At 41.3% G+C, this 265,540-nt stretch overlaps 6 protein-coding genes across 9 annotated transcripts; 2 read left to right on the forward strand and 4 right to left on the reverse strand.

Annotated features, from left to right (window-relative positions):
* Positions 1 to 316: 316 nt before the first annotated feature.
* igsf5a (immunoglobulin superfamily, member 5a) lies at positions 317 to 14,349 on the forward strand. The gene is made up of 9 exons (XM_085288199.1): positions 317 to 376; positions 2,725 to 2,815; positions 4,651 to 4,959; positions 7,158 to 7,442; positions 10,162 to 10,281; positions 10,421 to 10,445; positions 10,552 to 10,646; positions 10,878 to 10,918; positions 13,947 to 14,349. The coding sequence occupies exons 2-9, from the start codon at positions 2,758 to 2,760 to the stop codon at positions 14,040 to 14,042; spliced, it is 1,029 nt and encodes a 342-aa protein (XP_085144325.1). The 5' UTR covers positions 317 to 376; positions 2,725 to 2,757; the 3' UTR covers positions 14,043 to 14,349.
* A 10,366-nt stretch (positions 14,350 to 24,715) lies between these two features.
* Positions 24,716 to 50,300, forward strand: pcp4a (Purkinje cell protein 4a). Of its 2 annotated transcripts, XM_085288200.1 has the most exons (4): positions 24,716 to 24,842; positions 43,431 to 43,479; positions 47,602 to 47,634; positions 49,427 to 50,300. In XM_085288200.1, the coding sequence occupies exons 1-4, from the start codon at positions 24,747 to 24,749 to the stop codon at positions 49,555 to 49,557; spliced, it is 309 nt and encodes a 102-aa protein (XP_085144326.1). In that variant the 5' UTR covers positions 24,716 to 24,746; the 3' UTR covers positions 49,558 to 50,300. The 2 variants fall into 2 exon arrangements, with proteins under 2 accessions (XP_085144326.1, XP_085144327.1); XM_085288201.1 differs by lacking the exon at positions 47,602 to 47,634.
* Positions 50,301 to 55,117: 4,817 nt separating this feature from the next.
* On the reverse strand, positions 55,118 to 167,965 carry dscama (Down syndrome cell adhesion molecule a). Of its 2 annotated transcripts, none has more exons than XM_085288203.1 (33): positions 167,025 to 167,965; positions 142,565 to 142,882; positions 141,101 to 141,250; positions 95,777 to 95,923; positions 93,455 to 93,733; positions 93,014 to 93,289; positions 92,266 to 92,562; positions 90,727 to 91,002; positions 89,319 to 89,597; positions 85,963 to 86,082; positions 84,233 to 84,412; positions 71,922 to 72,118; positions 71,354 to 71,450; positions 71,121 to 71,249; positions 70,760 to 70,927; positions 70,153 to 70,223; positions 68,693 to 68,936; positions 68,264 to 68,410; positions 65,150 to 65,305; positions 64,621 to 64,754; positions 63,769 to 63,922; positions 63,120 to 63,237; positions 62,815 to 62,978; positions 62,619 to 62,717; positions 62,344 to 62,532; positions 61,110 to 61,400; positions 60,094 to 60,270; positions 59,973 to 60,003; positions 59,753 to 59,868; positions 59,519 to 59,668; positions 58,305 to 58,502; positions 57,873 to 58,175; positions 55,118 to 57,327 (listed from the first exon to the last, which is right to left on the reverse strand). In XM_085288203.1, the coding sequence occupies exons 1-33, from the start codon at positions 167,065 to 167,067 to the stop codon at positions 56,948 to 56,950; spliced, it is 6,078 nt and encodes a 2,025-aa protein (XP_085144329.1). In that variant the 5' UTR covers positions 167,068 to 167,965; the 3' UTR covers positions 55,118 to 56,947. The 2 variants fall into 2 exon arrangements, with proteins under 2 accessions (XP_085144329.1, XP_085144328.1); XM_085288202.1 differs by having other exon boundaries at positions 59,510 to 59,668.
* A 57,499-nt stretch (positions 167,966 to 225,464) lies between these two features.
* On the reverse strand, positions 225,465 to 234,756 carry tmprss2 (transmembrane serine protease 2). 2 transcript variants are annotated; one of them, XM_085288208.1, is made up of 15 exons: positions 234,686 to 234,756; positions 233,896 to 234,061; positions 233,526 to 233,585; positions 233,195 to 233,345; positions 231,580 to 231,672; positions 231,335 to 231,451; positions 231,120 to 231,249; positions 230,468 to 230,584; positions 230,337 to 230,377; positions 229,893 to 230,061; positions 229,076 to 229,239; positions 228,880 to 228,975; positions 227,077 to 227,219; positions 226,839 to 226,991; positions 225,465 to 226,504 (listed from the first exon to the last, which is right to left on the reverse strand). In XM_085288208.1, the coding sequence occupies exons 2-15, from the start codon at positions 233,962 to 233,964 to the stop codon at positions 226,496 to 226,498; spliced, it is 1,512 nt and encodes a 503-aa protein (XP_085144334.1). In that variant the 5' UTR covers positions 233,965 to 234,061; positions 234,686 to 234,756; the 3' UTR covers positions 225,465 to 226,495. The 2 variants fall into 2 exon arrangements, with proteins under 2 accessions (XP_085144334.1, XP_085144335.1); XM_085288209.1 differs by lacking the exon at positions 234,686 to 234,756 and having other exon boundaries at positions 233,830 to 234,051.
* Positions 234,757 to 240,302: 5,546 nt separating this feature from the next.
* On the reverse strand, positions 240,303 to 249,236 carry acat1 (acetyl-CoA acetyltransferase 1). The gene is made up of 12 exons (XM_085288212.1): positions 249,104 to 249,236; positions 245,685 to 245,732; positions 245,481 to 245,598; positions 245,205 to 245,300; positions 244,865 to 244,965; positions 244,497 to 244,640; positions 244,262 to 244,412; positions 244,079 to 244,174; positions 243,654 to 243,767; positions 242,879 to 242,943; positions 241,740 to 241,897; positions 240,303 to 240,697 (listed from the first exon to the last, which is right to left on the reverse strand). The coding sequence occupies exons 1-12, from the start codon at positions 249,152 to 249,154 to the stop codon at positions 240,577 to 240,579; spliced, it is 1,263 nt and encodes a 420-aa protein (XP_085144338.1). The 5' UTR covers positions 249,155 to 249,236; the 3' UTR covers positions 240,303 to 240,576.
* A 1,722-nt stretch (positions 249,237 to 250,958) lies between these two features.
* Positions 250,959 to 254,572, reverse strand: LOC146565224 (collagenase 3-like). The gene is made up of 10 exons (XM_085288213.1): positions 254,453 to 254,572; positions 254,113 to 254,354; positions 253,876 to 254,024; positions 253,446 to 253,574; positions 253,160 to 253,321; positions 252,928 to 253,057; positions 252,697 to 252,830; positions 252,455 to 252,614; positions 252,258 to 252,361; positions 250,959 to 251,797 (listed from the first exon to the last, which is right to left on the reverse strand). Exons 1-10 carry the CDS (start codon positions 254,549 to 254,551, stop codon positions 251,688 to 251,690), a joined length of 1,419 nt encoding a protein of 472 aa, XP_085144339.1. The 5' UTR covers positions 254,552 to 254,572; the 3' UTR covers positions 250,959 to 251,687.
* Between the last annotated feature and the right edge of the window lie 10,968 nt (positions 254,573 to 265,540).

Raw genomic sequence — 265,540 nt, forward strand, 5'->3', positions numbered from 1 at the left:
ATACTGTTGTTTGTTTGTTTGTTTGTTTGTTAATTAGTTAGTTAGTTTATTTGCTTGTTTTACTCAATTTTAAATCATGCTTTTTATTTGTTCTTGTTTCTAATGTCTCTGTAAAGCACTTTGAATCACCTTGTTGTTGAATTGTGCTATACAAATAAACTTGCCTTACTTCACATCCACCCCGAGTGGATGTTTGGGACATTATTACTCACTGACAGGTAAGCTGATAAGGGCATGTTTCAGTGACCAGGTTTGAACTTTGCTCCCTGTGAGAGTCGCAGGTGGAGTCAGCCACAGCGCTGCTCACCTGCCGTTTCAGGAAATGAAGCGTTGATCCACGGCACCCGCCACGACCCACGACTGGAAGTATCACACAGTAAGTTGATCTAATTGAAGATGTTTCTATTTCTGGGGATTTTTTTTTTAAATATTAATGAAAAGATTCAAAACTGAGATGATTTTTACATTTATATATCAAAACAGCAAAGAGTGGAAAACTTCACAGCAAGTGTAAAACGTATTACAGAACAGCCTGGCTCTGCCGTGAGCAAATAAGTGATAATTAGTAATAATAATTAGCGATATAGCGCTAATAGAACTATTATATTATATTATATTATATTATATTATATTATATTATATTATATTATATTATATTCAGTGTTGGGAACTAACGGAATGCATGAAACCCAAACAAAACACGCAATAAGAGGCTCTAATATAAGCGCTTGATGTTGGCGACCCGAAGCCAGCGCAACGCAGCCAGCAGCGCACGGGCAGGAATCCATTTCTTACTTGGAAATTCCGTCACCACTTCACATACAAAAAAGAAAGGGATGGGCGAAATCTGACCGTGCAATGCAAATTCAGTTTGCATTGCAAGCTGCTCTCAGCATCGAAGGACTCCACCAGGTTTTAGTTGTGGTTGCTGCCTGGGTCATGTTGAAAGCAGACAGAAAGAAAACACAATACTGATACAGAAATTGTTTTCTATACGAGATCTCTGCAAAACCTACAGCCTTACCTAATGTCCACCCTACTGTTGCTCATTTATATTAAGATTTAAACATCTAGTTGGTACTGCTTTCAGAGGAGCACATGATTGTTTGCAGCTAGCAGGTTGTTAATGTTATCCATCAAGTCTAACAGCACCTCAGCTAACACCAGCTAACAATGTTAGCTTGGTAATATTAATAAATCACACAGTAATAGTACATTACATAGTTGTAAAAATCATGACAATATATCAAGTAATCCAACGTATTCAGAATACGTTACTCACACTGAGTAACTTAACGGAATATGTTACAAACTACATTTAGTGCCATTCTGTATACTGTAATCTGTAGTGGAATACATTTTAAACGTAACCTTCCCCACTCTGATATTATATTATATTATATTATATTATATTATATTATATTAGAACTATTTAGTCTGACTGCTTTGCTTTTTAAAAATATTTTGTTGAGAATAAAGAGTTACAAAACTTCAATGGATCAACAAACGTTTAAATCAACTAAATGTTTCAAATTTCAGTTTTCTACTTTTCATTGCTTTAAAATTTTCTGTTTCAGATAGTTTTTTGTGTCAGTTTACTTATGTTTTAACAAGATTTAAGTTCTTTTGCTCATTATATCATGGGACTATTTTTAGGATCACAAGTTTCTAATTACAAATTGTGTGGATTGGGAATTGTTGAATGTTGTCAGTTTGTATGCCCCACAGGTCAGATTGAATTGTCAGTTAGAGAGAGAGGAATTGTACAATAAGCTGGATGAAGTGATAAAAACAAAAAATCTTTTGTCTATTGAAGTTTGATTTAAGCAAACCTTAATAGACATGTAGTGGAGGGGAACAGAGGTGTTAGGTAGGTACTGTGTTAAGGAGATAAATGCAGATGGACAGATGGTGGATTTTGGAAAAAGAATGGAAATGACTGTGGGGAACACTTTGAGAAGAGGGATGGGTGATGTATGAGAGGGAAACAAGGTGTACACAGGACGACTACATCACATGCAGTGAGTGCAAACTTAAAGAGATAGGAGGAGGCGAGGTGTGGTGGCAGGCCAGAATGTAGCTGGGCAATATCACATGGTGTTCTACATCTATGATACGTTTGGACATCAAGACAAAGAAGCAAGTGAAGGCAGTATTAAAGGATCTATTAAAGGGTGGAAGTTAAGAAGAGAAGACTGTTGCTCAGAGTTCAGGGAGGAGTTGAGACAAGCAGTGAAGGGTTACAGGGAAATTAAAGCTTTACTGCTGAGGGAAACTAGCAAGAAGGCATTCAGTGTTTCCTCTGGATAGAGGAAAGCGAACAAAGATAGAGGTGGAAATGTACTAATAGGTCAAAGAATTGTGCTGGAACTGAGCTAATGAATGATAAAATGAAAGAGAGAGGAGGCTGGATGAAGGACAGTTAGTGAATGAGGAAGCAGAGTAAGGAGGAAGTGAGGCCAGCTGTGAAGGGGATGAAGAGTGTGAAAGCACCTGTGGAGGTATGTCCAGGAGAGAGGGCAGTGGACCTTATAACAAGACTGTTTAACATAATCCCAGACAGTGACGACGATGCCTGAGTGCTGTCCTTTGTTATATTTGTAGTTTTGAGTTATTTACTTGAAGTTTAACTTTGTGCTTAAGCATGTCCAACAGTCATTTTAGAAACATTCAGGAACATTTTTCATTTTTGAGTTGCTGAGTTCTTGTTGCTGCTCATTACAGCCGCCTGTCCCCATCTTTGAGATAAGCACTACCATGACTGTCTCCTGGGCCTCTCTCTTCTTCATGTGTTTATTACCCTGCACGATGGGAGGTGAGTATTCATTTCATTTTGTCAATGACTTCCAAGTTTTATTTTTGTTGCATGTCAGTAGCAGACCTGCCCAATAACAACAAGAGGGGGAAACCTCAAAATATGGAGCAGCTTTCTTTGATGTGAAGAACAAAATAATTACGGACAGTGTAATCTCAAGAGAAAATACACAGGAGAACAACATGATCAGAGCTTCCACCTCAGATATCACAGTTAGAGCTGATAGATTTTGAGGCATGTCCACATTTCTCATATAGAAACCGCACCAGGCACATGGTTTCACTCCACACACTGAGAAAGACACTGAACGCTGCGCTGAATTAGGAACTTTGGTTAAAAGCACACTGTAGAGAGAATAAACCTCATATAATTTTATATCCTTTTACATGCTAAGCTCATAGTGGACCTCAGAGCCACAAATTGTTAGACTCACATTGCGGTTTCAGGATTCTTTTCCAAGACAGCCAATAAATGAACAATAACAATCAGCTTTATTGATCAGTGTAGTCATAAGATCATGGAGTCAGTCTGGGGCTGTGAGATCTGCAGGGAAATACGTGATCCAGCTTTGCCGCTCTTCACAAGAATGAATCGAGTGACCTGACAAGTACAAACATATCCCTGGATGTGCTTTATTTGTTGTCAGATAAAACAAACCTCTGATGTCTGATTCCAGCTTGTGGTACTGTGTAACTATGGTGACTATGTAGCAAATGTTTCTGAAACTTATATTTCCACAGCATGTTTGAACCTCTCGCTATTACAAAGGATCAGTCTTTACCTATGATGCAGTCTTGGGGGAAAAACTGATCAAATCTATAATTTCAGTAACATGTCAACAGCCGTGCTCAGACATTTGTTTAACAATGTGACTAACAAGGAAAATCTTCCTTCTAGGTTTGAACAACAGCGAGAAAATATTTTACAATGTCAGCTTTGATGCTTATCAATTGAAGGATCAGTCCTGTTTTGTGCTGTGTTTAACTTTCAGCCTTGTCAAAAGCCAACACAACAAAACCAATGGCCTTTGTGATATTTACTTACCTTGAGCAAACAGCTCTCAAGCACCATATTGAAAAAAAAGCAGTATGTACCTGTATAGCCTGCAGCATGCATTGCCATTGTCCTGTGACAAGGAAAAGTTCTTCACTGATTGATGTCACTTCCATATTTCACTTGTATTTTTTTAGCATTTGTGTTTAAAATGTTGTGATTTGCCAACACCACACCTTTATACACCTTTCATAATAGTCTACTGTAGTTAAAACGTCAGTTAATACCAGAGTTACTTTGTATACTTATGCATATTTATGCATTTATCCAAACAGCTATTATGTGCCAGCGTAGAGTTTAAAACCCTGCATATGCAGGAGCTTCAGGCAGTTTCACATCAAACGTTAGAATAAGTTAGAACATTTTTAGGATTTGATATGATTGGAGATATAACTGGTTGCAATCTTTGGAGATGTTGTAATGCAATCATGTCAACACACAGCAGAATCTCAAAAGAATATCTCCAATATTTTATTATTATATTACATGAAGAAGAATGTGTATTTAAAGCAAATTCAAACCTTACCTAAGAATGAATGTGGCCCTTTTAAGTAAATGTTACATACACTTTGAGATCATGATATTAAATAAAATTTTTTCATATAGTAAGGCCAAAAGTATTTTCTAAATCACAGAATTAAGGTATTATCACAGTAAAGAAATATGTTTTATATGATCATCAGTGACAGGAGCTCATTTAGTCAAACAAAATGTGCAGAAACACCTCTATGTTCCACACAAGGTTGCAAATCCTCACATCTATTCTCTTTTAAACCTACCAGTGTCAGACCAGTTTCAGCTGGAGCCGATGACTGCAGCAGTGTTTAAAGGCTCCGATGCCCAGTTCATCGCCAGAGTGACCGGATCGTGGGAATTCATGACCTGGACAGTTGGACAGTTTCTGGTCCTCACGGTCCGTAGAAACACTACAATACTCCAAGTAGAGCAGTATTCAGCTAGATTCTGCTCCAGTGATAACAGCAGTTGTGTGGAGTTTACCATCCATAATGTCAGCCGCTCACTGATCGGGCCCGTCACCTGTGCGGTTCAAGGGTCATATGGAGAAAAAACAGCACAGCTTTCTGTACAAGGTGGGTTCGTAAACATGTATCAGACGTTTTGAAATCTAAAAGCCTAATTCATGTATCGGTTGACCTCTAACCTCAATGTGCAGTCAGTCAAACCTAGAGGAGGATGTTACCTTCAAGGTCTTTACCTTCTTTTCCTTGTATTTTCGCACCATTGTTGTAATGACTGGAGTGTACTCTGGAGGACAGCAGTGAGCACTGATTTTCAGGCTTCTCAACGGCCTCTGGCAGCAGCGTCTAACCATAAAGTAGATCTGATGAGAAAGAGAAACAAAAAGCTTTAAAGCTAAAATGAAAGTTGAAATGACCATTTCTGTGACGCTGACAGAATGTTAGATGGTAACAGGCCAGCCTGTTTTATTTTATTTTAATTTGATAAATCTAGTTGGATAAAATTAGCATCACGCATGCACAGAGTTGCAGTGATCTCATAAATGAACCAGTTAAACAGTTTATTTAGACCCTGGCTGACAATTATGAATAAATTATCTGGGTTATTGTTGTGGAACTTCAGGATTTATAAAAAACGAGCGAGTCTTTTATATTTTCCAGTTTAACAAAGTGTAAACCTAATGAAACCGTGGCAACAGTGACTGAAATAATTCCTTAGGTGTTCCCCCAAAACAAAAAACAAAACCCTGTACAATAAATTTGTTGCAGGCTTAGAAAGATTTAGAAAGGTTGTAAAAGTGTCAGCAGTTCAGTTGTATGTGAGCTCAGCCCTGACATGTGTTCAGCTCAGATGTTGAATCTAGCAGTTTTCCAGATAATCAGCCTGAAGCCAAGCTTTTACACAGACAGCAGTACGGAGTAAAATATGTTGTTAATCTGAGTCCTGGTCTGCCTATTAATGGACATTGATTGTGAAGCACTGATGGAGAGCTGTCTCGTGAAGTTGATTAGAATCTTATTGCTTTTCTGCAAGGGGACATTAACGAGGGACACTCGCAGTGAACATTCTGGTTAAAGAGAGTTTCACAGTGAAACAATACAAGTTCCTGAATGGGAGCACCCCTGTAATGATCGAGCCCTTGTCAAAGACGTGCTGATCTTTACACCTGCCTATTTCTCCCACGTGGTGATCTGGCCATGTGTTACCTGGTAATTTCCAGTGTCCATATTAAAAAGAGTCCCTGGAAATTTTGTTCTGCCCAACTTTGCATTGGTAGTTTAACTCTGGGGATAAAATCAGTGCATAACCTTATGCTGAAGAAAACAATGACCGTACCCCCGGTCGTGCTTCTGAGCTGATTCTAAAAACTATTACTTGGGGTGTAGTCAAAGACTGTAGATGAGAGCTGGGTCACTTTGACACAGAAGCTAATATTTCAGGTTTCGTGGTAAAATTGTAAAAGTGCAAATGGTCCGAACACGTTTTACAGGGAGCAAAGGCTCATTTAGGGGAGAACTAGAGTAGTGCATGGATCGACTACTGCTGATCGCTAACATTGCAACAGTTTCCTCCACCCAGTCCCTTTATGTAACATATTTAAAAAATAAAGAAGTCAACAGGCAAATACTGCATTTCAGCATTTAATAAAGCACACAGAGAATCAAAGCCCCGACATAACACAAAGGAGTGCCAGGAGAGGGTCTTTTATGAGATAGCGACCAGACATCTGGTTAAATGAAGCCTGCTGTTAGAAAACAATAATTTCTTATTAAGATATAAGAAGTTATTATAAAATATTATCCACACATGCGTACAAGGTGTATTTGTCAGCAGTTGTTTATAGCCACAGGTTTGTTTCTGTGGTGTATATTTATTAGAGCAGGATGAAGTATTTATTTCACTCAGCTTAATGATAATTTGAGGAAATAACATAGCTCACTCTCAGAGATATAGTGAGTGAAAATTTAATTAAGCTCGATCAACATTTGGCAGTGGTTTATTGGTTGTTTGACTAATTTACTACATTGGCTTCTATACTAAACATGAATCTCTAAATCTCAGCTGGAGGAAGTTATGAGGAAGTCGATCTCTGCTTACATGACTTTACTGCAGATTTTTGGTCTTTTCGTGTTTTTTAAGGGCAATGTTAAATATAGGGAACAACTTTCATCTATATTTTTCAGTTTATTCTTCAGGTCCAATCATGAAGCTAAGAATTTATTGTGGACAGCACATTGTCGCCACTCTTTGATTATAAGGTCAGAAATGGGTTTTCTTCTGGACCTAAACTCTCCTCTGTCTTTCTCAGAGAACGGTACGATCAGCATCGCAGGACCGAGCATGAAGGTGATGTATGACCAGCAGGTAACGTTCCAGTGTGTAGCAGCTGGTTGGTACCCCAAACCTACAGTCACATGGACTCTAAATGGTAACGCTATGAACAGCACCCTGGACAACTTCACAGATAATGGGGATTTCTTTAACTCCACCAGTGTACTAACCTTCCAGGCAGTCAGAGACACGACAGTCAAATGTTTGGTGAGCATCCCAGCACTGACATCTCCGCAATCAACGTCTCTCTTCTTAGTAGTTGGTAAGAAACTCTTACTTACTTTTTGTGTATAAAGTTGAAAATGTTTAACAAAGAAGTTACAAGCCGTGACTTCTGCTACCTTCAGAAACAAGAGGATCTGTTTTTGAGTCATTTCCTCTATTTGTGTTACTGCCACTACTTTACACTTTAATTCCAACTACCTTTGCAATGCTGCCAGTCTGACCCCAGAGTGCAGACAAGCAGAAAACTGTCATTTTATGTGCAAAGCGATCCCTGTGTAAAACAAAGATGTTAGTATTTTTCATTAAACCTTTGGTATGCTGCACTATTTTTTGCTAAACCTAAAACAAAATGTTGCCCTTTTTAAATCTAAAAGCTGTTTTAAATCACACTTTTAGAAAAGAGTTAGATGTACGTGCCCTCGTGGTGAACTTCAGACGATTTTGGTTCAGGAGATTAAAAGCAAGAGAGCAATAAACTGTCACCTTCCAAAACACACTGTACAACATACTTGCATGACTGAAACTTTTCTAATTAAAACCAAATGTAAAATAAAGGTCTAACCAGGTAATGTAAATATGATGTAATAGAATTTTATCATAGGTCAAGTCTGGACAGTCATGGACCCAATGTGAGGCAGTGGTGTAGCTGGAAACTGTCCATGTATTAGGGTACTCACAAAAAGTAATGTATTACATTACTTACTGTTTTCTTCAAAAGTAATGCAGTATGTTACTTTATTACTCGCTGGAGAAAGTAATTTGTTACACTACTTGTTACATTACTTTGTCATTACTTAATAAAATTACTTGAATTATACTGTCTTGTTGTCTGCACACCAATACACATGTGTAACCTAATGAAAACAATCTTTCTTTCAGTTCTTACGTATGAACACAAAACAATAAAACAAAGATGAAAACCAGCCTAAGAGACTTCAAAGTGATCGCCACAGTCATCCTGCTTTAGAAATACGAACAGGCAGCTAGCTTAGTGTTAGCGAGCTTTATGTGCAGATGAGACAAAAGTTCAAAGCGCCAAAGTTCTGTTAGCAGGATAATACATGTGTTTCTCTCCCGGATGCAGTTTGGTTTACCACGATGCTCGTGTCCTGTTAAGCAAGCAAAAAGCTTGCGTCAAAGCTCTAACCATTTTCCTTCTCCTGAAATCCACTGACTGCTGCAAGAGTGCGCAGGAAGAAAAATGTTATTGTTGGATTCTTTTTCCTTTCTATCCACCCGGCATGCAGATAACTAATGAATGTTAGTAACATGTCACATTACTATGTTACTGAAAAATATAAAGTGATTACAGGCATGTATTACTTTGTAACATATTACACCCTACACCGATATATTATAATCATATAAGGAGATAATTATATTTTCACGTTTTTTTCCGTGTGAAGGCAAATCTCACATGGGATTATAAGACATATACTCTCTCCAATTAATGCGAGAGATTTTTTTTCCACTTTGCTTATTTATGCCTGATAGATTCTCTAAAAGTGCATAAACTTCTTCGGACATGAAGGTCCTAACAATGATTTCAGTGTTAGAAGTAATCGGCAGGGTCTTCCTTTAATGAATGACCCTGACAAAGCACGACAGCATGAATGATGATATATTACTGTTTGCCTTAGCCAGTATAACAGAATCCTTCTACTGTATGCTCAGATCTTATGAATAAGTGAAAATCCACAGATAGACATAAATATATAATTTATCAGATCTGATAAAAAATAAAATAAAATAAATAGACAAAAACCAAATAAAAGAAATATTCAACTTATAACGTAGAGTAATTACCCTAACACCAATAGCCCTGAATGTTTGGAGCCAGCCAAGAGGACACAGATATCACATGGATTCTATGCTGTAATATGCAAAGAGGGAGAAGTGACATTTCTACCAGGAAGTAAAGCGTCCTGCTTCAAATAAATAGAGTAGAATAACAGCTACGGACTGTTCTGAATGCCCAATCTTAGGTTTTTTGAATCTTGTCTCTGTATGATGTCAGTAAGAAGAGATATACCTAATATGGTCGTGTCCACTGTCATTATGCAGTGCCACAGGACTAATTCTTGAGTTGGTATTATACTCATCTAGTTCCCACACCTTTTAGGTTTTTTGTTAGATGCCTCAGAAAAAGTATCCAGTTAACGCAAGCTTTAGACATTCACATTCTGTTCTGCAGAATTAAATATGTAATTTAACACGCCACGCTTTTGCCTCTCCCAGAGAAGAGGAAAAGACCACAAAGGTTGTCATCAGTTCTCATTTGTCAAGAGAACCACAGTCGTGCTGTGGCCAGGATGTCAGTCTCTGTTCAAATATTTTTGTTTTGTGAGCGATAACCAATCAGATGAAGCAGTTTAATGTGTAAAGCATAAAAGAAGTGTGTGTGTATGTGTGTGTGTGTGTGTCTGTGTATAGGTGTGTGCTTGCTCATGGGGGGTCATATGATTGTTGGGGTTTTCTCTGTATGTGTTATTGTAGGGTCTACCTTACATACAAAGCACCTTGAGGCGACTGTTGTTGTGATTTGGTGCTGTATAAATACAACTGAATTGAATTGAATTGAACCTAGGCACAGTATGAGATACATAGGGATTAGTTTGGACACTGAGTTTTAAATAAGCAGAAATGTATTCCTTTCCCTCCGTTTTAGGTGCTTTTATTGAACAGTTTAGTGTGATAACAACAGCTTTAAATCTTTGAATCACTTTCTCTTACTTCTGATCTTTCTTCTGCAAAAGCTCCCAAGCCGCCTAATTGGACTGTGTTGATAGCTGTGGTTGTGTCCTTTGGAAGTCTTGCTCTGCTGGTTTTGCTCATCATTGGAATTTGGTTCTGCTACAAACGCAGGAAAGAAAAACGTAAGGGTCTCATTATGTCATTAACTACGTAGATTCTGTGTCCCCACAATCACAAATGTTATACTAACAGATGATGAGCACAAATACAGAAGTCACTGTTTCATTTGTTAACTACAAGTATTTGTGAATCTGTTTTTAGAAACAAACTATCAGGATGAAATGAGGTAAAAGCCGATTTTAAATTATTCTGCCATTTAATTTATTTATTAGCTAATAAACCTTTTTCAGCATACAGTAAAACTGACTGATGTTCATATTTGTGTGCTGTAGGAGAGTGAGGACACAGAGCCAGTTAAGTGGTGTGCATGGACCCAGAAACAAAGAGGGACAAGTGAACACAGCATATGTGCCGGAGGGTCAGACAAGTAAGACTGAACACAAACACACAAGCCTTTAAGAAGTTACTTGTGTACTGTACCAGTATCTAACAGATAAAAGGGTACTTGTTCTTGTACTTTGCTCTTTGGTGGAAATCTCTGAACAATCTTAGAGGTAATCCAATTATCCAAAACCATCTGATACACTTTGAATCTTTACATTTTTTTGCATAGTTGCTGATCCATCCTTCTTTTCCTGTTTTGCTTCTCTCTTCGCAGGTGTTCCTACCAGTGAAATCACTGACAATGGCTTATTCCAGGTAAATAGCTCCAGTAATTTAGATCCTGGTCTGGGTTTTATGCAGCAGTAAACATGCTAGCATATCAACCTGTCCAAGCTGACATTGGGATGGGTTAATAGGCCGTCAGGCAGACAGCTCACCAATCAATCACAGGACTGTTATTGGACAATAGAAAGCAGTTTTGTTGGGTTTGTGACTTTCTTACAACTCCTTTTCTTACAGCTGCACTGTACTGGTGACTTTGGTGGAAGCGAAGAGCAAAGATGTGTTACAGTTCTCGTCTATGTCTTCCGTGCTAGCAGCCCAGTAAAGCTGTAGCATATTAGCAAACTACTATTTGGCTACGTTCACACTGCAGGTCTTGATGCTCAATTCCGATTTTTTGATCAAATCTGATTTTTTTGTCTGCTCGTTCACACTACAAATAAAATGCGACAGCAAACGCGCTCTAGTGTGAACGCTCAAAGCGGCCCGCATGCGCAAAAGAAGACGTCACACACGACACGCTCTGTTTAGACCCAGAGCAAACAGTATTGTTTGACCGATGGCCCTTAATATAAAGACTTCGAACTTTACGTTTCCCGATTTTTGCTTTAAGTTATTTTGTTATTTACATAATAATGTAAATAACCTAATAATGATCCTTATTGCTGTTTTAGAGGAGCTGTGCTTCAAAGGATAGCTGCAGATTTCTGTCAGAATCTGCAGATTATACAGTACAAAGAAAATGTTCACGTTTCTCCAACGTTGTCTTCCCAACAGTTTCACTGACATCTACACTGGATGGCCAGGAAGAGCTCGTTCGCGATGTCTTCTCGGGCGCTTCCCCGGAGCTGATAATTGGCGTCTGTCGTGTCAGTGACGTAAAAGACGGATTTAATGCGACCTGACCGTTCAAACAGCAGTCGCTTTCTAAAACATCGGATATGTATCGGATTCAGTACCACATATGAAAGTGACCCAGATCGGATTTGAAAATATCGGATTTGTGCCGTTCACACTGTCACACCATGATCGGATATGGGTCGCATATGTCACGGCTGGCGGAGGGAGCCGTGTGGTGTGGAGGAAAAGGAGGACCCAAGATGCAGCAAACTGATGATACGAGTGATGTTTTATTTACAAAGGTGGCGGTGACAAAAACAGGCAACGAGGTATGAGTACTTTACAAACGGAAACCTAAACTGGGAGAAACTAAATAGCAAACCTGAGACCGTACAAAGGGGGTGCGGGGCAGAGGGACGCAGAGACAGGACACCATGGAACGCAGATGAATGCAGAGATACGCAGAAATACACGGATGAGTGCAGACGAGCCGACGAGGAGCACAGGCAGACACCAACTATAAATACACACACCAGGTAATGAGGAAATGGCACACAGGAGGGGACACAGCTGGAACTTAATGGGCATAACGAGACACAGACCTACAAAGTAAAACAGGAAATCTAGAACCCGAACCGGACACAAGGGGGGAGGACACAGAATAACTAGAACAGAGGGAAATAGTCACAAAACACAAAACGCTGGGTCAACGACCCAGGACCATGACAGCATAGGGTCAAAAAAATCGGATTTGATGCGCTTTCGCCTGCAGTGTGAACATAGCCTTTGTTTAAGGGTAAATATAAAGTAGGACACGGGCTAATTTGCAGGTTTTTTTGTGGGGGAAAAATACTTGAATTACCTTGAAAATGTTCATTTTGATCACATGATGACTCAAGGTCATGTGTCACTGCTATGCTAATCCATTCAGTAGATGTTGAGATATTTCACTGATATTATAGAGAACAGCAGTTTATCTGTAAATGCTTCAGGACATTTTAATGAGAAACAAAAAATGTTGATCTCTTTGTTAACTGACTCAGAGTTACTGCAGTTACCTTTGGTAGAGCCACAATACTAGCTAAACAGCAATCATTGCTTCACAGTTCACTGTCAGCACCACATAGTGAAGTCTATTTTCTGTCTGGATCTTCAGCCTAAAATATGAACTCTCATCACGTCATGATTTTAGATGCTTGTTTGAATAAACCTGATTGCCTTTTAAGTTTGTCATCGTGAATTCTCGAGTTATGGTTGTGCTTCGACCGAACCGTTTTATCCTTGAGTCCAACTAAATATTTGACCTACTTTTTTAGATGTTCCCTCTGGACTTTCAAAAGATATCATGCGATAAAATGTATAATGCCTCCCTTAAATAGAGCTTTTCCAGTCAAGCAGCAGCAGTTTGTATGCTTAAGTGGTTCAAGTCTGTCTTCATAATGTCATCATACTCCAGTGAACGCTTGGGGTTCAGTGTCTTGCTCGAGGATACTTTGACATTTTGCTATTCAGACTGAAGCAGCCAGGAATCAAACCATCAGCTGACCTGCTCTACTTCCTGTGGCAAAGCCAACCTGTAGAGAAGCATCGTTTTTTTCACAGTTCAATCTTTGTTTCATGCTGTAATGTCATCTCATGGATCACACAATAGAACACCAGTTTTTCTAGTATTGAATCCATCTGATCTTTGGAACCATATTCTTTACATAAACCACAGTGAGTAACACTGGGCAGAACACTTGACACAGGTGGCGTACATTACAGTCCAAATTTTGCTTAGTCATGCTGTGTGCCTTTGGAAATGCTGAGACAGTTTTGATTAATTCAGATCATTTTGCTCTGGTAAATGAGCAAACATGATAATGTATTCATGTGGCTTCACTTCTGCATTCAACCACGTGAAAATATATTCTCCATAATTATGAACATGTTAATTTTTCCATGTACTTTAGCAGGCAGGGCACAAATGGATGAGTCACTGTTTTACCATGAAACTAATTTAAGTTTTGAATGACGCACCCAATAAACAAAGATGTTATTCAAGACCACAGTTACATTGCAGTATTTCCAAGCTGATTACGTGTTCAGAGGAGGAATATGATTAATGTGTTGTATAGATTTTAAAGTAACACACAGGAATATAGGTTGATGAAAATGTTGAAAGAAAATTTTGGATTTATTATTATTTATAATGTTAAATTTTGCTGTTTTTGATTTTTAGGTATCTACTGTGGCAAACAGTGCACAAGCAGGTGGTGCCTTCTACAATTTTGAGGATCCAGGCTTCATAAAACACAGACACGCCACGATTGTGTGAGGACAAACAGAGGACACGTCTCTGAATGTCTTGCGAGCCTGGGAACAAACCTGCACAGCATCTAAACGGTGCTCGGCTTTGTCTGGATAAAAGGTGATGTGAATGACTGGATCTGCTCAAACCAAAGACTGATGTAGTGTGAAGGCTGTAGCCTCAGGTGGCCATGCAGATTTTAAATCCTCCATAATTTATTGTAGAGAAGAAATCATATAACCCTGCGATATATATACGAATTGTGTACATTTTTATTGTAACATTATGTGAATTTAAATATTCAAAAGTGATGAAAGTGATTAAACTTCTAAATCCCCTAATTTGCATCTCCTTACTTGTAAAGCAATTGTTCTCTGAAGAGTTGTCTATTTTAAAAAACATTATTAAAACCTGTTTTAAATGGTTACTTTGAGAATGACATGGCAGTTTCACATGTATAAGTTATTAGCCAGCTGCTGTGCACGGGCAGTTTGCGGTGGTTGTAGCTCATGAGGTGGAGCAAGTCATCTACTAACTGGAGGTTTGGCAGTTCAATTCCTTGTTGTTCCAGTCTCCATACCAAAGTATCCTTTGCTCAGATATTGCATGAGTACACGATTTCTTTGAGTTATAGCAATTTTATTTGTCATGGTGCAAAATAGAAATTCGTCATTTTGCCAGGGTCACACCCTCTGACAAAAACTCAGTTTTCAATGTAGCCCAAGACCAACTTCTTAAGGCTTTTCCTGGACAAATTTAGTTAAGGTTGCTCGGGTCACCCACCTCTACTCTGTATCCCAAAGTGTTAAACATGACATTTCCTGTTTCCACTAGGTGGCGCTGTCACCAATGTCAAATATGGCAGTTGAAATGTTTTCAGGGGCGGAGCCTTATCACATATGGGAAGTTTGGGCCAGATTGGACCATGTTTGAATGAGAGCAAATACAAATTTATTTATTTATTTATTTATTTATTTATTTATTTCTGCCTGTCCCGTTTGGCTCTTTTGCCATCAGAATTGTTGTCTAAAGGCAAAGAAAGATGCCCAACGGATTTACTTTACCAAACTGACCATCCCAGCCTTGCCGTAATGGTCCATTTGATTCACCTTTTATTGTTTATTTTATTTTCACTTACTGAATACGGGACAGACTTGACTGGGGGAAAGAAGGGGAGAAAGAAAGAGGGAAAGAGAAACAGCTGAGAAGAGGGACGGGGGAGAAGGGCAAAAGACAAAAACCAACAGAATGAGCAGAAAAAGAAAAAAAAAAAGAAATAAAAAACGCATATATCAATCACCTGGATCACCTGCTGAGAAAGAAAAAAGAAAACAAGCAGAAGAGAAGAAGAGTAATAGAATAAACAACGTCACAATGATATATGGGAATATGACAGTAAATACTAAATATTAAACATTATTGTGCAGCACATAAGATCAACAGAACACAGTGTGCTTTGAGGTAGGAGCCAAAAAGGGTGTAGTTTGTGGGTGTGATCACCCGTGTGTACACCTGTGAGCAAGGACGCGCTTGTTTTTTTAAAAGGTTCCTTCATGTAATGATCTGCTTGAGGGTGTGGGGAGGGGGGTGTGGGGGGGGGGGGGCCACAGCCCCATCCTCCAGGGCATGAAGCAGGTATGGAGGAGATCAAAACTCCAGACATCCAGAGGCCCCCAGAACACAAGAGACCAAGGAAGACCAACAGAGGGGCAGCTGCGCCACTGTCCCAGAAAGAGCTGAGGAGAGTCCCAGATGAGGGCTCACTCAGCAGCCGCGGAGCAGAAGCCAGGGGGAGTTGCAGTGACGCGCCCGTGAGCTCCGCCGGCAGCCAGCCGTGCCTGAGTGACCGAGCCCCAGGCCGAGAGGCCGGGGGCACCCCACCTCCGAAGTGGCCCGAGCGAGCCCCAGGCTCCAGGCCCCGATAAGCGGCCGCCAAGGAGTGAGCCGGTGTGTACCTGGACGCCCATCCCCGGACACAAAGAACCACCAACGCACCGATGTCTGAGGGAGTCCGCCACTGGCAGGGGAAGTGGTGGTAGGTGGAGATAGGCCTCCAAACCTTGGAGGGCCTGAGATGTCCCCAGAGAGGTGGTGCCTGACACCCAACCTGACATATAGACACAGACATACAGGCACACACAGACACAAACATCCATTCCCACCCTCATGCTCTCATATGCACTTACTCCACACTCAACCAACGTGGAGACAGACATAAAGAGATGCTGTACACACGATCACACTCCCCAAGCGTACTCTAAGCCCCGGGTCTAGGTACCCTTGCCCCTGGAGGGGGGAACTGCACCCAGACCCAGGTGGTGTTACCCTTTTCCCTGCGGTGGGGAGAGGCAGACCGCCCCGACTCCGCAGCAGCAGGGAGGCCCCACACTCCAGACCGCAGTCGGACGGCCAACTCCTCCTCCTAGCCCTCCAGCAGGTCGCAGAGAATGGGGGTGAGAGAAGACTCCAAACCTCCCTCCACCCGCTCATTGTAGTGTTGATGCATGTGTGTTCTAAGGTGCATTTAAAACCCAGGAGGGCATGGAGCTACCTGCCAGAGACCATGCGCTTACCTGCGTAAGCGCATGGTCCCTCCTGCTAGCCCTCAATGTCTACGTGTATTTAAAATTGAGAGGTGGGCAACGACGCCAGGGGTGAGGTGTACACCCTGATGGTAATTTGGACTCCGTGTATCGTGCCCACCCCCAAGATCCTATATGTATGTGTAATGAGAGTGTGAGTAATGTGAATGTCTAAGTTGTGGGATAAAATTGAGGCAGAGGCAGCCAGAAGGGGACGGGGGACGGGGAGCCTCCTCTGCACCCTGGTGACATACCCCCACTCCAAGGCCCTGCATGTGTGGGTGGTTGTGGTGGAGCGGGAAGAGGGAGGCAGCTGGAGATGGGGAGGGAAGGAAGGGAGGGGCAAGTGACCCCTACTGGGGCCAGCTCCCCCGCTGACCCCTTAATTTAAAATGATCGCCGTGGCGCCACAGACTCACCCTATGACAAAAACTCAAAAGCTCCACAATTTAATGTGGCCCAAGTCTGTAGTTGAGACTGACCAAATATGATGTTGATTTGTCCCTATGAGGAGTTCGCAAAAGTACAACACCTGGAAATCAGCTGGAAAATATCACCTTCAATTGAACAACGGAAGCTAAATGTCCCTCCATCCATTCCCTTCCACTTATCCTTGTTAGGGTCACAGGGGGGCTGGAGACTATACACCCTGGACAGGTCGCCAGTCTGCCGCAGGGCTAACACACAGAGACAGACAACCATTCACACCTATGGGCAATTTGAAAGAGGTACCATAGGATGTTCATTGCCTGTTCATTAAACAAACCAAATGAGGGGTCCAATCATTGTAGTTTCATTCATAGTAGTTTCATTGGTTTCAATCATTGTAGAAACCAAACTGCCTGGCGACGGTATGATGTGTACGGCTGCATTTTTCCAGCAAGGCACCCAGGCTCTAAGTGGTGTCCAGATTGGAGCTTTGTATACTGGAGTGTGGGGCCACATGGGTATACCTACAAAAAAGTGCCTCACACTTATATCTAGACTCTAATTTTTGAGATTTATATTTCCATAGCCAAGTGAAACCCTACTGAGCCACAACAAAACTTTTAAATTAAATAATAAATATTTCAAATATTTTGGACCATTTAAACCATTAAAATCAGATTTAAATGAGCAGATTTCAATTACAAGTTCAGACATTTTTGCTGTTTAAGCGGTCAAAAGCCAAAACGAACCGTAATTCCTGCTATGGCACAGAAATGCTGTTCTCACACTTTAATGTACGCCAGTAATTCCAGATTCAGCACGTTTTTATCGACTGCTGGATCAGCTGGACTCAGATGACCTTTACTTGGCCAAGAAACAATTTTTGGAATTTGTTGGTGAAACCGACCAGAATGCAGCAAACTCGTCCAGCTGAGCTTTACGATCAAATACAAGCCACTGATTGGCAACGCTCCCCACTGGATCAATTAGGTGATAACGTGACATCGCTCTCATTATCACTCCTATGTAATTAGAGATTAAACTTAATTTGTGAGTAGATTTAATGCGATCTTCATTCAAATAGCCACTGAAGGTTCTGAGATGAACTTTGGGACTACTTAGTGAGAAAGTTTGACTTTGTGTTTTTATGAGACAAAGTGGAGTTAGCTGAGACATCACAGCTAAATGTTTCATCTGATCTGCTTAAACCAGCAGTAACTGATTTTAGAGATAAAGGCTGAAAACACCATATCAGCTGAGAGACAACAGCTGAATCATTTCTACAGTCACAGAGAAGCAGTTTAGCCTCTGTGTAGCCTGAGAGGAATAACCAGCAGCTTTATGGCTCTGCATCTCTGTGTGTGGACAACTGATGGGAGTGACTCACATTAGACAGCCGATGTGCTGAGGAGGCTTGTCAGAGTGTCTTGATGAAGAGTGAGGTTCCACAGCGCTGCTGTAAGAGCCCTTCAAGTCTGAGAAAACTGACACTAAATCCGATTACCTGCACTGTTTACGTCTCCATATTTGAAATCACATTAGTGTCTGTAATGTTCTCTTCCATTTAGTGTCTTTGAAATTGCGATTAATGGCTTAAATATGAAAGAAGATCCTCTTCATACTCCTTGATTTTACTCTTGTTAGTTGTTCACATTTTCTGTGAGTAGAAGACTAGTAGCTTATTTCAGCCTTCATATATGATTATTACGATTTACAGCATTGTAATTGGATGTGAAGAGCAGAAACAGTGGCTTCTTGGTTCCTCCTAAAAATAGATAATTACTTAAACAGCAGGCTGGCAGTGGATGTAAGTGGTAATGAACAGAACCAATAAAATTAATGAATAAAGCTATGGTAATGACTATTGATAAGCCATATATAGTGCTGCTTGTTGAGTCATCCTGGCTTTCAGGGCACTTCTGGGCAGTTTCACGCTTGCATTAGGAATGTCCAACAAATTAATCTCACAAAGCAGACTTCAATCATCAAATTTCCTGTGCAGAGTTGGAAGCGCACACATGCATCCTGCTTGCAAAAACCACTGGCTGGCAGAACATGTCGATAGTGTCATAGTGTCGATTAAACTATGGAATATTTGGATCCTACTAATCATTTTCTACTAGGAAAAGCAGCAATCAAAAAATTACCTGGCCCGATGAGTAACCCCTTTATTTCTCCTTTTGTTTATATTTTAACAAAGTCCAAGAAAATGCCCTTCGCATTACAGGCATACTGTACAGTACACAAATGTTGGAGGACTAGACCTTTTCTTTGTCGTTATTCATGAAAGTGTTGGGACAGTGATTCAGAGAACTGTGTAAGTCAGTCAGTTTGTATTATTGCTGCTACAACCATCCATGTTGCTAACGGCTGTTTTTGTAATAACACTGTTGAACTATTGTTCCTTTAAAGGTCCATCCTTCCTCTGCCGCTTATCCTTTTCAGGGTCGTGGGGGGCTGGAGCCTATCCCAGGTCACCAGTCTGTCACAGGTCTAACACATAGACACAGACAACAATTCACTTCTATGGGCAATTTAGAGTTTCCAGTTAACCTATCCTCACTAACTGCATGTCTTTGGACTGTGGGAAGAAGTCTGAGTACCCAGAGACGACCTACGCCAGGGGTGGGCAACTCCAGGCCTCAAGGGCCGGTGTCCTGCAGGTTTTAGATGTATGCTTGATCCAACACATCTGATTTAAATGGCTAAATGACCTCCTCAACATGTCTTGAAGTTCTCCAGAGGCCTGGTGATGAACTAATCATTTGATTCAGGTGTGTTGACACGGGATGAGATCTAAAACCTGCAGGACAGCGGCCCTCGAGGCCTGGAGTTACCCACCCCTGACCTACACAAACACGGGGAGAACATGCAAACTCCACACAGAAAGACCCCGGCCTGATAGTGGAATTGAGCTCAGGATGTTCTTGCTGTGAGGCAACAGTGCTAACTATCATGCCACAATAATTCCACAAACTAAGAAATGTAAAAAAGTAAGAATGACAGATGAATAAAGTGAAGTCTTTAGTTTATTAAATGCTTTGTTCTGTCCAGAATAACCAAACTTTAATGTGTTGTTTCTCTTAATTTACAGCCCCAATTAAAAAAAAAAGCTGTTTAAAATTTGAATAAGATTTTCAAATCCCATGTTTTGTTCCCAGTAAAACAAAAAACATATGACATGTTCGATATGAGACCTTTTACTATTTCATGAAAAAATAAAAGCTTGATGGCAGCAAAACATCTCAAAAATGTAGGAAGGCAACGAAGGAAAAATAAATGGTACTAAAAACAAACAGCTGGAGGAACATTTTGCAACTAATAGTAACATAACTGGGTTTGAAAAGAACATCTAAGAGAGGGAGAACTTCTCACAGGTAAAGAAGGACAGATGTTGAGTAATCTGCAGCAAACTACTTCTTCAAACTGTGGAAAAACTAAAATTGTGAAGACTTTGAATATTTCATCGTCTGATTGTCTGCATACTATCATTAAAACATTCTGAAATCTCATTTTCATTGCATGGGGTCAGAAACGCTTACAGAAACCACTGTCTGTGCGTTTACCTCCTAATATCACCGCATAGTGTATTCAGCTGCTGTATGACTGAAAACAACTATCTGATTTAGTGATGGGATTTATTGCCTTAAGCTGTAAGGGAGGCAAGGAATTTTCCTCACACAGTATGATGGAGCGATCAAAAACAACACAAAGTTCCAGTTTTTTGAAAGCTCTTTCTTCAGAAGACCAGTCTTAAAAATAGCTGATCTCGAGGTAGCAGCTTCTTTGCTAAAAATGCCTCAGCAGCATTACAAGAGCCAGAATGAAGCTGGTGACTGTCAGACTGGGGGAGAGGGCTTACTTGTGCTGCATCTGGTAATAGATAACCCTGCAACTTAGCGTGCAAAGGGAGAATGCGTGAGTGCCCACTTTGTCAGATTGTCAATATGTCTTCAGGATACGGAGACAGAGTGGGTCTAGAGTTCAGAAAGAGTTTGCTGACGCGATCAGCAAGCCAATATGTTCACCACATTCTAGAAACACATCCATATACTGTAAATGCTGATGTATTTAAGGATGTAACTAATAATATCATTTGTGACATTTTTTATTCAGAGATTTCATTTATTGTAGGATCTACCTAACAACATAAAGCGCCTTGAGTCGACTATTGTTGTAATTTGGTCCTGTATAAATAAAATTTAATTGAATTTCCAGAGCAGGGATCTAAAGACAGTAAGAGACTTGAAAGCTGTGGGGCTGCAGGTCCTTTATAACACACTGCTTCTTTTATAGCATCTTTCTACTCATTTGAACACTTTCTCCCACAAGTCTCACTCTTCCAATCACACACTGCACAGGGGGAAGCTTGGGGAGTAACATTTTACACAAGGATACTCTGGCATGTAGACTGGAGAAGTCAGGGATTGATGCACCAGCCTGATGATTGGTAGATGACTAAATCTACCACCTGAGCTGCAGACAAACCTAAAACTGCTTTTCAAAACAAAATGAGAAATAACAAAAAGACAAAAAACAACAGAACAAAGAAAAACTAATTACTGGAAATCACATGGAACTTACTTGTTTATCCATCTAACACAAAAGACTAATTCAGACTCTTATTATTGGATTTAAAATAATATTGGGTTTGCTTGTTGGCACAAAATTGCATGTCAACATATCCCAAGCTGCGTTATTTGGAGCTCTGCTTCAGGTCATGTGGAAATCTAAATCTGAAGCTAATTTATTTATTTGTCGCCATTATAGTGGTGATGGTCAATTTTAAACACTTTACATATGTTTTATTTTCAAATGTGTTGACAACTGACAGATAGATAAAGAAATAAACAAACAGTCTTGCATATATTCTGTAACTTTTGGGTAACCTGGTAAAGGCCACTGAAGCTTTCCAAAGTGAGCCTTTGTTACTTGTAAAGCAGGGGTCTCCAGGCCTCGAGGGCCACTGCCTGCAGGTTTTAGATCTCACCCTGGGCCAACACACCTGAATCAAATGATTAGTTCATTAGCAGGCCTCTGGAGAACTGCAAGACATGTTGAGGAGGCAATTTAGCCATTTAAATCAGATGTGTTGGATCAAGCACACATCTAAAACCTGCAGGACACCGGCCCTCGAGCCCTGGAGTTGGGGACCCCTGATGTAAAGTATTACTCAAAAAGATCCTGAGCAGCTTAAAACAGAATAATGCAAAAGACGTTTCATTAGCACTGAGTTCAAATGCATTAAAAAACCCACCAGATGTATTTTGTTTATTTATCCATTCTTTTCTTTTTTCTTTTATCAACGATAGCTGCAGAGATGCTTTGAATGTATTTCTTGTTTTTCTGCCATGCTGCAGCCACACAGTCTCCACATGTTCAGCATGCTCCTGATAAATAGGACTGGGACCGATTAAGAAAACAAGCTGAGGATCCTTCTTTAACATCTCTGTGAAAAGAGAGAAATGAAACAACACCATGAAAATCTTTAAAAATAAGCTCTGCACACTGGTGAAGACTTTATTTCAAGGAGTCGATGAGATTTGACGTGTGTGGGCAGTCCCAGTGAATCAGGGCTTTGAGTGACTGATGATCAGTTATTACCTCAGGTGGATCCTGAGGGACACTGAGTGTGGTGGATCTGTGAGCAGCTTGAGGCTCTGATTAAAACATGACTGATTTGCGGTTTACTCAAACTCTGCCTGATTCACGAGTGTGCAGACACACACATGCATGCACATGAAAAGTTATGAAAAAGGTTTTCTGAAAACTGTAAGAACAGGCAAAAATAAATCTGAAAAAGAAAAAAACCCTGCAAAAATGTAAGTTCATAATTTATTCCAGTGCTCTTCTCTGTTGCACAGCAACAGTTTGGTAGTTTGTGAATACAAATGACTAAATCATATATTTCTCCTCAATTAACAGTTTCAGCCATAAAATCAACACGAGTATGTTAAAAATCTTTGTGGTATTTTTTCACACTCAATAACTTTGTTTTATTGGTATGTGAGTGTTTAATGGGAGCAATTATTAGTTTCCCTGATGTAGTCAAAACCAGTAATAATAACATAGTTTGGCCTGATATTACTGATTCTTTCCACACAGATTTTTTTGTCCTCTAAAGGCAGCAGGACTGATTCACACACACGGGGTAACACATTCATTCAGTCTGATAAATATGGCCATGGTGTGCTACGGTGGCTACAATGTTCCCCCTTTCAACTGGATTTGCTGATAATAATTAATTATATAATACGAGTAATAATAAAACCTATTAAAACATATCCCAGCTATCAGTCAGTGTGTTATATATTGAATCAGGCACACATTCATAATGTGAAAACACTCTATGCATTATTGTAAAATCAGTAGTCACTGACATAAATGAGACATCTTATAAAGTGATCTATAGCAACATTGCACATCAGTTTGCCTGCTACATTTTACAGCGGTAAGTGTGCCTGAACTCTTTCACTGAAGTATTTAACCGGGATAAAATGTTACTTTCAGGTCTTCAAGATAAAATAGGAAATAAATAATGTCCAACTTTGCAGTTTTCTGCAGCAGGGTTCCTCTTTTATATGTACTATTAATATTCCCTCTACCCCAATACGCCTTCAGGCACCTGCTGCTGCAAAGGAGCCCCACAGCATCAGTGCTCTGCCAACCAGACTTCACCATCATCGTGAGAAATACTGCTGGGAAGTACAAAAGTGCAAATTTGATCTCCGCTTACTAACAGTGCTACTTATTAATACTACATATCTGCCCACTCTATTTGTAGTTAAAGGCTCTGCAAACCCACGCAGCTATGAGTAAAAACACCTGTGTGGGTGGATAAAAAAAAATACATTCTGGATAATACATTTTTATTGATCAAAATGCCAAACAATACTCCAAATGTGCTCTGTCTCAAGCAGCAGCAGGAGCCACCATGAAAAAGTATCATTTTTTTCATGAATCCTTACTTTTATTGTTTGAAAATGTGGGAAAAATAATATTGGAGACATCTTTGTATTATCTTTATTTTATGAGGGGTGCGCCCGCCTCGCCCCCCGGTTGGTGGCATCTCTGCCCAACACATCTTAAAAATGCTACAAGTACAACATAAAACAAACAAAAATCCACAGCATAACACAGTGGTTTAAAAAACATTACAAAAGTGGCTTTTTTCAAAAGAAATATCCACAAGTCTCCTTCACTGCATTTCTCATGGTGTTTTTTAGATTCACCAATAGTCAGAGGCGTGGTTAAATTCCAATTCCCTGCTTAATTTTCAACCATTGCTTTGTCCTCATGATGCAGAGTCACTACAATTGATATAAACTAATCAACTAAAATTGATATACATTTATAGACTGGAGATTAATACTAAAATTCTAATTGTTGAAATAGTTGAAAAGTTTAATCTTTTAGGTTTTAACAATTAATCAACATTAGCCAGAAAACATCGGAAATGTAAGACCACAGCGACTGGAACATGCAGTACTGGTTCGGGATTAACAGGAGCTTCACATCAAACTATCCAGTTTAGTAAACATATAATACATGAAAAAAAATGTGTTTGATGGCTTATTTTATTTTCAGCGGACCCGCAGAATCAGCAGATGGTGGAAGACGTGAAGGCTGCTCCTTAGTGTTGAGCTACAGACGAGGAGCCCATTGGCTTCATGGAAATGTGGTGAGGGGGGAGCGGGGCTTCCTGCGCTATAAAAGCGGAATGTGCGCGCGTGGAGAGGACGGTACCTTCAGTCAGTCGACCGGTGAGCATCACAGAAATCCACACGCAGACACGCACAGCGAAGCCATGAGTGAGGTAGGTTCTTCTTAGTAAATCGCTTTTTCCGCTTTGTGTTTGTACTTTGGCGTCAGAGACAACTGATATTCCGGACTTGGTATAAAGTTATAAGAGCAGAGCTGCAGATTCAAATAATAATAACATTTAACCCTCGCTTTGTCCAACACTCTTGCTGCTGAGATAATCGATATTCAACTTTGGTGTAGAGCCATAAAAATAACATGCACACATGTTTAACATGAAGAATGAGCTCAGTGTGCGCTTTTCTCGATTTTTCCACACATTCCTACATTTTACGCAAAAAAGCGATAAGCGATAGTGTTACAGTGAGTCACAGCCTAGATGAATATTGCTTCTGTTGTCATGACTGGAACTGATGTGCAGCTACCAGGCAGACTCTCAGCATACGTGATGGGATTTTTGCAGCTCTGATGATCTTAATCACTTCACAAACTTAAAATGACAGCCAGCACAGTCAGGTTGTTTGAGCCACTCCTCAAACCGCTGAACTCGTGTGTGTGTGTGTGTGTGTGTGTGTGTGTGTGTGTGTGTGTGTGTGTGTGTGTGTGTTGAAGTTTTACTGGTGAATATGGCTACCAGTGACATTTCAGGCAGCATTGACCTACACAGTTAGTCTAATCACACAACTATTCAGATGTGATAGAAGAAGCCAGTCTGATAATGTCAGAGTGGATTAGAAGTAAGAGTGTTCACTGGCAGGGTAAGTCCTGTTGTTTCTGAATTATTCAAGGATAGCTGGGAACCCAGGGAAATAAAACATTCCTTGAGCATTCACAAGGAGCCAAGGCTCCAACAAGACCCAAGAACCTGGACTGACTAAAACCATATAATACAAGGCTACTTTTAACCTGTCTCTAGCTCTGAGTCCACTGTTGGGCTTTATTATGCAGTAATTTTGTCACTCGATTAGTGCTTCCAGTGTATGTAAATTGTGATGAACACCAGCTGTCTCTACCTTATGAATCTTTTATTGGAGACTTGTTATGTCTTTTTGTTCACTCACATACACACATACACAAACTCACTGACTTCTCTCTTCCCCTCCTGTGTGCTGCTTACAGAGTGAAGTTAAAGTCCAATAAATAAGTTATTATTACACAAAGGAAAAGTCATGAAATAAAATTGCATAGCGCATGTCTGTGATGGATTCTTGTGTCTTTAAAAACAGCAAGACCAGGGCAGGAATCTGTTGCTCTGAATGAATAATTAAATGCAAATCAGTGGTGGGCTCCATTTACCTTTAAACACTGCTCTTCTAGCTCTTTTTTATTGCGCTCAGAATCCCACACAGTTTTAATGCTCGTCAAGATAACCGGCATTCCCACCAGAAGCAGAGAAGACTCACATCACTATAGAATCATTAACAACAACAACAAACTTTATTTATATAGCACTTTAAAAAACAGTGGTATGCCAAAGTTAACATACAAGAGGGTCAGATATAAGTAATAGAGACAGATGAAGGCCATGGCAAGTACCATGTATGCTCGCAGGTTGATGGCATTAAAAACACAGAAACAAAAGAAATACAAATAAAAGCATAATAGAACAATATGTGCAAAGGATAAAAGAGTCAAGAAAAATTTAAAAATAATTTAAAGTTAAGAATAGAACTAAAGTAGCAGCAAGCATTAACTGGTAGAAAAGGCTAAGTTAAATAAACAGGTTTTAACCGCGATTTGAAGGATTGAATGGAATCGGACTCACGGATAGTAATGGGGAGGTTATTTCACAAATTGGGTGCAGCCAAGGCAAATGCGCGGTCACCTGTAGTCTTCAGCCGGGATCTCAGCTGTACTAAAAGTGACTGGGAAGATGATCTGAGTACCCCAGCACGGGTGTATGATCTAAGTAGTTCAATTAAGTTGTCTAGACAATGGGGGAGACCTTTATCAAAAACACGGAGACTTATTTCTCTAGTGACACTTGATCTTACCACCTAAAGCAAGTACAGGCAGTGCATATAAGCAATAAATATGCCTATAAACACTGTGTAACTGCATTACAGCAATCTACCGAGGCTAAATCCTGTTTCAAAGCCAGACAGCACTCTACACCAGCCAACCTACTGCCTGGATTGGTAGTGTTTTAAAAATCAATGCATGTATCACTGTCGTATTAAGCCTTACACTGTGCTATGATTCATGAAAAAAAAAGGCCATAAGTGATCCCCTGCTGTATTGTTCAGGCTCGGACTGATTCATCTTTGGCAGTGTCCACAAACATCAGGCAGTCTGAGGCTCCTGTCGAGAAAGTGGCTTAAATGTGCTGCCTGTCACCATAGTGATGAACAATTCTGCATTTCCAGCCAGTAAGAGGCTTTGAAATTACATTAGCAGCATTTTAGGCTGGTGAGGACTGCATTGCTGATGTTTATGTTGCATATTATCCATAAATCTCTCAACATTTTGTTTCTCAAACTCAACCAATGTGTCTGAACTCGGCATCATCTTCTTATTTAAAGCTACATAAAATAGAAACTTTCATTTAGTTGCTAGTTGCTGTGTACGTGTCTAATGGGAATTTTCCAGTGTAAGTAACCTAGTGTCGCTTGTAGTTGCTGTTGTGCTGTTTCGAGTTTTAGTCCTTTTTTTGTTTGCTTAAGCCTCCGGTTGTTGAACAAAAATTTAATTAGATGGCTCTCAGTGGAGAGGTTTCAGCCAGCTGTTTGTGGTTGCCAAGATATGTCCGTTCCACTTTTCAGATTTCCAGCTAAAGATAATGACTCCTTGTGTAGCCCAGTTTCTCACCTGGAGATTTGCCTACAATACCCAGCCCCGTGGTGGTTCAGGGGGAAAAGTGCCAGCCATGCAAAAGTGACTGCTGTTGGTCATGTTACATCTCCTCCCTTTTGTGGGATTAGTAGAAGTACATTGAAAGTACAGTGTGTACAGTAGGCTGCTGCACAGGGCAGATCCATGTAAGAGAGAGAAAAACACATCTGGATTGGTCACATAGCTACTGGATAACTGTAAAAAAAAATCTCCTCTAACAACAATTTGTGATTTCTGTATTCACTTGGTTACATCTTTAATGATTTTTCCTGTTTCAGTCACTGAGGGCAGTGAGGATGCCGCTGCCCGGTGCTTCTTTGGTTACATGCAGACTGTAGCGGCTTTACACCTGGGTCATGTTTTCATTTATAAAGGTATACGACCTCTATTTTGGTGACATACTGCCAGTGACCCCTTCTCAAGAAGCAAGTGAGCAGTCAGATGGTGTATATACAGTTTAACCAGATAAACCACTGTTGAGGTAAAACTCAAATTTACCATGAAAATCCTAAGTTCTTTATTATTATAGTAAATATCAATTTTCTTTTACTTTTCCGAGGATCTGTTGTGAGCTGAGTGGCGGCCTAGAGCTCTTCCATCTTCCCATCACTCTATCTCTAACTCCAGACACCTTTTGAAGGAAACTCATTTCCACCACATGTATCCCCAAGCTCATTCTTTAAGTTACTGCCCACAATACGTAGTAATGTAGATCAATGAGTAAATTGCTTCACCTTCAAGCTTAGCTCTCTATTTATGGCAACAGACTGGTACTATCTGTTACTGTACTCCAGATCTCTCCCTCTACTTTGCTCTCTTCCTACTCATGAACTCCTCCCTAAACGTGAGCAGGTAAGCCATTGTTTTATGGCTGAGAGGCATGGCCATTGGACTTAATGGTGCTAATTCTCCCAGCCACTTAGCACTGGGCCACAGATGTAGCCTTAGTCTATGTCCAAACTTGGTATATCCGCAGTTATTGAGTAGTTGTCCTGTTATTAATGCTTGTAGAACAATAAAACTGTAGTGAAATTGTTTAATATCAGAAAAAATAAAGGAATATGATGATTTCATATGTGTTGTTCTCTTATCTGGAACATAACCTGCTGTGGAGCAGGTTTCCAGCTACCATGGCAACATATTCTAGTAAGAAGTGAACCACCTTTGTTGTACAGAAAACCCAGAGTTTACCCTGAAGATTTCTGGATAAGATGAAATACTGCTTTGTAGTACAGGCCTCTGATGGCAAGGTCCAACACCCACCAGGAACATGTCTCTTTTTGCAACATGAGCTAAGTTATCACTGTGATAGTACAACTACTGAATGGATTGCATTAAATTATCCATCCATTTTCTGCTGCTTATCTAATTCAGGGTCACGGGGGAGTTGGAGCCTGTCTCAGCTGACATAGACCATGGACAGATCGCTGTGGCTAACACAGAAGGACAGACAAGCATTCAAACTCACACCGATGGCCAAGTTAGAATCACCGATTAACCAACCCTTATGGTGGTACCCAGAGAGCCCCCACAAAAAGAACATGCAAACTGCACACAGAAAGGCCCCGGCCAGATGATCAGTTCAAACCCAGGACCCAGTGCTAATCACACCCCTAACCGGTGGCCTGCACTGAGTTAATCTGGAATAAATAATGCCATTTGCAATTGAGTGTTCAGACTTTGTTGTGGTAAATAAAGTAACTTTTAGGACAGTGATGTGGTCTTCCTCACCCTGGCGCTAACTACAGAGACTGACGTTACTGCATTCAGGCAGTAGTCTCAGACGTTCACTTTTATCACCTTTTTGACTTCTCGGTGCACAGTGTTGGTAGCACAATGGTGAAGTCATTAGCAAAGTTGTCACACAGAATGGAGATGCAGGGGAATTTTTTATTAATCCTTTATTTATCCAGGTAAAAAAATCTCATTGAGATTAAAAATCTCATTTCCAAGAGAGACCTGGCAACAGGAATAAAGTTTTCCTCTCCAGGGACTCCAGTTTCCTCTGGAATTACACTTTTTTCTGGAAAACAGACAGGTGGTGATTTCATATGTGTTGATCTCTTATCTGGAATATGTTAGGTTCTGGTGAGAGAGACTGAGTGGCTGTCTGTCTGTGATGGACTGGTGACAGCTGTGACTGTGAATCGGACATGAACAGATAGATTTTTTTTAAATTATTGGTGGACAATGTCATGATGCACTGCACAATAATAACCACGAGGAAGATGGACAAAGCCACACAACTGAGACTCACAATGCAATAAAACAGATTCAGCCCTGGTGTCAAATTGTGCAGCAGCTTTTAATGGACACCTCCACCTGCTAAAAGCTAGTGTCAACAAGACTGTACTCAGATGTGGAAATCTGATTTTCTTGTAATGTCTCTGTGATTCTGCTGCAGGTTAATCGAGCTGTGCTTAAGTGCTGCTTGACATTACAGTTTTTTTAGGATTTGACTATCCTTTTAAATCAAAGTCATTTTCATTGTGATGATTCACTTTAAGCATGTTGTTGCATGTGGGCTGTGGCGTGTACAGTGTGTGGATGATTAAATGGCAATTTCTTAGTCATCTGTTAAAAATCTGCTTGAAAATGTAATTATTGAAAGATGGCCACAAGGCCATATTAATGGGGATATCCTGTTTTGTCCTTCAATCAGTGCATCGACATTTAAGTGGTCTCCTGTTGTGTTCACCTACCTCATACTTTAATTATATTGAGAGTGGTGGCTATCATGGCTGCTTGGCAAAGCATTTAGTTTCATCATCCAAAGTGGACTAGAGCCTTTTTTATTAAATTAATGAGATAAGAGTGTTAGAAGTTGCTGATCAGTGTAAAAAGGACAGCAAGCTGAGTGGGGGAAAGCGTTCAGGGATAGATTTTCCTTAAAATTCCTTTTTGCTGACTGAAGATGAGGTGATAGAGATGTGGACTAAAGTGATGATTAGAGGAAAAAATCTCTGCAACTGGGAGAAAATGTTCAAATAAATTTTGACTGAAATATTGTTGATTCCATGTGATGTTTTTTTCTTGCTCATTGACCATAAATGTCAATTTCTGGTCATTTCAATCTCCAATTCTCTAAATGAGATGCACACACTAACCCTAATCCTGCTTTAAACAGTGAACAGAGATTACACTAAAGTAATTTGGTGGCATTCCTGGTTTCTGCACATGGAAAATGACAAACAGCAGCGGGGGAAGAGTGGGATGAGTAAGGCCAACGTGGGAAAAAATAAAACTGACTGCGGTTAAATGACCAAGATGGGATTTGTAGGGAACCTTGCAGATGTACAGGTTTACTCCAAGGTTCCCAAAATGCCATTCATCACTTCTCTGGGGAACTACAAATAATCTTTTATAGGAAGAACTCATACTGTGCTATAATTCGCTTGTGGCCATTGCCTGACATAAAATGCAAAGCCACCCTGAATTGAAAGCGAAATCCTAATTTATTTATCAAGTTATAAAACCATCACATCAACCACATTATGCCCCTTGGAGATTCTTGACTTTCCAGTCTCCAGTAGTGGTATTACCTTTCCCTGAATGAGAACAGTAAACGACTCTCTTAACCTTTATGTGTAAATCAGAATCAGCAAATGACCTTTAACTGTTAAACCGATATGAGCTTCATTCATCTGTTTGTTAGTTTGTTTATTTTTTACTAAAATGGTTTGCCACACCACTTAGCAGTTCATATCATAACAGCATCATCCATTTGGGAGAAAGTACCGACAGAAGCGGAGTGTTTTTAAATTCCACTGGGATATTTCTGGCATACAGGATGGAAGAACGTGAGCTGGCTCTAATCTCTGTAGGTTTCTGGAGATACATTATAGTCATTCTGTGCAACAGTGCAGCACATTGTTGCTTATTATTGTTTTAAATTATGTATTCAGTGTTTACAACTGCTTTTTTTTAAGACTATGAGTATAGTTTTTAATGCACACTCTGCCTAATGCATACTAATGCTCTTTGGGAAAACCATGCTGATCTTTTATTACTTTTACTTGAATGACTCCGGCTGGAAAATACTGCACACTGCTCCTTCCATATATTGAAAATATGCTGTTTTAGATGTTTATGTGAGATAGACACTTTCAGTTGAGTTTGAGGGGTTTAATGAATCAGTACTTTTCAGTGCAGAGAGGTCTATTAACACATAGTGAGTGAAAGTAAAGTGACTGAAGAAGACATGAAATGCATCATGGGAATCCCCCGGCAGCCTACACCCATTGCAGCATAACTAAAGGAGGATTCAGGGTCACCTGCTCCAGCCATAACTATATGCTTTAGCAAAAAGGAAAGTTTGAAGCCTAATCTTGAAAGTAGAGATAGTGTCTGTCTCCTGAATCCAAATTGGAAGATGGTTCCACAGAAGAGGGGCCTGAAAACTTACAGATTATCATGCTACAGAAACAGAAACAGAGGGAGGCTGACAAATGGCAGTGAGGATGATGGGTGGCATATTTATTTATCTACAGAAGAATTAAAGTGAATGAAAAATGTAGCTGATATATTAGCAAAACAACTGGTTAAACTTTGTTTATTTGGTCAACCGAGTGATTCAGATGTTAATCTGAAAGTGCTGCTGAAGTTTGCATTCAGTTCAGTTCAATTCAATCCAATTCAATAAATCACAACAACAGTTGCCTCAAGTTGTGAGGTATTACTGTAAGATAATACCTTACAAGCCTCCAGTCCAGGCCTGATTTTTTTAAACCTTGTTTGTATGTGAGGAGAATGATTTTAAATTCAATTCTGGGTTTAACAGGAAGCCAATAAAAAGAAGCCAGTATAAGAGAAATATGCTCTCTCTTTCTGGTCCCTGACAGGACTGTTGCTGAAGCATTTCAGATCAAATGAAAGCTTTACAGGGAGTTTTTAGGAAAACCTGGTAATAATCACTTACAATAGTCCAACCTAAAAGAGAAAAATGTATGCTCCATCCATCCATCCATTTCCACTTACCAAATTCAGGGTTACTTGAATTCAGTTACTACAGGGGTAGAGGCAGAGTACACCCTAGATAGCCTGTTGCAGGTGTCCCAAGGGAAGCGTGAATAATGTAGATAGAACTGGTCTCAGCACAGAACCCTGTGGAACACAAATTAATTCGTCTTTTCAACTTGACTGTTTTACTAAATCGAACATGGCAAGAGTTCCCCTATTTATCATTAAAGCTTTCACTACTAATGTGCACAGTCTATATTAAAAGTTACTTACATCACACATGGTGACCAAGCTTGTTTACAAGAGAAGCTAATCTGCTATGATGAAAGTGCTCGTTTATCTGCTAATGCTAGCTCGTTCCCCACAATTTGTGCAGCTGTTAACTGATCTCACAGCAGTGAAAGCACAGTCAGTGGCTTGTCTACAAAGCTAATCTCCCATCAGTCTCAGCTTGACAAGCTCCATGCACTCTTTATGGGACACAGGCAAGTCCATGAGAATGCCTGTCAGATAGCTACAGTCAAGTCAAAGATGTTGTGGAGTAGAAACATGAAAAGAAAAGTGCAAATACCTCTACTTGAATAAAATTACGTTCCAGCCCTGCACTACTATGCTCAAAATAGTAAACATGGTAACAAGGCCAAAAACCTGGTTTGTTGTTTGCTGATGTGTAACCTTTTTATTGTGCTTATATAAGCTCGTGGTACAGCCTCAGAGCTACAAGCATGGCTTTAGCCTCATTCACTGGTGTTTTACTGCCGCGAGTGCTGATGTTTTACATAACCCACAGACAGTTGTACCTAAGCTGTAGTTCTCAGTGTCACATCCTGTACAGTAAAAAGAAAAGAAAATAATAAGCTATTTTTATATCGTTTTTTTCTTTTTTTGTAAATCTGGGATGAATGTGTAAAAAAAAAAAAAGCCTAGTCCATCAAATGTGTCATCACACTGCTCAGGTAGTCAGTCATCGCTCAGCAGTGTCACTCTTCCATGCTGTCATCTCTGCTTCCAGTCTGGTGGTGGGGAAGCTGCTACACAGTTGTAATGGTGCTGGGATGAGCTGTCTGTGACCTAGTTTTGCTGTCTTCTTGTTAAATTGTTAATAGATCCTGAGTGCAGCATGGAGTCTCTCTAGGGAGCTGCAAAAAGAACCAAAAATAGCCCCCCACACACTACCGAGGTAATTTATTTATTTTACCAATTGCCAGGTCTTATGAAATCAGTCACTGAGAGAAAACATACATGAGCATCACATGAGGAAGGAGTGACGGAAACAACAAATCTTTAGAAGCTGCAGAAAAACATGTAAGTTTCTGCTGACACTGAAACCAACCCGCTAAAGAGCAAATTCTGGATAGACTCCATCTGAATTCTTGCAATGTGGACCGAACAAACAAAGAGAACTTGATGATAAAAGAGTTTTATTAAACTTAATTCACTTCATTATTTTTAGACAAATAATGTTTTAGGTCGTTAGCCACAAACACACAAAACAAAATAAGGAAAACAAACAAACAAAAACAAGAATTGTATGACCATTGAAAGGCTTTGATCATTTAAAAACTGCCAAACTTTTTAATAAAACTTGTCACTTTAAGTTCACGTGTTTCCTTGCACTCCATGTAGGATGACATGTGGGTCATTTCTCACATATTTCCTGCTCGGCCATCTCGAATTTGCATGAAAATTTTATGGTCCCAAGTTTTAACACATGCAGTGAGTGCTCTGAAATTTTAGCTTCATATATCAAATACTTTGAAAGATACTGAAAGTGGTCAAAGTTTCCTTGTGGTGCTCTTATTATAACTCAGAGCAGAAAATATTCTAAAAATCTGATGATGGTGCGACCCGGGTTTTAAAATGGAAGAAGCACATATTTAACAAAATGATTTTCTGAATTATAATTAGAGTACCATCTGGTTTTATTTGGACAATCTAAAGATATTTTTGTTTTTGTGATACAACTTGTTATATTTGCTCCGTCCAGCATGACAGCTGATAATGGCATTTTCTTCAAATATGTGATTAATTATGTCACATCAAAAATAGTCTACATACTTTATTTTATAGTATTCTCTAATTCAACTATGTATATTCAGAAATGGTCAGTAATTTTTTTTTTTTGCAATTTGGAGGGGTGCTGGATTTTATTAATTTTATTTGAACTAGTCAATATTTTGACATGTTTTGATGTATCTGTCCCAGATCACATCATGATTGTGATTAATTCTGATGGTAAGAAAGACCAGTGATACAGGAGCACAAAGGACGAGAAAACTAATAATTTCTGGTGTTTATCGAGCTCTGTTTGTTGCCAGTCAACCATGATAGGCATAGTGGCACACACTGTACAGGAGGAGATCATCATTAGCAATATAATTATCATCACTGCAATCCATTTGTCAAGCTCCCTCTGTTTCTGGCATATGGGACTGGAAGCCTGCAACAGTCGTGGATCCTCCTCTGAGACAATGCAAGCTAAAAAAGAAATATACAGAAGCTGCATATAATCTGCTCAAACACCAACCAGTAACACAAACTTAGGTTCAGTTTAGCTATTGGCACCAGAACGTGTACGAGACTCGTGGTCTGCTCTCATCCAGCTTCCTGCCCTGACTCCCCAGATTTGTCTTTATGTTTGTGCTGCAGGGCCAAGACTTCAGAGTAAATCCAGATAACAAAGTGCAGAATCGATCAGTTCAATTATGTTTTAACAGCTAATGCTACTGATTGACCTGGTAGTTCAGCTTTCCATACTACATTGTGCCAAAACTTTAAACTAGCAAAAATCTCTTTGCTCAGTGTCCACAAGTTTGGGTCAGTACTCTTACCAAGATAGTTCCAAAGGCCAGATCTGAATGAGGGTGGGGGAGGTTCAATTTGCCATGTTGCAAGGAGAGCTTAACTTCTGTCTCGCTAGCTTGCCCTGCGCTCAGTGGATCTGCGCTCGACAGTGCAGCCTAGGCAGAGTAGTTGAACACAGATCCACCGAGCTCTCAACACAGACAGCATCGTCAGAAGAAAAGTTGTTAAAATAAATTAAAAATGTTGTATTGTTCGATACATATGCGTACCGAACCGAAAGCACTGTATCGAACGGTTCAATATCGATACGAGTATCGTTGCACCCCTAATATATGTATATATATATTTGTGTGTGTGTGTGCATATCAAATAATCTTCTTTAAAGTACATTGCAAAGTGTTTCCTATTGTAGAATATAAATTGCTAAGAAGTTTTCTTTTCTTTTTCTAATTATATACAACAAACATGTCTGTGGTACCTGCTCCTTTGGCAGTTTTAATAATCATGATAGCAGGCATCTCAGCTTGGTGTCACATCTGTTCCTTAGAATGTCAAGGTCACAGCTGTCAAGTGTGAACATTAATGGAAAGTGGACAGCTACAGGAGGTTAGATGTGCTTTAATGATAAAAAATATGCGAGGAGGGATATTTGATCATGTCTTGTAGAGCTAATCACAAAATATGGAAATACTACAGAGGTAGAATGCAGTAAAAACAGTAGAAGTGCTGTGTAGAATAACAACAGAACTTAAGATCAAGCTAGTCTTTCTTTCTGTTTGGCTTCAAAGGAGCCTGAAGTTTTTAATCGGTCTTGAGCAATACTTCTCCAGGCTTTATGAATGTTTGTTAATTATGAATTAATTATGAATTATGAATGTTCAAGCTTTTTCTTTGGAAATTGGCTGCTTGTATGCCAGAGGCGGAGCCAGGCATTTGAAACACCCAGGGCTTAGCCATAAAGGGTAGTATGCATTGGCGGCGGGGGGGTTTGCGGGGGGGGGGGGGGGGGGGGTAGAAATGAATGAAAAAGATTAATAGGCTCTGTTTTGAGTTTTGTTCAAAAAAGAATGACTTCATATAGGAAAAAAATATATCACATGTGCAGGACACCTTAAACTAGTTTTTTAATTAAGCAGCAAGGCAGAGCAAAATCAGGGCTGTATCAAGACACCGGGACTGAACCCCAATTCAACCAGACCCAGAACTGATCCGGAATTAAAACAGGACTACAACAGTAACCAAGACAGAACCAGAATCAGAACTAGATGATAGCAGCACTAAAAATCATCATAGCCCTGCACTACACTTATTTTTTAATTCTACCAAAGTCCACTATTTAGATTGAGAAAAGTTTATATAATTATTTAGCCTTGTTGTGCAAACAAGCCTGCAAAACTTAATAAATATAGAATTTGAAAAATAACAAACCTAAAAAGAAACACTAGGTACGAGATACATGAGTCCCTATGATACGGTGATACTTTTGGTAAACGACCATTTGACTAACATGTGTGTCTCACCTGCTCTTGTTCCACCTCTGTTCTGTCCTCATTCTCCATCTAAATCTCTGTTCCTCTCTCTCCCTCTCTGTTCCTCTCTCTCCCTCTCTGCTCCTCTCTCTCCCTCTTTGTGCTGACAATCATCAAATATACAGTTGAAACCAGATATTTACACACTCTTCAGACAAAAACACTTTTTTAATTGTAACATCAAATCAGACTAAATGTTTATTTTTTTAGATTGATAAATATAAAAACATATTTGTTAACTTTCAGAGTAAAGAGAGAAACTATCTGTATTTCTTAATTGCAAATGGCACCAAATTGTATTCATAATTGAGCCACACTTATGGAGCTCCACAATTCTTTTCTTGGTGTTTTGGTTGACATCTCTGGATTTTCCCATGTTAAAGAAACAGGCTCTGTGTTTTGCCTTATATGCATCCACAGCTGTGCCACCAATTTACTCACATGGACTCTACTAACCTATCAGAAGAGTCTTCAGCTCGCCTGGCTACGTTTCTCTAACAGCGCACTCGCAGGCAGCAGCTGCCCCGCTTAGTGTCTGAGCTTGGATCATACCAATATTAGGGGGGATTTACGCACAGTTGTAAATTCCCGAAGTACGGAGCCCCGCAGGGGACATGGGAGAAAAAAAAATTAAGATGGACTTTTGCGAGATCTCGCAAAACTATCTCGGGATCTCGCAAAAGTTTTGCGAGATCTCGCAAAACAAACTCGGGATCTCGCAAAACTTTTAGCCACATTCTTCGGATGCCGGCTCGAAGCCGACCGGGAGGTCGAGGCATCGTGCCTCGACCTCCCGGTCAACTTTACTGTGGGATCATCTTGTCAGGGAACCAAAGGTGAACATGCAAGCAGTGGAGATAGCAAAAGTAGATGCATTTAAATACCTGGGTATGGACTAGGGCTGGGCCATATCATACCTTTCACAGTGTAATGTTGGGCAACGATAAGAAAATGAAATATGGCGATAGAATATGGGTAAAACGCGCATGCGCAGTGCCTTTGTTTTCATACACACATGGCGGCGATGCAGAATAAGAAGAGCGAAAGCGGATCGTTGAATGAAACTGATGAACCAGAACTGGTTTGTAAAAATGCTGCAGCTTCACTGGTGGAACTGGTTTAGCTTTCGTCCATCAGATACACAACAAAGCACTATTTTTTGGTAGCGCATGCTAGCGGGCCGTCGTTATTACCGTGTTTTTTGGAAAATACGGCGCACTTAAAATCAATCCTTTGATTTTTCTGAAAAATCGACAGAGCCCCTTATAATCCCGTGTGCCTTATGTATGAACTCTGGTTGTGTTTACTGACCTCGAAACGATTTTATGTGCACGGCGCTCGAAAATCTGTCAAATGTTTCAGTACGACTTTGCTAAGATACGAAGCCGCACCGCTCGATGGATTGTCGGAGCATTACGGCTATCGTTGGCAGGAGCCTCGCGGAGTGATATGTACTGCGCTTCAACATAATATTACCGTATTGTGTGTGTATAACCTCTTTTTAAGTTGTGTGGATATTCTACATGGTTATGCTGAGGATATGTCGGCCAGTTTCCACTGGAAATGCCTTTTGGTTAAACTGTCAGTGAGGAGTTTGCATTTGCATTTGCAAATTTTTTATATAACTTTAATGCACATAAAAAAGCTGCTTGTGTAAGTGAAAATACATTGATGTCAGTCTTGGCATACAGTTTGATCTCATCTATGTAGAGTAGATAGCTGATGGTTACTCCACTCCTGAATCTATATTCTGTGGTGTAAATAAGGCACAGTGGGACCACAGATCATCACTTAGAGCCATTTCATTGAAATCACATCACACCACAACCCCTGAGTCCCCGTGTTTTTAACTGAGCGGCCGTGATTAAGGATGCCGTGCAGGTGCGTCCACCCTCCCTGCACGGCACCGCAGACCGCGCCCCACCACATACCTCCATCACCCGATTGAGGCCGGGGAGCCATCTGGCTGAACCTACTCCCCCGCCGCGAGTGGGAGAGGGAATCAGCCTGGACCGTCGGCACCCAACAGGGAGGTGCAAGTTCAGGTGGCCGCCCGCGAATCCAGTGGCGCCGGCGATGCTGGTTTGGAGGTCGGCCGCGTGGCAGATGGACACGGCACGGCTGGAACAGTCGTGAGCCCCAGCTCACAGGCGGCCAGCCGCCTGGACATGCAACACAAACACATTTCTGCACAGTGACAATGCTGCTTCCTCAACTGAACTAAGGGCACAAGTGATGAGAGTCAAACCTGAGTAGGGATGGGTATCGAAAGCCGGTTCTTGTTGAGAACCGGTTCCCACTGTTTCAATTCCTTGGAATTGTTTGCCCTTTTTGCAAACGATTCTCTTATCGATTCCAGTCGCCCCGAATGATGTCAACACATTGCGGAGCGTCATTTACCTGGCAGGAAACATGGCACCTAAGCGGCTCAAACGCTCAAAAATTTGGTTATACTTTACGAGAACTGATGACAACAGGACAACTTGCAATACTTGAAAAGTAGATATTTCATTTAAGGCAGGAAACACTACGAATATGCAAAAGCATTTGCTCACAAAACACGCGATGACCTTAAATGAATGTCGTGTTTTTAATTCCGCTCCGGACTCGTGAATCTCAACCAGCAGCAGCGGTAACGTTTGCACGTCCTCTCCCATTAATGCGGCAGGTAAACAATCAACTAACAGTGCATATTATGTTAGCGCGATCTGCCTTATTACAAAACCTGCCATTACTGTGCATTTAGTGACCATGATGAGAGAGACAGAGCCTGGCTCAGATGCTGGCAGTTCTCACTGCAGTCTACTGGTAGCGTCTCCTTTCAGGCCAGGATAGACGAATGTCACCGAGCAGTGACTCAGTTTGTGGTCAAAGGCTTGCACCCGTTTGCCACAGCAGATGATTTTCAGTAAGTGAATGTGTTTAATTGTAGGCAGGGACATTACTGGATATTCTTGTGTAATTGCTACAGAATAATTTATGTTAAACTTTGTTATTGCTACAGAAGAATATTTATTTTATTATTTTACATTTACAATTTTTTTTCCCGGGGACCCTGTGACACCCGATTGAAGAGCCGTAGGCTGGATCTCTTAAGATCTCACTGTTGGGTTTGTAAGGCCATGTTACTCCTAAATTTCTATCTTGTTCAAAGAGAAGATATAAAACAAAGTTCTAAGCTAATCGACCTTAGTGTTCTCCTTTTTTATAAAGAATCGAATCGTTAAACAGAATCGAAAATGGAATCGGAATCATGGAAATCTTATCAATACCCATCCCTAAACCTAAGTAAAAACTGGGATGGGCCGTGACAAACAACTCATATGAAAGTCACTCGTTGCTCCCTAAAGTCATCTTATGATATAGACTGCAGGCGCGCTCTTGTTCTGAAATTGAAGAGATGAAACCTCTGCTGAAGAAGTGAAATGGAACAGAGAATCAAATAGTGCAGAAAAAATGTGCTAATGTGTAAAGAGTGTGCACATTAGAAGTTCAGCCGTCATGTAAGCTGTGAAAAATGGAAGACTGTTAAGGGAAGAATGGAGTGGGCATGTTGGAGAAAAGAACGCTGTCCTCCAGACTTTAAAGGAAAACATTTTATTTATATTTCATGAACCAATAAGGCTAAACATACTTTGTTGCCATAGCTTGCAGCTAAAATACACCTGGTGATGATGCAGGAGTTGCTATGATAATGATATATACAGCTCTTGTTCAGTCTCCGTCTTTAAACTCAAAATGAGTTTTTGAGACAAAGACAAAAATAATCTCACTCAAAGTAACCACACACACACACACACACACACACACACACACACACACACACACACACACACACACACACGTGTGTGCATCCAGTTCTGACCTGCCGTTTTTTACTGTTCATCAATATTGTGCTCCATCTTCACATTGTACTGAAACAATTGCTCAACTCTTATTGTCATTCTCCTCCTGGATCTCAGCTCTGGCTGAATGCTCGCTTGTGGTGGGTGGAGGTGTGATGTATGGCACCATCACTTCATGGCACTGCCTCCTGCCCTCTTGAATAACAGACCACAATCAACCAACTGACAGTAAGCACGATGCCAGGAATCCCAGGAGATTTCTGCATGTAAACAGAAAAACAGATGGCCAAGTTGCCAAACAAGTTTTTCTTCTACTTGCTCTCCTGATGGCATAAGGGGACTCTGGGGGGAGATATTTGGCTTTATCTAGGCGTCCAGGCAGCAGAGCTATATAAACCCTCTATACACATTGAATATTCTATTATATTCTCATAAAAGTGTTCTATTAGGTTGAAGTCAGGACTCTGTGCAGGCCAGTCAAGTTCTTCCACACCAACCTCTTCATCCATGTCTTTATGGACCTGGCTTTGTGCACTGGTGTGCAGTCATGTTGGAACGGGGAGGGGCCATCTCCAAACTGTTCCCCCAAAGCTGGGAGCATGGAATTGTCCAAAATGTCTTGTTTTCTTGAAGCATTAACAGTTCCTTTCATTCGAACTAAGGGGATGAACCTAGCTCCTGAAAAACAACCCCACACCACAATCACCCCTACACCAAACTTTACATTTAGTACAAAGCATCAGACAAGTACCGTTCTCCTGGCAACCACCAAAACCAGACTTGGTAATCTGAGTGACAGAAGGAGAAGCATGATTTGTTACTTCATGGACTATAGAGCTAGAGAGAACACGTCTCTACTCCTCAGTGGCGGTGTGGTTTGCACCACTGCATCTGATGCTTTGCATTGCTCTGGGTGATGTAAGGCTTGGATGCAGCTGCTTGACCATGGAAACCAATTCCATGAAGCTCTCTACACACTGTTGTTGAGCTAATCTGAAGGCCACATGAAATTTGGAGGTTTGTAGCGATTGACTCTGCGGAAACTTGGCGACCTTTGTGCGTCTCAGCGTTTTCTGAGCCCGATCTGTGATTTTGCATGGCTGTGGCTGAATTGCTGTCATTCCCAGTTACTTTCACTTTGCTATAATAACACTAACAGCTGACTGTGGAATATTTAGTAGTGAAGACATTTCACGACTGGACAAGTAACATCCTATCACTGTCACGGTTGACACTGGCCAACCGTGGGGATGTGAGGAAGGCGTGGAGCTCTGAATGCAAACAGTGCATTTATTTACAGTGAAAATGGAAAATAACAATAAATCCTCAGTGCGCTCCCGACTCCCGTGACGTCCTCTTCCCAGTGTCAGTGTTCCTTGTCCCCGCTCCTCAGTGTCTGAGCACCCCATGCTCGCTGAGCTCTCGTTTCCACACTTCTCCTGGGGAGATAACAAACAGGCAGCTGTAAGACACACACAATGCGGCAGACTAACCGTACTGACCGGACGAGAGACTAACGTGAAGTCACGCAATGATCCAGCGTCGGAGAGAGCTCCACCACAATCTTAAGTAGCTCCTCCTACGGGGCTTCGTCAGCTGTGTGATGGTTTTCAGGTGTGGCCAACCACCTGGCAGGGCCACACCTACCAGGCCTGAAGGCGCCTGTAAACAGGTGCTCCCAGACACACCCAGACTCACACACATACCTGCAAGCAGGGAGAACGAGGGACAGCAACACCAAAAATACATATAATGTAATACAAGTCCATAACTGCTCAGGGACCCCAGGTCGCTCAGATCCAGGTCCCTGACAATCACGGTACCAGGCTGCAATTCACTGAGCTCCTGAATTCAGTGATTTACATGGGTGGGTGAATACTTTTGGCCATATTGTGTGTTTATCAAGAATGAGGAACACTGATGGCACAGATGCCAAACTAAAATGATACTTAATACTTTATATAATTATACTCTACACAGTCGCAGTCCGTGCATGTCAATATCAAGCATAAAAAATAAGACGTGCCTTTTTTGTAGCATTAAGTATTGGCATGATTAGCAGTAAACTGCATGTTGCAGTACTTTTTATACTTTGTAATAAATATTTATTAACAATCCAACCACTTTTTGTATGCACATCAGCTCAGAACCCAGTATATGTTGGTATGCAGCCAATGATTGACCCGCTAACCTTTGACCTGTTCTAGTGCTTGAGCCACAGCCACCCCAAATAAACGGCACGAAACCAAAGGTCCATGTGAAGGAAACTCTTAGAAAAGCAGAAGTTGTGAATGAAGCGAGCCTCGGCTCACACTGTAAGCCTGGATGCAGTCTTACTGCAGGCGAACGGCATCATCCCATCAGAGAACTCTCAGGAGCTGCAGGAGCAGGTAGAGCAAACTTGTCTCTGCTGCAGAAACATGGATTATAGATCAGCTTATCACATCCTGGCTCGCCTCACAAAGAACCACACCTCTCCTTTCAATTGTCTTATGTGTTGCTCACATCTGTGTGACTATAGCAGATGCTTGTTTTGGTCCAGGAAACGATCAGATTGGTACTTGGGGGAATGAACAACATATTTTGGGTTGAAGGCAGGTTTACATGTAGCGTCTCAGGCTGATGTTAATTGTAACTTTTAATTGCTCATTGTTTCTCTTCTCATTTTTGCAGAGACAAGCATCTGGCCCAATGACCGGAAACAGCAAAGCATCTGTCCAAGGTATTTTTAAACCGAATTTAAATAATGTGAAGTTTTCACCAAAGATTAGATTGTTTAAAAGACAATCGTGCATAAATCTTTACACACTAAAGTGACTTCAACACCACAATAACACGCTAAATTTCTCATATATTCTCTACTTCTGAGTGGTTTAATTTAAAGCACTGCATAAGTGTTTTTAAAGCACATTATAGGTTTTATATTATCCACAGCTGTGAACATGGTGGAAAAGATTTACAGTAAAATAAGCGTATTTTTTGCATTTAGTAAGCACAGTTCTTGAGTAAATGTACCCACACTAGAGTTCAAGTGTTTGGGCATTTTTGCATATTTAATTTTAAGATATATTCTGCTTTAAACCATCAAGTTAAAACAACAAACTGAGAGACAAAAACAAACAAACAAACACAACCTCGTAAATCCACCAAGACAGTTTTTCACACCAGCTTGTGCACATGTTAGTGTCACAATCTGGCTGAAGCAGACTGTATGGAGTGAGGAGGAGGACCCAAGTCCTGACATTCGAAAGAACAAAACTTGAGCTTGACAAAAAACGAGCCATTTATTCAAGGCCGGTGGAACAATACAAAACAGAAGGGCAAGTGTGAAACTAAACTATAACCTAAACTGGGTGATCCAACGATAACACAAAAAAACTGGAACATGAACGTGGAAACCCGGCATGAAAAACCTGGAACGTGAAGACTTGACATAAATACACGAAATCCCTGGAAACATGGATGTAGTAACAAGCACACATAGCAGGAAAGCAGACAACCGGACAAGGAATGAGTGAAAACTCGGAGACTAAATACACACAGGAGGTGATCAGGGGAAGTGAAACTAAATACACTGAACATAGAACGCCAGACCTCTTCAAAATAAAACAGGAAACATAACAGGACGCAGACATGACACACGGACTGTTGAGGGACACGCACATTATGAATACAGAGGGGGAAAGGGGACTGGGGATGAGACACGGACATAACTAAGCACAAACAGAACATGATGGCTGGGGGGAAACACGTGACAGAAGGAATGCATCACAAGTGGAAAACATGTAAACAAGAGGAGCAGATGGGAGAGAAAGGCATCAATGAACCACATGAAGGGCGACTTAAACACAAGGGGTGAAGACATAAGGGGAATCTAATAAAAAATGAACTATAACTGGGCAACGTAGGGGCATAAGGTAACTAAATTGTCATGCGCCGCGGCGCGCGTGCACAAAAGGATCCAAACGCAGACTCAAGCGCTAGCAGAAAAGGACACTTTATTATAATAACAAAAGGCGAAAACCAAAGGAGCAAAACGAGGAACTACAAAACCCGGGAAACAATGATGCGAGGAAGCCGGAATCGGGACCGTGGGAGGCTGCAACAGAAAGGGGAGAAGATTACTAGGGAGCCGGGAAGCGGAGGAAACACATCAAAACTGAGTTAGACCAGTTGGCTTACGATTAGAGCGGGACCGTGGGAGCTGAGGAGGGAAGTCCGTGGAGGTAGTGGATGGGCCAGATGATGCACCGGGTGATCCAATTGAGCAGGAGGACAGGCAGGTGGCAGACGCTGAACGCCGGATCGAAACCTAGACACAAGTAGGCAGATTTAACGCAGCTCCAACAAGATAGTAATGCAACGCTTTCGCGGGAGTCTAGTTACCACAGAGAGGTGATTAACGGACTGGCGTGGAGCATCCGTCAGCGCCGGGTTATTAAGTAGCTCTTCAGGTAATCACCCCGATGGAGAGCAGGTGTGCCGGTGATGGCCCAGCCTGGGGGTGTGGCTACCCGCACATCACACACAGGACCACGGACAATGACATAAATGAACTTAAACATAGACCATCAAAATAAAACTCAAAGCACTGGGTCAAACGACCCAGGACCGTTACAGTTAGTTACAGAGCTGAAGCTGGGCATTTTAATATGGGAGCGTATCAGGACCCATGGCCTCTAAACCAGCCTCAAAACAGTCGTTTTTGGCAATGCTGCTATGGCTTCATTTTTCATCCTCAGAGGTTTTCACTTGGTAATGATACAACTTGGCAAAAACATAAATTTTTATATCTGACATCTTTAAACAATAAGAAAGTGTTACAACCAGTTTTCTTAAAATAAATAAATGAATAAATACAAGTATATATTTTTTAAATCCTCATATTTGAATGTTTTCTCTGCAATTAAGGATTATTATTGTGAAATTTCATGCTGATAAAATGAAATCTAACATTGTGCTCCAGTATACCTGTCGTGCTTTTCTTATTTAATTTGAATAGTTAATTTCAGTTTGTTTCTTCACTGTTTATCTGAAACAACACACCAGTTCTTTCTAGCATGGCAGTGACTTACTTTGTAAACTGGGCCATGGTATTGTTGGCACGATGAAGTAATTCTAATCCCTTGAGTTATAAACAGCAAAATTGGACTGTGAATACTTGGCAGAATCCTTTGAAATTCATAAATGGTGCTAAGTGCAGAACTATCATCCTGGCAAAATGATAGTGTGGAAGAACAAAAGACTGCTTCTAATGAACCTCACACCAGTGAATGGCATTTTTCAAGACCTGAGCTCAGGTGAGAAAATCAGCCTGGCTTGCAGGATTATCAGTCGCTAACTAAGCTTAAAATATATATATCCTGTCAGGAATATGCATTCAGCAGCTGTTCGACCATGGAGAAGGTGTCATAAATCTTGTAAGTAAATCTAAGTAAGTCATTGTAGTCTGCACATTTTCTGAATTCAATTTCACGGCACTCACTGAATGTAATCTCCTCCACTGCTCGAAGGTAACATTCTTCTCACACAATCAGTGTAGCAGGTTAATAGCAGCCCATTCACTGCCAAACAGTTCCATAGTTCATTCAGCACAGAAGGACCGGATGTTATTTCGCCTCCGTCTCTGGGGCTGCTGATAACCCTGTAAAGACCCCGTGTTGAAATGGATTTTTGTCTCAACCTTTGGGATGATGAAGTGTGTTGCAGCTCTGGCTCGGTCCGAAGGGGGACATGACAGCAGTGATCAGGAGGAATTTGAGGACACTAAATTGAATTTGACACGTGTGAATTGCATTCTTGTGACATTTGTCCGTTTTGGTCTTTCCTTTTAAGAAGAGGTGGTAAGCTGTGTGCCCTTGAATTCTATGCAGGAAAGAAAAGGCACTCACAAAATGAATAATGCTCAACACATGACAATATCAGGAATCACAAATCCAAAGATGACATGTGTTGCATAGATTGTATAGAAACCTCCTTCACATAGATGGAGCCATACAACTGCTGTCATTTGCCTGTTTGCTTTGGCATAGCCACTCCAATGTCTCTATTCTCACCTCTAACATTTTTTTAATCCATTCATATAAATTACATGCCATGTTCCAGCTTCAGAAAAAGGGAAATCTCAAAAAGCAATTTCTCACTGTAGCAGTTTATATTTGTCAGCAAGACCTTCCTGCTCTTCCATGTGCGTATGCGGACAGTGGCGTGAAAGAGGCCCAGAGAACAGCAGCAAAACCTGAAGTCAAACATGGCGGCCCATTGTGTGGGGCTTGTGGGACGAAGCTATATCTCTTAAAAATACAGAACATAATAACTAATTTACTTTACAACATTCATGGACTGTACCATTTAATATACTCAGAATTCTAAGCAACACTTAAACATATGGGAATTGTTATCTTTTATTTCTTAATTTAAACTTTTTTTTCTTTTCTGACTCCAGCAGATAAAGATAGAAACAAAGTTACTGCCAAAGTCCACAGTGCCTTGCAGTCTGGGATAATTTACATTTCCCTGTTTCAAGATTATAGATGTTTCCAATGTTTGTTTGCCTAGGCCTTCACTAATCATTGTCCATATACTCTAAGGTTGCTGTAATATATATGTAAATGATCTGCAGCAATGATTTACAGATGGGATTCATTCATTGGTTCAGCAGTATGACATACATATGACCTAAAGCCTGATGTGCTTTTAAAAGTTTCTTTGTGGTGTAAAGGGCATGAGCCATGTGGAGCAGGTGTGACTATAAAGAGTGATGGTGTGTGTGTGTAATAGAGAGAGATGTGTGTGTGGCTTCTGCAGTTATGAAATATAAAGTTGTTTTTCACTGTCATCCAAGGGCTTCAAGGTCAACAAAAGGTACCATCTAAGCGTAAGTAGGCCATTTGGAAAAAAATCACCTTTCATGCAAGAGTGCACAACCACGCACGGAGCACTGTACTGCATGAAAACTGTAATGCTCAAATAAACAACTGACCTTTTAAAAAAGCGAATGAATGAGCATGATGTTTTCTGGTGGGTTTTTTTTATTGCCGTGAGAACTGAAGAGATATCCTGTAAAACTTTTCACATGTTCATGTTCTGTGATCAAGCAGCCAGATGCACTTCTGTCTTCTCTGTTTATCCCTGTTTGGGCACTTCATCTTTGTTGCTTTGAATCTATTAATCAGAAGCTTGTTTCTTAATTAAGTACAGTGCATCTCATTCCCTTCACACACAGCACCCGGAGGCTTGAAGGAGTTTTGGGTTCTGGCTTAAAGAACTAGAATCTTCTCTGCTGCGCTGTGAAGAGCACGTTCCCCGTTTGCTTCTTTTGTCAGTTTGGGAGCTTCTGCTCTGTCCTTTTACTGAATGTCAGCCATCTGTAATGACATTTACATCTAACAAGAAAGAGGTCACTTCTGCAGCACTGCAACAGAGCAGTAAACTGCAAAATCTTTACTAAATGTTTTCTTTCTATGTTTATAAACCGCCGTTTATACTGTTGTGTTCGTGTCCAATAATGGCTCGTTTAATGGCTTCCCCATGCCCAGAGTTTACCGGTCTCTTTGAATCTGTAAAACATTAGGCTTCCCTCAGCTGTCGAGGATCTTCCAGCCTGACGAGGATAAAAGTTAGGCTCATGAAGCTGGCGGATCAGTGTAAAATAATGGTTTGAAATTAAATACAAAGAGAAAATATAACGTAAGTAGAAGCGGCTTTACCTTGCTCTCTGTGTCAGGAGTAGAGGTTAGCCAAGTTTGTCAAACTAACCAGCTAGTCTTCATCTCAAAAAACTTTTATGCAAATTTACATATTTTTGTAAAACCAAAAGTTTACAATACCTGTAATAACTAGGAATAAAAAAACAGCCCTGGTTGCTGAATGTTCTCTTTCACAGGATAAAACAGAAACTTAGCGTTTTGGACACCAAGGGTAAGAAATATTGAGACTCCCAGTTCATGACATGTGGACACTTGTAAAGGTTTTCTTTGCCAAAACACATAAAAAGTCATTTGGCATCAAATATTTTTTCAGCGCACAGGTTTACCAGGTAATTTTGAAGCTTGAATCCATCCTGTGAAAGTGAGACAAATTAGTGAGTGAAAACAAAGCCCCAAACTTCCTTAACTTGGATGAGTTTACATCCTAATTATTGACAGGAATTACAAACTTGCAGCTTACAGAACAACAGTATTTGACCCTCTGGGATGAAGTGTGTTGGTGATTATATGTTACAAGCCTCAGGGGGGCAGTAGTGAGTCCTTTATCATTTGATGCACTGTATTCAGATGACGTCACATTACTAGAGGTTCATTTTGCTCAGAAGATAGAACAGGTCATCCATCAGTTGGAAAGTTGGTGGTTCAGTTCTTGGTTGTGGCCTGTTGAGGAAAAGCTGGATCGTCAGACACCAGCTTGTCGGTCTGGTGACTCAAACAAGCTCTCCTCCGCATAAATCACTTCGCCAACCCCAATGTTACGGTTAACAGGTGGATTTTCCTATTTGAGTGCAGCTAGCCGAACAGCGAACACCCACTTATTGCTAAAGAGACAGAGAGTGAAAGTGGACAGCATAGATTGTGCCTTGAGAGAAATCTTTCAGGAACTTTTGATATGTTTATGAACTCCCCTCTTGAAAGTCCTGCTGTCCTCTCACATTTCCACGTCTCCTCTCTCCCCAGAAGAAAAGAAGAACAACCTCCCCCCGGATTTCGACATCGACATGGACGCCCCGGAGACGGCGAAGGCTGCTGTGACCATCCAGTCACAGTTCAGGAAATTCCAGAAAAAGAAGCAGGATGTGAAGTCGTAGAGTGGCATCTCTTAGCCTCGTCTTCAGCTGACGTGGGCCCGGTCATGCATGTCAATTAAACTGCATCATTATGAACTGGAAAGGGAGGGTGAGGGCGAGATTCCTGAAGGTGGAGGTAGAAGGGTGCGGTTAAATTGTACCTTTGTGAAAGTCTGTGCATAATGAATAACTTTACTATATACAAAATGTTGCATTATTACTTTCTTGGTGTATGTATTTAGATAATAATATAATTTTGCTATTTCTTTTTTACTTCAGTGACACTTTACAGTGTGGTTTCACACTCACTGCACACCCACATAAACAGGAAGCTGGCAGGTCTTCTCATGTAATGTTAAACAGCGATCTTTGATTGATGCTATAATCTGGGTCACAGTACCAGCAGAAGAGTTGGGCTCCACTGGAGGCCTGTTACTGGCTTCTTCCTGTGGCTGAGCAGAATGATTCCATACTGTTACCAGTGTCTTTAAAATCCAATCAGTTTAGTGTCTCTAAATGTGTTCACATGTCAGAGATCTCCTCTCCAACACACTTTTCCCCCGATGACTCTCTCAGTTGTATCTTTGTTGAGACTGCAGATGTTGTGATTGTGGTTCTTTGTTGTGGTTCCAGTGTGATTGTTCATTTTTAGATTGGCTCACGTGTATTGTACAAGCACACACATGCATGCATGAAAGCTCACACATACATGCACACATGCATACCCACTTCTACAGAGAAATAAATAAAGACAACGGAAAGGAGTGATTTTTTTTTTTTTGAGTATTTCTTTCCTTGCTACAGAATTCGTGCACCGCATGCAGCAGGTCACATGCTTCAACATCTGTGATTTAAGAAGAAAGTTGAAAAAGCTGACAGTGAAGCATTCATGTGCAAAGCTGCAAGATTATACGAAAACTTTAGTGACGATTGTGAAAGTGGTTAAATGCACACACAATGTACTTTGTGTGCTGCAGTTAAAAGTCTATTTTCATTGATCACAGTGCTATACAAATATTGCACTAGTTAATTTTTTTTGCTAGTATATACAAGCTGGGATCAAAAGGTTCTAATGATTGACCTTGAAAAGAGGTTTTAAGTGATTCATGAACGTCGTTGATTTCTCATTCAACATCCTTTTGTCCTTATGGACCTGTGCCCTTAACTTGATTTACATTTTTGGTAATGTGGACAAAAGAGTTGCACTAACCAAACTGTTGAATATTTTGAATTTAAATATTTTTTAAAGCAGCTTAAAAGTACAACTTTCTCAAACACAGATTTCTCCATCATTCTAGTAGCAGATGTTTGGCTTCTAGAAAACAAAATCATGAATTAATTAAAACTGGAAAAACAAAACAGGAGATCCAATTAAATTTTTATTTTCGATTGTCACAAACAGTGTCCAGGAGCATAAAATCTAAGCAATGTAGAAATGAGCTACATTCTACGCATCAGAAATGAGCTCCTGGGGCTTGTTGACATGACAGGATTCAGTATGTGACTGGACTGTCTCCACTTGGCTCTAAAAACACCTTCGCAGCATGGCAGACCACAAATGCTGAGCCACGTGTTCCTATTTTTGCCCTGCAGTGCTACTCATTACTAATTTGTTACCATGGAAACACTGAGTTATAATGCAGGCAGACTTTTTAAGTGTAAGTTACGTGGGGTTTTTGTGTCGTTTCAGAGCAACAATATCATACGGCGTTAAACACAGTGCTGCAGGTGAATCTCTGCTCTTCTGCCATCTCATCAAAAAGCACAGCTGCTGACCACAGTGTTCAGTAACAGAACCTCAGTGGAGTGGAAGACGTGAAATTCTAATTTAAACCTGTTTCCTAGTAGATATATTGGGTATTATTTCACATTAAAATCATTCGTAATGGAAGCTGAGAATATTAAACCAACGATTTTATCAGGAAGTAATGACATGTTTGTTATGCTGTGTATTATGTTCTTTTCAGAAACTGTCCAGGCATCCTACTGCACTGTATGATCTGTAAAATTCATTTGAAACATTTGCCATATTCCCACAAGTAAACTCAAGCTATAATGACAAACTAAAGTGAAGTTTTTTGTGTCTTTATGATTTGCAAACCTGGATGTGGGCAGATTATCCCTTTCTTCTTAGCATATTGTGTAAAGTAACTTCAGACTGGAAGGGAAGCATCTATGATGACGTGTCTTCTCTGTGCGGGTTTGTGCCTTTGGCCCTGGGTTTTTCATCACCTCCCTGATCGATAACCTGGCAGCCGGCTTCAGAAAGAGTCCTGATAGTTCCAAACTTCTTCTATTTTACATTTCTTGAGTGCTCATAGCAGCCCTTGCACAAATTAAGGTTTAAGTTTCAGCAAAGTTTTATTATGTAGGCATTTTTCCCAACATGCTGTGTTTAAATTGGGATTTTATATACATGTATGAATGTGTGTCCCAGCTAAGTACGAGTTGGGCACACTCACATTCTTGAATACATCTGTAAGGAACAATTTCAATTTAGATTTTCAGTGAAATCTGTAGAAATTTCTGATTAGTTGATCTGATCTGATCTCTTCGCTTTTTCATTTGGATATATCGATGTTGATTTTGCCAGCTGAGTGCGAACAGATCACACTGTAAGGATTTCTCTGTGATCATCACATAAACTCCTTTGCTGTAACTCACTAAATGAGTTTGTGAGGAGTAAAAATATCTGGAATCCAATAAATGACAACATAAACAATGCCAGCTGCCTGAGCCATGCTCAGAGCTCATTGCTTCAGGTCTGCACTGGGACATGCATCCGTGCTTATTACTTTACGTTTTCAGAACCACTTCCTCAGCTCTGCAAACGATGGATTCATATTTCTCAGGCTGATCAGAGGCAAAGAATTCAGTGCAGCCTGAACCTTATTTATGACAGCTGTTATTAACCACTGAGTGTGGTGGTGAGTAAATCTCTGTCACCGTGCTTAATTTGTTGTGGACTTTGGAGGTGGATGGCAGATACAGTTGTCATGCTGAGTAATACACCTTCCTGCTAATCTGTGTCTTGTGATATAAGACCATGGAAGCAATTTAGCAGGCAGGACGTGTGAGGCTCAGGTGGACTCTTCAGGATGGCAGGCTGGTGAGTTCAGAATCAATAAACCAGTTTAGGAAGATTCTTCATAATTCTGTCACTACTGTTCACACTTATCCTCTGCAGCAACACCAGACGGAGTCTTGACAGGCTGAAATTTAACAACACTTTAAATTGACACTGACTTCATTAGAGCAGAAAATTAAACTGATATATTTCACTCCAGTCTTTTCAGCGCATTTCGTCCCTTGCGTGATATTTAACTTCAGCCTACATGTCCCACAGTGCCTTCTGCCTGTTAAGTGGCACTTTATTGCTTGGCAGTTCTCTTTATCCTTTCTTAATAATACCACAGAAATGTGTGAAATGATCTGAAAACCTCAATGAACATGTCTGTTATGGTGAAGAAGCTGTTATCGGTCCAACTGCATTTCTGCTCCGGCCAAATGTCACCCTCACAAGCTCTAGAAGTGCTTTGATTTTCAAATGACAATAATTATACTAAACTTTATCGATTAATGCCAAAAAAAGCTTAAAATGAAGTTAGTACCTTTTATTAAAATGTGTTCTGGAGCAGTGAACCTGATGCCTCCAAATACCGTGGACAGTCATGTGGTACAGAGGGGCACTGGTAGTGAAAGAACTGGTCCCACTCCCCAATTTCAGATGAATGATCTGAATTACACTTGTAGTCTTTAGAAATGAAGTTTCATGTTTCAGGCAATCAGAGCTAAATCCATCCTAGAGTTTCTCAGTGTACGGCACCACAGCAGTTAGTCACGACCAACTGTGGCTGCAACATAATCATCTGGCACTAAGTTAGAAAAACGAAAAATGTTTCTATAGAATTTCTATTTAAAATTAAGTTCAAAACTGAAGAAATACATCAGTTTTAAGATTGTGGGAATAATTTTAGAGCCACAACTGAATTTGATAAGTATGTTTGGAAGATTTCAGATATGTTTAAGGTCAACCTGAACTGTTTTAAGTAAATTTGACTCCACCCGCTCCGGCAGCACAGTCATTTGGGCATTCATTCATATTCTATGGCAATATGGCATCAAGCACCACCATCTATAATTAAATATCTGACATGTTTATATAATTAAACTCTGACAACATTGGATAAAAAGTCTGTTCTGGGGCATCGCTGTCACATTTAAAAGAAATATAACTGATTTAGTTTTGAGTGTTTCATTCATTTGGTTTTCTTAAATGAGTTTTGTATAAACAGTCCTGCCCTGTTTATACAAATGCGTCTTTCTAGATAAACCCAAAGACGAGACAGTAGCAGAGTTACCTGGAGCACGGTTAGTTGCTTTAACCTGTCACATCACTGATCTAAATTTGGATAATCAGCGTTGATGTTCCACGTCATCGATGGACGACACAACTGAAATCAAACTGATCACAGATTTTCAATCTTTCACAGTAAAGGTCAAAGGCTGCTTTCAAAATAAATCTGAACTGCTTTTATTTTAAATGAATTATATAATTGTATATAATTTACAGTGTAATTTCTCAGTTATTGCAGTCAACAGCTGCAAAGCCTCATGGAGAGAGTGGAGCCACTGACATTAGGAGTCTGCAAACCACTGGATGTCATGGCGTTTAAAAGTGAGGCTGCTGGTGTGTTAGGCATTCTTAAAATAATGTTTTGTGCTTTCAGTCAGCTTCGATTTATACAGTCATCCCTGAGCACAGACGTGGGATTCATTCTGAAGCTACGGAAACTTTTGAAATTTTGCTTAAAACACATCTGAGCTGAGGATGAAAAATTATAATAGCTTATCATGAACAGTTCAGACGTCTGACTCTCTCTCAAAACTGGGAACCCTAAAGAGTAAGTCAATAGATGTCAGTGGGAATAACATGACACCGGAGAAAATGACTCAACTGTACTGCCTGTTTTCTTTTCCTTTAGGGCAGGAGTGTCAAACATAACGCCCGGGGTTGAGAATCAGCTTTGGAAAGGTGAAGAAGGACCCTGGAATTTCAACTGTATTTTCAGAAGTTTCCTAGTGTTTCCTACTGATAGCTTTTCCTATTCATACTAAAGTAATTGAATTCCAGATTTCTGTATTTTACACATTTAAGATTCATGCTCACAGATTTCTTTCATTTACGACAGCAGCATGTAGAAAAAACAAGACAGTGTTGAAATTGCGCTTGTTTTTCTTATATCTCACTGTTTACACTGACAGAAAGGGGACTTTCACTACATACGATCAAAGGGAATAAAATGGCTTGGACACCCCTGCTTTAAGGAAAAGAAACATTTACACTGTTGCTGTGCATTCTGGGATTTTGAGGCTTTGTTGGTGTTTTCGTCATTTGTCTTCTGACAAAATCTCTCCATGCTGCACATTTGCTGCTGAATATCTCTGGAAAACATCCCGTCCACGATTCAGGGCAGACTCAGCTGCTCATCTTAGTTTAAAGCAGGTTTGATAGAGAGGGTCTCAGCACACTGCAGGCTCATTGTGTTGACCAGACTGTACTGAGCAGCACATCACTGCCACCTGCAGGTAGGGAGTACAACGCTCAACATTAGGAAACTCATGTTTCATTGCTGTCACAGTGACAAAAACGAGGTGAAGACCGGGCATCTCTCTCGCCGAAATTCACGGCCCAAGCAGGCAGGGAGCGCGGCCTCCACCCGCTCTGGGCCCGTCTGCTCCGTCACCTCCGCCCCACCATCAAAGCTGCGAGGGACACTTTGGGGAACAGCCATTTTATTAATCAAATTTGAACCTTTGTGTTAGTTTCTCTTTATTCCAGTGCCACCATGGTGAACACTCATGTTAAAAATAAAAAGTGACATTTTTTTTGTTAAAATGTATAATCATAATGAAGACAGTTAATCATAGAAACTAATCATAGAAACTGACATTATGACCTCACAGCATTTTGGATCCCTCAGGCTAACTGAAAGAAAGAGAACAGAAACGGGCCAGGGCAGACAGGAACAGAAAAACAGTTTCTTACGTATATATCCACATGAACTTTTTTTTTCAGATACTTCCCATAGACATTATAGGTTTGGTTCGAAGGGGGGAATTCTGCTGGATTGTCTCACGTTTTTTTTTCCCTGTAGAGGAGCATTGCTGCAATGCAGCAACAGTAAATCTACTGAGGACAGTGAGAGCCCTGAAGACTCTACCTAGTGCACTGAGAGAAGGGATCTGGACACACTTGAGTCGGGCTGTTGTGAAGTGCAAACCATCAGTACTCAAAAACCTCCCTGTTCTAGCTAACATCATTTACCAACCTGGCAGACAAGCAGTGGTAAACTACACCTGAATACAAAAGCTGGAGTGTGTCCGGCCCTGTAAGTATACTCACAACATAGTTATTTATCATCATTACAGTACAGTATAGAGCAATAGTTTCCATAGACTTTTCATATCTTTTTTCATATTGCACCATCAGAGAATGGGACACAGAGAAAGATCAACAGAGACTCCATTTCCTAATTAAAATGAGATATGTGCAAACATGACTAAGGACTTTATTAACCAAATCAATTCTTCCCTGTAATATCCACAAATAAAAGTGATTTCTCTTTTTATATATATATTTATAGTAATAAGAATAATAAATCTTCACATTGGATCATTTCATAGTGTGACAAAATGCTCGACTGGGCTGCCCACCCAGCCGCGATCATAATCCTCATTGTCTTTTAATTGGTCAGTCCCCATGCATCCATAGGAAATAGATTTTTTTTTCTTCAAAAAAAGTAACAATTTGAGAGCAGCTGAAAAGTTTGGACTCTAGTTTCAATTGCTTTTGTTCCGAGATTTCTCCGAGTTTCACTGAATGCTTCAGAAGAAAATTCCATAGGAAAAAACATGACTCCAAATCGTCATCTTCCAGAAACCAGGAAAAGAAACCAAAGAGGAAGAAAAAAAGATGTCCAGGTTCTTATGAAAACACTGGAGAAGTGATGGTGATAATAGATCACTTGGTAATCAGTAATTAATGATCAATAATAGCTGACAACTAACAATTAATAATCACCAATTTCTTATAAAGAATGAACAAGAATAAATAAATGCTCCCTCATTACTCAATTAGTTTGGCAAAGCTCCGACTGGACTCCTCTCCAAATGAGTGAAATTTTTTTTTCTCAAGTGATACAAACAAATAAACAAAACAAAACAAAAAATACAAACAAGAGGTGAAAGAAAAGTCTAAAATAAATAAAAGGACATTAGTAAAAGTGACCCCGTCCTCGGAGGGAGGGGACATATATACAGAACTGTGTGGTGAAAGTCAGTTTACTGCACTTGAGTGTTAAGTCCAGTGTTAGAGTGAGTTCTAGTCCCGCCCCAGGTGCCCCTGCTGTTATACTAGCGTATAAGACTTTGCGTAGGGGTTGCTGCTCTGTTTCAGATGTCCTCTGGAGTCCAGCAGGGACTCCTGGGAGGTGCTGAGCTTGGCTGCCTGGGCCAGCTCTGAGCCCTCTCTGTGGGGGAGTGTGGCCGCTGATCCGGGTTGCCACTGGGCCACTGGGTCCCTGCTGGCCTGAGGGGCCTCTGTAGGTGTCGGGGGCGCCATCCGAGAGGGCCGCTTCAGCGAGCGGCTCTTCTGGGGCTCAAGGCAGGCTTGACCCATGGCCGCTCTCTCCCCACTAGCTGTCCCCCTAGATGACCCCGAGCAAGACATGCCACGGTTTAACAGGAAGTCCATGCGCAGATAGGGAGGAAGGTGAACCAGCTCGCCCCCTGAGGGACAACAAACACAGAGCAGGGTCAGTAAGACGACAGACACTCCTGAACAACCTCACCCTGTTCTTATCAGGCTAAAATAATCCTGCTTATTCTTTTCAGCCAAATTACTCTTCCACTCCTGTGACATTGAAGGCGTGTGGAATAACTGGGCACTCTTATTTTGAAATGCACAAAACACCAAATCAGCAGTAATGCACTAATGCATGCGCTAATCAGGTAATGGACAGTTTCATTCATGTGGATTTACATTATAATGGCTGGGATTTGCTCACACTATCAAAACGTTCCTGTGCCTTTTAAAGCAGATATCGCTGCCTTTCTTTTTTGCCACATTTATAATGAATTTTTAGACAATGCTTCTGCATCTGTGTCCAAGTTGTTTTCATTCAGATTCGACTTGTGGTTTCACTTTAAATAAGACGACTATCAGCTTGAATGAATTCACTGCTGGTGTTAATATTAGGGGTAAACATTAGAGATGTTGAGCAGTTATAGTTTCAGGCAGGCTGACGTGTGGCCTCTGGACAGCTTGGCCTCACCCGGTCTGTGAGCCTTGGGCACGGCCATGTTCATAACCCGACTGACGTCCTGAGGCTTGGGTGGGGAAGCGGTGAAGCGGCAGATGCCTGATTCGGATGGTGTGCTGGAGGTCAGGCTGTCGGTGTAGTCGTTGGTGCCTGCCGTCATCTGCTCTGACGAAGTGTCAGAAATGAAGCATTCGGTGATGGTGAATTTGGCGTGTCGCAGCTGCTCCTCCATCTTGGCGTGCTCGTAGGCTCTGGCGAGCTCCTCGTAAGTGGAGGAGGCGCTCTCTGTTGACACCATGCTGCTCCGTGCACGGTCTGGATCAGGCCCAGAGTTAGTGGAGTGGATCATTGTTAGAATTAGTGCAATGGCATTTTGTGAAGGTTAATACAGGTGCTATGCTGTTAGACACGTAGGGTCACACAGAGCAGCTCTGTGTCATTTACCTGTGTCCTGAGATGGGCTGACGCTGTAGCTGTCACTCTCCTTGTCAACAGAGCCTGCCACTCTGGGTGTGGGCAGCCTCCAATCAGTGCTCAGAGTGTGAGAGGAGACTGGCGGGTGGGGGCGGTTTAGGGTCCACTGGCTGGCGTACCTGTTGCGAGCAGCTGGGCCAGCTTTGGCTGTGCGGCGGGCTGTTGGGTCTGAGAGCGAGGCAGAGAAACGCAAGGTATTTAAACAGGTCGAGCAACAACTTGGCTCAATGAAATGGTCATGATTACAACAGAAAAGAGTGGCAACAGTATATAGTCTCTGGGATTACAGTGGATTTTCTTCTGCGTCACTATGCAGACTTTGATTACTAAAGTAATAAAAACTAACGGTGAGCTCACTGCATGAGAGCTATTGAGCCAAATTTATTAACATGTTGCACGAGTGTAAAAAAAGTGTTGTCAGTATTTATAAAGAGAGCACAGTGAGAAGATTGCATGTAAGAGGCGGGAGGAATTTTAAAATCAAGAACTTTATCTGATTCACTAATGTTGGCGGTGCACAATTTACCACTAACTGTGCCGATATCACAGCAGCTACTGCTGCACTGAGACGGCATCGCAGAGATTTAAGAGTGTGTGGATTACCAAGATTACCAAGTCACCCAGTTCTAAATGTGACCCGGAGCCTCGAACCTGAAGGAGGTCATCCAATGGCAACAAAACTTCGTCCAACTTTTCGTGCTTGTGGCATTGAGTTCAACATACTGTGGCTTCTGTGGCAGTAATTCCACAGTGGGGTTCAAATACAAAGGCTAAAGAACAACCGAGGGATGATGGCGCTGACTTTAAAAGCTGTCCTGCAAATAATAGTTTGTGCAGCCATCCTGCAGCTATTTATACCTGATAATAAACCAGCTGAAGTCTATTTGTGGAGTGGATTTCATGTAAATATAGAATCTGTAGTGAAACCGCTCCACAAGGAAACACCTTATTGACTCCAGAACAGCAGGCATGGCAACAGCACTGTAACTATGAAGCAGCATAATGTGGCGTATGAGTGTGGCAGCAGTCTGCTGAGCTTTTCAATGAATCCTCATAACTTCCAAAACAAAAGGCAAAGTGACAGAGGGAAGGTTCATGAAAGGAGAGAGTTCTGGGAAAATAAAAGGACACATAAACATTTTAATGTATTATGAAGTTAAAAAAAGAGTCCGTACTGGACTTACTAGTTCCTGGTCTGGCATCAGACACGTCTACCAGTGGACCAGTGGCCTGGGAGATTGATTGGTAGTGGACAGTGTGGGTGACTGTGGACGACTTCTGCTTCTGTGTCTCCCCGAAGTCGTTGTCGGTCAGTAGCACAGTGGACCTGTCATCTTTGAGACAGCAGCAGAAACAAACTTAGCCTGCGCGCCATCGTACATTATGTCCTGTGTCACCAGTGCTCGCTGCGTGCTTACCAACAGTCTCCATGGTGTCTCTCTCCTCGATGAGAAGCTGGGCTCTGGGGATATCGATGTGCATGCGGAGCGTCTGCTGCTGTTTGTTAATTGGCTCTGCTGGACGCGTGTTTTTACTGAGAAGCACAGAGCAGATGAAAAATGAGTGGAAGTAAAAAGATCTGTAATTGCGTCTGTGTGCATGCTGAGGTAAATGATGACGGCTTAATGAAGATGTTACCTCATGAGCATCTCAGCCAAGCTTTTTGCATCTAGGAAACATAAAGAGAAAATGTTAGAGGCAAGCACGTAGCAGATTTGGGAAACCCGCCCATCACGTGCGGGGACCCCCATCATCTCACCTCTGAGCCTCTTGAGCCTCTGCTCCCTCCTCCTCCTCCTCAGCACCAGAAGGCCGATGAAGATCACGACGATACCCACCAACACGCAGGAAATGGTTACCATCATCTTCAAACCCTCACCGCTCCCAGAGTTATCCTCGCTCACATTGGGCGCCTTCACTAAAGGTGCGATGGTACCTGTGCAGAGGTCATGTGACAGTGTCAGGAGACACAACCTGCATGACAACCCCCTGATCTGTCTCTTTAAATGAAAGCTACTGAATGAATCCTAATGAGTAAAAAAAAGTCAAGAGCATTACAAATTTTGTGTTTCACCATAAGCTGCTGCCCTTTCCTAATCGTTGTGCTTGACCTTTGTCAAATTGACACTAATGCTTTGTTCTCATTTCGCCCAACTGTACCTCAGTACCAATGAACTCATCCTTCACAGCTTAATGCTCACCCCCACCCTCTCTTCAGCAGTCGCAGAATGTGAGTGAGGGAGGAAATGAAGTATTTGTTCCTCAGAAGTGATTGTGGTAGAATACTGCTGAGCCCCTGGTGTGCAATATGAGCTGGTAATGCTGGTATCCTTTATCTCAAAGGAGATCAGGAGATTATTTGATTCTTGTGTTAGAATTCAGAGGGCTTGTGAAGGCGGCGTCATCATGAAAGCCAAGCTGCAGCCACTAGATTTGGTATGAAATGTGCTTTTTATTGCCCGATTTGTCAAAGGCGGCTCAGTCTCCTTGAGCCTGGAGCTCTGCCATTAACAGAAAAGGTAATTTATTCCTCTTTGCCTCAAACTCTCACACTTAGTCAGACTCTTAATGCTATAGTTACTGAGAACTTATGGCTTTTATCACCAATTCCCTCCTAAAGTGTGAGTGTTCACATGATACTACCTCTGGAGCAGCCAGTGAATCACACAGCTACAGTACCCTGCTGGTTTCAGTAGCCCACGACAGACAATCACTCTGCTCCCTGTGAAGAAAAGAGTGGGAAACAGATGGTCTCCTGCCACCATGTGAACTCACTGCCATCATAGCTGAGTGTTCCAAACTTGACTCTCTTCTCGGCATAGCCGGCGCTGTTGTAGACTTTCATCTGCAGCTCGTACCAGGTGGCCTCCTGCAGGTCGTAGAGGACGTAGCTCTTGGTGAGGGAGGTGCGCTGTGCCGTGGTCCAAGTGGGCGAGTCTACCGGCCGATACTCCAGGGTGAACGAGGTGATCGGGCATCCGCCGTTATTCCAGCCGTTCAGGTTGAGCTTGACTCGAGTGGCATTGATGCTAGTGAAGAGCTCCTGTTCTTTAGAGTACTGAGGTTCTGTGGGAAGAAGGAAAAATAATCAGCATTCAGACACAAAATTAAGAGCTTAAGACGAAGTACACCTTGATTAGACCTGCTTTTGCATTCACACAGTCTTTATTCTTTGTTGCATACGTTCAACAAAGTGCTGGAAACAGGAAACCTCAGAGATTTGGACCCATGCTGGCATTGGCAGCTATCGTGATAAGGAAGCCATTTGAGTAAACTCACTGTCAAGTTCATGAACTTTGTGACAGAGTGCATTATTTGCAGGAAGGATTTACCAGTGACTGTGTGTACACTTAATCAGATGCAACACATTCTGTGCTATCACTTTATTTTCTAAATCAGGATGTTTTCAGAAACTGAAACCAAATTCAAATTTGGTGGATCTGTCGAGCGCGCTCTGAGATTTCACCAGGGATCTGAAACCTGCACAGGCGGCGGTCTGAAACCTGAGCGGGTGGTAGGATCTGGGTGTCCTGGTAAGAAAGTCTACAGCTGAGGAGTCCACAATGAGAATTTATTCTCCAGGGTGAGACTGTCAGCTCAAGCCCCGATGAGGGAGTGCAACCTCCTGAATTGCCACTGAGCCATTGTGTGTTTGCACAAAGTACACTAAAAAGTTGTTTCCATTGCTCCAAAAAATGAAAATTAAGTTAACACACCGGAGAAGATCCAGGATAATTAAAAGGCAATGATCTAAAAATAACTGCAGTCTGCTCATGCATGATCGGTCTGGTTTAAATCCAATAAGGTTTTGGCTCTTCACAGGTTTGATCACACCGTATATATTATTATTTCTCAGGGAAAAAAGTTAAAACCTCTTTGACCTTTTAAAACGTGTTTATCACTCCAATCATTTGCTGTATTGTTAAGTATTTTAAGTTTACTTTTAAATAAGTGGAGGCTGCACAACGACTAACCTGTAACATGCCCCTTAAAGAAGAACAGTTCATACCTTTCCCATGGGTCTTTGCTTCAATGATCTCACTGATGCGTCCGGGGCCCACGGCATTCTGGGCGGTTAGGGTGAACTTGTACCAGGTGCCGCATTTGAGATTCTCTAGCCTGTAAGAGCGCTCACTTGGACTGATGGCAAAATTACCCCACTGTTCACTGTTATCCTCTGAGTACTGCAAGATGTAGCCTGAAGGTGGCACAGATGGAGACATGAATGTAAATCAAATGGTAAAAAAAGCAGTGACAGAGAAGGACAGGCAGAATCTCTCTGACCTCTAATGGAGCTGCCACCGTTATCTCCTGGGATCCAGGAGAGGGTGATGGAGGTGGTGGTTGTCTTGGTCACTGTGAGGCGAGGCTGGTCAGGAGGAACTGAAGGAAACAGCAGGATTTAAAGAAAGAAATCTAGCACTGAAAAAGATGATAACGTGTCATTCTTTTGTCTTTCTGCCCATGTTGTAATTCTCACCTTGAACCTGGAGGTTTAGGACAATCTTGTCCAGCCCAAAGCTGTTACTGGCCACACATGTGTAGTTCCCAGAATCCTCTGCTTTCACTGTGCGGATAACGAGGCTGCCGTTCGTATGGACGCTGCGCCGGCTGTCAATCACAACGGGTGCTGGGGTCCCGTTGCTGAGGCAGAGATGCATTTACGATTAACTTTCAGCTTCTAGTGTGCCACACAGACACTGGATATTTTAAGGAGACAATATCCACAAATATTCAGCTGTGAAAAGATCCTCAGTGATCCTCAGTGATTAGTATTTTACTCACATCTCCTTCAGCCACTTGATGGTTGGTGAAGGATCGCCAACTGCCTTACAAGGCAGCAAGATGTCCCTCATCCAGGGGGTCGTTACGGTCCTGTTGAAGGTCAGGATCCGAGCCGGAGCTGCAAAAACACACAACTGATCAGCCTGCAGTGAAATTCAAAGACATGTGTTCCTGTTTAAATATTTCAGATGGAGAATTTAACTTAAGGTGTGCTCACACATGTCTAACCTGACAGACTTCTTAAAGAAACTAGTGAAGAATACATTTCTGTGACAATTATTGCAACTTTCTACAGGGGAGCAATAGAAAGAATCGTAACTGCAAAGATCACAAACTGGTATTAGATATGCACAGTGCAAGACCAGAAAGCTCTGCAGCGGGCGCTTAATATAGGAGCTGACTCCAGACAATAAAGACCTGTTGGTATATGCATCAGCTTATCTGCGTTTACAGAACATGCAACATGTTCCCAGGGCCAAATGCAGCATTATTCCCATTTAGTAATGCTCCTTGTCTTAAGAGTCATTTTTACCCAAACTGCACATTTTACGCATCCACTTTGCACTTCGAGCTCACAAACGTGATACCAGGCAACAGAGAGCTGTTCAGCATTGAAAAGCACATTTTATAAGAGAGTAGCTCCACCGACCCTCAGCCATGGGTTTGACAGTGATGATCTCGCTGGCATTTCCACGGCCCGCAGCAGTCACTGCAACAACCCAGACGCTGTACTGACGGTTTTTGCTCAGGTTGGGGATGCGGTAGAAGAATACATCTGGGGCCGCCTCAAACTCACTGCTCACCTGGAGGAGGGAGGACGTTCATAAATGACTCCAGTGCATAAAAAAACACTCAGGGGTAAAACTACACATGCTGATGTTTTCTATTGAGCCCAAACCAGTAATGAACAAATATCGTGTTTGCACCCAGCTGGACTGATGCTGTCCACGACCAGTTCTCAAACAGCTCAAACTATACTGGCCAGAGTTCACATTTATTCACTATCTGTGATTTTTTTGTACACCTCTGCAAATGTTATAGTTGTTTAGGTGCTACAAATATTTGTGTTTCACATGTTCGTGCCTTGTGTGTACACACATCTTTAGGACACATCACATATTTACAGTTTCTTGTGTGATAAATGCTTCAAATAGTAATAAATAAATGGTTCTAAATGTCCTGATATGCAGGGCTATGAAAACTTAGGGTGCTGTAGCATTATGCTGAGCAGGTGTAAAGCTCTTTAAAGCTAAAGAAACCCACACAATTACTAATTATTTCTGTTTTTTGTAAACTTTTGTTTTTACTTTACTTTTACTGTAATTATTAAACAAACATAAGTCATCTTTGCTTCAAGCCGAAGCTCCAGGTTCCTGGTTATCTTCCTGGTTAGCTAGCTCTAAAACCGGAACTTGAATTAAAAAACGAACAAACAATGTTGCAACAATGTGTAACAGTGTAACATTGTCTTTTTGAATGATACTTTGTTGATGTGCTTTACCGTGGGGTGTGGGTTGGAGCAGAAAACGGTGTATTTCCTGATGATGCCGTTCACTTTGAGAGGAGGAAGCCAGGACACGAACACCATTGAGTTGGATGCAGCTGCTGCCTTTACCCCCGCCGGAGGACCGGGAACTGAAAGCATGAGATAATTTAGTTGATATACTCCGTACATTAAGCTAATATTAATACTTGAAAGATTTTTATGGCTCTTTTTACACTGATTATACAGCTAGATAACAGATGGCCACATAACATATTCTCTCTGCTGCATGCGAGACTTACTGCTCTCTACTTAATAAGTATATTTAGGATCCTGCCTCATTTTTATCCCAGTAAAATACTGTTGGTCTAGAAAAACTGACATTTAGTGTAAAGGGGGGAGATATTGTAATTCCTTGAGGCAGTGAGTCAAATTCACTTTAGCACAGATCTTAGCATAACCTGACCATGAAACAACCTCTATGACAGAAGCTCGCTACAACCTGACAGCTGCCTTTTTATTTGGAGAGGTGACTTAATCGGCCTACCGTCCTCCTTGGTGCGGGTGTAAATCTGTTCACTGCGGACACCATCACCAGCTCTGGTGAAGGCCAGCACCTGGATGCTGTAGTTGGTATATTTCTCCAATCCATCCAGCTCCAGTGAGGGCTTAGAGGTTGTCACGTTCCTGATCTCTCCGAGCTCTGGCCAACAGAAAACAGAAGAAGATGAGTTTGGAGAATAGTGAATAAATCAGCGTGGTGTCTACACATCTCTGTTCACTTCTGACATGTTAAACTGTTTATGTTTGACTGGATCAACTGGAAAAAATGAGACTGAGAATACGGTAACTGCACATATAATGTCTGTGTAGGCTCTCACTCATCCAGGTCATGGTAATCTAAGGACCTTGGAGACATCTTCAGGAAACTTAAAAGTCTTTCTTTGTTAACCTAAACAGTTATATGTTTAGGTTCTGAACTTGTTTAAATTCAGATTTATCCTCTAAACACACTGACAGCAGTATTAAATCGGGCTTCAGTATATGTAAGAATATTCTGGTTCCTGAATAATTTTTGTGGAAAACAAAAATCCCCATAATGTCTCCTGTTGTAAATAATCCCGTTATGTGACAGGTTGCCACTGGTCCAAACATGTGACTACTAAAATATAGAGGCTCAAATACATAAAAGTAATATCAGGCCTAAGCGAGCACAGCCTGAGATGATTTCATATTCAGTCACAAAATTTAAACAAGTCTGGATCCAAGCGTACATGGTTCCCTCAGCTCTTAACTTCTGGATTATCAACACCTCAATGTGTCTGTATTCCTTCACCACAATGTGTTCTCGTCCACAGTTCTAGTTTTTCATTTCACTCCAGAGATCTATAACGGACCCCCAGCTACTGCTCTTCTCCTCATTAAGGAGGAGAGCGTTTAAAACACTTGAAAAACACAATAGGATGTACAGGTTAACCAAGACTGTGGTTGTCTGTGTCTGGCCCACAGTCTTCATATCCAGGAACAAAAATTTAAAAAAAAAAATTTAAAATCAAAAATTATGTTTGCATCAAACTGGAACCACATCCTGATAAAGAAAAGTGACAATAATCAGAGGCCCGTATTTTTCTGGTGCCTGCAACTGCGAGATAACTGCAGCTCTCCCGTGACTTTAATTGATTCGAACGGTGGATTAATTGTTTTTCCGAGCCAAAAGGATATTTGCAGATGGTGTGATGACTTGCTGCTGTTCATTGTTTGACATAATTGCTGAAGATAATAGTTTTTGGCTGTTTAGGCTGCTGGTCAGACAAAAGAAGCAATTTGAATATGTTACATTCTAATTTTTTAACTGTTTTGCTGACATTATGGAGAAAAAATAGACTGAATAAGCAGGAAAATCACTGGCAGAGTATTCAAAAATTCAGTTCTGTTGTCTTTTAGAGTTTAGATACTTTGATTTCTCTTACTCAACAGAAGTATTTACAAAAAAACAAAAACAAAAACAAATGAACAAAGTCATAACATCCAGTTTGTTCTTGTCCTACAAACTGCAACACCGGCACAGCCTGCACCGCTGCAGGTTCTATAACTCCCTCTGCTGGTCAATGAGATTATTCCATCATCCTGATGTACTACACTTGTCTGGCACTGAGTGCAATAAACAGCTCAATATATTAATTGTTAGGCTGCAGTATATATAAAAAATTAAAAACACAAATATTTACAAATAATAGCATTTTAATGTAGCTTTGAGAATACATTCACTGTTACCATGCAAACTAGCCATGGCTGTCAAGTCTTGAGCGTTCATGTTCTGTAGGCAGGCCAATGTGATGTGACAGTGCAAGGGGCAAAGGTAATCATGCTGTCACAAGCAATCTGGCTGACACTGCCATGCTATGCTGTCCGCCTTCCATCAGCATACAGCCTGTTGGCCAGCAGTGAAGGTTATGCCATGCCTTAAAAATCCACCTGAGTATCTACACTAAAAGCTACTTGTTTCTAATGACCAAGAAAAAGTCACACGCAGTAACGCTTTGAGCCGGCATGTCAGGATGCTAACTTAGAGCACTGCTTAACCTTAGCAATTCTATAAATCTTTTTACACGTGCACATATTTACAGTAATAGCCTCAGAAGTGATGGCCTGCCATTGGCATCAACAATATCTTGCCCAAGGACATCTCAGAATACTAGGACCACTAAGTCTGCTGTAATTGGGCAACACGCTCCAAAACCACAGTGAAGCTGTCAGAGTGTCCTTGGATGTGGACTGGTCAAGTAAAACTATTTGGTCTAGGCTCAGTGTGGGGATCTAAATGTAAGAAAACAGCGGGCCTCATTCACCGACACAAACAAATCAAATGTTTTATGCACAAATCTTAGCTTCATCCCTATTTTTTTTATCTGTTTGTAGCTACTAACAAATTAGAACATCAGTCCACAAGAATGCAGGAATTACAGCAGATGGTTGTCCTTCCTGCTAAGAGGGAGTTTTTCCTTCCCCACTACTACCGAGTGCTTGCTCATAGAGGTTGTTAGAGGTGCTTAGAGGTGACTGAACAAAGCTGAATTGAATTGAAATAAACAATAAAGACCGTGGTTGGATAAAATAATAGAAATACAAATCTTTAGCATATTAAAATGTTAAATGGAAACATATTAAATGAACAGATGTATTAAATAATTATAAAACGGATGCCCCTTCATCCTTGTTGGATGTTATGACTTTGACCTACATTTCTTGACATTTCTTTATCCACTGACTGCACTTGTGCTAACAGATCAGGTGATCCTTGTCCAGGGAACGCAGCTCTCTCTGACTTGTGGCTTGATCTGGCTCTTAGCTCACACACTGATCCTTCAGACATGCTAGCAGGCTAGGTGTGCCCCCTGCACAGGTGCATCGGACAGGGTTATCCACCTCTGCTCTGATTGGAAGCAGACTCATAGTAGTGCAGATCACACCAACCTGTGTGTGTATATGTTTTCATGAAAGAAATGCTATCAGGAATAGTTTATAATTATACTCTATTTGAGGAGGAAGTGCAGATTTCTGGAGACTGAGATGCATTTTTGTAAAATGCATGTTAATCTAAACTCAGGTTTGCATGCTCTCGTGTGTGTGTGTGTGTGTGTGTGTGTGTGCGCGCGTGTACCTCCATCAGGCAGGTTGGCCCAGTAGATAACCCTGAATCCCAGCAAGTTGCCATTCAGAGCTTCTTTAGGAGGCGTCAGCCAGGATAGTGAAATGACCTCTGGGGAAGTCGCAACGGCCTGGACGTTCTCTGGGGGACGACTGGGCACTGAGTAGAAAAAACCCAGAGTATAAAAACAAACACTGACAACACACGTAATACCCAGTGATCTCCACTAGGTTGTGTTACATCCTCACAAATAGCTGCAACATTAAACCACGCTACCTGGCTCCTTCACAGCTGTGTTTGTAATGCGATACTCCAAATGTATTCGTGCTGTATTTAGATCAAGGGTTTTGTCTCATTTTCTGCGTACAACATTTCTCATTCATTAAAATGTTGATGTGAAACTGCAAATAATAAGAATAGTTTTATTTCCTCCCCTCTTACCGTCCTCCAGTGTGGTAGCAGCCACCTCGGTGGAAGACGGCCCTGTCCCAGCGCTGTTACTGGCTTGCACCACGACTCCATACTGGGTGAACTTCTTCAGATTATCCAACACCAGGCTTTCTGCATTGTCCCCTGTGGTCTCCACGCTGATCACACTGAACTGGTAGTTTCCTCCTGAGCTGTACTCCCTGTAGCCTACCTGGTAGCCTTTGATGGCCCCATTTTGGAGGTGCTTTTTGGGCGGCTGGCAGAAAAATGACAACACTCATTAGAGATTTTCTGGCTGAATTAAATATACACTGTGCTAACGAGGGAGTGCTAGCACACACACAGATAATTTGTCAGTTAATCAGATTTTTTCCACTCATGCTCCTATCATGTGTTGTTCACATCTGTTAATGAAATCCATCTTGTTTGTAACACCCAACCTACAAAAACACAATCAAAAATGCATTAAGGGCGTATTTAGGTCTGAATGGTCAGTACGGGCAGGAAACAAGAAGGTGTAACGATACATGACACCAAGTAGGTGATGCATCCAAATGCATTCCTCATTCTGCTGAAGGAAAAGAAAATGTTGTAATGCTGCAAATGATTTATATTCAAATCATTCTGTTTGTCTTTCTTAATCATTTACTGGGAGAACTGAAGCACCAGCACAAACCTTTTCTTTTTGCTGGTTGAGAGAAAATGTGCACTTTTTTACCATTTAAATCAGCGGTCTCCAACCATTTTTGCGCCACGGACCGGTTTATGCCCGACAATATTTTCACGGACCGGCCTTTAAGGTGTCGCGGATAAATACAACAAAATAAAACTAGTACCGGTACCGAAAAAAAGAAGATTTATTCATAACACACGTGAAAAGACCCAGGAAAACCGAGTTAACGATAAAAACGATGACAAAATAACGCTGAAAACCGATAAAAACCCTGAAAACTATACATTTCACACCTGAGCCTCAACTCTCGCGGCCCGGTACCAAACGACTCACGCACCGGTACCGGTCCGAGGCCCGGGGGTTGGGGACCGCTGATTTAAAGCGTAGCAGTGTGCCATTTGTGAAAGCATGACGTGGATGCATGAATTGAATTGCTTTGAAATACAACAATGCAAGCTTTAAACAAGACCACATGTTATTGCACATTGCAAATTAATGGATTCTCCGACTTTCAACTAAGCAGATGAGAGATGCAAATATTGTAACTTCTTCTGAAAAAGCAGAGTAATAAAATATCCTACAGCAAACTGGTTCAAATCCTCAAAGTAAAATAAAGAAACACCTGAGCTGAGCTACTCTGCTCGCTGCTGAGCTAATCCACAGGAGCAGCAGGTTAAATGCTTATGGACACAGTGGAGAGAACAGCACTGGATTTGGAGATAAATCTGTATCTATATGTATACAGCTAAAGACTGCACACATTCAGTCTATGGTAACACACAGGATCAGCTGAACTCACCCTCCATGTGACTCGGATGCTCTGGGAGGAGAGGGCTTCCAGCTGCACATCCTGAGGTGGACCATCAGGAGCTGAGATCATGTCAACGACATAAACGTCTGATTAAAGTGTGCACATCGAACCAACTGAATGAGTGAGGCTGTGGATAAATATATGGAGCTTGTATATGTAGGTGGCTGCTGAGGGTGAGGGGAGGCTGCCAGAGTGGGGAGCACTGGGGGGGGGGGGTAATTTCCCTCCTGCTTTTCTCTATTGACCAGAGTGTGACATTTACTACCGAGGCTGCTAATTGAAAAGTTTTGCTTTTAGTGCAGGGTCAGCGTGTGTTCAATAATGCATCAGAGCCGATGGGCTGATGTCACCGGGCTGTTAATGAAGTGACACAGTTGGCTCTTCACCTCCTTTTGCCTCCTGTCTCTAATTCGTTGGTCACACTCTGATTGTTGTCTTTCATCGTGCGTTTTTGCTACACCGAGTTTTGTCTTACTGTACATTATTCACAGTCCTGAAAATCAGATAATTGCGTGCTTGCATTATTTAGTTCTGCAGAGAAAAACAGCACAGAATGCATTTGGCTTTGTGAGGGATTCAATCTCTTAATTCTCACCTGCTTCATCAGTGGTGATGGTGAGCTCATTGCTGGCCTCACTCTTCCCAATCAGGTTCTTGGCAAACATGCGGATGTTGTAGGTGGACGAAGGATGAAGGTCGATGATGGTGGCCTGGTTGAGCTGAGGGGAGACGTCTTTGGTCTTCTGTGCAGTATCCCAGGAGGCTGAGGGGGAAAGGCCAAGTTTTATTGGTGGGCCTGAACTCAAGAGGTCAAATCAGGCTAAGTGCATTAAATTATAGCTTTGAGATTAAATGAATGCACTAATAATTCACGTCTCTCTACTGGCTTAGCTGTTTTCCAGATTGGTATTACACCAGTATGTTGTAATTATGGACTCAAATGAGCTTCACTGTACCTGATTTATTCTTGCTCTCAATATCAAAGCCTGTTATTGGACTGTTGCCATCGAACCCCATCGTCCAACGCAGTGCGATGGTTCTGTCTTTCACTTCTCTGATCTCCACTTCTGGGGGGTCCGGGGGCTCTACAAGGCCCAAAGTTAACTCAGTGTTACTGGAGGATGCATTATTGTGAGGCTTAAAAGGATCTATGGCTTTATTTGAGCATTTCAGTCTGGTGAAGTTATACCTTGTACCGTGAGCTGTATGATTCCTCTGTCTTCACCAAAAGAGTTAATGGCATGGCAGGAGAAGAAGCCGGAATCCTCCCTCACTGTGGGCATGATCTAGTGGATGCAGAGGAACGACAGGACGTGAATAATGAATGGGTGTAGAATAATACATCTAATGGATGCCTTTTGGTCCATTAGTATTGCCGAAGCAACAAAGTGAGAATAATTGTTGTATCTTTTTATTTTGGGATGTTGCCTCAGCGTAAGGATCTTGGCAGGATGTGAAACATCATTTAGAAAATTGTTTCCCATCGTTTTTGGCTTTTGAATGTTTGTGGCCTTGAATGTAAATGTAAAAATACAATATTCCCTTTGTTCTTATGTCTGTAATGATGTGACGATGCTACAGATTCATCCCAGCACATCCCCATAGATGGCAAACATACAGTATCCATCTTTAAATACAGTCTAACAATTAGATTAGGTTTAAATCTAATTTAACTCACATGGAAACTGCGCCAAATATTAAACCATCATCATACACCAACAAAATATAATCTAAGACTGACCACTTCAGCCTCCTACCTGCAGGGTGGAGATGACTTCATCGCCCACCTCCTTGACAGAAACCACGTAACGGCTGGTCTCAGGGTTGATGATGCGTTCCTCCTTTTCCCAGCGCACCATGATGGGTTTCTCACCGTGGGCCGTGCAGCTCATCTTCTTTTCTTCGCCCTGCGTGGCCAATGTGGTGTTGGGGTAGGACGTGATCATAGCGGGGACTGGTGTGAAGACAAAGTGGAGAGAAAAAGATTTTGTTCGTTTCATTTCACAGGTGACATCGGTACTCTGTAAACACCAGCTGTTGTTCAAAGGAACAACAACTTTTAATTAAGATATTGATATTTTGTATTGACAAGATATTGTTGTGGTATCAGTATTGATATAAATATGTAGGCATATAAGATCTACTGATGCCCGTCTGTTGTATCAATTTTCGAATAAATGTTCAAATGTAGTGTGAGAAAGAGCTTTAAACCAGTATGTGCTTATATATATATATATATATATATATATATATATATATATATATAAAACACCCAGCACGCCCCTGCGGGCGGTTTATCCTTCAAGCTCGGGTCCTCTACCAGAGGCCTGGGAGCTTGAGGGATATATATATATATATATATATATATATGCAGTTTAAAAAATGATCAGACCACATGCCATAAAAAACAAGAAAAAAATAAAGGAAATAACTGTATTTTTGCATGTTTATAAAGAAAAAATAACAATGTGCTTTAGTAGTTCTTTACATTTTTTATATTTGAGTATTTCAATATTCCATATTTCAGTTGAAGACCTTGGGCATTCTAGTGGAAACATAAATCATAAAAAAACTGTGTTGGTAATTACAATTTATACAACAATAATGATAAAAAGGTTTCAAAATCTGGACTTAAATTCCACTGTGATGCGTCGGCGTGACCTTAAACAGGCTGTTCATGCTTGAAAGCTCAAGAGAAGAGAAAGAACGCAAGAAGAGTGAAACATGTATTTAGTAACAGTGTTTCCTGAAAACCCTCTCCTGTCTGATCATTTCCTGATAACATTTACTTTTACAATAATTGATTACACAGCGGTGAAGAGTAGACTTTATCAAAGTAGATGTCTTTCTGAAAGCACTGTAACTAAGTTTAAGAATATAATCCACCCACTGTTATCATCTTCAATGCCCTGTACCAACACAGAGCAGAGCAGCTATCTGAACGCTACCCCAACAGAGGTCGATTTTCTTGTTAATAATTTCACCTCCTCACTACGTACGACTCTGGATACTGTAGCTCCTGTGAAAACTAAGGCCTCAAATCAGAAGTACCTGACTCCGTGGTATAATTCTGAAACACGTACCCTAAAGCAGATGACTCGTAATCTGGAGAGGAAATGGCGTGTCACAAATCTAGAGGATCATCATTTAGCCTGGAGAAATAGTTTGCTGCTTTATAAGAAAGCCCTCCGCAAAGCCAGAACATCTTACTATTCATCACTGATTGAAGAAAATAAGAACAACCCTAGGTTTCTCTTCAGCACTGTAGCCAGGCTGACAAAAAGTCAGAGCTCTTTTGAGCCAACCATCCCTTTAACGTTAACTAGTAATGACTTCATGAACTTCTTCACAAATAAAATTTTTATCATTAGAGAAAAAATTACCAATAATCATCCCACAGATGTAATATTATCTACAGCTACTCTTAGTACCATTGATATTAAGTTAGACTCTTTTTCTCCAATTGATCTTTCTGAGTTAACTTCAATAATTACTTCCTCCAAACCATCAACGTGTCTTTTAGACCCCATTCCTACAAAACTGCTCAAAGAAGTCCTGCCATTAATTAATTCTTCGATCTTAAATATGATCAACCTATCTCTAATAATCGGCTATGTACCACAGGCCTTCAAGCTGGCTGTAGTTAAACCTTTACTCAAAAAGCCATCTCTAGACCCAGCAGTCTTAGCTAATTATAGGCCAATCTCCAACCTTCCTTTCATATCAAAAATCCTTGAAAGAGTAGTTGTCAAACAGCTAACAGATCATCTGCAGAGGAATGGTTTATTTGAAGAGTTTCAGTCAGGTTTCAGAGCTCAGCACAGCACAGAAACAGCTTTAGTGAAGGTTACAAATGATCTTCTTATGGCCTCTGACAGTGGACTCATCTCTGTGCTTGTCCTGCTAGACCTCAGTGCAGCGTTCGATACTGTTGATCATAATATCCTATTAGAGCGATTAGAACATGCTGTAGGTATTACAAGTACTGCGCTGCAGTGGTTTGTATCATATCTATCTAATAGACTCCAATTCGTGCATGTAAATGGAGAGTCCTCTTCACACACTGAGGTTAATTATGGAGTTCCACAGGGTTCAGTGCTAGGACCAATTCTGTTTACATTATACATGCTTCCCTTAGGCAGTATCATTAGAAGACATAGCATACATTTTCACTGCTATGCAGATGACACCCAGCTCTATCTGTCCATGAAGCCAGATAACACACACCAATTAGTTAAACTGCAGGAATGTCTTAAAGACATAAAGACCTGGATGGCCGCTAACTTTCTGCTTCTTAATTCAGATAAAACTGAGGTTATTGTACTCGGCCCTGAAAATCTTAGAAATATGATATCTAATCAGATTCTTACTCTGGATGGCATTACCTTGGCCTCCAGTAACGCGGTGAGGAACCTTGGAGTCATTTTTGACCAGGACATGTCCTTCAACGCACATATTAAACAAATATGTAAGACTGCTTTCTTCCATTTGCGCAACATCTCTAAAATTAGAAATATCCTGTCTCAGAGTGACGCTGAAAAACTAGTTCATGCATTTATTACTTCCAGGCTGGACTACTGTAATTCATTATTATCAGGATGTCCAAAAAACTCACTGAAAAGCCTTCAGCTAATCCAAAATGCTGCAGCAAGAGTCCTGACAGGGACTAGAAAGAGAGAGCATATTTCTCCTGTTTTGGCTTCCCTTCATTGGCTTCCTGTTAAATCCAGAATTGAATTCAAAATCCTGCTCCTCACATACAAGGTCTTAAATAATCAGGCCCCATCTTATCTTAATGACCTTGTAGTACCATATCACCCTATTAGAGCGCTCCGCTCTCGCTCTGCAGGCCTACTTGTTGTTCCTAGAGTATTTAAAAGTAGAATGGGAGGGAGAGCCTTCAGTTTTCAGGCCCCTCTTCTGTGGAACCAGCTTCCAGTTTGGATTCGGGAGACAGACACTATCTCTACTTTTAAGATTAGGCTTAAAACTTTCCTTTTTTCTAAAGCATATAGTTAGGGCTGGACCAGGTGACCCTGAATCCTCCCTTTGTTATGCTGCAATAGATGTAGGCTGCCGGGGGATTCCCATGATGCATTGAGTTTTTCCTTTCCAGTCACCTTTCTCACTCACTATGTATTAATAGACCTCTCTGCATTGAATCATATCTGTTATTAACCTCTGTCTCTCTTCCACAGCATGTCTTTATCCTGTCTTCCTTCTCTCACCCCAACCGGTCGCAGCAGATGGCCGCCCCTCCCTGAGCCTGGTTCTGCCGGAGGTTTCTTCCTGTTAAAAGGGAGTTTTTCCTTCCCACTGTCGCCAAAGTGCTTGCTCATAGGGGGTCATATGATTGTTGGGTTTTTCTCTGTATCTATGAAGCGCCTTGAGGCGACTTTTGTTGTGATTTGGCGCTATATAAATAAAATTGAATTGAATTGAATTGAATAGTATGTTCAATAGTGTCACGTGTCTGCAGGCTGCATGTTTTCTTAGGTAAGTATGTTGGTGCCACCCATGTCATTTTTGAGCTTGTTTTGAGTTGTGGACTTTTTTCCTTCCTTGTTTTTCTGGGGTAAGAGCTCAGCTACGTTTTGGTTTTGTCTTTTTGTGGGGTTTTTTTTGGCACAACCTAACTGTCCCTTTCTCCCCAACATTTGTTTTATGAATTTGGGTCATTGCTTTTGTGAGAAAGCTGCCATTAAACTTGTCTCAGCGTATAACACTTGTACTGGGTTTCTGGAGTTGTTGTGTTGTTGTTACGCCCTCGAGGAGGCGCAACAATAGTGATATCTGTACTTTCTGCTAGTCCTCATCCCTTCACCTCTGCCTCTTTAAGCAAGCGATTACTTGGGAACTAATTGCTCTTATAGCTCCTTTTAACACTGTAAGCCTAAAATACCTAAAACCCATTCAGAGTAAACTGACACTATGATTTCATTATATTCAATGTAATATTATATCTATCAGAAAGATGTTCCTCAGTTAAAGATGCACTATGTAGTAAAAAAAGCATAAACAATCAAATAACACAGTTAACAGGCAGGCCTATGATTGGCTGGAAGGTGAGGAGCAGCTGATGACTCTGCTGTCCTAAACATAAACATCATGAAATAAAAATGAACGAATTCCTTTTCTGGAACTTCTTACAGAGCAAACGTTGTTTTTTTAGTTTTGCAAAAATGTTTAGTATTCATTTTGTAAATTTTATATTAAAATACGATAAAAGCTGAAAGCAAAAATAAATAAATAGAAAAAAACACGAAGCTTCACGTGTGTTTTGTTGAAACAGCAGATATAAAACCTGTAATGTTGTGTTGATGGCAGCGCACAGCTCTGGCGTGCATCGTAGGGTACTAAGTGGTACAGTTATGCTCTAACAACACTGAAGACACCACACTAAATGTACACTAATGACGTACTGTACATGGCTCATTACACCCACAGCAGAGTGTATAACAACCTTCCACTCCCAGATGCTCTCACACATAAACACACCTCTGCCTGCGCATGCACGCCAACACGTGTGCTCGCTCTCATTTTGCGTCCCCCCCCCCCACATACACACACACAAAGCGTTACTCTGCTGATCTGATGGGACGTGTCAGGCAAGAGGTTGCGAACATTTAAGCCTCATCTCTTATTCACTCTGCCGCCATTTGAGGCTCGGCTCTGGAAAAGAACGCTGATTTATTTTGCATGACAAGTATGAATTTTTTGTGAGACACATTTGGAAAAGTGAGGGGAAATAAATAACCGCTCCGGCTTTATGTAAACGTTATCGTTTGAGAGCAAAGCTACTTTCATTTCGCCATGTAAGTGGCTCCGAGGTGGCACGGGGCCGTGTTGTTGACACTCCTGGCACAGTGGGATACTACGCTAGGTGACAAAAAGGAAGGGCAACGAAGAGACTGAGAAGGCTCGGCTCATCAGGTGTGGAGAATACCTGTGTACTGTAAACTTTAAGATATTTTAGTATCTGGCATTTTGTAAAGAAACATTGAAACTACGCTCATCACAAGAGCATCATTATACAGTTGTGTAGACGTTTACGTTCACTCATCATGGGCAGGACTGTAACAGTAATTTGGGGCTTTTAACAATGTCTTCTGGGTGCTCAACTTTAAAATTTTTTGGGATTTCCACTAATCAAAAATGAGACATTCAGGCTCAAATATATACATACACCACTAATATATGATTAAGTGTCCCTTAGCAAGTTCGACCAGATGGTTTTGGTAGCCATCAACGAGCCGCTGGTATGATTCTGGTCGTATATTTGACCGGCAGCAGAATTGGTAGAGTTTACTTATAATGTTTTCCTGACATGGATCCAGCTTTTAAACACTAGAAAGTTCACTACAGAAGGCTGCATTCTGTTCCATTAACTGTCAAGACTATGTACTTCAATAATGTTGCGGTTCAAGCTCTGGGGGGCCAATCCATGACTATCAGTCTTTCATCGTGTGATGTTCTATCCAGGTTTGCTTTTATTGCATTGACAGTGTGTTTGGATCCATGCTGAAAAATGAAATTGTTACTTCCCAGATCGTATTGCATGGTGGATAAAAATCTGATGGTACTTTTCTGCATTTATAATTTCATCAGTTTTGATAAGATCTCCAACATGAATCGAAAGACCTTCAGTCAGAAAGCCGGGGGAACTATCACTCGAGAGCACTTTACAAAAATGCCAAAAAGTTTTGGATCATTGGAAGCAAGGTAAAAAAAAACAAAAACACGAGAAGCAGCTCAGGTTTTTGTACACAAACTATCGCTGTGCCCTTTACAGGTTTTTTTTCTTTTGTAGTTCCAATTTACAAATGTTTCCTAAATGCCTCAGTAGCAGTTCCTGTTTTCCAAGCAACAACAGTAACTGATGTGACAGGAAACCAATGAGGAAAAAATTAATGAATGTATATGTAAACTAGTCTTTGTAGAAGCTAAACCTAAAGTTTTTTGATCGAACAAAAAATAATCAGAGCAGCTGCTCCACCTCGGAGAGGCTCACCAGTAGAAACCAGTGCTTTAGTTGGGTACAGCAGACAAAGAAAATTTACATTTATTTGCTGTTTGAAATGCACAGAAAACATTGGATGAAATTTTTGGCAGCCTTTTCAAATTTTAAAATACTGTGGAACAACCCCCCCAAAGGTTCCATTTTTGGGATAATATATTTTTTTATTATTTTTTCCCACATTAATGAAATAGGAAATCCTGATTTGAGATTAAAGACAAAAGCAAACATTTCTTTAAAAGCAGGAGTGCCTCTGCACCATGAAGAGGCCTCTGAGATGAGGCGTATGCAGCTTGTGTCTATGTAAATGTATGTGTGTACAACCCTGTGTGTGAGCAGCCCAGCTGCGCCAGCCCCGAGGCTCATTTTATGGCCTCGTAATTGTTGTGTTGATATATTTCTTTAATATCCAGCAGAATTATGGAAACAGAACCAGGGGAAGGAGTGTGGACAGAGGGAGGAAAGAAAAAGAGAATGAGAGGACAGATGGTGGGAAAAGGGTATCTCCTTGTGTCAGAAAGCACCGGCTCCCCGATGCCTAATTCAGCTCTAAACATAACTGGAGGTGTGCGTGCAGATGTCTGGAAAAGACGGATTGTACATATCATTAAACAAAAACAAACACACAATGACATGATGAACTCAAGCACACATAAAGAGCTTAGAGTCATGCACAAACACACACACACACACAGGAAAACCGCTTACATACTGGTCTCCAGTAGGAACCAGTAAGATGTGACATGTTGCCAAGGAAGGCTGAAGGAAGGCATGAGCATTCGAGAGAGGAAACAGTGGACTGCGTTGTGTATGTTTACTGCACTGCACATTGTGTCTTTTATGGAGGTGAGGAGAGCCCTGTTCCTCCACAGCAACCCAGAGGGCAGTGATGATACGCTTAAGCCTGCAGGGGATTGTGGGGGATAGGCTGGCTGCTGATAGGCTACTCCCCTGAGACAAAAGCACCCCACCCCCTCCCTCTCCCCCTTCTCCCAGGCTCCCTTTCACCTGGCCAGGTTACCATGCCAACCAGCATCGGACAGTCTCTCCTCTCCTCTCCTTGCCTGCCTCCTCTCTCTCTCGCGCTCTCTCCTTCGTCTGTACTCTTAGAAATAGGGCCATTTGTAGTAGCCAGGAATAGAACGCAGACCTGCCATTGATTTCCACGGGAGCATGATGATGATTACACAATCACACCCCGAATGTCGCAATGCAGAAATAAAAGACAACACAAAAAAAGAAAATGTTTCTAATGCCTGTAACTGCTGGTGTTAGCGATGTGGAAAACAGAATTAGCCAAATGGTGGAGTCAGGAGAATAATACTAACATATAATTATGGGTGAATGGCTACGTCGGCGTGGGGCTATTCATATGAGATCAAAGAAAGAAAGCAGTCACACCGTCTCAGAGGATCAATGAGATGTGAGAGGTGGTGAAGCAGGATTACTTTTATTTATTTATTTGTTAATAACAATAAAATGGACACGGACACCAAGCTTCACTTTGTACATCCTGCAAAAAGAAAACTATGCCATCGTTAATGGCTTTTAAGAAAAGTTTGACTGCTGTGTTGGCGCTGCACTTATCAGGGATCACCTCTCATTCACACCGTAATAATTAAAGTGGCACCTCTCCTGTATGGATCCTGGTGTGAATTTCTCTTGGGAGGGTACTGTTTACATCAGTCGTGGTGACGATCCGTTTTTTCCTTGGTATACAGCATCTCTTGTGTGATTGATGTAATAGCTGCTTTTAAAAAGTGAAACCTTTGAATTAACAAGAAGACTTACGGTGAGCCGGCTTCTCCACAAATACAAGCTGTGGATCCCTCCGTGGTGTGAACACTGGGATGCTAGTCTACATTCTACACAGGCAGCCTGGCCAATGTGAGCCAAAGGGCACCCCGGCTCAATGGGGCCACAAGGGCTGACAAGAAAAGACAAGCTGAGATGCATCTAGCTTTATGCCTTGAGGGCACACTGTAAGTGGGCGCTGGGGAAGAGGCAGCCTTGACGTGGGGTATTGTGCTGCGGTGATGACTGGTTCACTGGCTGCCTGCAATGTACTGAAATAATTCCTTTAGCTGCACAATTGGCTTGGACGTGAAGCATGATAGCAAATATAGGCCTGCACACTGGAACAGTGGCTTAGTGCAAGTAGGCTCAATAAACACAATGAGAGTCAAGGGAACTTCTTTGTTTCACAGTCACACTTTTAACTGGTCCAAGGGTTAAACTGGGCTTAATATTTCTCTAAAATTCATTTAGAAAAAAAAAGTGCTGACTACTTTAAATCCAGCAAAGTAGACAACTTACCAGCACTGACTAGTGGAGTGTGCAAAACAAGGCTCATACTTTCTTATACACTGAAAATATACTGCAGTTCTTGCAGTCGACCACTTCTGTTTACCCAGTGAATCCAGCCTGAACCTCCAAGGTCTGTTACAGGTTTGCACTGTGTTGAGAGTAAAAGCAACAGGAAGTGATGCGGTGAGTCCCAAAAGGTATCAAGAGAACTTTCAGAATTACTTGCAGACTTTTTATCCTGTACAAAGCTTCTTTTTTTAAAAAGAAGAATTTATTTCTTCACTGAAAAACAAGTCTTTGTTTAAGATTCATTTGCTGATCAAAGACAGCAGAAAACTAAACTGTTTTGGATTTAGATGAAAGTCTCTTTAAAACCCGGCCCCAAGAGGATTCTGTGCTTGAGACTGCTCCGCGACCATAAGACCATTTCGCACTGCACTCGAGTGACGCTTCATCACTGCGTCTGCAGGCATTATGATGTCTAACAGGCTTGATTGGTTTTAATTGGCCCTGATAAACACTGAGTGGCTGTTGACCGCCTCTGATAGCATCTGTTGTGGATTGGTAATGAATTGACTGAATAGCATCTGTTTTGTAGGTAGAGATGCTTGACTGTAAATGACATAAAAATCATTCATTCAAGCCGCCATCTGCAACCAGTTTTCACACAGGACAAAAAGTGATTACTACTCAAATAAGGAAGCCTATGAGAGAAAAACAAACAGAGTGCATGTGCACACACTTGCTCTCCCCCGGCAGAGAGCGCGAGCAGTTTCTGCTGGCTGTTAGTGTAGTGTTGGTGCTCATCCTGCATGATGCATGGTGTATTATGACGAGACATGAGCCTATGCACAGACACTCATAACAATGAAAGTGCCAAGCAAAGACATCACAATAGATGCAATTCATTTCCCAGGCAGTCCACTACAATAGCCTGGTGGAGTGGGATCTATCCCAAGCACTGCATTAGCTGCCTGGCCCATTATTCTTTAGTAATGGCTGCACTGCTCTGCACTGTATCAGTGCCTTTACAGTAAAGTGTGCACACCTTTGTGTGAAATCTCTGTCTTTGTGTGGGCTTATGAGCTTGTTTGCTCACCTGTGTCCCACACGCACACAAAACTGACAGCATCTTCACCATAAATATTTCTATGCTTACATATGTTAAAGCTTCTCATTCAATCTATTGTTTGCCAATGCATCAAGCCACATGTGGACGGCCAATAATAGTGAGTGAAGATCAAGCCGTCTGTCCATCACGTGACTGGTCCAGCATGCGTCAGATTGTGTGCCTCTCAAATTGGCTCCTAAGCCTCTTAAGTGCTTGCCACTGTTCAATTAGTGTAGGCTGGTCTGAATAAACAACATAAAGGCAGCACACGGTGTACAGGACATCACAGATTCAGGCATTACTGTGGTGCACCGTCTCTGTCAAGCACAGAGAGAAACTGTACGGGTTAATGAGCTCATTGTCCACACACAGACACACACGGGATAGAGGATGAGGTGTGGCTCCCTTGGCACGCGGGGAGATTTGGGTTACTGCACAGAAGAGGCACAAATCAGGACAACTACCACAACAACGGGCAGATGCTTCAGGAGCACAGCATGCACCTGAGGGGCTGCAAACATAAAGAAGACAAAGACAAATAATCTGTTAAATAAAAATCCAAATCTTGCAGTGTGTTTGACACGTGTTATAAATAATGTGGTTTATATAAAGAGTTCAAACCAGTGAGATTAGGTTGTGTACTGTGTTAGAAACTCAAAGTTGTAATCCAAATGCAGAGACTAACTAAACGTTTGTTAGTTTCTAACATGTATACCATCTAATCCAACATCCAACGGTTTTTCCATAAAGGTTTTGCCTTTTCACACAGTTTGACAACCTGGAGATATTGGGTTTACGATGCTACAAACCGGTTAGGCTTAGCTTGACAAAGCTTAAGTGAAGTGTAAGCGTAAATGAGAAAGCTACAGTCAACAAATGATTTTTTCTCCTTGTACTTCTCTGGTGTTTCTGGTGGTTATCAATGTCAAATCCACAATATACTAATCATAATGATAATCAGTCTGTAATATTGCTTATACAACTCGATGCTCTTGTAAGATACACACTGGACTAGAGCACGCACTTTGCAAATGATGATCTTATGACGTCCCGAGCTTCGAGAGTTTCAGAAAACCTAAAGGGGAAAGATTATTTAGAAAGTAGCTTGTCAGCTGATGATTTAAGGACATTTGAGAGATAAAGTAAATGGACTGGTTCTTATATAGCGCTTTTCTACTCATCTGAGTACTCAAAGCACTTTACACAACTTGTGCATTCATCCATTCGCACAAGCACATCTTTCTAAGTGCTTCATAGCTAACATTCACACACATTCATACTCCGATGGATGCATCGGAGAGCAATTTGGGGTTAGTATCTTGCCCAAGGATATTTGGCATGTAGACTAGGGGAAGCCAGGAATCAAACCACCAACCTTCTGATCAGTGGATGACCTGCTCTACCGCCTGAGCTACAGCCACCCAATAAAGGAGTTGTGTTCCAGTTAAAGGTTCAGATTTTTACCAAGTTCAAGAACTCTGAGGTCTGAGGAACGTGTGTTAAAAAATAAATTAAAGACACAACACTTCACCGAGGTGTGAGGATTCAAGTATCAATAAGAAAATTCAACCGTGACTCACACTCAAATGGCCTAAGACACCAAACCGCAGCTACACTGAGAGCTGGTGCTTCTGAGCACACTTGTCTATGAGGTGACATGGTGGGCCTCAATCAGACAGAGGGGGTCATAAAGGAGTTGGAGCCTATTTGGCTGTGGCTGGCAGACAGTTAGACACTCAGCAGGGAATACCCTGCTCGGGCTTGATAAGAGCCGTGGTGGCAAAAGCTTTATCTAACAGCAACCAATCAAAATGAGCGCCGAGCCGCAGTAAAGCAGTTGGAGCTCACACATCCACGGACACATCCACAATCACCAGCTAAAGTTAAGTAACTGTACTTTTTGGTAAAACTCACATATACATTATTTCTGAGGTTGTTGTTTTCACCTTGAAGGAAGCTCTTAAAACCATTCCTACCATTTCTGCAGGCTGCTTTCAACATCTCTCTTTCTGAGAAGATGCGCTGGAATAATTTATGCGCTCTCATGGTTTATTAAACAGACTTTCAACCTCAAGAGGGCAGCATTCCTATTAAAAAGTGTATTATCTATACAAGAACACAAACAACTCAGCAAATAGTTAACATTTTCTTCTACTTACTAAACTAAAGACAAGATAGAAGACATATAGGACACAGAGATGAGGAGAAAAGACGTGGATAACCTATTCCTTCTTCCAAACTCCCTTGCTGTATTCCACAGCCCTCTTTTCCACATGGCAGCTCTTGCTCGCATGCAGAATTCAGGGATTAATGGAGGGGAGCTAAATCCTTGGCCACACAGCAGATAAATGCTGTACTTTCTCCAAGAGATGTGGTGTAGAGGCTGTGTGCGTTGCTTTCGTGGGATTCGTTCAGGCAGAAAGCACAGCGCAAGCAACCGTGGTGACATCTTTCTGGTGGCCTGACTGACTGTCGAAGTTCAGCTCACTTAACCTTTGTGCTTTAGCTTTAACTTTTTGTTTTAATGCACCAGCAGCTGGTGCATGAAAGAGGAGAGTCAACAGGACAAAAACCAAACATGCCAAATTTACATTCTTTGGCTCTAATAGGTGCTGTCGTCCTGTCAGACTTACTTTTGACGTTGAGGTACATCGACTTGCTCACGTCGGCCCCGACGTCATTGCTGACTCTACACAGGTAGAAACCACTGTCTTCTTCCAGCACGTGCTTGATGAGCAGAGAGCCGTTGACCAACACTTCAATCCGAAAGCCTGAGTTGAGGGGGATGGGTTTAAACTGTGGGACTCCAGCGCCTGTCAGAGAAAATACACGGTTTGTCAATAGTAAACTGCATGAGGCAGTCCAGTTTGCTGTTCGATGCTCCTGCTAAAGTCTCAATGAAAACCTTTACAGATAAAAACATTACATTTTGTGCATTTTATTTATACTACAGAAATAGTAAGGCTTTGTTTTATGGGTTCAAATGAGCTAGTGGTAGTCTAGTACGGTTTGAGTACCACATATCCCACAATTCCTTTTTATAATTAAGCCTATACTGTAAATCTGAAGTTTTCAAAAGAGAAATGGTGGTAAGGGACAATAGTAATGCATTTGTTACACAGTAAAACTGACATTAAAAGAGTCTTACAAATACTGAGATTGTGCAAACTCAGAATTTTTCATTTATACGTAAGTCCACTAACCCCCACTAGTGGGGTTAATTGGTGAATCTAAATTGCTTGTAGCTGTGAATTTGAGAGACCCATCAAGGGTGTCCCCCTGCCTTCACCCATAGCAGCTGGAACAGCCTCCAGCGCCCCCCAAACGATGGACGGAAAATTAAGCTGGCCATACACTGTGCGATATTTGGAGACGATTTTTCAGTCGTGCGACAGTTTTAGGGATCGGCCCGAGTTTCCAACTTGGACCAACGATGTGGCCTCACAACATTATCACAACCACAACAGCCGTGGAAAGAGTTGGATGGACATTGCTGCTCAATCACAGCTGCCTGGTCAGCGTTTCTTCATTAGCAATTTAGCAAAGTTGACGGTGTGTGTGTGTGTGTGTGTGTGTGTCTGAGTGAGTGAAAGACAGAGAGCGAGAGCGAGAGACAGATTTTGTGTTATAAGCTTCATGTTATGGATGCACAGTGTGAGCACTCAGGTCGCATCAGAGCATCGGGCCGTATCGTGTGAGAGCCTGCATCGTGACCTATGAACTTCTAACCTCTGCGATTCAATTGTACTGTTTGAGCAGGAGCTGAAAAACGCGACTGAAAAAGTCGCACAGTGTTTGCCCAGCTTTAGTCCAATGGAAGAGGAATAAAAAACAAATCATTGTTATTTTATGTGTTTATGTTATGAAAACCTTCAGAGATCTCAAACCATTAAACACACGTCTTCTTGCTCTGCAGCTGCCAGTTTAACTGAAAGAATTAAAAACTCTAATTATGCATTTTTTTTATCTTATATCTCATATCTCAAACTTTGCTGTTGTGTCCAGCTGGGCTGAGAAATGTTACACGTGAAGTACCACAGTTACATAATTTCACACCCACTTCCTCGTTACAGAGAAACAGAAAACTATTCCTTGAAACGCAGGTTTGACTTGAGGGTTTTTATGCATTCATCCTCATGGCTGTGGACATCGTATTAGGTGTGCTGGCAACAGAGGATAAGCTTGCTGTAGGTAAAATAAATAAATAATGAATAAATAACAGTATTTTTCAATGCAGCAACTCTTCTCAACTCAAGAGAATGATTTTAAAAGTGTTTGAAAACATGTAAAACATCCAACACTTGCAACAAACCTCAGGGAGACGGCTGTGTAATCAACGTGTGTGTAAACTGTGCAGGTTTACCTTTAGAGTATTCCCACTGGATCGTAGGAACAGGATAGCCTTCAGCTGAGCAGTTTAGTATCACTGCTTTCCCGTAGATGCCATCCTGGTCTTTAGGTTGCACCACAAATTTGGGAGGAACTGCAAGTGAAGAAACCTTACTGTGAGATCTTTACATCTAAAAAGTCACAGGAACATTTCAGTTCAGAATGGGGAAAAAGACCAAGTGAAAGTACAGTGTGGTCCGCAAACATCCGCTTCCTTAAACTCCTGAGAAGTGCAGCCACCCCTCATTTCTTTACATTTTCCAGGAAAATGGGAAATAGGAACAGTGATTTATTGAAACGTGTAAACATACATAAATGCAAAAAAGTTTATACAATTCTCACAAGGTTTAGAATTACTAAAGGGCTAAAGCAGGAATGTCAAACTCATTTTATATTGTGGGCCACATACAGCCACACAAACCTGCCCAGAGGGCCACTTCTGGCTGAAGACATTCTGAACTCTTGTGGGTTTCTTTAAGCAGTCTTCTGGGAAAGTTCTCCCGGCTTCTTGAAGGACATTCATCGATTGTCTTTGGATGCTGGCTGCTGTTTGTTCAATTCTCTATCAGGATGATCCCACAATGTGCACCGTTTGAGATCATTGATGCAGTTAGGTCCATATATATTTGGACAGAGACAAGTTTTTCCTGATTTTTCCAAGTTTTTTACCACAACAAATTTGAATAATAATAATAATAATAATAATGGATTGGATTTATATAGCGCTTTTCAAGGCACCCAAAGCGCTTTACAATGCCACTATTCATTCACTCTCACATTCACACACTGGTGGAGGCAGCTACAGTTGTAGCCACAGCTGCCCTGGGACAGACTGACAGAAGCGAGGCTGCCATATCGCACCATCGGCCCCTCTGGCCATCACCAGTAGGCAGTAGGGTAAAGTGTCTTGCCCAAGGACACAACAACCAGGACAGAGAGCCCGGGGACCGAACCCGCGACCTTCCGGTTACAGATACGCTTCCCAACCCCCTGAGCCATGGTCGCCCATTGAAATGAAGTAACTCCGATGCGATTGAACTGCAGAAGGTTGAACAAAAAGACTGCATAAAAATGTGAGGAACTAAAGCATTTTAACACAGTCCCTTCATTTAAGGGGTTCAGTTCTAATACTCAAAGTCTTGAACTCATGGACATCACCAGATGCCGGGCTTCCTACTTTTTAATGTTCTGCCAGGCCTTTACTGCAGTTGCTGTTTATTTGTGGCCCTTTCTGTCTGAAGTTTAGTCTTTACCAGCTGAAATCTTGTTAAAGAGTAAACTTGGCTTTTTCCACAGCGTTGGTGATTCCACCTCTGGGCGGAGTCACCGCTTCATCACTGACAGGCTGCACCTGGAAGTAATTTGGCTGCCAGCGCTCACAATCCCTCTTCGGCAGATTGTCTGATAACCTCAGTTAGTGAAGGCTGTCACAGCTCATGTTTGATACTCATAGTGTTGCTCATACTTACCTGTGCTTCTCTTTCACTCGCAGTAATCCTCTGGGATGTCATTACCTAACCTGCCATAAACTAACCTCTTCTCAGTCGCTGGCCTGCCCGGCTGCCTCACCGCTTCACTGCTGCCTGCCTACATGCCAAACTCACTGGAACATCTCGGACCCTCTCTGGACTCTCTCTCGGCTCACCCAGACCATTTACCCCTTCGCACTTTGCGCCCGCCTGCAGAAAGTAAGACTGCACGCAATCTATTGTGTCTAGAACTCCCTTTGACGTCTGCTTCCTTCAGTTACAGTGACTCCGAACTCCCCGGCTCCGTGACCCCAGTCTAGCCTCTTCCTTACCTCCACGCCACAGGGTTCCTGTGCGGGCAGTTACCCCGTATCGGGTTTGCTGGCCCTTGAACACGTCAGCTCTTGGGCAACACTCATGGACTCTTTTCATAGCTTGGAATTTTTACTGTTTTGTGATTTTCATGTGTTGTTGTTTAGTATCTATCATAGCCATGCTCTCGTTAATCCTAGTGTTGTTATAGTTCATGGTAATCAGTTTATCACTGTGAAACTCAAGTGCTTAGTTCACAGTGATCTTTATTGTTGTTAAGTTCCTTCGGTTGAATCTCCAAGGACCTCGTGTGTAGGTTTAGTTACACTGTTGCTTCCTTCACTCTCTGTAAAGAAAGTGTTGCCTTCACTCTTTCTCCGTGCTTCCGTGTGCTGTCTACACTCGAGTCCATACTTCTGGTGGCCACTGGGCCGCGACAGCAAGATCAGGTGACTGACTGGTCCATTCAAGTATATTTGCCTTCTTTGCTTCAATAAACCCCTGGGTTGCTTTAGCTGTATGTTTTGGGTAATTGTCCAACTTTATTAAGAAACGCCACCCAAGAACTTTGACTGCATTTAGCTGGATGTGAGCAGAGAGTATGTCTCCGAACACCTCAAAATTCATTCAGCTGCTTACTGTATCACATCGTCAATAAACAGTGTCCCACTGTCGCTGGCAGCAGTGCACACCGAGGCTAACACACTGCCTCCGCCCTGTTTTACCAATGATGTGGTATGCTTTGGATCATGAGGTGTTTCACACCTTCTCCGTATTTTTCTCTAGCCATCATTCTGGTAGAGGTTGATCTTGGTTTCATCTGTCCAAAGAAGGTTTTTCCAGAACTGTGCTGCCTTTTTTAGATGTCCAACCCAGCCTTTCTATTGTTGAGGTCTTGTACCTTGCAGTGAACCGTCTGTATTTACTTTCACGCACTGTTCTCTTTATGGTAGACACGGATATCGATACACCTTCCTCCTGGAGAGTGTTGTTCACTTTGTTGGCTGTTGTGGACGGGTTTCTCTTCACCATGGAAATGATTCTGCGATCTTGCGGAGTTCACCAGTGCTTTCTTTCTTTCAGGATGTGCCAAACTAGATTTTGCCGCTCCTAATATTGTAGCAGTATCTCAGATGGGGTTTTTGTTGTGTTTGCAGCTTAAGGATGGCTTATTTCACCAGCATGGAGAGCTCTTTTGACTGCATGTTGTCTGTTCACAGCAAAATCTTCCAAATAAAAGCACCACACCTCAAATCAGGCCTCTATGCTGTACATAACTTTTTATATAGCTGTCTGTCACTTCTTGTTTTGTCCACCACTTGAAAAAGTACCCAAACTGTTTAATCTTTGGCAGTTTTCATTGATTAAACTTTCAGAAAGCCTGGAGAATTACTGCTCAAAGCCAGTTAAAAAATCTTTTTACAAGAAAGTCTGGCTGCTTGCACGTGAAACATAAAGAAATGAGGGGTGGATCCAAACTTTTCCACAGCACTGAACTTCTGTAAATCACATCCAGATTGACTCTCTTACCCATCTCTCCCCTCCTCACCTCGGACAATGAGCTCACTCCGGTGTTCCACAGCAGCAGCCTGATTCCGTGCGATGCAGGTGTAGTTGCCGTTATGCATCAGTGTGAGGTTAGAGATACGCAAGGAGCTGGTGAAGTCTATGTTGTCTATGGTAACGCCCAGGCTGGCCGGGATTGGCCGACCATCCTTCTGCCAGGTGATGAAGACGGGCTGGTCACCAGACATAACCACACAGGGGACGAAGACTCGCTGGCCGATGGAAAACCGGGGAAACTCAAATGGTTGGATGGTGGGCGGGACTGTAACAGAGACGGGAATATTGCTTCAGGCCTGCGGGTTACAGGTTGTTTAATTTCAGCCAGAGCTACTCAAAATCACTAACCACTCATGCACATTAATAATCAACACATTAACATACTATACACCGCGGCTGAGCTACTTTACAAAACACTCGCATAGCAACTCATTAGGCCCAGTTCTCTCTTTATCACCTTATTTTCCACATTAAGCTGTGATTTTTCAGGAAAGCAAGAAATATTTTATTAGCTCGCCTCATGTGGAGCAGCTGAAGCCTCTCAAAACATAAGCATATAGCATTCACTCTCACTCGGCTCTCTGGGGACACTGTAGCCATCGTGAGAACCAGATGCTTTGAAAAATTAATGATTTAAAATAACATTGGAATAAGCAGCACTTCAGCGCTTATTTAATTCACAACAAAATAAGCATAATAGGTTCCTGGGGATTCCCTCTCGGCAGCGGTGGAATGCTAAGCAGCTGAGAGGCAAATTAGCCAAGGTGGAATAGAAGTGTCGCTTTGTCTATGCTGTGTGATTTCCCCCTCAAACGCTCGTTAGCACGTCAAGACCAGTGAGAGTGGGTGGTGTGGGGGGGTGGGGATCGGCCCATAGGACAGTTGAAATTATGCTGCGTCACTGAAGAAAGAGAGCCATCGGAGGTTATCATCATCTGGCTCTTCTCAGTCCTGCTGCATATTCAGATGAGCTCCAGATAAGCTGGCTGGGATGATGGAGATGGTGCCTTGCTATCAGTGATGTGAGTGCTTTTTTCATAGGTAGTGATATACAAATATCACTCTGCATATCTGTGTTTTCTGCAACGAGGAAAGGGGGCATACACCTCCGATGGAAAGGCACTACGGGGTCAGTGTGTACACCGATAAAGCCGTTCCCTTTGAATTGCAAAGAGATTAATGACAGCGTAACCACAAATGTATTCTGCAAACACAGAGTACAATACAGTACCGTACAAATGCGAACGTACATCTGAAACAGCTGCTTATTGGCCTCGCAGATGGGTAAACGTAATGATGTCGCACAGCTAAATGAACTAAATCTTGTTTTATTGGACCAAATATAGAACGAGTCCCGTGCTGTCTGTCTGAAAATCAATTAGACTGTTTCATACCTTTCACTGTAACGTAAACGCTCTGGTGTGTGGACAGCTGTGGCTGCACCAGCACATTACACGTGTATTCTCCTTCATCCACCTCCTTCTGCACGTCAAACAGTTTCAGGGTGCCGTTGTTCTCGAAGGCCCGCTGTCGGTGGTTGTACGGCAGCAAATTGGAGTCCTTGTACCATTTGATGGAGTAGTAGGGGTAGCCAATGACACGGCAGTGGATGTACATGTCCCGCCCAGCGATGGCAGTGAGGTTTTTCATTGGTCTGATGCTGGCAGGCCCTTGAAGGACACATTGGAGAGACAACTCTCTTAAAATGATTTTGAGGTGGTTTGTGGTGTGAAAGTTAGCTTTTCTGTGTTTTGTGTGTTTTTAAGACACCACAAAGTTGTACATGCCTCGATTCACTCTGATACTGTGACATAAAAAATGACCCAGATGTGCGTAGGGGTTACAGACTGCTCGATTAAGCGAGAAGGACCGTAAAACACAAATGAGACTACGAATCATCACAGGGTGGACCGTTCTGCTGTTCTGTTCGCGTCACATCCTGCTTTGCCAGATTCAGGGATTGGTGCATCTTTCTGTTTGAGACTGTAGTGAATATTACCTTTTGCTCCCACCTCTTTGGTGCAGGCTGTGATTGCTTCTGACAAGCATTAGAGTCGAATGTTCGCTTTCTCCACTCATGAAGCTATTATCAAAGCCATTACTCACGTTGCCGCCTTTTGTGCACACTTGTGAAAAACCAACAGAATAACCAATAGGCTTCCATAGCTCAGTGTCTATCAGGGAAATGGACTATTAGGTGTCTCTTTAAAGCACTGGAGAAGACAGTTTAACTAGGCTCTGCAGTGTACTTGGAATACAAGCGTATCCTGGGTTGCTACTCTCTTTAGCACGATTAAGGAGCCAATGACGTGAGAAGCAGTCATTACACGTTCTCCGCGTTGGCACCTGTGGAGATTTATCTTCATTGCTTGGCTGCATTTGGCATCCATGAACCCTCGCTTAAGGGCTGGAGGATCGCCCTATTTAGCCCCACAACATGCAAGACTGAGCAGCAATCAAATCCGACCAATCTGTACAAAGAAAGCAACATTCCCTCTCTGCAATAGAGAAATAATAATGTTCTGGAAAGCACGGCAAGCTTGAGCGCCCCAGTGTCACTACATGACAGCAGCAATTCAGCAAGCCATGTCCCTGTAGAATGCATATAGCAGTACAGTCAACAGTAATAACTGTCCTGATATAGAGATGGTGAAATCCAAACGCAAAAATACCCCCAAAAAACTGGAAAAGTGGAAAGATAACAGGAAAAGCATCTTCTGGGCGTCTTGCTATATTCTGAGGAGAAACAGAGCCAAGCTACGCTATCAGATTTAAAAGTATGTGAAAAGCTAGAAACACGACAGCATAATAAAACCTCTTTCATCACGTGCACTTTTAAAGTAGCCAATCAGAAATGCGTCAAAACAGAGTGACTCAAGGCATGTCGATGTGTATATGTGATGGTGTGTTGGAAGAGTTGATCTGACAAGCACCTCTTACGTTTATTCGCGCCTGGTAGGAAACGGTCCCAGCTGAGTTGTTGCAGATGCAGCGGTACACTCCTCCATCGGGGACTTGAGTCTGGCTGATGTTCAGATGACTCACCACGTGGCCCTCGGCATTGGTGTAGTAGGAGATGCGATGGCGGCTGTCCCGTACCACGGGCTCATCGTCCAGAGTCCACGTTACCCGCGGCTCTGGCGTGCCCTTCACTGTGCACGACAATGACACAAACTCGTTGACGTTGTAGACCTTCTCGCTGAACGAAGCCAGAATTTTGGGGGTGCCATCTGCACAGAGGGAGAAAATTCACACGGTGATGTATATTTTGTTGTTCCCCTCATAAGGGATGCATGTCAATTCATATCTGATGCTTTTGAATGAGAATCTTGTCCAAATCTGCACTTTTAGTGGAAAACATGCACATCTCCAGTATAAAAAGCAGTGTCAGAATGAGGAGCAGATTAATCCAGCTCCTCTCTGGCTCCACAGCATTATTGATTATCAATATTCCCCTTATAGTACCCTGGTTATGGGAGACACTGCAGCAGCAACCAGCTCATGTACAGCTCAAGGCTTTTCAGAAAATCTTATAAAAAAGGGCTGGGCCCTGCAGGATTGAGCTTCACACAGCACAGTCTGGACTTGCATATGCATAGATACACACAATTGCTGTGCACACAAAACCAAAATGGTGCACACGCACTGCTCCCACCCACACGTCTCACTGTGAATTCTGACCTTCCAGTATGACTTGAACAAAGTCCTGGGCAGACATCTTGCCATGTCTGGCAAAGCACTGATAGGCTCCTCCGTCACTCTTGGCCATGCCAGCCATGACCAGGTTCTCTCTGTTTTGGCCTGTCATGCGGACACTGTTACTGGGGTAGATGAGTTCTCCGTTGCGATACCAGGACAGCTGATACTCCTCGGAGCCCGTTACACCGCAGGACAGTGAAACCTGGCTTCCCACGCTGCCTTTCACCTTCCGCGGACTCACCATGACCTTGAGGGGCTCTGTAGTTTAGTGGAGGTACCAAGTTACCATCATTAGATAGATGATAAAATGTAAACAAAAGTGCTTCACACTTAAAAAGCAAAAGAATCTGCCTCTTTTGATTCGTTGCTCCATAATAAAAAAAACTCCACAGCCTTACTTAGCACCATCACAAGGACACTGACCTTTTACCTGCAGCCTGCCAACCACCTCGGCATTGCCATAGCCATTCCACACCTCACACACATACGTCCCTGTGTCACTGGGCTGGGTTCTCTCTATGAGCAGGCCTGTCACACTCTGTTTGAAGCGCGAGTCTGTCTCCAGCGGGCGGTTGTCCTTCAGCCAGCGGTATTTGGGTACAGGGTGACCAGAGGCCTTGCAAGGGAGCTCCACTCGATGAGATGCCATCACCTCACGGCGCTCAAAGCTATCCAGGATGTGGGGTGCAGAATTGGTCGGATCTGCGTGGGTTCAAAAAGGGTTAAATGCAGCACAAGGAGTTAAAAGTGGAAAAGTGTTTAATCGTGAACTCATGAGTAGCCAAAGGAAGAGAATGGGATTTTTTAAATTTTAGTGTAATGGCTCTAGTCCCCCCCCCCCATCAGTAAACATGGTACAACCCTGCCTATCTTGTGAATGAATGTCTTACAAACTAAAAATACTGCATCAATACTCTGAAATCTGCAGAGTGACTCTTTAAATGGTTTTGGAAAGGAGGGTATTTTTCTATCCTGAAGTCCTCCCCCAAACTGGAGAGTTCTCATGGCCTTTACTGCCTGTCACCCACTCTTTAGTTCAAGGGTTTTTATCCTGTCGCCCTCCGTTTAATTCAACTGACCAACATGTTTTTTTTTACAAGCTCACATTTATTTCCATATGGTCCTCTCACATGCAGTCAGTGTTTCTGAAGGCACACTAAATCAACAGCAAACCCTATCTGACTGTGTCATGGTGCTTCCTGTCCTTGTGTCTGATTACTTGTCTTGTGTCATTTTATCCAACAGTGTGTGGTATCACCAGCTGGTATTTGCAACACATTAACCATATTATTCTAAACTGAAATCAAGGCAACAGACTGGGACATTTTTAGAGGGTTTACCTGCTGTTACTGACATATGCTGGGGCCGATGTGAATGCCATTATGAAACTTTTATCAGATCAAACACACCGCAGTATTGAAACTCACACACTGATTACCTTAAGCTTTAAATATGAAACTTGGAAAAAAAATCCCATCGCATATCAGCTGTTGGTTGTTGTTATGCAAACAGCTGTGTAGTGTAAATTTGATTCTTTGGCCATCTGTTTAACGCAGAAAAACACACTGTTGGTTGTTTTGGCATGATTTCAATTAGCCTGTGCCGGGTAAAGGGCTTAAACCTGCATTCTTTCTTTCTAACGGTCTGACAGATACCATCAACAGTATAAGCTGTCATTGGTATCTTGGTATCTCCCATCACTGTAACAGTAAAAACAGTGAAATCAGCAAAAACTTCATATTACCCACAGTTTGTTATGAATCGTCTTCAAACTTCACAACAATATACTAGGCCTTAGGGGACATGATTACCCGGGTTGGCTAAGCATTTGACTTTGACCTTCAGAGTCAAAGTTAACTTTGAAAAAAAAAACCCCCAAAACAATCATATGAAAGGGAGAGAAAGCTGTTAAACCCCATTTTTATTTCTTCAGTACGATGCTTTACGTCTCAAGTTTTTACAGCTTAAATAAGCCAAAGATTTCAGCCGCTTCTGCTCCAGTCATATGGGTAAAGATAATAAAATACACTATTTTAGTATGTAGTGCTTCAAGGTCATAGGTAGGCCATGAAAATCTTCAAACATTAAAGCAATATATTAGACCTTGGGGGACATTAGCACTTTCTTTGTTTGACCTCTCTAAAACATTATTTTTTCCAATACAACCTTATATGACACAATGATACAGAAAGATGAATATACTACACAAGATGCCCATATTAACAATGCTGACATCGGTATAAAACACTGCAGGAAGTTGTGCTTTCCGAGTGTTCGTTTTATAAAAATACATTTGGTTGTATCAAATCCAGGAAAACTTTCATGACCTATGACCTCAGTAAACATGCTGGTGAAGAGTTTAATTTTGCGGTTGCTAGTACTGAGTCACTACTTTCAAGCCTTATTGAAAACATACTGATGTTCATTTTGTATATTACAGGTAGAGTCAAAAAACAACGAGCAACCTAGTCACTGGACAGAGAGCGTGCAGTATCGTTTCGTGTCTCAGTGCGATTACTCCAAATCAATCTGATCTACAAACACAAAGATGGAGATGGTAAAAACGCTCATCTTAACGTTTCACAATGAAACCAACCAATATATATGCACATAATACAACTCTGTAGTTTTTTGCACCGTGAAACAAGTGACCATTCAACCCAGAAGTGCAGCTTAATATACAAGCTAATATATATCAAGCTGCAGAACTTCCTATTCATTCTAATTGTGGTATCCCCCTCTCACCTGACACAATGAGGCGGGCACTATTGCTCTGTCGGGTTTCTCCGGTGTACTGATGCCGTGTCATACACCTGTAGTTGTACAGCCCGTCTTCCATTTGCACATCCAGAATATACAGGGCTCCCGTGGATGTGATGAGAAACCGTTGCACTGGAAATGAAAAGATAAATAAAACATATTAGGTGACGTTACCTACATATAAAGAAAGCAAAGCAACATCTTCAGTGAACACCAGTAAACTACATGTGGGCCAGTTGGTACCAAACACGTCACTTTCATGTGACCTGTGAGTATAGCCTGTGGTCAGTCCGCGTGATGTTAAACATTCTGGAAAATCTATCTGTGGTTTGCTTGTTCACTAGACGGCAGAGTGCAGACTCTCCTCAGAACGCATTATCTCAACTGAGCTTCACTGTTTGCAGCAACAAGACTTTAATCAAAATACTTATCAAGAAAAATCACTAGATAGAATTAAACCACAGTTTTTTTTATGTTTAGTCAATAAGTTTTTTTAACTGTCTCAAAAACTGTTCATGAAAGTACAGGATCAGTTGCCTCGGGGTTTTCATCACAAGCGACGGTTAACATTTTGTACCAAACACAGCGCAGCAGTAATAGGTGTCAGTAGAGAAAGCATGCTGCGTGTATTCATTTTTATGCGCTGGAATAACCACCTTACACATTCAAAAAGAATGAAATAAAGAAAAGCCAATATTGAAGTCTCTAAGCAAATATTTGCAAGTCAAGTGAGGAACGCAGCTCTGTGTGATTGTAGTCACCAAACATCTGCTGCAGCCCATTTAGCTCAGCTAAATCAGCTCTGAGGCGCAGTGACAAGGCTGTGTGTTGTATAGCGGTGTAACACAGCTCGTTATCATGTAGCTCATCGCTCTCTTCCCTCTCTCTCGGGGGAAACGCTCTGTCTTTCTCTCTTTCTCACTCAGGTTTTCGCTCTTTTTTTCTGATCCAGACTAAAGCACGGGGAGCCGGGGATCACAGAGTGCTTTGATAAGGCATGGATGTGCAGGTCGGATGTGCTAATATCATGCTAATGTAATGCTAATTTGTGTGAACACATGGAAGTAGAGAGAGGTAGTCAGTGTTTCTGAGGAGCGATGTGTTCTGTAGCCGGTGGCTATCGGGGTATTTCATGTCACAGATGATGGAAGAGCCTATCTGGTTTGGGCATCAAATAGGGCCGCTGTACGGTGGGGGATTCTGGCAGTATTGCTAGAGATATAATAATGCATGCTTTATGGGATGTTGAATCTTCTCATTTAGTCTTGTCATGACACATTAAGACAGGTTTATCCTGCTGGCAGAGGCCTTTGCATTGAGCGTGCCTAAAATGATGGAAAAAGGTGTGAAGGTCTTAAGACAATCTCTGAAACGGCTCAGAAATAAAAATAAAAAAACCCTCAAATTATGGCAAATATTAGGAAAATGACACATTGTCCCTACTACTGCCTACATTTATGTAGAAGCAAAAAACACCCAAAACATTTATCATAATTTAGAAATAAATGATTGGTACCAAAGACAGAGGTGTTGCAATAAGAAAGGTGTGAATGTGAGTACAGAGGGGAGAAAACAGAGAAAGAAAATGGGGAATACACAGGGGAGGGTGGCCAAGATGCTATTGTGAGCAAATGTTGACCTAGATAGAAAAAAGAGACCAGGGCATCGATATCCTGAAGAAGTTTTTGCCTTGCTTGTGGTTGAGCTACTCAACCAGTGATACAACTGAGAGACACTGGATCCATGTGTGTGTGTGCATGTGTAGTCCTTAGTTACTTAAGCATGGAAACAAGCCACGACACATCATCAAATTAAAACTGCAATGCAGTTGCTTTTTAGGAATGAAATCATTCAGAGAAAGCAAAGGAAAAATTAGGTGTAGGCTAAGTCTTCTGCAGTCCCTCTCTCCTGCTTTCCTTCTTTCCCGCTGCAACTTTTCTGGCATCAAAAGCTGACAGCCTTATGAATGAGAGGAGCTTTCATTAGAACAGACTGCCTGTCACTATGACAAAAGGCTAGGAAAGGGGAGCACATGCTTTAAATGCACGTGGAAAGAGACACATACACACATGTACGTGGGTTTGTGTGAGCATTTATGGTCTTTAAACTATCTTTGGGTTATTTGTGAATTTCTCAGAATACAATCTGTCTTATTTAACAGATCACATACCTCTATACTGTGTGTGCCTCATATTGGAAACACTGCAAATGTCACTATTACAGTGAAGGAATATAAATTAAAGATCAGTTAAGATGAGAGGATACACGCATCTGTCTGCTACCCAGACATTATCATTGGACTTGTGAAACCTTATAGTATGTCACAGTATTCAATTAGAAATACAATACATGTATTATTCTGACAGATAGCTACTGCAGTGCCAACCAGCCCTGTCTTAAATATTTGGAGTCAGTTTCTCCTGCACACCACTCCCTAGGTGCTGTCTTCAGTACATCTGCAAAATTATCTTGCAGCCTGATACATCTCCAGGACTCTCCTGCAGATATATCCCTGATATCCAGCATCACCCAGGCGAGGCATCGGGTCATACAGCTCACAGTTCTATAAGGGAAATTATTCCTCTGTAGGACAGATGAATAAAGATGGATGAGGAAAACAGATAATAGTACTAAGTTAATGTGGCATTTTCATTTTTAATGGGCAACATCAGCCCTGTTGTGTTTTCAGCTTCTCATCTGAGAATTGAGTTTGACACCTAATTCTGACTGAATGCACTAATTAGTCAAACATAAACCACACAGCTTTCACTTCACTGTACATCATTATCAAGCTTTTGAACATAAATCTTTTTACACTGCTACATTTGAAACTTAAACTCTTTCTATCTTTTAGAAACAGAGGTAGAGCATTCATGCACATCATGAAGTCCTGTGCAGCTGATCTCAGTGCTGGCCCACATCAGCCGATTGTTCAGCTGATATCCAAATGTCCAACAGGGGCCACTATTTAAGTTGCTCTAGCTTGCCCAACGTTGCTGCAAATCTGGAACTCACCTCCAACAATATCTAACTTAATCTTAACTTGATCTATCTCGTATTTGTTCTCAGTAACACCTGTTCTGCTTTGTACTCTGATCCTGTTGCTCTCGTCAACTCTGGCTTTCTATTCATCCACACGGAGGAACAGGAAGGGGTGCTTTCCTCACCTTATGTTTTCAACATTTGGGACTCAGTATGGAAACTGGAGAGAAAACTTTTGTTATTAAGCTTTACATGCTCATCTCCATTTTGGAGGAAACAGAGGTGGCAGTCTGCTCTGTCCCTGTAACATCTGTCCACATCAAAGATGTCAAATGACACAGCAGCTGATGGATCAGACCAGGATGTTCAATGCAGCTTCTCTCTGTCTGTCCTGAAACATCATTTCTCTCTGGCTGACTCTGACTCAACAGCCTGTACACTCAAGAGGCTGATAACTGTTCTACAAGGAAAGTCCTTCGTTTATGACATTCAAACACCGAAACAGGATGCCTGTTTTAGCCTGTTGTACAGTCATCACACAACCTCACAAACGTCACAAGATATGTCTCCGATTAAATCACAGGGCAGCAGTCCTGCACTGTGGAGCAAGCACAGAGTTAGAAACACCAGGTGATGTTTCTCTCTGAAGTGGCCATAAAAAACACACTTTACAGCTGTTTGTATGGAAGAGGTGTGCTGCATATAAAGTATTGCAGATGGAAACTATCTGACTGTAGAATTTCTGTATTCTGAATCTTCCAACACTTCTTAGTATTTTTTCAGCAGTAGGTAAATTAATGCGTATTAGGTATATATTTAGACTACTGGAAAGAAACAGAAGGTGGTGGCGGCTGGATTTTATTTAAATTACAAGAACTCTTCAGAGTCAGTGCGATAACTGATAGTGCTCTCGATTCTTTGTTAGCTCGTTCTCACTCTCAACAACAGAATATAGTGCTCAACACAGAGCTGGAGGCCTCTATTAGCATATGTGCATGTCCTTATAACCTGAGACCATTTCAGTGTTCGCTTATACTGCAGTTATCTCATATCCCACTGGCTTGTGCATATATTAAACTCTTTATGAGCATGTGCTTGTGAGTATACATGTTTCTATGCATGTGTACATGCAAGGGAGTCCTAATGTGTTTAAGCTGTGTACAGCTGCAAAGAGGAATGGTCAATAATAATGATCGGAGGTGCACCGCTATTCCTTTCTCCTCTGAGTTCAGTCTAATGCATACTAACACCATCTAGCAGACAGCCTTTCCTGTTCTGTCCACATCTGCGTTTATTAGTTTATATTCCAAAACTATGGCTTCACTTCACCCCAGGTGGCTTCCACAAATATCAGCCATTTCCTCTTCCCTTCGTCACCCCGTTCAGCTGCTTTGGCATCATCAGTGGCACAAACACAAGCCCTTTTCTGTGGCTGCAGACTCATTAGCTTCAATCAATCCTCTTATAAGCCACAGTGAGCCTGTAAGGAGACTATTTGTTCACTCAGACTGGTAGCTTTTGCAGTATCAATGAAACTTAAATTGCTTGTGGGACATAAAAACAGAAACAGCCAGAATTATATTCCTATTACAATGCAAGTGTCACACTTTTCACCAAGGAGAGTTTGCCCTGGGCCAGAGATGTCACCGCTGAACACAGGTTAGTGTGTGCCAGGGACTAAGAATAAAGGATTTGTGATGAGGTGGAATACAATGACACATGGTGACATAGCTAAGCATTCACATCTACTGAGTGACATACCCCAAAACATACACTTAAAACTGTGAGTTGGCCTGGCTCTTTCAGTCATTTCCTCCATCCGTCCATCAGTTTTCTGCCACTGATCTGCAGTCACGACGCAGTGGTAGTCTAAGCAGAGAAGCCCAGACCTCCCTATCCCCAGTCAGCTCCTCCAGCTCATCCGAGAAACACTGAGGAGTTCACAGGGCAGCTGGGAGATGCAATTTCTCCAGCATGCCATGCTTTCCACTAGAACATGCCTCGCTCTCACCCAGGAAGCGCCCTTGTCCGATTTGCCTCAGCTGACTTGTTTTGAAGGAATAGCAACTGAACTCCTCACCTTATCACTAAGGCATATCCATATTTCATTTCTGCTGCTCACATGGGTAGTCTCATTCTTTCACCACAACCCAGAACTCATGACCATGATGGGAATTCTTTGCAGCTAATAATCATGGCTTCAAACTTTTAGTACTAATTCTAATTCCTGCTGGTTCACAGTCAGCTGCACACTGCTCAAGTGTGAGCTCAAGGTCACCACCTGAGTAAGGCAATAGAGCCACATCATCTGCAAAGAGCAGAGATGAGATTCTTACAGCACTGAGCTACACCTGAAATTCTGTGCATACAATTCTAAACACATTTGGTGACAAAGGGAGCCTTGGTGTAGTCCAACACCAACCCGGAACAAGCCCTACTTATTGCTCTGTATAACGCCAGCTCTCACTGGACTTGATTAGCTATCACTGGGAATGTACAAGGACCGAATGGCCCATAGCAAAGGAGCAGATACCCCATGCTCTGCTCCCAAAGCACTTCTTGCAGGATCTCCTGAGCAACATGGTTAAATGCCTTCTAAAAGTCCATAAAGCAAAAATAGACTGGTTGAGTAAATTCCCATGTATTCCACGACCAGGATGAAAACAGCATCGTTCCTTCAGAATCCAAGGTTCGGCTAATGGACAGACTCTCCTGAGTAGTATGACTCCCCTATAATTAGAGCACACCCTCTGGTTCGCCTCCTTAAAGATGGGAATCACAACCACAGTCTGCCAATCCAGAGGCACCTTCCATGGTCTCCATACGACGTTGCAGAAGTGTGCCACCAAAGACAGGAACTAAGAGTGCATCCCATCCACCAAGGAGCTGCTCAGTGACCTTAATGATAGTAATGACTGAGTTACCCATCCTTCACAGACTCTGCTTTGCCTACACAAGGCCTATCAGTGGGATTAAGGAGACCTTCAAACTATTCCTTCAACCACCTGATTATCCAACTAAAGTTTTGTTACACGGCCTTATCAAAATGCCAGTTTCTGCTTCAGCTCCTGCCAGACCTGCACTCTGCTCTGTGACTGCACCTGTTAGCCACCTAGCTGCCTCCAGTTCAATATTATATAATTAAGACATGACTGGGGAAAATTAGAGAGAGAGAGAGAGAGAGACAAAATAAAAGATCAAGGGGGAAAGCGCACCTCTGGGATACAACCACTCCCTGTCATCTAAAATGTCTTACAAATTAGCTTACAGCTATGTGCTTCCAGTGAAGAAGAAAACTTTCATATGCTAATTCAGATCATGGTTAGGCAGAGCAATTATCAAAAAAGTGGCAGCGTTGTCTGTCTGACAGATCTCCGCAGGAACCCCGGCCTCTTTTCTCTGTTTCTTACCGAGCCTTTCTCTGATCAAATATACTGCTCTAAAAACAGGTAGTGGGATAGTAATGTGAAGCTACTGTGACACTAAAAATGAGTGCAAATATAAAGCTAGCAGGGACTTTATGACATCTGTTTATATAGTTGTAGACCAGATTTTTGCAAATCTGTAAAAATAAATGGAATAAAAAGATATTAAATGAAGCTGCACTACAACTTTTTTTAACAGAAAAATATAGGTTCATTTTCTTTCTCCATGACCTTGAAAATCTCAACCTGTGCTCCTTTGACTCCTCTGAAGAACTCTGAGTCATCTGTCCTGATCAACACCCACAGCCTGAACACCACTGATGGGAAAGCAACCAAGTCAGCTAAACAATGCAGATAAAAATTGCTTCCTCATCACTCTGCTGGCAGTGTCCCCAGTGGGCAACTGTCTTGGAGTGTATTAGTGAGTGGAATGTGGTCTCCGGAGACAGCTGAGCCCTACAGTGTCACCGTAACCTTGGCCACTCAAAGTCACACAGCCTGATTTAAAATAAATAAATAAAAAGATAAGCCAGGCTTGTTACACAGCCGAAGACTAACCCAGGGTGAACAAACTCTTCCAGTTAGGATGCAACATTTGGAAGTGTGGAGGACTGAAATGAAACAAAAGCAGACACAAGACTGACTCTGCGTTTGAGAGAATATCACCTCTGCAATGGTGACTGCAGATTTGCATTTTCCATAGAAAAACTATGGCGTGGCGTGCATGCACCCTCTGTTTAACAAAACTACAATTTTCACAAAAACAATGTTGTGTTGATGTATGTGAATGTACAGGAATCATCACAAAGGCCCCTTTAAACTATAATTACTTTTAAATAAAAAACACTTGTCTTTTAATAACATGTAACTGTGGTGATAATCCCACCATATGTTGTGCCTTATTGTTTCCCACCATGAGAATGTCACACAGTGACTGCTGCCAGGACTGCCAGTGTAGTCTGTAATAATGAGTGTATGATGAGCCCAGGAGGGCCTGTGTTGTAATTAGGCCTGGTCACTGTTATTGGCAGAATGACTCCAAAATGATCAGGCTGGGATGTGCATCTCTATGGAGTGGGGGGACCCCACCAATTTACAGCCCCTCTAATAAAAGTCATCTGTCATTCTTGCAGGAGGCACACACTGACAGCTGCTGTGGTTACCATGGCAACATGCTGACCACCATTCGCTTAGCAAGCACTATTCCCAATACTGTAAATGGTGGAGATGTACAATCATGCACATATACTGTCCCGACCAATCTTTCAGTACTGGATCAAAATGCATACACAGTTCTTCTGTTTACTAATACTACCTCCCTCTTTTGAAGGTCTGGCTGTCCTGTGTACTCTTTTCTCTGATATCTTCTTTTTATTTCTTTATTTTTCTGAACATGGAGCTGGGATTTGTGATTTCAGGCTAGATAAATAAGACAGACTTGTGTCTTCCTACTTGTGTCAGTGCATGCAGTGATAAATAACATAACTTGGTTCAGATCCTGAATATTTTTAGCTTTTCTCTGAGGAAATACTGTACACTTAGAAGTACCACCTCTAACACTGACTTGGCCTTGCATCAACAGCAAAAAATGCATGTAGAACATTGTAACATTGTAACATTTAGAACACTAGTAGCTAGTATTTTGACTTCATAGCTGCACACACAGGCTTTAACAATTCTTAAATAATTTAAAGTCGCTATTTAATTAAGATAAATAGAAAATCATTATTAGGAAGGAAGGTTTCTCAGGTCAACATCTTTCTGTAGTTACAGTTTATTAAATTTGAGAAATGTATATTTTTCTTTGTGTTATTGGGCAACTGAAAAATTTAAGACATCTATATGTATATGTATATATATATGTGTATATATATATATATATATATATATATATATATATATAACTTCAGTACTGAGAATGACTTTTTAGACTAACAGTTCGAGTAAATGCAACCACTCTGTATTTCGGTACACCGTGTATCTAAAAATGACATGCTCACAAAACATGCTACAGACTGCGCTTTCTTAGACTTGTATAACTGTAGCTGTATAACTTTGAGAAAGCAGATGGATTCTTTGGCCTTGGCTAAATACACGTGTATAAAAATGAAGATCAGCAGTCTTCACTCGGAAAATTCAACCTGAAAATTTAAATTAGAAATACGTATGTTTTCATTTTCTGGAGTAGCTGCTTTAACCTACACACACATATAAAAGGGAAAAAAATGTTTTTTCTTCTTCTTTTCTTGCTAGTATAAGAAATAAATCTATAATTACATATATATAATTACAATTTGGGCGTTGTAATTATATATACACAAAATAAACACATTTTCTCATTTCTCATCCCACCTTGATCAAAAACTTAAAGCAGCCTATCCTGTTCTAGGCCAGATCTTCCCACTACAAAGTAGAGTCAGAGTGGGGGGCTGAGCTTATTTATTGCCGGTCCTAATCATCAGCAGGATCCCTCTGCTCATTAACTAGACACACAGTAGCCTCAGGCTAACAGCCTCATATGTCAGCCAAAGAAAAAGATGTCATCTTCTGCTTGACTGAATAAACTGCTATTAAAACTGGATGCAAATAGGCACTGAACGACACTCAGATCAGGAGGTAGCAGGCGAGCTTAAACCCTGAGGTGCTCAGCCTCATTGTTGCCCCACATTTCTCAGTTAAAATGCAGAGATTCTGGATGCTGTCTGTCTCCAGACTTACAAGGCATCCAAACTCCCTGCGGAACAAAATGCCACAAAAGTGTTTGTTCACTTGTATGACAGTAAGTAGTTTACACTACTGACTGTTTGCTGGGAAACTATTTCACATCTAAGTTAAGGTGAATATATTAAATGTTTCTGAAATATAACACAGCAGACGCACGTGGGAAACCATCATGTCAACCTAATACGAGAGCAACAGTGGAAGCTATTGTGTTGCCCATTATGCTCCACTGTGCCTATATTCGGCTCAACTGGCTGTACGGTTGTATAGACAGTCCAATGAAACTCTATCTCCCCAGATCTAAACAGAACCAAACAAAGCGCAGTGGAAGAATGGAGTGTGTTTGTACAGGACTTATTTGGCAGACACTGACGTACTATGACTGGATGTCTCTTTTCTCCATCAGACTGTTTTGAGGCAGCTGCGTGAGTATGTTTTTTTTCTTCTTTTTTTTTCTCCCCATCAAACAAATGTTTGTCTGTTGAATCAAAACTGAAGAGGGAAATCTCATCACAATAGCTTTCAAATCTGTGCCTGCCTCTGTGTGTGTGGCTGTGTGTGCAGTGCAATTAGCCAGTACTGGAGTTGAGCTATTAAACCTCTGATGGTTGTGTGTTTACAATGCTATCATTGGCCTCTCTCTGGCCAGCGCTAAATGAGCCAGTGTTGAGCCTCAGCTGTATAATCATGAATATTCATCTGTGTGTGTGTGTGTGTGTGTGTGTGTGTGTGTGTGTGTGTGTGTGTGTGTGTGGCACTGGCAGGCATTAAAGAAGCTATTACTATCTACTCATCACAATCCGTCACTTTGTCTGGATAATAAGTCAAGCTGACAACAATTCTACTTAGCGCCAAACACCACCAAGACAGGCTTTGTTCTGAGAGCAAAGTTAAAAAAAGAAGGGTTTTCTTGGTGGGTCCCACACAATGTCATGCCTTTATTTTTCTTTTACTCATGTTTGATGAAAGCCTTGGATAAAAGGGGGGAAAGAGGAAGAGCTTGAAATATCTTTGCAACACCTGGGGAACAGAAATGTTCTCTCCCACTCACACACGCTTATTTGTTTACAGCATGACGTAAATAATGTGGTTTCCATGCAAATGTGCATTCTTAGCGTGGTTATTAATTACATTTCCTAAGTGTGAACAAGACAATCCTTGAAGCCCTTGCTAAACTGTGATAACCTCAGTTGCTAAAAGAGTTACTCCCACGGTGCCATTCCCCTGAGACCATGTGGCACAATATTCCCGTTCATGGAAAAAGAACTTAAATACAGCCCGGCGTGGTGTTTCATGGTAATTTGCGGTGGCAAGTGGAGCAGGCGATGCTGCTCTGTGAGTAAAGCAGAAGGGGCAAGAGGAGGATTAGATAATCAAACAGTGTGCCACTTTAAATAATCTCTGGATCCTCTGGGGGAGGTGAGATTTAAAGCCGGTGCCCTTCTGCTTTAATTGTCTGATTTTCCCGTCATTACAGTTGAGAGCCTCAGTAATTCAGGCTTATTAAATATTCAGGAACCACACCGAGGAGGAGGGAAGAGCGAGTGATGGGACAGAGATAAAGGTGGAAGAGAGGAGTGGGAGAGTGCGAGGATGTTATGGCAAGACAAAATGTATGGTTTGGGAGAAACACAGATGTTTCCCTTCTTTTCCAACTCTGAAGGAGAAAAGCACTTTTGGAATGATCAAAGTATGTGCAGGAAAAAAACGTCTTGATGCATTCTCAAAGTAAATCTCCAATAAGTTGATTCTGTTCATCACTTGGATGAGTGACGAAACGTTCCTCCCACAAAACACACACAATACGTCCACATGAACAGAATCAACTTTTTGGAGATGCAGGAAAAAAAGTTTTAGCAGTTTACCCTTTGTCCAGTTCACTGTAAAAAATACTCACCAGTATCAAACAGTAGTAACGTAACTTAATAAAAGATAAATTCAATGGAGGAAATAATGATAAAACAAATCCTTCAGGCTACAAAATTGAATTTGGGAAAAAAATATGTCTATATCTATATCTATATATATATATATATATCTATATATATATATATATATATATAGATAGATATATATATATATATATATATATATCTCTTAGGGGTGCAACGATATTCGTATCGATATTGAACCATTCGATACAGTGCTTTCGGTTCGGTACGCATATGTATCGAACAATACAAAATTTGTAATTTATTTTATCAACTTTCCTTCTGACGATGCTGTCTGTGTTGAGCGCTCAGTGAATCTGCGTTCGACTACTCCGCCTAGGCTGCACTGTCGAGCGCAGATCCACTGAGCGCTCAACACAGACAGCATCGTCAGAAGGAAGAGCGCAGGGCAAGCTAGCGAGACAGAAGTTAAGCTCTCCTTGCAACATGGACCTCCCCCACCCTCATTCAGATCTGGCGTTTGGAATTATTTTGGTTTTCATGTGACGTATGACCCTGAAGGTAAGCGCGTCATGGACTAAAGTAAAACAGTATGTTGGATGTGCCACGCAATGCTTAATTACATGGGTGGGAACTAGTGTGTTAGCGCAGTTAGCTCGTTAACGTGTTGGCCGTCTAGCCCCATGCACGGGGCGATCGGCGGTAGCTCGTTAATGGAGATTTGCCGTGTTGTGGCGTTAACGTCATTTCAACGAGATTAACCTGAAAGCACTAGTGGGAACACAACGAATATGACTGCACATTTACGCCGACATCATCCTAGTGCAAAGACAAGTGGAAGCAGAAAAAAAACAAGCAAGCATGCTACTAACTTTAGCCGAGTCATTTAGACAGCTGTTAGCACATGATTCTCCTTATATGTTTAATATGCTGCTGAGAATATAGCCCAGAAGAAGCGGATAGTATAGCTTTTATTTTGGAAAGAGACATTTCTCTGTAATAAACTCTCTTTTCCAAAGATGAGTGATTCCTCAATCAGATACAGGGCTTGCGATATCGCTAGCCCGACGTCCCGGGGCTAGCGATTTTTTTCAGTCAGGCTAACAAAATCTATCTCTTCCCTGCCCGTCGGGCTATTGTAGGAAGCAAAAATATATGTCAATGCTTTTGCATTCTTTCAGAAATGTAGCTGGGTAATTATGTCATTGGCATCGGTGAGCCACTGTCAATATGTGACATATTGAAATCGCGTTTGAATTTGCGCTTGTTTTTTTGCTTTCACTTTGCAATCGTGCGAACTGTGTATAGAAAAGCGACAGCACTGATCTGTGAGTGATGATAATTTGTGCACCAATTCCTCTGACATCGTCTTATTAATCGTTAGCTTACTATGCAAACATGACAAGTGAAATCTCCCGCAGCAAGCTTAAACATGTGAGAGGTTGATCGCGCAGAGAATCGCTGAGCTTATGTGAGTGAGTGTGTAAAAGCATTTCAGTTCTGCTGAGCCAAATAAGACAGGTCAGGGTGAAGAAGTGACAGCCAAAGAAAAGCTTACCACAAAACGGAGAAGTTATGACAAATCAGACTATAAGGCAAAAAGAAAGTGCAGCTTTATGGTTTCATGGACAAAAGAATTTCTGTGGCTGCAATATGATGAGCTAAATAACCAGGGCTGCACATAAGTGGTCCGCAGGTGCGCATTCGGTGTCAAAATAAAAAACACGCACAAGGGTTAGGGTTAAATTAAAAAACTGTACTTTTGAGTTAAAATATATATTTATAATCTTAATAAATGACAAATTAAAAAGGCATGAACATTTATTTTGTATCGAAAAAATATCGAACCGTGACACCAAAGTATCGAACCGAACCGTGAATTTTGTGTATCGTTGCACCCCTAATATATATATATATATATATATATATATATATAAATAAATAAATAAAAAAACACCCAGCACGCCCCTGCGGGCGGTTTATCCTTCAAGCTCGGGTCCTCTACCAGAGGCCTGGGAGCTTGAGGGTCCTGCGCAGTATCTTAGCTGTTCCCAGGACTGCGCTCTTCTGGACAGAGATCTCCGATGTTATTCCTGGGATCTGCTGGAGCCACTCGCCTAGCTTGGGAGTCACCGCACCTAGTGCTCCGATTACCACGGGGACCACCGTTACCTTCACCCTCCACATCCTCTCGAGCTCTTCTCTGAGCCCTTGGTATTTCTCCAGCTTCTCGTGTTCCTTCTTCCTGATATTGCTGTCATTCGGAACCGCTACATCGATCACTACGGCCGTCTTCTTCTGTTTGTCTACCACCACTATGTCCGGTTGGTTAGCCACCACCATTTTGTCCGTCTGTATCTGGAAGTCCCACAGGATCTTAGCTCGGTCATTCTCCACCACCCTTGGGGGCGTCTCCCATTTTGACCTCGGGACTTCCAGGTTATACTCGGCACAGATGTTCCTGTACACTATGCCGGCCACTTGGTTATGGCGTTCCATGTATGCCTTGCCTGCTAGCATCTTGCACCCTGCTGTTATGTGCTGGATTGTCTCTGGGGCATCTTTACACAGCCTGCACCTGGGGTCTTGTCTGGTGTGATAGACCCCAGCCTCTATGTGCTCAGAGCTTGTTCTTGTGCTGCCATGATTAGTGCCTCTGTGCTGTCTTTCAGTCCAGCTTTGTCCAGCCACTGGTAGGATTTCTGGATATCAGCCACCTCCTCTATCTGCCGGTGGTACATACCGTGCAGGGGCCTGTCCTTCCATGATGGTTCCTCGTCTCCCTCCTCTTTCTTGGGTTTCTGCTGCCTGAGGTATTCACTGAGCACTCGGTCAGTTGGGGCCATCTTCCCAATGTATTCTTGGATGTTCGTTGTCTCATCCTGGACTGTGGTGCTGACACTCACCAGTCCCCACCAGTCCCGGCCCCCTTCCTTCCGCTTAGCGTACAGCCTCAGGGTGCTGGATTTGGGGTGAAACCCTCCATGCATGGTAAGGAGCTTTCTTGTCTTTATGTCAGTGGCTTCTATCTCCTCCTTTGGCCAGCCTATTACCCCAGCAGGGTACCTGATCACGGGCAGGGCGTACGTGTTGATGGCCCGGATCTTGTTCTTACCATTCAGCTGACTCCTCAGGACTTGCCTGACCCTCTGCAGGTACTTGGTGGTTGCAGCTTTTCTAGCGGCCTCTTCATGGTTCCCATTCGCCTGCGGGATCCCCAAGTACTTGTAACTGTCCTCTATGTCTGCAATGTTGCCTTCTGGTAGTTCAATCCCCTCAGTTCTGACTACCTTCCCTCTCTTTGTTACCATCCGACTACACTTCTCCAGTCCGAACGACATTCCAATGTCATTGCTGTATAGCCTGGTAGTGTGGATCAGTGAATCGATATCATCATCACCCCCACCCAATCTCGGGTGGGGGTGATGATATCTCCCCCCTGACCTGGCGTCCTGACTCCTCCTTGCCGTAGCATTTGTGTTGTACCTCGTCATGTCTGCGGTAGGCTTGCTTAGCATAGGGGGTCTAGCCTTAGGACCCTTACTGGATACAGACGCCCCAGGCAGGAATCGAACTTGCGATGCTCTGTTCCAAAGGCGTGTAGTCTAACCACTACGCTATCCAGCTATATATATATATATATATATATATATATATTTAATAATATGTTAAGAATGTAATCTTTAATTGTAAAGTAATCCTATATGCAGGGGGCCTTGGCCCCACTGTTTGTAGACAGGGATGATGAATGCTGCTGACTGACCTACATATTATTGCAGCATATTTTACGTTTAGAATCTCATAAAGTCTGTTGTTTGTCTTTTTATTTTATTTTTTTCAAGTAACAAAAAGTAACCACATTTGGATCACTGAGCTCAAAAGACCAATTAAAAACTTTAAATAAAAAACATTTGGATTAAAAGCTAAATGGAAAAATAAAAGAATAAAAATATGGCTACCAGTTGTTAAGTAAATATCTGTGTTATAGTGCTCACGATTTTGGATAAACCAGATTCCAATAAACATTCAGATAAGCATGTCGAGTGGAGCTCTCCATGGTGCTGAACAGAGATGGCGATCCATGAATGAAAATTATGGCTGTGCACAAGCTCAGCGAAGGGGGATATTAGGAAGAAATGCAGTCTCTTAAAATGAAACACCTGAAGTAGTTTAATCACTGACACATAAAACGTCTTCCTCTGCTCCGTGTAAGATGACAGAATTACTCCAATAATGGCTCAAAGTATTTTAATTACTAATAGAACTAGTCTAAAATCTCAAAAAATGAAATCCTGACAAGTTGAAATCATTCTGGCGAGCTGAGGTTATAAAAGTCTATAAATGAAAAAGCTGAAATCTACATTACAGTGATTATACAGAAAGAAATGAAAAGACTTCTACTCCCTAATGAGTCACCCTGTCTGATCACAGCCTGGAGCTACAGCTTCCATCCATAACTTTGCACAAACTACGTCCTGACATGACGTTTACTGGGGGTTTTAGCCTGAAAATGATTAGTATTAAAATTAGGGCCTGAGTCAGCCACTGGAGCAAGATAATTTTACAAATCTCTTAGGCAAATCGGCTTGTTGTCCTGAATCAAATCTCATTATTCCGATCAGTGAATTTTTACCTTATTTATTTAACTAAATAAATGTAAAAAACGAATGAAAATATATTGGAAATGATCCTCAGTGTAAACTAAAACAGCGAGTCTTCAGCATGGAGTTATAGTGAGGAATAGTGAGACATTGCTTCACTTAAGAAAATACGGCAAACCCACAATTGTACTTTGCTCAAATATTATCGAACCTTCTGTATTTGTGCAAAAACTTAAAAGTTTAAAAAGTAAACTATTCATTTAACAGAACAGTCCAGTTCAGAGCTTAGATTTATCATATTAATCAATAAGAGTTAAAATTAGCTAAAATATAATTATAATTATAATTATACATGTGTGCAGGCAGTATTATAATGTTATATTCTACATACTTGGGGAACGGAAGCCCTGAGGGCCATAATCGGCCTGCGGACCATCTCAGTCTGGTTCAATCGATTCATCTCTGCAATATGCAAATCTGTACTGTTACATCACTTTATTCCAAGGTCATCAGTGAGCTATGTAGAGGTCAAAATCTTTAAATGTTGATAAAGAACTTGGTTCTTTTCTTTTTTTTGTTCGACTTTTTTTGTAACATTGTGTGATCCTGTTCTTATAGTTGGTTTTGTAAACATCTCTTTCCTTTCACTGTTGTTGCAGTGAGAAAACTTTGCTTCACATGTTCAGTCCTGTTAATACATTTTAACATAAAGTGAAACTAAATTTTGGTCTGAATTCCCTTTACAGTATTTAAATATATAAATTTTGACCAGTTTCACATAAAAAAATGTTTTTTTCTGACACAAACACAGTTTAAATAAATGCATCATGAGATTTTTTTTTTAAACATGACTGTTTGATCACTGCAAGGCAGAGTTTATGTTCAGCCGGTCACTACGTCTATGAGAATGTGACTAGTATTGTGTATTTTCAGATGGCGCTGCTATGTGTGTTACTGTGCGATGCTGAGCACAAGTAAAGGGTATTTTCCACAGTGCAGTAAATGGGTGAAACTGGAGCGCCACAATGTGTGAGCTGTGATGTGCATGCAGTATTCTAGTTTTACTTTTTGCATAATCCTGCTGACAAATCTTTTCACAGCTTTAATCCAACACCCATTGCTATCTGAATTATGCTTCAAAAACAGCTCCATGTAGTGCGTCGCATCTTTGTGAGCAAATACACACGTGTGTGTGGTTGCACAGTTTCCTCTAAATGTGCAACACAACCTGGCTGCAAATATCCAGCTGGACTAATAAATGAAAGTAGGTCTCATTGAAACAAACTTGTAATTGAACTGTTGCTTCGGCACCTTCTGAAACCTTTGCAGAGACGTTGGTGAGAAGCCAGTCGTGCTGGCAGACGACGATCTGCCTGCAGGTCTGGATCTTCTACTCGTTTCTAGATTTGTTTGGGTCTAGTGTTCTAGCAGACCCTTGTGTGATGTTGAAGGGTTTTCATGCACAATATTGAAAAACATGGTGAAAGCAAAAAAGCAGGCCGCTGCTTGATTGCTAACAGTAATAAGCTCACCACAGAAATGTCTCTTTAGCCTTGTTTATTTTTTTTGCTGCATCTTTTTCCACTGTAGTCACAGATGACTGTAAACATCTGCGCCGTCATTCCTGCTGTGGACGAATCATTTTTGTGCAACAATTAAATGGATAATTATCTCTATTTATTTTAAAGAGTTTGAGTGGCAGCTGAAAAGAAATGTAAACAGTCGCGGGCCCGATCATAAAAACGGTGACAAAAAGCAAAAAGCACGTGGGAAACTTTTCCACACAAATATTCATAAACATGTGATAACAAGGTGCAGGCCTCAGAGACACTTAAGCTCTGTGCAAAGCAAGTTTTCTATGTCAGTGAGAAATAATTTTACATAAAACAAAACAGCTCATCACACTGAGCCACCATCCTATTTCTCCAACTGACAAACTCATCAATCTGCAGTAATATTTAAAATCTGCCATTCACAGACTTCACTCCTATATTTATAGGCCCTCTCAGTCCTGGTTCCTTCTCTTGAGTTCCTTCTTTGTAACTCTATATTGGTGCGTCTAACAATTTAAGGTGCAAAGTGTTCTTTTTAATATGTCAAAGGTGAAATACGGGAGGTTCTGCAGCCACTCGTGGCTAAAAGGGACAGTATGCATGTATACAAAGACATAGCACCATATGTATGCACAGCTTTATAAATCGGACAATGTATGAAATGAAAATGTAGATTTGAATTTGTTAAATGTATTACTGAGACATTTGATGGTCTTTATAACAGCAAATGAAAATGTAAAAATATAAGAAATATAACACTGCATTTAAATAAAACAGAATTAAATAAAAAGAAATAATGTTTCATTTTATTTGATTTTAATAAATAGCTTTACTGCAGAATTACAGCAATGCTCAGGAATTGGCAAGTTCATAAAGACACTTCGAAAATTACTTTTGGAAGGATATGATATTGAAAAAAACAATCACCCATTGTATGTATAAATATGTCAACTCGTATTGAAATTATAAATATCGTGCCAGCCTTGTTGATATAAGTTTTTTGTGTATTGTGTGGAATATGTGATGAGGAGAATTAGGTAAATATGTGGGATTAATAAGATGTTGAGCAGGGGTAGGAGTTAATAAGTATGTGTATACTTCCTTCCTACTCCTTTTCAGACCAAACAATTGTTATTTCATGTTAGACAAATGTGTTTTATTTTATTATATTTCTTTTTTGCTTGTCTGTACAAATACGTGTGTGTGTGTATCTACACATATATTCGTATCCGTAAACGAAAGTACATGTAGACGAGTATATATTGTTTTTTTTTGTTTTTTGGTTGTTTGTTTTATTATGTCTGAAATAAATAAAGATACAATACAATACAATACAATACAATACAATAATGGTTATTTTTCTTTTTAATACAATTTTTTATTATTATTTTTTTCAATTTCTTATTCTATCCATTTTATTTCCTTTTGTTAGATTTATCTTATTTTCATTTTCTTACATTCTGAAATTAGTTTTGTTAGTAGTAGCAGTATTATTGTTGTTACCATGGAAGCATGGGAAAATAGGGAGATCATTCATTCAAACTACTCTCTTTAAAATTCTGGGATGGACAACAGAAAATAAAATACAGGAAAGTGACTGAAAAAAATGGGGCTTCATGGAACTACACTGAGATTGTATTGCATTAACCACAATCAAGATTATATGTACAAACAGAGATTGATGATCAAATACAAAATTGAAAAAACCCCGATGATTAATGTAAGATATGTCAGATCAGTCTTTACCAAACTGACTCCACATGTTTTTTTCTCTCCCTCCAGATGTCCAGGACACAGAATGAAGACACGCCCCCATTTACAAGACCACTTGTCTACTCGACTGTTATAAAATTCCCACAGCAGCCTCTGCCATTCTCACAATGGCTCAAATCAAAGCAAAAAGCAAAAATTTAAAAAAAACCACTCCTTCTCTTTATACAGCAATTTCAATTTAGCCTCCTCCTCCTGCCCATCTTGTTCTTTGTCACTGTCTCCTCTGTGTCCTCGCTTTTCAATTCTTCCCTTTTCCTTGGTGTTTCCCTTTCCTCTTTCTCCTCCCTCCCCCCTCAGAGTATTAGCTTGCAGTGGCCAGGCCGCTTGACAGCTGCTCCACCTGAAGAATATCAATCAATGTTGCTGTGGAGACCAAATCAGGCTCCCCTCGTTTATTTTCTGCCCCTCTTTTCCTTTCCATCGTCTTGGCCTTGCATGTTGCTGTTCATGGTCTAATCATGAACCAGAGCTTGTTTGCTGCTCTAAAGTGTAAATGACTCATTAGGCTCATAAAAGGTGTGAATATTTACATAGTATTGACTTCTTGAACTGATATATTACAGGAACACACCTCGCCACCTTCTGCTGCTAATTTCCTTGAGGTGTGAATAATTGAGTTGCAGATGCAAACCCCGAGAAGTCTCAGACTATCACTCCAGATGAGCCAGGCAGACAGGCGTGGGATGCAAGTGTCTATCACTGCTAACGCATGACAGGAGAGCGAGCACTGTACAAATCACAATGCTCAATATAGGACCACACTCAAAGTGTTACTAATCACCATTAAAGGCCTCCAGAAGTGGTCTGCCTGTTCTGATCAGGTTACCATAACAATATACAGTCACATTTATTAGTTTGAGGTCAACTAAAATTTAAAGGGAAAATGTCTGAAGTCTGAAATAGTTATTTTTTTAAACTTGAGCCCCCGTGATTGTGCATCCATCCATCCACCCAGCCCTCCCTCCGCCACCCATTCAGGCTGGTGTCTGGTGTTTACGGGCTTCCTCAGCAGGCGGGGTTGTTTAACGAGAGCAGGGGGACAGCGTGGCACTAATTGCTGTGTGTGATTTATACCAGGCTGGGACCAGGCAGGAACACAGGCAGACGATGGTACTCTGAGAGCAGCTGCTTTGCCCAATATTTACTTAACCCTCCGCTGGCGGGCCTGGCACTAGCGCCACTGACGATGGGTCTGTAGGGAGTCATTTCATTGCTTAGCACAATGTAGTGCAGCAGGATTGTGGCCATGTTTGGAGATTGGCTCAAAGTGGGACTGTGTGAGAGTGTATGTTAGCTAGATTGGAGCAATTACAGGGAAGAATCTGATTGGTCTCCTGACAGCTTGATAGTCCAGGAAAAACTGCTGCCAGGTGTAAAAAAAAAAAAAAAAAAGAATTTTCAGGAATTTTTAAAAGTAGCTTTTGGGGTTTTTTATTTAAAAAAGGGACTTAAGTTGTTTCTTTATTTATACATTTTTTGAGGGGGTTAATGACCTTTCTACAAGTTTTATGTCATTTTACGACATAATTTAAAAAAATGCTCTGCAGGGATGAACAGAAGAGCCCTTAAGTTGCAGAATGCCAGTCCTGTAATATTTGGAAACAAAGGACCTAAACTAGGCATCTCTTAAGTTAGCTAACAGTTAACAGCCTATTGGTCATTTTATACATGAAGGTCGTCAACTCTAACAAAGTTTAAAAAAGGGATAAAGAATTATACAAATGTTAGAACATGTCTCTGTCTGTGTACTGCAGGAAAGCTCATTCTTTGCCACATGCTAGCAAAGTTAACCATAATTAGGTGCTCTTTGACTGATACAGGCAGTGCAGGTCTCTCTTTCTCTCTGTCTTGTCATCCTCTCACCCACTGTGTGTGAAACGATGCTCTTATGCCAACACAGCTTTAAATGTACCCCACATTAACTATTTTTTACCAGGACGACAGCATCTGCAACAGGGTGAAAAGTCTGTGTTCCACTCTTAGTTTCAGAACCACACAGTGAGTAGTTGGAGAGTGTTTGTAGACAAGTGTGTACCTTCAATACAAACTATGGGTGACTGCAGCATTCTGCAGTCTTTTAACATATTGGTATTTGGTGCAAGTCTATTCGTGACCAGTACAATATACACTATGCTAAACTACAGATATTTTGTCCCCATTCCTGTGACAAAAGCACTAGTGCTAGTCTGTTGATCAGCTATAATTGATCAGGGACAAACCTGCAGTCTGTCATGTCTTTCAGTTAAGTCACTATGTTAAAGAAAAAAGTCTGTCCGACAAATGAAAAGTCATTTAACTCCTCATTTTGGCAAACGTGCAGGATAAGTGAATCGTTCTTCAGTTTAATTTTTCATGGTTATTGTACTTATTTTATTTTTTTATTTTTTGGGCCCATAAAGGTGTGGAGCCGTCATCGTCGAGGAGAGTAGATCAACTGTTTATTTGTTTATTTATAAGGAACCCCATTAGCTTCCACAACAGGGGTTGCTAGTCTTCCTGGGGCCCAAATCATCAAATACCACCAAATAAAATGTTACACAATAAGTTGGATGCAAATTGTCCACATAATTTGGCTCTTACATCCGCAATAAGGTTTTACAATTCTGAAAATGTAAACATGTGAATATTAAAAATTATATATAAAAAGCAAAAAAAACCCCAAAACAAAACACTCAAACAAAATACACAATTTCCATTACAAGTGACATTACCCTCTACAATTTTTACAAATAAATTAAAAACTGCCTAAATAGGCTTTTAGGTGATTTTTAAAATTATGAATAGAAGCCAATTCTCTAATTGCATAAGGCAACTTATTCCACTGAAAAGATGCTTTAAATATAACAGAGTTTTTCAGAAAGTTACTTTTAACTCGAGGAGTTACTAAATTGTGGTTAGTTGAGAATCGTGTGGCATGATTATGTATTTCATCTGGATGCTGCAACTGAGCATAAAAAAGTGTGGTGTGTTTACCAGTATTGCTTTCTTTAAAAATACAAGTAAGCCATAGTATAATTTAACTTGTACAGAAAGCCAAGAAAGTTTACCGCGCATTTTATCAATATCTGTATAATATGAACACCTTAACACTAATCTGGCCGCCCTATTTTGGACTAACTGAAGTTCAGATCTGTCTTATTAGCTGCTGACCAAATGACTGAGCAGTACTCTAGATGAGATAATACTAGTGCATTAATGACATCTTTCATAACTGAAGAAGTAATATAAAAGGAGCATTTCCTAGCTATAGCTATGCCCTGTCCCATTTTCTTAATAACAGAGTTGATGTGCTGAGACAATGAAAGGTGGTGGTTTATGGTAACACAAAGTAATTTAGTCTGGGTGACCTGTTCTAATACCGATCCAGCTATGGAAAGATTTAGTTGTGGGCTGTTGACTAAGCGTCCTCTACTTCCTATTAACATGTCTTTGGATTTAAACACGTTTAAAATCACGTTGTTTTTACTTATCCAGTCAAACACGTTCAGCAAATCTAGTTGTAACACGCTGGTCAATTCAGAGTAGCTACTGGCTGAATAAAACACGGTGGAGTCATCAGCATACATTACAAGATGAGATTTATCCAGGACGTACGGCAGATCGTTTGTAAAGACTGAACACAGAAGTGGACCGAGGCAGCTGCCTTGGGGTAGACCACAGTTCATTTCACAGCCCTCCGAGAAATAACCGTTATAATAAACCTTTTGCCTTCTTCCAGACAAATAACTTTCCATCCAGCACAAAGCAGCTGGTGAAAATCCATAACATTTTAGTTTATCTATCAAAGGATCATGATTTATCAAATCAAATGCAGCACTAAAATCCAAAAATACCACCCCGGCCAAATTCCCATTATCTAGATATTTGTACCAGTTATCTGTCATGTGACTGAGAGCTGAGCTGGTGGAATAACCAGGTTTGTAGGCATGTTGAAACTGAGCGAGTAACTGATTTTCTGTTAGGTAATGTTGAATTTGTTCATAGACAATCCTCTCCATAATTTTACTTAGAACGGGGAGCAGACTAATAGATCTGCTATTGACACCATTAAAAACGTCATTCTTGTTTTTAGGGATGGGAATTATTTTCGATTCTTTCCACTGCAATGGAAATAAGCTGCATGCCAAAGATCTATTACATATGGGACATATAGGAAGGGACACAAACTTGCAGTTTGCTGTCTGTGTTATCAGAGCCGGAGGATGTATCGTCAGGAAGTGATATCAATAAGCGCTCTACCATCTCCACACTCACTGCCTCAAACTTAAATTGGCATTGCTTATTATTCACGATAACATCCTGTATAAGACGACATGATAAGGTGGGATCGCCTCTGCTCATATTAGATTTTAAATTTGTTATTTTATTGCTGTAGTTATTCACAAAATAATTGTCCTTAGCTTTACTTATAAACGTTCCACCCGTGTAGATGTGAGACACCACCAGAGCAAGATCTCTACCCATTATATTATTTAAAACTTTCCACACCTTCTTGCTGTCCTTACTGGCCTCCTTGAGCTTAAGTTGATAATATTCTTTCTTCTTGCGTCTATTCTAGTTTAGTTACTTGATTTCTTAACTCGCGATATCTTGCCCACTCTTGTGGACTGACAGACTTATGTGCTTTTGCTTTTGCTATATCCCTTTCTGACATTGCAACCTTAAGTTCATTATCTAACCAAGGTGCGTAGTTCTTTTTAACAGTAAATCTTTTTAAGGGGGCATGTTTGTCAGCCAAGTAGCAAAAGTTTTCAATAAACATAGATAATGCCATATCAGGGTCACTCTCGAGGCAGATGTCAGTCCAGTGAATTTCTTTTACGTCATTAATATACTTATCTGCATTGAAATTTTTGTATGATCTATGAAAAATAATCTCTTGTGCAGTTTTCAGTGGTTTCATTTTCTTGGTCAAACCTACAAGATTATGGTCACTATAACCAACTGGAATAGAAACAATATTAGAGCAATGCTCAGGAACATTTGTATATATATGATCAATACATGATGATGACCTATGACCTCCTGCGTTGACCGTGACCCGGGTGGGAATGGTGATCATCTGAGACAGGCAACAAGCCGACGCTGATGAACTTATCTTTTTCCTTAAAGGACAAGAAGGAGCTGACCAATTGATATTAAAGTCTCCTAATAAGAACATGTTACTCTTTCCAGCATTTCACAGATTCGTTTTACATACAACATATTACTACTGTGCAATTAAAGCACTGATGTGCGGTCAGAGTGGCTGTAATATGTTTGGTAAAAACCTTTCAATAAGCTTATTGATGGAAAAAAAAAGCTTGAACATATCAGTAAGATCAGAAAGACAGCAGAAAGTCAGATAAGGTGAGGTGGCCAAAGTCACAGACTTGATTTAAAATTAGGAAAACACACAGGAGTAGGGCCAACAGATAATGGCTATTTCTTTGCATGAACAATTGTTAAAACGTTTGGCAATTACAGAGAACAATTTATGCTACTTGTAATCTATAATGTTGCTAGAAGCCTGCATGTGTGAAATGAGCCAAACAAGCTTTAAACTAGAAACTAATAAATAAGAAGAAGTGTTTTGAAACTTTCACCATTATATATTTAGTCATGCAGATATGAAGCCCAAGAGTTAGAAAATAAATGAAAACATTTCATATTTAAACACATTTGGCATGTCTGCATCCACATACTGTGTTGCAGTCTATTTATCAATATAGATCCAGACTATAAATCCAGACTTTAACATAGAATTGGCTCAGTAAAATAAAACATTTTGACTGTGATTAGTATATTTATACTAAATTAGATAATAAAGGCAATCACAAGTGTGTACTGTAATCACAGCCCTGTTTCATATCTGCGCCACTGCAAACCAAATTCAGAATAAAAGAGACAATTCATTCAAAGACTGTGCCACCAACAGCAAGTCTGCTCCGCTATACTTATTTAGCTTATACAAATAAAACAGCATGAGCCAATGATGGGCTAATTTATGATGCATGCTCTGAAAAGTGATAATCAATGATCACTGAGCTGATTTATATCATCCATCAACTGTGATGCCCGTGATCTAAAATACCCAATTAAACCCTCGATGTAATTTGGCCAACAACAGCTCATGAAAGGACAAAAACAGCGGCTGGTGAGAGGAGAAATAGCCATCAGCAACCCTATTACCATATTGCTCTAAATTACCACAATCACCAGGGGAGCATTTAACATGCCACCACCCAGTGGAGGAAAAAAAAGTCTTACAAATAATGTCAGAATGGCTGTAACTGATTTACATTCGGCTCTCTTTGTGACTGTGCTACCAGTTGCTGTTGCATCCAGACTAATTAGGAGGTAATGAGAGTGCAATTGGGCAGTGGGCACATTTAGAAAGAGCGAGACGGTGACAGACAGGCAGGCAGACAGGGACGGCGAGCTCAGGTGCTCAATGACTCGTCTAAGGTACAATAGTGCATAGGCAGATACTCCAGCACCACCACCACCACCTGACTGCCACTCACAGACGACAAGGCAGAAGGCAGAGGAAAGCAGGGGGGTGAAGGAGGTGGGAGGACTGATATGAAGGAGGGGGATGGGGCAATATGGCTGGAGCAGGTGGAGAGAGCTGGTTAGCAGCGGTGATACCGGTGCTGTGAATGGATTTACAACAAAACAAAACAAAACACACAAAAAACAAAAATTAGACTGACATTCTAGGTCTGCTCGCTTTGCACTTGTTTTTTTCCAGGTCTTCATTTGCTACTGTTTTTTCTTCAGCCCTCTTCTCTTGCCTTGTCTGCAGTGTGCTGCGTATGTGGATAAAACTGTAGAGGAGAAGACAAATGTGCAACAGCGTTCTTTCGGAAATATGCCTCCCCCAAATTTCCCTTGTCTCTGTCAGACTGAGACACGTTCTCCTGTTTAGGTGCATTGTGAGAGTAGAAGATAGAGAGAAAGAGGGAGATTGTGTGTGTGTGTGTGTGTGTGTGTGTGTGTGTGTGTGTGTGTGTGTGTGTGTGTGTTGGGGGGGGGGGGGGCTGTAATGGTTACTGTGGCAACCAGGAGAGTGACTCTTAGACATTGGCATATGCATGGGGAGGGGGAGAGGTGGAAGAGAAACGAGTGTGCTGGTGAAGAGATGTAGTACAGGGAGGAAAGGGTGGTGGTGCTGAGGGAAGGGTGGGGTGGAGGAGGTAGAGTGCAGGAGGCAGATCAGAGGGAGGTGTCAGAGGGTTACTGCGCACAGAGATTCACCCTTTTTTCTAGCGTGGCAGAAGAAAGGGAGGCAGAAACAAAAGGAGCTGTCTTTTGAATGGTGGCTGCGCTGGATTGGACTGTCAGCGCTTCCTCTCTAACAGCCTTACTTAGCTTGCTGCTCCCACTCCCAGACACTTCCTTACTCTGTGTCTCTTTCAGAATACAATGCATGCTTGAGTCTATTGCATGTGATTCTCAGATGAAAATTTAACACTGATGTTGCTTATTGCATCTAAAGGTTTAAGCACTGTAATACAATATATTCTGCACCTTTTTTCTTTAATAGATTTTTTGCTTTTCTACATCACTTGTTTCATAAAATATCAGGGTGTTTTCTTTTGTCTGTGTGTGTGTGATCAGCCAAAACCCAAAGACAGTAAGTTTTACTATATGATGTAAATAAGAAGAAAATGGGAAAAGAAAAAGTTCCTGCATATAAAAACCAATCACGTTAGCAACTGGACTTGATGAATGACTTGAAATGAAACTATTCATACTTCAAATGTTGGACTGTGATTGTTGTGCTAGCTACTGTGTTTTGTGAACATTTGCAGCCTCTCTTGTATGTAACCACCAGAGCTTAATAGTTCCAGAAGCAACGATCCTGCTCATATTCTCCGCAAGGTTTTTGATTATGAGCCACAATGTTGTAACTTTCCAAAGTAGACTTGGTGGGAGCAACAACAATGGTATGACCTCCTGTAGAAAGTCTGTATCATATCGACCTTGTTTTAACAAACATGCATTAATTACGATGTTGTGGAAAACAACTACTCCTCTGACAATCTGCACTAAATATTAAGTCACTTTTCACTTAGGAATCAAATACTTATTTCACTCAGAGACATGCAAACCAATTTATAACTTTCATGTAATGTGTTTTATGCAGCTCTTTGGTTGATATTATGTTAAAACCATGACAATTAGAAACTTTATTTCTTTGCAAATGACCAAACTTACAAATTCAGCAGGGGATCAAACAATAACTTTCCCCACTTTTTTCTATTGGCGCTCAGAAGTCTTTTCACTTCTCATGTTGAACTTCATGACAATTGCGACTATCCAGACACTTCAGGTAGCTGTACATGACAGTGTAAATGGATAGGGAGTGTAAATATGGAAACACAGGAATCACCTGGTGTGATTCACATCTTATGCTGGCTAACTTTCAGGTGAACAGTATAACGGACAATTTGCATGGAGAAAGTACGTTCTGAGCAGAAGCTGTGTCAGTGGGTAAAATAATCCTCCTTGGGTGATCTGGTGAAAGCATAGACAGAGTTTAGAGCACCTTTTAGACCTGACCTGTTTGTTCTGGACTTTTCCGGTTGATCCAAACTCAGATTTCAGGTGTGAAAATGGACTTTGGTCCGACCCAAACAGGTTCCACGAGCTGAAGGTCAGAAAAGGCCAGTCTGAAGTGCTAAACTGTTTTGGCAGAACATGTTAGTCGGGTCGTTTACTGGTGTACATCTGCATGGCAGAAATTTTGGTTATTGCAGATTTTGCTCGACTTTCAATGTAAACTTGGCATTTTTGTTTTGATAAGGCCAATTAACCTTTTTACTCTTCAAGATGCACCGTGACTTCTCTGCCCTGTTGCGAAGACAAGAGCAGGATAATAGTAAGTACCCTCTGACCTTATGACAGGAGCCCACAGAGAAACAGACTGCCAGAGACCAACAGAGCTATGGGCTGAGTGTAATAAATATGCTGCCCCCTATAGTGGTGATGACCTTATAAACAACAACAAACTGTCACTATGGCCAGGCCTGCTGGGAGCTGCCCTCCATGCAAGGGCAAATGGCCCAGAATTCACTGGACAGGACAGCCAAAGCTTGCAGAAGAAACAGTTATGTGATGTTATACCGCAGGACAAGCGTTTGGCCTGCCGGGACTCATTTTAAATGTTTGTTTTAACAATCACTCACTCTCATTGAGCAGCCAGCCGATGTTTCTGTTAGACGTTACACACTTGAGTCAGATCTCTTTTTTTCCAACACAGCATTTTACAAACAACATAGCACGGCATTTATTTTTGTCACAAGTTATTTGTTGTATTTACCCAGATAGACCATCAAAAGTCTCATGGATGCAGCCGCGGTGAACGCGCTCCTACTGTGTCATGTAATGCTAAGTGACTGCTTTTATTATACAAGACAAGCTACGCCTGCAATCGCTGTGATCTCAGCCAGCCGTTCTGAATCAAACAGCAGAGGAGAGACATCCTTATTTTCAAGGGGGACTTTCATGTCACCATGAAGGAGACGGGGAAGAGCAGCAGCGGAGGGTTAGAAGTCAGAGTGAGGCATATGGCATCTTGAATTTTGGGCAAAGAGAGCTGACAGGTTAACTGAACATTTGGTGGGGGCAGACTCATGGTGGGGGTGCAGGGGGAGAATAAAGGGAAAAGGAGAGGTGGGGCATAAGACACGGAGGACGTGTGTGGATTCTAATGTGTGTGTGTGTGTGTTTTGGGTTGCAGGAGTAGGTGGGTAAGGCTGCTAAACACTCCCATCTGTTCGTATCCTGAGGCGCTTCTAGGGCATTTAGCTACTGTCTTATCCAGATGAGATGTTGCTGTGTCAGCTCCTTCCACTTACAGCACATAAATAATGATATAAATATATAAATATATTTGAATAATAGGAATGGCAGGATGAGGAAACAAGGAGCAGCAGGGTCAAGCTGTTTCCTAGGGAGCATTTTCTTTATACCAAGCGATGATCACAGCTCCTCCAGGATGTGTGAGCGCTGTAACTACGTGCTCATTAGAGTTTTACTTCCTCTGGGCCCTGACACAGTCCCAGGAGAGAGATCTGCTCTTAACAAGGGTCCTCTACGCATACTGGCATACATTAGATGAGCAATAAAAATATAATAGAATGCAAAGTTATACTCAAGCTGATGTTAAAGCTATCACCATACGTTTACGTTTAAGGCTGTTTGATTATGAGAAAACAATTTCGGTCAATAACAGTATTTGTTTTCACTCAAATCTTAGGCTACGTTCACACTGCAGGCGAAAGCGCATCAAATCTGATTTTTTTTGACCCTATGCGACCCATATCCGATCATGGCATGACAGTGTGAACGGCACAAATCCGATATTTTCAAATCCGATCTGGGTCACTAAGGCTACGTTCACACTGCAGGTCTTGATGCTCAGTTCTGATTTTTTGATCAAATCAGATTTTTTTGTCTGCTCGTTCACACTACAAATAAAATGCGACAGCAAACGCGTTCTAGTGTGAACGCTCAAAGCGGCCGCATGCGCAAAAGAAGACGTCACACACAACGCGCTCTGTTTAGACCCAGAACAAACAGTAAGTTTGACTGATGGCCCTTAATATAAAGACTTCGGACTTCATGTTTCCCAATTTTTGCTTGAAGTTATTTTGTTATTTACATAATAATGTAAATAACCTAATAATGATCCTTATTGCTGTTTTAGAGGAGCGGTGCTTCAAAGGATAGTTACAGATTTCTGCCAGAATCTGCAGATTATACAGTACAAATAAAATGTTAACGTTTCTCCAACGTTGTCTTCCCAACAGTTTCACTGACATCTACACTGGATGGCCAGGAAGCGTTCGCGATGTCTTCTCCGGCTCTGATAATTGGCGTCTGTCTTGTGTTGGTGACGTAAAAGACGGATTTAATGCGACCATCAAACAGCAGTCGCTTTCTGAAACATCGGCTATGTATCGGATTCAGCACCACATACGAAAGTGACCCAGATCAGATGTGAAACTATCGGATTTGTGCCGTTCACACTGTCATACCATGATCGGATAGATGGGTCGCAAAGGGTAAAAAAAATCGGATTTGATGCGCTTTTGCCTGCAGTGTGAACGTAGCCATAGTTGAAGGAAATCCTGTACCGAAGAACGGTTTTTCTATAAATAAATGATGCTTTTTAATGCATTGTTTCTCAAACTAGGTGAAAATATTAAATAAAGCTAAGTTGAATTAACATGATTTGGTTTATAGTTGATAAAAAATTGCAGGAGAGAGGCCACACCAGAGAAAGACATGTTATAGGATACATATTATATTTATTAATACCTAAATATAACATTTAAAAAGTCTCACTGAATTCTGAATGAAAGATTGAATTTCATTATTTGCTTTTTCAGCTAGCAGAAATGAGGCTACCAAGCCTCAAATGTTTATGTATCTCCACGAACATTCAATGTGGCAGCTGGGAATTTGTTTACTTTACCGGATCCCCATTAGCATGTGCTAACCTTCCTGGATCCACAGTGTCTCAACACGTCCACATTCACGCAGACACTGCTTCAAGCCTACGCTGTGGATTTGCCAGAATAAAAGGGGCTTTAAGGGGTTCACATCACCCACATCCCTGTTCTTAGACACAGTGGAAGTCATGTCATGCGTGTGTTACCACTAAATGATAACATATTCAAATAAGGATAAAGAGCTTTTGATGGAATGAGGGGGAATAACAGGAGAGAGAGAAAAAAATGAGTGAAGAAGTGGAGGAAGGAAAGCAAAGCCCAGACTGATCTGAATCTGGTAAACTGTCAGAGAGAGGGATTACCCTACCAAATCCCTGGCGAAAATAGAGGCCCGAGTTATTTACTAGCCTTACAACCAGCTGCAAACCATCTGTACTTAATTGTAAGACACAAACTTTATGAAGATCAACTGGGGATTTGGCCGCAAAGCTTCTTACGCCACTGAATTGGTGTCTCTGCTTCGAGGGAGAGTACGGAAGGGTGCTCGAGACATGTCATGTGTGCTTCGGAGGGCTCGGACTTGACTGCACTGTCTCGTTTATCTCCGTGTCCTGTTCTACTGAACACGATCAGTTCTTATCTATAATTGTGAGGGTGGAGTGTAGGCGAGTCAGGTCTTTTCTTTACAAAGAAATGATGTGCTTGTTTTAGACAAGAACCTAAAAAAGCCAGTTCAATGTACACACACGCACTGAGACTGTTTGAAAATATTTAATTGGCTTGAGCCTCGATGCCTTTCAGGATGAAGCCGGTCATCAGGTCCTGATTAGGCAGGTAAGTGGCCTGGTAACCTACTAAATCAGCATTGGGGAGACAATACCTACGCTGGCCATGAGATCCAGAGCTAGTCCAAAACCTGCATGTGGCATTGTTTAATGTAGGTCGTTGTGCATTATGTTGTTGTTGGCAGCAATCTGAAGACAGATGATAAGAGGTCCTGTCCGAGCCGCTGAATGGCAGGTAGCCAGCTTAATCCTATTTAACAAGATCTGAGTTGAACCTGGGGTGGGGCATGTTGGGGGGGGGTCACGGAAGTAGCCTGTTGGGGTCAGTGTGTGGCTTTGTGGAAGGTGTGGTCCTAAACATTGAGCATTTTTTACACAAGGCACGCTCCTTTTATGTGCTCAAGCCCACCCTCAGAAATGAAAGCAATGCCTATCAGGTGCACGTGAATGAGTTAATCACATGCAAAATGACCACGGCAGCACCGAAGAGAAAGGATGCACACGAAGAGAAAACCTCCAGAAACTCACTCAAGGAAGAGCACTGTGGGATCTAAGCTGATGGCTGCTTTGACTCGTCTATTTTCTTCCAGTGCGCTAATTCCTTCCATCTCCATATGTTAAGTGGTGGGGAGGGAAGCGGTAGTGCGTGTGGTACACAAGCACTGGTGCGGTGGAGGGTGGTCAGGGATTAGGCCATCCTGTCTCGACGCAGGCCTTGTATAATTACACTAGAAGGATCCTTTTATATCTCTGTCCAGTAAGGGTGTGCGGTCCCAAGGGCATCGAACCACACTGACTGTGACTCCAGCTGCTCGAAGCACGAGCAGGTTAACCAAAGACGATCTCTAGAAAATGAATAACTGAAAAAGTCTGAAAAATAAATACAAATAATTGCAAAAAAATTCATATGATTTTCAGATTTCATAAACTGCCCCCAGTGTCAGCACGCAAACATATCTATTGGAAGGAGAGACCTGTCAGCGATCTGCTTGTTATAAATAACCTACAACCCTCTACCCTATCCCTAGCCCCCCACCCTCTTCAACCTCTCTTCGTTAGCATGAATAATCCCCGATGGCCCATCTGCCAGACGCCAAAGCTACAAAACGCAGAGCAAACAAGGCTGGAAGGAGCAGGCCATTACGGGGCCTCTTTGAATAGGTCGACCGATCACTCACATAGGTGTGTTTGCTCAGGCTCCGCACAAGCAAACAATATCGCTACTACAGCGCTGCTATTTTCACACACACATAAGATGCTATTTGAGCTCCAGGAGAATGATTGTAGCTGATGAGCAGTGCACCTGTTTCTGGTGGAGAGGACAGGTGTGTGTGTTTGAGTGGGAGGGAGGATTTACATTCATATGGACCCTCTCGTGTTAAGCATGAAAAAGAAAAGAACTGCTGCTTAAACTTTAAAAGTTAAACACATCTGTTTTTAACTGAGCACGTTTTCTTGTTGCTAACACAAAATGGCTGCCTTGGACTGAAAGAGGCACTAAGACAGAGCAGCAGCAGCAGCGGCGGCGGCAGCAGCTACCTAGACAGAGCAAATCTTTTTATCAACGATTTTTCCTAACTTTTACTGACAGTAGTTTAAAAAAAATCAGCACGGCAACACCACTTGATTGCTGTCCTCCGCTTCCAAGAGTCCCGCAATATCAGCGTCATTAGATGGTCGCAGTCCTCCACCCCAGGCAGCCAAACCAGGATTAGATTGTAGAAATGTAATCCTGGATGTGGGAGGTGGTGGTGGGGGTGTAATCAGGAAGAATGTCTGCACCCAAAGAATCGGACCACAATCTGGGGATGCATATGTGGCGCGACACAGAAGAATAGGAATCAGAGTTAAATGCACATTTATACACATCATGTAGGACGTGTCAGGACTTCAGCTCACATGTGATGTTGGTGCTCTGTGCTTGAATATATCTGCTCACAAGTTGGAGTCAGCAAAGCTGAGGAGCTAAGAAAGACGTGTGAGTCTGTGTGTGTTCCTGTTTTTCTCTGTGTGTCTAAATGGAGGCTGCCCAAGGTCACGTGACGTGGTTTCCATTTTGGTTGAGTCGTGCATGTGTGCAGGTAGAGCAGTGCGCACACACAAATAAATACCAGCAAACTGCACCTGTAAATTCAAACCTGAGCACTGAGGTGACAGCTTAAAAAAATCTAACTGGGAAGTAAACAAAAAGCAGGAAAAAAGAGCAAACTGCTACAGCAAGCCTAATAGCTGCTCAGAGAGGGGAGCTTATCTTACCACCACAGTTAATATGAGCTTCTCAATTAGATGAAAGGCTCTCTCTCTTTCTCTAATTTTTTGTTCAATTTCTCCAGGCAATTTATTTAGGGTGGGGAAAAAAAGGCCAGAGCCAACCGTCATTGGCTAAGCGCGCGGCGAGTCACAGCAAACTCCAGCCAATCAGGCTGAGCTCACAGCGTCAACTCAGGCCCTCAGCAACAACACGACTATTTACTGTATGCAAGAGAAAAATCTATTTGGGGTTCGTCCCTGCTCATCCAGCAAAGCAGAAAACGCTCAATTCTACAGTCCTTACACCCGAAAAGAAGAAAAGAGTCAATTTTAGTGCTTTTCTTCTTTTTCTGCACACTTGTGCTGGTTACCTGTGAGGTAATGCAAACCTCCACAAACCTGAAACTGTAACGTTATTATCGGTGGCTGCAGAACTGAAATGTTTCCTTCATTTCTGAAGGCAGTCAGAGATATTTTTAGACAGCTCACTCTGTATTCTGCATTATGGATTAACTCAGATTATGCAAAGGAGCCTTCATGCGTTAACTTATCAGTTTTATTTCTTTGTCCTTTGAATTAGTTTAACGCAGACCCTCTTGGTATTGTATCGTTCGCTATAGCAGCAGAGTGGAACTAAAGGATTATGCAAGCGTTTCCAAACAATTCGTTTTTTTCACCTTTGACAAACTAATGTAAAACATCGGCACGGCAGGTCGACAATTCTCTCTCTGCAGGGCATTTTCTTGAAGACATAAAGTTCTAATGTATAGATACAAATGAAACAAAATATGGGATAATTGTTTCAATTTACTTCTTTATTTTCCTTTAAAAAAGAAAAAGAAAAAGTCAGCTGTGATTACAATTAGATCACAATAAAATGGCTCAACATTATTTTAGGCCTCATTTTGTTAAAGCCATTATTTAAAAAAAAATACATATCTATCTATCTATCTATCTATCTATCTATCTATCTATCTATCTATCTATCTATCTATCTATCTATCTATCTATCTATCTATCTATCTATCTATCTATCTATCTATCTATCTATCTATCTATCTATCTATCTACACACACACATATATTTTAATTTAAATGGAAATGAATAACTAAAAAGGAAGAATATTTTTTTTTGCTTTAAAGGTATTTTTTTCACTGACACAATTTAAAATATTTTATTGTCAGTTTTCTGTCGTGATGGTGCATAGTAGTAATGAAATCAGAAAATAGGAAATATATATATATCGTTTTTTTTCTTTGAGTTAGTTTTTTAAAGTAAAGGATACATTTAAGCTGTAATGAAGGAACACATTTTCTCTTTGCAAAATGTATTTCCAAATAACCTACATGGTTGTTTTCTGCTTCAAACTGTGAAAAGTGCTGCTGCAGCAGGGTATCCACACCTCACAGGGCACTTAAGCAAACATGGGTGTGATGTGGGGAGTGTGCAGGGAAAGCTACAAATCCCAGGATACAGTCTGTAACTTGTGTTGTCTGGGGATCTCTCTTCCCGAGCTGTCCGAAATGTTCATCTATCAAGGTGATATCCCGTGGCGGCTCGTCGTGGAAATACCTTTCTACGGGTCACCTTTGTATTGGCGCCGATTCCCAACCAAATTAATTCACTTCATTATTCATAGCTCTGTTTAGCACTGTGAGGCAGGTTTCTTCATTGGCATTTTAGCCAATTGGCTTATTTAACAGCTACGGCTGGTACCGTGTTTGTTTCTTACTTCTTTCCACGAAATCTGTGAATAGTAATGATAACAGTGCAAACGGCACTGTTTAAGACAGGTCTGTGAACAAAGGAAGACTGCTGCGCGTTTGTGCACACCATCACACGTCAGTCGGGGCGATGCGGTGATGTCCGATGACATTTAATTTCTTGCCTGTCCCTTGGTGTAAGAATCATCACGAGGATGTGAAACGGGGGGCCTGCGCATCATGAATCTGCGTGAAAGCCCAAGTCATGATTTTTTTCTTCTCCCTTCTTTCTTTCGTTTACTTCCTTGCCATAAAATGCATCACAGACAGGGACAGAAAGCAGGAGAGGGATGTAGAGAGGGAGGGAGGCTGTGAATAGGCAGAGTGAGTGGCATGCATGGACAGCCCCTCTGTCTCTCAAAGACACTGCAGCAGCTGTATGCATGCGATAAGAGCATCCATTCACAGCCAACTCCCCCTTTTCCTCCTCCTACACACTAAAACACACACAAATGCACTTTTTTCCTCTCTCTCTGTCTCTCCATCTCTCTCTCTCACACACACACACACACTAAACAGCCTCTCTGCAGGTTCCTCCACAGAAGCTGCAGTTTGAAGCGGCCTCTGTCACCAGTCAAAGGTCTTCCCTGAAAATCATTTTTGTTTTTCTCTGAATTTTCTCTGACGTAAAAGCACAGCTGAGTTAAACATGGTTCACAGGCTGGGGGCGGGGATCACCTTTCTTTTTCCTTTCTTTTTGTCCGAACTGACAGAGCACTCAGCACATGTTCCTGGGATCTTGCTGTTTGCTTTGTTGTCGTGCATTGCCTCAGTCTGATCTTTTCTGTTGTTAAAGGCCGCCAATTACTGTCCCTAAATAACACCTCTGCACTATGTAAGGTTCTGACAATCTTATGTTGTGCAGAATTGGGGAGGATGTCCATTGCATCTGCATCATTCTGTCACATTCTAGTTCTTCCCATCATCACGGGAAGAGTGGAGGCAAGTACACAAAAGATTTCAGGTCTGGGCCTTAAGTATATCTTGAGATTTAAATAGTTTGACATCTATGTACCCACATAATATATCTTTTTTCCCCATTATGTGACATGGGAATTTATCAGTCTGCCATACCAAACTCTATGATCTATTGATAAGACTCAACTCCAAGTCCACACAATCCAAAGAATGTCTGAGTGCCAATTAATTGGCGACTCCTTCCACCATTAGCTCATGTTGCACTTATAGCTAATCTGTATCCTGGCAGGGAGCCATGCATGACCTGGCTCCCATCCAGGTCCAGGAGCTGTGGAGGCGACAGCCTTGAGCTAGCCCTGCACAGCGCTGAGGAGCCTGGAGAAGATGTGGCAAACTGCAGCAGCACAAAGCAGTCCTCACTGTTTATCAAAGATTAAGCAGTGTTTAGTACCTCGACCCTCCTCTTCCAGCCAGCCTGTGCTCAAATCTACACATGCGTGCACGCACAGACGCACACACACACAGATATGCCACCACCTCCAGCTCACACCCTAATTGTTCCCTGCCCCGAGAGTTTAATAAAGAACAAATTGCGGTTATTGGTGAGCAAACAGCACAGTGCGGAGGTGGGAGTGTGATCATTGCGATGCCAGAGCAGCGAAGAGAGAGAAAGGGCATCAGCCAATTTAATTAATATCTCTGTCAGTCTCAGGCTGAGACCGGAGCAGCAGGCTGTGTGCGGAAAGACCTGGAGTAAGCACACAGAGTGTTAGCATGCAGATACACTCATGTTTCCTACCTACATTGTAACTGTGAGTTCAGCTGCCAAACAAGCCTTATTAGGCAGTACAGTATAAGGGTTGTCCTAAAAAGTCATAATAATAATTCTAAATAAATAAATGTGACTACTTTTTATATTCTGATCCAGCAGCACCTTTTTTGCAAAGCTCATATAGATATTAATATTTTCTACCACATATCCACATATTTACTGTGAGCAGTCATTCTGTCACACTCAAATTCATGAACTCTAATCATTATTCTTTGCATTTATTTTTCCGTTCATGATACCGTAACGAGATTTCAGACAATCCATCTTTGTCGCTATCTATGTACATCTTGTTTTGATGCCCAAAAGGTTTGCGTGCTTTTTTTTCCCTTAAAGCTTATCATGCTGCCTGCACACTGCCCAGCCTAAGTGTATCTACCCGTCATGTTCCCATAATGCTTTGTGGCAGCTGCAGCCAGATTCATGCACACAGGTATTGATTTTCTTCCCAGCTTTCTTTTTTTCCTTCGGTGCATCCCTTTATTTATCTCGCTAAGCCCCTGCCACTGGGTGTGAGGAGAGAACCAGCTCGCAGCTTGTGTGAGAGGACACAGTGAATTCGGCACGAGAGACGCTCGCCACATAACCTGGATTTATTTTCATTTATCTGTTATTTATCTGGCAGCGCTGCGCCACGGCTGAGTATAATCCTGCTCTGTGTGGGTTGCATGCGTAGGTATGCATGTGTGTATTTGTGCTGTCTGTCCATCCGTCCATGCAAACACTCCATTTTCCACAGGCCACCTGACCCATTTTTCTGTGTGAATAACAATACTCCAGCCAATCATGGGCAGACAGAAAGACGAATGCTGGAAAAAGACTACATCCAGCCCGTCACACGTCGGACTCCCAACCCTGCCTGTCGACAGAGTGAGGCAGGGAAAGGGAGAGACAGCGTGAGAGAGAGAGAGTGTTATCCTCACTTCCTTCCCTCCTCCCCTCCCTCTACATCTTTACCGCACAGAGGCTGGTGAAACCATAACCCGACCTACCTGGTCCCTAGCTCAGGTTTGTGCTTTGCCAGTGGCTGCACTTCCTACATGCCCTGAGAAAAGGGCGAAGCTGCAAGGCAGCTCCAAAGAAAAGCTGTTCATGTTAGCACACTACCTGCAGGCTACAACCCACAGTATATGGTGAAGGATTAACTCCAATCCGACCCGCTACACAAATGTTTACACTGGGGCTACACTGAAGCTGTGAAGCAGGAACGGGGGATTATCTTAATATTATATGTTCAAACATAACCTTCAATTAAACTATCATGCATGTGCACTTTAATGAAACATTTACATGATCTGTTAACCTTTTAACCTGTGCGGCACAACACATCTGCCTCCAAGGACATCTCAGGGTGACTCAGTGTCTCACTAGTTACACAACTACCTTGGAAACGCACAGTTCAGCTCAGATCAACAATGCAACCCTAAACTTCTCACTTTGTAGCTTTGTAAATGCAGGACTGGTGGAGAGGAAACAGTAGGGACTGTGGCAATGCATGATGACGTCCAGCAGCCTTTTGATTGCAACTCTTGATATTTACTTCAAAGGCCCATTATACACAGCCAATTAAACTGAAATAGTGTGGCTGGCTCCTCTCCCTCCCGGCAATGGCTGCAGGGATCGAGGCTGGCTGCAGAAATAACTCAAACACACATCCCAAATGTCAACAAACATGAAAGAAGCTGTGAAATGCACAAGAAGGCTCAGCATATAGACAGACTGCATGCATGTGTTAGAGCAATCTGTAATCTCCTAAAAAAACAACTGTCTCTACACGCTACCAAAACCAGCAGTACTACGCTGCAAAGTGTGAGATATCACTGGTGTAATCTAGCACTATTAGTTCATTTGTAAAATAAATGACTACGGTGAAGGGTACAGGTCCTCTATATGTGTAGGAGAAAGTGACAGAAATAGTGTAAAGAGGGAGCAAGAGAACAAAAAAAGGAACTGCAGGAGAAATAAGAAAAGGCTACGCAGAGCAAAGAGAATCTGTGTGAAAGCCGACGGGCCTCGTGTTTAGCTCGTGCACTGAATGAAAACAAGCCCCTGTTTGAGTGCGTGTGTGTTTGTATGTGTATGTGAGTGTCTGCAGTGTAGCGCTGGGGGGTTGGCCCCCTCGCAGCCTTACTGGTGCTGAATGCAGAGCAGGCAGCGCCAGGCCAAGGCGAATGACTACAAGGCCTCCTCAGTGACTGCAGCACAAGCTGCACCTGGGGAACAGCCCTGCACAGCAACACAGCTGCAGCCAGAAATGCTACAGACGCCCTAAAGTAACCCTGCAGGAAGCACATTTGTGTATAGCAGGTATGAACCACAACTTCCAGATATACCGAGCTGTGCTGAAGTTTGCAGCTGTGGTGATATATGAATGAATGCTCTTGCTTTTGTTATGCCAGCTTGTCCATGACTGTTATATCTTTGGAATCCATTTTTTTAAAAAAACCCATATATTTCTTTTATTTCTTTGTATATGTGTGTGTGAATGTATGCAGTATGTAAGCATACAATTATAGTCAGTGGGTCCATTTCACCCTGCCCTTATCCTTGCGTGTATCGTTAAGGAGGCCAGCTCCTACAATGACCTCCCACAGGCAGCGTGAATCTCTCAGTCACCCAGTCTTGTTACTTTCAACTAAAAAAAACACATAAATCAAGCCCGTCATCTGCCACTTAACTACAACTTTTAGTACACACTCTAATCTTTTGCCCTTTAGATTACTACAACTCACTTTTTCACGTGCACTACTTAGCTCTTGCTGGCTTCCCTTCAATTGGTCCTGAATGCAGCAGCCAGGCTGCCGAGATGTTATTCCAGCAGTTGGTCTCAGCAATAATCTGATCAGGGCCTTTCAGCTCTTCTACACTTTTATTTTAAATCCTCAGGCAGCCATGCTTTTGACATTTGAGTACCTAAACTTTGAAACAACCTCCCATCAGAACAGCTGAATCTCTGGATTATTTTAAACATCTGATGAAAACACATTTTTAGAGGTTTTCATAACCTTTTGGCAACAGTTCACATTAATGCTTGCATATATATTTTATGTATGTATAAACATACATAAAGTATATGCAATGTACATGTACAAATGTACAAATATGTGCTCGTATGTGTCTATGCGTGTTGGGATAGATACACTTAACTTTAATGAGTGGATATATTATTAATCTTTTGGCTCCTCCTTGTAGAGGTCACCACAGCATCTGCCTCCATTTCACTGTATCATCCTCACACAACTCTCTGTAACTCCTCCATCCCCACATCCATAAACCTCCGAGGTCTCCCTCTTTTCCTCCTGCCTGGCAGCTCCATATTCAAATGGTCTGTATTTGTATAGCGCTTTACTTGGTCCTAGGACCCCAAAGCGCTTTACACTATACACAATCATCCACCCATTCACACACACATTCACACACTGGTGATGGCAGCTACATTGTAGCCACAGCCAGAGGCGACAGAGGCGAGGCTGCCGGACACTGGCGCCACCGGGCCCTCTGACCACCACCAGTAGCCAACGGGTGAAGTGTCTCGCCCAAGGACACAACGGCTGAGACTGTCGGAGCCAGGGCTCGAACCGGCAACCTTCCGATTACAAGACGAACGCCCAACTCTTGAGCCACGATCGCCCCAACATTCAACATCCTCTGTCCCTCCTCTACACGTGTTCAAACCTTCTCAACCTTTCCTCTGACTTTGTCTCCAAACTGCTCAAACTGAGTCCCTTCTGTCTTACTTCTAGTGAGTTTCATTGTTCTTCTCTCCAGTTCATACCTCCACCTTTCCAGGCTTCCTTCCACTTGCTCCCTACTGTCACTCGCAAACATGATAACTCCATGGAGACTCCTGCCTGACCTCATCTGTCAGCCTGTCCATCACCACTGCAAATAAGAAGGGGGTCAGAGCTCCCTGATGTAGTCCCACCCCCATCTTGAACTGATATCTCATTCCTACTGCACAACTCACCACTCCCTTATGTTCTCATACATGTCCTACACTAGCCTTCCTATTATGTGATTTCTTAAAGACACAAGGAGCCTCTTCTGATCTATACTTCTCCATCATGGCAAACATCACATCTGTAGCGCTCTTTCTCGGCATGAAGCCATACTGCTACTCAGTGACTGTCACCTCTCTGTTTAACCAAGGTTCAACAAGTCTTTCCCATGGCTTCATGGTATGACTCATCAATGTTAACCCTTTGCAGTTACTACAGATCTGGACATAGTTCTGAAATATTGGTACTGAATCACTTCTCCATTCCTCAGGCATCCTCTCATTCTCCATGATTGTGTGAAGCAATCCTGTCAACAAGTCTACCTTTCTCTGTCTTAGGATTATCCATACTTCCACAGGAATGTCATCCGGGCCTTTCCACTCTTAATATCTCTTACAAGTTCATAGTCCACACCACAGCTATTTCTGTCCTTTTAGCAAAATCCACTACCATCTGGCCGTCCACATTCCTCTCTTTAACATCTTACCTAGCCAACACCTCCTTGCTTCCTCTGTCCCCTTCACCTACCTGCCCACTGAAGTTTGCCCCAGTCACCTTCTTCGCCTCCACAACACTCTTCAAATGTTCTTCAAAATTGCCACTAGTTCATTTTACTTCCTATCTACAATATAATAGAAAATTTCACCTCCAATGCCCTTGGTCTTGTTTCGTCTCCTGAACACAAAATATACTTTATCTACCTTCCTTCTCTGCATCATATCAGCTAGGACTCGTGACTTTACTAGTCTACACTTTTGCCCACTTCTCTCTCACTGCCTCCTAGCACACCTTCCCCTTCCTTTATCTTTGGCGAAGAGTAGCACAGTGCAACCAGCACCCTGTTGGTAGTAGCATTGGAGGCGGCCATTGTTAACTAGGACCTCAACTGATCCAGTATGGAAACCCCACTTTTGAGCCACGTGTTTGATTTGGCAATCCCCCATTTATAGTTTAGTGGTAGTAGTAGTACTAGTAGTAGTATTTATAGTTATAATCTTCATAGCAGAAATTCAGCTGCTGCCATCGCCACAGGAGGTGACCGTGACGGGAAATCAGTCTGAGCTTAAACTCTATTACTACAATGTAAAAAAGTCCAGAAATATAAATAAACACAATATGTCATTTAATAATAATGAAGTTGGTTATCTCTCTAGTTCAATCATTGTTTCAGCTTACAGGCTGCTGTAAAATATGCACAACACATATTTTACAGCAGCCGGTTTTTCCTTCCTGTTTGTAACGGACCTTTTAAATCCTCTGCTTTGGGCAGTGACTTTTGAGGACTGTTTGAATCCTGACAGTGATTAGCTCTGTTGGTCAAGCAGTCGGCAGCAGTTTACATAATGTGATGACCTGAATGTGCGCTTGTTTTATGGGCTTTGGTTGGATACACCTGGTTAACATGTGATGATATTTCATGTCCATGAAGCAAAATATGTTACAATGGGAGCAAACATACTAGGTATATCTACACTATGTTAAAATAAGTGAAGATTTTTTTCCCATCAGTTAGGCAGGTTTATGACTTAGTGACCAAACACAGTGTTTTTCAAGAGCCTTAATATTCAATATTCGATACTCTATCATGTAATAGAAAAACAGTAAAACCAGTTCTCCCTCCTCTCTCCTCTTTAAACAGTAAATACTCTTAAAACGACAACAGCAATGTAATAATAATAATAATAATAATAATAATAAAAAGACAGAGAAGAAGAATCTTTACGTAGATACTTTTGAAAATAAAATTAAAAGGTGCTTCATATGATGAGAAGGAAAACCAGCAGCAATAAAACATTCAAGAAAAGGTAAAGGTAAAACAACGCTAGCAAGGAAGACAAAATTGAAAATCTAAACACAGGTAAATTACAAACAAATTTAAAGTAAATAAAAATAATCATTAGGAAGAAATGATAAAACTTTATAAAAGCCAACATAAAAATAACTTAAAGTGGAAGAACTGAAAAAGCCTGTTTATAAAGTTCTGTCTTTATGAGAGATTTAAAAAAGGAGCCTGCCAAGGAGGAGCTCGTCTCCTTACAGAGAATGGGTTCTGATCAGAACCTCAGCCGAGGACCTGCTAGGTTACCAATGGGCATGTACTATGTCAGAAGACCCGAGATATCCTCCTGAGAACTGAGGAAAAAGCATCTTTCAGTTTAACTTTTCTTGTGATTTCCTGGAAATAGGCCACCCACACACATGGGATATCATTGGAAAGGCCAGCATGTCCTCTATTGAGCACATCAGGACTTAGAAGGTAACTCAAATAAGTCAAAAGATATAGACCAAAACAAATGTCCATTACAGAGGACAAAAATGAATAGGCTGGGCCTCAGGCGGATATACCACGGTGCAAGCTCAGTGTGGGCTTTAAAGTCATCAGTAAAATCTCTTTAGATTTCTTTTAGACAAAACTGAGCTGCTCAATGGTCATGTTATCCACATGTGTGGAACACCTAAGCTGTGTTTTCCTGCTGTAATCACTCGTCCTTTCAATTTTGGCCACGAATCAACTCTTAACTATCTGTTGTTCCACCTCACTGCAAAGCATTATCTTTGTTCTTTCAGTAAAACAAAGCTGTAAGAGACCAAAAATACTGGAGCATAAAAAGCATGTTTTCTGAAGCAGCAGCCCACTATATAAGCACTATATCAGACAACGACAGCGCATTGTTGCTTTTACTGGATGTCCTGGCTGAATGCATTATAATTTTCCATTCTTTTCTAATGGACACCAGGGTTTTTAAAGTGGTGCTTTGTTAGTGTACACTGCAACAACTCGACAAGGCTCGGTCCAGTGAGACTCGCAGAAGGCCTGTCTGCACACCACGCTACACCTTCCACACTGAGAGAGCCGCAGTCAATTATTCATACCAGAGACAGAAAAGCTACATTTCACAAAGTTTTTTGTTTCAAGTGTCAATATTATTTTTAGTCATGAAATATTTAAACACTGAAGGTTGGTCATCGGGATGTAGGGGGTCAAGCCATCTTGAGTTGAGTTGTCAGTTAGTGTGAATATAGACTTAGGCACGCACACGCACAAAGCACAGTTAAAATGTGTGCAGCAGAGGATAAGGGGAATGGACGGTGCGTCAGTAGGATGTGTGCACTGAGATGTGAATAAAGACCATTTGCTCATGGATTCATAGGCTTCCGTCATCCATTATTTAGCATTGAGAAGAGCAGTGGATTGGTGGCTGGATGATTTTTTCTGACAGCGTTTACATGGCTGACGGCTACAGATGGGCCGATTTTTACGGCTCAAGATAAACACTTTGTGTTTTCAGCGCAAAGACTTTTCTCTGTAAAGATAACCAGTGGAAAAGGTCCTCGAGGATCGGGGGTGTGAAAAAACGTGGTTCCCTTCACACAATGCGACAGTGTGGCGATAAGTTTAAAAGGTCCAGATGCGATGCATTTCAATGACAAAGACTGCAGTACAGGAATATATGCCTGTGTCTGAAAAACATGCCTGCGGCAAATCCATTTATGGACAATTAAGAGATTGCTATAGATTTCAACATGAACGATTTTGCCTCAAATGTGAAACATCAACAAAAAAGCAGCTACTAGCCGGCGTTTGCCCTGCATCCAAACGCAAAATAGCATTAGCTCCTGCCTATTGAGTTTGCTAAATGCCCCACATAAAGTGAATTTGCCCCCCAGGGCTGGGAAACAATCACGGAGGCGAGTGTTCCATTTAAGTGATTTGAATGATCGGGGCACTGCAGTGCTTCCTATCAGCCAGAGAAATGGGTCAATACACTGAGACTAAGTGACATGGCTGGCAGTCTGCGCTCTTGTGGAAGACCGGGCAGAGGAAGAAGAGCGGGACCTAACTGTCATTGGGTCAGACAGATGTGGAAATACAGACGTGCACATACACTGAATGACTCCGGCTAGCTAGGATAAGCTAGGCCTGAGATGGCGCACAAGCCTCTCTTCTTCTTTTGACAAACAACACTTGTAATCAGCATTTGGCCAGGACAAATAGTCCTTTCTACTACAGTGTATTCATTATCAATGAAACTGTGAAGCTTTATCTCACTGCATGTACCTGCACCTGTAGAAATGCTCCCAAATAAAATCTATTTTCTGCAAACTAAACAGAGTTCTACCACTGTGTGTTTCCTAGTATATCAAGAAAGCATATTACATCATTCTGTCAGTACCAAAAATAGCCACCACACCACTTTTTCACTCCAGTTTACTAATATGCAAATCTCTCCTAATTTCTCAAAACAAGATGAGAAGGCAACTGTACAAGAACAATGCAGCAAAAAGGCAAACAAGGTCCACATCAGTCACCAAACACTGCCGCCAACTTTTGATGCAGGAGTCACTGTAGTGAAGAAAAATGCCATGACTTACCTTCAGGGGTGATTGACACAGTGTCTTTCTCCCAGGACACAACAGTGATGTAGGCCTCCACTGAGGCAGGTATAATACACTTGAAGACCGCCACATTGCCTCTCATGGCTTTCTGGTCCTCCACCCGGACAGTGTAGGGCTCTCGTAGGACTAGGAGGGGAGGACAGACAGGTTTTAATATAAAATGGGACCAAATTAACACGGGCCTCCTGCTCGAGTTTTTTTTTACAATGATTGCTATAAAATTTTAGCTTCATATATCAAATATTTTTGATATACACACAAATATATGTGTGTATATATATATATATACATATATATATATATATATATATATATATATATATATATACATCTATATATGTACATATATAGATGTTTAAAAAGCCAACTAGCTTTCAGGCCTTTTATGGCACATTGAAATCTGAAGCAATGTTTGAGCAAAAAGCTATTAAATATAAAATCCTGATATTTTAACTGGTCTTTCTTACCATTAAACTGAATCAGGATCTGTATTTGGTGACAGATACTTCAACCTCAAATATACTTCATCCTGTAAAGTCTAATATTTGAAAACACACTAATAAAAAAATGGACATTTTTTGAAAGTTATATAGCTGTATTTCACAATAATGCAAAATAAAGCATGTAGAATGCCTTTCAACAAGAAATTCTTATTCACAGTACTGAGGAAAATGCTTTTTTCATTCACATGGGTAGTCTTGCAAGATCAAATTGGCACGTCCACATGGCCTGATCAGTGAAACTACCTCGCAACATTCAAAAGAATTGATTTCTACTTATAACTGAGTATCATCTGGAAACTGGAATCTGAATTTTGTTCTTTTGGGATTTTACTTTATATAAAAGTTGAATGAAAATATAATTTTCTTTATTTTTTGTGACTAAGAATTTTAAGATTCTGTTTTATTTTTGCATAATTGTGAGATATAATTATATACTATTCAGACATTGCCACTAGTCTTTTTCTATGTTTATGAAACGTTGGTGAATGTATATGTTTGAAATAAAAAAGAACTGAACTGAACTATGTGAAGTTTTTTGATTTCTCAAATATGGGAATATGAAGCAGTGATGGACAGTTTTTCATATTTTAAATATCTAGTTATTAGACTTTTGTTAACATAAGCACCAAATTATAGTTAGAAAAATAGAAATTCAGGCTTTTATCTTTATTAGTTTTTGATATACTCATGTTTAAATATTAGATTCCATTGTATGAAAAATGACCTGAAAGTGGGTTGACAGACCATTTTTCAAAAAAAAATTATCTTGAAAAGTATTTGATATGTCAACTTAAAATGTCACAGCACTTATTGTATATGTTTAAACTTTTGACCAATCTGTATCCAAATCGGAGCATAAATTGTTCTAAAAGTTTGCTGATTTGCGATGTGACGACCCAATGGAAAACAAAACAGAGTGACGAGCAGAGAAACTGACCAGCCTTAATGTGAACATCTTGGCTCCTGATTCTCCCTGAGGGGTTCTCCGCTGTGCAATAGTAGGTATTGTCATGGATGAGTTTGCTGAAGCTGGAAGGGGGGATCTGGAAGATCTGAAGGGTGCCATTGGGGTGCACATGACGGATCCCTGGCACATCATAGATCTCCTCGCCGGTGGCCAGGTACCAGCGCAGTGAGACAGGAGGCACACCTGCGGCGGGACAGGGCACCGATGTCCCTGTGGTGCTGGCAAACACTACCTCTTGCACAGATGCATTGACAAAATATAAGCTGGAACGTAGATCTTCACCGAAAACTGCAGAGAGAAATGAGATCAGAAAACCACGTCAGACACGGCACGGCGAATCCTTTAATAACTACCAAGAAAGGACCCCGTCAAAGATCTGTGAGAGAACAACCATATTTACATATTAGTGCTCTACTGCATTTGATTTTTTTCTTTAATTTAGGCCAAGTGTGTTTTTCACAGGCTGGCTGCTGTGTTTGTCCTCGCTGCAGTGATAAGAGGTGGCAGGAGTGTGTTTCTTGTTGTCTATGAAGAGACACTGCAGCAAGGCCCCAGAGAGTAGTAGTAGATGTGAAACTACAGAGCTGCAGAGAAAGCCAGACCTGCCTACAGACAAAGTGCGTCTATCCATACCAGAGTCAGTTCAGTAACTTTCATTATTGTTAAGAAAATACTTTTTTTAAATCGCTCACCGAGAAATAGAAACAAAATTCTTCTAAAAGGTGCGGTCAGAAGAAAGGCCTGCGGCCCACAACGTATTCACCAAAGGGTCTGATCGTGTTTTCACCAGGATGGATTGGCGTCACAAAAATGGAACACATCAAGACAATGACTATGCTCAATTTAACACCTTCTGATATTATGCATTGTCTGCAATACCACACCAAAGTGAGGTGATTAAGCGAAGGACCTGCATCCATCTATCCTCTGCCGCTTATCCTTTTCAGGGTCGCGGGGGGGCTGGAACCTATCCCAGCTGTCTTGGGGCAAGAGGCAGGGTACACCCTGGACAGGTCGCCACACACAGACACATTCACACCTGTGGGCACTTAGTTTTAGAGTTTCCAATTAATCTATCCCCACTAACTGCATGTCTTTGGACTGGGGGAGGTACCCTGAGAGAACCCACGAAACATGAGGAGAACAAACTCCAAGCTAAGGACCTATGCTACTGAATTTCTTTGAGCTCTGACGAATTTGTTTCTTTGTAATCACAGTGAATGTATGTTTTTAAAAAGCCATTACAGGCTATTTTTTTAAATAAAAAAACTCAGCACTTTCAGCTTAACTAATTATTAATTGGAAACTCTAAATGGGAACTTGTATTTTAACCCTCATAGGGAAATATCCATACGTTTTCTCTTGACAAACACATTTGTGCCTACATTTTACAATAAATCTAAAAGCCATTACAGCAATATTTAATTTTGCATTTTAAAAATAAATTATTCATTATTACAACAACAATATAGCATATTACTGCTGTGGCATCAAGCACTCACTGAGAATACGTTTCGGTGACTACCATTTGGATATTGCCAAAATACATGCACCAGCTGGTAAGCTGTGAATTTGTCATGTGTGCAACAGAAGATGTTTTCTAGTCATCTTAACTAATGAAGCAAGTCAATGTAATGTGATGCACTTCCCCAGCAGTAAGTTACCGATGTGGATAAAAACTGACAATGCAGCTCTGTGCTGTAATGGACAACCCACACTGTCGGCATGCAGCCAGGATATGTTTATTGGCTGGAACCCAAGTAAGACAGCAGAACTCGTTTAGTACATCCAGTGCAAAATAAAGTCATGATGTGTGTTTGTAACATGTTTCTATAAATCTACAAACACTCCATATGTATCACAGTTGTCACTTACTGTAGTTCCTTTTATACGATTTTCTCTCCCCGAGGAAATTGCATAACCTTCAGCGGTAATATTTATTTAAGAGATTCATCACCAATAGATGAGATTCAACAACAGTGTTGTGTCTTACAGGAAATGATGCCAAGGCAAAAGAGAAGATGCGTCATAATTATATAGATCGCCATTAGAAACATAGGTAAAAGACATTAAAATGAGTGCTGCTCATCATAATCACATAATTGTTTTTATATGTGTTTTATTTCTACTGGTTTTGATCAGTCCTAATTGAGCTGAGTTAGCAGCATTCATTCACAAACACAAAGGTAAACATCAGTTTGCTTTATGTTTCAATTCAAATTTAGAGATGCTCATGAAACTTGTTTGTCTATCAGACAGGTGAATATCCCACCAAGCACCAAGCATCCATTGACACTGTTTTTCAGGTTAAAGCTCTTGGTTTAAAAATATGTTACATTACGTCTAAATTCAGATGGAAGACACATCCGGGCTTAGTTTGCTTCAAAAATAATACTTTACTCATTTACTCTTTCACTTTTTCAACTAAAACTTAAAGAAAGTTTTAAGCAAACGTGAACACTGCTGTCTTTAATGTCTTTTAAACATAGCTGAAACACATATTTATTGGATGCTGCCTCTGTAATGTGCAATGCATTGAAAAGGACTCTACTAGATCTATTGTGACAGTGTCACCAGGGTCCATGGAGGGTACCACCTATGAAGTTAATGACAAAAGTTTCTTCATTAATATGATATAAGGGTCATGGCCCATGCACATTTAAAATGACTGGTTGTCATGCAGTGCTTTTAAGCTGACTGTTCAGCTCACCTTAATTTTCACAAAAGTGTGACTGAGGATCTTTTATTGAAATATGCAATATTGTAAGTGGTTCTTTCACTCAACGTCACTGAAGGTCACTGATATTCTGTGGTCTCTGGTTGCTATGCTGCTTGCAGCCACTTCCTGTATGCATGCGCCGTTACATGTAATGGAATTCATATTTTTACCAGAATGTACAAGGATGATAACGGCAAAGACTGTAGATGTGATGAAGCTTGCTGAAATGCTGCCCACATGCTTCTTTGTGCTGTAGAAACGAGTATTGCCTACAATGTGTTACTGTAATCAGCTCTGCTATCTGCATCTCCAAACTAAATAAAAAAATTGCACATATACAAACTTGGAAGTGATAATTCCTCACTGCACACAGAGCGAGTGAACAGAGAGTGATCAGCAGTCCTGCAGAGCTGTCGCATGAGCAGCCTCTGTCAGTCACCCTTTGTAAATATTGCATCTCTACTGTATGTCTGCTCTCTGCTAATGCGGTCTACCTCCTCCTGTCCCCAGCATGCTTGTGCGACGGCTGCCAATCCCCCCTCCCCAGAGACCAAACATTTTAGCGCTTCATAAATTCCTAATGAGCGTTCTCAAGTCACCGGCTACTTCCACCCACTGGTCGTTCAACCTGTAACAACAAACAAACAGTGTGGCGTACACATGTTTCTGCACATTTCTAGCTGCACTCACTTCACACATACAGTACTCAGAGGGCCGGGCCTGGAGGTGTCGAAAAGAGAATGGCTGCAGTTGTCGACAGCTACAAGACTGTAGTTTCTTTTTCCATGAGGTGGCAAGAGAGGGTAGAGTCACCATGATACACAGTTCAGCTGTGGGAGACTTTATTGATTGCCAGCTTGGCTATGTTTAGACTTAAATGTTACCTACCTTAACTGGCAAAAATGCCCATGCAGGTCCACAGTGACTAGTTATAGGTGAACTTTGGGGCTGTGTGGGTGGAGCAAACACAAACTTATCCCACGTGGGCTCCAACTGGGCGTGTGAACACAGAGCTTACAGTAGTTTTGAATGTTGGTGTCCCGATATGGGTTTTATACGGTCAGACCCACTATGGACCTACCCACATGTGTGGCCCCACGTGGGACCAAATCAACCATGTGGTGATTCCTTGTGAATAGCCATTGAGTATTTCTTCTTCAGACACCTTTCTCACTCACTATGTGTTAACAGACCTCTCTACATTGTATCATACTTGTTATTAATCTCTGTCTCTCTTCCACAGCATGTCTTTATCCTGTCTTTCTTCTCTCACCCCAACCAATCGCAGCACATGGCCCCGCCCCTCCCTGATCCTGGTTCTGCTGGAGGTTTCTTGCTGTTAAAAGGGAGTTTTTCCTTCCCACTGTCACCAAAGTGCTTGCTCATAGGAGTTCATACGATTGTTGGGTTTTTCTCTTTATGTATTATTGTAGGGTCTACATTACAATATAAAGCCTCTTGAGGGGACTGTTGTTGTGATTTGGCGCTGTATAAATAAAATTGAATTGAATAAGGAGTTTATTTATTTTGAGCAACATTCTGGTCCACACTTTATACCAATTGGTGGCTGTATTGTATAATTGGGCAGATATGAGCTCCTCTCTCCACTTAGTGTAGGCAGCCCACTCTATAGGCTACTCCACTAAAGCCCATCTGGGGCCCACATGTGCCCTTATTTTCATGTTGGTCCTGGGGCCCACAATGGGCTGCCCACTGTGTGGGTCTGTCCACAGTGCCCCCTCATGTTTGCTGTGCAGATACCAAAGGTTTGGACAGATAGCATTCAGCTTTAATACATGATATCAGCACAAGAGCCTCCTCAAACCTCTCACTAAGCAATTATACAAATAATCTAACTACAGTACAATTATTGTGAGGGTGTTCATTTGATTTTTTTTTAAACTGCCTTAACACTACTGCCCTTATATTCCAGGGCAACTCTCAAGTGTTTCGTTTGCCGTGCTATCTTGTTGACTTCATTTTGATTTCTGTTTTATTTTGAAGGTTAGTCCCTTGTGTTTTTTCTCCTTTGCTTTTTCCCCTACCCTTGTCAGTGTCATAGAGTGACATATTATTAACCCTTTAAACTTGTCAGTCAACAATTAAATGGCTCATTTATGAAGCATAAACCTTTTACCATTATTATGATTTTTATTTCCTCAAAACAGTTGTTCTCGGAGCTCGACTATGCTGTCATAAACACAGTACATAAGCTGCAAGCAGGCCAAAATCATTAGACAGAGGCATAATAAATAATTTAGAATGGCCCTCTCCAACTATAATGATACACAGACAACTTCTCAGGGGTTAATTTACAGCCATGTAATCACACAGAGTAACAGCTTGTCAGTGGTTTTCTCAAGCAGGAAAGTCTGCCATCAAGATGGTCATAAAATCTCAGCATCTGTTATGAATAGCAGGGAGCGAGACTCTTTTATATGGATGACTTTTTCACCGCGGTGCAGTTCATTTTCTTCCAAAACAGATGTATGAGCTCAGTCTGAACCTGATCTTCAACAAGCTGTACAATGTAAAGGCTGAGGAAATCCAAGAGTTAGATCTGTCACACTGCATGATTTTTCTTTCCAATATAGTGTCTATATTTACAATTATGGGGAAGCCCAGTATATGAAGCTATCAACAAAAGCAGGCAACAAAAGTACTTCGATTTTATCTACTGTCAGGTCAAGCTGGGTGCCAGACTTTTAATATAGATCACAAGTTCTGAAAAACACCTCATAATGACAGGTCAGTAAGAAAAAATCAGACAGAATCTAAATTCTCTTCATATCAGAATAATATTCGTTTTCATTCACCTTGGCCGGTGTAGTGGTAACAACCAGCTTTTACCATAACTGTTAAAAGTGACAGAGTGAGAAAGAGTTCACCCCACAACTGCTTTTGTTTCACATACACGTGAAAAAAATTAAGACCCCCAAACTACCTCTACACGTTACTGCTTGGATGTTTATTTTAAGATGAGAAAGCCTGATGGATATAAAACCCCACCATATCCCAACAGTTTCAGATAGATACACTGGGAGTGCATTTACGTTTTAGAGGAAAATAGTCAGGGTGGGGGTTGGATGGGGAGATGGGAGAGCTGGAAAGCTCTCAGACAGTGACACAGAGGCCGCTATGTACACAGAGATGGGACGAGAATGCAAAGAAAAGGGTGGAAGAGATGCTCTGACAGAGGTCGAAAGCACGCTTCAGCTTAGTCGTCATCCACAACCTCCTTGAAATGAAGGTTTTTACCTTTTTTATTCCTCTTCAGTCTCTTTTTCTGTATCTATTTCTTTTCCAGCTGTCTGATTGCATTCTCTTCTAACCTTCATCTCTCCTTCACACTACTTTAACCCTGCCTTCAACATTCTGATTTTTTCCACCTTTACACAAGGATACAGGTACAAAAACAACAAACCAGAGCAAAAAAAAAAAACAAAACGCATGAAGCCACCTCCTGATCTGCATTTATTATCCACTATTATCCACTGGACCTTTCTTGCAGCTAAAAATTTGGAAAATTAAACAACACATATGCTCTGCTGTGCTGTGGCTCATGGTTCATGAAAATTGAAAAAGAAAATCAACTACTTTATAAATAATTAAGGTACTTGGGCCCTACATCCAGCAATGCATCTGAATCTGGTTAAAAGTAGACACTCCTCACAGTCTATTCCCTCTTACTCTGACACTGAGTAATATCTAATAAAGAAGAACCCACACATAAACACAATTTGTATTTTGGGGAACATAATATTGAATATTCAGTTATAAATTAACAGCCCAAGACTATTTATCATAATTGTTTCTTTCAAGCAAAGAGACAGCATGTGGGAGGCTGCTGGCTGTCATCAAGCGTGTGTACCACCGTTAAATAATAATCTTATTAACGGCTGTGATAAAATAGAAAGACGTAACACATACACATGCGCATCTCAGAGATACCTTACGCATTGTTTTTGCAGCGGGATAAAGCACATTTTTGAGGATCTGTTGATAACGCTGGGACCGCACGAGCAAGATCAAAACAAGAGCTAGCAGAATGTTGAAACAGGAGATAAAAGATTTATGTGGACCCTATCAATACTCAGTCAGCCGTCAGCCTGGTTGGCAGATAATGGCTGCAGTCTGCAACACTTTGGTCCACATCTTGTTGGATTTTCTGTTCATAGGTCTCTCACATTAATGGGCTTTTTATCAATATTACTAAAAATTAATATAAAACAGCAATTGAAAGACAGCAAACATCATGGAACAGGATCATTTTGACACATAAACACTAATAATTGCACATTAACTAAATGAATACTAGCTAAAAAGAAAAGAAAATCACAATTGGAAGGGGTGCTACTGCTTTATTTAAGTACTGTAAAGACAGATTGACGGTAAAGAATAAAATAGAGGAGAAATGCATCAAAATAAGTCATTACCGGGAGAGGAGCCGTGTCTGCTGTGGGGAGATTTTTCAGTTTTAAAAAAATGAGTCTTGTTTTGTTTTGTTTCTGGTCATTCTGTGGCTGGAATTTCACTGTGGAAGTGGTTCAGGCAGCTCCACCCACACACAGCCACTGGGGTCCAGGTGGGATTTTCTTTTTCTGGTGACAGAGTCATTTGTGTCACAAAGTCTAAAAGAATAAGTCCAAATGAAGCTACTGTAAATATCTACAAAGGCTCACTCTTGCAAAAATGACACGAATCATTATACCATGAAACTGTCAGAAAACACTTTTTAGGTTTATACAAACTATTTAAATCCTTCAGTGCATCCGTTCTCTGTTCCCTTAACATGGCTCTGGCGTTACCCACATGCCATCACATTATCATGCTGAAGGAACACCAACCCTCTCCCACGCCCATCATGCCCACACACAGAGGCATACTCTCTAACAGCTTCTACATGGCAGCTTGTGCCAGAGTTGTCTTAATTGACATTACTTTTCCCAGAGCCAAAATCACAAAGAGGAAAAAGTGATATTGTTCAATTATGAATCCCACGCATGTATAATAGATGGACTCTCACTTTTTTTGCGCGTGTTCTTCCTTAGCAATTCTCAGAAGAGGGGCAGGAACCGGTGGGGGTGGGATGGGGGTCCATTTGAGTTAGCCTCTTCCTGTGTGGAATAATGCTTGGCACGCTCCCAGATGTCAGCACCTATTGGTGGCAGGCCCTGCTGAAGACTCTAATCGTGGATTGCAGGTGACTCCTCATGCAATCTTCTCTTTGCAGAGCCTCTGCTACTATGTTCGGAGCTCAAGGGCAACAGACAAGCTTCGGTCACGGAGAGTGCACACAGGCGTGTCAGATGGATCTGTGCGCTTGTGTGTGTGTGTGTGTGTGTCTGTGTGTGGGAGGTGGGGTTAATGTCTGGTAGCCCATGAACATAGAGACTGACATGGGCTTGGTTCACTGGTGAGCCAGCAGGGAGTCAATGCAGGCAGGAATGTTGCTGATTTAGCCTTCCAGCATGACAGAGAATAGCAGACAGGAAACAGTTGTAGTTATCTTTTAAAAATCAAGATAGGGGTTAAAAAAATTCTCAGTTATATAACATCTCAAAAATATTAACCAAATAATGTTTATATTTTTCCTTCAGTATTTGCTTGCAGACCAATGCCAGTCAGTGGTTGCTTCACTGAGGCAATTCATTTAAGTAAATGTGAGATCAATACAGGTCCCACTAACACACAGCATAAATAGGCCTATGCATTAGCCTGTGCATTAGACCACTGATGTGTCAGGGGGTTTTTGCGCAGCTTGTATTTACCTCAACCAAACATCATTAATCAACTTTTACTGAATGAGTATGGAGGCTCCTTTTTTTCCCGATGAAATGCCAACAAAAGAGAAAAAAAAATCTACAATTTATGACATATTATCCGGGTTGACTGCTTGGTTCCCACAACAAAAGCGTGATTTTCACCCTTTCTTCTGTGATTTTATCACATTCAATGAGCTATTAGCCCAAAAACATGTGCTCAGCCAAGGCTGTTAATGTATTTAAACACTGGAGCCCGATTGGGTATTAACCACAATGTGGCCTATGTGGTCTGCACCAGGTCAGCGGGCACCAGGGCATCAAGACATTAGGGCATCTCCACTGGGGCAAACAAGGACTGAGCCACACTGACAGCTCATAGCAGGCGATGCAGGTAATTAAGGCAAAGCTCTGCAGTGGCTGCCTAGGGAGGAGAGTGTGGTGGTTGGGGGAGTAGAAAATGGGGGTTGGATAGGGAGGGGTGGAGATAGGGTGGAGAACAGGATGGCCTCATGATGGCAGTGAGTAAGCAAGCACCCACCCCACCCCCTACCCTCTCCACTGTTGCCCTAGGGGCTTACACAATGAGCGGTAAAGAGAAGCGCTGCACTGAGCTGAGATGCACTGATCGAAGAACAGAGTCCCCTCACTCTCCCAAATCACCGGCGCCCAATTTGCCCTCATGAATAATGTTGAGCGATGTGCTCAGTGCCACGCAGCCGCTATGTAAAACCAATGATACCCTTCTCTGATGTCAACTCTCTGGAGGGTGAGCAAAGAATCACTGTGGAGTGGGTTAGTTGATGCATATGAATGCTCATTTACATAAGCGCTAACATAAGAGGAGGGAGTTCCTACATACTGTGCACTTTGAAGACATTAATCAGTTACATCACTAAGGCGGGAAAGGACAAACACGGCAAATAGACTGAGACGGAGAGGTAGGGAGTAAATAAAGTTCTAGTAACTGCCACTGATACTAACATACAAAAGCACATCAGGAGAAAGAAACAACCATCTCAGATAATGCTCCATTACGCTTCCCAAGTGATGCTATGTTGATATGACTGCATTTACCTAATATTAGGTCATATGGAAATTCAAGCGCGGATCAGAGCTTAATGTAGACTCTAGTCATTTCCCAGCCTTCTGGAGCCACAGAAGTCAGTTCTCATTATGAGTTACGGAGCTAACTACAATAAAAGTAGCCATCCATATCTATTCTGTGACACATTAGCTTTCTTATCTACCTACAAGCCACAAGTCTGGTCCAGACTGAGTTACTTTAGTCTGAAACACAGATATTCATGATATTCAGTGGATGACTCCTACTGAGTTCAGTAATACACACTTTTCTCAAAACATTTTTGGCTTTAATGAACGCTTTATCAAGTTCTGGATTGGTTGCCATGAAATCTGAGTCACACGTTCTTGTTCCACTTCAGGATAACCTGTGGTGATTCTTTAAACTTTCCTCCAACTCTTCTCTCTCAAAATTTCTCAAGTTCTGTGGTTTAACCCCCCCACACAGGGACAATGAAGAGCTGCAAACTTCCAAGCTAGGGAAGCAGTGGGGAGCATCTCTGCCATTAACCAACGGCCTTGTTGAGGGTAACAGCACCAGGGACAACCAATTCAAATGTTCAGTTACTGTTAGGATATAATTCTTTCAAGCATGTGTTAACTTTTAGGACATCATAGGTTTGCTGTGGCTCCAGAGAGCTGACAAGGATCAATACCCTTGGCTCATCCCACCAAAGCACTGAATTCAAGAGGGCCAAGACAACAAAGTAGGGTACATTTGCTTACATCTCTATTATTGTAACCAGATAATATTGCTGCCGCTCCGATGCTTTAATTGTTCCAAACCTTAACAGTGGACATGTATGGATGACATATTTCCCTGTTCAGCTGTCGATCGGTTCTTTGGAGGGGCCGAATAGGGCTTTGGAGCGTGATGTCACGGGGGGTGGGCGTGGAAAGGATTTTGACCCGATTTTGGGGGTCTAGCGCAAGTGAAAAGGGAGCGAAGTCACACACAACAACCATGGTTCGTATTTGCTGTGTGGTCGGCTGCAATGTTCGATCACACGACCGGCAAGAGAATAAGGTTGAAAAGGGTTTATCTTTTAATTCTTTCCCAACCTGGAAGCAACATGAGGCAGCTCGTGTATTGATGTTACCAAACGAAGGCGTCCAGCCTGGATAGCAGCTGTGAGATGAGCTGATATCCAGTTCTCTTCCATCTCCAAATATCTGTTGGTGCTCCAGACATTTTCATTCCGGTAAGTTCTAAATATGTTCATATCTCTCTTTATAGCCTATTAGTTTTATTTTCTATGCGCTCTGAGGTCATAGCAATTTAGAACAAACATCCTACTGAGTGATTTTGCAGAACTACCCTCTATTTATAGAGTTGCTAATTATTTGGCATTATTGCAGCAAACAAGCTAATGAAATGGATGAAACATCGTGACTGGGTTCCAGTGCTACACAAGGGACCTGCTGCAAACATACCACCATGCCAATCAGATGACTTCTTCCATGTGAGGGTGAAGAGGTGACCCTCCTGGATAAGATGGTGAAGGTTTGCTGCGTTTTGGTGAACAGTGTGATAATAAAACCAGGGAAGAATGAAACCTGCTCCTGTTAAATATTCTTAAGTCTTGTGCTGTTAAAATTGCTGTATTTTTTCAAAAGATACAATAAATAAAGTAATGTTAGTAGTGGGTGATATCATGTAAACACTCATGATTTTGTGTAAACATTTTGTCATTTGTAAACTATAAATGATATCATCATTGTAACTGATGTGATGTTCTATAAAGTGGTTTTAATAAAAAAAAAAGGCAAAAATTAGTTTGTTTCTTTATTCAACTTTTGAACAGTGGGACTCAGTCGGTATATATTCAGTAAATGCAAATTATTTACACGGCAGTGCACTACAGGCATAAATCTAGACCCCTAGATAAAACATTATGGGTCATTCCCACAACCCACAGCTTTACTGTGCTCCAGCAAAGTATCCAATAGCAGTGACAACTCCTCCACAGTAGCAGGTGGGATTTTTCTGTTTTGAGGACGGCTCCTTTTCCCTGTCACTACAGATGGTCTGTTTATGTTTTGATTGAGAGCCTTTTTTTTGGGCAGCTGAAGAGGAGAAGTCTATCTTATGGCCAACCTCTGGCGGTATCTTGGTCACATTGCCCAGCAAAACCCAGTATGCAGGTTCATCTGTAACAGTCCTTGTGCCACAGATCAACACTGTTGCTTCTACATTAAACAGAAGAGCAGAGACATGGCTGCAGGTCTCTGCGACTCCGGCCATACAGCTGCAGTGGGCGGTTTCAACCTTCCCTGTGATGCTCACAGTGACCCATGGCTGCAATGCTGGTTCATTCAGTCTTTGAGAGTGCAGGACCTGAAACACACACAGACAAAGTTCATTTAAAGACAAGAACTAATGAGCCAAGGCCGACGTAAATGTGTTTTATCTACTTTATCATAAATGTAACAAAGTGTTTAGAAAGTTAGCACATACATGTAATTTTTCATTTCTTTATGTATCCATCTATAGAATGCTGCATGTTATATTCTAAATCTGCCTGTTCTGTCAGAAACCTGCCTGCAGAAAATGAACCTAAAGTATGTAATGCAAGGATGTCATCACTTTAGAGATGGAGAAAGCATATAGTGACAATTATGAATCACTTAATATGATAAGGAGATTCTGCAGGTCATTAATCGATGTATAAAACTAAAATAAAATGTATTTTTAGTGACACAGGATACAAACATGGAAGCAAGATGTATAATTAGGATTATTTATAATAAATATGAATAAATTAGTGCAATTTCTTTAATCATAAAGAATAACAATCCTTCAGGACAATGTCACATCAATGCACTGAACTCATTATGTTATCCACCTAACAGCCTCCACATGTTCTCACTGTAATTTCCCCTCATGAATGAATTTATGCTGCACTAATGTGAATGTTTGCAGGGAAATCAAACGCATTTCACTCGCAGTACTCGAGCTGACTTACCTTTGTTTGAATGACGACTTGTACGCGCTGACTCCACAGACAAGGTACGAACATATGTCAGGCTACGTCAGTAGCGGTTGGTCTTCAGGGTTTCTACTCCACGGCCGTATTTCATACGGGTCCACATTTCCAATGCACACTATTTTCTGCAAGTACCGCCGCTTCGCCTCTGGACGCAATCGGTCTCTATACAGTTCATTCTCTTTTGAGCTGCTTTTAAGCATCTTTCTTGTAGTCGTCGTTCCAACACAGTGTGTTTGGTTTGATTCGTAGACCCCGAAAATGGCGCTGCGCTCCCATAATGCATTGCGGCGTGACGTCAACTCCAAAGCCCTATAACTAGAACTACCTTTAGATTTCCCTTTCAGCGCCACGCCTTTCTCTTATTTTTGGCTCTGAATCAGTCTGCCAGCAGAAGATGTAATGGAAGGATCAACGACTGGTGGTCTTCTGTTAGATGGAGGTGACAGTGGAGAGGTACACTCAGGGTTCAAGGTGAGCAGGAACAACTAGCAACACCATTCTAGCACCTTTTAATAATAAGTCAACATACCTCATAGACAGGCTTCATTCATTTCATTGCCTTGTGTTACATCCACATTTAGGGTTACTTTGTTAACCACCAGGTAAACTAAAGTAGAAGCTGAGATATGGCCAGCCTACTGACAGTTACTAACAGCCATGGGCTGAGAGAAAAAGAAAATGTTATGTCTATAACATCTTAGTCTAAGGAGCTTGGAAAGAAAAGCATCTGGACTTCTTTAAGTTACTTGAAGACGTTTCACCTCTCATCTGAGAAGCTTCTTCAGTTCTAAGGCCAAATGGTGGAGAGTCCCAGATTTAACCCCAGTGGGAGTTTCCCCCCAAAGAGGGACAAAAGGACCCCCTGATGGTCCTCTACCTCAGCAGTCCCCAACCCCCGGGCCTCGGACCTGTACCGGTCCTTCAGTCGTTTGGCCGCGAGAGTTGAGGCTCAGGTGTGAAATGTATGGTTTTCAGGGATTTTATCGGTGTTCAGCGTTATTTTGTTATCGTTTTTATCGTTAACTCGGTTTTCCTGGGTCTTTTCAGGTGTGTCATGAATAAATCTTCTTTTTTTTCGGTACCGGTACTAGTTTTATTTTGTTGTATTTATCCGCGACACCTTAAGGCCGGTCCGTGAAAATAATGTCGGGCATAAACCGGTCCGTGGCGCTAAAAAGGTTGGGGGACCTGGCCCCACCTTATCATGCGATTTCCTGAGGTCAGATGGCCCAGGATGTGAGTGGGCGTTAAGGCGTCTGGGGAGGGAACTCAAAACTGGATTATAGATGGCAGAGAAAACCCCCGCCTCTGTTCAAAGATGGTCGCTCACAGTGGACATAGATGCTTCTTTCACTCCTCTTTCAAACCATCCGTCCTCTCTGTCCAAAATGTGAACATTGGCATCCTCGAAAGAGTGACCTTTGACCTTTAGATGCAGATGGACTGCTGAGTCTTGTCCTGTGGAGGTGGCTCTTCTATGTTGTGCCATGCGCTTGTGAAGTGGCTGTTTGGTCTCTCCAATGTAGAGGTCTGAGCATTCCTCGCTGCACTGTACAGCATACACCACATTGTTAAGTCTGTGTTTTGGAGTTTTGTCTTTCGGGTGAACCAGTTTTTGTCTGAGTGTGTTGCTGGGTCTGAACCTTCACAGACGTCTATAACATCTGTTCCATGATGGAGAGAAACACGGTACAGCACATGTAGCATGAGATGCCATGCTCTTGCTCTACAGCCAGGACACGTGTGGGTGGGATATCCCGTACTAGAATCAACTGACAATGACCATTTCAAATAATGCTTTTTAAAAACACAGTTTGACATTCTGGGAAATTTGAAATTTGGACTTAAATGTCTAAATGTCTTTATCTCAGTTCTGGATGAAAGATAAATGTTATGCTTGCAGCTTATAGCTTCATGCAACCTGCAGTTATGAGATCACTGTGAGGCTTTCAAAGAATCAGTTGAACTCCACAAATCCCAGAACATCCATAAAGCGATTCTTTCTTTACCCTTCACTTAAACAATTTGTCATAATAATTACTTGGCTTTAGAGGCATTAGTTTAAGCATAATGCTTAGAAAAACCAAATTCATACATTTTCCCTAAGATCTTGAAGTATTTTTTAACTTAATTTTCTTTGTACAAGAACTAATGTACTTATTAAAAGAGAATATTGTCAGTCACTCCGAGTACACCCCAAGAACGTTAACATGACTGCGTATTTTGCACTGAAAATGGTATTTTTTTTTCTATTTCAGCAATAGGAGTACGTTTTTTGAGAGAGGATGTTTTAGTTAGAGATGCTCTCGTGAGTTCTTGACTTGTATCTCTGAACAGTGCTACAGCACTTGACTTAAATTTGTATAAAATCTAGTGAGGCACAATATACGCTGTGCATGCTGTTAGAGGGTGGGAGAGTGGCATTATTTCTGTTTGAGTAAAATTCCTCCTACCTCTGCTCGCTATACCATCAAGTACCATTCAACTGACTGAGCCGACAGAGAGAGAGAGAGAGAGAGAGAAAGAGGATCTCAGGTGAGCTGAGGAGGAGGACATTAAACCCAGCAGGAAGGGATGAATGAGGAGATTTGCTGGAGGAGGAAGGCTGACAGCCTGAAGATCATCCACAGTACTGGTACTGTGACACAGCACAGGAGCTTAGAGCCTAAAGAAAAGACGTTTGGTATGCATCTGAGCAGAGTAATTACAGTACAGCTGGATTTTGTTTCTCTGTGAGAAAGAAAGAGAAGAAAGTGAGAGAAAGCACGGTAGTGTACTTCACCACTAACCTGTTTGTCCTTTTGACTTGATCTGACATATGCTGGATTTCAGCTTTTGGTCATTCATGCCAACATGTTTAGTCACCACTGGGTGAGAAGTTTACTGAAGCTCAGACAGCTCTGGTGTATTTCACTTTCCACCTTTTGATCACTTTGACATGTTTTTAGATGAGACACGTGCTCCATTCGTAACCGACAGAATACTTGGGATCATGTTCATCGTTTCAAAGGAAAGAAACAACAATGCTCACTCATTCGGTCTGCTAAACACGAGTGCAAATGTGTGGGACATGTGTGAACTTTGACTGGTGAGATGTTGTATTGGTGAAAAAGTAAATTTCCACTTCTGATTAAAATGCTCGATCAGTACAAAGGAAACTTTTAAAAGAAGATGCTTGGCTGCTTAATCCTTCGAGTAAAAATCATACAGTGTATTTGGTGTGTTACAAGTACTGGCAGATGTATTTTTCCTGAGCCCTAAATGGATAGATGTATTTATTTCACTCATTTACTGGACTTATAGAGATGAACATATAAACAGTTGTGTAAATATGGTCTTTCATAGGCACTGGTTATTGTATCAAAATAAACACAACAGAATTTCCTTAACTGTGTATCACACGAACAGATTAGAGAATTTTCCGCCTCTGTAGAGAGCTATAACAGGAAGACATTTTGCTTCATTGCCATGTTGTTTTCCTATTATCCCGGGGCACAGTGAATGCCATTTGCAGGAGAGAAAGAAGGAGGCGAAATGTGGCAGTTAACAGTGGAGGGCAAATCAAAGTCCTGGGGTTAAATGGGATTGTGGGTCAGATGACTAGACATTGTTGCCTTTCTGCTCACGGCCATACTCTTCTGCCTCAGAAAAATATCACCGCTCCCCTCCCATCACTGTCTCCCTCATCCCTCCCCCCCCTCCTCCTCCTCCACTCATCAGCCCACCATTTCCCTTTGAGGCAACAGCATTTTGTCTTTAGTAACCCCACTAGAAAAGACAATCCTTATTGCTTCTATGCAAAAAAATTGTGAGCCAATTTGTTAAGCGTGGATTTTTGTGGTTCTTAACGATTGTTTAGAATATGTGATGTTTTCATGTGTCTAGCTCTACTTTAGCTTTTTCATTTATATCCAGTCAGGAGGTTTAAGAAGTCACAGTCACACTAGCAATGCTAGCTTTACAGAACTTCAAAAAAACCATGCAGTCCTGTACGAGGCTATCTGCACCCTCACTAATATAAATCACTCTGACGGATACACAGTCAATTGAGAGGAACAGGGACAGGCGACGGCTGAGAAAATGGCAGATATCTGCATTAGAGCTGCACTCAATCAGCACACAGATGGGAGTGAGCTTTTATTAACCATCATGTTTTCTGTGATTACTGCGCAGCTGTACATCAACACCGCTGTTTCATTCGTGTCCGTAACTACCTTCCGACGCAGCCTCGCGTACTCCCTGTCCTATACCTGAGCTGTGTGAATTATACTGGCAGCACCGGTGACAGGGGCCCTGCAAACACTGCCAGGCAGCAAAACACACATCAACATATTCAGAGCGTTTAGTGCCTGGGATTAATCAAATTATAATTTAATCATCTGATCAAACAGCAATTAGCATAATCACTTCTGGGGAAGGCCTGATAGAGCTGAGACTGGAGCGGAATGGAGCTGGGGGCGAGCAACACTTTAATGAAACATTTGCCAGAATGTTTGAAAATGTTACACATTTTGGGCTACAGGAAAAGAGCTGGACTGTGAATGTTAATCAGCACGGTCTGGTATGCTTAATGAATATGTCAGCCACAGAGGAAGAAATTACAAGTGAGTATTTTCTATTTTGTCAGTGATTGTCTTTTATGGTTTAACATTGGGTAATCTTTATTGTAAACACCTCCCCCCATAAAGAAGGTTTATTCTAAAATGGTTCATTTTTAGCTTTCCCCCCTCTACACAAACTGACCACAGAATTCGAGTTCAGCTGATAAAATCTGATAAAATCATTTCCCAGCAGTATAATTTAGTTTAGCAGAACATTGCTCCCACTTGTTCAGGGCAAGACTCAATTAATATTTTTATGAAATCACATTCTAAAGTCTACAATTAACGCAAGGACAGCGAATTTGGACGAACATGCAAAAATGCTTCCATCACTGTGTCTGCCATCATTGGTCTTGTTAATCTGCTGCAAGCTTGAGGTATTTTATATTACTGACATGAATGAGATGCTGTTTGAACCTCTTGCCTCTGTGTTTCATCCCAGGCAGCAATCATTGCAACGCAAGCAACGCAGTCGTTCACTTTGTTCACGTGAAAATGTGTAAACAGCATGAAATCGATATGGAGTGAAGCTCAAGAGGAATACTTTGTAATATTACTGTGTTTCAGATGCTTCTGTTGTAAACGTCTCATTTTGGTTTCATTCTTTTTTGTTTAGACAGTGTTAGTTTAGTATAATTTGCTGACATCCCTTCACGTCTTCTCAGGGATAACAAATGAGAACTTCCCTCTGTGGTCTATGAGGTAAAACCAGCAATCTGATCTGTGCACAGATCTGTGTTGTTTTGCAGTAGTTGCATCATTTTTGTCTGTTCTACATACTTTTTTTTAAATAATATGAAAATTTCAAATCAGGCAAAACGGTAAGTGTAAACATATATAAATTCAGTGCATTATGTAGATGCTCCATTATCAAATATTGTTGATGGGAAACAGTGTTTGTCAACAATTTTAACCTCATATCTGCTCATTGCAACCGAATCATGGCACAAGTTTAGTGTTCTTCTCCCTTTTGGATTGATTTTTTCCCTTTAATATATTTGTTAATATTTTTTTACTGGCTTTACTAGACAGATACAGTGAAGACTGACAGTAAAGCCATGCGGCAAAGGGCTGCGGGTCAGACTCGAACCCGGGTCGGCCGCCCTCAGCAGCATATGGTTGCCCGCTCAGTCCAGCTGAGCTAAACTGGTGCCCTTGGATTGAGTTTTGATTCCATTTGTAGAAGGGGCCACTCCATAATGTGTCTAGAACTTGGCTCTGGTGTTTATTTATTTTTATACCTGATGGATAACCACAGCCAAGCTCTAAACTTCTGTGGATACAGCTGACAGGAGCGGTCCCCATAGTGGTCTTCTGCTGCTTCAACATTCAGCATGTTGCTCTCCGTGGTTGTAACCAGTGGTTATTTGGTTTTTATCAGTGCAAAGTAGTCTGGCCATTCTCCTCTGACCTCTGACATCAACAGTGCTCACTTGATATTTTTGTCTTTTGTGTACAATTCTCTGCAAACCCCAGAGGTGGTTGTTCGGTACAGCTCCAATAGATCTGCAGTTTTTAACATACCTGTATGACACCAATAACCATGCCACGTTTCTTTACCATTCTGATGCCCAGTTTGAGCTTGATTATGCCCGTATGGATAAATGCAGTGAATTGTTGCAATGTGATTGGCCGATTAGACATTTGTGTTAAAGGGCAGTTTAACAGATGAACCAAATAAAGTCCAAGAGTGTATTTCATATGCTAAACTCACTACTTTCACAGTGATACACTGCATGCTTTAGATAATAAAAGTCAAAATGTAACATTTTATCCGGAATATTAGAAATGAAGTCCATTTCAATAAAATCCTCCAAGTTCAAGGACAAACAGCCAAGGTCTTTATTTTTAGAGCTTATGTTACCTGTTGTTGTACCTGACTGGTCACAGCATTAACCTACTGCCCTATTTTCTAATGAAAGCCTACATATGCAAATAACTTAGGTAACTGTGATCTCGTTAAATCACTAGTCCCGATAAGATGTACCGGAAACTCTAGTCCATTGTTTTTAACCACTTTACTTGCTCTGTAACACTGTCTCATTGTACACTCACGCAAGGCCATTTCTGAAGAATGCAGCTTATATGTCACGCAAAATGTCAAAGATGTTCTGGTAATCAGGTTAGACAACAAGCTAAACTGCAGTGATCCATCAGTTAAACTGTGCAAAACTGATCTGAGCCAATATTCTGTCAAAATGTCATTCAATACTTTTGAGTATTACCTTTAATCTGTGAGTCCATGTTAAGTGCTAGATGTGCAGATGTGCTGTATATGAATACCATAGCCATAAGCACCGACAACAACTTTTATAGTTACCACTTAGCTGTGAAACACCCATAAGCCTGAATGCATGTTGTAGTGCTTGGCTGATCTAATGATTGCATAGCATTTTGTACTTTAACCTTATTAAGTTTATCTTCATATATCTTTAATGAACTATCACACTTGTCAGCTGCAATATGGACTAGAACCAGAAAAAAAAGCAGCAGGATGCTCTGAATTATCATTACAATGTCAAGAACAAAGGGCTCGAGCAATTTCTGTCACTTATACCAGTTAATTTGGGCTGTGGCACTCGCAGCCATGAACTTTAACTGGACAAAGGATAAAAAAGGCAGTTCAGTCTTCATAAGTGTAAAAAAAAAGCTGAGAATAATCTTGTTTCTGCATGGAAAAGCAGGGCGATTTGATATGACTCTTTGAGTTTTAGATACCACATAACACAAGCTGACTGTGTGCGTCCCTCTTCCCCCCTCTCTTCCTCCTCTTTTTCTGCCTCACTACACACTATCATCTCCTTAAGCATTCTGGTCTGGGTTAAATGAAACCTTTAACAGTTCAATGTGCATCCATTAACATATGCTTGAGTCTACTCACAGCCAAGCTAAGGCGTAAGCATGCAGTGGCAAAAACAAACAAAAAAAACCTCGATCCGATGGCACGGACAAATCCCGGAGTGATTAGCGAGTCCACAAAAACACTAAGTCTCTAATGCCTTCTAACATTACCGAATGAACCAGATTTCATAACACCTTGAAGAAAAACAACAAATGTGAACGAAATCTATCCTACTGCGACACTCTAAGCTAATATAAGAGCACAAACACTGTTTATTTCATAATAAACGCATTTAGGTTTTAGAATATATTGACTTTACAGTTTCTACTAACGGTAAACATGAATGTATGAATACAGCTGTCAGAAATGACTATCTCGAGCATGAGTGCCGATCCTAACTGAACAAAATCAAGACATGACAACTATGCACTTACAGAGTAAACACGCTGAGTTTAAACTCATGTTCCCAGTGGCCTACATTGCATTGACTGGTGTGCTGATATTAACGTGCTACTGAGGAACTGAGCTCAGTTATTGTTTGCTGATGTGTGTTGCTGTGACTCCGTCAACCCGTTCTGTCTCTATGTGAAGTGACAGATGTATACCAAAAGACCAGAGTCTGCACAGACCTAGTTTCCTACTGGCCCTGATGCGACCTCTAAGCAACACTGTTTTGTGTGGTGACGATTGGCTAAAACTGTAAAATAGGAGGAAAATTTGGTGTGCAGTCGTCTCCAAATTTAAAAATAGCAAACCCAAGACACATTTTTCCACTTGTAAATTACAGATAAGGAAATTCATTTTAGCTGTGTACAATACATTTAGTCTGGTCGTAAAATGTTTCAGGGAAGCGCGCCTCCTAGATTATCTTCAGAAAACTCTTTTCGATTGAAGGTAGTGATGTGTGATTTGCGCTGAGGTACACTTGTGAAAAATTAAGACTAAGATGCTGTAACTTCAATGAGATGTTGGCAAAATAAGCTTTGTCTTGCTGTGTGCTTTCAGGGAGTTCTTCCTTCCCTGTGTCGCAAAGTATTTTCTCATATGGGATCATGTGATCATTGGAGTTCTCTCTCCAGTCCTACAGAGTCTTTACCTTACAGTATATAGCACCTTAAAACAACTGCTGCTACCAAAGTATGAAAGTAAAATCTGAACTGAATTGAATCGAATGAATCATTTTTGAGTGTTTTTTTAACTATATATTTGATGAGGAACACAATCTTTTACATAACATGGATCAAATTCCTGAACAACCAACACGAGTTCCTTTTTCACTCTTCTGTGACAGGAAATATTGTGGAAAGCAAATGAAAGTTGTTACTTAGTGTGAGAAATTTACAACTATACGCTCTACTGATTAGAACAATGATATGAATATAAAAATATATAGGTATGACCGAGCCACTGTGTACAGATACACATCGCTGATTTATGTCAGTTTAGTGATGTTTCATTACATAATTTGCTCATATCTGAATAAATATTCCTGGGTCTTGGTGTTTTATATTTTTAAAACTGGAAACAGTTGTTGGTTATTGTGAAAAGTTTGCAGTACGATGTTGTAAAACAGAAACAAATGCTGAGGAAAACTAAAGTCTGCTCCGACATTAATCATGTTTGATAACACGATAAAGACCTTTTCTCCAGCATCCCCCTTTCCATCCCAAGCTAAAAGCTAAAAATAAACATGCACAGAGTGATACTAAGAGCCAATTGAGGCGCTTCACTGTATATTTACACAGCTTATTAGTGTCCAATTGAGCATGTGTCAGATTTCCCCCCCTGGCATAGCTAAGCAAAAACAACATTATGCCATTTCCCCAATTTTCTCTCTTCATAACTGGAATGTTTTTCCTATTCCATTTAGGATAGACACTTTTGTAAGAGCACTTTAAAAGCTCAAGCACCACTGGAGTGAACTCTACAGCAGATTTTACTCTCTACAGTGCTGAATTGTTTATATCTCTTGTAGATGAGCTTGCAAATGTGTCCTCAAATTGGAAAACAGCAATTCAGAGCAAAATGGAGTTTGTACAGTAGATACTATTCATAAATGATCACTGAAAAGCTGTGCAAATAGCCAGGAGCTGCAATCTTTAAATACATTTTCTATTAAGAGCCAATGCAAATATAGTGCATGCAAACGACACCTGCACAGACGTGTATCAGTTTTTGAAAATTAATGAAAGGCCGTGATGTGTATCGAGAAGCACTGATCAGGTCACCTGAACAGAGTGCAGTGTTTGTCAAGCCCAAAGCCCACACTGCAGCAACACTCATTACCCAGGTCTCCATAGAGACAACCTCAGCAGCCTGTACCGGACCAGAGCTCTAAAAGCCTTTATTTCATAAAGCTTCATCTCTCCATCCACAAGAGGTGTAAAAATGTACGATTCGGATGGAAATGGCTCGTTAAGTGCAGTCTTTGCAGGTCTGTCCACTGAAAACAAATGCACGGCAGAAACAATAGCATCTAACATCACCACTCACAGCCTTTTAATTCTGTGTACTGTCAATTTTAGCATGGCACAGGAAAAATACAGGGATCATCATAATGAACACTGGTCAATTCTACTTTCCGACACAAAAACGACGCTCAGATCTCTGAATGAGAAGAAAAGGTCAGCGTCAGACGATTCAAGTCTGCTGATACAAATGGTACCGCATCAGCAGCAGCCTCGAACGTAGCATTCATCACAATTACAAGTGCTGTTGCTGCCATTCAAAGTTTCCATGTAGATGTCTCTAGTAGCAGCCATTTTGCAACACTGTTGCCTGGACCAAAGAGACTGAAAAAAGCCATTCACAAGCAAGCTAAGCCATGGATCTCGCTCTGCAAACGGGGATTTCAGTACAGCGTTTAGTTAGATTTCAAATGAACACCAGTGTCCTCTCGTGTTCTTGGAAATTCTCTCGTCTCGGCTGCAGCAAAAAGAGAATTTGCTTTGAATCCATTCTCTCCTATAAATAAACCCTGCCTTCACAGAACCCTTCACATTGGCAACAAAATGGTTTTCCTGTCATCTTTGCTTGATGCATCATCATCTACTCTCAGTTCACATTGTGTCCAGTCTTGTTTTTTTAACCCCTTTGCTTCCACGTATCTTTCAAAAGATCTTCAAAATAGCTCAATTTTCTTTCGAGACGATTTCTGCCCCCCAACATGCGCACATCCCGTCCTATACCCCACAGCCCCGTGTCCCTCACCACCCCCCTTTTCCAATTCCTGTGTTCGCTGTAAAAAAAAATCAGTTACCCCCACTCCAAAGAAAGATACAACTACCACTTATCAAGCCAATCTTTTGAGGAATTCACTGTATACAAAACGGGATGTGGATGCATTTTGCGAGATGTGCATTTGGGAAAGGGTGATAAGGGCTTGTCTCTTTTTTTTCCCCCCAATTCAAAATGACTCCATGTCTGTGCTTCTAATATGGCGGGTGCAATGCCGGAAAAAAAAGAAACACACACACACAAAACAACTGGCCAACCTTTTCATTCTTTTTCAAGGAGACAATTAATAGATCTGAGAGAAAGCACACAAACATGCAGTTACATGTGCAAAGCATTTTGTTAATTTTTTTTTTTACTTTAAATAAATTACAGAATGAAAGTAAATATCTGACATATTCACCAGCTCATTTCTTGGTTCATGAGTAGATTTTTGAATAGAAAATCATTGTGAATGTCAATAAAGAAATTATTTCATGCAAATAACGGTTTTTGTTTGAATGCCTCTCAAAAGCAGAATAGAGATTAAAACAACCAAAGGCTGATTGCACCAAGTAACACACAACTGTGTTCCCACAAAATGATTTACTAAAATATTACTTTCATAATTTATACAAATAGAAATCTGATTTATAAACAGTGCAGATCCGGCACCTAAAAATGATGTATGAAAATGCAGCCAAACTGAGGCCCAGCTTAGCTTCAAGAGAGGGAATAAATAATCCTTTCTGTACAAATTTAGAATGAAAACTGATAATTGTTCCAATTATTTTGACCCTAAATTTTACTAAAAAAAATCATTGTAGAAAAAAGAAAATAGAAATATTCCTGTAAAGAGCCTCGTTCTTCATGCAGTACAGGCTGCACCTATCCACAACCTACATTTCTCCCCTCTCTCTGCTTCTCTATCTGCACAAGGTTATTGTTAAATATCGAAGGTGTATGAGGGGATAAAACATTTTCACTTTATTAAAGGTTACTGTGCAAGTAAATATCAACCTCCCACCAAAAGCCCCACTGTCAGTGACAGGACATAGCAACAGCCTGTTCTACCCATCGTTTTCCCGGGACAAAATATAAATAAATATTATCCTCAAAGTAGAAATGGTTCCAGACCACCCCGCATATTAATTGCAGCTTGGTTCTGTTCGATAATCAGCATAAACTTTAAGTTCGATGTGCGCAAAAGCATCACTTACCATTCAAGATGCACTGGAAAAAGAAAAGAGCCAATATCCACATGCCCCGCTCCGTTCAATATCCAAGCTTATGCTTTTTTCTTCTTCTCTCCACGCACTCTTTCTTCTTCTTATTTCCCCCCTTTTTTATTTTTTCCCAAGTCAATTGCAATATAAGAAAAGGGAGCCTGCAAATCTCTCTCTCCCTCTGGCGCGCTCTCTCTCCCTCTCTCTCTCTCTCAATCCTTCACGTTGGGAAGAAGATGAAGAGGAGGAGGTTTGAGCTTTTTCCTGCTGCTGATTGTCTCCTGGTACAACGGGAGATGGTATATGATCCACAACTGTGCGTCTCACCCCTCCTTTCTTTTTCTTTTTTTTAGGACTGACCGCACCGTGCCGGGCCTCAGTGCAGCCGTCCCCCCGTACCGGAGTGCTGCTCTGTGTGGAACATGAGGGAGCTCGGCTCGGTGCGCTCCGGACCAGGTGAGCTGTGCTGCTGCTGAGTCAGAGGCTCAAAAGCACAGGACGCACTGCCTATGCGCACACCGAAATCCACGGATAGAAAATTAAAACATCAAAGAAAAAATATATTAAAAACATAAAAAATAAGAACCAAAAAAGCCTCCAATAATGAAAAGAATCAATAAAGAATGAATGAATTAGAAGTCTATGCCCTGAAAAGAGGCAAACGTGTCATCTCAGGTATGTGCGGGGAAAAAAATGCGTAAAAAGTTGGAATTTCTGTCGAGGATTAAAAAGCGCATGGAGTTGACTGTTAGCTGCGCTGGAAACTCATTCTCTCTTCGCCACCTCTCTCCATCCGGCGAGCAACAAGCACACGCATCTTCCCCCCGCAGCCGCACACACAAACTGCGCACACTGGTCCCTGCGCTTATAACCTGCCCTGCCTCAGAGCACCGTGGAATAAAACCTCGCTTCCTTCTCCGCAGCCGCTTTCCTCCCTCTCCATTGCCTTAAAGGTGCAGGGGTGGGGGTGGTGGGGGGCACAGCTGAGCCTCTGGCGTAAAAAAAGAAAAATCAGAAAGAAAGAAAAAAAAAAAGGGGGGGGGGGGATACAAAAAAAAGAAACCCTTTCTTTTGTTTTATGACGGATCAAGGTGCCACGCAGGGTGAACTGTGCATTAACGCAAGCAAAAAAATATAAATAAATAAATATTAGCTCAGGCAGGACATCCTTCTATGGTTTGTTGCCACTGTTGTGGTGTAGCAGGCTGCAGGATGGAGGCTGAAGGAGGGAGGGAGGCAGGGAGAAACAGTGATGTAGGCTACACCTGACTGGGTGCTATGTAGGCATTTGGTTAAGGGGAAAAAATCTAAATTATCTTAATTGGAGGAGATCAAATCGTGTCCTTTAATGTGTCTTCTGGGTAATTTATGAGCCCCGGGGGCATTTTGGGGACCCTGCCAGCTTTACCCCGGCATTCATTAATTGACCTTGACAAATATAAGTAGCGACCCCCCTAATGCACCAGGGGGTATCAAACAGCGGCCATGTTAGACATCCACAGCCCCCTGCATGAGTTCACCTCCATTCAAACCACAGCGGAGGAGGAGGAGACTGAGAATTAAGTTGTGAAACTGCTACTGGATGAAGACAAGCATATAGAGAAGTGTAAAGCCACATTTTTTAAATGATTAGCGTTGATATTTCTCTCAACATTTTATAATTTGTAATTAGCGTGTAGTTGTAAAAAGGAAGAACACACCTGAAAAACAACCTTATTTGTTTTTTTATACCAGCCTGAGACACAAAGATTCAGACGCTTCCTTTTAAACCTTTAGTGAGCAAACAGCAGTGCTGTATTGAAATAATTTTGGAAGCTATGACACTGCTGTCATGTGACTGTTTGGATTTAGTGAATTTATGTTCAACGGCGACTCGAGCTTTAGCCCACAGCCTAGATGCAGTATCTGTCTTTAGGACTTAGCATCCACATCAGACCTGCATGTGAACATGCGCTGCGCCAGGAATACAGGACCTGTCAACGCACGTCTGGCCCCTCCATGCGCTTCCAGCCAGGCATCCCCAAAATAAAACTGATCATTATCACTGACTGAAGCTACCCAAAATAAGATAGCAGGAAGGAAACATGCAGACACTGTGCACAAAGTATTTTGTTTGTATGTATGTGTGGATTTTGCCTAATCCCCTTCTCTGTCAATCTCCTTGACTCCCAGCAGTGAGGGGGGGTTGTTGATCATTCAGTTATGGCATTTTGTTCCCTGGTATACGCATGTCTCATCTTCTTCTGTCTGCCTTTGTATAGCACTGGTCTGCAGTCGGGGACTCTATATATCTTGCCCTAGTTGCAGGCAGCTACCTACTCAGACTGCTAGCAAATTTGAGGCTAAACTGGCTCACACATCAGTACCTGTAGTATCTATGCTATCTATACTAACTATTAAATGCAGACTTAGGGGTTTGTATCTAGTATGGCTAAGCTACATTGTGCTGAATTGCTAAAATTTTCCTGTATCGCACCTTATGACAAACTTCTAAGCAAATTCAATTCAAACAGACATTTTTAATAACTGCTGTCCGAGAAGCAAGAAATCAAAACCACCAAACAGTTGTATTGTGCTAATAACATGTTTACAACTGGAATAAATAGGTTGGTTATTGAGAAAACATGTTAACTCAAGAGCATCAATTAATTTGGCATCAGCCCATTTCCCCACTGGTTTTGTTGATTCATTACCTTTTATGCCTTGTTATGGATAATCATTCAGCCATATGTTAAATGATTGTCTTCAGTGTTCATCCCAGTGGACGGGGTTCAGAGATTGGATTAAAATCACTGGCTGTATGGTCATACAGAGCTCAATCCTTATTTCTCTAATCCCTGCATTAACTCCATGATATGTTGTGAGGTTTGGATCAAATCAAAGGTTTTATCCTCTTTAAACCATGTTGTTATTTAACTGCACTGATTCTTTAATCAAATGCAAATATTTTAAAATATTTTTAATGTCTAAAACATTAAGAATTTAGTGATGGAAACAGATACTGGAAACAATTAATACATTTATTAAGCATTATGATCTGCAACACGATGTGTTATGATGCTGTAGATAATGAAAATGACTAAACATTTGACAAGCAACTACTGGTTTTGCTTTCCCAGTGTTTGGACATTAGATTTGAAATTAACAATATTAATACCATTCATACCAGTACAATCCTACTTCAAACCTGTAATATATGAACAACTGGTCAAGACCCCTTGAAATACTAGTCAGTTAAATGCTTTATTCTTATTTTATTAACGCACTGCAGCATTACCGTTACCGCTTCAAAGTTATCTGGGCCCTGACGGTAAGCCGTGCCCCTCTCGCTTTCATTCTTTCTGTGGAAGTAGTAAATGAGTGACGGGGAAAGTAAACAAATGACAGCCATATAATGCTGTACTGCTGTACTTTGTTTAAAAAATAACAGAGAGAGCAGCTATACGTCAGGGGAAACAGTGAATGTGTGCATTGTACTGAAAACAGGATTTTTTTGCCACGTGAAAGGTTTGGCTCGTTGTGACATTATCTTTTCCCCCAAAATTAAAATCAAGATGAAAGATCATCATTTTGACACATTAGAAGAAATCTTGTATGCATTGCAGAGCTAAAGCACAAGGAGACAGAGCAGGTCGTTCATCAAGTGTTCTAAAAATAGTAGCAGTGTTGGAAGCCGACTGGATATACACAAGAAAATGATCTTGAACCATGATAATTAGTCAGTTTACTATTTCAGTTTACATACAGCACCCATTTATTAATTTATTTTTATTTTATGTTTTTTTTTACTATTTTAATTTTAGCTTTTCACTTCTGGTTTCTGTTTCTAGCCAAATTAAAAATACTAATAAAAGGTAAGGGTCAACAGTGGTCTACCCTGCCTTTCGCCCTGTGACCGCTGGAATAGGCTTATGCCTCCTGTAACACTGAACTGAATTAGTGGAAGAAAATGGCTGGCTGGCTGGCTGAATGGATGGATGGATGGATGGATGGAAGGATAGATAGGGAGTTGAAAGTGTTGGTTCTGATGGGTTCAGACAGATAGACATATATTTGTGGAAACGTGTCTGCCATATCAAGTGTCATTATCAAGTACAGTGGGGCAAAAAAGTATTTAGTCAGCCACCGATTGTGCAAGTTCCCCCACTTAAAATGATGACAGAGGTCAGTAATTTGCACCAGAGGTACACTTCAACTGTGAGAGACAGAATGTGAAAAAAAAAAAATCCATGAATTCACATGGTAGGATTTGTAAAGAATTTATTCGTAAATCAGGGTGGAAAATAAGTATTTGGTCAATAACAAAAATACAACTCAATACTTTGTAACATAACCTTTGTTGGCAATAACAGAGGTCAAACGTTTACTATAGGTCTTTACCAGGTTTGCACACACAGTAGCTGGTATTTTGGCCCATTCCTCCATGCAGATCTTCTCGAGAGCAGTGATGTTTTGGGGCTGTCGCCGAGCAACACGGACTTTCAACTCCCGCCACAGATTTTCTATGGGGTTGAGGTCTGGAGACTGGCTAGGCCACTCCAGGACTTTCAAATGCTTCTTACGGAGCCACTCCTTTGTTGCCCGGGCGGTGTGTTTTGGATCATTGTCATGTTGGAAGACCCAGCCTCGTTTCATCTTCAAAGTTCTCACTGATGGAAGGAGGTTTTGGCTCAAAATCTCACGATACATGGCCCCATTCATTCTGTCCTTAACACGGATCAGTCGTCCTGTCCCCTTGGCAGAAAAACAGCCCCATAGCACGATGTTTCCACCCCCATGCTTCACAGTAGGTATGGTGTTCTTGGGATGCAACTCAGTATTCTTCTTCCTCCAAACACGACGAGTTGAGTTTATACCAAAAAGTTCTACTTTGGTTTCATCTGACCACATGACATTCTCCCAATCCTCTGCTGTATCATCCATGTGCTCTCTGGCAAACTTCAGACGGGCCTGGACATGCACTGGCTTCAGCAGCGGAACACGTCTGGCACTGCGGGATTTGATTCCCTGCCGTTGTAGTGTGTTACTGATGGTGACCTTTGTTACTTTGGTCCCAGCTCTCTGCAGGTCATTCACCAGGTCCCCCCGTGTGCTTCTGGGATCTTTGCTCACCGTTCTCATGATCATTTTGACCCCACGGGATGAGATCTTGCGTGGAGCCCCAGATCGAGGGGGATTATCAGTGGTCTTGTATGTCTTCCATTTTCAGATGATTGCTCCCACAGTTGATTTTTTCACACCAAGCTGCTTGCCTATTGTAGATTCACTCTTCCCAGTCTGGTGCAGGTCTACAATACTTTTCCTGGTGTCCTTCGAAAGCTCTTTGGTCTTGGCCATGGCGAAGTTTGGAGTCTGACTGTTTGAGGCTGTGGACAGGTGTCTTTTATACAGATGATGAGTTCAAACAGGTGCCATTCATACAGGTAACGAGTGGGGGACAGAAAAGCTTCTTACAGAAGACGTTACAGGTCTGTGAGAGCCAGAGATTTTCCTTGTTTGAGATGACCAAATACTTATTTTCCACCCTAATTTACGAATAAATTCTTTACAAATCCTACCATGTGAATTCATGGATTTTTTTTCACATTCTGTCTCTCACAGTTGAAGTGTACCTCTGGTGCAAATTACTGACCTCTGTCATCATTTTAAGTGGGGGAACTTGCACAATCGGTGGCTGACTAAATACTTTTTTGCCCCACTGTATGCTAACATACTGCATCTCTGTATGGTCCTCTAGCAGTACCACGGCACACAAAAGGCACTTAAGGGGTCATTAATATTACCCCAAAAAATCTAAAGGACCTGTACAGCATTCGCCGTCTCAAGAGGGCACGCAGCATGCTACAGGATTGCACACACCCAGGACACGAGTGTGTGTAAACTCCTGCTGTCTGGCAAAAGATTCAGGTTGCTTAGGTCATGGACAAACAGTAATGTGAAACAAACATTCATACTTTAGTTAATTAAGTCATACTTTTTTGCACATTATATCAACTTTACTGTTTACTGTGTTGTGTTTTGTTGTGTTTGTTGTGTTTAGTGCTGACATGGAACAGTTTTACAATTTTGACAATAAAGAGTTATCTCATCTTATCTTATGATCTCTAGTGAAAAATTACATGTGGTGTAAACAGCTACTGAAGCACCCTTAAACACAGATGAATGGGGAGGGTTGTGTTTGGAAGGGCATGAAATCGTGGTCAAATCAAGCATCCAAATCATAACAAATGAGATTTCCATACTGGATGGTCAGCAGGGTGCAAGTGGAAAGTTGGGGACATGAGGCTATTGAACTGTGAGTATGTAAAAATTTAGCTAAGACCCGATGCAGGACTTCACAGCCTACACTATCTGGGCACCATCACGCACCCAATCAACGGTTTGTTCAAAACTGACACTGTGTTGACATGGAGAGAAGTGCAGAAACAAGTATTCACAAAAGTGAAAGCCATGTTGACTACAACACCGGCATTAGCATATTACGACGCTGGCAAGCCAACAATAGTAAGCACTGATGCGAGCAGCTATGGATTGGGTACCACTCTGTTGTAAAAGCAAGGAGATGAACAACAACCAGTTGCCCTTTGCGCAAGGACATTAGAAGGGGCAGTCGAAGCATATGTACAGGATGTCATTGTGTCACAATCTGTGACGGGAAGTTAGATGCATTTAGGATGGCTACAGAATGTGATTTGGGGCAAACTTCACAAATTCCACGTAGCTAGACAAATCTCTAGCTGCGTGACACATCCAGGAGGTTCCACTGTCTCTTAATGGGACTGCAGAGTTCCAGACCCTGTCTATGACTCGGGCCTCTCTAATGGTTCACCACGACGCCCCCATCCATGAGGGTGCGCTTGTATTGGAGGCGCTCAATCAGCTGTAAGAGAACGTAGGATAGAGAAATCAGACCACCCAGTAGGTTCAAAGACTTTGTTCCAAAGTGTGTAATTCATTGTTTGGACATCAAGTTTCCTTTTGGTTTGTTTTGTTGAGGAGCTTCACCTCTTAGAAGTGTTGGGAAATTGTTAACTCTGGTTTGATTGCTATTCATGTGTCTTCAACTGGAAATATACATGTGTATATTGTTGACCACATTTATTTTGTAGATTGGTTGGATGTTCTACAGAGGGATAACATTGGAGAGTCATACCGTGAAGCTATGGGAAGCAGTTGTTGAAGCTAGGTTAAGAAGCAAAGTGACAATCAGCAAGCAGCAATATGACTTAATGCAGAAAAAGAGTACTACAGATGCGATGGTTGTTGGAGTGTTTATGGAGTATAGAGAAGGTCAAAAGGAGCTTCACTGTGCCCTTCTAATCTAGAGAAAGCACATGATAGGATGCCAAGACAGGAACTGTGGCTCTGCATGATGAAGTCAGAAGTGGTTAAGGAACTGGCGCAAGACTTGTATGAGGACAGTGAGACAGTGGTGAGGTGTGTAGCAGAAGTGACAGACGGGTTCAAGGTGGGTATGGGACTATATCACGGATCTGCTCTGAGACAAACTGACGGATCAGGTCAGTTGGGAGACTGTGGATTGTGGTGTTTTCAGATAGCACTGTGATCTGTACTGAGAATAGGGAGCGGGTGGAGGAGAGTATGGCGAGGCGGAGGTATTCACTGGAGAGTAGGGAATGAAAATGAATAGACACAAGACAAAGTACGTATGTGGGAATGAGCGGAAGACAGTTGGAAATATGAACATGCGGAGTTGAGATAGTGCGGGCAAATGCTTTTACATACCAGGGTTCAACCATCTAAAACAACAAATGGTGCACAAGAGAGGTAAAGAAGAGAGTGCGTGCAATGTGGAGTGGGTGGAGATTAGTGTCAGGGTGATAATAAAGGTGCCAGGCAGGAGGAAAAGAGGAAGACATCAGAGGATGTAGTGAAGGAGGACATGCAGGGGGTTGGTGTGACAGAAAAGGATAGGGTGAAATAGAAGGAGATCTAAAAGAGGCAGCCAGAGCAATAAGAATAAGAAGTAAACATGTACTGCAGAATGACAGTCGTTAATGACAGCCATTGTTATCCACAAAGAAACATCTAACAACTTAACAATGGCTAAATTACCTGTTTCTAGCTCAATTAACTCTGTTGCAAATGTTTCTTGAAAATTAAGTACTATTAAAAAAATAGTAGAAATACTGTCCTACACTGCTCACAGACAGTTTATAAACAGCTATATCTAAATAGCAGTCAGGCTTGTCCCTTTTCACCAAATCTCTTTATGATTTTTATAGACAAGATTTTTATGGAATGAGAATCAGCACCTCCAATTCTGAGGCCATGGTCCTCAACCGGAAAAGGGTGAAGTGCCCACTCCACATCAGGGATGAGTTACTGCCCCAAGTGGAAGATTTTAAGTATCTCGAGGTCTGCCTCTACAAACAAATGTGAAACAATGGGTCTTTCTAAAGAGTTCACTGAATTCAAGCATGGTAATGTAATACGATGTCACTGCTCCAACCAGTCAGTTCATGAAAGGTATTCCTTCCTAGATATTTTAGCATCAGCTGTGTGTGTGATGTTATTGCAAAGTGGAAGCGTTTAGGAACCACAGCAACTCAGCTACAATGTGGCAGACCATACAAAGTTACAGAGCGAGGTATCCAAGAACTGAGATACAAGGTGTGTCATCAACACTGGGGCTGTACACTGGGAGTTTCATGGCATGGATTTCTATGGTTGTGCAGCTCTGGTAGGTATAATAGGCAGGTACCCAAGTACATCTGTCTAGTACAGTACATCTAATGTATGTTTGGAGAGAAATGAAAGAAGCGTTTGATAAAAATAAAATCTGTGGATACCAGAAGAAGGAAACACTGCAGGGAAACTGTGAACAGTTGCATCTCACGACCCTTAAAATCCACTAAGAATTATTCCAAAAATACACAAGAAAAGATTTACAAATGGCCCTCACAAACCTCTGATACCTCTGTAAACTAAAATCTTTGATTGTTAATGTATTGCATATTTTTTCTTGATGAAACAGGTTTAGCACCTTATTTACAAAATATATGTATATGAGTTAAACAAGAAGCAAGTCCAGCGTGGCTAACTATAATAGCTATGTAATCTATTTGATAATTATACTTAGAAATAGACCCAAAGGAAACATTAATTGTTGTATTAATAAAATAGTCTCATGTTTGACTACATTTAAACAAACCTATTAAACATATTTCTGATATTGTTTTAAAGATGACCAAGGCAGCTTCATCTGAATAAGTAACTCATATGGAATGAAGGAGCTCCACTGCTTGGGTCAGACTGCTGAATAATTTAAACCGCCTTATGAGACATAAACGCAGGAGCAGTAGTCTAGCATACATCCTGAGACCCTCATTTCATTAGATAATCTATGAATCCTAGCCTCAGCCCAGACATTTTGAAAAGAATGAGAGACAAAGTCACAATTCACGCTCTGATTGAAAATTAGCTAAATGCCAGACTTTCCACACCACAGCTTTACAATACAAAATATATTCTCAAAGGTAAAGCAGCAGATATCGAATCCAGGCCTTATTTTATATATAGTAAACTGCTTATATAAATAATCTGTTGTAACTGAAATAAGTTTTTCTAATAATACTGCTAATTCAAAAATATGAAACTGGAAAAGAAATATAACTAAATATATAAATAAATCTTTATATAAATATAAAGAAAAATATAAATAAGAACACTAAAAGGAATTACTAATAAGTAAGTGATGTAAAAATGTTATATATTTAATTACAGATGCTCCGATACCTGAACATCACATCTGTATCAGTTAAAATTGGTCTTAATGACCTATATCAACATATTACAAAATGAGATGACAGTTACAGATGTTAGTGGCTGATATTTATTATTACTTTTTTAATGTGTTACATCAATTTTGCACTAGTGAGACGTTCAAAGACAATATGGTGAAGGGCTATAAGACTTTAAAACATCAAAAGTTGTTTTTGTAAGGAAGATTTCCTCATTTTCTTGGCTCAAAAGGAAATACATACCAACAAAAAACAAAAGAATTAGTTGTGGTATTGATATGTTATTGATACTGGCTAGTAACTAAATTCGTATTAGACTTTCACAACTGAAAGCTTCAAATGTATTTTAATTGCATTCAGTTGTGAAAGTCGGGATCTCAGGTTCCCAGTTATCTATGGCAGATAATATTTTTTTTACTGTCATAGATAACTGGGCTGCTAATCTACCAGAAATGAGTTAACACGCTCCTCTATTTAACTATGGATTGAAATGCAACCTATATCCTTCGTACATTAACCCTATCAGGCTCAAATTAAACTTTTTGTTGCTAATACACAACCAAGTCCTGCAGTGGTACTTCTGAGTAAAAAAAAACTCATAAAATATGTATGTGGGGTAATCAGGTTGTTAGATTTTAACTGTTGCAAATCTGCCACGCCTGCCTGGAGAGGGTTAATTAAAAGAATGAGGAACTACAAACGCCAAGTCCTGATTAACAAGGTTAAAAAACACAGAATTTGCCTGGCTGATTTCACTATCTTGCTTTGTAAGCAACTGGCTGTGCAGAGCAAACCTCCTTGACAGCCTACTATCGCAGATCTATTCATTGATTTAACTGTTTGACTACTTTGCATCTCACAGCTCAATGCTCTGATCAGATATAAGTGGTCAGTAGGGTCATCCAGAGGTAATTCAAGGGTTTTAGGTCTTTGAAATTAAAGCAGGAGAGTTAATGAATATAGTGAGGTGTTGATTCACAAGATTTTATTTTATTTCAATCTAGAAATCTCATTTTTGTTTCATTTGGAATTTTAGTTGCAGTGTGTATAACGAAGTGAGGTTTCTGACATACTAAATGTGTACTCATGAGAAATGTAGATTTTGATGGTTTAAACTGTTCTGTGACTTTTTGAAATAGTGAAATTTTCTGGCTCCCAAATCTTTACTGTCATTGGTATTTAAAATTGGACTTTTACAATAGAAAGATCATTTCATTGACAGGTTACTTTCATCCGCTCACGGCAAACACGCATAACAACAAACTACTGAATGTAATGGGAATTTGCATTTTTAAATTCTGACCGTGCTTTCAAATAAGATCAGAAAAAAACCTTTCTAAACGTTTCAAATGTTAAAGAGATATTTGTAATTTGTCATTTTGATATTCGTAATTTTCCTAAAATGTAAACATGAACAGCCTTTGACAGAAGAGATTCTTTCACTCACCCCCAGTTTCCTGCTTCACTTCTGCTATTGGAACATGGACGTCGTCAGAATAAACGCTATGGGCAGAAATCTGTGCCATCAGAAACTGAATTTGAATAAGTTCAATTTGAATTTGAATTGCTCAGATTGAATCTGAATTGTAACTTGAATAAATGCTTTTGAAAACTGAATTTGAATTAGTCTAATTTGAAATTGAATTTATGGTTTGAAAAAGATCATCACTAAATTGAAATTGAATTTTATATCTTGAAAATGAATTCATTTGCTTTGAAACGGCATTTTATCCTTTGAAAATTCAGCTCTCGAATAATTTCAGTTTCACTTCTCACCATTCAGTTTCAGTTCTACAATTCAATTTCAGTTCCAAAATTCAGTTTTTTGGAACTTACATCCGGTTCCGGTTCAAGCGCAGATTAATAGAACTACGTTTTACTAGCAGACCGAAAGTGTTACTGACGGGAATCTACAGCGTCTTGAGCTGAATTAAGACTTCAGAAGTCATTCGTCATGTCGAATGACCAGCGGATAAACTCTCAGGTTGGTAAATGTATTACATGTATAAGAACAAGCGTCATGTTAACAAATGATAGCCGTACGGTAACTTTTATGCTTATTGTAGCTGCTAGCTAAAAACGCTAATTTAGCGTAGTTTGCCCTGAATTCAGCTTTGACAACAAATATGATCGACTGTTTCTAGTAGAATTCCAAAGTTGTCATCTTGTACCCTCTCAGAATGCTTGCAGAGACCCCTACAGTAGGGAAACATGCAAAACGGTGTCCAAACCTTTGTATTTTAGCTTTATTTATGTCTTACACAGCATCCCAACTCTTTAGCTAACATAATAACTTTAGCTAAAGTGAATAGTTATTAGTGCAGCATTACTGGGTCACCTCTGTTTGAAATGATATAATGTGATATACAACTATCACTGAAACAGCAAACTTTGTAAATAAGCAAACAACACTTCTCATTCTCTAAACGTTTGGCCACAGCTGTAGATTACACTATCAGTGCTTGTTCACTCTTGACAATAATAACATTTCTAAATTTACTTTGTGCATTTACAGGTAAACAATATCTAATATTTTATCTAAATGACTGCTTTGTCTTTGAAAAGGGTGAAGAGCCTGAGGCCGGTGACAGTCCAGTTCTACTCTAAGTACATCCTTACAGTGGCTCACAGGACAAGGCCACATTCCTGTCCTGCCAGAAGAGAAGAGAAACTTCAGAGTCTTCATGCAGTTCAACCACACCTGTCATATTCCATATGACAGGGGTCTCAAACTCCAGTCCTCAAGGGCCAGTGTCATGCAACTTCTCCATGCCCTCGAGGACTGGAGTTTGAGACACCTGCCGTATGGTGTTCATGCTGTTTTCTACCCCACAGTTACAGCATGTCTGACTGGCCTGTTCAGCATATGCAAAAATATATGATGAGTTTAAGCATGTGATGACAAAGGCCTTCCATTATGGTGTTTGTCATCACATGTCACAGACATCTGGATGATCATTTGGAATAAACAAAAAACTAAAAACTTGTTACTTCATCTTTTATCTTTATTATTATTATTATTATTGTTCTTATTTTACACTTTTCATTGTTAGGCATTAGGTTTATTTGTAGTAGTCCTTTCCAACGTCTTTCCCTCTTCCATGTTACTGTGGCAGCTTGTCAGCATCTATTTGGGGTTGGGAGTGGAACAGAAAGTAAGGAAATCCAAAGTGCCATTAAAACCAGGAGAGGTTCTTATATTTCAGAAGAAGGGATTAATTCAAAAGACCTCAATGCCATATTTTATTTAGGAACCCTAGAGAGCACTTTGCAAAATAACACATTCTTATAATTTCACCCTCAGATGAGCCAAGCTACGACTGTCAGGGAAGGTGATGTAGGTACAGAGCATATGAGAGTGGTTAAGTTTGTCTCTTGTCTAGATGAAGGCACAAGCGGGATGGATGGCAAGGCGTAGAGATTCAGTATCTTCAGTCTTCAGTGGACACTCCATTTCTGGCACAAAACACCTGTAAAAGATGGTCGATTTAGGAGGTGACCCGACAACTTCAGCCTGTCAAACATAGTAATGGAGCAGTATGTTTAAAAAAAAAAAAAAAATCTAATTAAGTAGAATTATTATGGTAGTTAAACACAGTGATAGTTGTATATCATATTATATCACTTCAAACAGAGGTGATCCAGTAATGCTGCACTAATGAATTAGACTAACTATTCACTTTAGCTAAAGTTATTAAGTTAGCTAAAGAGTTGGGATGCTGTGTAAGACATAAATAAAGCTAAAATACAAAGGTTTGGACACCGTTTTGCATGTTTCCCTACTGTAGGGGTCTCTGCAAGCATACAGAGGGGTACTCTGAGAGGGTCCAAGATGACAACTTTGGAATTCTACTAGAAACAGTCGATCATATTTGTTGTCAAAGCTGAATTCAGGGCAAACTACGCTAAATTAGCGTTTTTAGCTAGCAGCTACAATAAGCATAAAAGTTACCGTACGGCTATCATTTGTTAACATGACGCTTGTTCTTATACATGTAATACATTTATTACCAACCTGAGAGTTTATCCGCTGGTCATTCGACATGACGAATGACTTCTGAAGTCTTAATTCAGCTCAAGACGCTGTAGATTCCCGTCAGTAACACTTTCGGTCCGCTAGTAAAACGTAGTTCTATTAATCTGCGCTTGAACCGGAACCGGATGTAAGTTCCAAAAAACTGACTTTTGGAACTGAAATTGAATTGTAGAACTGAAACTGAATGGTGAGAAGTGAAACTGAAAGTATTCGAGAGCTGAATTTTTAAAGGATAAAATGCAGTTTCAAAGCAAATCAATTCATTTTCAAAATATAAAATTCAATTTCAATTTAGTGATGATCATTTTCAAACCATAAATTCAATTTCAAATTAGACTAATTCAAATTCAGTTTTCAAAAGCATTTATTCAAGTTACAATTCAGATTCAATCTGAGCAATTCAAATTCAAATTGAACTTATTCAAATTCAGTTTCTGATGGCACAGATTTCTGCCCATAAAACGCAGTCATGAATTTAATACTGCAAAACAGAAAAAGGGGTTTTCTGTTTTGAATTCCTTAAATATAATCATAGTCAATGTTGACGTAATAAACTAATAATTAGGGCTGCTCAATTAATCGAATTTTAATCTCGATTACGATCTGGGCTTTCAACGATCATTAAAAATGACTGAGCCGATTATTAGCCCCTCCCTCGTGCTTTACTCTCGCGCTGCTCCGTGTGGCAAATCGAGCGCACCTCTCTGCATTTCGAACACATGTCACAACAATTAAGAGCAGCGGTCTCCAACCTTTTTTGCGCCACGGACCGGTTTATGCTCGACAATATTTTCACAGACCGGCCTTTAAGGTGTCGCGGATAAATACAACAAAATAAAACTAGTACCGGTACTGAAAAAAAGAAAATTTATTCATAACACACGTGGAAAGACCCAGGAAAACCGAGTTAACGATAAAAACGCTAACAAAATAACGCTGAAAACCGATAAAAACCCTGAAAACTATACATTTCACACCTGAGCCTCAACTCTCGCGGCCCGGTACCAAACGACTTATGGACCGATACCGGGTTGGGGACCGCTGATTAAGAGGACCTGAGGGAAGCTCGGAAAGCTAAGCAGAAGTTATTTGGAGAGGAGAGTGACTGCCATTGGTTGAAAAGAGAGGTAAAAAAACTTCAGTGGTGTGGAAACATTATGGGTTCGCGGAGTCAGACGTGGATCAAGTAGACACAGTGTGTAAACTTTGCTACAGTGTCGTAGCTGCACCACAGAGCAACACTGCAAAGTTCACTAAACATAGATGTTTACATTTTTCATAAATTTTTTATATTGCAAACATTTGCACTGTTATCAGTATTTGCACACTATTTTATATTATTTTTTGACAATCTTTAAAGTCATTATTCAACACATTGTTATTGTTAAATAAATATCGTCAAATAATCGAGATCTCAATTTCAGTGAAAATAATCGTGATTATCATTTTTTGCCATAATCGAGCAGCCCTACTAATAATCATTGTTTTTAATTAAAATTATTTATTTCCCCACAGATTTGGCAGACAATATTTTAAAAAAATATATTGTTATGCCTTACAGCTTGATGAACAAAAAAATGTCTTTCTCTGGGATAATTCAATTCAATTTCAGTTTTATTTATACATCGCCAAATCACAACAACAGTCACATCAAGGCACTTTATATTGCTTTATATTGTAAGTATACTGATTATACTACAATAATCCATACAGTGAAAAACCCAACAATCACATGACCCCCCTATGAGCAAGCACTTTGGCAACAGTGGGAAGGAAAAACTCCCTTTTAACAGGAAGAGACATGCTGTGGAAGAGAGCCAATGTGCATAATGTGCCATAATGTGATGCAATGCAAGATTGAGATGTGTGAGATGTGTTATAGTAACTGCACCATGAGGCTGAGCTAAGACGCCTGAGAGATACTGGGCGACTGTCAGTTAGCGTAATAGTAAACATCTCTGAGTTTGACTCTTTTTTTTGTAACTGTCCAACATGGGGTGGCAGCGTTGCTTAGTAACCACAGCACATGACTGACCTTATCGGTACAGTCATAAAAATGTATGAAGTCCCCTTACTCATTTACCCTTCTCTGCTGAGCCCTGTCTCTCTTTTACACTCTCAGAGACGCACACAGTGGAGAAGAACACAACAGAAATATGTCTTCCATATTTCCAACCATATCCATAATCACATACTGTGTATGCTACCATTGTATATAGTGTGTTATCTTACTTTTTTTAATTGATTGTACTTATTTGTATTTTTGTATTTCCTTCTGATATCTGTACCTGAGCTGAGGTGACACAAAAATTTCCCCGTTGTGGGATCAATAAAGTCTTATCTTATCTTATAAATGTATTCTTTGTCTGTTTGTTGAATGGAGAGAGCACGAGAGAGTAAGAGCACTAGGGTAATGAACGGCTATACCTGACACATGCCACAGAGGACATAAAGCAGAATGGAGAGAGGGAGGGAGGGATATGTGGGGGAGAGCGAGTGTGGGAAAGAGTCCTGCTAATATATTTTTATTAAGCCACTTGTGAGAACAACATGTAAATCATACAGATTTAAGAAGCATACACACTGTGATGATATTTGGATTATGCTTGGAGTGCTTTGAGTATCAAATCTCTGTGATCTACTTAGTTGATGTAAATCTGTCTTGTTTACAGTGTCTTAATCTGGGTTTAATCCCTAGAACATATTTATTGAACTGACAAAGTATTATGCTGCGGAGGTGGTCTGTAAGGCTGTGTGAGGTTTTCCGAGGCCTTTGTGAAACAGGAGCAATGCTAATGATTCCACACAAGACGTTAAGCACCACGTCTGTCAGCTCATTGACACGGTATCACAGCGACTGGCTTTCCTGCAAAGTGCTGCTCTGCTGTTCCCACAGGGACCGCAGATGTTAGCCTTGCTGTTGGCGCCATCACCATCTTTTCACCCTGACAACATCTGCACAGCTGTGTTGTCGACTGAAACGATGCAACCCGCTCTTGAACTGTTGACAGCTAGGGGCAGGTCAGCACAGATGGCAGGAGGGGGTGTCAGGGGACTGGCAAAGGGACGGGGGGTGGTGGGGTGGCAGGTAGAGTGTGGGGCTCCCATCTGGCCTTGATGCTGGCGATCTGCCCTGGGGCATCTCCAATGTTTCCTTGACAGAAAAACTGTCAGGAGTTGGAAGTCACCTTGCGTAAAATGTTGTACTCTCTGGGAGGTTTCAGTGGAGTTGGTGTGCAGGAGGGGCTTCAAATGGTGCAGTCTGTACTAATTTTAGTAGGCAGTAAAAGAAAAGACAGGGGAACTATGTAATAGACTTGAAAATGTTTGGCGTGATAGCAAGGTCTGTTGATATTAAAGACTGCCTCTGATGAAAACTTAAAAGAGCCATGGGGTGATAGTTGCTATAATGTGCAGAAGTCTTGAACCATCCCTTATCAGTTAAATTCTGCTAAAAGGTTAGGCTTTGTTGTAATTTTTAAAGTCAGCTCGGCCAATAGCTCTCCAGGCTTTCTGAAGGACTTTTTCTTTGCTTTTTCACTCGTTTCAGTTTGTTTGTTAAGCCACTGAACACCAATCTATGAATCATTCAAGCATAAAAAACCCAGACATCTAACTTAAGGCATGAACTAGTGTTGCCTACACAACACAGACAACTTAGCAAGAATTCAGTTTCGAATCGTTGAAGCTACAAAAATGATAACACTGTGTGACAAGCATAAAATAGCATTTTGCATCAAGAAGTGAATTCCCAAAAAGGTATTAGCTGAAAACTTGGCATATCTCAGTGTGGTGTGCAGTGTGTCCTTAAAAAATTCAGGACAGTTGACAAGTGGAAGACAAAAGATCACATGTATTTCAACTGAGTATCTTCATACTGGACAGGCAAAGTGAAGATAACTTCACCTCAGTTAACAACAACTTGTTACATTACTGTTACTGCAATAAAGTCTTTCCAGGATGTGTTGTGCAAATGCTTTGATATGACAGCTTGGTTTAGTTTTAGTAGCTAAAACTTAACTGATGTACAGTGTCCCCTCGGTGCAGTCCGTGTCCATTCTTCTAACGTGTAAGATTAGCATGATACAGTATCTGTATTCTGACCTTCTCATTGATAAATAAAGGCCTGGGTTTATCTGTCCAGCTTAGCAACACACACTCTTCCCTTCAATCTAGAAAGGAAATGTGTGAGTCAATCCCACAGATACCTAGAGAACGAGTTTACTGTTTTTGTTACAAGTTAAGTTCACTGAGACACAAAGTCCTAATAAAAATGTACTTGGATGTACATCAACCAAACAAAACAAAACAAAAAAACCAACCAAACAACCCCCACCTCCTCACCCCCAAAAAACTAAAGAAAAAAGAAACAGTTCTGGAGCACTCATGCTGTATATTGACAGAAATGATAAATCTGCTGAAATAAAAATGGTCTTTAGAATTATACACTAGTCATATTTCTACATTCCAACTGACAAGTTAATATGTTCTAGCTAATTTTATCAACAAACTGACAAATTGCCAGAATAATAAGGTTTTAGTTCTAATGAACTCCTGCTCATCCCAGAAAAATGGTCTCACTGGCTGCACTGCAAAAAGAAACAATTTTCTATGACTGACGGATAATAAATGACTTTTTGTTTTTCCCATTTCACAACAATCTTCATGTAGTTTCTGATAAAAACAAACAAAAAACTAGATGTAGCGATTAACTATGTTTATTAGACTGACATATAAAAAGCTACCATGGATCCCGGCAAAGCGTGTAATAAACACACCGGTCCACCGTTTCCACTTGCCTCTCCAAAGACTGAAATGCACACGCCTACAGAACTTGCAGTAACAGCAGGAAGAGATAATATACTTAAAGCCAAGAAGTTGCTAGTGAGCAAAGAAGGCATGCAGTACATTCCAGGGTCCTTAAAACATGACTTATGACTTATGAAGTCCCATTTAGAAGCCTTGAGATGAGAGTTTTTGCTGTTGCTATGTTGGTATTTTTAAACTGGATGTGATGACCAACGGATCGAGCTGACTGTGAAACTTCACACTCATTAACGCTAATGACTTGTCAATTCCTAGTCTTTACCTAATAAGCATACACTGCATAATCCTTCTATCCGAAAATTTGACCAAAGTTTTTTAAATGGGCTCAATCTTTTATTCAATATGACCCAAAAAGAGTGAATGAGCACATAAACTCATCAGGAAAGTTTTACTGAAGTCAAGTCCAAGAGCCATTTTTCCACAGACCAAAGGTCTTTTTGCAATTGCAGCTATAACCCCCTGGCAGTGGCAGCCCTGGGCGAACACTCCCTCTGCCCCCCCCCCCCCCCCCCCCCCAACACACACACAAAAAACATATTAAGGATTGTACATTAACATAAAACTGTTGTACACACACACATATGAAGCGAGAGAGAGTATGCATAGTATGCAAACAGCTACCAAACAGCCATCCTAATTCGTCAAACAATGAGATCAGGACAAATCAACAATCGACAATGTCTAATTAATATTAAAAATCTGTAACATAATGTATTGTTTGGAGTTTAGTCTGTTACTGTTACTATTTTTACCATTTCTTCTTGGAGCAACTGTAACCCGCATTATTTCCTTAGGGATTAATAAAGTATTCTGATTCTGATAGTGTCAGGATGACCTGCCATTATCCAATCACACATCTGCTTACCTGTATCTTTTGCTCGTTTCTGCTCCTCTTCTTTTCTCTTTTTTCTAAACTGAGCACCTGATGGCTTTGAACTTTTCTTGTCCATCTTCCATTGGTTTTAATTTTGCACTCCAGTATGAACACTCATCCCCCAACCCGAGGATCACCACAACATAACCTAACAGACCAACACCTTAGTTCACAAATTCACTTTGTCTAGGGTTTATTTCTGAGATTTCACACAACCCAGGATTAAAATCATGAATACATAATGGGCTTGGATTTACAACATTATAAATGTTTTTCGTCTTTCGACGGGTTGTGTGTGAGACTTTAAATCATCAAACTGTAAATTTTAAATTGTTATTGATCCCTTTGCGCCGAGTCCTAAAGTGTATATTTATTTTCTTACTCTTCTTATATTTATTGTTTGTTTACTTGCACTGCTGTAACTGGAGCCTCGTCGTCTCGTCTCTCTATATACTGGACTGTATGTAGCGGAGATGACAATAAAGTTTACTTTGACTTCAGCAGCGAGCAGGCGCACCGAGGGCTCTCGCGCTCACTTTTCCCGTATAGAATTTCGAAAAAACATCGGTGAAAATTATGAGTCTGTATCATAATGTCTGGTGTTTTTGTGTTTGTTAGTTTGTTTTTATTTTGTTTTATTTTGCGAGTTGGTTATTAGATGCTGCTCCAGCCGGTCAGAGAATCCCCCGCCGCCCCGCCCTCTCCTCTCCGCAAGCAGCAGGCGCACCTCGCAAACGAAGGGCGCCCTTACTCCCATCAAATGGGCGATAGAAAACCAATCGGTGCCTATGACATTCCCAATATGCGCTGGCTGACGTCAATGCAGGTTTAAGGTTAACTGACTGGTAGCTACAACCATCATTTATACAGTCTGCGGTTCTTTAATATGAGTATTTGATGTTTTGGCTTTCCATCAATAGATTTTTAATCAATAAATGTAGATTTTTTAGGATGCCAACTAAATTAAGTAACCCATCTGTTATGGAAATGATTGACAAATTAATCACTATTGTTGGACAGAGGTAGGTGTAAAAATCTAATTTTCAAATAATCTTGTTTCCTCTGACCTGAAGTACTGAATGGTAACGCTTTTCTTTGACACAAATGTGCTTTCCAGGATGACATGACTTCCATATTCCCACCATGTCAAACTCAATGCTGAGGTCATTGCTCGAGGCCTTGTTAATCTTCCTGTTTGCCTTATCTAAGCCAATCAGCCTCCATTCTGCTTAATTTAAATATCAATGCTCTTTTGTCATTCTGCCTTTCAGATTGTCTTTCAGTGCTGCATTAGTTGCCTTCTCAATCATTTTGATTCAGGCAACGTCATCTTTGGGTCCATAATGATGCTCTTGTCCTGTGTAGGTTGAGCTCTTGTGTAGTAATAGGACAAGCAGATCCTGCACTGCATTACTTTAGGGTAATTCTTCCTCACTGTAGTTTTCTGTTTTTAGCTATTTCAATCTAGCACCCATTTCTATTGTTGTGCAAATTGCAACTTTGCTTCAGTTTCTTTGCATCTGCAAGCTTTTACCATTTGCCTACAAGTTCTGGAGAGCAAAAACAGCTTGCTCCCCGTACACATCTCTCATTCTTTCCTAGGCCATCCTAGTTCCCCAGGCTTCACAGAACTCACCTAAGAATCTAACAGCTGATCCTAGTCTCTGCAGGTAGTGGACCACAAGAGTTTCTGCATGCATCACCATATGACAAATATAGTGCCAAGATTACATTCGGCTATGATCGGTCAGAGAGACTGAAGGCATCCAATCTCGTTTGTAGGTTATCTTTTTTATCCTGGCCTTTATCAACTCTCGTGCCTTAATGTAGTCTCTCTGCTCTCTCTCGACCGCAATGGTCTTCCAGCATTATTGCAGTCTCTGTCCTACACCTCTCTCCAGGCCTCCAATAGCCTTTGAGCCTTATTGCAGGCTCGCTAGACAACCAGTGAGCCTTAACTTTAGACCAGGGGTCCCCAATCCCAGTTCACGAGGGCCAGTGTCCCTGCAGGTTTTAGATCTCACCCTGGGTCAACACACCTGAATCACAAGATTTTTTCATTACCAGGCCTCTGGAGAACTTCAAGACATGTTGAGAAGGTCATTTATCCATTTAAATCAGCTGTGATGGATCAAGGACACATCTAAAACCTACAGGGACACCGGCCCTCGTGGACTGGGATTGGGGACCCCTGCTTTAGACCACTGAGCCTTAGAGGCTCATTCTATTGCTTTTGTCACTCTTTCCCCTTTGGTGCCTGGACCCTGGACCTCTTCATTTCCGTTATTTTTAATAGATATATTCTGTGTCTTTGTTAATGCTGCTTCTAACATTTATATTTTTATAGAGCTGAATTTCCCTGCTACATTACGATTGCTCTTATCAGGGTGAGGGTTGCTGTCATAATTCCTATCACTGCTGAGATTACATTCTACTATTATGGGTCACAACAGTAGAACAACTTAACTGAAATCTCAGTAACTCATACTCAGTTCTTCCAAATTGTCTCTCCTTAAAATAAAGCTTATGCATAAGTTGAATGAGGAACACCTACAATTACTCATCTGTTTGCTTTCCTGGGTGTTCAGCTGTTAGCCTATTCTTTACATCACGTCCACTTTCCCACCACGTAAAACTCAATGCTGACACAACTGTTCTAGTCCAATCATCTTCTTGCCCGCCTTCTCCGCACCAATCTCCATTCTCTGTACTTTAAGTCTCAGTAATCTGTCATTCTGCCTTTCAGGCTCTCATTCATGCAACGCACCGCCTCCCAATCTCCGCCTCACCGTATTCATGCAGGCTCCACCCAAGCCTTCATTTTCACCTTCACCACCACCAGTGTCTAGACTCCAGGTTCCTAATTCTGCTGAGATTCCCCTCTGCAATGATGGGTCATCGGAGTCTAATCACCAGATAGCTTAACTGAATTCTATATCCCAAGTAATCATGTTCACGTCTTCTAATCCATCCTACCACATATTTACTTTTTTTGTTTGTTTGTTTTGAGCTCCTGCCTTGTAGTTCTCAAAGTGAAGAACTGTGCCCACAATGAAAAATCACACAGGAGAGGCTGACTGAGCAGATATGCAGATCACAATGGCTGTTGACGGCAGCACAGTGCATCACTCAGTGGGGGCTCTGGGTTTGACCTGGAACGGTTGCCCAGGGCAGCGGGCCAGTGCAGAAGAAAAGCGCTTTACGGACGGAGCATGTGGTCAGGTCACCCCACCCCACACACACAGACACACAACATCTCCCCACCCCCTCTTCACCCTCCTTAATCCCAGCCTTAAAGCTTCCTCCCTCCCATCCTCTTTCCTTTACCTCACCCCCCACGCCCCACCCCCTCCTGTATCTAACATACTGCGAGGAAATGCCACCAGATGCCCAGTGTCTAAGACGGGCATTATGTTCTTAGAGGATGTCCTGGTAATTCAGGTTTTTGCCAGGCTGTTGATTATTATCATGTTGTCTAGAAGTGGTAAGGATGAGGGGCAAGAGAGGACAACAGGTAGCCATCTCTGATGCCTGGTCACGTGATGCAACAGTCTATGCAAAACAAGATCTTACACACCCAGAGGGGACACACGTCTGTTTGTTTTGTATTATGGAGAGATGGGAACAAGATCCGAGGAATAAACAAACAGACGTCAAAATAATTATATTCTTGTACTCTTCATTATTAACAGTATTATTAGAAGTATTCAGGGAATAACTAAACGGTATTGAGGGATATCTAAATGGGAGTCCACCAACAGCAGCGTTTAGTGTTGTATTTTATAACATGTTACTCATCAAGAATTTAAAACTGGAGGAGCACGATTTCATTTGCCATAAGAAAATGTGTCAATCATAGGGACTCGGGGAGAAAGTGGTTTGTCAGAGCCTGAGGGGGCCACACTGACCTAAATACAAAATAGTCAACAGCAATAATACACTCACCAACCAAGCAAGAACACTGGGGAAACAAACGTTTAACTGTGCAAAAACAGCACCGGTAAAGATACCACAACTGGGAATCTATAGAATTGAAGGCAGACTTAATGTTTCATAAGAAAATGTCACCAGTAGACACAAAAGAAGATTTTCTGCAACACCCACATTTCCATCCTAAGGAAATAAGACATGTTTTTAATCTGCGAGCAGATCTTTTCATCTGTAACTAGCCGTCTTACAAGGAAATCCATTTGTTATTCCTCTCGTTTACATATCTGAGAGGTTTGGACAGATGTTTCTGGCTTATAGTTATTGGCATATGGTTTTCACAGAAAGGGTTAAAAAACACTGTTAAGATTAAAGTTGAACCTTCCCAGTAAAGAGGATTTATCAACACTCAGCTCATCAGTAATGCTGCATTCATGAGGTGAGTCAGTGAGGACTGATGCCACCATGTGGTCAAGGCTGATGTTGTGGATGAACTCAACCAGCCTGTAGGCATGTTCTGGTTATTTTATCCTAATACAACATGTAGCCATTAGATGGCTTGTCTGCCTCTGTATGTGTGTTAATGATAAACAGACCTTTTAAAAAGTTGGATGATTTACACAAAGTTTTGGTGATTTAGAAAAACATACAATTACTGCTAGCCAAAAGTAAGAAGTGTGCTTTAATAATAATAATAATAATAATAATAATGCTGAATAAGAGGTTGAAAAGTGATGTAAATGTTAATGTTAAATATTAACCTGGTCTGAAGGACTGGACAAAGCTTTGAATGCCTCTTAAAATGCACTGTTTATCTTATATGGAACAGAAACACTGAATCACAACAGAACAAGTGTACGGCGTAAAACATCCTCATTTTAGCTAGCTTAGCATTTAATGCTCATAAAAATTTCACGTGTAGCTTAAAATGAATTTGGATTAATTTACTGCAGAATGGAGGCTCTAGGTTTGTTTGGTCTGTTAATGGTGCATACTTTTATACAGTGCATTCTGGAAGGTAGTACTAGAGTACCTTCTTTACATTTCAGATGGAAATATTACACCTGCTAGTACTACTCATAATAACTACTAAGATGCGGGACAATGCTACGATCAAACCTGTGTTTTTTACATATTGCCTTGCACACAAGAAGTGTATAATTTTCTTTTTAGTATAATGAGTTTCATGCCACAGGATATTTTTGTAAGAAAATGTCTAAGCCCTTTATGACTCCACCCTCAGTTCTGTTGGGTACACATTACGTTTCTTTCAGAAGAAGCCCATTTATTTGGATGGCCGATTGCAGTGTCTCAGAATACACACTGAAAGTGAGGAGAATCCACATGTGATAACAAATATAATTGATAGCTAAGTCATGTGAAATCTATACATTTGCTAAAAAATGTCTTTTCCAATAAGTCAGCGTTTCTTTCAGACCCTAACCCTTTCAGACTGTCCATGAAAGCACTTTTATTAAACAATCAAGTACAATTTGAAAATCTAACTAGAATAGGAAACTTTAAGAAACTAAAATAATGAAGGACGTCAGTCACGCCAGTGGACTAAGAGCGCCGAAAGCTAAAATAAGCTAATAATCGCTGATCTAACCTACGTTAGCTAACGCTTTTGACACCACTTAGCAAAGAAACATATAAAACCAGATGAGCCACAGCAGTGACATCAGCACTTTTGCTTGCTAATATTTCATGTAGTATGTTTTAAATCTGCACCACTGGTTTGTGTAATGAAATTACAGTGCAAACATCATTCTATGCTTTTTGAGCATAAACATTGTGTAGACATAGAAATATTCATGAAAACTTGTTTTTAAGTTTTTCTTGTCTCTTGTTATTTTAGTTATATTTACATTTTTTTTAACATTCAGTCAGGATTAAAATTCCTAAATCAGAGTATTACACAAAAATTAAAAAACAACTGAAAATGTCTTCTTTGCTTAATAAACGTGATATTATCACATCAGTTAAAATAGGAAAGTTAAATCTGTTTGTAACTGTAAAAATTTGAATATGACACTTGCTCATCCAGCTCTAGCCAATCATTTAGTTTTTTTTAATCTATCTATTATCTATGTTTCTCTCTACATATATATAAATTCCTGTGTGACCTTTGCTCTACCTGCTGCACACAAGCACATGTGCTGTAAGTTGAGCTGCACCCGTAGCTAAATACTGGTTGACCTACAAAACCAGTAAGAGTGCTGATGTTCATCACAACCGCAGGACCCCGGTGTGTCGTAAAGACTCATGCTGATCTGAGAGTCTATGAGGCTTGACGCGTGACATCGACCTCACGAAAGAACAGGAGAGGGAGAATAAACACATAACTGCCCAGTAACAAGGGCTTGCTCCTCATTGGCTGCAGAAGGATGTTGCATTGATCATACTCTTTGTGCAAAAATGACACATGGGGTTTTCAGTCGTGCACACGCAGGCAGGATTACGGTAACATGCAGTTCGTGTGTGCACATCAGCACTTGGAAGCTTGGATGTGCATGAACATACGTACTCTGCGTCACACAATTACACTTATCAGCAAAGTGTTGGTGAGAACTAGGGCAGAATCACACCAGCAAGAATCTTTTTTTAGTTACATTTCCTCTGAGATTTGAGCCCCCGCCACCCCCAACCCAAGATTAGCACTTCGCCCCTAGTAACAGTGTTGCTGTTTTGTTGTTACACATCACCCACCATCATTCATACTTGATGTCAACACTGTTTCCTCTTCCATCACTGGCTTCTTTTTGTAGTAGCACATAGTTTACCCCTTCAATTAGAAATATCACTTTGATCTGAAAATGGGCAGTTGGTCTTTCTAACTAGAAACAGGACATGAAAAAGGGCTAATTGCAGTTGAAAAATCATCTTTTTGATTTGTATAAAACCTACACAAAGAGTTCATAGATTAACTGAAGGTAGATTTTAAGACTTTTTAAGATTTTTTTTAACATATGTTGTAAATACTATATTTAGTATATATTTATGTGTAACACCAGAGGTGACATTGTTAAACTACTGTAAATTATTTGCACAGTCATGGACCATATATGCAGCTAGTTGCAGCTTATTTAACTTCTTGAGGGAGAAAAATCAAAGCAATGTACTTTAAATGTCTGAAACACATTTTTGAACAATTTAAAGTTTTCTATACACAAAACCCACACAAAATAGGTGTGATAGGAGTGGGACAAAATCCCCCCAGAGATGTGTGCAAAACTTGTGGCTAGCTACAAGACATGTCTGACCTCTGTGATTGCCAACAAAGGGATTGAATACTCATTTCCTCCATGAAAATGTAAATTCATTTATAACTTTTTAAAAATGCATTTCTCTGGATTTTTTGGCTATTGTTCTGTCTCTCTCTGTTCAAATGAACCTGCCATCAAAAATATAGACTCATCTCTTTGTTAGTGGGCAAACTTACAAATTTAGCAAAGGTTCAAATAGTTCAAATAATCCTCCTATGGGCCTTCCACCCACAGGAGGGGCCATAAGGCAATGTTTCCCAACCTTTTGGAGCCACAGCACATATTTCATATTGGCAAAATCACACGGCACACCACCAAACAAAAATGTCACAAAAAGCATATTGATCATTTTTCCCTGCACACCATGGATAGTGGAATTGGCTCCTTTTTTGCTTTCTTCTGACCACTACTCATGTTAGGACCTTCATCTGAGTCGGAATTTTCTCCAGGACCAGGTCAGACTGACTACTTTTTCTTTTCAGATATTTATCTATTGCACTGCATCTCACAGCAAGACTATTATCTAATTTCTTCTTCATGTTCTTCTGTTTTACTGCCAGTGGGCAACCAATTTAATTAGAGCAGGTAGTTGTACTGCCCTCTAGTGGAAGAGAATGTAATTTTTCTGCCTGTTACTCACACTGATTGCTTAGAGCACTAATCAGGTGAAACCAGATAATCTTCCACGGCACACAGTGGATGGGAAACACAGCCATAAGGGTTCAGTGCTTTATGGGTCGAGCAATGGTCACAGGTAGAGGTCCCTGGTCCAGTCCCTGGCTCCCAAAGTTGGCTTGTGGAACTAAAAAAACCTTTAAAATACATGGCTACTGTTGCCAGACGAAACCACCAACATATTTTTAATTACTAACATATTTTTTTTCTTTTAAAAGTTGAAAAAAAAAAGTATTTTCTGCACCTGGAAACAAGTCAGTACGTATGAGAGCAGACAGATGAAACGTCATGTCCACTAGGGCTGCCACAAACGATTATTTTGATAGTTTTTGCGATTAGTCGACTAATCAGATCATGCATCCATTGTACGTAAAACGGACAGCTTATTGCACCAGCATGCATCTGCTCTTATATAACTATCACTAGCTTACAGCTTGAAGTGTTTAACCTCCTAGGACTTGCCGTCCACATATGTCAGACCTTCCCAAGTGGGGCCCGCCCCCTACAGGCGGCGCAGAGCCATTGCAGGGGGGGGCGCGGGATGAAAGGGGGGGGAAACAAAACAAAACGCTTGGACACTGCTAGCACGGGGTGCCCACACAAACGCAAAGCAGGAGATGAAGCATCGCTGAATATGTTTCCAAACCAACTTCATTCTAAGCCAAAGACTAGAAAATATGGTGAAGCAAATCTGCCCTTTGGCTTCACCTGCACAAGTGCCGAGTTAGGTCTCCCCCTGCAGAATTGGTTTTCCCTGCATCGGGAGCAGCGCTGGGCTGTTTAGATCACGGACAAACAGTATCCCACATTCTGGATTTTTAGTTCACAAACACTTGTTGTAATGACTAACTGCTCCTGACATTTTGGAGATGTTACTTCTTTATACAGTAAAGTTACAGTGGGATACAAATAACATCAGGCTGATCCTGCCACGATTTGTTCCCTCAGTTCAAATCCCGGACAAACAGTGTTCCACAGTTGTTTATGTTTTTAAACCCATTTTGCACAGAGAGGCATTTTTTGAAAAATGTATTGATAGCAATGTTGAATATTATTACACATGAAAAAAACAACTACACGTAAAATAATTACATGTGACGCCTCTGCCTTTGTAATGGAGGGACAGTAACTGCTAGGGGTGGGGGGAAAAATCGATACTGTGTAGTATCGTGATATTTTGTTTGCTAATAATGTATCGATACAGGGATAGCAGGAATCGATATTTTGTTACAAAAAAAGTTTTTGTGCTCTGACTTCAGAGCATGTTGATCAGCTCCTTTTTCTGAGCAAGAATCCTGACACTCCTTCACTGTCCAAATGTGTTTAACTTTTTTTTGGCAGCAATAAACATGACAGTTTACTTATTTTAATTTAAGACATGTTTTATTTTAATTAAGTTTAAAACTTTTTTATTTAATGTAAAATTATATTTAGTTTTATTTTACTTTCAAATTCTTCAGTTGCTGAATGGGCTGCATAGTTTTCATAAATTGCATAGTTCAGAATAGCTATAATTGTACCAGATGGTTGCATTCAGTTAAGTTGGACTAGACTGTAATACAAACCGTTCAGTTTGTCAACAATAAAACTGACTGAAATGAGAGAAAGACTGAGTGTGAGACTTTGATATTAGATAAAATGAATATTGATAAAGTTTACCTTTATGTACAGAATCTGAATATCGCAAAATATTTTAAAAAATCGCAATAATAGCGTATCGTGCGTTAAGTATTGTGATAATATCGTATCGTGGGATGTATGGTGATTCCCACCTCTAGTAACTGCGTGTGTATGTAAGCGTGTAAACACTGCGGATAGTCAGATTAACAGTATTTTGTCTCTATCTGCCATTCTGCAATTCATCTCATGTAAACAATAACGTGGCGCATGGCGTGACGTGAAAAAGGCTCATACCTTTGACGTTGCGTGACGAACTCTGTATTCCTCGTCCACACGTAAACGCAAAAAAGGAGTTTTAAAAAAACTTTCAGTTTTCGGTGATTCGAAACGTCGTTTACGTGTGGACGAAACAGCTGCGTTTTCAAAATCACCCGTGTAGGTTTGGACGTAGCGTAACAGAGTTAGTAGTTTATTTTATTACTACCTGTAATTGTTTACTAAATGTTTGAGGTGTGAAATAAACTGCAATGGAGCAAAATATGGGTGTGTGTGGTTGGAGGATGTGTTTGTGCGCGCGTGCACGCGCGGGGGGGGGGGGGGCGAACATTTTTCTCGTAAAACAAAGGGGGGCCCAGCAAAAAAAGTTTGGGAACCACTGACATATGTGGACATCACATTTTGGGTTATTTAGACCAAAATACTCAATTTTGCTCTACAAGGGCTTGATATCCACTTACGAGGACATTATACTGCTACTGTTCTATCGAAATTTTAAACGAATATCCTCATATGTGGCTCTCATTTTTTTTAGAAACAAAAATCAGGTAAAACAAAAAAATCTGGTAATTCTTTGTTTTTACATTCATCGGGTCCCAATATGCCCAAATATCAAAGAGAATTTAAAATGCATGCCGTGGAAGAGTTTGGGTCTTAGGAGGTTATGGTATGTGCTAACTAAAAATAAAGACAAGATGGTAGTTTATTAAATTTTAATTAAATGTGCAGATTGTTTCGGTGGAGTTTAATAAACTCAGCCGATTTACTCAGGAACAAATAAAATAAAATAAAAATATTGGAATGTTTCCGTTTCGTTTCTTTTTTGTTGTTGTTGCTCACAGTTCATGTGGTTTCTTTCTTTCTCTTGTCTTTCACTGCTGTGATCACCTACTTCCCCACTCACCTACAAACAACACCCTCTATTTCTCCATATTTTCACACCACGATCACGCAAACACATCAGCTCAACGGCAGCACATTCACAACAGCCTCACAGCACGCACAGACTTGCAGGACACATAAGCAAGCCACGCTTGTTCATATTAGTGAATATTCACACACATAGTCAGACTTATGGAGCCTCTCACCACACTTCTTTTTCTCTTTCTATTTACAAACAAGGGATGTTTCCACATTCTCTCCACCTGTCTAAACGAAACACCCAGCATACTTCATTAGACATACACACACAATTATGGGAATGCTGAGGTTTGTCACATGGAATGTAAATGGAGCTGGCTCCAGAGGAAAGAGGTTAAAGATATTTAACCAGCTTAAAAAACTACAGGCAGATGTTGTTTTATTACAAGAAACTCACAGACCTGTCACAGGCTTAAACGAACTTAAAACACCTGAGTTTCCTAACGTGTTTGCAGCCTGTTATAATTCTAGACAACGGGGAGTAGCAATTTTAATACATAAAAATGTTAATTTTACAGTACTCGATACAGTTATAGATCCAGAGGGTAGATTTCTAATTATTAAACTATCAATATTGAACAAAAAACTATGTATTGTTAGTATATATGGTCCAAATGTTGATGAACCCTCATTCTTCCACGGATTTTTTAGTGCACTCTCTGAACACCTTGATTGCACACTCATTCTTGGCGGTGACCTCAACCTTGGACTAAATGAAGACATGGATAGGCTCAACACAACAGGAACTCAGCGCAATTGGCAGTCCACAAATATAATCAAACAGTATATGAGCGACTTTGGTCTTTGCGATGCATGGCGCTCTCTTCACCCCACCAGTAAGGAATATACTTTTTTCTCGCATGTTCATCACTCCTACTCTCGTCTGGATTATTTTTTGGTCAGCAGCTCACTGCTGTGTGACATTTTAGACACTGAGATTCATCCTATAGCTGTCAGCGATCATGCTCCTGTATCTTTAACACTAATGCACAAGAATAACACTACGCCAAGAAAAAACTAGAAATTTAATATATCACTACTTAAAGATGAAGACTTTATTAAATATTTTAAAAAGGAATGGACTTCATATTTAGACTTTAATGACACTCCCGGAATATCTGCTTCTGTTCTATGGGAAGCAGGGAAAGCTGTGATGAGAGGTAAAATAATTTCTTTCTCATCACACAAAAAGAAAGAAGAAAACAAAAATATTCAGGAATTAGAAAAAAACATCAAATCACTAGAAGAAGCCTACGCGTGCGACCAAGATCAGGAAACATTGAACAAAATATGCAAAACAAAACTAGAATTAAATGAAATTATTAATAAAAAAACACAATTCCTTATACAAAGACTTCGCTTGCAGAATTTTGAACACAGTAACAAATCAGGTCGATTTCTAGCTAACCAGCTAAAAATAAATAAAGAAAAAACAACTATATGTGCTGCTAAAGATTTATCGGGGAACATAGTATATGATCCTGGAAGAATAAACAACATTTTTAGGGATTTCTATGAAACTTTATACTCACCACAAATAAACCCATCTAAAAATGAAATTGATCTGTTTCTTGACAACGTAACTCTTCCAAAATTACTAGATAGTCAAGCAATGGAACTGGATTCGCCACTGACGCCAAGTGAACTCCAGGAAGCCCTGATAAGTATGCCCAATAATAAGGCTCCAGGTCCAGACGGCTTCCCTGCAGAATTCTACAAAGAATTCTGGATAATTTTGGCACCAGTATTCCACGACATGTTGCAGGAAATCGAGGAAAATGGCAGACTACCACCAAATATGAATTCTGCCAACATTAGTCTCCTGCTAAAACCAGGCAAAGACCCTTTATTTCCCTCAAGCTATCGTCCAATTTCTCTTTTAAATGTAGACCTTAAAATAATCTGCAAAGCTCTCTCAAAGAGATTAGAGAAAATGACCCCCCTCTTAATTCATCCTGACCAAACTGGTTTCATAAAAGGTCGGCACTCCTCAACAAACACTCGTAGATTACTTAATTTAATAGACTACTCATACGATAAAAACATCGAAACCATAATATTATCTCTAGATGCAGAAAAAGCATTTGACAGAGTTAACTGGAAATTTTTATTCGCAACTTTACACAAATTTGGTTTTGGAAACTCTTTCATAAACTGGATAAGAATATTATACAATTCCCCAACAGCTCGTATCAGAACAAATGACCAGACATCCTCCAGCTTCTATCTCCTGAGGGGCACCAGACAGGGATGCCCACTCTCCCCTTCACTTTTTGCAATTTTTATCGAACCTCTAGCAGCAGCATTTAGACAGGCTACAACAATTAAGGGCATAAAATGTAAGAACATAGAACATAAAATCAGTCTCTATGCGGATGATGTGTTGCTTTTTCTGCAAAACACACAAACCAACCTCTCTGAGGTAATTACTTTAATAAACTGGTTTTCAAGAGTTTCAGATTATTCAATTAACTGGCCAAAATCTACAGTTCTCCCCATTAACTGCTCCTTCCATAATTCTTCCTCTGCCCCACTGCAATCCGGAAATATTAAATATTTAGGTATTAATGTCTCTCCTAAGCTTTCAGACTTAACTAAATTAAACCACATCCCACTTCTAAAGAAAGTAGAAGGCGATCTGACTAGATGGAAATCTTTACCCATATCACTCATGGGAAGGGTCGCCACTATAAAAATGATGATCTTGCCAAAAATAAATTACTTATTTTTGATGATCCCTAACAAACCATCACAAGATTGGTTCAGATCTCTGGATTCATATATTTCCAAATTCCTTTGGAAAGATAAACCCCCGCGTATCAGCTTAAAAACGCTACAAAGAACCAAGGATAGAGGAGGATTAGATCTGCCTAATTTTCACCAATACTTCTTAGCCAACAGGCTTCAGTTCATCTCAGAATGGTTAAAACATACCTTCTTAGTTGAGCCCTGGCTAGATGTTGAACAGGCACTATGCAAGGATCTAGAGATTTCAGACTACCATTTATTAGCTCAAACATCAAAAGACATGAATACTTTAAAAGTATCAACATCAGCTTTTCTCTGACAGCATGGTGGGAGTTTCTAAAAATAACGGAGTCTTCATTAATCCCATGCAAACGTACACCTATCTGGAATAACCCTGACATATTACAAAACAATAATATGATTAATTTCCCAGAATGGAGTTGTAAAGGAATTAAATACTTAGAACATATATTAGAGGGAACAGAATTTATTCCATTTGACAGACTAGTTGCACAATATGGGATCAACAAGACAAGATTTTTAGAATATCAACAAATTAAATCCATAGTAAAAAAGAAATTTAACCTCAGTCAAGTTGAATTACAAACACCACTAAGTGCGGCACATTTTCTTACTCTTAAATCCCCCAAATTATTATCTAAAATATACAGAACACTTTCAAAATTAGATGAATCAATATCCCTTCCTATTGCAAAGTGGGAAGCAGATTTATCAGTCAGCTTAGACCAAAACTTCTGGTCTCAGATTTGCTTAAAAACCTTTAAATTAATTAAAAATCACAGTCTGCAATTAATACAATACAAAATACTACATAGAGTGCACTATACAGGTCATCGGATGTTCAAGATGGGCTTTACATCTTCCAACAACTGCTCACACTGTCAAGGCAATACACCAGACAATTACATCCACGCTCTTTGGTTCTGTCCACCAGTGCAAAAGTTTTGGCGCGAGATATGTGAAGACTTATCAAAGTGTCTGAAATGTAACATTCCAACCTCCCCCTTAGTGTGTTTACTGGGCAGCTTAGATAATGTCACTTCAGAAAAGAATATCGCCCATATGATTTTCACTGCCCTATGCATAGCCAAGAAAACAGTCCTCATGAACTGGAAAAATAAAAATAATCTTAATTCTAACCAATATAGAAATTATCTATTAGATTACATTAGTCTTGATACAGCCTCTGCCACCACATCAGATCAATTGCTCTGGGCTCCTTTGATCAGCTCCATCACCTAGTGGGGGTGGGGGGTCATAGTTTGGTCCCGCCTTCACTGTTGTGATTGGTGTGGGGGTAGGGACAGGCTTAGGGCGTCGGGGGGTTCCCCGGAGGCATCTTCCTTGGGGGGCTCAACCCGGGGTAGCGGTCATGTCCGGTTAGGGGCTCTGTTGGCTCTCAGGTGACTGTTTCCTCGCGGCTGCGTGCAGCGGGGCTAGGGGAGGGTCTGTGCTGACGGACGTGGGTTACTGACCTGGTAGCCTGGCTGGCCCTGGGTGGGTCCGGGATGGGCGTGAGGTTCTGGGGGCGCTCCGTCTCTGGGCTGGGGCCCGGGCCGGGCCTCGGGGGCTTGGATCCTGGTTGGTGTGTTGCCGGGGTTGTGGGCGGGTGGGTGCATGGGGGCCCGGCCCTGGAGCAGGGTGCCGCCGGTGCGTCGAACCGCCTGGGGGGCTCTTCAACTGGTGGGGGAGATGGTCACATCTTGCAGGAGCTTTCCTCTCTTCAGGAACTCTCTCTGCAGGAGGGGGAGATACAGGAGAGGTGGAGGAAGATCTCAGCCTGGGCGTTTACTGTCTTATGTAGTCTGGAAGATGAGTGGATGGCGGGGTGGGTGCAGTTTTCTCTGTGGTGGGGTTGGGTGGACTGTCCCGGGCTCTGTGGGGCCGGGAGGCGCTGCTGCACTGGGCCCCGGTCTGGATGGGCCTAGGCCCCCTTTCCCTGGCGGGTCGCGGAGTGTGGGAGTGCCTACTGGGGTCAGCGGGGGAGCTGGCCCCAGGGAGGGGTTACCTGCCCCTCCCTTCCTTCCCTCCCCATCTCCAGCTGCCTCCCTCTTCCCGCTCCACCACAACCACCCACACATGCAGGGCCTTGGAGTAGGGGTATGTCACCAGGGTGCAGAGGAGGCTACCCCCCCCTCTGTCCCCTTCTGGCTGCCTCTGCCTCAATTTTATCCCACATCTTAGACATTCACATTATTCATACTCTCATTACACATACATATAGGATCTTGGGGGTGGGCACAATCACGGAGTCCAAATTACCATCAGGGTGTACACCTCACCCCTGGCGTCGTTGCCCACCTCTCAATTTTAAATACACTTAGACATTGAGGGCTATCAGGAGGGACTATGTGCTTACCTGCTGCTCCTTGGCAGGTAGCTCCATGCCCTCCTGGGTTTTAATTGCACCTTAGAACACACATGCATCAACACTACAATGAGCGGGTGGAGGGAGGTTTGGAGTCTTCTCCCACCCCCATTCTCTGCGGCCTGCTGGAGCGGGAGGGCTAGGTGGAGTTGGCCGTCCGACTGCGGTCTGGAGTGTGGGGCTTCCCTGCTGCTACGGAGTCGGGGTGGTCTGCCTCTCCCCACCGCAGGGAAAAGGGTAACACCACCTGGGTCTGGGTGCAGTTCCCCCCTCCAGGGGCAAGGGTACCTAGACCCGGTTTGTAGAGTACGCTTGGGGAGTGTGATCGTGTGTACAGCGTCTCTTTATGTCTGTCTCCACGTTGGTTGAGTGTGGAGTGAGTGCATATGAGAGCATGAGGGGGGGAATGGATGTTTGTGTCTGTGTGTGCTTGTATGTCTGTGTCTATATGTCAGGTTGGGTATCAGACGCCACCTCTCTGGGGACACCTCAGGCCCTCCAAGGTTTGGAGGCCTATCTCCACCTACCACCACTTCCCCTGCCGGTGGCGGACTCCCTCAGACATCGGTGCGTTGGTGGTTCTTTGTGTCTGGGGGTGGGCGTCCAGGTACACACCGGCTCACTCCTTGGCGGCCGCTTATCGGGGCCTGGAGCCTGGGGCTCGCTCGGGCCCCTTCGGGGGTGGGGTGCCCCCGGCCTCTCGGCCTGGGGCTCGGTCACTCAGGCACAGCTGGCGGCCGGCGGAGCTCACGGGTGCGTCACTGCAACTCCCCCTGGCTTCTGCTCCGCGGCTGCTGAGTGAACCCTCATCTGGGACTCTCCTCAGCTCTTACTGGAACAGTGGCGCGGCTGCCCCTCTGTTGGTCTTCCATGGTTTCTTGTGTTCTGGGGGCCTCTGGATGTCTGGAGTTTTGATCTCCTCCATACCTGCTTCACACCCTGGAGGACGGGGCTGTGGCCCCCCCACACTCCCTAGCAGATCGTTACATGGAGAAACCTTTGGAATACAAGCGCGCTGATCCACACAGGTATGCACACGGGTGTTCACTGCTCGTAGACCCAAATTACACCTTTCTTGGCTGCTACTTCGAAGCACATCTGTCCTGCGTGCTGCACAACAACATTGAATATTTAGTATTTACTGCTGTTTACACTTAGCTAGATTAATGCGATGGTGTTGTGTTTAATATGTTGCTTTGTTTTTTGTTTTTTTTGTCTTTTTTTGCTTGTTTTCTATTCTTCTCTCAACAGGTGATCCAGGAGATTTTTATTTTTTTTCTCCCCCCCTTTCTCACTGTCCCTCTCCCCTTCTGTTTTTCCTTTCCTTCCTCTTTCTTTCTCCCTTTCCTATCTCTCACTCATGTCTGTCCCGTCTGTAACATCTGAAAATAAAATATAATAAATAATAAAAACAAAGATCGACCAAATGGACCAATACGGCAATGCCACGATAATCCATTTGGCAAAGTAAATCCATTGGGTATCCTTGTTGGTCTTCAGACAACAATTCTGATGGCTAAAGAACCAAATGGGACAGGCGAAAAAAGAAAAAAGAAAAAAAAAAAAAAAAAAAAAGGATAACATTTTTAAGTTATCTAAGTGACTTATATATCATGTTTAACCTGAGTAGCGAAAGACGGCGGTGGGTTTGAAAACGATTTGCCAGGAGTCCGGTGTTCTCACGGCTCTAGTGAGCCTTGAACCCCGGCTAGCTATCGAGCTGGTGGGTAACAGACGTCTCCGAAAACGTTGGAGCGCTTTTGAAAATATGTGGTGTCTTGATAAACTGAGCAGATATTTGAGGTTTACACAGCTACATTCTCGCCTGAAAATATGTTAAACGTTTATTTTGTGACCCAGAAAGAATAATAAGAGTAATATTAAAACTAACTAGCTGCCGCCATTGTTGGAAACTAAGCAGAGCCGTGCTATGAATTCTGGGACACAGCTTCTTCTCCTTCTGGGTTTAACAGCAGCTGGCATCCTTGTACATGCACTTGCTGCCATCTTCTGTTTCAGTCCGTTATTACACTCTTAAATCCTACTACTTATTCCTGCGTCTTTTGGGATCTTACAAAGCTTCAAACGAGGCGTCGACTATTAAATTAGTTGTCGACGATTTTGATAGTCGACGTAATCGTGACTAGTCGACTAATCATGGCAGCCCTAATGTCCACCAACACAAAATAATGTTGGGCAATTTGTTCTGCCTTGAATTTAGTGGAATGAAATCCAAACAAAAAGGAGCAGTTTCTTGCTTTCATGCAGCATGTATTGGACAACAACCACGCAGAGCTAGCACCTCCACTGATACAGGGGACAGAGTGCTGGTATTTACCAACATTTGAAGTTTATCATCCAAGAAAGCCAGACCAGATCAGAGTAGTTTTTGATTCTAGTGCACAATACAAGGGCATCTCTCTGAACAATGTTCTACTCACTGGACCAAACCTGAATAATAGTCTCTTAGGTGTCCTTATGCGTTTCAGGAAGGAGCAGGTGGCAGTGACAGCAGACATCGAACAGATGTTTTACAGTTTTGTGGTAAGAGAGGATCATCGAGACTTTTTGCGCTTTCTGTGGTACCGTGATAATAACCCAAGCAAAGACGTGGTGGAGTACAGGATGCGAGTCCATGTATTTGGCAACAGCCCTTCACCGGCAGTGGCTACTTACCTCCTCAGGAGAGCAGCTGAGAAGGGAGAAAAGCAACATGGGCCAGACACCAAACGCTTTGTGGAACGTGAGTTTTATGTGGATGATGGTCTAGTTTCTTTGCCAACTGAAGAGGAAGCCATTTCCCTGATTAAGAGAACGGAAGCCTCTCTTTCAGAGTCTAATATAAGGCAGGATAGTATCAAACAACATGAATGTGCTGAGAGCATTTCCAGCAGAAGACCACGCGAAAGAAATCAAGGATCTGGACCTAGGAGCAGAACCTATTCCTACACAGCGCAGTCTTGGTTTGAGCTGGGAAGTGGCTACAGATACATTCACTTTTCAAGCATCGACCAACCAGCAACCTTTCACACAGCGTGGGGCTTTATCCACAGTAAATAGCCTCTTTGATCCTCTTGGGTTTGTAGCTCCTATCACCATTCAAGGAAAGTTCCTACTAAGAGAACTATCCACTTCAGTAAGCGACTGGGATGAGTCACTCCCATTGGAGAAATACAGTGAATGGGAAGCATGGAGGGACTCACTACAAGACCTCCAACAGCTGCATATTCCTCGAGCTTACACACTCAACTCTCCTTCAAATGCCAAGAAAAAATAAATCTGCGTTTTCTCAGATGCTTCAACCAAAGCCATCGGTGCTGTAGCATACCTCAAAACAACTGACGACGAAGGACAGATAAACATTGGCTTTGTTCTAGGGAAGGCCAAACTGGCACCATTAAGTGAGCCCACCATCCCCAGATTAGAACTCTGTGCGGCAGTGCTAGCGGTGGAAATGGCTGAACTTATTGTCCAGGAGTTGGACTTGGAGCTTGATGCAGTCACCTTCTTTTGTGATAGCAAAGTGGTGCTTGGATATATCTATAAGTAGTCAAAACACTTTTATGTGTATGTTCACAACAGAGTTCAACGAATTCAACAATCGACGCAGCCAGAACAGTGGCGATATGTGCCCACAGAACATAATCCAGCAGATCATGCTTCAAGATCAATCCAAGCCTCTCAGCTCTAATACGAACTGGCTGACTGGACCAGCGTTCTTATATGAACAACACAAAAATTCTGCTGAGCAGCAAGAGATCTTCAGTCTTGTTGACCCAGACTCGGATAAAGAGATCCGGCCACAAGTCACATGCTGTGCCAGTAAGAAAGAGGAGAAGAAACTTACCCCAGAAAGGGTTGAGAAATTTTCTTCAATGCCACATACTGTCAGTGAATTGTCCAAGGCAAGGCGTGTTATTATTCGCTCTGTGCAGACAGCTAGTTTCTCTGAGGAGTTAGACACTCTCTCCAAGAAAGACAATATCAGCCAGAAAAGCCCTTTTGCAAAGCTGAATCCATTCATGGTCTGCTTCGAGTTGGCGGCAGGCTAAAACTAGCTGATCTTATCAGTAAGGAGAAGCACCCAGTCATTATGCCTGGCAAACATCATGTCTCTACATTGCTCATACGACACTACCATGAACAAGTGGAACACCAAGGCCGTGTCTTCACAGAGGGTGTGATTCGAGCAGCTGGAATATGGCTGATAGGTGGCAAAAGATGCATAGGCAGTGTTCTTCTTGGATGTGTCATTTGTCGGAAGCTGCGAGGCAGAACTGAAAGGCAGAAGATGTCGCATTTGCCAGAGCAACGACTTAGTACTTCTCCCCCCTTTACTTACACGGGTCTGGATGTCTTTGGGCCTTGGAATGTAGTTGCAAGGCGCACAAGAGGAGGACTGGCCTACATTAAGCGCTGGGCGGTGTTATTAACTTGTCTAAGTACTCGTGCCATTGACATTGAAGTGATTGAGTCCATGGATGCTTCATCCTTCATTAACTGTCTCCGAAGATTCTGTGCTATCCGGGGCCCATGTAAACAATTGCATTCTGACTGTGGGACTAATTTTGTTGGCGCCTGCAACAAACTCGAGTACCACAAAACAGTAAAAGACTCAAAAGTACAGAGATATGTGAACAATTATGGTTGTACATGGGAGTTCAACCTTCCACACTCCTCACATGTAGGGGGCACATGGGAGCGCATGATTGGAGTTACAAGGAGGATCTTAGACTCTATGCTAATGCGCACAGATTGTTCCCATCTCACTCACAAAGTACTGTGCACTTTAATGGCAGAAGTAATGGCTATTATTAACTCCAGGCCTATAGTTCCTGTCTCTTCAGATGCCAACTCACCTGAAATACTTTGCCCGGCTATGCTCCTTACTCAAAAGGCAAGCGCACCACCTCCACCTGGGAAGTTTACAGAGAAGGATCAAGCAGCAATGGCAGCAAGTCCAGCACCTAGCAGACCATTTCTTGAGGCGCTGGAAAACAGAGTATCTACACACACTCCAAGCTCGTCAGAAATGGTTGAAGTCATGTCCTAACATTGAGAAGGGCGATGTTGTCCTACTGAAGGATAATGAGGCAGCCCGCAATGACTGGCCTATGGCACTTGTTACAGACACTTTTCCCAGCAGTGATGGAAAAGTTCGCAAAGTGGAGCTCAAGGTCACCAAACAAGGATCAGAAAAAAGGTTCCTCAGGCCTGTCTCTGAGGTCATTCTTCTCATGAAAAAGTAATGTTATAAGAAAATATATCTCTTTATAGTTACAGACTAATTTGTGGCATCTTAAAGATACCAGGCGGGGAGTGTTCTGCCTTGAATTTAGTGCCCCCTACTGGGCCTTGTAAATTGTTGTTAATGTGACAGTCAGCTATGTTAGTTGGGGTAAACAGGTTCACATGTGCTGAAGTGTTCCTGTAGTTATCCGCTGCAATCCTCTTTCTTGTTTATGCCTTCGAAAGCATCATCTGTAAGTACTTGTTGACTTAAGAGTATAGAGTAGTGATGTGACGTTCTGTATCGAGGCTTCGAAGCTTGTGTCGAGTAATTGAGGGAGCGTTTCCGCGATGCACGTATCGAGGCTTGCTTCATTTATGGGAGGAGCTGAAAATGATGACGTCCGAAGCCTCGCTGCCCGGCTGTACCACGTCACTGGTTCATGAAGTGGTTCAAACTTTGCCGCAAGCTATGATAGAGATATAAACCCCTCAGACTTCATTCAAAATGTGGGTGTTTGATGGAGAGTTGCGGTTAGTGAGAGTTTGGAGACAGTTTGGAGGTTTATGAGAGTGAGGAGAGAAAGTCAGGAGAGAATGGAGCCGGCTAAGAAGAGGAGGATGTCCTCCCCTGTGTGGGAACATTTTGATCTTATTCCTCCCAACAAGGTATGTAAATTTCTACAGAAGATGGTTTTTCGAAATACTGATGGTGCAATACAATTTATGTTAAGCTGTCTTTACTTTTGTACAAGGTGAAGTGTTTGCTATGTGCCAGGGAGCTGGGATATAACAACAAGACCTCATCCATGCTTAGGCACTACAGAGCTTTGCATGAGAATAAGGGGAACACCGATTGTGGAGCAAGACCAGGTGAGCCATCAAATGCCATGATAATATAGCATGCAGTAATGTTACTAAATGATATAACAATATCATACAACTGTAATAAGTTACGTGTGTGATATTTATATTTGTGCTTTGTCTTTATTGTCTTTCCTCAGGAGAACAATCTCAAATAGATGAAGACCTGGTTAGCATGGTGATTGAGGACTCCCAGCCATTTAGCATTGTGGAGGGCAAAGGATTTAAAAGATTTGTTAAATCATTAAATCCTAGCTATGTTCTCCCCACTAAAAAGGTCATAAAAGCAGTGGAAATTTAGTTTTTACAGAATAAAATGTGAACAGGCAGGACTGAGGCTCAAAGCCTCAGTGTGTAGCTGTCCATACCTCAACGTTACAAAAGCACAACCACTGTCCACACCCCAACCACACCTCACCTCACAGTAAATGATCATTTCCATTTTAAGTATTTCCAAATAATCATTTTCCATACTGCCAGTATAAATATACACAGTGTACTGCATCACTACAATATAGATGTTTTACACACTCCTTTTGTTGTTGACATTTACAGGCTGTGTGCAAAAGGCCACACTCTTCAAATTCATGCCAACTAATATTTTTACATCCAGTAGGTGTCCTACTACAGCAAATGAAGCTTCAAGAAGCTTTGCACTGGAGTGAACCAATTGGATGAAAAGCTTCAGTGCTTCATGAAGCTTCATCTGCCCATCACTAGTATAGCGACATATTTTAGTAACATTTTGGTAGTTTTGTGTTCTAAAGCCTAACTTTGTGTATAATTATATTGCTAAGCTAATCTCATGTCATGTATACATAGGAGGACCGATTACATGGATATTTCTTTGTCTTTTGTTGCTAGCCTTGACTTGCTGTAGAGTCGATAAGGGAATTTGTAATATCAGTGTGTTAATCACCTTACTGTTGTATTCTTGTTTTTGTTTTAGTTTCACTCTGATTCAATGGTGTATGGCGGTGCAACGTAAAATAAAGCCCCTGGAGCTTGGACGCTATATCCTGACTCCCGTATTCTTTTGAATGGAGTTTGGCTGGCTGCTGAATTGTGTACCTACGCACGCACGCATGCACACACACAAGGAGAGCAGTACACAATTTGTCATTAGAAACACTCAAATTAAATTTACATGTTAAAATAAAATAAAATAAAAAGACTGTGACTATTTCAGAACAATACAGAGCTGCACTGTTTTGTAATCAGCAACTGTCAGAACAGCATGCCAGCATTGACAAAGGGAACTAATGAGCTACCTGGGAAGTTCTAAACTTCACCTCATTCCTCACCCCTAATGCTTGGGAGAATAGGTCATGATCAGCTGTACTCTGAAGTTTCCTGGAACAATAAATAACATTTTCTGAGCTGGGCACTTGTTTGTCACAAGTACCACAAATATGAGCATTTGAAAATCCGCCCATCCATCTATAATATACTGTATGCAGTGAATTTTGCCATCCAGCAGTGTGTCACCATCACCTGGAGCAGTGGGACTGGAGAGCTAATTTGGGGATATAATAAAAAGACTGCTCAACACACTGGGGTTCCCTGGCCTTCCCATGCCTCATTTGAGAGGCAACAAGAAAAAAAGGCAAATAGATGAAAGGCGGTCCCCACAGTTGGAGATGATGCAACAAGGGTCCTCACGCTAAGCAGGCAGCTATTCAAATGAGTAGCTAATTGTGGCATCTGTTAACCCGTTGAAGAGGTGTCAGTGCAGTATCATGGGCCTGTTAATTGGTACAAACAGGTAGCAGATGCAGGCTCTGGGATTGAGCATATGCCAACCAGCGAGCCAACCTCCATGAGCAGTGATTATACAGCCAAGCTGATGGAAGGAGATCAAAGCCCAGGATAAACCAGTGAATATGTTCGTTATTGACAGTGCATCTAGTTCCATGTTTTTATTTAATGTTATGTATTTATTTAGCTACTACTTATAACCAGAGAAAGTTGAACATTTCCCTTCATTCACTAGTAAACCCACAGTGTCCAGTGTATGATTGATTCTAATAACAAATTGTTGAAGAGTCAAATATAAACCAATTTCAGAGTTCCCACCATGAATGGACCTGTCATGTTGCCTTGTACCAGCAGATGGTGGTAGATAAGTGGACAACAGTCGCTCTAACCTTGAATGAAACACTCTGTTTACAGTTTCATGTTTTGCTTGAATTTTACACCAGTTTTCACTGTACTTTGATCAACAAATGTCTGGCATTTATACAAGTTTTAGAACATTAAATCATACCTGCAGTTCTGTAACAGGAGAAAATTTCATAGAGAATGTATGTAGTTATTTGACTGATATAACGAGATATAGTATCATGTTCTGGTTCTTATTGTGTATGTATTTGTGTTTATGTGAACGTCAAAAGTGGGATATTTAAAAAGCAATTCTGTTATAAATAGATTAAAGAGGAAAAATGAATCATCTGCTTTTTTCCTGACTTTGAACGATATATCCTCATTGCGCACATTGAGGATAGTTAGGAAAGCCTCAACCACCGAATACCTGCAGAGAGTAAGAAAAGTCCTGAGGAGTCCGCTGAGAAGAACAAGATGTAGGCAATCATCACCTACACCCTGACAGTCATCATATACCCTGCTGGGATAATAAACTGCCATAGAAGCCACTAACATCAAGGCAAGAAAGCTCCAATAATGGAGGGTTTCACCCCAAGTCCAGCCCCCTGAGACTGTTCGCTAAGCACAAGGAAGAAGGCCGAGGACTAGTGAGTGTCAGAACCACTGTCCAGGATGAAACAACAAAGGTCCATGAGTACATCGGGAAGACAGCCACAACTGACCACATGCTTAGTGAATACCTCAGGCAGCAGAAACTCGAGAAAGAAGAGAAGCAAGGAGAGGAACCATCATGGAAGGACAACCCTCAGCACAGTATTTACCACTGGGGAAAAAGGAGTGATATTAAAAACCCCTACCATCTGCTGAAGTTAAAAAAAAAAAGACTGCACATATGATAGCAGCAGAAATAAATGTATGTTTGTGTTCCTATAATGACCTGTTCTGGCTTTACTTTATTAATAATGAGCTTTTGCTCCTTTACTGTGAATCTGTATTATTGCTAGCATGCTACATTTTTATTATAAAACGTTTTAAACATCACTTATACAGGCAAACAAAGATAAAAGGCAGGAAAAACTGAGGCAACCAATACTTTAGCAGAGGAGAGAAAACCAAAACCGCAAAGTCAGCCCTTACCTGAAAATCTTGTAGTTTGAGAACAGTTTTTCTCCCCCTTTCACAGCCTCTGCTCGATCCACACTGACACCTGCTGGAGTTACTGGTAACGTAACACGTGACCATAGGCACACGCAGTGTAAAAGGCACAACTCCGTTTTTATAGATTTAATAATTGGTTACGCATTTCCCATTTATGAAATGTCACATTTATACACCTGGAAAAACCACCTGATTTTCGTTTAAAGTGTGTGATCATCTCATTCAACATACGTCGTTGATTAAAGTTGGTAACAGTAGCTACAACATGAAAAACATAAAAATGCTACCAACATAAATAAATGGATCTGTAGTATGTATCCATCAATACAAAAAAACCCCAAAACAAAACAAAACGATCCTTCAGTTCTGATGCACGCAAACAAACCCAGTTTTCTGCAGATTAAAAAAGCATTTCATTGCTGCTGGTATCTTTTGTATTGACCACTGTTGATGAAAATAGTGCTCACATTTTATGAGTACGAGCCTACAATAAATCAACATAAATGATGGGAAAACACCACTAGAAGTTCAGTTGATATATCATTAGCTCATAATAAACTGTGATAAACTGACAGTTCATCTAAATCGTCAGCTAATGACACGACTGCATGTTCTGTAAGAGTTTGTACTTGAAAATATTATAATTAATGAACCTGAAAGGGGCTAAAAGACATTTGACTTCCCATGTCAACCTTTTCCACAGTATACAAATAAATAACTGATGATGAAGGTGACTCTGGGAACCTGAGGAAGAACCTGTGTGGAAATCTGCGTATGAAAACTGGCCATGCTGCGATGTGGACAAACAGAAAACTGTTTCTCCTCACATCGTGCCAGCTGTTAGCTCAGGTGTGTAAATGTGCGCCGCAGCTCTTTCACCTTGAAACAGTATTATGGAGTCTTTCCAAAGTAATCTTTAAAAAAAAATTGATAAACTTAATAAACCACATATATTCCATATATATAAAAATGTATTTAAATGTATTGTTGACATTTATATTAGATTTGAAACTTTAGTGTATGCACACTATTAAATGTAGTGACAGATTGCTACTGCTAATCCACACAAGTCACAAGAATATTAATTCCTTCTAAATCTAAATGTCTGCCAGGCAGATATATGAACTTAAACCCATCTGTGATTGACTTCTCCTCTGTGATCACTAGAACTGGAACATTTTCTGAATCATTATTGTTATATCAGAGCATTAATGACAAAATGTTTACACCGTGTACAGTTAGGTCATTAATTGTTGTACATGGACACTTTGCTTATTATATGTTTTTTTTAAATAATAATAAAAATAATAATAATACTAATAATTTATTTTGCCTCTGTGCACCAGTAAAGAGAAATTTGTGAAATGCAGACTTCAAACATTTTGCATTAATTAGAATTACAGTAATTTATGTCTAACAGTCCCTTATTTTTCATATACTCTAAATTAACTGGATAATTGACTGGAAAACAGTTCCTGTTCCCTTCATTATTTCATAACAAATTAAGCAAATCTGTCTTTTAGAGCATTATAATATATATTTAATATATATTTAAATATATTTAAAATATGAGGTACAAAGAAAAAAACGATCTAGCTGGTGAAGATCGAGCAATAATTTAATGTGACACGCAGGAGGGAATGTGGTGAGTATTTCTTTTGGAATTTATTTAGCCACACAGCATTTTATGCATTTTATCTTTCTTGCTGTATCTGATAAGAACGTTTCTCGGAGTCAAATTCCATTAAAACGACTCACAGAACAGAAATAAAAAGAATCGTATTAAAAGAGCGCAAAAAGATGTAGAGTGACATATGTGAGTGTGGCTGTGGCTGCCAGGAGAGGGCGCTATAGCCCACATTAACTGTGTTTGTTTGAGGATCTTTAGTTGTGCTGTCTTTACCGACACTGAATTCTGCTTGTAATTTCAACATGAAAGATGTAATGATATATAACAAATAAGCTATTATGTAACAATCGCTCAATATAATTATAATCACATGTCATACTTAGTAGAATATAATACTGAAAATAGATTTGCAATAGTTTTAACATAAAATCACTCATCAGAAGAAATGATGAGTGATTTTATGTTAAAACATGTCCATTTTTAAACAAACCCTTATAAATATCCAAACTACTGAAAAACTATTTCAGAATTGTCACACAGAGTTTCGCAAAACATCAGGTGAAGGAAACAAACAGGTTCCAGGAAGGATCAGGAAACAGGAAACAGGAAATTTGCCTTGTATGTAGTGACACACCTTTTTCAAAAGTCTGCTTGTCAGTAAATGACTCATCATTGACTGTTTACTGGTAATACCATCAACAAACATGATCAACGTTGCAATAATGCACAGTTTCACAGTAATTATAACTTTCTTATGGGCAATAAGTCTTTAAAACAAGATGACATCGGTAACACAAAAATGGAAAACACATTTACAATCACAATTCCAAAAAACTTGGGTTGTAACATAAATAAAAAAAGAATGCAATATTTTGCAAATCTCATTCTTATCTTATTTCAATTTAAAAGTTGAGACAGGGCCATGTTCACCGCTGTGCAGCATTATCTCAGCATCAACAATGGAGAAACATCTGGGAACTCAAGAGACCAGTTACATTTAGGACAGGATTTTGTTTGTTTTTTGTTTTTGCTTTTTTGTGTGATGTAGAATTCTAGCTGCTCAACAGTCTTGGGTCTCCTTTGTTTTATGTCTTGTTTTATGATGTGCCAAATGTTCTCAGTAGGTGAGAGGTTCTGGACTGTAGGCCGGGCAGTTAAGCAGCCTGACTCTTCTATGAAGCCATGATGTTGTAAGAGGTGTGAGATATGGTTCAGCATTGTCTTACTGAAATATGCAAACAATTCCCTTAAAAAAAGACATCATGTTATGTTTTTGCAGTTTCAAGTAGATTGGTTTGGGGGAGAGGTAAGGATTGAGGGAGAGGTAAGGGTGGAGGGAGAGGTAAGTGACGGAAGTGACGGACAAGGTAAGCGACTCATGTTGTAACTGACGTCAGACGCTGGAGATTTTGGCGGAAAATTAAAGCAAATGGTAGTTTAGATTTGAACAAATTCATTTAAGCTTCAGCATTACCAAATACACTTATCAATTGTCTTATAACTAACACTATTTGTCTAAATAATCTCCAACACCCTGGAGAACAACGAGGAGAGTTTAGAGACTCTCCAAGATTATATTGATCAGTGCTTTCAGGATCTCGTGATGAAGAAGACCCAGTGTGCAGCTTCCCCGGCCAAACCTGAGACGCCGTCGTCGAAAAGACAACGCCCGGCAGATTCCCCCGGCTCAACATCGCCAGCCGGCAAAGATATTGCTGACATACTGGAGTCAATCGACAAGCGATTGTCCAGTTTCGACGCAAGGCTGTCCTTGGTGGAGATTCTTCACCGAGAATTTAAATGCTTGCGAGAATCCCTGGAGTACAGCCAGCAGCAGGTGGAAACGCTTGCTGCTGAAAATGCCACGCTAAGGGAGTCGGTGAAATGTCTCACAGATAATGTTACCCAGCTCAATAGAGAAAATAAAAAAATAAAAGAAACAGTTATCGATCTACAAGCTCGTAGCATGCGTGATTATCTGGTATTTTCTGGTATTCCAGAAGCCGCTGGAGAGGACGCGGAGACCACGGTAAAAAGCTTCATCAAAACCCACCTGAAGCTGCCGGAGGACACTGTGAAGAACATCGTCTTCGATCGGGTACATCGCCTCGGCCCCATTCGGGCAACGGCCGGGAGACCACGTCCTATTGTGGCCAAATTCGGCCACTTCAAACAAAAGCAACATGTGAAAAGCCGCGGCAGGGAATTAAAAGGAACGGACTTCAGCGTGAACGACCAGTTCCCCAAAGAGATCTTGGAACGACGCAGGGTCCTCTTCCCAATCCGATGCGGCTTCATCCAGAAGGGCTCCCGCGCTGTCATCGCTGTGGACCGGCTGTACGTGGACGGACAGCTCCACCGCGACCCCAACATCACTCCGTGGCTGTATTAACCTCACACCAGATAAGAATCAGCTGCACCCTTTCCCTATCCACTCACACTAACTTGCATTAACATCTGTTTAACTTACCAGTATCAAATCGCATCTTAAAGTGTGATTTCATAGCAGAATTAACACCGTCACTCTCCGTCAGTGATTTAATTGGAATGTTTACGTTTTGTTTTGTGTTTTTTTTTTCTTCTCGTTTTTTTTCCCGCTCTTTTCCCCCTCTTGCTTTTATGCTGCTCACCCCTGTCCTTGGTTTCTTTCTTTATTCCTTTCACTGCCTCGATCACCTGCTTCGACACTCATCCACAAACATCCTTTATTTCGACACATACGCACCATGCGCTCAATGGCAGCACATTTACATCAGTCAGACAGCGCACACAGTCGTTTAGGATACACACACTTAAGCCAAGCCTACTCATATTAGTAACTATGCATACACAAAGTCAGACTCAGGGAGCATCTCGCCACACATTTTTTCTCTCTCTCCTTCTCTTTATTTATGAACAAGTGACGTATTCTCTCCACCTGGCTAAGCGACGCACACAGCATACATCCCTAGTTAAACACAAACATCTATGGGTACACTGAGGTTCATTACATGGAATATAAATGGAGCTGGCTCCAGAGAAAAGAGGTTAAAAATATTTAACCAACTCAAAAAACTACAGGCAGATGTTGTCCTTTTACAAGAGACCCACAGACCTCTTAGAGGTTCGAATGAACTTAAAACACCTGAGTTTCCTAATGTGTTCTCAGCTTGTTATAATTCTAGACAAAGGGGAGTAGCAATTTAAATACATAAAAATATAAATTTCACAGTACTCGATACAGTTATAGATCCAGAGGGCAGATTCTTAATCATTAAACTATCTATACTTGATAAAAAGCTATGTATTGCAAGTGTATATGGTCCAAATGTTGATGATCCCTCATTCTTTCACGGTTTTTTCAGTGCACTCTCTGAACACTTAGATGGCACACTTGTTCTTGGAGGTGACCTCAACCTTGGACTAAATGAAGACATGGATAGGCTCAATACAGCGGGAACTCAGCGTAATTGGCAGTCCACAAATATAATCAAACAGTATATGAGCGACTTTGGTCTTTGCGATGCATGGCGCTCCCTTCACCCCACCAGTAAGGAATATACTTTTTTCTCACATGTCCATCACTCCTACTCTCGTCTGGATTATTTTTTGGTCAGCAGCTTACTGCTGAACGACATTTCAGACACTGAGATTCATCCTATAGCTGTCAGCGATCATGGTCCTGTATCTTTAACACTAATGCACAAGAATAATACTACGCCAAGAAAAAACTGGAGATTTAATATATCACTACTTAAAGATGAAGACTTTATTAAATATTTTAAAAAAGAGTGGACTTCATATTTGGACTATAATGACACTCCCGAAACATCAGCTTCTGTTCTATGGGAAGCAGGGAAAGCTGTGATGAGAGGTAAAATAATTTCTTTCTCATCACATAAAAAGAAAAAAGAAAACAAAAATATTCAGGAATTAGAAAAAAACATCAAATCACTAGAAGAAGCCTACGCGTCCCACCAAGATCAGGAAACATTGAACAAAATACGCAAAACAAAACTAGAATTAAATGAGATAATTGATAAAAAAACAAAATTCTTAGTACAAAGACTACGCCTACAAAATTATGAACATGGTAATAAATCTGGTCAATTTCTAGCAAACCAGCTAAAAATAAATAAAGAAAAAACAACTATATGTGCTGTTCAAGATTCATCTGGGAACACAATATATGAACCGATACAAATAAACAACATTTTCAGGGATTTCTATAAAACGTTGTATTCACCACAAATAAACCATCTAAAAAAGAAATTGATCAGTTTTTGGACAACATAACTCTTCCAAAATTATTGGACACTCAAGCAATGGCACTGGATTCACCACTGACACCAGGTGAACTCCAGGAAGCCCTGATAAGTATGCCCAATAATAAGGCTCCAGGTCCAGATGGCTTTCCTGCAGAATTCTACAAAGAATTCTGGTCGATTCTAGCACCAGTTTTCTACAGAACGTTGTTGGAAATTAAAGAAAAGGGCAGACTTCCATCAAATATGAATTCTGCAAACATTAATCTCCTGCTAAAACCAGGCAAAGACCCTGTATATCCCTCAAGCTATCGTCCAATATCCCTTATAAATGTAGACCTTAAAATAATCTGCAAAGCTCTCTCAAAGAGACTGGAGAAAATAACCCCCCTCTTAATTCATCCTGACCAAACTGGTTTCATAAAAGGTAGGCACTCATCAACAAATACACGTAGATTACTTAATTTGATAGACTACTCATACAGTAAAAACCTAGAAACTACAATATTCTCTTTAGACGCATTTGACAGAGTTAACTGGAAATTTCTATTTGCAACTTTACACAAATTTGGTTTTGGATCCTCTTTCATAAACTGGTTAAAAATATTATATAATTCCCCAACAGCTTGTGTTAGAACAAATGACCAGACATCCTCCAGCTTCTGTCTCTTGAGGGGCACCAGGCAGGGATGCCCACTCTCCCCTTCACTGTTTGCAATTTTTATTGAACCACTAGCAGCAGCAATTAGACAGAATTCAGTAATTAAGGGCATAAAATGCAAGAACGTGGAACATAAAATCAGCCTTTATGCGGATGATGTGTTACTCTTTCTCCAAAATTCACAAACCAATATCTCTGGGGTGATTGAATTGATAAACTCTTTTGCAAGAATATCAGATTACTCAATTAACTGGTCAAAATCTACAGTCCTACCGATTAATTGCTCCTTCCATAATTCCTCTTCTACACCACTGCAATCGGGAAATATAAAATATTTAGGTATTAATGTTTCTCCCAAGCTTGCAGATCTAACTAAATTAAACCATATCCCACTTTTAAAGAAGGTAGAAGATGATCTGGCTAGATGGAAATGTCTACCCATATCACTCATGGGAAGGGTTGCTGCTATAAAAATGATGGTCTTACCAAAAATAAATTATTTATTCTCAATGATCCCAACTAAACCGCCACAAGATTGGTTCAGATCTCTAGATTCATGTATGTCCAAATTCCTTTGGAAAAATAAACCCCCACGTATAAGCTTAAAAACACTACAAAAGACCAAGGATAAAGGAGGACTAGAACTGCCTAACTTTCAGCACTACTTCTTAGCCAACAGGCTTCAGTTTATCTCAGGATGGCTAAAACATACCCTCTTAGATGAACCTTGGATAGATGTAGAACAAGCACTTTGCAATAATCTAGAGATCTCAGACCTACCATTTATCAGCTCAAACATCCAACGACATGAATGCTTTAAAAGCATCAACATCAGCTCTTCTCTGACAGCATGGTGGGAGTTTCTAAAATTGACGGCGTCTTCATTAATCCCATGCAAACGTACACCTATCTGGAACAACCCTGACATATTACAAAACAATAATATGATAAACTTTTCAGATTGGAGTGGTAAAGGAATCAAATATTTAGAACATATACTAGAAGGAACAGAATTTATTTCATTTGACGGACTAGTTACACAATATGGGATCAACAAGAAAAGATTTTTAGAATATCAACAAATTAAATCCATAGTAAAAAAGAAATTTAAACCGGGTCAAGTTGAACTACAAACACCACCAAGTGTGGTTCAATTTCTTACTCTTAAAACCCCCAAATTACTATCCAAAATATACAGAATGCTTTCTAAAACAGATGAATCAATATCACTTCCTATTGCAAAATGGGAAGCGGATTTATCAGTTAACTTAGACCTAAACTTCTGGTCTCAGATTTGCTTAAAAACCTTTCATCTAATTAGAAATCCCAGTCTTCAATTAATTCAATACAAAATATTACATAGAGTGCACTATACAGGTCATCGGATGTTCAAGATGGGCTTTACGTCTACCAACAACTGCTCACACTGCCAAACCAATTCACCGGACAATTATATCCACGCTCTTTGGTTCTGTCCACCAGTTCAGAAGTTTTGGCGCGAGATATGTGAAGACTTATCAAAATGTCTGAAATGTAACATTCCAACTTCCCCCTTAGTGTGTTTGTTGGGCAGCTTAGATAATGTCACTTCAGAAAAGAATATCGCCCATATGGTTTTCACTGCCCTATGCATAGCCAAGAAAACAGTCCTCATGAACTGGAAAAATAAAAATAATCTTAATTCTAACCAATATAGAAATTATCTATTAGATTACATTAGTCTTGATACAGCCTCTGCCACCACATCAGATCAATTGCTCTGGGCTCCTTTGATCAGCTCCATCACCTAGTGGGGGTGGGGGGTCATAGTTTGGTCCCGCCTTCACTGTTGTGATTGGTGTGGGGGTAGGGACAGGCTTAGGGCGTCGGGGGGTTCCCCGGAGGCATCTTCCTTGGGGGGCTCAACCCGGGGTAGCGGTCATGTCCGGTTAGGGGCTCTGTTGGCTCTCAGGTGACTGTTTCCTCGCGGCTGCGTGCAGCGGGGCTAGGGGAGGGTCTGTGCTGACGGACGTGGGTTACTGACCTGGTAGCCTGGCTGCCCCTGGGTGGGTCTGGGATGGGCGTGAGGTTCTGGGGGCGCTCCGTCTCTGGGCTGGGACCCGGACCGGGCCTCGGGGGCTTGGGTCCTGGTTGGTGTGTTGTTATGTATGTGTTATGAGAGTGTGAGTAATGTGAATGGACCCACCAGGGAAAGGGCCCCCTTTCCCTGGTGGGTCGCGGAGTATGGGGGTGCCTACTGGGGTCAGCGGGGGAGCTGGCCCCAGGGAGGGGTCACTTGCCCCTCCCTTCCTTCCCTCCCCATCTCCAGCTGCCTCCCTCTTCCCGCTCCACCACAACCACCCACACATGCAGGACCTTGGAGTAGGGGTATGTCACCAGGGTGCAGAGGAGGCTACCCCCCCCCCCCCCCCTCTGTCCCCTTCTGGCTGCCTCTGCCTCAATTTTATCCCACAACTTAGACATTCACATTACTCACACTCTCATTACACATACATATAGGATCTTGGGGGTGGGCACGATACACGGAATCCAAAGTACCATCAGGGTGTACACCCCATCCCTGGCGTCGTTGCCCACCTCTCAATTTTAAATACACGTAGACATTGAGGGCTAGCAGGAGGGACCATGCGCTTACCTGCTGCTCTCTGGCAGGTAGCTCCAAGCCCTCCTGGGTTTTAAATGCACCTTAGAACACATATGCATCAACACTACAATGAGCGGGTGGAGGGAGGTTTGGAGTCTTCTCTCACCCCCATTCTCTGCGACCTGCTGGAGCGGGGGGGCTAGGAGGAGGAGTTGGCCGTCCGACTGCGGTCTGGGGTGTGGGGCCTTCCTGCTGCTGCGGAGTCGGGGCGGTCTGCCTCCCCCCACCGCAGGGAAAAGGGTAACACCACCTGGGTCTGGGTGCAGTTCCCCCCTCCAGGGGCAAGGGTACCTAGACCCGGTTTGTAGAGTACGCTTGGGGAGTGTGATCGTGTGTACAGCGTCTCTTTATGTCTGTCTCCACGTTGGTTGAGTGTGGAGTAAGTGCATATGAGAGCATGAGGGTGGGAATGGATGTTTGTATATGTGTGTGCCTGTATGTCTGTGTCTATATGTCAGGTTGGGTGTCAGGCACCACCTCTCTGGGGACATCTCAGGCCCTCCAAGGTTTGGAGGCCTATCTCCACCTACCACCACTTCCCCTGCCAGTGGCGGACTCCCTCAGACATCGGTGCGTTGGTGGTTCTTTGTGTCCGGGGATGGGCGTCCAGGTACACACCGGCTCACTCCTTGGCGGCCGCTTATCAGGGCCTGGAGCCTGGGGCTCGCTTGGGCCACTTCGGAGGTGGGGTGCCCCCGGCCTCTTGGCCGGGGGCTCGGTCACTCAGGCACAGCTGGCTGCCGGCGGAGCTCACGGGCGCGTCACTGCAACCCCCCCTGGCTTCTGCACCGCGGCTGCTGAGTGAGCCCTCATCTGGGACTCTCCTCAGCTCTTTCTGGGACAGTGGCGCGGCTGCCCCTCTGTTGGTCTTCCTTGGTCTCTTGTGTTCTGGGGGCCTCTGGATGTCTGGAGTTTTGATCTCCTCCATACCTGCTTCATGTCCTGGAGGACGGGGCTGTGCCCCCCCCACACCCTCTAGCAGATTATTACATGAAGGAACCTTTAAAAAAAAAAAAAAAAAAACAAGCGCGTCCATGCTCACAGGTGTACACACGGGTGATCACACCCACAAACTACACCCTTTTTGGCTCCTACCTCAAAGCACACTGTGTTCTGTTGATGTTATGTGCTGCACAATAATGTTTAATATTTAGTATTTACTGTCATATTCCCATATATCATTGTGACGTTGTTTATTCTATTACTCTTGTTCTCTTCTGCTTGTTTTCTTTTTTCTTTCTCAGCAGGTGATCCAGGTGATCGATATATGCATTTTTTATTTCTTTTTTTTTTTCTTCTGCTCGTTCTGTTGGTTTTTGTCTTTTGCCCTTCTCCCCCGTCCCTCTTCTCAGCTGTTTCTCTTTCCCTCTTTCTTTCTCCCCTTCTTTTCCCCAGTCAAGTCTGTCCCGTATTCAGTAAGTGAAAATAAAATAAACAATAAAAGGTGAATCAAATGGATCATTACGGCAAGGCTGGGATGGTCAATTTGGTAAAGTAAATCCGTTGGGCATCTTTGTTTGCCTTTAGACAATAATTCTGATGGCAAAAGAGCCAAACGGGACAGGCAGAAAAAAAAAAAAAAAAAAAAGACATCATCTGGATGTGTTGCTCTAAAACCTGTATACAGTGTGGCAAAAAAGTATTTAGTCAGCCATCGATTGTGCAAGTTCCCCCACTTAAAATGATGACAGAGGTCAGTAATTTGCACCAGAGGTACACTTCAACTGTGAGAGACAGAATGTGAAAAAAAAATCCATGAATCCACATGGTAGGATTTGTAAAGAATTTATTCGTAAATCAGGGTGGAAAATAAGTATTTGGTCAATAACAAAAATACAACTCAATACTTTGTAACATAACCTTTGTTGGCAATAACAGAGGTCAAACGTTTACTATAGGTCTTTACCAGGTTTGCACACACAGTAGCTGGTATTTTGGCCCATTCCTCCATGCAGATCTTCTCGAGAGCAGTGATGTTTTGGGGCTGTCGCCGAGCAACACGGACTTTCAACTCCCGCCACAGATTTTCTATGGGGTTGAGGTCTGGAGACTGGCTAGGCCACTCCAGGACTTTCAAATGCTTCTTACGGAGCCACTCCTTTGTTGCCCGGGCGGTGTGTTTTGGATCATTGTCATGTTGGAAGACCCAGCCTCGTTTCATCTTCAAAGTTCTCACTGATGGAAGGAGGTTTTGGCTCAAAATCTCACGATACATGGCCCCATTCATTCTGTCCTAAACACGGATCAGTCGTCCTGTCCCCTTGGCAGAAAAACAGCCCCATAGCATGATGTTTCCACCCCCATGCTTCACAGTAGGTATGGTGTTCTTGGGATGCAACTCAGTATTCTTCTTCCTCCAAACACGACGAGTTGAGTTTATACCAAAAAGTTCTACTTTGGTTTCATCTGACCACATGACATTCTCCCAATCCTCTGCTGTATCATCCATGTGCTCTCTGGCAAACTTCAGACGGGCCTGGACATGCACTGGCTTCAGCAGCGGAACACGTCTGGCACTGCGGGATTTGATTCCCTGCCGTTGTAGTGTGTTACTGATGGTGACCTTTGTTACTTTGGTCCCAGCTCTCTGCAGGTCATTCACCAGGTCCCCCCGTGTGCTTCTGGGATCTTTGCTCACCGTTCTCATGATCATTTTGACCCCACGGGATGAGATCTTGTGTGGAGCCCCAGATCGAGGGAGATTATCAGTGGTCTTGTATGTCTTCCATTTTCTGATGATTGCTCCCACAGTTGATTTTTTCACACCAAGCTGCTTGCCTATTGTAGATTCACTCTTCCCAGTCTGGTGCAGGTCTACAATGCTTTTCCTGGTGTCCTTCGAAAGCTCTTTGGTCTTGGCCATGGCGGAGTTTGGAGTCTGACTGTTTGAGGCTGTGGACAGGTGTCTTTTATACAGATGATGAGTTCAAACAGGTGCCATTCATACAGGTAACGAGTGGGGGACAGAAAAGCTTCTTACAGAAGACGTTACAGGTCTGTGAGAGCCAGAGATTTTCCTTGTTTGAGGTGACCAAATAATTATTTTCCACCCTGATTTACGAATAAATTCTTTACAAATCCTACCATGTGGATTCATGGATTTTTTTTTCACATTCTGTCTCTCACAGTTGAAGTGTACCTCTGGTGCAAATTACTGACCTCTGTCATCATTTTAAGTGGGGGAACTTGCACAATCGGTGGCTGACTAAATACTTTTTTGCCCCACTGTATATGTTTCAGCACTGATGGTGACTTTCCAGATGTGCAAGCTGCTAGTTCAATAGGTAATTCTGCCCCCCATACCATCAGTAAGCATTTTGAGTCCTGATAACAAGATGCAGATGACAAGTATCTCTTCAGTTCCACTTTGCTTCAGCCCAGGTGAGGACCTGGTGTCTCTGGATCACATGACTCCTTTGCATGCTAGAGACCTGCATTAGTGGATGGCATGGTGAATTGATTCAGGCTTCAGGAATCACGTCTTTAATGCACTGCCACCTGAGGGCCCAAAGATCATGGAAACTTTGTCCCAAATCCCTAAAATCTTTTGCCAGGTTATGGGCTATGGTTATGTACAGTAGATAAAAAGATATTCAAAGTCTTTATTCTGAAATTTATTCACATTTTATAGACAGTTTTTTGCAGATTGGGGAACCTCTGCCTATCTTTATAAGCGTGAGAAACCCTGCCTCTCTGAGATGCTCTTTTTAAACCCGATCATGTTACTGAATTCAAATTTTATTTGTCACGTACACAGTCATACACAGTACGATATGTAGTGAAATGCTTTGACAACTGCTCGTGACCAAACAAAAAAGGAAAAGGCTATGAATAAGATAGGAAATAAATATGAAAAATTAAAAAGGGTAAATTTAACTAGGAAGGAATAAAATATAAATTAAGGTTAAAAATGAAATAACTGTACAACACAAATTAGAATGAAGGGTAAATTTAACTGGGAAAGAATAAGATAAAATATATAAATTAAAGTTGAAAATAAAATAACTGTACAACAAAATACACAATTTAGAACTATATAAGAATGTATGAAGAAATATAAATAAATATATACACAATAACAGCAGCTGTACAAGTATTAACTGGAAATGAAGAATATAATGTCCAGTGTCCAGTAAAACGTGGCCAGTACCGCTCATTCTCTTCTTGCACCTGTCCCAACTTTTTCGAGACAAGTCTAAATACATCTGATACATTTTCTATGCTCTGTTGTGAATAAAATATGCATTTATGAACCATTGCATTCTGTATCATCGTTGCTATTTATTTATTGACATTTTAAATTGGCTCTGATTGAACTGGGGTCTGCGTAAACCAGTGATATACCAGTTGCATTTGGTAAAGTAATTCAAAAAACTAGTAGATCAGGCTAGTAAAAGTACTAGTCTTCCTAAAAGGTCGACAGCAAGTAATGTGTGCATTTAAGCAGCTCCTGCACATTTGCTAAGAGAAAAGAAGCAATTAAAGAATAAGTAAGAATTTGATCTGAAGGTTGGAAGTACATCAGAATGGAGCGAGAGCCTCATTCACTCTTTTATTCAAGTAGAAAGACACTAGTATTTATTTAAACTTTGCTAGTCTTAATGAAAACTGCTTTAAGCTATTATCCACAATAACATTCTAATACAGCATTTTTTTATTCTATGTATTTTAAGCACTTGTCTCACAGTAATGCACACATTATTATTGTGAAACCACTCTTTAGTATAGGACTTGGAAAAAAAACATTATGTAAATATCAAAGCTAAGACAGTGAAATGGAAAATAACAGCTAGTAGCTGAAAAAAATCCTGTCTTTAGACAAGTGCCTTAGAACATGTGACAGTAATATACCATAAAACATTAACTACCATTAGTTAACTGATTTGTCACTTATTACTGGGCAGAACTGAATTCCTGGCTGATTGTTCTGATAATATGTGGAAACAGACTCCAGTGTGAGCAAAGCTGTCATCCACAGCGCACACAGAACACTTAAAGTACAACTTATTTCAGAACATTTGACATTGGTCATATTTTATTTTGAAACAGTTATGAGATACAACACAACAGTGTGTGAATGTGTGTGTGAATGGGTGGATGACTGGATATGTAAAGCGCTTTGGGGTCCTTAGGGACTAGTAAAGCGCTATATAAATACAGGCCATTTACCATTTTTTACCATTTAACTCTAGTGGAATTTATTACATAACATTATGTGACACAGTCAAAATTTGATTTCCTGGCTTTGACCTTGCTGTTCCACTTCAAGGACATCATACTTGGTTGAGGTGGGAGCTAAAAGGCACATGTATGAATTCATTTCATTGTATCAGGCATGGCATAGCAAGCTTCATTAGCCAGGCAGAAGTAAGAAAAGCAAAGCTACATTTTTCTGTAGCACATCTATCGCACAATGTGAATTTACAAAAAAACAACTCTTTGCTGAAAATTAGTTTTATTGGACCAAATAATAGCTTTATTTTGTCCAAATGCAAGAAATTCAGTGCATGCTATAAACAAGAATATAAAAATGCTGATCCATTATTTTGTTGGTTGATTTTTGTTTTGCAAGTAACTCAAGTAGTTCCTTTCAAAAATTCACCGACGTCTCAGTTATTCTATGGAGGTAAAGAAAAAAAAGTATGATTAGATTTAGGGGGAAGAGCAGATTCTCTTTTGTTCTCTTAGATGATTATTAATCACCAAATTATGTATCAGAGAACATCATTTCACACAACATGAAAAACAGTCAAACATTCAATGTCATGTACAAAGTGAACAGAAGAGCACGCACAAATAAAGCACTGCTATGACTTTCTAGCTAAACTTACAAATATAAATGTATATTTGATGTGGCAGAGAAAATACAGGATAAACATTTGACACCACTGATTAATCAACAGATAATTTCACAGGACTTTATTCTCTATTCTCCTCCCATTGCATACGTACCTGTATGTTTTCGTATATCCAGTCAATAAAGAATGGTACATTGGCATAGACTCCTGGCTTGTTCTTCAAAGCACATCCATAACCATAGCTCGTAGCTCCTGCCAGCCACCATCGATCTCCTTCTTTCACGACCAGGGGACCTCCACTGTCACCCTGCAGCACACAGAACCACAGACATATCTCAGGTTGTACACGTATTGCTACATCTCAGAGTGTGTGACAGGAGGATCAGACTGACCTGACAGGAGTCAACTCCTCCCTCCAGGCTACCTGCACAGAACATGGCCTTGGTGACTTCACCATTTAATACTTCAGGTGCATTACAAGTGGCCCTGCTGTAAATGGTCACCTTGGCTTGATTCATTATTTTGGGGGTTGGCCCTGGAAAAAGGATTATTCACACTGTTAACTCAGACAAACATGAAAGGCAGTGCTTGCTAAGTCCCATCTGAAATAATCGACAATGAAAAATGAAAAGGAGCGTTACAGGTTTCTCACTCAACGTAGTTTATATTAGACAGTGCTGTGAAAAAAGTATTCAACCCCTAAATTTGTCTTGTGTTCTTGTGTTTGTGTCAACGTGGACACAAACTACATTGACAGCTGCTGGAATAGACCCACTCAGGTCTGAATACTTTTTTTTCATTCTGAGAAGCCTGAAGCTGGCTCAAAGGTCCTGTCACTAGCAAGGTAATCCCAAATCCAAGGCCATAAACACACTGTATATTGTTAATAACAAGTAACAAAAATCCAAAACAGCGGTAGTAGTTTTTACTCTTCTGCTCTGGGTCACACACTGAACTTTGTATTTCTTTTCATTCTCAGTTGGAAAGAGTCTGTTCTGCTCACTGGCTTTATTTAATATCCATTTATGTTCCTATTAACTGAGGATATCACAGTCACTAGTTTAAGAGTCATTAAAAAGTGGACAGGACATGCATAACTGTTTTACTTTTTCATGGAAAAAGTGTAGTGGTAGCTATTAGTGAAGATACAATAATAAACTGGTGGTGGTTGCATTTATTGTAAAGAAGAAAAAAAAGGTGACAGTAAACATCAGATCAGTTTTGATGTCCTAATACTGACTCCATATTTCTGGTATTGCTAAAAACAGCTTGAATAAATTTAACTGAAGTTAATGAAACAGATGTTAATCAATCAATGAAATTCATTCACATATTGTAATAGTCTAAACAGTGTCTGCCTTTTTTGAAAATGCTGGTCAGTGTTACATGATTAAGAACTTACAATTAGAGATGCATCGAACAATTGGCCAGGACTGGAATCAACTAATTTCCAGTGACTTGGGTCATTTGAGCCAGCCTATTGGAATTAATGGTGTTTTGTGGTTTCTTTGTGTGTAGTATTTTGGTTTTCCTTTTCGGCTGCTATGTTTAGTTTCCATGTTGCTTTGTCGAGATGTCTCGTCTCCACTTCCTGTGTGTCATTCCATGTCTCCCCAGCCGTCATGTCTCTCTTACTTGTGCTCTCTCGTCCCCTCTCTCGTGTTCCCTCGCTCCCTCTCTCATCTGCCTTGCCTCCTGTCATGTTGACGCATGCTCACGTGTCAGTCTATGTCTCAGTGTTTCCTGTTTTACTTTGCTAGTCTCACGGTCCATGTTTTGTGTGTTTAGTTTTGCTTCCCCTGTGACGTCACTTTGTATCAGCTGTGTTCCCCATGTGTTTCCACTTTCCTCATTGCCGTTCCGTGTATTTAAGTCCTCTGCTTGGTCTGGTCATAGCAGATGACCCCGCCCCTCCCTGAGCATGAGTCTGCTGGAGGTTTCTTCCTGTTAAAAGGGAGTCTTTCCCTCCCACTGTCACCAAAGTGCTTGCTTATGTGATTGTTCCATTGTTGCATTATTGTAGAGTATTTTCCTTACAATTTTAAACATTTGGTGCTATATAAATGGTGTAAATAAATAAATATAAATAAATAAATGGTATAAATAAATACCATTGAATTACATTTTGGGTGTTATGGTAAAGGCTGTTGCCAAAGGCTGAAGGTTTGACATATTCAGTTATGGTTTTGCCTCACCTGTTGACTGCAGTGCTCCCCATCCTGTGATCCATGCTTGACGATTAGCAGAAAGGTTCAGGTCAACATTGGGGAGACACACCGGCCGAACTTTATCTGAGGCATAAGCATGTATCACCTTAGAGTGCTGGATTTGCAATCACGTAATCACAGTATCATTGAAATTAACATGTGAAATTAACTTCCAAGTACTTACTGTTAAAAGTCAGAGGTGTATCAAGCTTTAGGAGAGCAATGTCATAATTATTCGTTCTTGTGTCAAAATCTTTATGTTTGATGATTTTCTGAACTCTGCTGTTAAACATGTTTTCCAAGTTCACGTCCCCATAGTATACCCTCCACAATGAAGGAGAAGAGGAACTGCCAAGGAAAAGACAAGGTGAAATGGGCATGGTGGATTTATTAAATATTAGCCAAAACACTGTAGATAAAAGATGAACACGAGGTCACTATTGATCCATTATGAATCCTCCACTTGAGTGGAGGACTCGACAACTGATAGTTGGAGACTCGACATAAAAAGTAAAGGTGGCTCTCACTGAGAAATTGAGGACACTGTATGATACCGATTTGGCAGTTCCAGTCTTACACAGTTTTATCATCTAATTGAATGTATGGTGGTCAAAGCTGCATGGCCAAACCTTAGGCCTGCTTCAACTAAGATAGTTAATGTTAATGTCTTCTGTGGGATAAACACAGTAAGTGAACCTGTTGTCGAAAAAGAGACAAACCTACTGAACTTGCAAACACGTCGCGTGCTTCACTGCTATCAGTGACACAGTTACCTTTCTACCAACATGTGAATAAATATATTGCAATAAAGTAATATTCCCATATATCCTGTGTACTTTGTCTTTGAAGGCACACCTAAGTCATTAAGCTGTAAATATGACACACACACAGGTAGTTCTTTGAATCAGGATTACTTCCGTCAGAGGGATTATGTTTTTGCTATTGTTCAACAGCACAATGACATGTTCGGGTGAAAGAAAGCAGAGAATAGAAGCTCTCACTATTTAAAGCAGTGTGCAGCAGACAGGATCCAGTATCGGCTGATAACGGAGCCTCCGCAGCTGTGTCGACCTGAAACCTGGAGGCTGACCTGCCATGGCCAGGCTCCATTTACAGCCTCTGTGCCACCAACAATACGACTGCTCGGAGCTGCTGAACTCTTGCCACATTCTGAGGACCGAGGAGCTCAATGTTACTTTCGCTGACTTTCAAGCTTTTAAACCAATTCAGACACTGTAGCACCAGACAAATGGACAGACTAAATGATTACATTGATGTATGATCAATCATGCAAGTAAGGAAATCCCCAAAACTTGATTCTGTCCATCACTCATCCAAGTGAGGAAACGCTTCTTCACTGAAACACGACGTCCAGATAAATAGAATCAAGTTTTGGGGATTTACATTATTATTTCACGTATGTCACAGAGAACACAGTAGCTTACCAGTACACTGAAGTGTGACAGCTTTGGAGAAGCACAGTAAGCTGAAAGTGAAAGGATGAAAAAAACGGCACATTTTATAAATGCTGTGGTGTGTATGAAGTGAGCACTCAGTGATATGTGGTTGTGTATACCTGTGAGTGAGCTGTGACTGTATTAGTGAGCCACTATTACTTCCAGACTCCAGCCTCATATATCCATTGGAGGCCAAAGAACCTGCACTGGTTTGGCTGTAGGCAAAATAATCATCTCTGTGGGACAAAGAGGCACGTGTGACAGGGAGATGAGACCAGCAGACTGTACTCACACATACATGCATGTCACGCAAGGACATTCCCTCTGAGTTAGAACTTTGAAAAATATGTACTAATCAATACTGCACATTTGTCATTTCAGAAGAATATTAGTTGTTGTCTCAGTGGGTGGAAAAACTAAGTACATCCATTGTTTCCACAGGTAAGCAGTAGGTCTGTGCAGCTAAAAAAACAAACACTTTATCACCCACGTATCATACAGGCCACCAGGTGTAAAATTACAAGATGATTCTTATCATTTTTGTCAAAGGGCTGAGGAGTTACAGTAATGTGACGCACACATTATTATATCAAACGAATATCTATTATATCTAATCCAAGAAAATATTTTTGTATGTAATTTTAAAAAAATGCTTTAGTTTGGAAATTATTCAAGGTCCAGTAGCAATGCAAATCATGAGTCGTGTAATATGAGTGAGCTTTTTACACCACACATTGCAAAAGTGTGTCAGTGGGAAAGGACAATGAGCACCTGCTGTAACCAATCTGTCTGCACACAGTTCGTCCATAGTTATCATCCCAGTTGTCAGCACACACGGGCATCCAGGTCTGGCTGCTTGATGAATAACTCTCCAGCATGGAGTTGGCCCCTTGGAGGCGAACTGTGAAACATCAAGTCTATTAAAAAATAGATTCGTACACTAAATAACTGTGTGGAAGACTGAGACACTGATTTGAATGCCTTACAGCACTGAGATTCATCCTCTCCATCTGGACAGTCAATGGTTCCATCACACCACCAGGTATGGCTCAGACACATCCCACCTTTTCCACACGACTTCCCCAGTAGACACTGGTAGTATACTGTGAGCACATGCATTTACTACTGTGAATCTCATATATATACAAGAGCATGCAGAATCATGCCATATTACAATACTTAAATTATAAAAATAATTTTATGCAGCTGCACAGTCTCCAGATCAACTCACGGAAGTACCACAGCAAGAGTCCGAGCACTGCCAGGATAACAGTCACACACAGAAATGCACTCAGGATGTACTTCCAGTGACATTTCTTTCTTCCTGAAGGCCAAGATTTAAAAAAAAAAAAAAAAGACAATCCTGTATCAATTTGTAAAAATTCATGGAAAAACTGTTGATTTGGGAGACAGACACTATTTCTACTTTTAAGATTAGGCTTCAAACTTTCCTTTTTGCTAAAGCATATAGTTAGTGCTGGACCAGGTGACCCTGAATCCTCCCTTAGTTATGCTGCAATAGGCGTAGGGTGCTGGGGGATTCCCATGATGCATTGAATATTTCTTCTTCCGTCACCTTTCTCACTCACTATGTGTTAACAGACCTCTCTGCACTGAATAATACTTGATATTAATCTCTGTCGTTCTTCCACAGCATGTCTTTTATCCTGTCTTCCTTCTCTCTCCCCAACTGGTCGCAGCAGATGGCCCCGCCCCTCCCTGAGCCTGGTTCTGCTGGAGGTTTCTTCCTGTTAAAAGGGAGTTTTTCCTTCCCACTGTCGCCAAAGTGCTTGCTCATAGGAGGTCATATAATTGTTGGTTTTTCTCTGTATGTGTTATTGTAGGGTCGACCTTACAATATAAAGCACCTTGAGGTGACTGTTGTTGTGATTTGGAGCTGTATAAATGTATAACTATCCCAATCATTAATGCGCAGTCACAAACAAGACACAACTACACTGAGTTTGCCCATGTTTTAGAAATCTAAACAGCCACTGTGACGACAGATGAATATTGTGATATTGTAGTAATGTAAACCATAAAACAGTTAACAAGAAGCAATAAACTCTACCAAAGAAGAGTCATAAACACAGCTAACTTACTTTGAGGCTCATATAAACATTGTAAACCAAAATTCTTGAAGTAAATAAACACATCATTTACTTTTTCTTTTCTTTTGCTTTTAACATCTTCTAACTTTAATATTTAGAGTTTCTTTTTATTGAGCTTATGAAACTAAAACATTTCAATTAATATGAAGAGTTTCTGCATTGCACTATATAAATAAACTTTATGCAAAAGTATAACTCCACTCTGTGTTTTATTGTTTTGTTTTGTATATCTTTCATAGTTTGCAACTCTCTATGAATGCAGTCATATTCAGAAAGGTGTATCTGGATAGTTCAGTGTCTACGTTTTGAATTTGTGAGTATCTAGTGGTTAAGAGGAAGTTACAGTTACCTATTTTATGCTGCATATTAAAATTTGCACAGTATTTAACTTGTGGAAACACCGTAAAACTCTTCAAGTTTATCGACTTTAAAAATCAGTTAATCAATAAATTCATCAGTTGGTGTAACAGTCACCACGGCTTTCTGCCTGCCAACTTTTAGACAACAACAGTTTAAAACTATTTTAGCCACGTTGTCTTGTGTCTCTAGAAAAGACTCGATTGAAACTGTATTCATTTAATCAAGGAAACAATTTTAATTATTTAGGTTAAATTAGTATGTGTGGATTTAAAATGTGGAACAAAAATAAGTTAATGATTCTGTGAATGTGCAATACATATTTCCAGATGGATATTTGCCAAGTGACAACCTTGGTCAAATCAAATATTCCAGTACCTTTTGTTTGCCTTGGATTAGCTGGTATTCCGGGTGTTGAAATATAATACTGGTTGATGGAGGAATGGCTGGGGATCTGCTGTGTTACAGAATATGGAGGACTATATTCTTCATGTTTAAACACTTGGTTGTCATACATGGGACCGCTCACCTGGAGATGTACAGACAAAAAAAAGATGAATTTATTTGCTCTACCTGTCACTGAGGTAATCATTTCATCAGCATCGGTTTGTTAGATTCAGTTATAAAGTTGAGATATCAGATCGAGCCTGTTTGTATATGTATGTTTAGTCAAATAACAACCTGAGAATAACACTTGAGGTGACCATACCTGATTATTATTCATAGTGAAACTGATTTTACTGCCCGAAGAAGAAGAACTCTGTGAAACCTGAAAAGTGATGTGTAAAATTTAAACACATTTAAATACTAGTTGTTAGGTGCAACATTCACACATCTTTGCAGATTTGTATTTTTTCATTAAACTGAACAGCTTGGCCCCACAATAAGAAGCTAAAAAATAACACACACATATTAAAATGAAACAGAAATACTCGTTTACACTTTTCTGTTATTCACAAATAAGATTTAAACTGAAGAGAGAACATTTTTGAATAAATATTTGCTCATCTTACTTTGGTATGAAGGTATCATGTGATCCAGGACAGCTAAATTACTTAGAATTATTTACTAGTTGTCACCTCGAAAGTTTCCTTCGGTTCTCTGACTCTGTTACCGCACTCGTTTGTTTCTCTCTCTCCCCGTCTCATTTTCTTTCTCGCCTCGAATGTAATCAACAGCCAGAGTCACGCCCTTTCCCACTGTGTGCGCACCCAGCATGTGGTGCTCAAGTGGATTTACACACAACTGGATAAAAAAATGACAGGTGCAAAGAATATGGGCATATCTCAGTATCTTAATTCACATGTACATATTCCAGTTCGTGTACGTGTAATCAGATTTGTGTGTGCGTAGAGAAATCAGTATGTCTGTGTGTTCATGTCTGTTCTGTGAGTATGAATGGTTCAAAAGTATTAAAGCGCAAATCTCTATAAAAAACAACAACAACACACAACATCACAAGTTACAATCATGCAGTTTTACTTTTTCTCTCTTTTTTTTTAACATGTAACTTTTGCTACGCACACACAAATCTCCACACAGACTGAAATACACACGTTCGGATTGAGACAAATACAAACAATGCTTTTGATACAATACCAGCCCCATTACAAAGCACCATACTTCAGTACAGATGAAAGACAGTGTTCTATATATATTTCCGAGAGGTTTGCAGATTGGTGTAACAATCCTGTGCATCTCATACAAGCTTAGGTTCTTTTGCATAAGGCACGTGTTTTGGTAATCAAAGCTCCATCTCTTACCAGTCTTCACAGCTTTACTCTGGGGCCTAATAAGATTCTACTATATTCTGCTAACCATAACATGAAGATTAAAAATAGGGTGAAAAGGTGTAATATATGCACTTACATTAAGTGTAAATCTCGGTCCTGTCAAAGCAAAGAGTTCCCTGAGTTTAATTTGTGACGTCTAAATAAGTGGACTTTAAAAAAGAATGGACAAAGGACTTTCAGACCCTGTTAAAATTTAACTCTGTATGAATGTGCCAACTGTTAGGAAATGCAAAATAGAGAAAGAAAGATGACGGTCATGAAGGACAGGGTGGAGGTACATAATGTCTAAATGACACACTCACAACCTTAAACTGACTTTGAAAGGGTGTGAGGATAATGAGGGATCATCGAGTTCAAGCTAATTAGAGGAAACAAAACATCCTGCATAAAGCTAACCACTCATTGCACCCTCCTTCCCCCGGTTTTGATGAAACTTACCTTTACTGAGCAGCATATCCTGACTAGGTGTTCACCCACAGGGGAAAAACATGATACATTTCCTGCAACACTACACTTAAACCGCACCCCACAAACATGAGTCCACTAAACTCTATGGGCGAATTCTGTCTATTTAAAGACATGGATTACCTTGTGAATATTTACAAATGCTTTAGCCATCAAAAATGGTATCTGTCTAGCATCTTTTTTGTTTTACATTCTTGTCTTAATATAAATAATATAGTTTAATTCATGTTTTATCATTACAGACAAATGTTTGTTTCCCTTCAGGCAGAGAATATTTAAGAGAGGGGAAAAGTGCAGTTCTTATAATCAGAGGCAAACTGATCCTTTAAACCACTTAGACCCCCGCGGAGTCATCATTTTCCGTTTCTACCTTTAAAAGCCGGAGAGCAGTCAGTCAAATGCTGGAGTCATTCATATGTATATTAGGTCGTTACCTAGGAATTCTGGAGGGAGGGGAGTGGGGGTGAGTGATTGAGGGGGTGGGGGAGTGGAGTGTTTCAGTTTGCCATCTTAGGGAGAAATCAACACATGTCCTTTGTATGTCCTTTGTTGCTGACATTTATTGATGAAAACAGTACAAAAAACCAACCATTTGTACACATATTTACAAATAATGATAAAAAGTGAGTGAGTACATTTCAACATTTTCAGCAATCACTCACAATCCTGGCACTGCCACGGTATCTGTCGTCTGCATTTACCACATGTGTACCTGTAGCAGTGAACACATCGCACAGTGGCCTGATTTTTTTTGCATCTGTGTTTGACCTGACACGTGGCCCTTTTTCCAGGGCTCGGTGTGGAGGGTTGTGTCCGAAGCAACTGATCTTTTCTTGCCTTCTTCGCAGCTACATGAGAGCGAGCCAACTCCCTTGCAAGCGCCACCAAGAAGTCCACCCGTCTTTCCTTCGTCCCGGTGCATGCTTGATACAGCACATGTGCATTCAGTGCTGCCATGTCAATCATGTTATAAAACACGGCGACTGGCCAGCGCCGTGTTCCTTTGCGGACAGTGTACTCCCGAACCATCTGGTCCATCACATCCACGCCACACTTTGTTTTGTTGTAAAGGGTGACAGTGTTTGGCTTCCTTTTGGTAGTGTTATCAGTCTGAACCACGCTGTGCATGCTGCTAAGAATATAGACTGTCTTCTTCCGTTTGGCCGCATACGCCGTCAGCGTGGCAGCAGAGGTTGAAAACACCTAAGAAATAAGATAAATTGTTATTTCCATAGCCCTTTTACACACAATGAAACACATAAACATAGAACCACAAAAGACCTGCAACATACCTGAGTGGTGAATTCATTGCGATCTGTCTGTCTAGTGGATTGAGGAATTTCCCTGCGAATCTTGTTGACTGTGCCGAGGATGGTGGTTTTCCGTCCAAGAAGTTTTTGCGCAAGTGAAAGCGATGTGAAGAAATTGTCCGTGGTAACATTTCTGCCCTTGTCTAGGAATGGTTCCATCAGCCTCATCACTACATTTTCAGAAAGTCTCTCCCCAGTGGGACGATTGGGGTCCTTGCCAAGATATGGGAAGACATTGCAAATGTACTTGGATTTTAGGTCGCAGGCCACCCAAAACTTGATCCCAAACTTGTCCGGTTTACTTGCAATATACTGCAGGAAACAGCACCGAGTCTTTGATGGGAAAAGCTGTTCATCAACGGTGATATGTAGACCAGGGTTGTAGCACGTGATGCAGTTGGTGACAAATGATCCCCACACACTGGAAATTGCAGCGAACTTATCAGTCTTTGCTCGATCACTGCGGGTGGACTTGTCATCAAAGCGTAGGTGTTGCATGATGTCTTGGAAGCGGTTTCGTGCCATAGTTCCAATTATCTGTGGGTTTCCCAGGTTTGCTGACCAGCAGTCATTTACCGATGGAACCCTGTAAACCCCCCGCAAGATGACAATTGCAATAAATGCCATTAGTTCAGGGAGGTCCATGAACCAATGAACATGCTCCGTTTGCTGTGCATGTTGAATAGTCCATTCTTGAATGCTATGAAGCATGTCAAGAGTGATGAAACACAGGAAGCTCTGAAGGCGACTCGAGATACTTCTCCTGGCCTTAGCCGTTGGCTCTCCATCTGCAGCGTACGGTTCTATTGGGGTGAAAGGGAGACGGGTCCCCACATGTTCTTCACTCCACACTGTGCCATCTTTCGCTGTCTCAGTCCCCAAACAAGCTCTCTTTTTCGGTGGAGAAGCAGTCTCCTCATCTGCAGTGTGAACAAATTCAAATTGTGAGCAATGGGAAGGTCAAACAAACTTACTAACTACATCCACTTACTTGTTTCATGTTATTTCCTTTTTCATTTCAAACAAGTAAGTGGATGTAGTTAATTGCAATTGTCATCTTGCGGGGGGTTTACAGGGTTCCATCGGTAAATGACTGCTGGTCAGCAAACCTGGGAAACCCACAGATAATTGGAACTATGGCACGAAACCGCTTCCAAGACATCATGCAACACCTACGCTTTGATGACAAGTCCACCCGCAGTGATCGAGCAAAGACTGATAAGTTCGCTGCAATTTCCAGTGTGTGGGGATCATTTGTCACCAGAGATGGGCAGTAACGCGTTACTTGTAACGCGTTACTGTAATCTGATTACTTTTTTCAAGTAACGAGTAAAGTAAGGGATTACTATTGCAAAATCAGTAATTAGATTACCGTTACTTTCCCGTAGGAACGCTGCGTTACTGCGTTACTAAAACCGTGATTTTTTTTGCGAGAATGTCTCATGACAGTGACGTAAGCAAGTGCGACGTTGGTGACAGCAGCTGTGTGCAGATCAACAATGGATAATATATCGAGTGCGGGAGAGAGTATGAGCGTGCAGCGTTTAAAGTGTGGAAGTACTGACCTTACTTTGAGTTTGATTCCATAAAAAGTGACAAAAACATTAGCGTCCATCGTGCGTGGGAAGAAAACTTTTTACAGCGAAAAAAACCCCTAAACTTCCGAGCAAGCACCGAGTAGCTACGACGTGATGGGAAACTCACAGAGACACTCGCGCGGATTCTTCAACTGACCGCAGCACACCTGCACCAGGGTAACCCTCCGCCTACCCTGCTCCTGCTTTACAGGTGAAAATAGAGCAAAAGGACCGCTGAGTCTTTGACTTTATTTATTTTCTGCTGTGTTTTACTTGCATCTGTTTGAAAGAGTGAGTGAAAACACAAAAAATATTTTATTTTATGTGCTGGAATGTGTAGAAAATAGGTTTAAATGTTAAACTAATTTATTCAAGTCAGAGAATGTTGCATATAATTAAATGTTTTGCTTGATGCATAAAGTTAAAAGATTAAAACTGATAAAACAAGTTAAAAAAAGAGACTTTTCCATTTGATTACATTTTGTATGATGGATTATGCAGAAAAAGTAGAATTGGGCTGAAAGATCTATCACTTTATCACCTCTTCAGGTTGTAAATCGTGTTTTTAAAAAGTAACTAAGTAACTAAGTAACTAAGTAATTAATTACTTTTGAAAATAAGTAATCAGTAAAGTAATGGGATTACTTTTTTGGGGGAGTAATCAGTAATTAGTTACTGATTACTTTTTTCAAGTAACTTGACCAACACTGTTTGTCACCAACTGCATCACGTGCTACAACCCTGGTCTACATATCACCGTTGATGAACAGCTTTTCCCATCAAAGACTCGGTGCTGTTTCCTGCAGTATATTGCAAGTAAACCGGACAAGTTTGGGATCAAGTTTTGGGTGGCCTGCGACCTAAAATCCAAGTACATTTGCAATGTCTTCCCATATCTTGGCAAGGACCCCAATCGTCCCACTGGGGAGAGACTTTCTGAAGATGTAGTGATGAGGCTGATGGAACCATTCCTAGACAAGGGCAGAAATGTTACCACGGACAATTTCTTCACATCGCTTTCACTTGCGCAAAAACTTCTTGGACGGAAAACCACCATCCTCGGCACAGTCAACAAGATTCGCAGGGAAATTCCTCAATCCACTAGACAGACAGATCGCAATGAATTCACCACTCAGGTATGTTGCAGGTCTTTTGTGGTTCTATGTTTATGTGTTTCATTGTGTGTAAAAGGGCTATGGAAATAACAATTTATCTTATTTCTTAGGTGTTTTCAACCTCTGCTGCCACGCTGACGGCGTATGCGGCCAAACGGAAGAAGACAGTCTATATTCTTAGCAGCATGCACAGCGTGGTTCAGACTGATAACACCACCAAAAGGAAGCCAAACACTGTCACCCTTTACAACAAAACAAAGTGTGGCGTGGATGTGATGGACCAGATGGTTCGGGAGTACACTGTCCGCAAAGGAACACGGCGCTGGCCAGTCGCCGTGTTTTATAACATGATTGACATGGCAGCACTGAATGCACATGTGCTGTATCAAGCATGCACCGGGACGAAGGAAAGACGGGTGGACTTCCTGGTGGAGCTTGCAAGGGAGTTGGCTCGCTCTCATGTAGCTGCGAAGAAGGCAAGAAAAGATCAGTTGCTTCGGACACAACCCTCCACACCTAGCCCTGGAAAAAGGGCCACGTGTCAGGTCAAACACAGATGCAAAAAAAATCAGGCCACTGTGCGATGTGTTCACTGCTACAGGTACACATGTGGTAAATGCAGACGACAGATACCGTGGCAGTGCCAGGATTGTGAGTGATTGCTGAAAATGTTGAAATGCACTCACTCACTTTTTATCATTATTTGTAAATATGTGTACAAATGGTTGGTTTTTTGTACTGTTTTCATCAATAAATGTCAGCAACAAAGGACATACAAAGGACATGTGTTGATTTCTCCCTAAGATGGCAAACTGAAACACTCCACTCCCCCACCCCCTCAATCACTCACCCCCACTCCCCTCCCTCCAGAATTCCTAGGTAACGACCGAATATACATATGAATGACTAGCCAATTTAGCTTCCACTTCCAGCATTTGACTGCTCTCCGGCTTTTAAAGGTAGAACGGTAGAAGCCTGGAAATCCCAGTGTTAATCCCCAATTTCAAAAGGTTAAAAAGACATTGCTGTTGCAGATAATGCAGCCAAACAGAGCACAGTCAATGTTATCGCTTATCTCTGGCACGTTATGTATCCAGTGTAAGAACAGCTTAACTTAAGAAAGGTAGTTGCGGCATCTAGTGGCCAGTTTGAAAAACAACACAAACTGGTAATTGTAGTAATACCCAGTAAATACACACGCTCACAACAGACCAATAACAAGACAGTGCTTTCAAAAAACTATTTATTTAACCAGAGTTAAACATTATTCTATTTTTTGCACAAGACGTGTTTTCAAACAAGAGGAGTGTTTTGTACACTGGAGTCACGACATCACAGGAGTCCCGTGTTGCTGTTTGCTAAGGCCGCTGACATTAACGTAACAGATTCTTTCTTCACAATTAACAGGAGCTTATAGATGTGAGAGTCCTTTGGAACCAGCAGACAGTCACTGCACAGTTCAACACTCTTAAAGGAACAGAAGCTTCTTGCCAGGTCTTCTTACAGCTTCTGGATCAGAATGGAAGAAGCTCCGCCGCCTCCATTGCAGATGCCCGCCAGCCCGTACTGACCAGACTTCAGGTTGTGCACCATGTGACCCACAATTCTTGCACCAGACATCCTGACAGAGGAAAGAGAAATAGAGGGTAATAGTTTCTTTTCTACTCTAGGTTTAAAAAGCCATGGCGTACTACAGAAGTGCACAGAAATCAAACATGGGACTGTATTTAAGGTAGGCACACGTAATTAGTGTCAGATGTTGTTTGGTCGGAAAAAGCAAACAGTTTGTGACCGCTATGCTGTTGTGATTTATGATAAATGAGGTTGGATAAAGAGAACTGTTGAACAATAAATACAACTGATGGAATGCAATAAAGATGTTAAACGGACAAGATAAGTACGGCTGGAGTTATTGGACTGTGGCAAATTTCATTCATAACAGTGACATCACGTCAGCCCCGCCATCGAACACCTCGGCGGCTTCAAACGTAGGCTGAGCCTGCCATGAATAGTCATTTTGGGAATGATTAATTTGGACTGTTCTTTTTCCAGAGTGGAATGATTTTTCTGAGATTTTTCTTCAATGACTTTCAATAAATTGGGTAAACAGGTTTGAATTTATTTTGGATTTTCTCTCATCTATACATATTTAATACTATATATACACACAGGCTCAAATATATACATACGCACCTATTTATATTGCTTAAATGTCTCTTAGCAAGTTAATCTCGGCCATGGCACCTTTGTTAGCCATTGACAAGCTTCTAGAATAAGTCAGGCTGGACATTTGAGCACACTGTTTCGCAGAATTTGTAGAGTTAATTTAAATTATGTGGTTTGTTGGCACAGAGCTGGCTTTTTAAGCATAGTCAACAAAGTCTCAATTGCTAAGGTCAGTGCTTAGAGAAGATCCACATACCTGTGGTTAAGCATTGCTCCAGTTAAATAATTAACTCTGACAAAGCCAAAAAGGTTAGCAGGGCTGTCACGTGTCAGGTTTCTTGTTTGCGAAGAGAAACAGTTATGATGTATTGTTTGCAATATTATGGGCCACATCTGAATATTTCAGACAAATGTAAACACATTTACTAGAAAAAAATACTTTTGAGAAGAACCAGGTGAGTTAAAGCCAAGTTGTAACATTTTGTTGTGTCACCTACCCAATGGGGTGTCCCAGTGACACAGCTCCCCCGTTAACGTTGACTTTTGCTGGGTCGATGTTCAGCATCTTGATGTTAGCCAGCACAACCACGCTAAAGGCCTCATTGATCTCCCACATGGCAATATCATCCTTCTTCAGCCCTGCTGCATCCAGCACCTGGCAGACACACACACACACGGGTCTAGTCATACACATATATGGGTCTAAATAATTATTATATTATGCTTTTGTATATACTTTTAATTTAACCTAAAAATATAAATATGAACAATCTTTAGTAATCACAAAACAAATATAACCCAGGCAAATACGACATGCAGTTTCTAAATGATGATGTCATTGTGTTGTTGTGTCACCCTTTGCAGCAAGAAGCAGGATCGCGCATTTGTGATAACTGACGATGAGCCTTTCAGGTTGGACTTGGTTGAATTCTTTGTTCACCTTTTGTCTCCCATGTCCACAGAATATTTCCCAAAGGTTTTGGGTTATTTACCAAAATCATCAAGATATTTTTTGAAAAATGGAGTTTGTGTTTATTTTGGTCAGCAGTGGTTTTGTCGTTGGAACTCTCCTATTTGTGGTCAGGCTTATTCTTATATTATGTAATCTTGACTGGAAGAAGTGAGGCCTTCAGTTCTTTAGATGCTATTCTGGGTTCTTTAGTGACCTCCTACACGAGTTGTTGATGTGCTCTGGCAGTGCTCATCTTATTCCTCCTTGCACACAGGGGCAGACACCAGTCCTGATGATGGGTTAAGGACCTTCTATGGCCCAGTCCAGCTATCCTAAAGTAACTGCCTGTCTGTTCGAATCTCTCCCATGCTCTTGAAATTGTGCTGGGAGACACAGAAAGCCTTCTGTCAATGGCAGATGTTGATGTGTCACCCTGTCAGAGTTGGTCTACCTGTGTAACCTCTGTAGGGTCCCAAGTATTGCCTCAGACTACTAAAAGCATAAGGTGATACAGAGACTGGCCTAATAGAGGACTAGTCTCATCAAACTAGTGAAAAAACTGAAAAGATGAGGAGGGAAAAACTGTTGGTGGCCTCCATCTGTAAAACCATGTTTTTGGGGGTTGTGTCATTGTTGCAAAATAATTAGAAAATGTAAGTGCCAGACTACATGCTCATAACCCACCTTTGGTACAGCAAATGCAGGAGCAATGGGGAAATCAATGGGTGCAACTGCAGCATCGGCAAAAGCTGTGTAAAACAAATCAGAGAATGTACAGATATATATGAACTGTTTGGCAACCAAAAGTCATCCAAAGATACTCTCAGGAGGAAACAAGAAACACTTTCATTTCAAAAGGAGTTCATTTTACCACCGTGACTTGATATAAACAAATGCTGAAGAACTGGTGTCAGACTCAAATGGATGCATTGAAAAACAACAACTAAACAAAGCCAGCTAACGGTTTAACAACAGAAGATTTTTTATGACAGATTTTTGTTACTTTAATGAAGATAGTTGAACAGATACCACTGGAACAAATGATGGTCAAATGTATCAAGTCAGCTTCTACCCAGTTCATTATACAGGTCCAACTATTTGGAGCCAGTCGGCCTTTGGGTTTCCAATAACCCTCTTTTAAAGATGCCTCTAACGAATATCAATGCTTAAACTTATTTGCTGTTTTCTTGTGATTTTAAATGCTCTGAAAAAAGCATAAAAAATGTGGTCAATGTGGTTCTGCCAGAGGTTTCTTCCTGTTAAATGTTTTTCTTTCCCACTGTCACCAAGTACTTGATCATATGGTGTCAGGTAATTATTGGGGTTAGGTTTTACACTGTCTTTTTGTTTTTTCCAGCAATATCGACCAGCACTGCCTCCTTCCTCTCCTTGTGAGTGCGAACCAAGAGCAAACCAACAGTAAAGCTCTCCATGAAGCAAGCGTCCACGAAAAACTTACAAACAACCCTGGCCAGTGGAGTCACATTGAGTCTTTTTGCTGCATCTGCTGTCATTAAAACAAGAGCTGCAGCTCCGTCGTTCAGTGTGCTGGCATTGGCTGCTGTCACCGTGCCTGAAAACAGCAAAATAAAAAAATAACAAGAGACCCATCAAAATAAATTACACCTTTAATAACGCACAGATGAGCAACCACATTACTGTTATTAACATTTCCTGTAGCAGCAGAACTACTTGTACAATTTTTTTTAAGTTATTTTAATAAAAACAGTACACACTGTATTTGTCTGATGTTACACGTCTTAGTTAAAAATATTAAAGAAAATCTCATTTTTAATCTTTTTGTTTTATTTTAATTAGTGTTAAAGTGCAAGAAGAATGTGGATGCTTCACACAGCTTCATGTTGCTCTATAACTCATCGTTACCGTTCTCTTTCTGGAACACAGCTCTCAGTTTGGGGACTTTGCTGAAGTCGACCCGTCTCCACTCCTCATCCTCAGACACCACCACATCAGGTTTGCCTGCAAAACCCCATCAACAACATTAGCTGTGCAATAACACTAATTAAAGTCACTGGGCTGAGACAAACATGGTATATCTTCCTGTACCTTTCTGGGTAATAGTAACAGGTATTATCTCCTTTGCCAGCACACCAGCCTCGTGCGCTGCTCTGCTGCAGCTATAAGAGTTGATGGCGTACGCATCCTGCTCCTCTCTGCTGATTTTGCAGTTCTTGGCTGTGTTTTCTGCACAGTTACCCTGTAAGAGAGCAACAATATTATAATGCTCTAAATGCACATAGGCCTTATAATTTTCCAATAATAAGTAGAACATGAGGATCACCATGTGGAATTTGTTGTAGACATCAGTGAGTCCGTCCTTCACAATGAGGTCTTCCATCCTCACTCCTCCGTAGGATGGGGTCTCTCTTGCCATCACATAAGGTACATTGGACATGCTCTCCATGCCTCCTGCCACCATCACATCCTAAGTCACACATATAGAACTATAGTCAGAGTAATTTGCAGTACAAAGCCAGAATAACCCATTATAAACAAAAGTTTCTTTCAGTCCTGATAAACACGTGCATTTATGCATTTATCAGGATCACATCTGTGATCGAGTACTAGCATGACAGCAAAAGATGCAGTATTTCAGAAGAATCTGCACTCGTGTTTTGTTACACCTTGCATATTTAATGCTGATAATACCTGGTGTCCACACATTAGACTCTGAGCTGCCATCATGATGGACTTCATTCCAGATGCACAGACTTTGTTGATGGTTGTTGCTGGTGTGCTGAGGGTCAGTCCTGTAGAGGCAATCAGAGACATCATTCTTACTATAACAGAAATTAGATGAAGACAACTTCTCACCAGCTCTGGATTCTGCTTGGATGCACATTTGAACTCCAATGTCAAGAGATAATATTCAAAAAACAGTGTTTAGCTCAAGAAATTGGGAATAATTCATATTGCAGACTCAAAAATATCCCTCAAGGCACCACAGATGTATCAATATTGTGGGTTAAATATAGCCGAGAGGTCATACCTGCTCCGAGCAAGGCCTGTCGTGTGGGGGCCTGTCCTTCGCCAGCCTGAAGCACATTGCCCATGTAGACTTCCTTCACTTCTTCCGGAGCAATTCCTAAACACAAAGGCAACATACTGAACATGCACAGCTGCCTCAGTTTTAATGCAGCCCTGTTTCCACTCATGAGAGACAGATACTCAACCTATTGTTTGGACACAGCGCCAGCCGATGTTTATCAAGCAACAGAGGAAAGTGGATCCGTCCGAGCAGTGAAAGTGAAGTGGCCAAACATACCTGCTTTGTCAATGGCCCCCTTGATGGCAATAGAGCCCAGTTTGGTGGCTGGAACTGAAGCTAGGCTGCCTTTGAAGGATCCCATCGGAGTGCGGACTGCGCTGACAATGACGACTTCCTATGACCATACAATTTAGTGTATATATGTTATTGTGCTCTACAGATGATTAACTATCAGTGCAGGCTCTCAGTGATAGTACTTACATTGAGGGAAGGATGAGATGTGTAGGTTCTTGACAGATACTTGTGAGCCTACAGTGACAAGATCATAAATGTTATAAATAATAAGTGAACATAAGTATTCAGCTGATATAATGCTTATGACAGGTGTCTGACCTTTGTTTTGTGGATCTGATGGACCCAACACATTTAGGGTTTTTATTAACCAATACAACAATAACAACGTATCTAAAAGTACTTAACAGATGTTTATTTTACCCCAAGTCCAAGAAATATAGATAGACCATATATATGGTTAATATTTGGACATTTACTTCTATTGAAGCCCATTTATGAAATATGCTGTTTGATTTTTGGTCATAAAATGTAATAGAAATAGAAAATTGAATCAAATATAAAGGCAGCAAACTGTCATCACTACTGACATTTATATCTTTCAACAGATTGATATATCATCTACAAGCAGCCTTTTTGTGCTACCCTATACAACAGTGCGTGTTACATATGTACTACTTGCCGTCCACCTCTAAAACACACATTGCAGCTTGTCTTTCTGTTGCTAAGGATCAAATCAGGGAACATCTACTGACACTGGTATATTTGTAGATGGGATCTAGGATGAAGAGTAAAAATCAGCTTTGATGCCCTCCACAAGATGGACCACCATTTGTCTTGGCCCTGGTTGCACGATGCTACCAGTCAAGCTCAATGGCTCATTCTTTGGGCGAGGAGACTATTCAGTGTCACCATTTTTGATATCCAAGGGTTCGCTTTGGGGCAGGTGTTCAGTGTCAAATCCTGTCTTCGTGCTCACTTTCAGACTCTGAACTGATGGTGCTGCTTTGGCTCACCTGGCTGAGGAAGTGACCAACGTATGGAATTTAGAGCCCCAGATCATTTATTGTGTGTTATACCCCTTCACTCTCGCCCTGCGCTGATGTCTACTTTCTGCACTGTTCTATCCAATAAAGGCAAAATGACTCACGTTCTGAAAACTCTTCCCATCTGTTATCTTCCAAATGTTCTCTCTTATCTAAAAGTCCTAAAACTCCTCAGAGAATCCTTTCAACGATATGGAGAATTACAAGAATGCGAGAACAGGCAGATGAATGTGACTGAAATGTTTGAACCTCGTTTGGAAAAAGCACGAGCAGAAACACAAAACACACATTGGCGATCGTGGCTCAAGAGTTGGGTGTTCGCCTTGTAATCGGAAGGTTGCCGGTTCGAGCCCCGGCTCGGACAGTCTCGGTCGTTGTGTCCTTGGGCAAGACACTTCACCTACCGCCTACTGGTGTTGGTGATGGTGCGATATGGCAGCCTCGCTTCTGTCAGTCTGCCCCAGGACAGTTGTGGCTACAACTGTAGCTGCCTCCACCAGTGTGTGAATGTGTGTGTAAAGCGCTTTGGAGTCCTTAAGGGGGACTAGTAAAAGCGCTATACAAATACAGGCCATTTACCATATGTACACCACATAGTAGAAACAGGTTTTGTGAAACGTTTAAACGTCCTGAGGCTTTGAAACTTTCTGACACCCGTCTCCACCAGAACATCTGCTGGCCACTTTTAACTATTGACACAGTCTCATAACCCTATTCTGTGAAACAATAACACAGGCAGCTGCTTCACAAGTCTAAATAAGGGTACTTGTTATATCAGGCTATTGATAATTATGAAAACAGCATGTGTTATCGCGGCTAAATCCCACACAAACAGGGAAAGAAAAACATTGAGACTGTTAAAGACAACAAGCTGTGACTGTAAAGAGCAGAGTACTTACTTAAAACAATTTATAGAATTAAACATACTGACAAATGAGGGCTATATTGAATGTGACAGCCACACAGGTTTTCAGCTTTCAGACTGAGTTGGCCTGGTTTTTTCCCTCCAAGTCACCTCCTCAGCTTTGTAAAAAAAAAAAAAAAAAAGAGTTTGGATGCGTTTAGTTGATGTTTTAGTCGTCTGACACTTTCCATCATCAGGTTGTTCCACACTGCCAAACAAAGCTAGAAGCAGCTCTGATGTTTTAGATACCTTTTTGAATCTAAGCAAACACAACACAGTTAAGAGGTTGCTCCTGAACTTTTGCAACGTGTCAGTCTGCGTCTGCGTTTTTAATCACACTGAAATTGCATCTGCATGCAGCTCTCCTGTTTTTTATGACACAATTACACCGAGAGTATTAGTGGGAATAAAAAAAGAAAGAGAAGTTTCTCTTTTTGTTTTTTGAGGTCAAGGACTCATTTGTAATGACAATTATTTAAAAAAAAAATAGTAACAAATTATATTTTATAGTAATAGCACAACAATTCTTTAATTTTCATTGGTTTCATTACTACAGTCAAAATAATAAGTTTCTGAATGTGCAGGATGTTAGACTGTGTGTGAAGCCACTTGATGCAGCAAATATCATTTTCTGTTAAAAGTAAAAAACTTGCATGAGCAAGTAATAATTCCAATAAAATCATATTTATTCAATTACACTTTCTGGTGTTTTAGTGAATGAATACTCTATATTAGTCTTCACAATCCACAGCATAAATAACAATGAGAGATCTAGTATTAATTTTCTTACATGTGCACGTGGCCGTTTGTCTTAATTAAAAAACATTCACTTAATAATTACAAACACCAGCGCACATGACTCCGTCCCGGGGAAAAACAAACAAACAAACAAACAAACAAACAAACAAACACAACAACAACAAACCCAAATCCTGCCGCTTCACCTGTCCAGAAGCAGCAGCTAAGCCATCTGTCATAACTGGGGCGAAACGTGTCAAACACGATTACAGTGCGAGATCATTAAAATGGGTTATTTTATGTTCTTCACAGAAAATTAGCCGTTGTTGAAATAATGATAAATCTGAAAAACTTGACGTTTACTAAACAATGAAAAGGTGTCCCACAGACCCGAACATCACACGTTAGAATCAAGCTCCAGAATAAAACTGTCACCGTGAAAAATATGACAATAAAGGCAGGTATTCAGGCAATATCAGCTGCCTAATGAAGTGACAGGAGCTAGAGTTTCAATGGTACTCTTTGTGGGCGCTAAGCTAGCTGCAGCTGATGCTATAGCTAGCCTGTTTTGGTGTCAACTAGTCCTTTCTGATACACTGTCGACTGTATTGAAGCCAGTAAAGCATACTACTACTGCTTCTTTAAAGTACTCTGACCAACCAGCTACAAGTACAGTATGTTTTCAGGTGTTTGCATTACTTTAACCTGCCAAGGACGCTACACACACACACACACACACACACACACACACACACACACACACACACACACACACACACACACACACACACACACACAGAGCAAGGTTAGCACAGCTACTTGAACTTAACCAGGGCCCTGTGCTGCCAGCCTAGCCTTCCTGTTTCTTACAACAACATGACCACAAACCTAAGATGACAGTTTCACAGCCCATCACTTACCAGACGTTTACAGATTTGAGCGTGCATGGTTAAAAGTCCACTGGATGACATTTCGGACTGAGACACAGAACTGACTAACGCTTCACCTTCAGCAGCGCACGAATAAACACATCAGCCAATCACAGGAGGAGATGTGCTTCCTACGTCATCTTTGGCTAAGCATTGTAGTTATTGTAGTTTCATCCACAACATCCAATGTGTATTGCTTAAATAAAATATATTGGGTTATATATATATATTTTAAGATCAACACACAGTAATCACATTTACCTTGAAATAAAAAATATAAATAAATATTTTATTTTACAGTATTTCACAGGTTCCAGTTCCACTGTTTATTGTTTATTCATTTAAGTGCCAGTAGGAAACGTTTCTGCTTAATGAATAAATGGCTGTAGAATATAAATTGATTCTCTCATGGTCCAGGGACTTTGAGTCAGTATTTTGGGTTTCGTGTGAGGTTTGGGCTCTTGTATTTAAGTCTGGGGTGTGTGTATTACAAGTGCATTGCTATTTTCTCTCGTCATATATTTTGTCCTCTGTAGTCTATTTATCTTCTGTTCCCCAGTCATTACCCCATGTCTGACTGGTCCCTCTGTATCCTGTCTCTGTCTTCCTTTTTGTCTGTGTCAAGCTGGTATGTCTCAGTGTTGGTTTTCTGTTTTATTTTGATAGTCCCTCATCGTTCAGTTTCACTTCCCATATACGTCCCCTATGATTAGTGTCAGCTGTTTTCCCACCTGTTCCTTCTTCCATCCTTATCTGCTATCTGTATATATTGCCTGCATCTTTCTCCCTCTGTTCTTTGTTGTGTTTTCACTCATCCCCTCACTCCTTATGTTTTGTTTCCTTGCTTCCAGTATGCATTTTTTGTCTGGCAGGAAAGTACGAAGAAGAAATCAAAGAAGCAGGAGGCCCAATTTATGCCATTGTATCTTTGGTTAGGTTAATGTTTCCCTTAAAATAATAACAATTTAAAATGTATAGTTTAATTGCTGGTATTAACTATTTCAGACTAGGTTAGAGAGTGCAATGAGTCAGTTAATACGTTGTCAGCATATTTGGAAATATGCAAAAGTATTTTCATGCAAAATGACACATAATTCCCTGCACGGCAAGCTGATCATTATCTGATCAGCTAAAGAATTATAATCCAAGTATTCGCTATAATATGGAGCACAAGCTTACCTTCAGCAAAGGTCAGATTATTAACATGATTAGCAGCTATGTTTCAATGCTGTGGAAAAGACTTTAAAGCTTATAATGAGCTAGTTGCATATTTTTTATGGAAATATTCAGTGCCAGTGTTGTGAATAAGACCAGCATTACAATGTTAATGTGTGTGTGTGTCTATAGGGGGAGATATATTCCTTAGATCTGCATGTAAAGGAATTTACGTCATGTTCATGCATGTTCACTTCATCAACAAGAACATGTTGATTTCAGTCTGAAAAGCCTTGAAGCAGGACATCAGGGTATTTCATCAGCACCGTGTGTGTGTGTGTGTGTGTGTGTGGGGGGGGGGGGGTCTATGTACAGATTTCTGTGTCAGGCTGTGTGGTAAGCAGAGGTTGTTTTTTCCCCTTTTTCCAAAAAAAACTAAACTAATAAATATGAGTCACTCTAGAAACATCATAATGATTAGTCAAGAAGTCCATGAACACAAAGCACTGAATCAATGACCCATGACCATGACATTCTGCTCCGTACAGATGTGTTGTTATGCCAAGAAGCCATGTTATGTATTTATTATATTGTGTGAGAATGTATTATTTATATTGGATATAATAACCAAAAAGTATCAGATGTTTTTAAACAGTTCAGCTTTTATATAAATAAGACATGTAGCCATCAGTTATTTAAAATTCATACAGTCATTTTTCATATCATAGTTAAGAAACAACAGTCTAAAGACAATGAAGTCATTTCGTGTATTTATTAGTGAATGCTCCTTTTAAAATGAAGTCATCTGAGCAATTACAACAAAACACATTTAGAAAATAAATTTGAAGCTGCATTTAGAAGGTCATTAAAATATTCTCAAAATTAATTACTTAATGCAGTGCTCATCAATCTCATACCTTCTGCAGCTATAGCACAATGCAGTATTAAATCCCCCTTTAACATAATACTACTTGGTCAGTGGTTCAATTTCTCTTTAATATTCTCAAAATCTTTAGAGGGTGTTCAGTCATATCAGGATACCAATATCAGTTTTTAATTTAGTTGTTTCCAGTATAAACTTGTTTTGTTTTGTTTCAGCAAAACTTGCAGCACTAAACAATCTTATTTGAGCTGTAACTGTTGTTAAAGTACAATGAATTACTCAGGCAAGGGCAAAGATTTTGTGTCCACCTGGGATCAAAATAATTTAGCAGAGGCAAGGATGTGTAGATCATATATTTATAGATCATAGTACTGACTCCTTAAGCCCCACTTTTATTATATGTTTAAAAAGAAATTGAGAAAAGTGCAGTTTAAACGTTTTCAGTGACGTACTTGAATAATACTGTAGGCTTTGTTTACAGATTTTTGTCTTAGTTTGCACAATTACTACATACTGTAAAAACAAAGACCCATTCGTCTAGGAGTTCGTGCAGCGCAGGAAGTAACTGTTCCTCAACACACGGTGCCGTGTCCCAGTCCCCAGGTCGTACTCATACATGTAGGGTCCACTGTAAATGTAAGTGTAACCTGCAGAACAATGGCTTAGTGTTAGTCTAAATACTAGTTAAAGAAATGGTTCACAAAAATAATACATTGTCTTAATTCAATGATATACATGAGGCCACTGCTTTCATGTGTTGGTTACACTAAACTAAAAGACGGTTAGCTTAGCTTAAAGCATAAATACAGCCAGCAGACTTTGCCAAAAAAATCCACCTACTACTGTCTCTAAGCTCAGTACTTAATACTTAACTGTTGTTCGGGGAGGTTATGTTTTTAGACTCATTATAAAGTAGGTGCTACTTTTCGGTTTTACACTGGAGCATATAGTTTAAGAGTTAAAGAGTTTTCAAGAGGTTTTAGAGCTGCTTCTGGTTCTGCTGTTATGTTAAAAGTGTGGAAATTACAATGACAGTAGCATGACTTTTAGTCTGGCAAGACATTTTTTAAAATCTCTAATTTCAGGTTAGCAGTGAGGACCACTCACCTTTGTGCTGGAAAGCTGCCGTAACTCTTCTGGTCAGGCCTGCAAAGGCCTGATTCACCAGTCTGGGATATCCCTGCTCCATAGTCTTTCTGGACTCATCATAACTGGAGAAAAACAGAAAATAGATTGATCCAGTTGACGTTAATAGTATAGAGTAGTTCACAGTGAAAATTGGAACTGGTAAACTTTCAACTCACCTGAAGTAATTATTGCCTACAAAGAAGAGAGTTTTGCCAGAGTTTACATCATGAAGGGTAGCGTCGATTTTCCTCACTCCTTTTGGCAGACCAAAAGCAGTTAGTGTTTTAGGGTAGCCCCGCACGGGCTGGTTGCCAGTGAAGGCCCACACTTTGCGACCTTTGGAAAACAATTGAAAACGCTTAAGTTAGATTCCAAAATATGGAATGTGTTTCTTACATAGATAAGGAGAAACCAGTACCTTTGAACAGAAACACTGTGTCTAACTGTCGGCTCTCATACGCAGCATCGATGTCCACAGGGGCACTGGGCCACAAGCTTCTGATGAGGCTTTGCTGTGGAGTCTGGCTCTGGGGGAAGCTACGCCACAAGAAGCTGATAATAAATAGAGGCAAACATGAGCCATCAAACAATCATTACTAAACTGTGGATTTAGATGTTTTAGCACTCTGCTGCGGCGCATATCTGAAACCTGTCTTTGAAGAAGATAATCTCTCCTCTGTGGGTTGTGACAGCATCCAATACCATGGTAGAATCACAGGCATCAGGAGTAGTGGGAGGTTTGGGATCATCCACAGAGGGATCCTTCCTAGAGTTTGAACCTAGAATTTAAAAGATAAGTTTTGGGAACCCCTGCTTCACAATCCACCAAAGGTCAAAACGAGCAGCAATACCAAAGCAATATTCAGACCCTCAGTACTCACCATAGAGGTACTGAATGCCCCTAACATCATCCTGAGGCAGAACAAAGGTGTCAGGGTTTCTGTAGGAGTACGTTGGGTACATTAGGGCACCAGGGACATTGGAATGACCTAAGCCCAGAGAGTGACCAAACTCATGGGCGGCGACAATGAAGAGGACGACGCCTGAAGCCGAAAACACATAATGGCAGGCCGGTTACAGGACAGTGCGACAATGCAGTTATTTTCTAAAATCACACGTAAAGCACGTAAAGATCAAAAAAGGAAAAATGATAAGTGAAAACCTCACCACGGCTTGAGCGGAACGTGAAAGATTCATCATCGTCAAAATGAGCATCCCCTCCAAGACCATCACCGGGAGCAAAGGCGTGGGCGAGAGTGTTACCGGGCCCATCAAAGGAATTAAAATCACCATGTTCTGTTAAATAAGGCAAACAAGCCAAAATTTACAGACCATTTTGTGTACACATTGACATGAAACATTTGGTAAATAGTTATCTCCAAGTGGATTCAAACAGTCAATCTAAAACATATATAACTCTATGTAATACAATATAATGCCGATTAGAGGTATCGTGTGTATAAGTACATCATTTCTTTAGGATTTTCTGATTCTGAGTAACCTATCCATACTCTATTTTCTATTGTTTTAGACTCATATTTTTAATAATGATGTTATCTGAGTGCATCTTCCATTGCTGAAAAAGATTTGCACTCACCCCGGCGAACAAAGGAGATCATAATATCAGCAATGCCGCTGTAGATCCTTGTGAACCTCAGTGGAGTGACTTTGGCCCACACCTGCAGAGCTTTGCCTATGGAAGCATCCACCTCTGCCACAGACATGTCAGGTGTGTAGTTCTCTATCCTGCAGAGCACAACAATAATCAAGAAAATCATTAGTGTGGTCACATTTTCTCACGTTGTGTGTTATGTTGTGTCTTTAGATCATTCACCTGTATGTGAGGCTGCGTTTCTGCCATTTTTTTCCATAAATGGAGAAACGAGCGACCTGTTCATCGGGAACCCCACAGCGGGGCTTCTTCATCATGGCCAAAGTGTCAGCATCCAGAGACCCGGTGATCTGGAGACCAAAGAATCTCTGCATCTCAGCCAGCTTCTTGTTCAGCGGGCTGATGCCCCTTCTGACAGCTGGACCCTCCTCCTCTGTGAGGTTGAAGAATTTCTTCAGGTAGTTCTGTCAAAAAACATGAGATCTGAACAATATTCTTAATACCCCATAATCCTAGGACTTGTGTTACAATTATAGGACAAGCAAAGGAAACATATACATACCTTTGCAAAACTTTCATCTTCCACAGAAACTTCAGAAAGCGGCACAGAGAGAACTGCAGTCGCCAGACTGAACAGAATACACCCGGTGAGAGACCTCATACTTCTTCACTGTTTTGACTTGTGTGCATACATTGAAGTCTGGTGTTATATAGGCTGTGGAGGGGAAGTATCGTAGAGTGGGTGTGTTAAGCAACTACTTCCTTGAGCTGATGACTCAGTAATAGTTATATTTAGGATGACATGACTGAGGAGAAGATCAGCACAGATAGAAAATTCCCAAATCAACTCTGTGATTATGAGATGACACATTACAAAACATTACATACCAAAACTACAGATTTTTAAACCAAATATTATGTTAATAGTGAAACAGTAAGGGATAATAAAACCAGTGAGTTTTGACTGCTGTACATATCATTGTAGGATCATGCTAGTGTATTTCTTCATCAGTGTTTTGCTGATACTCATTCAGACAATATTGTCTCTATGTATTTAAACAGGAGGGAGATGAAACATTTATTGTATATTTGTCATTTTACTTTGAATATGTTTCCTAATTTTGCATGTTGTTCAAAGTTATATTACAACAGACACTGTAAATTTTGCTTAAGGCGGTTTAGCACAAGTCAGAAGATATTTATCGAATCCATCACAAAAGGGAGTACCTAGATTATTTTTTCTACTGATAAGTGAGCAATGTGTCCTGAGGCTAAACCCAAACAAGATATATCGTGCTGTCAACAAACCCTCTGTTTACTCTCAATTTTGCATGTGGTGCACAACAGTGCTGCCATTCTTTTCAGTATTGGACACTGATGGTAGTATCGTTTGGATTGTGTCTTAGATATACTGAACAATGCTAAAAAAAACCCAGCTAGTACATGTGTAAACTATGACCAGTTAGTACCTGTTATGAAAAAGTATCTATTAAGTGTCTATTAGGTCCTTCTTCTTTTCTTCTTTTATTTTTTAAGAAAACATAAAATGAAACACTTTGAAAAAAGTTTTTTCTATGGTTTAAATATGCACCACATGATGATCATTTATTTTGTGTCTCCATGATTGCATATATGAGTACCTATTTTGGGGGCAATTATATGGGTCAATATTACAACACTCCATTACACAATGAGCTGATGTTAACAGATTTTAACACAGACTGCATCAGTCATCCGCAATCGTCTCGTATAAGGATTACAAGAAGTCTTGTATAAGGTCCACCGGTAGTGGGGCACGATGACTGTCTTGGAAAACAAGAGAGCTTGTAATGCATCAACAGAACCAAAAAAAAGAAAGTATGCATTTTCATCATTTTGTATATATATGAGTGCTGTTGTGACATGAATCAGAGACTCGTCAGGATTTTGACTGCATGACAGCAAGAAAAAAGAGTTTTTTTTAACCTTATTTGGGGCAAATTCATTGAACGTCATAGATATTTTGTGAATCATACTTCAGTGGTATAGTGTTCATGCTTTTACAATTAGAAACTGAAATTGTCACTTTTTAAAATTTCTCATATTTAGAAACAGGCTTCAAAATACACTACTCTACTGTAGTAACAGTACCTATTTCCAGCATTCTTACAATGTTTATGCTTCTGTTCCAGAAGTCAGAAAACCTCATTAAAAAGCCAGTTTGTCCACTGTGATTGCAGCTGAACCTGATGGGAACTGATAACTCAACCTATGACTTGTTACTGCAGCTTGATGATCTGATGCATGAATCACAGAGATTGAATCACAGAGGTTGTTGTAGGCAGAAGATCTTTTACTACTGAATGTTGAGTTGTCATGACTGAAATTACCCAAACACTTCAGGGACTCTTCCTCCTTCTCAAGAATAGTACCCTCTATCTGCTGCCTTTTAAGGTAATGAGGTAATGAAGTATTCAAAAAAAAAAGAAAAAATTCCAGACCATGCTGAGACGACTGAATGGATATCAAAGGCTGATGCTCATTGTTATACATCCTTTTGGCTTTTGTTTTGGTAACTTTGCAGTACAGTGTGTAAAAACCATGCTGATAACCCCATCGTTATATGAGTAGTCATCATAGTTTCCCTCCAAACAGAGATTATGATTCAAACATCAGGTCTATCTCCACAGTCAGGTGTATGTGGGCAGTCTATGATGAAACAGAGATCCACACCCATAAACATAACAGTGTGCGTGTGAGACAGTGAGACAAGAAATCCAGACATTTCCATTTTGGCAGCTTATCAACAATTTTCTCAGATGTTAGTTCCTGGAATGATAGATGTCAAAATGGCTAAAAAATAGCTCAGACATAACAAAGATGTGGCATGGATTTGGCAATAAATAAAAACCAAAGTGTGAAAATTATCTTTCAAATGTCACCATCACCATTCAACATTTCACCATTCATCATATCAGAAAAACATACTCCTCCAGGAGTGAGAATTCTAGTCACCGTCTGGGTTCTCCTTGGAATCCAAACCATTTCAATTCCAAATGTTTACTTACAGACACCAAGCAAATCTGAGCACAGGAAAAGCAGGTAAGATACTCTTTTGCAGGCAAGGCAAAGAAACTTTCAAAATTGTGAGGAGCCAATGGACTGATCCAGACATGAAAAATATGGTGACTTTTCCTGTTCTGTGGTCATTTCAACCGGACAGAGACAGGAGTAATGATAGAGTCAACTCAAAGGGACAAGTATAATTCGATCCCAGTTTCTCAGTTCGTAAACGAATGTTTTTGTACACAACCAACCCTTCTGAGCCAATGTGTGAAAAAAGGCGTGGGTCAATATCACCACAGGTTTCAGGTGAAACCATTGTGAGACCTTGCATTACCCTATTAGGCGACCTATTGAGGTTACTTCACACTGTCAAGTAACCTCAATGGGAGTTGAGGTGCCTGGAAAGGAATCTCAAAACTGCACTGTAGAAAGTTGGTGTTTTACAGGGTCAGATTTGAGTTGTCCTTTAACCACAATGAAAACAAGGAATGAAACAGAGTATGTGTGAAACTCACATTTCTCACCGCTAACACAGAGCCAGTTCTTAAGATGGTGCTAGAGGACCAAACAGCCATGGCTTTAATGATGATGGAGGGTCTTAGAGGAAATGGGAATATCATCAAACTAAACAAAGACAAAGTGATAAATGAAGTATTGAAACACATTATTTCCAAGGGAATGGGAAACTGCCAGAGCACTGGTCAAACAAAATGCTATAACAAGGTATTCAAAGTGCGCAAGATGTGTTTGAATGCTGTTTTAAATTTGTCTCCCTCTTTAATCCTTACCAAGTAATAGGCATTACAAAGGTCCAGTTTAGTGAAAATGGTGTTGCCTTGTAGGAGTTCCAATTCAGTTTACAGGAGGGGTGAGGGGTACTTGTTTGTCACCTTGATTTTTTCTTTGTCATGAAAAAGAACCCAGCACCAAGCTTTGTCGAACACTTCTGCAAGATCGTGCTACACTTGAGGCATGGAGGGACGGGGTTCAGGTGTTTTGGCTCTAATGGAGGAATTGACCAAAGGGGTGGTGGATCTGAGGAAAAGTAGATGGCAATTTATACTCCACCTAGGGCAGCCCGCTCTCACTCCCGATGCGTAATATACAGATGATTTGTCACGTCCCGAGGCATTCCAGGGAATGCGAAAGGTTACCTTTCTGCGTTCCTATGTAATGTGCCGGATTGTGGATGAAATCTAATTGAATGACGCTCCCGCAGTAACACACATTCCAGCTGTGTATTCCGGGCCTAACCCTAACCTTATCCCTAATTTTAACCACCACCTTAATCGTGTTAGACAGTGTTTTCCAAAGCGATTTAAGTCAAATAAATGTACATGTGTAGATTTATTCCAAACAGTTCTTATGTTTCCTCATTTTAATATAGGGATGTGTTAGGTGGCCAAAGGCGTAATATACTGACGATTTGTCACCTAGCATAAAATGTTACGCTTTGGGAGTGAAAACGTGTTGCCTGGAGATGCAATCTTTAGAACAATAGATATTGGGATTATGAGTACTAAGTCTGTGAGGACCGAAAACCAGGAGTGTTTAAGGTGCTTCGAATAGGAAAAGGCTAATTTGCTCTACATGGTTGCCTGAGAAAGTTAATGAAAAAAGTTGTAAATAATCTATGAACCATTGCGTCAAGAACCATTATTAAACATACTCAGAAACTTATTAACAAACTCTTCAGAAGACAGACTTGGGTACAATTTAAAAACTGTTTGTCCCTATCTAATCTAATCTAATCTAATCTATCTATCTATCTATCTATCTATCTATCTATCTATCTATCTATCTATCTATCTATCTATCTATCTATCTATCTATCTATCTATCTATCTATCTATCTATCTATCTATCTATCTATCTATCTATCTATCTATCTATCTATCTATCTATCTATCTATCTACCTTGATGCTCTTCCCACTTCAGGCATTGGTAGAGGCCACTCTGGAGGCTTGAGAGGCAGCAACAGCCTTGAAACGATAGCCTGTGCAGGCCCCTGAGAGACAGGTGGGCTAAGCAGTTTCTGCTGAAACACTGGAAAACACTGGGTGAACCACCCAGGAACCTTGACAGTTTCATGGCCAGGTGAGCCATGTTTCCTCAATTTTTCAAGTTCATTCCCAGTGTCTTTGTTTGATATATTTGTGGGATGTTATGAGATGTGGATGTAAATGAAGGGCAAAACAGAACATTTAAGAGCTGCCAAATCAGACACATGCGGAGGTGGTAGTGTAAAGAGGCAAAACTACAAATAAACAAAAAACCTACAGACCTAACTGCATCATGGTCATGTGTCCTGGTAATATATTTTTGTGTTACCCCCCTTTTAAACTTTTATTGATATTCTTTCCACTCTTCAAAATTTCCCAGGCTTCCCTACGATTCCTTGTCTTTGCTAGTTGCCTTTTCTTTCTTGTTCTGTAATGCTTAACCTGCCATTAACCTGATGATTGTATACTGCTTGTTCTTTGTTCATTTTTGTTTTTGGCTGTTCTCTCTCCAACATTCATTCATTTATTCATAATCCATCAGTATGAATGGACGGTAATTGAAAATATGGCGCATGCATTCATCAATAGGATGACCTGTAACAAGGTTTTGAAATTAAAGTGGGCTGTGATGTGAATGAACTGGGAGGTTGTTGTATGGTGTTAGTTCAGCAGGCATTACACACACATGCAGGTAGGAACAGATGATCACCGGAGATAACTCCTTTCTTTATTTTTATTTTTCTTCTTTCAAATACCACAACCAGAACAACATACTCACTAGCGCCCTCTAGCGCTTCTGGTAAATGCATCTACAGAACAAATGCAATAGTATGTGGACACAACAGAGGTTACTTCAAATGCAACTTTTCAGCAGCTCAACAAATATGACCAAATAGGGCTGGGTATCGTCACTGATTTCTAGAATCGATTCAATTCCAAATCACAACGTCCCAATTTGATTTGATCAACGATTCGATTGAATTCGATTCAATTTTGAGTCAGACAGTCAGAAATATTACAATTCTGATCATTTATCAGTACCGACACTTCATCAGAGGTGTAAGCATCACAGCACATGGCTTTGTATCACAGTAACTGAGGATAAAACCAAAAAAATATCATGAAGGAGATTTTCCCAGGGATCCCAGGGGCTATGTTGTCTGGGGGCTTTTGCCCCCTGGTAGGGTCTCCCATGGCAAATTGGCCCTGGGTGAGGGACCAGACAAAGAGTGATTCATAAGACCCTTATGAAAAGGACACCGAGGGAACAGTTTACCCTGCCCGGGATAGGGTTACCGGGGCCCCGCCCTGGAGCCAGGCCCGGGGAGGGTGCCCGAGGGCGAGCGTCTGGTGGCCGGGCCTTAGTCCATGGGGCCCGGCCGGGCACAGCCCGAAGAGGAGACATGGGCCTATCCACCCGCAGGCCCACCACCCGCAGGAGGCGCCATAGGGGTCGGGTGCATTGTGTGCCGGGTGGCGGCCAGGAGCGGAGGCCCTGGCGGACTGACCCCCGGCTGCCAAGACTGGCAATAGGGACATTGTCACCTCTCTGGTGGGGAAGGAGCCTGAGTTAGTGCGTGAGGTTGAGAGGTACCGGCTAGATATAGTCGGGCTCACCTCTACACATGGCTTGGGCTCTGGAACCAGTCTCCTGGAGAGGGGCTGGACTCTGTCTCAGTCTGGAATTGCCCCTGGTGAGAGGCGGCGGGCTGGGGTGGGTATTCTAATATCCCCTCGGCTTGCTGCCGGTACGTTGGGGTTTTTCCCGGTGGACGAGAGGGTTTGTTCCCTGCGCCTTAGGGTCGGGGAACGGGTCCTGACAGTCATCTGCGCTTATGCGCCGAGTGGCAGTTCAGAGTACCCAGCCTTCTTAGAGTCCCTGGGGGGGGGGGGTGCTGGAGGGTGCTCCACCTGGAGACTCTGTTGTCCTGCTGGGAGACTTCAATGCTCACGTGGGTAACGACAGCGAGACCTGGAGGGGCGTGATTGGGAGGAACGGCCTCCCTGATCTGAACCCGAGCGGTGCTTTGTTATTGGACTTCTGTGCTAATCACAGTTTGGCCATAACAAACACCCTGTTCGAACATAAGAGTGTCCATAAGTGCACGTGGCACCAGGACGCTCTAGGCCGTAGGTCGATGATCGATTTTGTAATCGTATCAGCAGACCTGCGACCATATGTTCTGGACACTCGGGTAAAGAGAGGGGCTGAGCTGTCAACTGATCACCACCTGGTGGTGAGTTGGATCAGGTGGCGGGGGAGGACACTGGACAGACCTGGTGCACCTAAACGCGTAGTGAGGGTGTGCTGGGAACGTCTAGCAGAGGCCCCAGTCCGCGAGATCTTCAACGCACACCTCCGGCAGAGCTTCAACAGCATTCCGAGGGAGACTGGGGACATTGAGTCTGAATGGACCATGTTCAGCGTCTCCATTGCCGAAGCTGCTGCATTGAGCTGCGGCCGCAAGGTGGTTGGTGCCTGCCGTGGTGGTAATCCCCGAACCAAATGGTGGACACCAGAGGTGAAGGGAGCCACCAGGCTGAAGAAGGAGTCCTATCAGGCTTGGTTAGCCTGTGGGACTCCGGAGGCAGCCGACAGGTATCGACAGGCCAAGCAGAATGCGGCTCGGGCAGTGGCTGAAGCAAAAACTCGGGTGTGGGAGGAGTTCGGAGAGGCCATGGAAAAAGACTTTCGGACTGCCTCGAAGAGATTCTGGCAAACCGTCAGACGTCTCAGGAGGGGAAAGCGGTGCTCTACCTGCACTGTGTATAGTGCTGGCGGAGCGCTGCTGACGTCGACTGAGAAAATTGTCGGGCGGTGGAAGGAATACTTCGAGGACCTCCTTAATCCCACTGACACGTCTCCCGAGGAGGAAGCAGAGTCTGGGGATGAGGGGAATGACCCGCCAATTTCCGGGGGCGAGGTCACTGAGGCAGTTAAACAACTCCTTGGTGGCAGAGCCCCTGGGGTTGATGAGGTCCGCCCCGAGTTCCTGAAGGCTCTGGACGTTGTAGGGCTGTCCTGGTTGACACGCCTCTGCAATGTTGCGTGGAGATCAGGGGCAGTACCTGTGGACTGGCAGACCGGGGTGGTGGTCCCCATCTTTAAGAAGGGGGACCGGAGGGTGTGTTCCAACTACAGGGGGATCACACTCCTCAGCCTCCCTGGGAAAGTCTCTGCCAGGGTGCTGGAAAGGAGAGTTCGTCCGTTAGTCGAACCTCGGATACAGGAGGAACAATGCGGTTTTCGTCCTGGTCGCGGAACACTGGACCAGCTCTTTATCCTCTCCAGGATACTTGAGGGTGCATGGGAGTTTGCCCAACCAGTCTACATGTGTTTTGTGGACTTGGAGAAGGCATTCGACCGTGTCCCTCGGGGTGTCCTGTGGGAGGTGTTGCGGGAATATGGGGTGTCTGGCCCATTGCTACGGGCTATTCGATCCCTATACAACCGTTGCAAGAGCTTGGTTCGCATTGCCGGCAATAAGTCGGACTCGTTCCCGGTGGGTGATGGGCTCCGCCAGGGCTGCCCTTTGTCTCCAGTTCTGTTCATAATTTTTATGGACAGAATTTCTAGGTGCAGCCAAGTGGCGGAGGGCTTTCGCTTTGGTGGCCTCAGAATCTCATCTCTGATTTTTGCAGATGATGTGGTTCTGTTGGCTTCATCGGGTGAGGGCCTCCAGCTCGCACTGGAACGGTTCGCAGCCGAGTGTGAAGCAGCGGGAATGAGGATCAGCACCTCCAAATCTGAGGCCATGGTTCTCAGCCGGAAAAGGGTGGAGTGCCCACTCCGGGTCGGGGATGAGTTCCTGCCCCAAGTGGAGGAGTTCAAGTATCTCGGGGTCTTGTTCTCGAGTGATGGGAGAAGGGAGCCGGAGATCGACAGACGGATTGGGGCTGCAGCTGCAGTAATGCAGACGCTGCACCGGTCCGTCGTGGTGAAGAGGGAGCTGAGTGTAAAAGCGAAGCTCTCAATTTACCGGTCGATCTACGTCCCTACCCTCACCTATGGCCACGAGCTGTGGGTAGTGACCGAAAGAACGAGATCGCGGATACAAGCGGCAGAAATGAGCTTCCTCCGAAGAGTGGCTGGCCTCTCCCTTAGAGATAGGGTGAGAAGTTCGGCCATCCGGGAGGGGCTCAGAGTAGAGCAGCTGCTGCTCCACATCGAAAGGAGCCAGCTGAGGTGGTTCGGGCATCTGACAAGGATGCCCCCTGGGCGCCTCCTGGGTGAGGTGTTCCAGGCATGTCCCACCGGGAGGAGGCCCCGGGGCAGACCCAGGACACGCTGGAGAGATTATATCTCTCGGCTGGCCTGGAAACGCCTTGGTATTCCCCCGGATAAGCTGGAGGAGGTGGCTGGGGAGAGGGAGGTCTGGGCCTCTTTGCTTAGGCTGCTGCCCCCGCGACCCGGCCCCGGATAAAGCGGATGAAGATGGATGGATGGATGGAGATTTTCCTGACCTGACTTTTTATAGCAGATAACCTTAAAAATATTCTGCAGTAGAGCAAAATTTGGCATAATTTTTAAAAAGTTTAAATTTCTTCGGTATTGAACAGCAGAAATGAGCCTTTCTAGTCGGCAGTCATTGGAAAAAAAAAAAAAAAACAGCGGTCAATGTGACAGATTGAAGAACTACTGCATATAAAACTGTTCAGTTAATACTAATTCATATCTGTTGATATAAGGATGCAAATAATGTAAATATGGTAAGAAAGTGGTTAAGAGTTTATTATTTTTCATGTTATATTAATGGCTTTCATGTTATTTAAGAGAACTGCAATCTATACATCAGTGATCGGCTAGTAAGCCTTTTCTGGGATCGATTAGTAATGTCTCTATTCTCCACTAGGGGGTTTTCGCGCGTTCTCCTCACTGCAATAAACTACTGCATGAGAGACGCAAGTCATAATCACTCTTGTGATTCTTTTCCCCCTGTTTTCAGGTAAAAGTGTTTAAAAGTTGATATATTTTCAATGTGTACACTGTTAAGATATTTAAGAGGTAATCCTTCATTGTTTTGTAAGCGTTAGAAGCATTATATTACAGTTTTGTGCACATGTGCGTGGTGGTTTTGAGCTGTGTTTTGTACTGTGTAATGGCCATTACGATAACTGCAGGAGCTAAAAATGCCGCGATTGTCAGCCATTTTGTCAGGAAACCTGCTCAAGTATATGTATAGTAAGCACTTTAGTATTTCGGTTTATTAATTAGTGTTTTTCTTCCACCATGTGAATTTAGCAGTACAGAATGTGAAACGTTTCTGCTCATTTTCACTGCAATAAACTACTGCATGAGAGACGCAAGTCATAATCACTCTCGTGATTCTTTTCCCCCTGTTTTCAGGGGTGTAACAGTGCTGTAAACAACAGTAGACTGGTGGGTAATAAGCAAGCGACAGCAGAGACACTCAGAGGCTGTGGCAAGAAATACAAACCATCACAGACTACAAGCCCACTCCACAGACTGCTGTCAGTTCCACCCCTTTATCAGATGAGCTAAACAAATTCTTTATTTGCTTTGAGGCACAGAACTTCTCCCCTGCAGAGAAGATTCAACCCCCCGCTCCCCGAACAATCAGGTGGTGACACTATCCCCAGACAGTTTGTGGAGATCCCTTGCCAGGATCAACACACGCAAGGCCCCAGGTCCTGACAACATCCCTGGACGAGCACTGAGGGACTGTGCTGCAAAACTCACAGATGTCTTCACAGACATCTTTAATACATCACTGACCCAGGCTTGCACATGCCTCAAAGCCTCCACCATCATTCCTGTACCAAAGAAGTCATCTCCCTCCTGCTTTAACGACTGCCATCCGGTCGCACTCCCCCCATCATTATGAAGTGCTTTGAACAGTTAGTCATGCATCAAATCAAGACATCTCTTCCCCCCCAACCTGGATCCATTTCAGTTCGCATACTGGTCAAACCGCTCGACCATTAGAATGCTGTTCATAGGCTTCAGTTCAGCATTCCCCAGCAACTAATTCACAAACTGGATCTGCTGGGGATCAGCACCTCGCTTTGGCTGCTGGATTTCCTGACAGTAAGACAGCACGGGGTCAGCAGCAACACCTCCAGCACAAGAACACTGAATACAGGGGTTCCCCAAGGATTTGTGTTGAGCCCCCTACTCTTCACTCTGCTGACCCACAACTGCACACCATCTCACAGTTTCAAGCTTCTGTAATAAAACTGTTAGGGGCGCACCACCATTTGGAGATCCACGGCAATGTGTCATGCAGGACGCATCACCCTTCTAGAAGTATTGTGTAAGAGAATAAAGTGTGAAGTGGTCTACTGAACAGTGTTTTGTCTTCCATCAGATGCCTCTGAGGGATCAGAAGAACTCGATGAAGTGTTGATATTTAACACTACTCAGTTATTAGTTCTCACATCCTGATATATGTTATAGGGGTGCAACGATACTCGTATCGATATTGAACCGTTCGATACAGTGCTTTCGGTTCGGTACTCATATGTATTGAACAATACAAATTTTTAATTTATTTGATCAACTTTCCTTCTGACGATGCTGTCTGTGTTGAGCGCTCAGTGGATCTGCGCTCGACAGTGCAGCCTAGGCGGAGTAGTCGAA

Source organism: Mchenga conophoros, linkage group LG10 (genome assembly GCF_057382185.1).
Source record: "Mchenga conophoros isolate Kocher_MC1m ecotype Shallow Benthic linkage group LG10, M_conophoros_male_GT1.1, whole genome shotgun sequence".
Lineage (NCBI taxonomy): Eukaryota > Metazoa > Chordata > Actinopteri > Cichliformes > Cichlidae > Mchenga > Mchenga conophoros.

Excerpts from the sequence above, each read along its gene's own strand:
- igsf5a (XM_085288199.1), top strand. The coding sequence starts at position 2,758 with ATGACTGTCTCCTGGGCCTCTCTCTTCTTCATGTGTTTATTACCCTGC. Across the intron at positions 2,816-4,650 it reads ATTACCCTGCACGATGGGAG|TGTCAGACCAGTTTCAGCTG; the intron begins GTGAGTATTCAT and ends TAAACCTACCAG. Across the intron at positions 7,443-10,161 it reads GTCTCTCTTCTTAGTAGTTG|CTCCCAAGCCGCCTAATTGG; the intron begins GTAAGAAACTCT and ends CTTCTGCAAAAG.
- pcp4a (XM_085288200.1), top strand. The coding sequence starts at position 24,747 with ATGTGCGCGCGTGGAGAGGACGGTACCTTCAGTCAGTCGACCGGTGAG. Across the intron at positions 43,480-47,601 it reads CAGCAAAGCATCTGTCCAAG|GGCTTCAAGGTCAACAAAAG; the intron begins GTATTTTTAAAC and ends CTGTCATCCAAG. Across the intron at positions 47,635-49,426 it reads ACAAAAGGTACCATCTAAGC|AAGAAAAGAAGAACAACCTC; the intron begins GTAAGTAGGCCA and ends CTCTCTCCCCAG.
- dscama (XM_085288202.1), bottom strand. The coding sequence starts at position 167,067 with ATGTGGATATTGGCTCTTTTCTTTTTCCAGTGCATCTTGAATG. Across the intron at positions 65,306-68,263 it reads GGCCAACCTGCCTGATGGAG|AGCTCGGAGAGATCAGGAAC; the intron begins GTACACGCGCGC and ends TCTGTTGGCCAG. Across the intron at positions 62,718-62,814 it reads CCTAAACCTCCAGGTTCAAG|TTCCTCCTGACCAGCCTCGC; the intron begins GTGAGAATTACA and ends TGTTTCCTTCAG.
- tmprss2 (XM_085288208.1), bottom strand. The coding sequence starts at position 233,964 with ATGAGACGGGGAGAGAGAGAAACAAACGAGTGCGGTAACAGAGTCAGA. Across the intron at positions 233,586-233,895 it reads AACCGAAGGAAACTTTCGAG|GTTTCACAGAGTTCTTCTTC; the intron begins GTGACAACTAGT and ends ATCACTTTTCAG. Across the intron at positions 229,240-229,892 it reads GCTGCACACTGCTTTAAATA|TTCCTCTTCTCCTTCATTGT; the intron begins GTGAGAGCTTCT and ends TTTCCTTGGCAG.
- acat1 (XM_085288212.1), bottom strand. The coding sequence starts at position 249,154 with ATGTCATCCAGTGGACTTTTAACCATGCACGCTCAAATCTGTAAACGT. Across the intron at positions 244,641-244,864 it reads GTCTAATGTGTGGACACCAG|GATGTGATGGTGGCAGGAGG; the intron begins GTATTATCAGCA and ends TGTGTGACTTAG. Across the intron at positions 240,698-241,739 it reads TCACTGGGACACCCCATTGG|GATGTCTGGTGCAAGAATTG; the intron begins GTAGGTGACACA and ends TTCCTCTGTCAG.
- LOC146565224 (XM_085288213.1), bottom strand. The coding sequence starts at position 254,551 with ATGAGGTCTCTCACCGGGTGTATTCTGTTCAGTCTGGCGACTGCAGTT. Across the intron at positions 253,058-253,159 it reads GGGCATTCAGTACCTCTATG|GTTCAAACTCTAGGAAGGAT; the intron begins GTGAGTACTGAG and ends TTTAAATTCTAG. Across the intron at positions 252,831-252,927 it reads ATTATCTTCTTCAAAGACAG|CTTCTTGTGGCGTAGCTTCC; the intron begins GTTTCAGATATG and ends ATTTATTATCAG.